The sequence below is a fragment of the Leopardus geoffroyi genome, chromosome B1 (genome assembly GCF_018350155.1).
Source record: "Leopardus geoffroyi isolate Oge1 chromosome B1, O.geoffroyi_Oge1_pat1.0, whole genome shotgun sequence".
In the NCBI taxonomy this organism is placed as follows: domain Eukaryota; kingdom Metazoa; phylum Chordata; class Mammalia; order Carnivora; family Felidae; genus Leopardus; species Leopardus geoffroyi.
Genome location: NC_059327.1, coordinates 10,754,678 through 11,043,035, shown reverse-complemented (window position 1 = coordinate 11,043,035; position 288,358 = coordinate 10,754,678). Strand labels below are relative to the sequence as shown.

At 36.3% G+C, this 288,358-nt stretch overlaps 1 long non-coding RNA gene across 2 annotated transcripts; it reads left to right on the top strand.

Annotated features, from left to right (window-relative positions):
- The first annotated feature begins 162,758 nt into the window (after positions 1-162,758).
- Positions 162,759-278,304, top strand: LOC123584705. Of its 2 annotated transcripts, XR_006705655.1 has the most exons (5): positions 162,759-162,827; positions 167,861-167,982; positions 251,485-251,520; positions 264,154-264,347; positions 277,554-278,304. It is a non-coding gene; the product is annotated as an uncharacterized LOC123584705 (long non-coding RNA). The 2 variants fall into 2 exon arrangements; XR_006705661.1 differs by lacking the exon at positions 264,154-264,347.
- Positions 278,305-288,358: the final 10,054 nt, after the last annotated feature.

The following is a 288,358-nucleotide window of genomic DNA, read 5'->3' as shown; positions in this document are numbered from 1 at the left end:
AATGCTGATTTGATCCTATGTAATAAACTTCAAGATGATTAAACTGTTTCCAAGTAATATAACTATATCCCAGAACAAAGCTTAAAACTAGTAATAGAAATAAAAGGTATTTAGCACTCCTCCAGATAGAAGTGACAACGTCTGACACCGAACTAAAGGTTTCCAAATGTGTAAAAGACATAAGAATATAGGCTCCTGATGAAAAAAAATGAATAAATCAAAATCAAATAAACGGGCACAGATGTTAAGGATTAGCAGAAAAGTAGATGAAACAGCTATTATAACTTTATTCCATATATTTAAAGGGTACAGGCATGGAAGATGTTATTTTTAAAAAAGACCTAACTGAAATTCTAGACCTAGAAACTATACTATCTGAGATGCAAAATACCCTACATTGAATTAGATTAGATATTGCAAAAGAAAAGACTCATGAACTAAAAGACCTATCAATGGAAACGATCCAAAAGGAAATAGAGAGTAAGGAGAATCACAAAATAAATGAAAGGATCACCAGAGGACAATTTTAGATGGTCCAGTATAAATGCAATATGCACATAACAGGCTTCTCCATAGGGAAGGAGGGAGAAGGTATGGCAGAAAAAATACTGGAAGAAATAATGGCCAAAATTTTTCCAAATTTGAAGGAAACTATAAATGCATAGGTTTAATATGCACAAAAAATTAAGGAAACTGGATTCACATAGTTCAAAGTTTGTGATAAATAGAAAAATCATCTTTAAAACAGGCAGGAGAAAAAATGTCTCAGGCACAGAAGTGCACAGATAAAGATGACTGTACATTTCTTGAAGAAAACCAACTAAAGAAGATGACAATGCAACAGTATCTTTACAACAGGAAAATTTAAAAAGATGTTTCTATACCTAGGGCAAATTCTATGCCATGCTAAAATGCCATTCCAGGCATTTGACCCATTAAACAAACTAACAAACAAAAAAAAAAAGCTCTACCACAAAATTTGCAAGAAAGATACGTTTAAGAAAGTTCTTCAGACAGGTTGGAAATAAGGAGCCATATAGAAGTACAAAAAGCAGTAGAAATAACTGCATGGGTAAATGTTTAATATAATTCGTATTTTTTAAAAGTATTTCAAAGACATCTCACTTTTAAAAGAACAATAATAATGCATTGTGGGGTTTATAACATGTAAGTGGGATATATTATAACAATAGCATAAAAGTCAAGAAAGAAAATAGAATACTGTTTTCAGTTTTATATGCTATGCATACATTGGTGTCCTTCCACCCAAAATTACACTGTGAAGAGCTGAAACTTTGTAACATAAATCCCAAAGCAACAACTAAAACAACCAAGCACACTGAAATTATATATGTATAAAATCCATGAAAAAAAAGCCAACAAAGGAGAGGAAATGGAACAATATGAAATACTCCAAAAGCAGGTTGAAAAAGGTGTAGGGGGAGCAAAGCACCAATGGAACATAGAGAAAAAAACATGACAGACTTAGGTATGATCCCGTTACATGTAAATGGTCCAAACACTACAATCCAAAGGCACAGGTTATCAGACTGTATCTAACCAAATATTGTGGGGCGCCTGGGTAGCTCAGTCGGTTCGGCATGTGACTCTTGGTTTTGGCTCTGGCCATGATCTCACGGTTTGTGAGTTCAAGCCTCGCGTTGGCCTCTGTGCTGACGGTGCAGAACCCGCTTGAGATTCTCTGTCTCCCTCTCTCTCTGCCCCTCCCTCACTCACTCTCTCTGTCTCTCTATCAAAATAAATAAATAAACAAAAAAAACCCCAAATATTTTTTTTGGAAGACTCAATAGTTTAACATGTAAATTATCACCAAATTGATTTACAGATTCGACACAATTCCAATCAATATACTGGCAGGGATATTTTTACACATTGGTAAGCTAGTCAAGGATTCAAATAGAAATACCAAGGACTAAAAGAATAAAAAAAGAAAGCTTTGGAAAACTGAAAGTAAGAAAAGGGGAAAGCAATTACAAGGTGTTGTAAACTGAATTCTCAATTTTGTCCCCTCAAAATTCATGCAGAAGCTCTCCCCTCCAGTGTGGCCGTTTTAGGAGATCCGCCCTTCGAGAAAATAATGAAGGTGAAATGAGGTCATACAGGGGGGCTGTGATCTAATAGGACCGATGGTCTTACAAGAAGAAGGAGAGACACCAGCGACAAGTGCCCCAGGAGGAAAGGCAACGTGAAGAGGTAACAAGGGGGCAAACATATGCAAGCCAAGGAAAGAGGCCTCACAAGAATCCCCACTGTGGATACCTTGATCTTCAACATCCAGCCTCCAGAGCTGTGAGAAGATAAATTTCTGTAGTTAAACCACCCAATCTGTGCTATTTTGTTACGATGGCCCAGACAGGCTATTATGGGGTAACCCTACATGTTTTCAAGATTCATTATAAAGCTACAGTAATCAAGGTAGTGTGGCATAGTATCAAGATAAGCACCCTGGAAAATGGAACCCGATAGAGAGTATAAAAACAGACCTGAACATATGCAGGCACCTGATTCTTGACCAAAGTGCGAAGTCAAATAAGTTGAGAAAGGACAGCTTTTCAGCACGTGGCACTGCAGTAATTAGATGACCACGTGCAAACACAGGGACTTTCGTCCATACCTCACACTGTATGCAAAATCAACTCAGAATGGGTCACAGACACACATGTAAAAGTTAAAACTAAGAGCCACCTACACTATATGTATGTGCAAGCTGCTGAAACTAAACAGAGCAAATGTCCGTAAACTGGTGACAGCATGAACTACGGCATATCTATCTGTGCAGTGTCATACAGCTCAGCAATTTAAAGGCACAGACTATTACTACATGGAAAAGCATGGATTAATGTCAAAATCATGTTGATAAGTGAAAGGAGCAAGACCACAAAGAGGTCATATTGTGGAATTCCATGTTACGAGAGTCTAAAAAACGTAAACTATTCTATAGTCACAGAAAGCAGACAAGTGGTTGCCTGGACAGGACAGAGCGGGGAGGGCTCTGAGGTGGGGCTTATAAAGGGGCATCAGAAAACCTCTAGAGGTGATGGATACATTCACCATTTGCTTGCAGTAACGACTGGTTTCACGAGTGTTTATGTACCAAATTTCATTGACTGTACCAAGTTGTGCACTTTAAATTTGTGCATTTTACTGTATGCCAATTTACCACACTACAAAATGGGACATACTGCATATGGTTGTATATTCTCTGTGTGTAATAGTCATTACTAACAGAGTAAAACTAATTCTTATAATAAGCACAATATCCTGTATTGATTCCAACATCTAGGAAAAACTCATCAAATGATACAGCCTTAAAAAGGCCAGGGTATCAGGGTGCCTGGGTAGCTCAATCACTTAAGCAACCAACTCTTGATAGTGACTCAGGTCACGATCTCTTGGTTTGTGAGATCAAACCCCACGTCAGTATCCATGCTGACAACACTGAGCCTGCTTGGGATTCTCTCTCTCCCTCTCTCTCTCTGCCTCTCCTCTTCTCTCTCTGTCTTTCGAAATAAATAAATAAACCTTAAAAAGAAGAAGAAGAAGACGACGACGACAACGACCAGTGCATCCTCTTAGAGAATGCCCAGTGTGACTTCAACAAATCTTTATGCTAAATATCATATCTAACAGCCACCAAGTAGTCCTGGGACCTAATTGTCTACCTGTTGTTAGGCTTAACATCAGGTATTATATTCACATTACAAAAAAATTATATCAGCATTATACATGAGCTACAGCATAAATGAAAAAGCAAGAGACATGGTCCATCAATGAATTCCTAAATAGAAGCTTCTTGAAGTCTTTCTAACATACGGTAGGCATTTGATAAATATTTTAGAATGGATAAAGTAAGATTTCTAGCATTGAAGCTTCTCCTTTAAGACAAGAAGGAAGAACACAAGGGTAACTCTCAGTAGGCGAGAGAAACAATGCTATATGCGTAGCTAAAATTCTACTTAAAGTTTCCCATTACAACCAGATACCAGAGACATGTTAAACCAGAAAAAAAGAAATCAGAGACTAGGATGTCTCATTTGAGCAAAGCATCCAAAAATGAATGTGGTTTGCAAATTGCAGCCAAATCTACATAATTACTTGCTCTTAAGGATTCAGCTTTATTTGAATACATTTTTTGCAAATTTTCTTATAACTGCTATGGACAACATAGAGGCTGTCATTTCTTGCATATCAACATCAGTAGAGTAGATCTGTAGAATCCCTGCTTGGCTTTCTGTTACATGGCTTTCATTTCATTGTAACACTTCAACTAAAAAAAAAAAAAAAAAGATGGTGTTCAAAGTAGAACTGCATATTTCCCTTTTATTTTCATTGTATTATTATAATACAATACTCTTATCCCTAGTATCACTGTGATTCAAATTGTACTCCAATATGATCATTCATTCATTTAAAATATTTATTGAACACCTCCCAAGTGACAGGTGCTATCCTAGATAATGAAGACAAAAATAAAAACAGAAGACATTGCTGCTTCCACATGGATAATTTAGTTTACAATCTGGCAGGAAAAACTTGAAACTATAGGGTGGTGGTACAAACTGTCAGCCAGGGAGGATAAAGAAAGACTTAGGAAAGGCCTTTCTCAGGTAGTGTTATTTCCAACTAAGGTCTGAACACGAGTACAACTTTACCAATAAAGGAAAGAGATCAAGTTACAAGACAAGCATGGGATAGAATGAGTCACATCTGTGGAAATGGCATCATTAGGATATGGCTCATGGAAACAGAACTTCTTCTTAATTTCAATACATACTTTTAGGTCTCAGCAATTGTTTAGAATCTGTGTCCTACTCAGAGATACAGATTTTAATATTTTCATCAAACTGACTATAGACTTTACTTCACTACATTCTAGGGAGATCCTTGCCTTTGATTTAATATTAAATGGGGTACATGGTTACACTTCTCCAAATTCAAAGCATGTAACTGATAGCACGTTGGCCCCTTACCTGAAATGAGTTCACTAGAACACTGTGTTTGCAAGATCGTTACTTCCTGGCCATAAAATGCTTTGTATCATGAACACAATGTATGTTATTACTTTGCCATAATTAAAAAGTTTCTAAAAGTACTAGTGTGGTAGATGGCTATATCCTTAGAAATACACAAAAGTATAGAATAAAAATGGCATAAAATTCTGGGGAGCTTATTTTATTGTATAGCAAGCAATTTAAAGTATTTTATATTAAAAAAATGCAGCTGCATTGCAGAGTAGAATGTAAAATCTGTATGATCTTTTGATATAAAACATGAGCACTGAGAGAGAGTTTATATGTACAGTGGGTAATTTAAAATTATACTTCCTTGCTTTTTTTTTATTCTCTTGTCCTATAAGGGCTGTAAGTGGTATATTCGTGATAAAATTTGAGAATGGAAATTGATCATTTTGACTTATCTATTATTCATTCGGTAGGTAGCTGGTTCTGATTATTCAGGACATCTTGTTCTATATGAGAAAATGCTCAGATTTACATAGGGTTTCCATGACGCAGACCTGAATCTTCTTCAAGGTAATTATCAAACTCAAACCACTGATTTGTTTAAAAAACATATTGCATGTGGTAAATTATTTGGGCAATGTTTGCAGAGCTGAATTATAAATATCAAACAATTATTTTGGAGGGACTGCCTCAAGAACTGTTGTAAAGGTTTGTAGCCTGCTTAGGTTGAAAATGAATGAGAATGTTACTGAAATGTTACATTTCATGAATGAAATGTTACATTCTGAAATGTTCCCAGAATGAAAATGTTACTGAAGACATTGATTTAGTTTATATTCTTTCTTTTTTAAATTTTTTTAATGCTTATTTATTTTTGAAAGACAGAGAGAGACAGAGTATGACCGGGGGAGGGGCAGAGAGAGAGAGAAAGACACAGAATCTGAAGATGCTCCGGGCTCTGAGCTGTCAGCACTGAGCCTGACACAGGGCTTGAACTCACAAGCCATTGGATCATGACCTGAGCCGAAGGCAGATGCTTAACCGACTGAGCCACCCAGGCGCCCCAGTTTATATTCTTTCATTGTCAAGTGTATCACTATAAAGTTGACAAAAGAAAAGAAGATACATTTTAGTGTTGTTTTTCTATTAATAATAAATAAAAACTATTAGAAAACTTATAAACATAACTAACTCTCCATCTTCCAGAATAGTCCATCCTAATCTATTTCTCATCAACTATAAATTGATTTTGCTCCAGAATTTTATAGTGCATCTTAAGATAAAATCATATTTGTTAAATATGGGACAGTGCTATTTCCTCAGATTGATTTTAAGATATTAAGAAGTTGTTTACTGGGGCGCCTGGGTGGCGCAGTCGGTTAAGCGTCCGACTTCAGCCAGGTCACGATCTCGCGGTCCGTGAGTTCGAGCCCCGCGTCGGGCTCTGGGCAGATGGCTCGGAGCCTGGAGCCTGTTTCCGATTCTGTGTCTCCCTCTCTCTCTGCCCCTCCCCCGTTCATGCTCTGTCTCTCTCTGTCCCAAAAATAAATAAACGTTGAAAAAAAAAAAAAAAAAAAAAAAAAAAGAAGTTGTTTACTCAAAATGGTGAACAAAACATCATTCTGAAGGGGTTGTGTTCTTAGTGGCCCTGCTACAATGGATTCTTGCTGTGTTCCATTAGCTTTTACTATTGGAAGCATTCTAGAAACTCCTTTGGGTTCCATAAGGGTCTTCTCTGGCCTCATTGTGTAACAGTGGCCATCTTTCCCCTTGGTAAATCAGGATCCATCACCTCACCCAGTCCAGTAACACCTTCCTAAGCCTGTATTTCAACAGTATTAACAACACATAGTGTTGACAATGGTAGCAACAACACACACAAATGATAAACCTAGAATATAAAAGTACCATGGCTACCTATAGGGCAAAAGCCTCTTCCCTTGGGAATGAGGAGAGCATAAAATTACTGACAGTGAAGCGAAAGCTTTTGAATGCATTATGAGGAGAAATAGTCAAAGGAATTATCCCCACTTTTAGCAATTGGCACATATGTTTTTGATTTTGGAGAAACTGCATCTTATTTTGGACTTTGGCTCAGAACATATACCACATTCAGCAGAACTGCTCACTCCAGAGGATGTTGTCTTCTGGAGGGGCCACAATATTGTCTTCCATAACTTACTCCCGAATTCCAGAATGCTGGCAGATTTGAGAGAAGTCGTGTGAGGTGAATCCAGCAAATTCTGTGAGGATAATTAATTTTTATTTCTGTAAAATGTATTCGCTGGTCAAAAATGTTATTTTATAGGATACCAGGATTGTGAGTAAAATATTATATCAGTACACATATGATAGCGCTGAAATGGAAATTTCCATCAGCAAAGGCAAATGTATATAAAGATGAATGTCTGTCTCAATGAGGACAACCATCCGTCTCTCCAATTATGCAAAGGAAACAAAGTGATTTTCTAAACCCCTCACCTCCACCAGGCAAGGGTTTTTACAAGAAACTCAACACTGAAATATCCTGTTGGCAGCTTAGGTGTTCAGCAGGAGTGGTAGCTAGGGTATATTTGATCACGGGTAGTATTCTTTTACCCCTTCTACAATTTTTATTTTGCACATGACTCTGGGATGGCTGAGGCAAGTGGCTCACACACTTCCAAAGAATGAGCCATCTTTTGTTCCTTTTCTTTCTTCCTCCTCTTCAGTGGACTCTTTGGTAAACATTTAATTGTATGCAGATACCTTACACAATGCTGCTATTCTTAGGACCCCATCTTCTTTCCTACACATCCTAGTCCCCAGTATTCAGATCATGTTCTTTTCAAGTCTTTGTTATCTGGTAAAGGCGAGCCACTGCTCATAAATTAGCATAGATCCATATCTTGGGCGATTGCTCTAATGGGGCAAAATAGATCAGTAGATGCAGTGCTCAAAATTTTTATCACTAGTTGGCTTTCCCTCAATAAATTCCAAAAAACAGAGATTAAAAAGAAGAAAATTTACAAATACACTAGAGATTTTAATACATATTTCTAAGTAACAGAAGAAGCAGATCAAAAAAAAATAGTTCAGTAATATATAGAGGATTTGAGTAACACAATTAACCATCTAACCCAATTGATATTCAAAGGACATTACTTGGAAAAGCTGCAGAATATGCATTCTTCACAAGTGCCCATGGAATATTCATTAAAGAAGATACTATCTTGCTATGAAACAAATTCTCTGAAAGTTCACTTGATTAAATCATACAAGATACACAATTAAAAACTCATAGAATTAAACTATACGTCAATAACAGAGAGATAACTAGAAACCCACCATATTTAGAAATTAAACAACACATTTCATCGTAAACATGGTTAAAAGAAGGAAATACAATGTGAACTTTTAGAAAACATTTTGAACTAAATGATAATGAAAATACAGCATATCAAAATTGTGAAGTAGAGCTAAAGCAGTGGTAAAAAATGTACAGCTTGGTATACACGTAATAGAAAAGAAAAGAAAAGCGGTTATATAAGCCACCCGTTAGAGACATTAGAAAAAATAACAGAAAATGAAAATCAAAGTAAAAAAAAAGAAGAATGATGAAAACAATTCAATGATATAAAATGCAACATAGGAATCCAGAGACATGATGAGTAAATGTAAGATGACTTCCTATTTGGGATCATGGAATAGAAAAAAGGACATGAGATGAACACTAAGGAAATTTGAATGAATTATGGATTTGGTTAATAAAGTGTCAATATTGGCCCTTCGATTGCAACATTTGTGCCATACTACTGAAATAGGTCAATGATAGGAAAAACTGATTAAGGGGGTATATGGCAACTCTCTGAATTTATTTTCTACAAATTTAATTTTTCTGCAAATCTAACACTGTTCTAAATCTTTAAAAACTCTTAAACTTCTACAGTAAAAAACAAAAGCAAATGTACAATAGAGAAACATCAAAACATTAAAAATGTCAAACATTAGTTGTTTTCAAAGATTATATCAATACTAATTAAGGAAGTGTAAATTACAATCACAATGGATAGCATTTCATTTCCACCAGAAAATTTATAATTAGGAGACTGAAACCACAATGAATAAATGAAGATTGGAGAAACTTGATATCTTTACAATACCAATGGGAGTTGAAATGTGTCTAATGATTTTTGAAAACCTTTTGCCAATATCCATTAAAAATAAATATACAGTGTACTCCTGCTACCACATAGAAGATAGAAAGCTGCAAACAATGATGTTCACACTCAAACAATGAAAAACAAAGAGTTTAGTGGTCTACAAGGCGATAACCTTTCTTGAGCATATTAGAGAGCTTAGGTTGCAAGGCAAATAGGTAATCTGAAATCCAAAGAGAGGCTTTAAAGTAATCATAGTATGTTACAAGATTTAGTAGATGTCCACACCTTGCATAAAGAGATGAAGATTATAAGAAGAAACATGGAAAATATAAGCAGGTGCCAAATGGAAAAAGCTAGCAATGCAAATCACAGTATCAGAAATTAAGAATCCCTTCCAAAAAAATAGAAAATAGAAAATAGTAGTTGAAGATAGGTCAGTAGCAGGCATTCAAACTAATGGAGAGAGAAAAGAAAAACAATAGGGAAAAAAATGAACAGAACAACCAAGAGCTGTGGATCAATATCAAATGGTCTAAGATACATGTAATTCTCAGAAGTAGTAGAACAAGAGAGTGGGACAGAAGAATTATTATAAGAGAAAATGACAGAAAATGTTCCAAAAGTAACAAAAGATACAAATCACAGATTCAAAAGACTCAAAGAATCCCAAGGAAAGTAAGGACCAGTATGCGTAACGTGTGCATACATACACTCTTGGAAACATCAAAAACTACATGGAAATTTTGAACATACTCAGAGAAAACAACAGCATATTATACAGAAGAACAAAGAAAATTAAGCAGTCTCAATATTTCCATTATTGGCTATGTACTTAACAGAAATTCACTATGGAGAGAAACAGTTCGGAGACAAAAGATTACAAACTGCATAGTTCTATTTACAAAAAAGTTCAAGAATGAGCAGAACAATCTATGGTGATAGAAGCAGAAAATTTGATTTATTTAAGGGTATTGACTTATAGTCAGCACAGGTGAGCCCTCAGGAGCACTGTAAGAATTCTATAACTTGATTTTGCATTTGAATTTCCCTGCTTTTTTTAAAAATGGCTATCTATTTCTTTATGATTTGTAGACATTCTTTATATTTTTTGTATGGTAGTCTTTATGATACATATATATTGAAACTATCTTCTACTGTGCAACTAAGCTTTTAATTCTCTTAAAAAATTTTTTCAATGAGCAGAGATCCTTAATCTTAGAGAGGTTTTCTCTGTTTATCATATTAAATTTCATTGAGCTGACACTTAAGATTTGTATATAAGTAGCTTATAACAGAGTAAAAAGTGAATTAATGTACAGGAATAAAAGGAAGAAAATTTGAGATCTTAATAGAAAGAAAATGAAAAGCTTAGAAAAATTAATAGACACATTAAAATTCTAATTAAGTTCTCAACAGAGTCTGCTATAATTTGACAAAATAAACTTTTGAGTTTTGGGGGGAAGAATACCTAATATTAACAGTATAATTGATGCCAACGGAAGACTGATGAGCAGCGATCTACCTTACAACACATTAAAAATAATATAATCAAGGCAGTATCAGCAAAGACTTAAGAAAAAGTAAGTAGAAGAATAGAGTCCAGAAATAGTTCCAGAATATATAAGTTTTTGATGTATGAAAAGGAGGATATTTAAATTCAACAGGCAAATAACTGTCTAATTTAAACCTATGGCTGGCCGAAAGGAGTGTTTAAAAAAATTTATATAGAACTCTACCTCAAATTAAGATTAAAATGTGAAATTGGGGCGCCTGGGTGGCGCAGTCGGTTAAGCGTCCGACTTCAGCCAGGTCACGATCTCGCGGTCCGTGAGTTCGAGCCCCGCGTCAGGCTCTGGGCTGATGGCTCAGAGCCTGGAGCCTGTTTCCGATTCTGTGTCTCCCTCTCTCTCTGCCCCTCCCCCGTTCATGCTCTGTCTCTCTCTGTCCCAAAAAATAAATAAACGTTGAAAAAAAAAAAAAAAAAAAAAAAAAAGATTAAAATGTGAAAATAAAATTTAAAAATTGCAAGATCTCAGGAGACCAAATAAATAACCTAGAAATTAGGGAATTTTTTAAAACATGACAGAAAATTATCGGCTACAAAAATATTAAATATTTTATATATCATACATAAAATGGAAAATTGTAGGGCAAGATACACGATGACCACAAGACAACATATAGATTGGGAAGCATTTTGAAATGCATATAACTTACATATCTTATAATATTTATGTTATCTCTGATATTCATTAGGGCTACCCTATTTCACGATCCCCCTGTACATAAAAGGCACTGTGGCTTATACAAACCCTTGGAGACTATAACTTGAATGGACACATGGCTAGGCTTCCAGCACTTGCTCATTATGGCGGTCATCAAAAAGAGTTCCTACCTGCTCTCACATAACAAAAACCTAATAGAAAAACTTGCACAGTGTCTTCAGCAGACAACTTACGGAAGAGACAACAAAGCAGCCACTAAAAATATAAATCTATGGTGAGCCTCACTAGTACTAATTGCAAATTTCACTGCAAATTTTAATTATAAGTTAAAAGAATAATGGACAAGTCTACAAAAATTACAAAAAATAAAATATTATTATTAGTGTTGGCTCTAACACAAGGATACACATACAAGGATGTATCACTGGTATATATGTAAATTTATATAGTCTTTTTGGAACATACAGCAATGATCATTTGTATTAGAAACAAATATTTCTATGACCAGTACTAAGACTCTAGGAAGTCTGCAGATTTATGTACAGTTATTCATTTGTATGGTAAAAATTTGAAGGGAGGGATCCTTGAAATGGATGCCATGATAAACCTCATTATAAAGAGGGAATATCTGCAATTGAACGAAAGCAGTAGGGGGGGAGCTGAGAAAATGATAGGACATCCACACCATGGAAATAGGAGGAGGTTGTAGGGAGTTAGATGCATTCCAGTTGCCTTCAGGAGATTTCACAATATAATTTTAAGTGAGAAAATCAAGGTGCGGTAACATGTATATTATGTGAGCTCAATTTCATAAATAGATAAGGAAAATCCTGTTATACAATTTTCACTTGACTCGTGAATGAACAATGAGAGCATGTGGATTAAGTGGAAAGTGCAAGCAGAAATCAGAAAACAAAGAGGATAACTGAAATAAAAACAATACCCCAACCACAACAAAAATCAGTTATTCATCTAAGATAAATAATCACTGGGGCGCCTGGGTGGCTCAGTCAGTTAAGCATCCGACTCTTGGTTTGGGTTCTGGTCATGATCTCAGTTTGTGATTTCAAGCCCCACATCTGGCTTCATGCTGACGATGCAGAGCCTGCTTGGGATTCTCTCTCTCCCTCTCTCTCTGCCCCTCCCCTGCTCGCTCTCTCTGTCTCTCTCTAAATAAATAAAGAAACTTTAAAAAAATTAAAATAAATAATCATATTTATGTAAAAATAGTATAAACATATGTAGATACAGATAATGATATAGATATAGATGATATAGATACATAGATATAGATACAGATATATAGATATAGGTATAGATATGCATACACATACACATATACATATACATACACATATACATATACATGTACATATACATACACATACACATACACGTATACATATACATATACATATGATTCTTGTGAAAACGTTATTGCTGATCATCTCTGGTAATTGAAAATTTCAAGTGATTTTGACTTTCCTCTTACATTTTCTATACTTCTTGAAGTATTTACAATAAGCATGAATTATTCATATAATCAGAAAGAAACAAGGAAACATTTTTTATTTAATAAGGAAAATGCGTAGACCATGTGTGATATACGTAAATTTATGACTCAGAATAAGTTAATCATGGTAATATCCCACCCCTATGATTTGTCACAGAGAGCGTCATGCATAGGTAATTTTCTATCTATAACTAGTTGGCTGTGTTTCTACTTAAAAGGGTTGTTATCATGTCATTCCCTCTGACATATCCTGGAGTCACTACCCCCTTGATTAGCGGGTTCCATGCCACATGTAATAAATAATGCCACTCTGAAAGCCTCCTGTCCTGCATTCGCTACTCTCTTTCCTCGGTTCCATTGAATGCATTTGCTCTTCCCAGTGAACTCTGGTCCTGTGTTTTCCCTTTATGTAGTGAACAAGTTATTATTCAGTAAGTAGTTCTGTACAATACCACTTTTGGTAATTCTGAAAATGTTCTGTATCTGTGCTGCAATACGGTAGCAACTAGCCACAAGTAGCTACTGAGCACTTTAAATCTGGCAAGTGTAGTCAAGGAACTAGCTTCTAAAATTTTATCTAATTTGGACTCATTGAAATCTAAATAAACACGTGGCCAGTGGATACCATTGTGGAGAGTGTAGTGTTAGAGCCTTAGAGCAATTCTTTCAGGCCACTGAATGAGTGATAACACTTCTTCCTTTAGGGCACATCCCTCACTCTCTGCATTGGGTATGGCTGTGCTCCGTGGCCCGTCTTGTTCCAATCATTTAGATTACTCTCAAGCCTTTTTTCACTTATGATTATTTGTTTTTTAGGACATACATCTTTTCCTCCAATCAGGACTCTGCGACTTTATTTTTATCACGTAGGGAAATCTGTTTATAACCAAGACATCACTATGGATTGTATATGAATTTCCTTTCACAGGGATTCTGGACCCCAGCAACTCAAGGGCTATGAATGGGCCTCCTTTTTCATGTTAGTGAATATCTGTGACCAACTACAAGAACAAATTTCTAAACATTTTTTAAAAAGGGGCTTGTCCGGTAGAAGCATATTAGGAGGTAGCATGGCCTAATTCTCCCTGTGACCCCATTAGAGCTTCATCTCCGAGACATACAAAACTGTACAGAGACATCCCACAATTAGGGATGCCTCCACTCACCTACGGAGCAGGGGAATTTAAATGTTTTTTTCTCCTACAGGTGCCACAAAGAACACCAGGGACACCATTAACCCCGGGTAGACTGGGAATCCAGGAGTGGCCACCATAGCACTGGCCTAATGTTCATTTTCTCTGTCCCCATTCTGTCACTTCCCAGGAGGCAAGCCAGATCCATATGCAGGGTCAGGATTTGCCTACTCATTTGCCTTATCACAAATTCAGAGCATAGTTCAATTTCTTTTGTTTTGCATCTGGACACTTGGAAGCTACTTCTTTTAGACCCTCAAAACACAAGTTGCACATTCCTTTCTGAGCAGTGGAGGGCAGAGTGTGAAGATCCTGGAGTCAGCATGTCTGGGACTGAGCCTGGCGTCTCCAACTTATGTCATTTTGTGTGCTTGACTACGTTTTTAATCTCTGTCCATCTGCTCTCATCTTTGAATGAGGAATAATAATATATGGATTTCATAGTGTTGTTGAAAGGGTGAAATAAATTAATATATAAAGTCCTGATAACAATGTCTGGCAATATTACTGATCTTATTAGGTGCAACATTAATTCTCATTATCTCCTCTTCACTTCCTGAAGGTGAATACGTTTATAACATTCAAGAAGAAAGCCATATTGTCCAGAGATTTTCCTTCTCTGGGCAACCATACATCTTTCATCTGTGGCAAGAAAAATATGCCCACATACACCTACACACATGTCTTCTTAACGTTAATAACTGGAATAATTTTCATAAATAAAATGTAATTGTTCTATTATGTTTCCTATTTGAGATGGAGAATATTAAAGCTGAAGATAGGCTTTCATTCAGAATAATTTTTACTTTTTTAAAAAAAATATTTATTTTGAGAGAGACAGAGAGAGAAAGAGCAAAAACAAGGGAGGAGCCAAGGGAGAGGGAGAGGGAGAGAATCCCAAGCTGCCTCTGCACTATCAGCCCAGGGCCTGATGCAGGGCTTGACCTCAAGAAACGTGAGATCATGACCTGAAATGAAATCAAGAGTTGGATGCTTAACTGACTGAGCCACCCAGGCGCCCCAATTTTTACTCTTTGATGATACAATTAGCTCCATGCCCAATTTTCACAAGTGTTATATTAATAAATGAATGATCTTAAATTTGAAGCACAGCATATTCTGTTTTGTTTTGTAGAATCAATCTATACAGGGACAAGACAGGGTGTGGAAACAAAAACCCATGCCCATTTTAATGTCTGACATAAAATTATTTCAAAACTCATTTGCCACGAAAATTACCCTCTTTATTATTGTTGAGTTATACACATTGGGATATATAAAATATGGCTAGCAGATACATGAAAGAATGTTGCTAAGGAATAGTTTTTGGCTCTAAAAGTCTTTGAAAATCAGGTGACCAGTTCGTTTCCCAGTCTTGTTTGGTAAAAACTGCCTACAAAGCAGAGATATGGGAATTTTCTCTATCTTCTTGCCAAGGACAGACTCATAGAGATGGCGTGCTAGAAGCGAGAGTCAAGATCTGACTGGATTCAAAGTTTGGAAGGGAGATGGTTATTTAGTTGGCCTAAAAAGCTGTAGTGTCAATGCAGAAGCAATAAAGTAAAATAAAATAAAATAAAATAAAATAAAATAATATAAAATAAAATTAAATTAAATTAAATTAAATTAAATTAAATTAAAATAAAATAAAAATAAAATAAAATAAATGATGATTTACAGGTGAAAATGCATGAGAAAACCAAGAACAAGCCTCATTTTCCCTCCTAGTATGCTTATTTCCATTGGTTTTAAAAGTCTTTATCTGTAGATTTGTCTCTACTCCCTTACTCATCAATTTCCATCTGGGCCAAATCTTTGTTGAGGAGATATGCTTGAGGAGAGTCTCTGTTACTGATTTAAAACACTCAGCTCTAGATCTCTGCTTCTAAAGATTATGATAGTGGTACCTATCTAAGATGGAATTTAGGCATCTTTTAGCTATGGACTGGAATAGTTTATTATAAAGTTACCTCTCAAATATCTCTTGGGTGGACAGAGGTCGTAAATAGAGGTAATATTTCTTTTGAATGAATATTTTGGTGAATATACTTACAGGAAAACTCTTTAGGTGAGCAGTGCAGCAATTCAGCAGGGTAGGGGTTTAGCATATTTTTTATTCTTCAAATCAGTTGTTCACACATTCTTCCAACCAGTTTTAAGTGGGTGGTAATACTGAGGCTCATTGAGCACAGAAGCACCTTAACTAGGACCTTACACGACTTAAATCTACTAGGAATATCTGCAATGAAACAATGGTGTTGAATGTCATTCAACTTATTTTTCAGAACAACTGAAAAATAGAACCAAGGTATTTAGGAATAAAGAGTGTCCAGCATAGGGTGGCCAATCATTCTGGTTTGTCCAAAACTGAAGGTGTTTTCAAGACACAGGACTTTTATTTTTATTATTTTTTCAAGTTTTTTGTTTCTTTTTGTTTTTTTGTTTTTGTTTTTTTTGTTTGTTTTTTGGAGAGACAGAGAAAGAGAGAGAGAGAAAGACAGTGAGAGAGGGAGAGAGAGAATCCCAAGCAATCTCCAGCTGTCAGTACAGATCCCTACGCAGGGCTCAATCCCACAAGCTGTGAGATCATGACCTGAACCAAAATCAAGAGTCAGAGGCTTACCCAACTGAGCCACCCAGGCGCCCCTGGACTTTTATTTCTAAAACTGGGTGGGGGGGGTGCCTGGGTGGCTCAATCGGTTGAGCATCCGACTTCAGCTCAGGTCATGATCTCATGGTTCACGGGTTCGAGTCTTGCGTCGGTCTCTGTGCTGGTAGCTTGCTCAGAGCCTGAAGCCTACTTAAGATTCTGTGTCTCCTTCTTTCTCTGCCCCTCCCCCACTCACACTCTGTCTCTCTCTGTGTGTCAAAAATAAATAAATGTAAAAAAAAAAATTAAAACTGGAAATGTCTTGGGGAGCCTGGTGGCTCAGTCAGTTAAGCGTCTGACTCTTAATTTTGGCTTCAGTCATGATCTTACAGTTCATGAGTTTGAGCCTCACATCAGGCTCTGTGCTGTCAATGTGGAGCCTCCTTGAGATTCTCTCTCTCTTTCTCTCTCTACCCCTCTTATGTGCTTTCTCTGTATTTTTGTCTGTCTCTCAAAAATAAATAAACATTTAAAAAATTGGGAATATCTTGAGCAAACCAAGACAAGTTGGTCATCCTAGTCAAGCATTTAATAGTACATTATTATTGGTATGGCCACCAATAATAAAATGGCTTCATTGCACAAGAATGGCCCAAGATCCAAAACAGCGTCAAGAAATGTGATCCTGTAAAGACATTCAAAACATTGAATTAGGCTCTTTTCAGTTTTCTGGACAGCTCCCTTTAAAATATATATAATAAATATTTTTCTGGATTTGTATCAATTAGGTATTCCTGGTAAACTAATTGAGTTTTTGGAAAATCTGCTTCCTGAGAACTAAATATAAAAATAGCATAAATTCAATGTAAACCATTTTCTTCTAGTCTGTTAAGGCAAGACTTCCCCTGTGATAGCATAATACAAGATGCATCTGTTAGAATTATTTTTTGGCACCTTGGGAAAATGTTTGCCAAAGTGATGTCCCATCAGTACAAGACAACTTCAAAACTTCCAAGTGTTGGAAGTATAAAAGATCTGAGTACCTCACAAATCTTGGAGCAGCCAAAATTCTCCATAACAGATGAAGAGACATAAAATCAATACATAATCAAGAAGGTTCTAGGCTCTACATCTTTCAAGGGATTAAGATGCTTTTGGCATCCCACAATTAAAAGAGGGGAGGCAGTCTATGAAGAGGCAAGAAGTAGACTGAGACATAGTACCTATACTGGGGATGTCTACTCCCATAGCTGAGAATGCATTCCAACACTCCTATTCAGCTACACGCACTGCCCATCCTTGCACTATGTGAGGGCTGTTGAAAAACCAAGATTCAATGTATTTTTCCACCTTCTTAGGCAGAGTGCTGGACTTATCTCACAAATATCTAGCTAATACCTAGTGAATTTTAGCAATAGAGAGTCACTCTTCTTCAAGACCGAAAGAAATACCTAGAAAAGAAAATTGGCAGAAACTAAAAGTTCTGTGATCCTGTCAGAAATGGCGAGTTACTTAATTTGTGTTCTCTCCTTGAACTGTACATTAAGAACCTGGAAAATGCAAAGAGAGATGTTTAGGAACTTTCCTTTCGCCTTTTCTTCCTTCCTTCCTGAAATATTACTTTAACAAGTCATTTCCAGGTAGGAATACAAGATTCTATAAGAATGAAAAAGAGAGAATGATTGCATGGTATCAAAACCTAGTATATTTGCAGGTGGAGGGAAAAATGTTTTGATAGATTTTAGAAGATTTCTGCATTTCCTGTGAAAAAAGTAGCTGGAGATCACCTGCTGACAGTGATGGGAAGAGAAGGAGTGTTTGATTTTGGGTAAGTGGGCAACATATGCCATATTTGTTGCAGACAATATAGTATAATTTTATCAAACAAATATTGGATATTATCCCATATGGAGATTCTAGTTATTGTGAATGATCATGAATCCTTAGTGGTACCAACTTGCCCAATTAGATAAATTTATCTAGCTGTGTTCAGCTGTCCAGAAGAAAAATAAGTCACAGGAATAAGAAAAAAAAAAATTAAATAATGGACTTTATAACTGAATTCAGAAAGCAAAAAATACAAAGAAGAGAAAAAATAATAGAGGAAAATAAAAGGATCAGGATGTTTAAAATTCAGTGGGAGTAGCTGGCCAGATGAGCTAGAAGGACAGAAAAAATTATACTTAAATTAGTGATTTGGGATATGAAACATTGGTTCCATTTGTGTACTGGGAATAGGAACATTTACGTTCTGAAATTAAGGATATAGAGGAATTTGTTTATAATGTTCCAGAAGGCAGAAGAAAGGAGTTCAGGAGGAGATGGAATAAAAAGGTCAGGACCAAGGAAATGACACGCTCCTAAAGAATAGATTGCTAACATAGACTATGAGTTGGGTTGGTTTGGCAATGGGAAGGATGTTAATCACTGCTTTTAGATGTAAATAACAAAAGCTGCTTGAGTTAGGTTGGAAAGAAAAAGGTTTATTAAACAACCAGAGAACTACTACTGGGTTATGTATGACTAGGAAACAGAGCTTGGGACAAGACAGGAGAAACATACTACCAATGACACTGCTGGGATCACTGTCCATGATCCAAACACTTGATGCTAGGGACTGGAAGCTAAAAAATATCTGCCATGATTGCCTTGAATAACTGAGTGCCTCTGTGACACTGGTAACTCTATACATCAAGCCACTTATGTGCATCAGGTTGTTGACTTCCATACCTAAGACTAATGCAGACATACATGTTTGGGGAACATAGGGCACTACATGTTTCATGTTTCAGCTTTGCAGCCCCCATAGAAAGTCAGACAAGATTAGAATTGGTGTTAAAAGAGGGAATCTACCGCACCTGTCCCAAGGTGTACAAATTTGAGTATTAATTGATGGAATAAGAAATGAGGATCAGGAGGCATCTGGGTATCTCAGTGGGTTGAGCATCTGACTTCAGCTCAGGTCATGATCTCATGGTCCGTGGGCTCTGTGCTGACAGCTCGGAACCTGGAGCCTGCTTCGGATTCTGTGTCTCTCTCCTTCTATGCCCCTCCCCTGCTTGATTTCTGTCTTTCTTTCTCTCTTAAAAAATAAACAAACATTAAAAAAAATTAACAAAAAAGAAATGAGGATCATGATGAACTTAAACTGAGCCAAATGGAGAGGAGTCCTTGCTTCTTTTGCTTTGTGTATTGTTAGTCAGATAACAGTAGTCACATCACACAAGAGTGAGTAGAGCATATGTGCTTATTTTTTACTCTTTCAACTTTGCCCATTGTCAGTCTGAGAGACAGAAGGCTCTGCTTATACACCTGACACGTGGTCTGTTTTATTCCTCTTTTTCCAGGTTAGGCATGAAGAATTCTACTCCCCATTCTTATGCAAGAATGGATCATACATCTTAATGTAAAAAACAAAATGATACACATTTGTAAAAGAAACTATTGGAGTCTTTGTGACCTTAGGTTAGGCCCTTGTTTCTCAGCTATGACAAAATTGTATGGTACAAAAGGAAAAAAATAATAGATAAATAAATAAAAGTTTCAAAGGATACCACTGAGACTGTGAAAAGACAATTCATAAAATGAGATGAAATATTTGCATACCATATATCTGATAAGGAACTTATATCTAGAATATATAAAGAACTCTTATAATTCAACATATAAAAACATATAACACAATTTTACAATGTGCAGAAGATTGAAATAGACATTTCTCCAAAGAGGATATACAAAAGACCAATTAAGCACAATGAGAATTTGCTCAATATCATTAGTCCTTAGGAAATACAAGTCAAAGCCACAATGAAAATTCACTTCCCATCCATGAGAGTAGTTAAATTTTAAAAAGACAGGCAATAACAAGCATTAACGAGAATATAGAGATACTGGAGCCTTCATACATTGCCAGTGGGACTGTAAAATGTAGCTACTGTGGGAAACTGGCAATTCCTCAAAGTGTTAAAACCTACAGCTTCTATATGATCCAATAATCTCACTCCTAGATATTTACTAAAGGGAAACAAAAACATGTTCACTAAAGAATGTGTACAAACGTTCACAGTAGCATCATCATGTATAATAGCTAAGAGGTAGATGTCTATCAGTTGGTGAATGGAAAAATAAAACGTGGTATATGCATGCAACAGGCAATAAAAAAGTCATCAAATATTGATACAGGCTATAACATGAATGAATCCTGAAAACATATTCTAAATGAAAGAAGCCAGGGCTGCCTAGGTGGCTCAGTCAGTTAACCATCTGACGCTTGATTTCAGCTCAGGTCATGATCTCACCATTCCTGAGATGGAGCCCTACATGGGGTTGCATGCTGAGAGCATAGAACCTTCTCGGGATTCTCTCTCTCCCTCTCTCTCTGCCTCTACCCCGCTTGTGCACTCATGGATGAGCTTTCTCTTTCCCTCTCTCTCTCAAAAATAAACATTTAAAAAAATAAATGAAATAAACCAATCACAAAATACCATTCATATATGGTTATAGGAATTCCATTCATATACAGTGATTATGTGATTATATGATTTCATTCATGTACAGTGTCCACAATATGCAAATCCACAGTGACAGAGACTAGATTATAGTAGTTGGGGGCTAGGGAAGGGAGAGAATGGGGAATGACTACCAATAGGTAAAGAGTTTCTTTTTGAGATGATGAAATATTCTAAAATTAGACTGTGATGATCAGTGCACCATTCTGTGAACTTAATAAAAACTACTGAATTACATACTTTAAAATATATTTAAGATACAAATATAAAACATATCTCAATGACGCTGTTATTAAAAATATACGTACAATATTCACAAGTAACATATATTTGCAGCCCCAAAAGTGAACTAACAAAATACTAGCATCCTTGGTAATTTTAGACAACCTTTGTTTCCCTATTCTTTCTGCACCGATACCTTCTTTGCTTAATTGCCTATTCTGAACCCATGTAATACAGCTGCTCCTATCTTCTCTTTAGAATTGATCTTTGTGGGCGCCTGGGTGGCTCAGTCGGTTGAGCATCCGACTTCGGCTCAGGTCATGATCTCACAGTTTATGAGATCAAGCCCAACATCGGGCTCTGTGCTGACAGCTCAGAGCCTGGAGCCTGCTTCAGATTCTGTGTCTCCTTCTATCTCTGCCCCCCACCCCCACTTGTGCTGTGTCTCTCTCTGTCTCTCAAAAACAAATAAATGTAAAAAAAAATTAAAAAAAAAAAGAGAATTGATCTTTGTGCCAGATATCTTGTCTGGAACTCTTGTAACAGAGGCCTCTTGGTTATGATAGGAACTGTCACATCCTAATCACTGTTTCCAAAGAACACAATATTGAATGGGAAAAATCCATCCCAGTATTTTGGGAAAGGGATGTCCATGCATATTAATGCCATTTCCTTCAGTTTGCAAAGTTTCTCATACCAGCACTATGCCACACATTTTAAGAAATTAAGAGATATTCCATCAAGATCCATTTTCTTTATCTAGATGCAATTCATTGCTGACATACTGAATGGCACTTTGTAAGAAAACCTGTGTATGTGATGATCATAATCATATACACAATCACATTATCACATTCAGTATGGGAAGCAGATAACTAAGGAGTCCCTTTTGTACCCCACTTAGAGGATACCTCAACAATTTTTGGCTATTCTTGGCTCTATATTTGACATATTTGCATGATTTGCTCTCTGGTCATTCTGTTGTGAGGTGTAAGGACCTAACTGCCAGAGCAACATAAATATTGAGCTGTTCATGAAACTTTTCTAAGTTGGCATCTGAAGATAAATGGTTCCAATCTATTGAGTATGTTTAGTTGGTGGGAGACACAGCTAATGACACATTTGCCTGTTTGCTACTATGGAAGGCACCACTTCTCAAGACGAAGACATAAATAAATGGCAACATTAATGCTTTGCCAAAATTGGTGTCAACAGAGTGAGAATGTTTTGAGGTAGCATGGTTGGACCTGTACTTTGGTGTTCGAGAGACTACCTGCATAGGTAATCCTTCAGGACAACAATACAGCCACTGACTACATATGATGCACCCAGTGGTTACAGGGAAAACTGTCAAGTTCAGCCTTGAACTACTGCTGAGCCTAATTTCCTAATCAGGCTGGTAAGGATTTTAGTTGCAAGCCAAACCGAATGTATTTGGAGCTCATATACATTCTCTCCACAGTGATTTCTGCAGTGCTCTTTGCTGTCACGGCTCAGGATTTTTTCAACTATTTCCACCCTGGGAAGATATGTGATGATCATCAAAGTTTCTTTTGTTCCAGAGATGCAAGGCCATCGGGCAAATAAAAATATCCAAAAATTCCCATAGCTTACCAGATACCGCTACTCCATTTTTTCATGCACATTGTTTTATTAATGAGACTTCTTAAAAGGTAGCGTGTCCTAACATCTAATGCTGCTGCCATTAGAATGGCTCTAAAATCATCCTGCCCCTGAATAAATCCCGCATCTCCTGCATCTTAATAGTATGTCTGGGACAAGATGTTTCACCTACCTGTACCTTGTCATCTGAAAATGGGGAGGAGTGGCAGTGATGATTCTTAATAAGGTTATTATAGGGTTAAATGTGCTAATGATGTAAACAAACACCGCCTAGAATAAGGTAAGCAATTAACAAATATTATAATTATCTTACATATTATTGTCTTGGCTTTCAGATCTAGTTTCGCTAGTCATGATTTTGGATCTTCTTTTTAGACTAGAGTATAAATCTTTCCCATTAATTCTTCCCACACAGGACTGCCCATGATGGTTCTTACTCAGTTCTAGAGAAACTACCCTCAGCTCCCATCTGTGAATTATTTTGCAAATCCCAAGCAAAAAGTAAGGACAAGGGCATGATGTTATTAGGTAACGAAGCAGGAGGGACTGTTGGATTCAGATGCCATACGTGGGCCAAGCACGGTTGAAGAAAAGGAAAGACAGCATCCACTAGGGGGTGCATGTCTTGTATGAATGGGTGAATTTTCCAGCTCAGGGAAAATTCTTAGAAGCCCAAACTCCACAAGCACTAAAATAAGCCTATTCCGGAATGCAAGGTGGAATTCTGTATTTCGTGCTGTTCTCATGGGAATAGAACTAATGTTGCAGCATAATGTCAACTAATGAAGTTTTAGTAGAGGCATTAGTATAATGTGAAAACTGCACAAAACTTAGCAATTTTGTAATCATTCTCTCTTTCAGTTCTAACACCCCCCAACACACACACACCCTCCCCTGCACAGGAACACTCAGACGCACATACATTTACTCACCTGGCCCATGAAAGCCCACTTTACAAAAGATACTTCTTCACACGTACAATCCACAGTCTTTTTAACATGTGTTTATGTCCTTGTTGTATTTTATATGCTGAATATATGTCTAATCTGCTTCTTTGACTCAGAAACTGTGTGGTGCCTTTGTTCTAAACAGAACCAATCATGTCATGTTGAGTTTAATAAATATAACCTCAATACTTGACTCTATCACTGTCATTTACATTCTCTAAATCAACTTTAGCAAGTTCTCCTGATTATTTATGATACACTCCACTAATAAGATATATACACCTGTGTACTTTTGCCCAAATGGCGCGCGCACACACACACACACACACACAAAAGAAGCTTTAATAAAATGCATTAGGAAGGACTGATCACTTTGTCACCAATAACTATTTATTAAAGACAAGTATTTTATGAAATGTAGAAAATTAAACTAGCTCCTGCTTTAGGGGGTGGATTAAACAATTCTTTACAGGAATGTATGGATTTGAAATGCTTTTAAAATCTTATTTCATTAATATAATTACCATTCAAAATTAAGTTACATAGAGTATCTCAATTTGTTGCTCATGGGATATGATCTCTCTTAGTTTAAAATTACATTATACTTAGGAAAGCTTCAAACTATCAGGTTAACTTGTTTGGCAGAATGTTAGATTAATTCTCTAATTCACTGAAATATCTATTACCTTTTTCGAAAGAATTGACTGTAATGAATTAGAGAGCTAATCTCAACAATTTATCACTAAAATGAGGTCATCACACTTAGAAGAATTTTCAAGACTTTCAGTCCATGACTAACATTTTCCTTTTAATGAGAAAACATGTATTTTCTATAATATGCCTTATCATATCTTAATGGTTTTTAAAATATAATAAGGAACTGATATATTTTAAGATAGAAATCAGTTATAACAGTCTGTTATAAATTATTTGTGGCAAGTTATGAAAAGTCTTAACGAAGAGTTAATATGATAGTAAGATACCCTGATGATAGAGAACAATGATGTAACCATGCTCTAAAATTTCAAGTTTTTTTTTTTTTAGAACAGCTAAAACTAAAAATAATTACAAATCAGGTCTTGCTTTCATCTTGGGCATGCATCAAGCAAAATGACAATAGCAGTCAGTGTTGATATATTTCTAATGAATACTGGGAATATTTAACTAAAATTTATTGACTTGAAATTCTCAAATATCACTGAAGTTTGTACAGATATATTGATCCAGAATTGATTCTGTTAATCTAAGAGATATATATATAGGCAAAATTAGGAGACTAAATTAGAAAAGAGTATGTTACCAAAACACTCAAAGTGGAGGGAACACGGCAAAACAAAGAATTAAAAATAAGACCATCCTTGATTTCAGCAAAAACCAATACATGTCAAGCCCAGGGTCTTGGGAAACAGCATGGAATCATCAGAATGGTGACTGAGTGCTGTCAGTTTCCACCAGAGCTTATACGTGTGCATGAGCCTGGACTCACCCTAGAAAATGTTTATCCTAAATCCGGTAGAGTGTGGCCTTTCTCTGTTACTGCTAGTATCACTTTTTTTTTTTTTTTTTTTTTTTTTTTTTTACCTCTCCATTCTCCACAGCCATTTACTCCACTTCACCACCAGAAAGCCGTGGGGCTGGCACTATTAGCCCCCACCGAGCAGCAGCTCCGAAGCTGCTTCTCCAAGTACACTTTATTTAAAAAAAAAAAAAATTTTAAATGTTTATTTATTTTTGAGGACAGAGAGCAGGGGAGGGACAGAGAGAGAGGGAGACACACAACCCTGAAGCAGGCTCTAGGCTCCGAGCCTTCAGCACAGACACTGACTGGGGGGCTCGAACTCACAGACTGAGATCGTGACCTGAGCTGAAGTCCAACACTTAACCGACTGAGCCACCCAGGCACCCCCTCTGAGTGCATTTTAGATCCAATTTGCTACTACATGCAGTGTGTTCCGTCACACCAATCCAAATGCCAGCGAGAATTTCACCTATCCAAAAATCTTATCTACACCATTCATAGTCTGCATTTATGGTTTTGCTGTTTTTCAGAGAGCCCTCATTTATTTTTGTATTTCCTCATGTTTTGTGATGTCTGATTGTAAACTTATGTTTGAGTTTGAAGATACTCTTAAGCCTGAGCTGAAAATACATGAACTGAACACATGTATCCTTTTTTCTTTTCTTTTTCTCTTGTTAAAATTACTTTAAAATGCTTATTATGTGTGGTCTTTTTAAACTGTAAATAATTTGAATTCAGTTTGAAATCTCACAGAACATCAGAAATACGTTTATCTTCCACCACCAAAAGTAAATTTCAAAAACAAAATTATTTTTGTATTTGTACAAATATTTTGTTTCCTAGCTCAACAATTAAATAATCATGTGTTCCTCCAGTATTCTAGCTTTTTGTTTTTGTTTTTGTTTTTAAACAGATTTCTCATGGTCCTTCCAACCTTTTATGGACCCTGGGCTTTGTCCCCTGTTCCCCCACATCTCAGTTAAAATGAAATGTTATGTTATCAGGGATTCGCATATATCCTTTGGTGGCTTCAAAGCAAGCTCACTGAAGTTAGCTTTCACTGGGGCCCTGTGGGATGTCTTTCTTTCCTTGGCAGCTAGATGGGTTTACAATTAAAAATGTATATATATTTAATGTTCAGTAGCATAGAATAGGTAGACTATATATGATTAGAAATGTCATTACCAGTCTGAATCTCTACCTACAAATGCAAATATAAAGGAAAGATCCACATCTGTATTTTTTAAAAGAAACTTTATTATTATATGAAACTCCCTGTCTGGGATGATAAAAAATTCCATCTCAATCAAAAGTCTGAAGGAAGGGAGAGGGAGGTGTGTGTCCTTGGGTAGTGAAAATTTTCATTATGTAGTGCCCATGCATCAGAGAGGTCCCTTCACTTCTTATACATAATTCTGATCGTGTCTCCAGTGAGACATTTATTTTCCTATTTCACTCAGCATCTTCGGCTTGGGTGGCTCTGTGCTCTCAACACCACCACTGAGCCTACTGAACAGTGAATGTTTACTCACCTTAAATGTTCCACACTGATGTCAACTCACAGGTTCTGCCATTTTCTGGGAAAATACATGAATCTTTTTCAGTTCACTTGGAATCAAATAAAAGCTTCCTCTGGTCTCCAGGAAAATGTATAATCAGACTCCACTCTTTGTTTTAAAAGTGATCTATCACTTCCCCCCCTCAGCCCTCCCCCTGCTTATCTGACCTAGGCACACTAGCCTGTGTGATCCCAAACTCATTCTACTGTAAGATCTTGATACTTATTTAAAAGCTGCTTTATAAGATATTTTCTACTTTATAAAAATAGTTCTATAGTTTTATATTTTACATTTAGGTCTGTGATTCATTTTGAGTTAATTTTCATATAAAGTATAAGATTTGGGTTAAATTTTATTTTTTAAATTGTATATTTCCATGTGCTTCAACACCATTTTTTTTGGAATGGCCATTTTTCCTCCAACGAATTGCTTTTGTACCTTTGTTAAAATTCAGTTGAACATATTTGTGTGGGTCTATACCTGAGTTCTATTTTTGTCATTGATCTGTAAGTCTCTACCTACAGCAATACCACATAGATTTGACTACTGCCCATCAGATAGACTGATTCCTCCACTTTGTTCTTTTTTCAAAATAGTTTGGACTATTCTGTCTTGGGCCTTTCCATATAAACATTACGATAAACTTGTCTCTATTAACAACAAAAAAACTACCTAAGCTCAAAACCAAAACTAAAACCAAAAACCTTGCTGGAATTTTGAAAGGAATTGAACTAAATCTGAAGATCACTTAGGAGATATTTGACATCTTTCTTATGTGGACTCTTTTAATCATGAATATGGTATGTCTTTCCATTTATTCAGTATTTGACTTTTTAAAATTAGTCTTTTGTAATTGCAGGTACAGATTCTGTGCATGTTTTGTTAGATTTATTTAATACATGTGAATATACAGTTTTCTGTTGAATAATTGTAAATGGTTCTATGTTTTTATTTTAGTTTTCACACATTCTTTTCTAGAATTGTGATTGGTTATTGTGTGTTCATCTGGTACCTTTTTAAAAAAATTTTTTTTTCAATGTTTACTTATTTTTGGGACAGAGAGAAACAGAGCATGAACGGGCGAGGGGCAGAGAGAGAGGGAGACACAGAATCAGAAACAGGCTCCAGGCTCTGAGCCATCAGCCCAGAGCCCGACGCGGGGCTCGAACTCACGGACCGCGAGATCGTGACCTGGCTGAAGTCGGACGCTTAACCGACTGCGCCACCCAGGCGCCCCCATCTGGTACCTTTTAATGTTGGCCAACTCACTTTTGGGTTTTAGGAAACTTTGTAAAGGTAAGTCATCTGCAGTTGTATGGTTTTATTTCTTCTTTTCTATTCTGTAGTCTTCTTTTTTCCTCACTTTGTTTTGCTGTCTTGAGTGTCTAGTGACTATGTTGTATCACACCTATTTTTGACATGTTGTATTTCCATTTTCGTTCAGCTCTATGTATTTTCACAAATTTCCTTTGAGACTTCCTCTTGAACCCAAAGATTATTTAGAAATGTGTTATTTAATTCCCAAGTGTTTGAAAATCTTCCTCTTATGTTTATGTTATTGATTTCTAGTTTAATTCCATATGGTCAGAGAATATATCCTGCATGGTCTAAATTCTTTTAAAAAACTGTTGCTCTTATGGCCTAGAATGTAGTCTATCTTGAAAGTCTGTAAGCCTTTATAAAAATTTGTGAAATCTGCATTTTTTTAGTAGAGTGTCTGTGTATGCAGACTAGAGCATGTTGGTTGCTTCAGTTTACTCTTGCTGCTTTCTCTCTAATGGCTCTGACAGTGAGGTGACGTGATCCTCAACTATAATAGTGATATGTGTGCTTTCCCTTTCTCGCTCTTTTCTCAATTCATTTCTATCAGTTTTTGCTTCATGTACTTTGAGGCTCTGATATTTGGAGCACGCACATTTACGACAGTTCTCACTTTCTAGTGTATTGATCCTTGTATCAGTATGTAAGATACCTCTGGTACATTTCTCTGAAGTCTACCTGAACTGATATTAAGAAAGCCACTCCTGGTGTGATTTGTTTTGCTTTGCTTCATGGTGGCATAGCATCCTTTTACTTCCAAATTACTGATGCCATTGCATTTTATACTGACTTTCTTACAGATAGCATAGAGGTGGGCCATGCTTTTTAAACACATTGCCAACATCTTTCTTTTAATTAATGTATTTAGGTCAGCTACATTTTTTAAATGTTCGTTTATTTTTGAGAGAGAGTGGGGGGGGGGGCAGAGAATGAGGAGGACAGAGGTTTCAAAGCAGGCTCTGTGCTGGCAGCAGAGAGCCCAATGCAGGACTTGAGCCCATGAACTGTGAGATAATGACCTGAGCCAAAGTCAGACGCTTAACTGACTATGTCACCCAGGTGCCCCTAGATCATCCACATTAAAAAAAAATGTTTATAACATTTATTCATTTTTGAGAGACAGAGCGTGAGTTGGGAAGGGGCAGAGAGAGACAGAGAGACAGAAACTGAAGCAGGCTCCAGGCTCTGAGGTGTCAGCATAGAGCCTGACGTGGGACTCAAATTCACGGACCATGAGATCATGACCTGAGCTGAAGTTGGATGCTTAACCAACTGAGCTACCCAGGTGCCCTGAAGATCATCCATATTTAAGATAACTAGCAATATGTTAGGACTTAAGTCTCCCATTTTATTATTTACTTTCTGATTGCTTCTCTTCTCTCTCATTCCTCAGTTTCTGTTTTGCTTGTCTTCCTGTGGGTTACTTGAACATTGTTCGAGGTTTAATCTTGATTTGTTCACAGTATTTTTCAGTCTATCACTTTGAATAACTATCTTAGTGGTTTTCCTAGTTATTACAATACACAAATGCCACTTACCAAAGTACACAAATCGACATTTTACTACAGCTAATGACGTGTAGAAACCCTGCATGTTTTAGATCCTTTTCACTTCCCCCCTTTTAAACTGTACTTGTCTTGACTATTTCTTTTGCCTACATTGAGTTCTGCATCAAGTTATAATTTCTGCCTCAATTGAATGTGATTTAAAACTCGTGAGAGGGGCGCCTGGGTGGCGCAGTCAGTTAAGCGTCCGACTTCAGCCAGGTCACGATCTCGCGGTCCGTGAGTTCGAGCCCCGCGTCGGGCTCTGGGCTGATGGCTCAGAGCCTGGAGCCTGCTTCCGATTCTGTGTCTCCCTCTCTCTCTGCCCCTCCCCCGTTCATGCTCTGTCTCTCTCTGTCTCAAAAATAAATAAAAACTTTAAAAAAAAAAAACTCGTGAGAAAAAGGATAGTATATTATATGTTCACCTCTATTGTACTAATGGTGGTATTTGTTACTTTCTAAAATTCCAAGGCTTCCTCTGTTATAATTTTTTTCTGTTTGGAGAATTTTCTTTAGCCACTCTTGAAGGGTAGGCCTGTATTACTAATTCTCTTCACTTTCCTTCATTTGAGAATGACTTTATTTCCCCTTCATATTCCTGAAATAGGTTTTTACTGAATGTAGTCAACAATTTTTTCTTTCAGTGCTTGTTTGGTCCATGGTTTTAGATGTCAAATCGCTTGTGTTCAATTAGTATTCCCCTGTGAATAATGTGTTGTTATTCACTGGTTATTTTCAAAGGGTTTTATTTTGTTTTGTTTTCAGTTTTCAGAAATTTAATTATGTTGTGTTTTGGTTGGATTTCTTCGCGATTATCCTAGCGGGGGCATGCTCAGCCTCTTGACTCTGTAGATTTACCTTTTTTCATAAAATTTGGGAAGGTTTTATTTCTTCACATACTTTTTAGCCCCTCTGTCTTCTGACCTCTGAAACCCTGATGTCAGCTCCTTTGTTACTGTCTCACAAGATGACTTTTTCAGTCTATTTTCTTTCTTTTATTTTAGGTGAAGTAAATCCTGTTGATGTGTCCTCAGGTTCTCTGATTATATCTTCTATCATCTCCATTCTGGTAGCAAACCTGTCCAATGAGATTATTTCAGTTACTTTACTTTTCAGTTCTGTAATTTCTCCTTGGTTCTTTCTTTTTGTGATCTCTATTTCTTTCCCAGAATGGTCTATTTGTTCATTTGTCACAAGATAGCTTGTAATTACTTTTAAAATCATTTTATCATTGCTTCTCTGATGTCTTGTCAGAAATGCCAACATCCAATTCATCTCTGTGACCGTGTCTTTTGATTGTCTTTTCTCATTCACATTGTGATTTTCCTGCAACCTGTTATCACAAGTGGTTTTCAGTTGTATCCTGGACATTTCATATGATAGGACTCTGAATACAGTTTAAGCTTTTTTTTTTCTTTTTTTTAGTCAGTGGTTCCTCTATTGAGGTGTAATGTGGGAGCCAAATGGTTGTGTATGCTCAGGTTCCTTACAGGCCCAATGCCATCCCCACAAAAGTGGAGACCTAATACCTTCTTGTTGTGGAAAGAGGAGGCGGGCGCACAGCAACTTCCATGCCCCTTATGGTTAAGGGCTCGGCGAGCTTCTTGCTTCCTTCCTTAAGTCCACATCTCAGTCTTCCTGTTCTCCTTTGTTGTGTTTTATCCTCGGATTGTTAGTTGTAAGAGGTAAGACATGGGAGGAATGTGGCTACTACATCTTCAAGGGGTCAGCTTGGTTTCCATTAGCCAAATATCAGAATATAAACACACCTCCCAACACAAGTTTTTAAACCAAAATGTCTTTATAAAAATGGATAGATATTTATATCCTTAAAACACAATAGCATATTTTAAAAAATTAGGGAATGAATCTTGAATTACCTTCCAGGAACAATTAGTAGGATGTCAGAATTACACGTAGATATTGTGAAAAGCACACAGATGGTAAACAAGGGGACGTGAATCTCAGGTGGTGTTGGCACATAGGGAGGTATCACAGCGGATCAGTTACATTGATGCCATAATAAACATTGTTTTCTTGAATGTTATGGCAATAGAAAAGGACTCTTTCCTTTAAATTAAAAGACCTGTTATATTTTATGGTGTAATAGGAAAAAATTGAATTTTACAATTTGAAGTGCAAAGTTCCATTTGGCATGTTTTCCTCCAGCACAGAACAGCAGAGAATCTGCATTGGTACTTCTGAGTTGGCTAGCTTACCTGAATTTGCGACTTCTGCACCTGACTTTCCTGCACCACCAGTTTCTGTTACCAAAGGAAAATAATGACTTCAACCCTCCTCCGCTCCTAAATTCTCAGGCTTCTTCAAGTCTTACATCTCCAACGCAAATGGTGAGTTATAGTTTATTACAGGATATTGCCGTTTTATTGTAAATTTTTGTGTGCAGTTTTTCTAGCAAATTTATTTATTGTTATGTGTTATTGGCCTTTCCGTATCGTAAACAGAATGTTTATGGTGTGACATGCAAACTGTACATTTTATGGGATTCAAAACAAATTTAACAACCACATTAATTGGTTGATGATCAGGAAGGAAAGTTTTAAGCATTTTTACATCCAAACACACTATTTTGTTACTTATAAGTAAGCATTTTATTGCATTTAGTAATGCGTTAGGAAATTGGTTGGGGGTTTTGGCTGAGGTACAATGCATTATAATTTTTTTCCCATTTAAAATAACGGGGAATAGGTAATTATTCTCTTAAATATTTTTGTACAGAATATTAGGTTTTTAGAATTAGATCATTTACATTAAGTGGAAGACAGCTGTGTTTTGAAATAATGTTTTGCAATAAAGACCTTGATAAAATACTGCAAACAAGTTTTGAAGTGCATAGCTGAGCTTATAAGTAAATAGGTGTTCGAAACATGATGGGACCTCTAGTCCCTAGTTCTAAGGTAAAGCTGAAACTCTTATGGTTCTTGGACGGGACTATCTCTGTTGACTTTGCAGTACGCTTGATTTATAGTCTTAAGGTCAATGGCTGCAGCGAATAAGAAAAGAGTTTGGTTCCATGTAGCAGAGAAGTCAGCTACCTATCTCATATACGTTTCCCATTCACCTTAATTACTGAACCCCAGTTTTATTTGGGTGGCAATATGTACAGCTAAAGACGAGATTTCCATCCATCTTCCCATATACAAGTAATGATGCAAATGTAAATTCTGCCTGTGATGTACAAGTGTAATTACTGAGGGGGTGACCTGTTAAATCTCTTTAGTGGAGCCTGCTCATAGGTGTATATATTCTTGTTTTCACTTCTCTCTGTCAGCAACAGAGACCATAGGGATATAGCACTCATTTGTAATCAGGTATCCTTCGTTATAAATGTCTTATCTTACAGTTGGCAGAGTATAAATATAGAAGGAAATTGGGTTCATGACAATTATTGAATCATCATATTTATCTTGGACTAACTACTTCTAGTTATTTTTTAACCTTAGGGAAAATTAATCTTTTTTTTATTGTGGAAACGACTTCAATATTGAAGCTTTCTGTTACACATCATTAAATTTAGTCCTAATTATACAAATACAAGATTCCTGAATAAACTCAGAGCTCTCAAATTTAGGTAAAAGAAGGCCTACAATAAAATAATCCCCCTTTTGGCATAAGAAACTTACTAAATAAGCAATATTTCTTTTTCAAATTAGGGTCTAGCTGAGGACCCACAAAATCACATTTGAAAGCATTTGAAAACATAGACCTTCTTTTAATCACACTGTAATCTTGCTGGTCATCCCATGAAATCCTGGGCTAAGAAAATTCTTAAAGTGGTCCTTTATACAAACTCACCTACAGAAAGCAATGAAAATGGAAAATATGAGCAATTCAGAAGGAAATGATTTACTATGCATCTAACTGCAGATCCACAACAAATTTAAAAAACTGTGGGAAGTAATTTTGAAAAAATAGCAAAAAGAATATTCCAGAACTAATGATATAGATGAATCATCAGATTTATGAAGCACAATGAATCCCAGATGGCACAAATAACAGAAACTCATACCTAAATACATCAAAGTAAAACTACTGAACAATTAAGAAAGACCTTAGAAACAGAAAGGAAAAACAGATTACTTCACAGAGGAAAGACCATGATAGTTAAATTATAAACAACAGCTTTGGAATTAGGGAGATACTGAAAAAATATTTTCATGCTGACAAGGAGAAATATTTGTTAATCTAGAATTATATATGCAGCTAAACTATAAACTAAGAAAGGGAGCAGAAGGAAGACAATTCAGATGAAGAGAAACTTATTAAATGAACTTTTGATGAATTTCAAGAAAGAAAAACATTAATCTTAAACATACATGAAGAGAAACAAAGAAAAATGTGCAAATACATTTATAAACTTGGGTAATTCCAAGCAAGTATTGAATATATGAAACAATATTATTGATATCTAAATTTGGGGGTAAATCATACTGAAGAAGTTAAACATTGAACAATAATAGCATATAAGATTGGAATGGGTAGTTAACAAATTTACAGTGTTATAAGTTTCTTTTATTTTGAACAATGTGGGTGGATATATGAACAGTGTAATTCATTAAATGAAGTATGCACGAACATTTCATTTGTATGCACTAAGATAAACAGATGGTTTAATTCAAATAGATACTAGGATAAGTCAAATAAAATTAATTAAAATTTGGGGAAGGAGAAGAATGTCAACATGGAAAAAGTGGAACATAAATAATTAAGGTAATTCAGATAAATCAGTAATTACAATATCTATAAACAAAATGAAATTGCTTATTAAAATAGATTGTCAAATTGGTAATGCAAACCAAATCAAGCTATGTTTACAAGAGGCACATTTAAAATATAATTTCATAACATATATATTGTTGTAAGAAACTGAAAGCTTTTCTATCAAAATCAGATATAAGGCAAAGAAGTTTCCTCTCATCACTTCTTTTTAACATTGTACTGGAAGTTTTACCTAATGCAATAAGACAAGAAAAAAGAAACAAAAGGTCAAAATATTGGGAAAGAAGTAAAACGGCCTTTCCTCATAGATGATATAATAGCCCATGTAGAAAATCCAAAAGAATGGACAAAAAAATTCCTGAAGCTAATAAGTGATTATAGCAGGATATAAGGTTAATGTACAGAAGTAAGTCACTTTCCTGTATACTAGCAATTACTCTAGTGGGATTTGAAAATAAAAATATAATATCACTTATATTAGCATCCTAAAAAATGAAATACTTAGGTATAAATCTCATTAAATATATATAAGATCTATATGAGGTATATTGCAAAAGTCTGATGAACAAATCAAAGAATAACTAAATAAATGGAGAGATAGTCCATGCACATGGACAGGAAGACTCAATATAACCAAGATGTCAGTTCTTCCCAATTTTCATGTACAGATTCAATGAAATTCCAATTAAATCCTCAGCAAGGTATTTGGTGGATACTGACAAAACTGTTTCTAAAGTTTATATGGAAAGGCAAAAGACCCAGAATAAGCAGCAATGTTGAAGGAGAAACACAAAGTTAGAGGACTAATATTACGTGACTTCAAGACTTACTATAAGGCTATAGTAATCAAGGGAGCATGATGTTTGCAAAAAATAGATAAATAAATCAATAGAATGTAACAGAGACGACAGAAATACACCCACATAAATACAGTCGTCTGATCTTTTTCAAGAAAGAGAAGGCAATACAATGGAAGAAAGGTAGTCTTTTCAGCAACTAGGGCTAAAACAACCCGACATCCACATGCAAAAACGTGAATCTAAACACAAACCATACACCATTTACACAAACTAATTCAGAATGGGTCACAGACCTAAATGTAAAACATGAAACTATAAAACTCTCAGAAGATAACATAGGACAAAATATCAATGACTTTGAGTGTGGCAGTGACTTTTAAGATATACCAAAGCCACAATCCATAAAACAAACTACTGTTTGGGTAAACATAAATTTAAAATTTTTGCTGTGTGAAATACACTCCTGTGAGTAAGAGAAGACAAGTCACAGGCTGGGAGAAAATAATTACAAAAGACATATGTGATAAAGAACTGTTATCTAAAATATACTGAGGACTTAAACTTCAACAATAATAAAGGCATCAAAGACCTTAACACACCCCTCACAGAAGAAGATATACAGATGGCAAATAAGCAGGTAAAAAGATAACCCATGTCATATGTCATTATTATGGAAATGTGAATTAAAACCACCATGAGATAATACCACACACCTATCAGAGGGGCCAAGATCCAGAATACTAACAACAGTAATTTCTGTGAAGATAAGGAACAGTAAGAACTCACATTTACTATAGCTGAGAATACAAAATGGTGCAGAGACCCTGGAAAAGAGGAGAGTTTGGTAATTTTTTTTAAAAACAGAACATTCTCTTACCATACGATTCAGTACTTGCACTCCTTGATATTTACCCAAAGGAGCTGAAAACTCATGTCCACATGAAAACTTGTGCATATATATTAATGAAGCTTTTTTCATAATTACCGAATCTTGGAAGCAACCAAGATGTCCTTCAGTAGGTGAATGGATAAATAAATCATGGTATGTCCCGGCAATGGAATATTAGTTAGCACTAAAAAGAAATGAACTGTAATCTACACTGAGAAATGGAGGAACTTTAAATGTATGATACTAAGTGAAAGGAACCATTCTTAAAACGCTACATACTGAATGATTCTAACTATATGACATTTTGAAAAAGCAAAACTATGGAGACGGAGAACAGATCAGTGATTGCCAGGGGTAGGGAAAGGGAGGTCAGGGGATAGATGGACAGGTGAAGCACGGAGGATCTGTGGAGCAATGAAAATACTCTGTATGATACCATGATTGTTGATATATGTCATTAACCATTTGTCCAAACCCACACAGTGTATAACATCAGGAACAAATTGTGACATAAACCATAGACTTTGGGTGATTTGATGTGTCAGAGCAGGTTCATCATTTGTAACAAAGGTACCACTCTTGTGAGGGAGGTTGATAATGATGGAGGCTATGCAGGTATGGAGGCAAAAGTTGTCTCTCTACCTTTCCTGCAATTTTTCTGTGAAACTAAAACTGCCCTCCCAATGGTCTTAATTTAAGAAAAGAAAAAGGAGTAGACATTAAAGCAACTTCACTACAATACTGAAAGTTAAAAAAAAAATCAGAGAGAAATATTTGGCAAAGAAAGTTAGCATTTTAATAATACATAAAAGCACTTTTAAATAAGAAAACATTGTCATGGATAAAATAGATCAGTAAGAGTAAATAGATGCTAATAGTGAATAGTTCCATTTATGAGGAAAATTTGAAAATCCTAAAGCTATACACTTTTAGTACGCTAACTTCAACATACATAACTAGTAAATGTGGTAGTCTGAGTTCTCCAGAGAAACAGAATCAGCTTCATAATTAATTAGGAGGAATTAATTCCTGTCTTTAGGGAGGCTGAGAAAGCCCAAGATTCAGTTCTGTGAACTGGAAACCCAGGCAAACCAGTGGTGTATTTCAGTCAGTTTAATTCAGTTTCCCAAGGCCTGAGAACTAGGAGAGCTGATGTGTATATCCTTGTTTGAGGGCCAGAGAAGATGAAATGAAATGCCCCAACTCAAACAGGCAGAAAGCAAAAGAATCAAATTCCTTTCTCTCTGCCTTTTGTTCCAGTCAGGTCTTCAAGGGACTGGAAAATGTTCACTCACAGTGGGGAGGGCAATTACTTCACTGAGTATGCCAATTCAAATGCTAATCAAAAACACCTGGAAACATCTTCCCAGACACATCCAGAAATAATATTTAATCTTAGCACTCCAAACCCATCAAGTTGACAGATAAAATTAACAATCACAATGTTCATGGACATTTTCTGAAAGCAATCATAAAGCACTTATAAAAGTTTAACCACGTATTGGATAGTTAAGTCAAATCTCAACAAATTTCAAATAATTAGAATTATATATGTGATGTTTTCTGATAATGGTGGAAGCATGCTAGTACTAATCAATAACAAAGATATAAAGATAAAACCACATATGATTTGAAATTGATTAACATAACTAAAAAAATCAGGTTAATAAAAAAATCATAAGGAATTAGGAAACATTTGCAACTTAATTAAAATCAGGTACCATATATCAAAACACTTAGGAAATGTTTGCGTGCATTTATATTAAATCTAACAAAAATTGGGCAGTTTGTGATAGAGAAGATAATAAAATTTAAGTAAACGGCAAAATTAAATGGAGAGTGATGAAGGAGCGTGGGGCAGCTGAGGGCAAAGTACAGGCTAACAGCATCACCCAACCAGGTGGGATCTGTGTGATATTCCTTGGACATTCCTGGCTACCCAAGAACAAAGGAAAGGGGTTTACGTGCTTGCCATCGTGATGTGAGAAACTAAGGCAAATGAAATATTAAATTTCTTTACTGCCTACAGCCCATTGACAAGTCCTTGAAACTGGCAGAGTAACCTCCCTCCAGGAGCTCAGCTGCCTTGATGATGACACTTTGCTGAGAGCAAAGGGAATCTTGGCTTAACATTATCTTGATCCCCCAGGATCCTGTAAGTCTGCTTTAACATATAAAAATCCCTTTGGAAACTTCCTTTATCTCAACTGCCCCAAGATATATGCTGGCAATCATATTCCAAGCTCATGGCCCCCTGATACACATCTGAAGGGTCTCATGACTGAGGTTTTACTGAATGGTAATAAATGGTATTTTCCTAACAACACCTAACCTCTCAAGGTCCTGGGAACCTTGCTTCCAAAATACCTTGAAGATTTATTCTATCCCTAACCCCCCTCTCACCATGAAGGTATATAATCAGCTACCCGTCACAACCCCAGGGTACCTCTTCTTGTCCACGGGTCCTGTCCCCATGCTTGAATAAAATCACCTTTTTGCACCAAAGACATCTTCAAGAATTCTTTCTTGCCCATTGGTTCTGGACTACCCCACCATCACCCCAAAACTTCATTAGAGAGCAATCTATATTATGTTTACAGCAAGAAAGCAACAACTTAAGGTCACATTCATCCCCAGTAGCTTTAGTTTTAATCAAATCCTCAACAGGACTTTTTGAGAAACTTGGCTGGGTAATTTTAAATTAGTATGGAAAAATAAAAGTCTAGCCAAACCACTCCTGAAGAGCTATAAGATGGAAATTATGACCTTGCCAGATAAAAAGTGTTCTTAAATTTACAGACAAGCCAATGAAAAACTGACGGAGACATAAACAAAAGACCCACATACATAAGGAGAAGGGCTAAATGACAAGGTGACACTGTATACCGTGGGAAAAACTGGGCTATTTAAAGGGCGAAAGGATAACATAATTGATTTCCTATTTCACTTCAAATAAATAAAAAAAAAACTTAATGGATTGAGCATCTAAAAATCAAGAGAAATAATAATGGTCTTCATGGATCTGTTTTAGAAGAGAATTTATTTAGGGGCTCTTGGGTGGCTCAGTCGGTTGAGCGTCTGACTTCGGCTCAGGCCATGATCTTGCAGCTTGTGGGTTCTAGTCCCATGTCAGGCTCTGTGCTGACAGCTCAGAGCCTGGAGCCTGCTTTGGATTCTGTGTCTCCTTCTCTCTCTGCCCCTTCCCTGCTTGTCCTCTCTCTCTCTCTCAAAAATAAATATGCATTTAAAAAAAAATTTAAAGAAGAGAATGTATTTAAAAGACACAACCAACATATATAAAATATTGAATGTGTGACTACTCTGAAATTAAACCATTTTATTTATCACAGGGCATCCTAAGTAAAGTGAAGAGACACTAGAACTATAAGGAGATATTTAAGAACACACAGGCAAGAAAGTGCTAATGTCTAAAATGTATAACTCCTACTAGTCAATAAGAGAAAGACCACACACAAAAAAATCAGAAATACACTGGAAGAAGACATGAAATGACATTTACACAACAGGAAAGGGCCAATCAGTCTACAACAAGATGTTGTACTACAAGATGTTGTACTATATAGGTAATCAGGGAAATGAAATTACGACCATAATGAGACACAATTTTATACTCACCAGATTGGAAACATTAAGGAGTATCATAATTCCAAGTGATAGTGAGGGTGTCAATCAATTTGAACCAGTAGGCACTATTAATGGAAGTAAAATTTGATCCACCTCTTTAGAAAACTACTTGAAACTATCCTACAGAGTAGAATGTATGTAAAGCTCTGACTCAGCCATTCAACTTCTAGATATTAATTTTTTTAAAGCTCATTTAAAAAGAATGTTTGAATGTAAAAATTTCAAGTAGTGATTACTTCCAATGATGAGAAAAGGAAATGGTGAGAACACAAGGAAACACAATTAGCATCAGTTAATTTCTAATGTTTACTTTAAGAGATTAATTGTTAGACATTCTTATGTACATATCAAGTATATTATGTAATTTTAAAAATAGTTCTATGTGGTAAGAAAAAGTAACTTATCATTTAAAAATCAAATCATATTTTACTCCAATGTAAAAACTAAAAAAAAAAAAAAAAAAATCCTTAACCAGAAAAGAAAATGATGAATTTTCATAGTGAAGGAAATTCAGTAGAATATGTCTCAAATTATAGCTCATAGTATCCAGCATGTAATATACCAGAGATGCTCCAATATTAATCACTAATGATTGCCTGAATTTTTCAAGATAATTTTAGGTGCAGTCAATTATTTTATTAAAGGTTAAGTTTTGCTTAGTCATCACATTGTTCAGTGGATTGGAAGAAAATGAGAACCTCATAAGTCTTTGTTTAAGAAATAAGAATAGATAGTTCTTGCCAGTTTTCATACAAATGAACAGAGCCTATACCATTTTTTAAATGTTTGCTTTTCTAAAATAGCTTTTAAATGTTGAATCTTCTCAATAATTAAATGCACAAAACTTATTAAGTGCCTACATTTATTCTAAGGACTTAGCACTTATTGTCAAAAGGTAAACAATGAGATGAAGTTGACTCTGGATAATTTTTTTTTAAATGTAACCCATATAAACCCAGAACTTAGTAGCATGTGGGTACTTACGAGGTCATGAAATATTAATACTCGTATTTCTATATGATAATGCCCATTTGAAGAAGCCAAATCTTCAGTCTCTTTAGCTTTTTTGTTTGTTTGTTTGTTTTTTGCTAATTTCTAAGAAAAACATGTCCTAATAGGAGTCAATTCTCATTTCTTCTACTCTGGTTCCCAAACTGATAATGTCCCCTCACCTGTGCCTTAGTGTAAGCATCATCCAAGGGGATGACTCCCCATCTACAATAAAGTCCAAAATGACAAATGGGTCTATCACTTTACAGTGAGAGAGGACCATGCAGCGTCCCATGAAGCACCCAGGAGAATGATGTCTCCTCTACAATGAACACAAATTGGAACATAACAGTAGCCCTAGGAGAGATGATGGTGAATTAGACTATAAGGGAGCTGAGCAGGTAAAATTAAATGAGTAGATACTTTATGGATACTTGAGTTTTACAAACTCCTTTGTAAACAACAAACAAAGATACAAACAAACAAAAAACAGACACCCAAAGACACAATCATTGATATGGTTTAGAAACAGGGGTCAGATCACCAGGTCTCCAGTCTTCTAAAAAAAAGGAACTTATTTTTTATGTAGTAACTGAGAACTTTTTGTTAAGTTATGATAAATCTGGGCTAAGCCCAGTATAATACATTTATATGGCCAGATCATGGATCTGTAATGACTGCTACAAGTAAGCTTGCTATGCGTTCGTTCTTCTTCAGAACCAGACGCCTACTGCTCAACATTTAAGGAAGCGCTCACTCTCCGGACTCCGCAGGTGTTTGGTGAAGTCCTTAGACCTGAATGTGAGTGTCTCCCTAGACTTTGAGCCCAGGGTGCCTTGCTGCTGCTAGGTGTATGTAAGTGCCATAGCGGATGTACACATTCAACAAGTGGTTGGGTGTTAACTAGGCTGAGGCAGTGAACATTCAGGTCAAGTACTACGTGCAGTGATTGTTTTAGGTTACCATCGCATCAACACTCTATGGCAAAGGAGCGAAATAGAGTCAGTTTTCCAAAGAGCTTCATTCATACAGACAGTAAGCCTAAAAAAACAGTGGCCCCAAACTTCATCCTCAATCAATACTCTTTATTTAGAAATATATATCATCTTTTTTGTTTGTTTGTTTCTGTCTTGTTAAATTTCAAATCAGTAAAATTCTAGAGAAAGTAAGTCCAGGTTTTACCTGTGGGAGAATAAGGCCTGTGAGAGGTGCTGCACACTGACATGCCTTCAGGGGCCAGGCAATCTGCAAACAGGACCAGCAGCCTTGATAAGAACTGTAGTAAACAACAAACCATGCTAGTCTGATGACATTCAACTCCAAATCTGTAAACAGTGTGCCTGGAAACCCTTGGTACTAGTATCCTAGAACTTGGTCTTTTATAACTACCCTTTGAAAACCTCTGTCTATTAGAGGCAGGATTAAAAGTTTATATTTTCTCCTTAGTTTATCCTCTCCTTCCCTCACCGCAAACAACAATAAAACAGCAGTAACAGCAAAAAAATAATAATAAAAACTCAGTCTTGCACCCGAGAAACTGAAATGATCCTAATTTGTGGCCAATCTTTCTGGAAAGAAGAAAGACTTGAAGGTGTTACTGACAACTCAGTGTGGTTTTCTCAGCAATTGTCATCCAATCACCCAGCAAGGTCTTGAAGGAATGAAAAAAATCTGCTGCAGTTATAGTGGATGTGAGGACATGGGGAGTCCAGAGACAGATCTTAATGGGCCACAACCAGAGTGTCATTAAGCACTGGGGCAGCAAGAAGATAAGGCCAATAGCTGGGTGAAAGGAGCTGCCTGGAAAAAAAACAAAAAGGGAAATCAAGAAAGATCAATTTAAATGACTTTCTCAAAAAAGTCTTTATTTAATGCATTCATTTGCCTAGGACTGGTGCACTGCAAACAGCCTCACAATCTTTAATTTCTTCCCTTGTTCTGCAATAACTGTTTTTTTATTTTTCATCAGTATAATTTGTTTGGAACAGTACTAGCATATTGCAACACCTAACATAATTTTTGTAACTAATTTCATTACTTACTTGAGTCCATTTGGCCTTGATATAATTATAACATTGTCAATAGGAAGGCCATGGGTATTGTGGAATGTTTAATTTTTAAATGAATTGATGATTTAAATATAGAAATAACCATACTCAATCATATGTACAAAACTAAACCTTCTAATGCTTTGTGTCAAGTTCTGTCACAAAGAATAATAAGGTAGTGAAAGCAAAGAAAATGTGCATTCCTATAGTGGGCTCTTTTACTTAGGAAGAAAGTGTTTCAAGGGAGCATGCATAGAAATGGCTTATATAATCATTGGGCCATTCAGAAGGGTTCCTGAGAAATCACACAACATTATCCCTCCCTCCTGCACTATCCTTTGTGCAACTTTTGGTAGCATGAAACTTTTGTTCCTGAATCTGCAAAGAATAAGTTTCATAAGCTCCCTTCAGTAGCTTTCGGGCATAAACGCTCAGACTGTGATCACGCACCGCGGAACCCAATTGAAAACTCATTTTTTTTTTTCAATGTTTATTTATTTTTGGGACAGAGAGAGACAGAGCATGAACGGGGGAGGGGCAGAGAGAGAGGGAGACACAGAATCGGAAACAGGCTCCAGGCTCTGAGCCATCAGCCCAGAGCCCGACGCCGGGCTCGAACTCACGGACCGCGAGATCGTGACCTGGCTGAAGTCGGACGCTCAACCGACTGCGCCACCCAGGCGCCCCAAAACTCATTTTTTTAAGGGAAAAAAATACTGTACATAACTATGGGTGCCAGTATCTCACTTAAAAAATGTTCATTCATAAAATAAGGTACATTCACCTTTGAAATTGAGTCTCGACATCAAAACTTCTTTTACAGTTATGGACACAATGGTTTCCGTATGAGAACGGGAACTGAATATCCCGTCACTTACTTTTCTGAGCCTCAACAGTCCCATTAAAAACCTCATTCCCTGCTGGTTTCCTGAAAGCCAGAATTTGAACTGGTTTTTATATCATTTACAAAGAAGTGAGAAATCATTTTTATCTTGCAACAAGATGTTACCATTTTAGGGGAGAAATTTTAGAATGTTCCACCTCCCCAAACCATGTAAGGTTAGGTCATTTGAACTACTCTTCAATGCAAGGGTCAAGTGTCATTTTTTTCTCTCAAAAGATCTCCTGATTCCAGTTGTTTTACAATTCTAGTAATTCATTCATCTTTCCTTTAAATAAAATTATTTCCAAATCTATGATTTACATGGAATCCTGATTAAATGAGTGCGCTTTAGTAATGCTCTTGAGGTACTCAAAGGTTTTTCTAAAGGAACAATGAAAGCGAGAAACAGTCTTGGATTTTTAGTTCAGTTTCTTGCTGTTGAAAAATTAAAATAACACTAATATATTAATTATTTTAACTTATTAATTCAGCTAAAATACTGCCAAGTTTTTCCCCATTTTTGTTACTTATTTTTCTCTCATATGGATGTTTTAAATTTTCATCTGGTTAATTCCAATTATCCTTTCCCTTGTGATTTATAGCTCTGAAGTGTAGAAGATCATCTTTTAACAGATGTTGGATAAATATTAATTGGTTTTATCTTCTATTTTTTGTTTTATATCGATATTTTAATGTGAAATTTATTTTGAAATACAGCATAATGTTAAGGTGTTAAGATACCTCTTTGTAAATTACTAGTCAATAATTTCATATTATTTACTGAATAATTCTTCCCTTTTCTTTAACTTCTTACACTTCCCCTATCAATATTAAATGTATGTGACAAGTTTACCTATATCTTTTCCTGTGTCTCCTGTGACTAGATGCCTTTATGCTCCCTGTGACAAATGTACTATTTCCCTGTTCTTACTGGTGCTGCTGAAAAACCCCATCCTTTGTTGTAGCCATTCACACACCTTTAACAACAACAAAAGAATGGTTTCAAGAATAAACTATTTTTAATTGAAAAAAAAAAAAAAACCAACCATGTGCTAAGTGATCTATTAATCCTTGTGATTATAACAGAGAACAATAAAGCAAAACTATCCTCCTGTGTCACTCACCCTCCGAGGGAGAAGCATTGAACTAGTACCAAGTTGATGAGTATGAAAAAGGAGAAAAAAAATCAGGTGATTTGTAAGAGTATTAAAGAGTTACCTTTCTAAGCTGAAATAAACAAAACACATCAGAGGAAGGATATGTCAATGGATCCTTGAAGTATGGGAGGTGTCAGCAAATTGAATAAAGGAAAGTGGTGAAAATGAAACTATAAGAAATGCATGAAATAATAGAAAATACATTAAAAAAATTCATACTAACTCTCACTGGAAAACACCAAAGAGTGCTATCAAAACACCATAATATTTGAGGCATTCCTCACAGATAGAAAAGAAATGGGATCAGAACAACAGAGAACAAGCAGACAAGAAACCAATCACAGGTCTCAGAATACAAAGAACACTGGATGGAGGCAGGTGTGGCTGCCCCAGCAGCGGACTGAACGGAGGATAATTGTTGGAATTACAGACTGACTTGCACATTCAGAATGGACTGCGCAGCTCAGCCCCCCTCCGTATTCTGGACACTCGGGGTCAAAAGCGTTTGTTCTCAGGCAGAAGCAGTATCTGGGGACAAAATCTGCAGCATCCATAGTATCTGTGAACAAGTGAACAGTAATCTTTACCAGTAAATAAAATGTCAATAGGAAATTGAGGACACTGGGCACCCTGAGACAAAATAACTCACAACAATGAAGAAAAAGAGGAACATCATTAAAGACAAAGTTATGAGAGAATAAAAGAAAGAGAAAACATGTAAAAAATATAATTAAATAGCCACCCTCAGAAGAAGGTGAGAGGAAATTGCATACATAATGGTGGGGTGAAAGAGGCAGAGGCTACAGAAAATAAATTGTTTTTCCCTGATAGAAAAAAAAAAAGTTGTTAGGTTTAATGCAGAGAAAGAGAAAAATTAGGGAACAGAAAAATGAAGTCTAATATTTCTCCCAGAATTAAATGCAAAGGGAGAATGGACAGTATAAGTTTCCAAAACAAAGAGAATATACACATAAACTTGAAACCCTTTTATTTATTTAGTTAAAGTTTAATTTATTTAGAGAGAGAGATCACGAGCAACGGGGGGGGGGGGGCAGAGAGAGGGAGAGAGAGGGTCCCAAGTAAGCTCTGCTCTGTCACCGCAGAGCCTAACGCAGGGCCCAAACTGAAAAACTGTAAGATCATCACCTGAGCTGAAACCAAAAGTTGGACGCGTAGCCGACTGAGCCACCCAGGTGCCCCTGAAAATCTTTTAAATAGGTATTGCAGAAATAATAGAGACATGAAGAGAAGTAAATGACCAAAAGATAGAATTAATTACCAGAGGGGCACCTGGGTGGCTCAGTCAGTTAAGCGACCGACTTCGGCTCAGGTCATGATCTCACGGTCCCTGGGTTCAAGCCCCGCCTTGAGGCTGGAGCCTGCCTCGGATTCTGTGTCTTCCTTTCTCTCTGCCCTGCCCCTGCTCGTGCTCTGTCTCTCTCTCAAAAATAAATAAACGTTAAAAAAACACTTTTTAAAGAAAAAAGAAATAATTATTGGAGCTCAAAAAGAAAAAAAAAAAGACATGGCTATTACAAATTCCTTATTTTGAAAAAAGATGAGTGAAAACACTTCCATATCTGCTTGCAGGAAATTAAATAGCTATGTCCTGGGTTAGGAGATCACAAGGAACACATTACAAAGCAGAAAACTGCTTTCTGGCCTTGCTGAGAACAGCAGACCACACTTCGCTTATCTAGTTCGTGCCTATCTAGGGGGCACTCACTTCGCTTATCTAGTTAATGTATATCTAGGAGTTAGATCCTGCCTATTCTCATCAATTCCTTAGACCATGTTATTGCATGGAATATTTTACCCTGTCTTGTTTTTCAGCATGTTTTCTGTAGGTTCTTACTGGCATGTAACCCACTGACGTATTGTGCAATGTTACCCTAAATGCAATTCAATACATAGGGAGCTTGAGACCCGCTCAGGGAGACTTCCCCTAGCCTCCCTCTCACCTCTCTTGACTTGCATGGAGTCCTGAGTAATCCTTTCTGCGGACATCAGCTTTGCTGGACAAGGCCTGAAGCCAAACCCACATCTGGTATTATCTCACTGAAATTTTAAGAGGCCAAGGAAAAATAGAAAAACCTGATACAACAGAACAAAAATAATTATTACCTGGTAAGTTTTACCTTTCATATCTGCATGATCATTCATTAATGGTTTTGTTTGGACTATAATGGTAAGCAACATAATGGCCTCCCAAAGATGCCACTTTCTAATCTCCAGAAACTGAGTATATGTTAATGTGAAAACTAAAAGATACTTTGTAGATAGCATTAAATTAAGGACATTGACTTGAGATTATTCTGGACTATTCAGGTGAGCCCTATGTAGTCATAAGGGAGGAAGATGGAGGAGGCAGAGGATATCTAAGAAGAGAAGCAGAGGTTAGGTTATGTGATTGAGGGCTATAAATATGGAAAATACCTATGAATCAGAGTATGGGCCAACATTTAGAACCTGGAAAAGCAAGGAATCAGTTCTTTCCTAGAGCCTCTGTTGCAAGCTAAGTGTTTGCACCCCCCAAAATTCATATCCGCAAAGTGATGGCATTAAAAGGTAGAGCCTTTGGGAAGTAATTAGGTCACGAGGGTGCAACCTTCATGAATGGAATTCATGCCCTTATAAAAGAGATCTCAGAGAGCTCCTTGCTGCCTTCACCGTGTTCAAGACACAGCGAGAAGACGGCCACCTGTGAATCAGGAAGTGGGATATCACCAGACACTGATTCCTTCATCTTGGACCTTACAGTCATTGGGATGACATTGTCACTTCACTGGGCCTATAAGGCAGAGTATTCAGCCAAGAGAATCCTTCTAGAGACTGAAAGTTGACTGTTGTTTGTCCTGTTAAGTTTTGGAACACGGGCCTTTTACCCTCTTCTTTTTTACGATTTCTCCCTTCTGTAATGAAGGTGTATTTTCTATCCTTTGCCTGCCTACCCTAGGTCTGTCCATTCTTTGCCTGCCCCACCATTCTTTGGAAACGCATAACTTGTTTGTTTTCACAGGTTCACAGTTGGAGAGGAATTTGACTCAGGATGAATTGTGCCTTGGGTCTCACCCATATCTGATTTAGATGATATTAGGTAAGACTTCGGACTTTCTTGAAGTCTATCCCAATCCCCCTGATTAGTCCTCTGGTGGCTGTTTCAGGAATTGTGTACAGGCCTTACAGTTACAGTCAGTGAAAGAGGCAGGGTAGAGTGTGGTAACATCATCTTATCCAGAACCAGAAGCAGAACTGTCATTTTTAATGCTTGCTTATAACTTGATTTAAATTCAAATTTTCAGGGACTAAAATAGGCAAGTCATGGTCTTAATAACCTTATATTTGTGGGATAAGACTGTTCCAGAGCTCTGAACCAAAGATGTATCTTGGACTAACTCTGTCTCTAGCGTTAAGCCAAAAGCATAGTTTCACTAATACTACTGGTCAACTGGAACAGGATCAAGGCCCAATTTAATCCTTAAGCATGATGAGTTGGGAATGATACCAGAAACCCAAAGCTACAGCAGGAAAGTCACTGTTGCAAATGATCTCTCTTTTCTGTATGGGGCATACTGGCAGAGAACACAATCTAGGGAGCATTAAATGAAAAATAGATTTCAGGAATGAAATTTATTTTGCCCTAACTTCCAAATACATGATTTCTTAAGATATTAGATGCCTTTACAGATGACAATATGAGACTGAAGAAAAATCATGCTATTTCACAGGATCCTCTATGCTCAGAATGAATGTCTTGGACATATGGCCATAACTAATGGATTTACAACATACAGACATTGGAAATGCTGAGCTAGATGTTAGTCTACAAGATTCACGTGAATTCTGTGGAAAATATATCCCAGGATCCAGAGAGAAGGACTGATTTGTGGTTCAAATGTACTACAAGAACGGATGACCCGGAAACCGAGAGGTATCTAGGAGTAAGAGAAATAAGGTATACGTGTGAATCGATAAAATGACTAGAATCCTAGTTTCTTCATTTTTTAATTAATTACTTAATTAATTTACTTTTATTTTGGAGAGAGAGAGTGCGCGCAACCAGGGGAGAGCAGTGAGAGAGAAAGAATCTTAACCAGGCTCCCTACTCAGCATGGAACCTTACACAGGGCTCAATTCCATGACCCCAGGATCATGACCTGAGCCAAAATGAAAAGTTGGAGGCTGAACCAACTGAGCCATCCAGGCACCCTTGGAAACCTAATTTCTAACCAATAACTGAGAATCACAAAAACTGTCAAAGGAGCTTGTAAAGGAAAATTTAAAATTTTAATCTTTATATTTGCCCCTTTTCAATGAAAATGTATTTATGCTTCATTATAAAGTTATAAAGAGAAAACACTTTAAAATAAATAATTGAAAATAAACTTTATTTTATTTGGCTTTGTTTATAGGTCTTCTTTTCTGCCTTACTGAATGCACACACTATCACATACACAAAAAATTAGGATTTTTTTCCCTAGTATTTGCTTCCTTTTTACCCTTAAAATGGAATTGCTTGATATATACTATTTCACAACATATTTTTATCAAATAACTCTATCTCAGTGATATTTCTCCAGACTGGCAGGCATAGATATAACTCATTCAGAGGGCAGTCCTAAAATTTCTTAAATCAGACCATAATTAATGAATGTTATACTTGTTTATTATACGATGATACATTTTTATGTGTCTTTGATTTGCTACACAGCATATAATAAAGAAAAAATATAAAAAGATCTTTGGTGCTCAAAATACTTTAAAAATATTGAGATATTTGAATGAAATGCATTTAGATATCTATAGTTGTCACATCATTACTTGCATTATTTTTATTATTCAGTTTCTTATTTTTCTTACATTTTCTAGAATAAAGAAAATGATCTTTACTTCAATTGATATCAGCTTTATTACTACTCTCTGTTAGTATAAGTATATTCTAGAAATATAATATTGGCAATTGATTTTTGGAAACAGAAAAGTCTAGCTTTTGAAATGTGTTTTACAACAATTTATCAAGAATATTATCTTTATGTAATATTTAGAGTATTACCTACCTTAAAGGTATAAAATTAAGTAATAGCCAACTAACTCACACAAATGTCAAGATCAAGGTTATTCTATTGAGTTTTCTGTCTTAAGTTCTTTATTAAAAAATTAATATTGGTGCCTTGGCAATCGGAATTATTTGCCAATACTTTAGTGAGAAACATAAATGCACATGATTTTGAAGACACTAGGATCCAAGGTGGTAATCAGGTGAAGGTGTCTACATTTGGAGTTATTTTTATTTGGGGCTGAGTTGTTGTTACCCGCTTTGCGATAAGGTAGGCCTTATTCCAAGGAATACCGACCCACTGATCACTAGACTTGTTTTTTATCCCCTCTTGAAATAATATATTCAGCAATCCTGGGAATTTCTGCTGTAATGAGAAGTTATGTTTTATACTATGTACATCTACACCTTTATAACCTAACACTATGTCATAGTAAAAATTTCAAAAATATTGTTGAGTCTTATTCATCTTCTTATTTCTGAAATTAACTCACAGGCTTATTGTCAAAATGAAATGATATTAGGAAATATTAAAATAAAGTTATATAGCTTAATAAGATGGCCAATTCTAAGATTGCTAATACTTTTTTTAAAACTGAAAAATGGAATACTATAGTATACATTTTTATTGAAATAGAAATTTTCAAAATACAGAGAAATGGCAAATTGTGTGAATGGTCAAACATATAACTAATATATGTGAAGAAAAAATTGAGTTATTTAAAGCCTACAGAAAAAAATGCATTAATAAAGATTTCACAGATTATGAGTTTTAGAGAAACTTAAGAAGTTAAAATGTAAAGCTTCTTTTTTGCACTCAGTAAATGCAACAAAATGTTCAAAGAGATTTATAGTAAATATGTGAAAAATATTATATGGAAAAATAAACCAGCTAATACAATCAAATATATTAAATTGTGCAATGTCCTTCAAATTGTCTTTGGAAAGAAATCTTTTTGTTCTGTTTTTGTTTGTTTCTTTGTTTGTTTTACAGAATTTGATATATCTTTAAAGTTAGTTTGTCATTCTGTACTTTATAAGTTATGGCCTCTTTCTTATTAAGTGAACATAAAAGAAAATTATCTTAAAATACTTCTACAAAGAAGTACAGATTACTTCTATGAAAACTACAGATTAACATGCAGCAATGTATATTGCAAATGTTGTAGTTGTATTCAATTTAAGGCTCATTAATTGACATAAATAGATTAGAAATGATCATAAGATATTATTTCCATGAAAATCTATTCTTAGTAATAAACAATGAAAAATAGAAACTGACTCTAATGTGGCATAACATTTAAGGCTCTTTTTGTGGAAACCATTCCAATGAGGGTGGCCCTTAAAAAGAACTTTTTAAGACACTGAGTAACATGAATAACACAATTCACTTAATGACTACACTAACTGTGGTTGTTTTGTTGGAAAGAGAATAAATTATATCTTCATAATTATGAATCTTATTTTCCCTTTCACTATGGTAATACGACTAAATCTCTATCAAATTTTACTTACTCATACATTTAGGTAATCACAACATACTCAAGCATTGTATCTGTGTGTCAGGTATGCCCAAGATCATTCCCAGTTCTGTTGATGAGCTAGGCGGACCCACAGAACTTAGCATATATAGAGTGCTACCCCAGGTTATGCTTTACTGCAGCAAAAGGAATCAAAGTCAACAGAAGGAAAGGGTGTGTGGGGCAAAGTCCAGAAGAAACAAAGTGCAACCTTCCAAGTCCTCTCTTTGTGGAATTACACAGACACACGTAATTCCTTCTGCAATGAATTTTATAACACGTGTGTAGTGCTGTCTCCCAGGGAAGCCCATGGCAGATTTAGTGCCCAGGGATTTTTTTTTTTTTAATTCAGGGTGAGTGATGTGGGCATTCTCTTGCTAGCACATATCAAAATTCCAGACCCCCAGAGAGAAAAGAGATATTCATCAGTGACCATTTTACATGCACAAACTGTTTAAAGATATTGTGACACTCTTATTCAGTCAGGGTGGTGGAAATTCTATTGGAACTGTGTTTCCTCAAGCCAGTCAAGAGCTACCCAGGCAAGAAAGCCTTTGTAAGGATAAGAGGCTCAGGGCTGCTATGTTAACTCCTTTTGTGTGGTATGACACAGAAATAAAATTTGCTGAGAATGACTTAGGGGATGTAATAACTCAAAATGCTGTAATGTAATTTAAATCTTTTGCTACCACTTTCATAATTATAGGACAATATTACCAAATACTTGTTAAAATGAAGATGAACTTTATAATTGGGAGTTAACAGAGTTACCTGAACTAATACCATGAATATAGGAACATAAAAACATTTATCTTATTTTTAAAGTTTCTTTGTTTTTGTTTTTGTTTTTTTTAATTTTTTTTTTCAACGTTTATTTATTTTTGGGACAGAGAGAGACAGAGCATGAACGGGGGAGGGGCAGAGAGAGAGGGAGACACAGAATCGGAAACAGGCTCCAGGCTCTGAGCCATCAGCCCAGAGCCTGACGCGGGGCTCGAACTCATGGACCGCGAGATCGTGACCTGGCTGAAGTCGGACGTTTAACCGACTGCGCCACCCAGGCGCCCCTTTAAAGTTTCTTTTTAAAAGAGAGTGAGAGCATGCAAAAGCAGGAGAGGGGCAGAGGGAGAAAGGAAGAATCTTAAGCAGGCTCTATGCTCAGCACAAAGCCCTACACAGGGCTCGACCCCACGAACCACAAGACCATGACCGGTGCCAAAATCAAGAGTTGGGCTCTCAGTTGACTGAGCCACCCAGGCACACCTACCTAACTTATTTTAAAGACAATATACCAAAAGGTCAATAATTCTTCGCTCAGTCTGAGAAATGTCAATATAGAGATTAGACATTTCATAGTTTATTCATTGTATTTTTACATAAATTATTTGAAAAAATTAAAATGTGAGAAAAGGGATGTCTCACATGTGACAAAGTTTCGTGCATTTATTAAAAACCACCCCTAATTTAAAAAATTCACTGAACATCCAAGGGAGGATAACAAAGTCATTATCCATGTGAATAGAGTTCACATACTGTAACCATCAAGTCGTTCATAACCTAAATCAACTTTTTGTTGTCTTTTCTAATTCTGAATGAAGGTGGTTTATTCATCGTCCCTTTGTTGTTATTTGGTTAGGAGTTATACTTGGTTGATGGCATTATTCAGAAACTTTGGAGGTCTGGTGGAAAGATGCTTTCTGGCACAGAGTGATTGATTTTTGATACGCCCAGGGCCTCGAGCACTTGAAACTTAGACCCACAATTATCCCCTGCCAAGTCTTCAGGTTTATATGTTAGTCTCAGTAATCCAGAGAAGGGCCCAGTGTCCCAAAAGCAGTACTGATAATGTGTTCCTGTCCACAAAACCTGTCCTTCGTGTGTTTGCAGGGCTCACCACTCCGGTAGAAGCCTGTACTGTTCCTCTATCTCATTCTGTCTGTCTGTCTCTCTCCCTCTTTCTAGCACATGTGTTCTAGCTCTCTCTTTATTTGTAGTGATTTCTCTTGCATCCTGCAAGTCCAGAAATGAAGTATAATTTATCTTTTATGCCGGATTTTGTTTCAGGAAGGCTCCTCAGAGAATGTAATCCACAATACTGGTGGAAACAGAAGTCCCTACAGAGCACTTTGATGCTGTGTTATTCAGTAAATGATGGCTGATACTGTATCAGGGAATTATAATACAGAAAAAAATCACCATGGAAAAAATAATGTTCATTTTTCATCTTTTCATTCAATAAATCCTATAAATTCAGTACGCATTTATAGAGGGTTTATTGAGATCCAAGCACTGTAGTAAACAATGAGGCTTCAGAGAGAAATAAAGAAGTGGTCCCTACTCTTAAGGACCAATGTATAGTGAAGACACAAACCAATTTGTAATGAGTATGTTATAATACAATGTGATATATAGAAAATTAGGGAAAAGAGGGATACACGAATCAGACGCAGTATCATGAATTCACCATTCTACTCATATTATTTCTCCCTAAGCATAATGAAAACTATCCTTTACCACTCGATGCAGGTAGCCTAGGCCATATGACCTTTAACCAAGCTGGTTAAATGCAGACCAACTAGAAGTGGACCACTTCAAAGTTAAAACTGTGAAAATCCTGTGTGCAACCTCTAGTTTCTCCATTCCTTCGCAGTGACAAATATGGAAGTCTTTAATGAGGCCACAAGCTCAAGTTTGACTGGGTTACCTGGGTACCACGAGGTGGACCAGTGCCTTTGGCCATGACTAGGACTCCTGGTGAACTGTGTAAAAGTTGGAAAGCTACTTAGATCTTGGAGACATTTATTAAATATAGCACAGCTTAGACTATCCTAGTAATAAAATATGGAAATAGCAAAAAGAATAGAATTGACTTTGTTTGGTAGAGTAAGAAAGGATTTCGGGAAGAGTGATGTTTGCAGGTAGACAGAGAGAAGATCATGTGCAAAGTCATTAAGGTGTGAAACTCATTATAGTATGTGGGAAAGTAGAAACTATTTCAGAGATAATTATTTTAGGTCTCAGGAAAGGAATGAATGTTAATATGTCAGCAATAATGAACAGCATTCTATAATGACTTATTAGTCAAGAGTTTCGGGTTGCAAGTAATAGAAACTAATTCTTGCTTATTTAAGTAGAAAAAGGGAAATGAAAGAAAGACAAGAAAAAGAAAGAAAGAAAGAAAGAAAGAAAGAAAGAAAGAAAGAAAGAAAGAAAAGGAAGGACGGAGGGGGAGGGAGGGAGGAGAGAAAGAAAGAAAAGAAAAAGAAAGAAAGAAAGAAAGAAAGAAAGAAAGAAAGAAAGAAAGAGGGGCGCCTGGGTGGCGCAGTCGGTTAAGCGTCCGACTTCAGCCAGGTCACGATCTCGCGGTCCGTGAGTTCGAGCCCCGCGTCGGGCTCTGGGCGGATGGCTCAGAGCCTGGAGCCTGTTTCCGATTCTGTGTCTCCCTCTCTCTCTCTGCCCCTCCCCCGTTCATGCTCTGTCTCTCTCTCTCCCAAAAATAAATAAACGTTGAAAAAAAAGAAAGAAAGAAAGAAAGTAAGGAAGGAAGGAATTGGACAAGTTTTTAGTAGATTACGGAAACTAGGGAACCATCTCAAAAAACAGATATAACCAAAAGATTCTGGTGATCAGGAACCATTGCCAAGGTTACCCAACACAACATACATAGTCTAGTCTCAAACCCATATTAGGCAGTTCCTACTAGACTCCCATTTTTTTTTTCTTCACTGGATGCTGGGGTTCCTGCCACTGTAGAACTCTTCTCTGAGATTAATTACAACTGTCCTTGTATTTACTCGTTACTTGCCCAATATCCCAATCATTTTCCAGAGACATTTTATTAGATAATGTGAGCTAAAATAGTATGACCCATTAACTGGCAGGGTACAGGGAGTGTGGATATCCTCTTGTTTTTTGTAGGAGGTGGCAGGGTTTGGATATGGGACAGACAAAACAACAATCAAACAAACAAATAAAAAGATGCAAAACAAACCTATATGGCTCTAGTTTGTCTCACTTTTTTTTAATGTTTTCTTTTTGTTTTTGAGAGAGAGAGAGAGAGAGCGTAAGTAGGGGAGGGACAGATAGCAAGGGGTACAGAGGATCTGATGTGGGCTCTGTGCTGACAGCAGAGAGCCCCATGTGGGACTCGAACCCATGAACCATGAGATCATGATCTGAGCTGAATTCCGGCGCTCAACTGATTGAGCCACCCAGGTGCCCCTAGTTTATCTCATTTATCTCCTCCTTACTCTCTGCATGTCACTGTGCCTTTCTTTTATGTCTTCAAATAAACTTGACTCCAACCTACATCCACTTACGCTTGGTGTTCTCCTTCCATGGAGTTCTCCTCCCATCAATCTTCACATTCAGTGTTTCTACAATTCCAGTGCCACCTCCGAGAGAGACGTTTCTCAGACATCGATACCGTGCGGTCCACTCTCCCCGATCACTATATGGCATATGGCTCTTTTATCAGCCTTTGTTGATATTTGAAGTGATATTTGTCATTTTGTTTGGTTACATGTTTGTTTGCTGTCCTCCAGCAGACTGTGTTAGCAGGTGCATTTTCCAGAACACAAGTACTACAGCACATTGAGCATTAGGTTGCCCATATTATGTGTTCGATGGACCCCCGGTGAATGAAGGACTAGGAAGCTGCAATTCTTTTGACATTAAAAGGTTACTGATGAGGGGTATGTAGGTGGCTTAGATGGTTGAGTCTCCCACTCTTGATTCCAGCTAGGGTCATGATCCCAGGGTCAGAGGATCAATCCCTGCATCTGGCTCTACCCTGAACATGAAGCCTGCTTAAGATTCTCTCTCTCCCTCTGCTTCTCTCTCCCACTTGTGTTCTCTCTGTCTCTAAAATAAAAAAATAATAATAAAATAAAAATGAATTAAAGATGCATTTTAAAAATACAAATAAATTTTTAAAAGATTACTAATGATTATATGGAGATAATTTTCACCTCATGGTAAGGAGTAAGAAAAAATTATAGTACACTGAGGAATTTTTACAATAAGAATAAAAAAATGAAGATGAAAATTGCAATTTTAAGAGGAAGCAGTGGTTGTTGTTTTTTTCTTCCTAAGAAAAAGCACTGCAGATAATCAGTCAAGGGTACCTCACTCTAGGAAGGAGATTTAACTTATTTTCCCTTCTTCTACTACTGATTCCACAGCTCCTTCCTCACACGTGTCACATCCATTAGTTTAGTTCCTGTCAGTGTTAGGTTTTCTGAGTTTCACTAAAATCTCTCATCCTAAAATAGCACATGAAACTCCCATAAAAGTAAACAGAAAGCTAAATTAATAGGATAATTCTATTTTATATTTTTACTATAATTTCAGGATCAGGGAAACTTCATTACCAATTACATAATTTTACTATTTAATGATATTTAGCTTGTGTTAGGATTCTTTCTCCCTTTCACACTTTTCCATAACCAGTAATTTTCATCATGTTTTTGAAAGATTTTCTTCTAAGAGAATCGCTATTTCCCCCTCATTAGGAGGCATCTTACCATTGTAAGGTAAGTCTTAAAATTGAAATGGGAAGCATAATATCCTTCCTAGCGGTACAAAATCCAATGGTGTGTCTTCGATTAAGTTTACATTCAACTGGAATAAAAATTACAGAATAGCCCAAGAAGTTAAGTAATTTGCCCAAATAACACAGTTAATAAATGACTGGATTGGAATATAAACACAGGCAGGCTAACGATGAAGTGTTCACTTTTAACTGTTCTTTTAGTATTTAATAAAATATTTTAATATGTTATTTCCATTAATCTCAGTATATTATATAATTATTATGTGACTCTTACAAAACAATCTTGTTTTGTTTATGGGGGAACAATATACAAATACATACTTCAGCTGTCCATGTATCAAGAGTACTTACCCTACACGATGGAAAATATCATTTGAGTGATTTATGTTTTACCGACTCCCATTTTAACAGTTGGCAATTATATCATCCAATTTCTTCTGCTCTGATCTTTAAGATGCAGTGAAACATGAACATATCCATACATTTTGAAGCTAAAACTTCAATGTTTCCATGATATTCCTGACTTCACCTATAATTTTACTAAGACCTTTATTTGATATGGAGAAAGGTTAATGGAGAAGGAATTAAAATATTTAATTATGTGATATCAGAAATGGTATAATTATTCATCAGAGGGAGTTCAGAAAGCTCCCTTCAGTCCCCTATATACAAATAAGTGCAGTGTAAGTAATACAGCATAGGCACAGACACGACTATTCATTTCAGAAACACAACCAGAAACCCAGAGACATGTATGTCTTCAAACAATACACCTAGAAGGCAGAGCTACACTTGAGTAAGAAAACAGCTCTTGAAGCATATTAGAAACCCCGGCTTAAAAGGAAGTATACACATGAGCAAATCAAGTGGGGCTCTTCTGCAGGAGACTAGAGCACCAGAGCATAAACCACAACATCTGGAGTGCTTTCCTCACAAAAGCATGAGGGTTATGAGATGGAAAATGAGATAGAAAGAAAATAACTCCACCAAAAGTAGGGTTGAGTACAGACATGAAAATGAAAGTGAATCCAAAAAAAAAAAAAAAAAAGCTGATATAAAGTTCTTTCAGGGTCATAGAAAATGTATTCCTGTCATATCATCCCTATTTATTTCATTAAAAAAATGGTCCTTGTAGGTACGAATAATGTTTTCATTGCATCTGTGTCATAGGGGCCTCTAAAACAGAAGGGATTCATTTTCTATTGAAGATAGCTTTTATTTTAATTTGAATATTAGGATTCTCTTCCTTGTATTTCAGTTTGGAGACTTTGAAATTAAATAGGTATCAAGACTAGGGGTGAGCGGGTGGCTCAGTTGGTTAAGCATCCAGCTCTTGATTTCATCTCAGGTCATGATCTCACATTTCATGGAATCGAGCTCCATGTGGGGCTCTATGCTGACAGCACAGGGCCTGCTTGGGATTCTCTCTCCTGCTCTCTCTGCCCCTCCCATGTTTATTCTCTCTCTCTCTCTCTCTCTCTCTCGAAATAAATACATAAACATTTATAAATAAATACATAATACATAAACAAATAAATAAATAGTATCAAGTCTAATTGAAATAAATAAATGGCATTATATTATCAATAGTCAAAATTCTTCATAAAATCAAGAGAGATCTCTCTCTCAAAATAAATACATAAACATTTATAAATAAATACATAATACATAAACAAACAAATAAATAGTATCAAGTCTAATTAAAATAAATAAATGGCATTATATTATCAATAGTCAAAATTCTTCATAAAATCAAGACAGATTATTTTCCAGATTTTCAAGAGTTCTCAAGGTGGCATACTTAGATAGTTTGGAAAGAAACGTGCAAAGGTAAAACTTCCTTGAGATTAGCAAATCTGAAGTGAAACAGTGAAGTTATCCATCAATTTATTAATCCCAGAAATACCACTTCCTGGGGATAGAAAGAACAGGGTTATTCATTATTATCAAAAATCTCACAAACCAATAGATAAAGGAAGCCAAGGAAAACTAATTTATAATACATTATACTTGTTATGAGGAGTTATGTTAAATATTATATAAGAGTGCAATACTACATTATACTTGTTGTCATGGAGTTATGTTTAATATTATATGAGTACAGAAAATAATTGCATTTTTCTCATCTCCTATTTTTCACTAACGCTCCTTGCTTATTACCTTCATGAAATTGATCAAAATATTTTACTAAACGTTTCTTTGTTCACTTATGTCTCTTATTAGATATTAGTCTACAGTGCTAATTTATCGGCGAGGCATTATAATGTTCTATTAACATACCAAATGCATGACATACTTTTAATGCTATACTTATTTGGTCCAGAAAATGCACACAAGGTTTCTGAATCAGAGGCTGAGTTAGAAGAAGTAACTCCTAAGCACATGCATCTCCTTCAGGGCAATGCAAAAAGAGTCAAATGGCTATGCTGGTGGGGTTTGTACCATACCAGAGAAATCTCAAAATTGTGACTCTGGGGTCTTAGATGGTACCTCGCACTTACCTGCTACCCTCTCTTTCCCATGTTTCTAAAAAATCTCTCCAGAAAGAGAAAGCAAATGGAACTGGCTTACAATCCTTTGGAATATGGACAAATAACTTTGAAAAAATAAATCTAAAACTCTGGAATTCTGTTTATTCAATCACCCTTTAATTTCTAAAGCTTGTCATTTAATTCAGGAGTTTTATTAATTTTTGCTCAGGAAGCCCTGATCAAAACCAAACATAAAAATATTCATATTCCTTCCCCACACTAAGGAAAATGCTAATAGAGAATAAAAAGAACAGTGTCATACAGAATTATTAAAAGGCATATGTAACAAACAAAACCATATTTATCCCACTCCTTCTTGTCTAACTATTTCTTGAAATATTTTTGAATGTCATTTATTTGGATTCTTTTCCCAATAAATTGTTTCACATCTAAAGGATTCAAATAAAAATGACGAAGTAGTAACTAAATTTATTGACCACTTACTGTAATCTGTCGATTTTGTGTGTGTGTGACACATGGAATAAGTCTGTGTGCCTAGGACCAAAGATAGAAAGAGAGGACTAATAAAGCATGATATGGGAGCCAAGAATACTATTTCATGGGATTTCTTATGTTAATGTATATGGAGCTCCATAAATATCCATAGTGATATAGATATATATTAAGCTGTGGATATAAGGAAATACTCATATACCTTTAATATGTCTGAAAAATGAACAGGATAAGAAATATGGACGATGGAATTATAGTGTGGGGAGCCATTGTGTTTTGTAAGTCATTCAAATTTGTAGGACTATTTCTGGTTTCTGATTTGTGAAAGTTGGGGTTTGGACTACATGGTATTTATCGACTTGTGAAACTTGTGAAATTATATGGTTAGACTAGACAAAATTATGAGGTTGTACAACATGATATTTAAAATCATTTTCAACTCAACAGTCTATGTATTGTCTTGTTTTATACACACACACACACACACACTTTAAGAAACAAAGTCAGAAAAAAAGTAACTGAAATTATAAGAAGATTCAGTAAAGCCTCACAGGTAGAGAGTATTATTAGTCTTTTCTTATACACACATTACACATTACATAAAACAGGCTGTTATTTTGCATGGATCTTGTTTTTTTCAAATTATGAACAAGAACAAGGGTTTGATAATTAAATTTTCATCTGCTCTCTAACATCCTTTGAATTATTTGTCGAGAAAGAAAATCAATGTGGATTCCTCAGCCATGCTACACTTAATCACACAGATAGAGAATTCCATTTTACATCAACCTGAACATATTAAAATATTGGATATTATGATTTGAGGTTATAGACTTACATTTTATTTTTTTAATTAAAAAATATTTATTTTGGGGAGAGTGCGAGCAGGGAGGGGCAGAGAGAGGGGGACAGAGGATCGGAAGTGGGCTCTGTGCAGACAGGTTGAAAGCAGCAAGCCTGATGGGGGGCTCGAACTAATGAACTGTGATATCATGACCTGAAGCAAAGTCAAGATGCTCAACAGACTGAGCCACCCATATATTTCAAGAATCGTCTTACAAGGTTTTATAGCATTTAAAAAACATTAAATAATGATATCATAAGATTTTGAAAGTGAACATATGGCTGTTCTAATTGTAAAATAAGATTCTGCACGTGTTAGGGTAAACCATTAATTATCTCTGGTAAGTGGTGACAAAAGGCACCTAGGAGTCTTTAATGTAAGTTCAACCTCTCTAAATCTTAATTGTATTAAGGCTTTTCAGTCTTAGCACAAACAGAATATAAAACATGAATCAAACTCAGGTGTGTGTGTGTGTGTGTGTGTGTGTGTGTATCTACACATACATACACAGGAAAGCACTCACCTATACATCCCAACAGAAAACTTGGAGCTTTTTTAATTAATTATATCTGAAATAGTTTTCACTTTTATATAATGTATAGATTTCTATGATTCAGATAGTTACCAACAAAAAAATAACTAAAATACAATCTGAAATAAACAGAATTCAAAAATAGCTCCCACCATTTCTGCTCTCTGGGGTACAGAACCTGCCTCATCCCTGGAGACTGATAGGATGGACTTTCCTGCCATCGTTAGGTTATGCTATATGGCACTGTTGACTTTAAGCAAGGGAGATTTTCTAGGGCCTGACTGACCTAATCAGAGGAGCCCTTTAAAAGAAAATTTTCTCCAAGTGGTCACATAGGAAGAAGCTGGAGATTAGAAGCAGGAGGGAGGTTTTCCGTTTCCGGCTTTGAATACAGAGGCAGCCATGTTGCATAGATGGGAAAGCAGGAGTTTCTGAGAATTGTCTCACTTACCAGCTAACAAGCAACAGGGACATCAATCCCACAACCACCAGAAAACGAAATCTGTCAACAACCCGATTGATCCTGGAAGCCAATTCTTCCTCACAGCCTCCGGAAAGGAACACAATTATGTTATTTCTGATACCCTGGCCTGTGAGACCCTTAGCGGAGTTCATAGCAAACCTGTGTCTAGGTTCAGAGATTCAGATTGGTAAACTAATAAATGGGGTGTTGTTTTCAGCTTCCAGGTTTGTGGTAATTTGTCATGCAGCAGAAGAAAAATAATACAAAAACAAAACAAACAAAAACAAAGCTTGAAGTACAACTGAAAACTTTTATAAAATTGGTAAAATTTAAAAACTGTATAAAATTGCCGGTCAAGTTGGTCAGTCTTGATAATATTTTGCTTCATAAATCAAAATAGTGATTTGGTAGAAAGTCATGAACACCACCTAATTTTTTTCTGGGTTATTTTTGTACAATGCTATCATCTAATGATATATTCAGGAGATTATATGTATTTTCCAGATGTTTTTCAACATTTTCTAGTACTTTTTATATCTCTATATTTTAAGACATTTTTACTGTTCCAATTTTGTTTGGAAAATGTGGGGAATTTTAGGTTATGAATGAACAATAAAGGGAATGAGAAACTGAATCTTTAAGGATTGTCAACACTGGTTTTGATATCTGTTTCAGTGTTACTGACATTACACTAAAATAATATTTAACTGAAACTCATCCAATTATATTTCAATAAAAGAAGAGGACTGTTAACAGCTTTTAAATTTTAACATGGAATCAGAAAAATTATTAATCCTAGTTAATATAATCACTCCCTGAACATTTTCGGGCTTCATGCAGTGATCTAATTCAGTTAAGTCAATGGACTTCTGTCTTCTTTTTCCCGTAAATATATAAGTTGACTGAGAAACATATAAGTTGACTGCAAAACAAGAGAGCAAAACAGTTACACTCTTTCTTTCCTCCCGTGGGCGAACCAAGAACAAGTCTTTGTTTCAAATAAAATCATTAGATTTTACTACATAGTGAATAGATAAAATGTTAGCATATAAAACTGGATCTTAAAATAATGGGTAAAGAAATCAAGAAATATAAGCTAATTGAATTTTTTTCCTAATTTTGTCCTATTCTCCTATTTTGTTAGTTTATTATTATTTAGCAGTGGACAGTAGGGTCAATGTATGTAAGATCTTTATTGAGCCAAAGGTACTTTCAAAGTTTTTCCATTGCTCAGTCCCTATTAACAAGAAAGAATGAAAATGGTTCTTGAAGAAATTAAATACATAAACAGGGCTCAGCATACCTATTAAGCCGAAACGGTCTAAGTTTTTCTCAAAAGCAGTTTTAACCAAGAAGTTTTGTTTCCTTTAACACATAATATATTCAGAGAAAAATAACAAAAAGTGCAAAGTCAAAAGCATCATAATTTAAAATATAAAATAGATGTTATTTTTAAAATATTTTTCCAGCTTGTTCAAAGCTTATTAATTGAAAGAATTTTACCTGTAACATTTCAAATATTTACTAATGATTATCTAGACAATACATAACTTAAAGTACTACCACGTCATTGCTGCTGTAAGTTAAGAATTTTTTTTTTTTAATGCAGGAAAACATAAGTAAAAGAATGTGCCAAATTTTTATCTCCTTGGTTAGGAAATAATGATGGGTTAACAACAGTGTTTTACTAAAAGACATTTAAACGTTTTTTAGTTTAGAAATTTAAGTTCCATAAGCAGCTTAATTTACTTCTTTTAGGAGCAAAGTCTCATGCACTTTTATTTATGTCTATGCTATTTAATATGCTATACCTTACTTGAGCTAAGTTACTATTCTGAAGCAAATTTTAAAAAATAGCACTGAGATACTTTGAAAGTGCTCTCTGCCAAATATTATTTTGCCCTGGTCATATTTGGGCCATTATCATTAGTGTTTTCCTGTAGTTTTATTTTAACTTTTTTTTTTTTACCTTTGTTATGACCTTGGGCACGAATAAGCTCATTAAAAATTAAATTGCTTATTATAGCTTGGCATCACTTTCCACTTTGATCAGAAAGTACAATAGGTTCCTTGAGTGGATTTACCTATAAAATATTCTAGCAATGAGAACAAAAAAAGGCAAATTTAATAACCTTAATGCTGAAACAAAAGCTAAGGAAATGCCACCAAGAGGGCGATAAGAAACATTGTGTATGGCAAAAGTAAACTATAGATTTGTGGTATCAAAATTTGGTTGTCTATCTCATGAAGTAAGCCTTCCTTACATTAAAAGCTAGTTGTCAATTTCAGCTCTACGAAATTAGGTTCTGACACTCTGTATATTTATTTTGTGAATCATGGTCACGCCCATGTCTTTCTCCTAACTCTCCCCAAACGGGAGTACCAGGAGCAATTCTTGAATTATTCCTTTAAAAAGAAAATTATAAAAATAGTTTCTAAATTAGGGATCTTAAATACACTCAAAGCGTTATGCTTCTTTTTTTTTAAATATTCTGAGGCTGTTATTTCCCGGTTTTGAGTGTGCTATAACAACACAGGGTGGGGCAACTCCATTTCTGGAGCTGTAGTATAATTTGTAGTCTACCTTTTCAGCATATGGAAAGGGAACAAAGTAAGAGTAGAATGGATCATATCCAAGGATTACAGTAATTAAATATGAACTAAAAATTCTGAAATTTTTTATTTGCATTTAAATTTCCTCACATTTACAGTATATAAAGGTATTTGCATTTGAAATTTGAAGGCTCTCTGTGTAGGATCCCTTTGTATTGATGAAAGGCAAAAAGCTGGCAATGAAACACATTTTACATTTATATCTACTTGCTGTCCTTGGATGGAGTGAGATCAACATGAAGAAAAGGAAAGATTTCAAAGTTGTTTTGTTATTTATTTATTTACTCAATATTTTTTAAAAGTGATTTATCTTTTTAAATGTTAGAAGAAAATGTACTGTAGAAAGGAAAAATTTAATATCACCTAAGCAAAAATTCTAGTACTGTTCAACTCAAATTATCACAAAACCATCAGAAGCATCGAAAGGATCAGAATCGCTATCATTAAACTTTTAACATTAACCTGAAACCAATTAAACAATACAGAGGTCCGCAGTTAGGGTCTACTCTGGACTTAGGGGTTTTGGACTTAGGGGTGTATTTAATAAAATACAGATAAGCTATTGTAATGCAATGATACTTATATCAAATTTTGTAGGCAAAAGGCATTTCTATCATTAAAGAGTAAATTAATTTTGATTTGTAACTCACTTTGTACTCCAAGTATAAGATAAAGGAAACTTAACCCCAAAACTATATTTTTATTGTCTATATATTCTATTCTTTTAGGGCCATACTAATTTTGCTACAATGAGTGTGTACCTGCAGCTCTGAGAAACATTAACCCTGGCTATTTCTTTGCATTAAAATTTGAGGTGGATTTATTTATGTATTTAACAGATTATTTATTTATTTAATTTATTTGATAGGCAATTCTATTATCTGTTGCCCAAAATTTCAAAGAAAACATAATGCTACTTTTATCATACACAAGAAGCAATTTGAATAACTCACGAATTTTCATATGTTGTACAATAAAGGGCAGAGAATAAAGACAGACAATTAGAAATAACACTGGAGATGTAAATTTGACTCTTCCTACATATGGGTGTTCAGGATCATCAGTTTATCATGTTGACATGGAGTTGCCACATTTTAATATACGTATTTGTTCTTATACTATAGTTTATTTTGGCTATTAAGGGTTTTCCCTTTTATAATTAATACCACAATATGTATAATCTTACCTTGTAGCTTTTTACCTATACCTATATTTGTCCCACTAGATAAATGAGTACTCAATACTTTTCTCAATCAAGAAGTACACATAGTTTCTAGTTTCTTAACAAACTGGTCAATTGACTTAAAAAGCCATTTTATTAACTTACAGTGATGTGAAGCAAAAGAAAACTAGTAAGTATCGATTTCTCAGTTTTGTTGTTACTTTTGCTTATATGATTGTATGCTAAAGCAAATGGACCATGACCCATTTTTCTTTCCTTACCTGCAGGACATTCTGAGAAGGAAGGCAGGTGACCCAGGCTAATCTTCCTAGAAGCATGCTAATAATTGGACCTCTTGGCAAATAGACTAATTACACTGCCATGAGGTCAATCTTTATCTGTGGAATGGTTTCAGCAGACTGTCTGCAGTTTAGGATTGCTTTTTGGAAAACAAACCCAGAATCTTTATACTCACAAGGCATTCTCCTTGGAAATTGTCCTATAAGCTACATCTGTGTGATTCGTATCCAAAATTCTCTTTGTGGGTGAGACATCTGAGGAATCTTGCACTGTAGTGGGGGAACATTTTCTAAGTGCCTTCTGTAGCAATTCAGAAGGCAGATAAATGTACTAAATGAGTCCATGGCTTTAGTTGGGTCAGGAAATGGACCATTGGTTACCATTGGCTACATTTCACAGAGTACTATAAAACGAGTTTAGAGAAGCAAATCCTTTACAAATAGAATTAAAAGAAAAGTCAATGAGTGTACATTCTGAGACTTGTAGGGTAAATAAATGCAACTGATCTTCATTTAACTGTGAAAAACAAAACAAAAAAGGCTATCAGGTAGCAAGATAGAAAATCAACCTGTGGTAAGGACTGAATTAAGGTAACTTCCTTTGTTACAACTTCTAACCCAGAAAAGACTAACAATTGGTCAAAATTGGCTCAGAGGAAAAGGTCAAAGGAATCACTATCCTTTTAAGTTCAAAGTACCTGTAATTATGGCTAGAGAGAGATGCTGACCAAAAAATTCTGGGTATGGTTATAACACATGGAGCTGATTGGAGGAAAAGATAAGTTTTTGAGAGATATAAGCCACCAAACAATCCACCAGTGATTGACCTTAAACCCCAAATCCCCCAGATTACAGAAAATCTGCTTAAGCAGCCAAGGACAGACTTCTCTGTAATGCTTTTTGCAGATGCAACCAAGAAAGACATTTAAAAAGAACATTCAGAAGGCAGAGGCAGGGATCACTGAAATCAGTAAACCACAGTGCTTCCTCTCCCAGTGAGACTTCAGAATTTTTATGTAGTGGTGTCTGCTCTGCAACTTACATTCTTCCCTTTCCTGAGTGTGTGTGTGTGTGTGTGTGTGTGTGTGTGTGTGTGTGTGTGTGTGTGTTTGAGGTTATCCTGTATTTATGGGGCGTGTTCTTTTAATTCTTTGATTTCTACATCAAGAGAAGTTATATGCAAATCTGACACAGACCCAGGACACTGATTCTGATGATTCTAAATCTAGACTAGATTCTTGGATGTACATTGCAGGGGTGAAGAGGGTGAACACAGGTGCATGTAAAAGGAGGTAAGTAAATTTTTGTGACCAAGAGAACAGTGTGTAAATTGTTTGATTTTCAAATATTTACCTCCTCCTTTTGGTTATTCAGGATGAATAATGATCTCCCAAAGATGTTCATGTCCTAATCCCCAGGAACTATGAATGTGTTAATTTACATGGCAAAAATATTTTCGAAGCTATGATTAGTGTATGGATCTTGAGATGAGAGACAGTCTTGCCTTATCTAGGTGGGCACAATGTAACACAATGTAATCCACAAGCATCCTTATTAGAGAGGAGCAGGAGGGTCAGAGTGAAAGAAGAAGATGTGATGATAGGTGAGAGAGAGAGGTGAGGGAGGTGAGGGGAGGCGGGGAGAGGGAGAGAAAGAGAAAGAAAGAGAGAGAGAGAGAAGACATTTGATGATGCTATGCTGTGGACTTTAAAGATAGTGGAAGAGGCTGTTAACCAAGAAACGTAGGCAGCTTCTAGAATCTGGGTAAGGCAGGGAAATGGATTCCACCCTAGAATCTCCAGAGGAAATGCAGTTCTGTTGATATCTTGATTTTAAAACTTCCGACTTTTAGAACTGTAAATTAAATTTATAAGATAATAAATCTAAAAAATAATAACTTATGGTAATTTGTTACAGCAGCAGTAGGAAACTAATAAAATGACTTTCGATTCTCATCTCTGTGAGGAATTATACCTGCCTACCACATTGACAGTATTCTTGACAACGTGACTTGCTTTAATTAGTTATTCTGAGCAGAAGTGACATGCTACTTCCAAGGAGAAGTTTTAAGACCCATCACACGTTTCCCCCATGTTTCTTTGTTTTTCCTCTGCCACACGAACAACAATATCCCGGGATAAGGATAGCTTCATTCACCTGGGCTCTAGAATGAAGATATATGCAGTATGACCATAACCAATTCACAACAGACTAAAAACATGAATGTAATAGAACTTTTGCTGCCATAATTTACATGTTATGCAGCTATAGTTTAAGTTGGACAAAATGGAGATATTTCTCCAAAACGTCTAAGTCTTTCCATTCAGGATTTTTATGTATTACCTTTCACATTTTTAAAATTCTCCCAATACAATGGATTAAAAGCCTTATTATATATGGTATATACATTTCTTAAAGATTTACCTAGATTTGTTATTTTTTATATTTTAATGAGTAATTGTTATATTTAAGGAAAGAGGAACATGAATATATTCTCAAGCAATTTGAAGCCAATTTGTGTAAAAACAGATTATGAGCCCTGGAATTGCATTACATCTCTTTTGTGTTGGCTTTAATTATGCATTTGACATAAAGTTTCTGGGTTATATAAAAGGATAGTATCCCATTGACTTCTGAAAGTTAGTATACTAAAGAAAACTGTAGCCAGATGAAATTGTATTATAGATATATCATGTATATTATATATTACTTATAGCATGTATACTTCATATGTATACATTTTTTAGAAAGTTCAATCTCAAATATGTTAAAGATTCTTGTGGCAGACTGAATTCTTTTTCCAATTCTTTACTTCCCTATTTATACTTCTACACCGTTGCCAATAATTGTTCAGGACATCATAGCAGAATAGGTAGAAAAAAGCATTCTTACCCCATCAATGGCTTTTTAACCATGTGACTTGCTTTGATCAATAAATGTTAGTTGACATGATGTGAGGGGAGGCTTAAATTTGCTTGATCAGTTTGGCATTGACTTCTTGTACTTCTGAATTCCTTCACGAGAACACTCTAATGTATAGTTTCTGATATCAGAACAGAGACACATGTAAGCAGACCTGTACACAATCATAGCATGAAACCAAGCTCAGCTGATATGGGCTGAGTTCAACAGAGCCACACTTGATGTGTATCAATAAGAAAAATTAATGTTTGCTGTTTTAGCCATTGAGATTTTAGGATTATTGATTAAAGAAGATTATGAAAGCAATAGCTCATTCAATTGTTACATCCTGTTGTTTTATCCTGTTGGGCATATATCTCTTTAAGTCATTTAAATTACTATTTTATTAAATTCTATTTTTCTGGTATTAAAATTATCTAATTAAAAAATGCTAACCTTGCTTTATTTGGCTCACACTGGCCTTGAATTCTTTAAAAAAAAATTTTTTTTAATGTTTAATTATTTTTTTAAGACAGAGAAAGACAGAGTATGGGTAAGGGAGGGGCAGAGAGGAGACACAGAACTCAAAGCAGGCTCCAGGCTCTAAGCTGTCAGCACAGATCCCAACATGGAGCTCGAACTCACGGACCATGAGATTATAACCCAAACCGAAGTCAGACGCTCAACCGACTGAGCCACCCAGGCACTGAACACGTGCCTTAAATTCAATTTTTTTTTAAATAATTTTTCATGGTATCAATTTAAGTATTTTTTTATTTTTGGACAACTCCTTGATGAATTATGTTTATTGTTGTTCAAGTGACGGGAGTAATTTTGTGCAATATTTTGGTCGTTTTTCAATTATGACCTTTAAATTTACTGAAATTAATTACTTGTTCTGAGTTAGTTTACCCAAATCTTTTATGGGTCTTCAAAATATCAAGCTTTTGTGTTTTGGCTTCTTATTATCTATATTGTTTTTTTTTTTTTGGGGGGGGGTTCTTTTTAATGATTTGTTTACTTACGGAGATTTCTCTCTATTTTGGTTTAAATGTTACACCATGTGTTCTAACACCATTGCTGTCTAGGTACACTGATTATAGTTCTGACAAAACCTAAAGAAAAATAATTTGAATAATGTATTTAAAATCTTCATAAACAAGTACCTGTCCTGGCAAGAATATAAGATATACACAAAGGCCAAAATTAAATTGAAAACAGTGACCTTGGGATGAAAGAAAATCCCAAAGTATTCATTTTGAAGATACCAGTTAAATGATGTGTGAGTTTCCACTTTGAAAGCATATCCACATTCCAAAGACAGCCAGTATATAGCCTGCCCAAGGTGAAAAGTCTAATAGGAATGTTCCATATAAGGCTGACAGTAAACATGCAAATGAATAAGAACTAATCCCATCTGTGAAAATGAGTCTTGGCTTAATTTGGTGCTGAGAGATAAGAGGAAAAAGAAAAATCCCTTCAGAATTTGGTAATAAAAACTGGGATATCAAGAAAATGAAAACCCAAATTGGAACCACATGTGTGATTTCCAAGTATAAGCAAATCATTTAATTCAAAGTGTTCCAAGATTGATAGGGTCTTCCTCAATACATGCAAACAATCCCTGAATAGACACAACCGTAACTCATTCCTGAGGAACACAAACAGCCTCAAAAATTGTGAGTAGTATATAGCTTTTTTTTTTTTTTAATGGGCACCATACATGGAAGACAAGACTAATACAAACAGAATTAGGCCTTCAAAGACTGCATAATGAAATCATTAAACTGTAAGAAAATTATATTCAATAGGATTTCATAAATAAAAGGTTTGAAAGTGAGATAAATTGACAAAAGTCCAATAAAAAAATGACCAGATAGATTTGATACAGGACTAAATATTACCAGTAGAAATGTATGTATCCATATCTATCTATAGAATTGAGTAAAAGAATTTCGAACTGATTAGTCATCCCTAAAGAAAGAATAAGTGGCTGGAAGACAGATGCTAAGAAAATATTCAGAACACATCCCAAAGACAAGAAAAAGTAGAACAAATTTTAAAAGTTTAACAAATATGTAGGAGGGGCGCCTGCGAGGCTCAATTTGTTAAACATCTGACTTTTGATTTCAGCTCAGGTCATGATCTCACAGATCATGGGATCTAGCCCCATGGCAGCAGAGAGCCTGCTTGGGATTCTCTCTCTCTCTCTCTCTCTCTCTCTCTCTGTCTCTGCCTCTCTCCCCAACTCTCTCTCTCAAAATAAATAAATAAAAACTTAAAAAAATATGTTGGATATAATGAGCAAGTGTAATATACATCTACTTGAATGTTTAGAATGATAAAATATAAACAGAGAAGAGAAAGTATTTGATAATAAAGTGAGTAAAAAATTTTTGGACCTACTGAACAATGCCACATTCAGATTTAGAAAGCTGCAAGGAATCTCTACCATGGCAAATGAACAAAAAGCCACACACAGGATTGATCCTTCAAAACTACAAAACATAGGGGTAACTAGGTGGCTCAGTTAGTTAGGCATCTGACTTTGGCTCAGGTCATAAGCTCATGGTTCATGGGTTCGAGGCCCATGTAGGGCTCTGTGCTGAGAGCTCAGAGCCTGGAGCCTACTTTAGATTCTGTGCTCCCTTCTCTCTCTACCTCCCCCACTTATACTCTGTCTCTCTCTCTCAAAAATAAATAAACATTAAAAAATCCTGCAAAACATAAACAATAGAAAATCTTAAAGACAACCAAATAAAAATGCTGATCACCTAGGAACAAATTAATCTGAGAGTTGATTCATAACAGCACCATTTGGAAGCCATAAATCAACAGGATACCATGAAGAATGTGCTGAGGGAAAAAAAAATAGCTGTCAATCTAAAATTCTGCACCAAGCAAAACAACTTTTCAAGTTCAGAGGAAATAAATATCAATCAAGCATATAAATTGATTGCATTTATTGCCAACACAACTTCACTTAAAATACATATACTTTTTATAATGTCTATTTTATTCTGGGGGGGGGGGCACAAACAGAGAGGGAGACACAGACTCTGAAGCAGGCTCCAGGTTCTGAACTGTCAGCACAGAGTCTCACAGGGGCTGGAACCCATAAACCACAAGATCATGGCTTGAGCTGAAGTCGAATGCTCAAATGACTGAGCCACCCAGGCACCTCCATTTAAAATATATATAAAGAAGGTGTTACACAATTTTCTGTAATTTTCTGTAACACTCTGAATCTAAAGTATGGTTCTTGGTCACTCCCTTCCCAAGGGTCATTTCGCTTGTAATGGTACAGATGAACACTTCTAATAGTCTAATAAGTGCCTGACATTAAGCTTTTGATTGTGGAGGCATCCACTTCCAAGACATCCACCTTGAATAAACACAACACCAATCATACGACCGGATAGAGAGCCAGACTGCCTTATCCGTGAAATCCCCATTTTAGAAAACCCTGGATGACCCAGATAACTGATCATTTCACTGACTCTACTTTTTACCTTCCTATGCTTGAATTCCAATTTGCTATTTTCAATTCACCAAAAAAGCAAACCCATGCAAGCCTAGTCACCCCATACTTGACTCCAATAAATGCAGAATCCCAGGTTGGCACTCTATCTCTTTCTACCCATGGCCTTGCTGTATGGCCCCCAGCCTCCTAGTACTCTCTAGGATTTGTTAGTGCTAAACCTAATTTTTGCAAAGTTCCCTTATAGTTATTGCTGAGGTGCATCTTGCAATCATGATAAGAACTTCAAGGGCCAGTCCAGGCACAACAGTGGACCTAGTTGGGGAAAATCTGTTGAAATTTGCCATAAGTAATATCATCCTAGAATGGGCCTCAGGCATTCCAAGTTGATAGCCCCAATACTGACAGGTTGATATTGACACAAAATAATGTTTTATTGTGCACTTTTAAATGCTTTCAAAAGTTAAAAGTTGATATAAAGCTCTCCCTTCTGAAAACTTTATTTAATAAAATAAGTGACTCAATTTTAAAAAATGTGCTGTAGTCACAAAGAAAAGTGATCCAGATGGAAAGTATGCATGAAGAGTCTCACACACACACACACACACACCACCACCACCACCACCAACAACAACAAAAACAAAACCCTAAAAAACAAAAACCAGAAAGACAAAAAATAAATAAAAACAAATATTGGTTGAATAATGATGATGTTTAATTGGGAGGTTAAAAATCACAGATAGATATGGACAAAAATTGCATAGATAGAGAGAAATGCCTTCAATGTTAAATGGTTCTAAAGAATCTAGTTTTGTTCAGAAAATGTAAAAAGCTTTTGCATAGCAAAGGAAATGATCAACAAAATGAAAAGGCAACCTACAGAATGGGAGAAACATCTGCAAATCCTATTTCTCATAAGGGGCTAATATCCAAAATATATTTTAAAAAGTTCATACAACTCAATAGCAAAAAAAAAAAAATCTAATTTAAAAAATGGGCAGAAGATCTGAACAGACTTTTTTTTTTCTAGAGAAGACATACAGATTGCCAACAGGTATATGAAAAGATGCTCAATATCACTAATCATCTGGGAAATGCAAATCAAAATCACAATGAAATATCAATGCATACTTGTTAGAATGGCTATTATAAAAAGACAGGGAATAACAAGTGTTGGCAAGGATGTGGAAAAAAAAGGGAACCCTTATGGACTATTGCTTGGAATGTAAATTGGGGCAGCCACAATGAGAAACAGAACAGAAGTTCCTCAAAAAATTAAAAACAGAAATACCATATGACCTGGAAATTCCACTTTTGGGGATATATGTGAAGGAAACAGACACTATGTCAAAGGGATATATGCATCCCCATGTTCACGACAGCATTGTTTAGAATTATCAAGACATACAAACAACCCAAGGGCCCATCAATGGATGAATGGATAAAGATTTTATAGTATACAGTATCCAAAATGTAAAAAGAATTTATCAAACTCAACACCCCAAAAACAAATAATCCAGTTAAGAAATGGGCAGAAGAGGAGTGCCTGGGTGGCTCAGTCGGTTAGGCTTCTGACTTCAGTTCAGGTCATGATCTTGTGGTTTGTGAGTTCAGCCCCGAGTTGGACTCTGTGCTGACAGCTCAGAGCCTGGAGCCTGCTTCAGATTCTGTGTCTCCCTCTCTCTCTCTGCCCCTCCCCCACTCATGCTCCCTCTCTCCCTCTCTCTCTGCCCCTCCCCCACTCATGCTCTCTCTCTCTCTCTCTCTCTCTCCCCCTCAAAAATAAACATTAATTTTTTTAAAGAAATGGGCAGACGACTGAATAGACATTTTTCCAAAGAAGCATATAGATGGCCAACAGACACGTGAAACGATGCTCAACATCACTCATCATCAGGGTCATACAAATCAAAACTATGATGAGATACCACCTCACACTGTCAAAATGGCTAAAATTAACAACATAGGAAATTCTGCTCTTACACTGTTGGTGGGAATGCAAAGTGGTACAGCCACTCTGGAAAACAGGATGGAGGCTCTTCAAAAAGTTAAAAATAGAAATACCCTAGGATCCAGCAATTTCATTTCTAGGTATTTAACCAAAGATACAAAAATATTCATTCAAAGGGACATACATACCCCAATGCTTAGAGCTGTATTATTATACCAGCCAAATTATGAAAATAACACAAATGTCCACTGGCTTATGGTTGGATAAATAAGATGTGAGATATATATGTATATGTATATATATATGCGTGTGCGCGCACACACACACACACACACACACGCATGCACCTGCACGATGGAATATTACTCAACCATAAAAAAGAATGAAATCTTACCATTTGCAACAACGTGGATAGAGCTACTAAAGTATATTGTGCTAAGTGAAATAAGTCAATCATGGAAAGACAAAGATCATATGATTTCACTCATATGTGGAATTTAACAACAACAACAAAAAGACGAACTAGGGGAAGGAAAGAAAAAAGAGAGGGAGGAAAACCATAAGAGACTCCTAACAATAGAGAAAAATCTGAGGGTTGCTGGAGGGGAGGTGGGCAGGGGATATGCTAAATGGGTGATGGGTATTAAGGAGGGCATGTGTGATGGACACTGGGTGTTGTATGTAAGTGATGCATCACTGGGTTCTACTCCTGAAACCAATATACACTATATACTAAAAACTAATTAGAATTTAAATAAAAACTTGAAACATTAAAAAAATGTAGTATATATACAATGGAATATTATTCAGCCGTAAAAATGAGGAAATCCTGCTACTTGCAACAATATGGATGAACCTTGAGGGCATTATGCTAAATGAAATAAGTCAGACAGAGAAAGATAACTTTTATATGATCCTTCTTATATGTGGAATCTAATAAAACAAACAAGCACTCATAGAAAAAGGATCAGATTTGTGGTCAGCAGACATGAAGCTTAGGAGTGAGGGAATTGGAGAAAAGGGGTAAAAATTCTACATATTTCTACAAATTTCTACATAGAAGATAAATAAGTAACAGAGATGTAATGAACATCATGGTGAACATAGTTAACACTGCTGTATGGTATATAGGAAAGTCGTTAAAAGAGTAAATGCTAACAGTTCTCATCACAAGAAAAACATATTTTTCTTCATCTTGTGTATCTATATGAGATGATGGATGTTCACCAAACTTATTGTGGTCATTTCAAAATATACATTAGTCAAATCATTACGCTGTATACTTTATACAGTGTTGTATGCCAAGTATTACTCGATAATGCTGGGGGGGGGGAAGAATTTCAGCCAATATTTTAAAATCTTTACATAAGTGAAAGACTAATTCCAAGGGGCCTTAGGAAGAAGATTTACCAAATATAGAAAGAATAAATAATCCCACTCTTACATAGACTGTTACAGAGAATAGAAAAAGAAGGAACATATGTCATCTGGTTTCATGAGGTTAATAAAACCTTGATATGAAAAGCTGACAACAAAGGTAATAGGAGAAAAAAATTACCATTCTGGTCATTAACACACAGTACTGTATTAGCCAAATGAAAGTAGTAATGAAGAGAAACAAAAGTAAACTTGACACAATTGTGTTGATTTCCATTAACAGATAAAAAGAGAAAACAATATAGTATGTAATTACCTCAATAGACAAAAAAGAGTTTCAGTAAAAATTTATATCTATATGTGATTAAAATATGTTATTAGAATTTAAAATGGAATGTCCGGATGAAGGGTATCACAAAATAATACAGCAAATACAATATTTAATAGCAATGCATTAAAAGCATTTGCTTTTGGACTAAATACACCATCACCACTCTTATTCAACATTGTGGTAGATACCATCAATATTAGAGCAGGAAAAAAAACTGATTGAAAATGAAGAAATGAAACATCATTTTTTTTCAGATCATATGATTTCCCCATGCAGAAAACTCAAAAGAGAAACATGGAAATTTTAGAATTAATAAATAAATATGCCACCATTTTTGGATTATTAATATATAAGTCAACTGCAGTGTTTTGTACAAGAAACAGCAATTTTTAATGTAACCTAAAAATGACAATCACATAACTATTTTATAAATTACCTAGAATATGCCAACTCTTATAGAAGAGTATTTACTTAAAGATAATAAAACTTTAATAAAATACATTGAAGCAGATGTAAACAAAGGAAGAAATTTACTATGATTTTGTTTGTGAGGGTCAATGTTGTGAAGTTGTCAATTCTCTCCACATATAAATGCCGTCATAACCAAAATCTCGATGGTGTTTTTTTTTATTTTTTAAAACTGAACAAGATAATTATAAAATTTATATGAAAGGAAAAAAAATTAAGAAAGAGCCAAGCCTTTCCTGAAAAAATACAGAACAAGAGTGATGGACAGTAGTAAGAGTATGCAGTATTGTGGAAGGAGAAAACAGACAAAGGATGATTAGAACATATTTTAAAACTGTAGTTTCTCCTCCTTGGACGGTAAGGATTTCTTTAATCAAATGTAAATGGTACAAACCATAATGGAAAATATTGATTACTTTGTCTTCATCAAAATTTACAAACTTTTCATTAAAAACAAAACAAAATTAACAAATATTCTCATTATACACCACTGATTTTGGAGAGTAAACTTGTATAATAACGTTGAAAAACAATTTAGAAACTCTTAAAGAAGTTGAACCTTTATGCACTGACAAAATTCCAAAAACAGTAAAAATTAAAATCTAATCAATAAAATAGTATTTAGTAAGAGTTTTTTGTACAGAAAATAACAGTCTTCAAACGCAAAACTCATATGAAGCTCAGAGGCATGACATCACAGGAAAACCTAGTAAGTGAAAATGAGGAAGTTATTTAACTTTTGTCATGACTGATTATTACACTGGGGCTTTCCAAGGGTGCCTGCATGGCTCAGTTGGTTGAGCATCTGACTGTTGATTTCGTTGCAGGTCATGACCCCGGGATCGTGGGATCAAGCCCTGCATCAGACTCTGCACTGAGCGTCAGGTCTGCTTAAGATGCTCTCTCTCTCTTCCCTCTCTCCCTCTCTGCCCCTAGCCCCTGCTCTCTCTAAAAAAAAACAAAAACAAAAACAAAACAAAAATTAAAAAGAATAAAAAACAATCGGGCTTTCCAGGTGGCAAGGATAAGGGATTGGTTAAAAGTAATTATATCATTCTAAGAAAGAGGATTTAAGTTTATTTTATGATTGTCAAGGGCATTTATAAGAAATGACCTAAGTTTTCCCTGTGTTCATGAAGTAATAAGCTTCATTCAATTTTGCTTAGTTGGCTTAAATAGTTTTGTCTGCTAACGGAATTTTCAAGTTTGATCTCCCGTATGCATTTAACCGTGCACTATGGTAAAATCCCTACGAAAAATCTTTGGCACTAGAAGCCGTGTATCTGATTGATCAAGATAGGGAAGCTGTATTGATCAAAATAGGGAAGGAAAAAAAGCAAGCGGCTTCCTAAATTTCCATTAATAGTATAATAGAATGGATGGAAGAAGAAAATGAGGATTACATTATAGTATAATCACAATACAGAATCTATGTAGCAGTAAAAATGAATGACCTAAAGCTGTATGCATAAACATGATTGATTCTCAAAATGTACTATAACTTTAGAAAGCAAGCAAGTCATAAAATAAATACACTACAAAAAAGCCTCAAAATTATTGATGGAAGATAGATAGGATAGATAAATAGATCGATACATAAAGACATATGTGGTAGAATCATAAAAACAAGCAAAGATTAAGTATTCATTGTTATAATTATGTCTCAAAGTGAAGAAGAGGTATGAATCAAGTTTAAAGGACCGTCAAGGTCCAGCTAATGTTTTATCTCTTAACCTGGATGTGGACAACATTTTATTAGTATTCTTTAAGCTGTGTATTTGTGTGTGTGTGTGTGTGTGTGTGTGTGTGTGTGTGTGTGTGTTTGCAACATATATTCTTTTCAAACGTGATGAACTTCACAATATTAGCAATTTTTAAATTTAAAGGTAAATTTACACCCATTATATTCTTCCAATGTTTTTTGACTTGCTTTTCTACTTTTTTTTTCCTTATCAAGGTTAAAGCTTATCGTTATGTTCACTCTCCACTCTACACATCTTTTACATTTTTCTAGTGTTCCCAAACACTCATATCTGATGTTTCTATTTGTAAGTCATTGCCTATTTATAAAATAAAGGTTTTTTTCCCTTTCAGATATGTTTTATGTACAATAAGTTTTCTGAGAACGTAACTGCCTCAAGTCTCTTAACCTGGCACTTATGCATTTAAACGGTAGTGTAAAGTGCTTTACTTACAGCAATTTAGGGATATTGCCTCATTTTATTCTTCCACTCAGTGTTGTCGTGGAGAAACCTGATGTTGATCTCATATTCTTTCCTTTTATGTGATCTATTTTTGTTTTCTTTCTGGGAGATTGTCACTGATATTCCTAAACTCCCCCAGCATGTGTCTAGCACAAATTATTTCTTGTTTCTCCTGTTTGGGTTTTACGGGCCGGCAGTTTCAGTGCATATGTATTAGACACACATTAGAGTCCTGCACAGCATCCCCTCCGCTCCAGCAGCAGGGAAGGAACCTTCTCTTCATGCATTCACAACAACTCACCTCAGGAGCCTAGCACCTCTGCTTTTCAGCCATAGGGAAAGGGCTTATTCAGCTTGTAGACAAGCCACATGATTCAGGAGTTAACCCCCAAAAGGCCACTCTGGGAGTCAGTGGATATAAATCCCAAATTTGTGTCCTTAGGAAAGACAAATCTGAAATACATCCGTGGAGGTCTGAAGCTCCTCATCAAAAAGAGGCCTCATTTGCTCAATAGCAAACCAGATTCTCCTTACCCCAGCTCACTCTCTCCTTTACTTTTGCTTCTTAGGATCAAAGTGTCCGTCTGGGTTCCAGCACTGTTTTATGGGGAACACATACTATGACATTTATATTAAAGTATGTTTTTCTATACCTCTGGAATGCTGTGCTTGATATTTATTTCTATAAACACACACAATCCTTTCCAGTTCATTCCTTTATTCAAAGGTTCCTCTTAGAAATTAATCCTATGAATTTAGCTTTTGTATTGATTATTTTTTTTTAGTTTGTTTCTAACTAAGATTTCTTCAAAAAAAATTTCTGGGAGATTTTCTCACCTCAATTTTCCAACTCACTAATTTTCACTGGGCCTGGAGCTCATGAGAATTTTAATTAAGAAATGAGCTTTGAAGAGGTGATGTAAGGTCTGACATAATGTAATTTGTATTGTTAACAGTATATAAAAGATAATCATTTGTCAAAAATAAAAATGTTCTTTAATTTATTTTTTTGTTGAAAAGAAAATTATCATGTCTCAATTTCTTAGACCACTTAGAAATTCTAGACATCCATAACCACCAGAAATTTTTTGGCATCTTCAATTATTATAGAGATTTCAGAATTTTCTCACATATTCCATTATGTTCTTCAAACATACGTATATCCGTGTGTGTGTGTGTGTGTGTGTGTGTGTGTATGTGTGTGTGTGTGTGTGTGTGTGTGTGTGTGTGTATGTTTATGAGGGCATTTATATATCAATTTTATTAGTCCTAGTTAAACAAAATCAAATTTTTTGATCCTCATGACAGCTTTTTTTTTCCAGACTATTTAAAAATTATCCTAAAGCATTATGTTTGAATCATATTCTATTCATTGAAACCTCAACTGAGATGTCAAATAACATTATACTTGAATGCATGCAAATGTACATTGCAATTGACCCAGGACAGTAAAGCCACTTCATATAGTAAACTTTGTTATTTTTCTCCTTTCAAATTTTGCACCGCTAATTTTAAAGAGCTATTTTGAAGCATAATTGGACAACTCTCCTACAAAGCTTTGGCAAGGAGTAGAACAGAGAAGGAAAATTCATGAAACAGTAAAAGAGAGAAACACATACTTTTGCCCTATGGCTTTCAAATGAAGTTGCTTAGGAATACTTATCCATATTGTGAATCTGCTGCTGATTATAGCAGTAGCCTTGGACATAACCTCTGCACTTCTCTATTTGTCACCTGAAATATGGAGATAATAATACTTACCTGCTTCACAGGGGTGGTGGAAAAAGGCAGTGTATTCTTATTAATAAAATGAAGGAGAAAAATATGTATTAATAAAATCAAAACTATTTTGCTTATTATATTTTTCCTTTAGAAGTTCAAATAATTTAAAATACATCAAAATCAATGAAAGAACCTTGAAACAAAGTTCTTGGACAACAACTCACTTTGTTGTGTGCCTTGTGTATACACTTCAACCGTAAGCAATTTTTAAAAGATGATAAGTTTCTATGTTCAGGGCAGCATAAACCTTAATTTTTAAAAACATTTACAGTAAATTAGTCATATGTTAGTTCAAGTTTGTTGGCCTTTGTATATCATAAAGCAAATAAAACATATCATTTATAAGTCTGGGAATTTTTAATTTTATAGTGAATTATTATATAGTGTGGTATTTTTCAGATTTTTTCTATCCAAAACTATATTTTGTTTTGTCATCAAACTCACTTAACTTGAAGTATTTAAAAACTCAACTTGAAATATTTAAAAACTCAATTGTTTGTTGGGAACAAGTGGCAATATTTTGATTGGCTCTCTGAACTACAGAGGCGACAATGAAACATAAAATTGATTTTCAATCCATAGTGTCACATCAGCTTATCACCCAAAAGATAATTTCACCTTGCTTCAGTACTCATAACAGCCATCTTTGTAACCCATCTTTGCACGCTGCACACAATGGGAACTCGACACATATAACTTGAGTAAACAAATGTATGGAAGGTGACAAGAAATGTTAGGACTTGTATCCTTTTGTCAACTAAGAGCTCAAAAAAGAGTTCCTGTTTGATTGAGGTAACTAATAGCTAATTGAGGTAACTATTTCCATTTATATGATATCGATCTGACAATCATTGCCACAGAGCTACCTGACTGATTGCATTTTTCTCTATTACCTTCTTTTACTGCATTTCTGAATCATATGTCATGCTATATAATCTACTTCTATTCAATGTAGATTTTGATGAAACACTTCAGTATCACGGATTTGGATATCTCCAGTCTTCACTAAAATCTTTCAAGGACTATTTAAACTTGACACAAATCCCCGGTGAAATTCTCACATCTCGACTATGTATAATGGCAATAAAAATCAAGATTTAAAAGATACAGCATATATTTACAGCTGTGCTTACAACATTGTATAAAGAGCATCTTGACATTGAAGTTGCCAGCAGACTGTGCATGGGATGAACAGAGTACATCATGTGTAACTATTTCTACTCCAAATCACTCTGTGCTGTTTCCATCTACGAAATCTGTGGTCGTAAGGGCATCTTTATAATTCATATGCTCCAGAGCTTTAGTTTAGCATTCATTTTTTAAAATGGGATTCTACTTAGACTTGGGCCAGTTTTATACTTGGTCATATGAAGGCCAACTTTTATACCAAGGCAAAAGAAGGGATCAGATGGGATTTGAACTAAGAAATCCAGGATGCCCTAGTTTTCAACCTTTCCTTTCATCCATGCGGATCTCGCCATTCCATTAATTTAAATTCTCCATTCCGGTTTACGCAAAGGTGAAAGTGCAGGCTTAGCTGAAGGGGAACTGTACTTAGTTTGGTATAGATTCACTTACAGGGTATGTTAAGTATGGAAAAAAAAAGCAATGATAATGATCACTTTGTTATTGCAAATTTTCTATGCAACTCAGGGAAATGCTTCAGAGAGAAGGATTCTCAAGGCAATTCCTACTGAAAACCTGCAACAATAATCTTTCTCCTGGATTCTTAGGTTAAAAAATGAGCTTCAACTAAAAATATGCCCCACGCAGGCGTTTTTCCCCTCATTTGAAAAATCTACTTAATTACCTTTAGGATATTTCCTTTCAAATATGCCCCCTGAGGTACATCCACTTATTCTCCACTTGTCACAGAAAGGTCAGGTCTCCCTAGTGTTTGTGGATACTTGGTTCCACTTAAAGAGTTTAAAAGTCAAAGAATAGAAAAAAGATGGAAATATTACTTCTTTCTTGTAAGATGGCTTTTTCATTGTTATCCTTTATTTATCTACTTATTTACTTTGAAATTTTTTAACGTTTATTTATTATTGAGAGACAGAGCATGAGCATAGGAGGGGCAGACAGAGAATCCAAAGCAGGCTGTAGGCTCCAGGCTCCGAGCTGTCAGCACAGAGCCCGATGCGGGGCTTGAACTCACAAACCGCGAGATCATGACCTGGGCCGAAGTCAGATGCCTAACTCACTAAGCCACCCAGGGGCCCCTCATTTTTACCCTTTAAAAATAAATTCACCTCAACAAAAAGTTCAGATGATTTTTTTGCTTTCTAAATGCCCAAAATTAAAATAAATATTTCCAGGTTACATAAGTGGAATTATGTATTGCTATTAAACAATTAACAAAAGCACTGTATTGACTGCCAGAAACCACTTAGGATGAGTCACCCAAAAATCACCAAGGTGAAAAATAACAAAAATTACTCATTAAAATCCATTCTCACCCAATGCATATAGTACACTTCTGTGACAAATCCTGAGAGAAAGTCTGCATAAATTATCATAGCACCAGATTCTTTTTTTAAAAATGAAAATCTAAAAGCTACAAAAAACAGTGAATCACAAACAAAAGCTGTCACTGTCTGGAAAGCGTGCCTCAGTGCTTGCACCAGCTTGTTTCGCTGCTGGTTATGGGCATCAGAAATCCACTCTGGCCACATATGTAGACAATCAGCTTAGAAATATAGGAAGTGGTTCATGGAATAAGCAGCCTGGAAAAGCAGATTCTGCAATCTCACTGGCATCAGGGGCCTCAAGATACCAGAGGCTCAGCAGCTCAGCACTAGTATGGTTAGAATGTTTTTATTGTTGCACTAGTGGACATTGGCCATTGTCACTCTCATCCTCAATTCCAACAGAGCCGCCAAAAGAAACCCAATGTCATTGTCTCTTTGTATCCCACCTTCTGATTCCATCACCGTGAGTGACAGCATTTTATCGACTTTGTCCCTGCCATGTGCGAGTGGCCTGGTTGAGAGAAGATGCCTGGCTTTGAAGATTTCTGTAATCGTGTCACCAACCAAATCGTACACTGCTGCTTTATATAAACAAAAATAGTCCTCACAGGCTGCCAAATAACATCTCCAGAACAATATTTTACTTTATTTTGTTATTCACAAGTTTATTTATTTTGAGAGAGAGAGAGAGAGTGAGTGGGGGCGGGGGCAGAGAGAGAGAGAGAGAGAGAGAGAGAGAGAATTACAAGCAGGCTCCATGCTGTCAGTGCAGAGCCCAATGTGGGGCTCCAACTTATGAACCATGAGATCATGGCCTGAGCCAAAACTCAGAGTCGGATGCTCAACTAACTGAGCCACCCAGGCACACCTCCAGAACAACATATTTTTTTTAAATAGCAGGCAGACCAGTGGACTTAACACTACCAGTTTTTTGCTGAAGTTACGTGGCCAAAGAGAATGACTATTGGATCATTCCTTCACACCTTCATCACAGGTGTAAGTCATTAAATTTTGGTAAAGAAGAAAAGAAGAAAAAAAGGGGGGGGGGCAGGGAGAGAGTGGTTTGACATTCAAATCCCTTGTTAGTGGTTAGTCACAGCAGTTGCCTGCATAATCTTACTTGCAGAGGGAGTGTAGTTCTTGGACAGAACTTCCAGACTGTGTTCAGTGCTTAAGCACTTCTGTGACTGCATGAGGAAAATGGAAGGGGAGCCAGGTTGTACCTACCTTGTATGCTTTTCCCCCTTTTTAATGTTTATTTATTATTGAGAGAGAGAAAGAGAGAGAGAGAGAGAGAGAGAGAGAGAGAGAGAGAGACAGAGTACATGAGCCAGGGAGGACAGAGAAAGGGAAACAGCATCTGAACTGGGTTCTGCACTAACACCTGTCAGCACAGAGCCCAATGTGGGGCTTGAACTCATGAACGTGAGATAGTGACCTGAGCCAAAGTCAGTCGCTTAACAGACTGAGCCAACCAGAATCCATGATTTTATGTTTTTCTTATGTCAGCACATCTTCTAATCATCTATTGCCCCCTTTTTGGAGTTTCAAAGTCTTTATCACTTCTATATGTTTTAATTCTGAAGTTCCTTACTTAACTCTCCACTTTTTTCCTAGGCTTTATATTCTATATGTAAAGAAGATAAATGGATGGATAGATAGACAGACAGACAGACAGACAGGAGACTCAAAACCTATATCTTAAATTTTATGTCTCAAAACAATTTAATATTTATTGAAATGATACTAATTTTCCAGCCTTTTCTAACATATGCTAAAGAAACTTATCCTCATAAATTCTTTATAAATAAAAATATCATCTCCTATTTTCTGAGACTTCATGAAACTGCTTGCATGTTTTTCACTTTCCATGAAATCATAAAATAACAGAGTCACTTTTTAACTTCTTAAACTGCTTTTTAAAGTGTATCTATTGTAATTGTTACTTGTATCAAATAGACTCTTGAGAATGGCATTAGCTGTTCAAAGCACTAACCTCATCCTTCAACAGTCTCCGAATAACCTTTGACAGAAAATAATACACTCTACAATACTTGCTTTTGATTTTCTACCATATAGATTAAAATTTTTACAAAAACAATGTCTCATACCACTGCAGAAATAAGCACCTCCAGCTGAAATGCTAGAGAGTGTTTCCAACTTCAAATAAAAATCTACTGACTTGGCTAACCTTTCAAGGACAAAACTTTTCTCAATGACCTCTGCAAAAAAAAAAAAAAAAATCTTCAGGGAAAGTATAAGAGTCTAGAAGAAACTTCTCCTCAGACCTTGAAGAAATACCTCATCTAGATTTGAAAGCAGAATAGAGATTCTTTTACACTACAATGATAAATTCAGATGCCTTGAAGATTAGACCAAATTCTTCCCCAGTTCAATGTTCACTTTCGCATGACCAATGACATCTTTAGTCAACTGTCTGATAGCCGTACTGTTTTAACTGTTAATATCCATCAGTCATCTTTTAGGTATAAAAAATAATTTGATGACTGGGCTAGACTTTTAGGGAAATCATTTCATGCCTGGAATACTGTTTTAAGGCTGACGAAGTGAGAGTCTTCATTTATTTCACAAATATATGTTTCTATATATTGTCCCCTCTAAGGAAGTGGAGGGAAAGTCGACCACCTGTCTTCCATGGGCAGACTAGCAATATACAAACACACCTCTTCTCCTAAGTATGCACCACAACAAATATAAAGACGTATTCTGAAACTCATTTTTTGCCTTTGGATTCACATGCATCATTCTCTGTGCTACACTCCCTCTGCAAGTATGATGCCAGAGTGGTCTTTTAAAATATGTCATCATAGTATTCCTCTGAGCAATTAACATCATCTGACAGCTCCTCCTTTCACATAGAGTAACAGCCAAAGACCTCACAATGGCCTCTACATGAGATGCCCACATTCTTCTCTTGTTACTCCAAGATTTCATCTCTATTATTTCCCCCTCATTCATGTTACAATAGCCATATGAACTTTTCTGTTCTTCTCCAAACATCCAGGCATAACATTACCTTAGGGTCTTATTCCCTCTTCCTCCATATTCTTCATCACTTATTCCTCATGGTCACTGTCTCACCTTCTTCAAGTACAGGATCAAGTTTGATCTTAACTAGGTCCTACCCTGATCATCTCTTTGTAAGAACAATCAGCTCCATTCTCCAGAACATCATAGTTTCATTTCTCTGCTCTATTACCGTCCATGGACACTTATCATGTTTTAACATACTATAAAATTTAGCAAAAGTTAATTAAATAATTCAAAATTTAATTCAATTCGCTAAGGTTTTAAATCAAAGTAAAGCTACTCACAATTCTAGCATTCACTGTTGAGCTGGTTGCTGAGATGAACTGGTATCACATTTCACACATGTTACTGCAGCAATCCCAACCACAGGTAGATAACCCAGAAGAGATCCTGCACATATAAAGAGAAGACATGTACAAGAAAGATTACAGCAGTATGCGTCACAAGACAAAACACAAAAGAACCTAAAACAAGTGAGCACATGAATGAACTATGACATAATGCAAGACAATATGGCAAAGTGAATGGACTAACACGGCACACAAAAATAGGGATAGCTCTCAGTAATATAACAACTAAGGGAAAAAAATGTTTGTTTAATTTACAAAATTTCCTCAAATGCCAACCATAATTGAGTAGAATACTTTTTTTACTGAATTACTTATTACTGAATAAGTAATAATTACTGAATACCCTCAGGGTCACACACTGGAACAAACAGGGTTAACAAAAGGACTTCTGATAATCCCAAGACAAAATACTTTGTTAAGGAGGATATATTTCATTAATTCAGAGAAAAAGATGATCTTCCCAAGCTCTTTAGTGGTTCAATCCCTCTCTGCACCAAATCAGAGTCTCTCTTCAACAAAGGTAGAACCATAAGCCAAAAAAGATCATGGCATTTGGACATAGTAAGTTTTTGTTTTGAGGAGAAAGGGAAAAATATTTGAGGGACATTTTCATGGCCCTGAAGATCTACAAGTTGCACTGAACCATCATTGAATCCACAGTGATAGAAATATCCGTGTAAATTTAAAAATAAATTTGTATGTATGCATGTGTGTGTGTGTGTGTTTGTGTGTGTGCGCGCACGCGTGTGTGAGCGTGTGTGTGTTTAATAGTTTGATATGTGGGGGTTTTCTTTCTTAGGCAGCACTGCCTGAGCATAACTCCCCATACATCTGGGCAACATTTTCCCAGGGATTTTTTTTTGTAATATTTCCAATAAAAATAAGAATGTATGCCAAAGAACAAAGAAATCGTTAAATGGAGTCAGGATCTTTTTTTGGTCCTATTCCAATTTAACCTAAGCACATACTAAACAAGCTAATACAATTTTTGTTTTTTATTTGGTTGTGTGATTATTCCGGAGAGACTACAGAAGTGACTAAATGGTAGGAAGCAAGCTAATGTCACTGCCTTCTTCGAAAAGAACAATTTTTATAGTGAAATTTGATGGGATAGAGGAAGTCAGTGGTAATAAATTATTCAAGATAACAATAGTCTTAAGGCATCCATAAGTTATCTTTTTAAATAGTAGCCTATAGCTGAGTTCTATGTCAGAATATAGTTAACTTTGTGCTCGGGGTTGAGATTTTCATGTAGGTAAGGTTAAATAACAATTATGCCATCTTTCTTAACACTGTATATTTTTTTACTTTTAATTCATCATTAAACAGGCCAACCAAATTGAGACCATACATTCAATGAAGGAATTAAACTAATATATCTTTTAGCACTCTGTGTTGTTAGTCAATATAAAGCTACTTTACATGAAGTTATTGGTGGACTACAGTTTCAGGCAAATTACAAAGTATCTCTAACGAATCAGATTTCTGAGAGCAGTGTTTTCATTTGTCCTAAAATTCCACTTTAAAATTTCCAATTAACTCTTCTGTTTGACCCTTACCTCAAGAGGTGCAAGTAGAAAAGCCTATAAGGTCATGGCTAATTGGATGCATACTTTGTAAGCTAAAAGTTTGAAGAAGTACTTTCATAAGTAATTCGTACTAGGGTATGAATACTAAGGTATTTTAGTCTAATTCCTACATTTCACATTATAAATAGTTGACCTTCTTTATGGTTTTCTCTTTGAAAAAAAATGATTTCTAAGAATCATGTCATTTCAATGAAAGAAAATTATTAATGTTTGCCTCCAGTTTACAAAATGAAGAAGGTAGGAGAGGCTAGAAAATCATCTCTGTTGTTGATTTCTTTCAGGGTTTTTATTTTCTTCTGTTTTTAGAAAACTGTTAGAATGAATAAAAGTGTTGTAAATGCAATTATTAATTGGTATGGATTTGGGCTGCTTATAATAAATAATCTAGTTAAAGATTTTATAGAATAATTGCATAATAAATGTATGTTTTGATTACAGCTCCTACTTCAAATACATCAATTTTAGTTAATTATATATATATATATTATATATATATATATATAATATATACATAATTCAGAAATGTTACTATTGATTATTAAAAAAAAGGAAATGAATAACATGGTGCTTGAGACTGAGTATTAAGTTTACTGTGCCATAAAGCAAGAAAGAGTAGTGCTGGTTTGAAAATTGTAGGTTAAAAAGCACTAGAAGGAGTCCATGTAAGATTTGTCTCAAGGTATGAGGCTGGGTAGTGCTTGCATCACTTCTCAGTAAGTCGCCTGTGGCTATAGACTCTGAGCCTAGGGAGGAAAGATAATACACACAAAAGCAGTAATTACCAACTGTCACAGAGATTCTGCCTATAAAGACATGAGGCTAGAAAGGTGTAATGTGCCAGGCAAGTAGTTGTCCTTGAACATGACAACTCCATAATCCTTATCTAAGAAGGGGTGAGAACAGAAGAACAGAGAGAGTAAAATCACATAAAAGTGAACCGAAAGAGTAAATACGTCCTGCTTAAAATGAACATGCAAAAGCAAGTAGAAAAAAAATCCAATTGTATGAAAGATAAGCAATTACAACAGAGAACTAACATGTTTTTTCCCATGAATTGTAAAGACAATTCTAGTATTTTAAATTTATTGTGAAAGAAATAAATGAAGAAATCACAACCATAAAAAATAAGAAATGATGTTTCAAAAACACAATCAAATGAAGCAGGGTAACTGAAATATGAGAGTGAACAAATTAAATTTTTTCCACATGAAAAATGCAGCCTTTAAAATTTTAAAGTGCACAGACTCTAGGCAGTATAAAAATAGTAAATCGGAATATAAAATTGAGAAAAATCACACAGAATTAAGCATCAAAGATGAAAAAGATTAAAAATGTAAAAAACAGGAAAGAGGAAGATGGATAAATTCAGAAGCTAATATTTTTCTGAGAAGCTGAAAGGAGGACAGAGAATCAAGGGAACAGCAAAGAAGTGATATTCAGAGTTAAAATTCAATTATTTCAATAATTCAATTACTATTGAGTATTTTTCTCAGAAAAGCTTGATGTAGATACAGCACTTGGTATATTAGAAGTGAAAAAAATTACACATAGGCTGTCATGTGCTCAAAAACCAAGCAAAAGGAATCAAGAAATATTTTTAGAGGTGCCTGGGTGGCTCAGTAGGTTGAACAACTGAATCTTGATTTCAGCTGGGTCATGATCTCAAGGTTCTTGAGATCAATCCCCTGCTTGGGATTCCCTCTCTCCCTCTCTCTTGCTCTCCTAAGATAAATAAATACCTTTCAAAAATGGAATAAAGAAGTATTTTTAAATAAATACTAGAAAAAATAAATATATTAACTAGCATAATGATAATTAGGTTTACAACAATGTTTTACAGCAGCAATTCATGCTGGAAGTAAATGGAGTTGTATATGAAAGTAATGACAACAGTGGGTATCTACACAGAAGTAATTACCTTGCTAAACAGTCACTCAGGACATACACCCAGCTTCCACCTTTCGACAACACAGTCATTAGGATCAGATTTACATCTTCCACCCCTATTTTTATCAATTAAAAATCCAGATTTTATTATTTGTATTTAAAAAAAATAGTCCCCAAATGGAGTCTTTCTGTTAAGCCCAGGACATCAAACCAAGGTTTTATACGTAACCTAATTGCTGTTTCAATCTTTCCCAGGAATGTAAAGCATAACCAGTAAGTCTGGAGTTTTCTCATCAGCACCAATGAGAAAACCTGCCACTTAGGCCCTTTCTTTCCCCAAAAGAAGAGGAGGTAATCTCCCTGATAGATCCTTTTGTCCCCCAAAGGAAGATACCTCACCAGACACAATCATCCGTTTGTTTATGAATTCCTTACCCTGCCTTTAGAATGTTTTTCCTTTTTGTAGCCTTTTGGAGTTCCTTTCTGTTTTTGGATGGTATGCTGCCTGGTTTATGAGTCATTAATTAAACCAATTGGATCCTACAGGTTTACTCAGTTCAATTTTTGTTATTTAACAGAATTGTGGCTCTCAAGAAATTAGAATTCAGGCAATGAAATATAGAGATCCTTCAGAGATAGGGAATAAACAAATGGAGTGAGTCACCTAACTGCTTTAGTTTACTGCCTCGAGATATCTGAAGTCATGATATAGACCTTGACATCCGTGACACTGAACTGAGTATGTAGGCAACTCAAGTGTCTTCAGTGTGCAGGTCCAAGTATCTGAGAAGGAAAAGGACACAGAGAAAGAACTCCTGAAATCTACAAAGGATCCCCTTCAGGTGTACATCCGTATACTGATCAGCACAAGTGTGTGAGGAAACTAAGAGAGGTTGGTCAGTGAACCACCTAAATGGAGTAGGGGGAACAGTGTGTGACATTCAAACAAGGCTTGGACTGGTGCCTGTTCCCTCCCACTGGAATTCAAAATGCCCAAATTAATGGGACACTGAATAGAGTACATGGAAGATTTTGTATCGGTAGCAGGGGAAAACACCCTACACTAAAAGTGCTTTGATCTGACCTGAGAATGTTCATCAGCAAGCCCCAAAAGAATGAAATTGTTTCTAAGTCAATTAGCAAACAAAGCTCAAGAATCTTTATAAGAATACAGAAATATCCAGGACACATGACCTAAAATTAACAGCATGTGGCACCCAATTAAAAAATACAAATCGGGCAAAGAAATAGAAAATTATAACTTAACGTGGAGAGAAAAACCAATCAAGATTGATTTAGAAATGACACAAATAGAATAGACAAGGACTTTCAAAATAAAATTATTACTCTATTGCAAATTCCATCAAGAAGCTATAGCAAAGATTGAACACGTTACACAAAAATACGAAAGAAATAACAAAGGACCCAAATTGAATTTTGAATCATGAAAAAATACAATGTCAGAGATAAAAATACACTAAGGTGATAAATGCTAGATGAGATACTTCAGAAGCAAAGATCAGTAAACTTGCAGGTATAGCAAAGAAATCTAAGTAAAAGTGAACCAGAGGGGGGGAAAAAAGATTGAATGGGGGAATAATGAACAAAGCATCAGTGAAGTGTGGAATGACTTCAAGCAGCCAAGTCTGTGGGTAACTGGAATTCTCTAGAGTAGGTGTGTCTGTTGGGGGTAGAGGAGGGTATCAATAAATATTAAAGATATAATGGCCAAATTTTTCTAGTGCAAGGGAGAAGACAGTAGTACAACATCTTTAAAGTGTTAGGAAAAAGTGTAAAAGTCACCTTATAATCTTTTCCTAAGAAAAAATATCTTTTAGAAAACAAAGGTGAAATAAGGACTTTGTTCTGACGTACAGAAGCTAAAAGAATTCATCACAAGCTAACTGTCTTTGAAAGAAATATTAAAGGAAGTCCTTCAGAAAGAAGGAAAATACCACAAGAAAACCAGGATCTATACAAAGAAACAAAGATTATCAAAAATAGAAAAACCAGGGGCACCTGAGTGGCTCAGCCAGTTAAGTGTCTGACTTCAGCTCAGGTCTGATCCCATGGTTTGTGAGTTGGAGCCCCACGTTGGGCTCTCTGTTGTCGGTACAGAGCCCACTTTGGATCGTCTGTCCCTCTGTCTCTCTGCCCCTCCCACACTCATCCTCTCTCTCTCTCTCTCTCTCTCTCTCTCTCTTTCTCTCTCTTTCTCTCAAAATAAATAAACACCCCAGAAAATCCATGAGTAAATACAAAGATTATCATTATTATTTAAATAATTAAAGTTAAATTCACTGTTCGCGCGCACGCACACACACACACACACACACACACACACACACACACACACTCCAACGTACTGTAGGGTTTACAACATCGTTTAAGTAAAATGTATGGCAACAATAATGTAAAGGTTGGGAAGGGATAGAAAGAAGTACATTCTTATAATGATTTTGTGTTTTATGTTAAGCAGCATACTATCTTTTGAAAGTAAACTGTGAGGAGTTAAAATGTATACATAAATATTATAGCAACTACTAAAATAACACCCCAAAAAAGAGCTATAGGCAATAAATCAACAAAGAAAATAAAAAAGAATCATAAAAATTATTATTTCAAAAGAAAGCAGGATAAAGAGAAAATGAAACAAAGAATAGATAGGACAAAGAGATAATGAATGAGAATATAGTAGTTTTAAACACAAACATACAAAAATCACATTGCATGTAAATCGTGCACTAATTAAAATACAAAGATTATCATATTGAAATTAAAAATAAGCACCAAATACATGTTGCCTCCAAGAAACCTACTTACTATAAAACACAAAATTGGTCAAAGTATATGAAAGTATAAATAGATTTGCCATGCTAACACCAATGAAAATAAAATTTAGTTTGGCTCTATTAATAACAAAGTAGATTTCAGAACAAACAATGATAATAGAGATCAAGAGAAGGATAAAATTATGGTCAATTCATCAGGAAAACAAAACAATCCTAATCATTCATTTAGCAAGTAATAGAAATTTAAAATATATGAAACAACACTGACAAAGCCGAAAGGAAAAATAATCCACAACACTACTCTCAAAATAATTGATAGAACACATAGAAAATCAGTAAGGATATAAAATATATGACAAATATTATCAACCAAAACTTCCTAATTGACACTTTATAGAATGATCCATTGAACAATCACAGGATACACATTCTTCTCAAGTGCATTCAAAACACTTGTCAAGATAGATTCTATTTTGAGCCATAAAATCAATATTTTTAAAAGGATATAATTCTTACAAAGTAGGTTACCTAGCTACAGTTGAGTTAAATTATAAATCAATAACAAGAAGATATCTACAATATCAGCAACTAATTGGATACTCCAACTGGAGGTTGAGTGAAAGACAGCTTGAAGTTCTTTGCCATTAATTTAAAGAGAGGATCTTAAGCATGATTTTTTTATTTTTCTCCAGCCAAATAGAGCTAGAGAGAGAGACAAACAAAATTAGTGAGGGTAGACTAATTACAAACATGAGTCTTGGGAATTAAAGAATGTGAAAAAGAAAAGATAGTACATAAAGGAAGAGAGGTGGAGGGATCTCACTGGGGATAGTGAATCCTTGAATTTAAGGTTGAAATTAGAGGGAAGGTCATGGTCAGAATATAATCCTTGAAATTTACATTATGGAATGTTTGCAATTATTGCTTTTGCCAATTATTCAAATAAAAAATAGTTTCAGGAGCCCAAATGTCCATCAACGGATGAATGGATAAAGAAGGTGTGGTATACATATACAATGAAGTATTATTCAGCAATCAAAAAGAATGAAATCTTGTCATTTGCAACTATGTGGATGGAACTAGAGGGTATTATGCTAAGCGAAGTTAGAGAAAGAAAAATATCATATGACTTCACTCATATGAGGACTTTAACACAGAACAGATGAACAGAAGGAAAGGGAAACAAATATAATATAAAAACAGGGAGGGGGACAAAACATAAGAGACTCTTAAATATGGAGAACAAACAGAGGGTTACTGGAGGGGTTGTGGGAGGGGGGGATGGGCTAAAAGTGTAAGGGGCATTAAGGTATCTACTCCTGAAATCACTGTTGCTCTATATGCTAATTTTGAGGTAAATAAAAAAATAATACTTTCAGAATTATAAACCAGTGTATTCAGAAGGAAATTTAGAAGGAAAGGTGGAAGAGATATATTAAAAAATTCAGAACCACCATAAAAAGGTGAAAAACAAGCAGAACTTGAAAGAATGTGTTTATACCACATGTAACTGATTAAAGAATAACAGAAAGCAGAACATAAGAATTACAAAAATGTAATAAGAAAAGCAAACATAGCCATAAAATAAGGACAGATAATATGAACAGGTCACTTAAAGTAGTAAACCTGACCACAGTATATAAATGAAGCTTAACCCCATCACTGATCAGAAAAATGTATATTTAAGAAGATCAAACCCCTCTTGTATGAAATATTTTTTTTTAATGTGACCCATTCCAATACATGGACACACAAGAGTTCTCACACTGGTTAGAATAGGAGTTAGTCCAAATCACTTTGCAAAAGCAACTGGCAATATTCAGGGAAGCTGAAGATATGCATAGGCTTAAACCAGAAATTCCAATTCTGGATAAACACTCAGACCTGTACTTGAGAAGACATGTACAATGATAATACTCACTGTAATATTAGTTACAATGCGGTAGAAATCAGGCGACTATGGGTGGCTCTGTTAGTTAAGCATCCAACTTTTGGTTTCGGCTCAGGTTATGATCTCACGGTTTCGTGAGATCAATGGGCTCTGCACTGAAGGTGTGGCGCCTCCTTGGGATTCTCCTCTCTCTGCCCCTTCCCTGTTCATGTTGTCTCTGTCTCTCTCAAATAAATAAAACCTAAAAAAAAAAACCCAAAGTGGTAGAAACCATAATACCTATCAATAAAGGAATAATTACATACACTGAGGTATTGTTACACCATGGGAAAACTAGGATGAAGTAAACCATTCTGGTTGACTAAAACTATAAATACCAACACAAGTAACTCTCAAAAAATAGCAAGATGCAAAAAAATATAGGTACAAATACAATTCAAAATACCAACAGCATTTTTCACAGAGCTATAACAAACAATCCTAAATTTTGTGTGGAACCACAAAAGACCCTGAATAGCCAAAGCAATCTGGAAAAAGGAAAGCAAAGCTGGAAGCATCACAATTTCAGACTTCAAGTTATATTATAAAGTCTGAAGTCATCAAGGCAGTATGACACTGGCACAAAAATAGGCACATAAATTAATGGAACAGAATATAAAACCCAGAATTGAAGCCACAACTATATGGCCAATTAATCTCTGACCAAGCAGGAAAGAATATTCAATGAGAAAAAGTCTCTTCAACAAATGGTACTGGGAAAACTGGACAGCAACATGTAAAAGAATGAAATTGGACCATTTTCTCATACCATACACAAAAATAAATACAAAATGGATGAAAGAACTAAATGTAAGATCTAAAACCATAAAAATAATAGAGAACACAGACAGCAACCTCTTTGACATTGACGACAGCTACTTCTTTCTAGGTGTGTCTCCCGAAGCAAGGGAAACAAAAGCAAAAACAAACTATTGGGACTACATCAAAATTAAAATCTTCTGCACATAGAAGGAAACAATCAACAAAATTAAAAAGCAACCTACGGAATGGGAGGGGATATTTGAAATTGACATATCTGATAAAGGATTAGTATCCAAAATATATAAAGAACTAATAAATCTCAACACACACACAAAAAAATAATAATCCAGTTAAAAACTGCAGAAGTCATGAACAGTCACTTTTCCAAAGAAGATATCCAGATGGCCACCAGACACATGAAAAGATGCTCAACATTACTGATTATCAGGGAAAACAAATCAAAACTACAATGAGATATCGCCTCACACCTGTTAGAATAGCTGAAATAAAAAAAAATGCAAGAAACAAGTGTTGAGGATGTGGTGAAAAAGGAACTCTCTTACACAGTTGGTGGGAATTCAAACTGGTGTAGTCACTCTGGAAACAGACAGTATGGAGGTTCCTTAAAAAGTTCAAAATAGAACTACTCAATAATCCAGCAATTGCCCTACCAGGTATTTACCCAAATAATACAAAAATACTAATTCGAAGGGACACATGCACCCTGATGTTTATAGCAGCATTATCTACAACAGCCAAGCTATGGAACAGCCCAAATATTCATCAACTGATGAATGGATATACACAACGGAATATTACTCAGCCATAAAAAAGAATGAAAACTTGCCATTTGCAATGACAAGGATGGAACTAGATAGTGTGATGCTGGAAGAAATAATTCAGTCAGGAAAAAAGAAATACTGTATCATTTCACACATATGTGGAAATTAAGAAACCAAACAAACAAGCAAAGGGGGAAAAAAGTAGAGGGAGGCAAACCAAGAGACTTTTAACTCTAGAGAACAAACTGGTGGTTACCAGAGGGGAGGTGGTAGGAGGAAAGGTGAACTCGTTGTGGACTTGTGATGAGCACCAGGTGTTTTATGGAAGTGTTGCATCACTGCATTGCACACTGGAAACTAATATGTTAACCAACTAGAATTTATATAAAAACTTAAACAATAAAAAATATTTAAGTTCAGTACAATGTTATTTATATAAAATTCAAAATAATATAAACAGTGGTTGTGAACATGTACACATATGGGTATTAAAGACTATATACCAATAACACAAAATGGTGATTTCCTTTGGAAATGGATACGATGGGACTGCAGAGTACACGGGGAAAAGGGATTTTATCTGCATTGTTTTCTTTCAAAAAAATCTTAAAGAAATATTGAATATGATCAGATTCAGTATAACTTGATGGGGTATGGAGTGAAAGATGTTATCTTCATACTTGCTTTTTTTTCTTTAAATATGTCATCATGAAAGGAGAGAAAGTATGAAATATTGGCTTATCTTACCATTTGAATGTAAACACAGAAGAAATAATATTTAAGGAATATCATGGTACCTAAATGAAATTTATATTATTAACTCATTAAGGAAGTATTTTATTGGTTGAATGTAATTTATACTCTTATGAATGCAATGTGAAATTGGGCTTTTTAATATGTGTAAGCTTAATACAATTCATCACCTGGTCATAACTTCCTTTTCTCTATGTTTTTGGACATTCAGTTATACCGGAAAACTATTTATCCTCAATATTCATAAAATATTTTCTTAAATAGTTATAAAATATTCTTTTAAATATAATAAATATGCTATTTCATATAAAGAAAGTAGATTTTTTTCCCACAAATGTTCCTACCAGCTCTTTTTGAAATTTATTCATATAACTTAGGCCCTCTTATTTTAAAGTTCTCAAATTCATCAAAAACATTCATTGACCTTAAAGTTTGGGTTTATGAAATATACAATGGGGATGTTAAAAATAAGTAAATATTGGGGCGCCTGGGTGGCGCAGTCGGTTAAGCGTCCGACTTCAGCCAGGTCACGATCTCGCGGTCCGTGAGTTCGAGCCCCGCGTCAGGCTCTGGGCTGATGGCTCAGAGCCTGGAGCCTGTTTCCGATTCTGTGTCTCCCTCTCTCTCTGCCCCTCCCCCGTTCATGCTCTGTCTCTCTCTGTCCCAAAAATAAATAAAAACGTGGAAAAAAAATTAAAAAAAAAAAATAAGTAAATATTTAAAAGATTAAGTGATAAATGTGTTTTCAGAGATTTTGTCCATGTTATACTTATGCTAAATTATTTACAATTGACTTATAAAACATTTTAATAAACGAGAGGAAGAATTTATCAATGTTGTCTTGTGAAATGTGGATGTATTTCAAACAGATGAGAAAATCTTAATATTTAAAGGATAATTATGATCATAGGAAAAATGTAAAAATTTTTAACAGGCTAAAATGTTATTTTCCAATGTTTTACTTCTTGAGATGATCTTCAGTTTTGGTTAATGTTTTAGAGCTTCAAAAGAGAGTTTTAGAGGGACATCTGGGTGGCTCAGTCGGTTAAGCATCCAACTTCAGCTCAGGTCATGATTTCGCAGTCTGTGAGTTCGAGCCTCCAATTGGGCTCTGTGCTGGCAGTTCAGAGCCTGGAGACTGCTTCAAATTCTGTGTCTCCCTCTCTCTCTTTCTCTGTCCTTCCTCTGCTCATGCTCTGTCTCTCCCTCTCTCTCAAAAAAAAAAAAAATAAATAAACATTAAAAAAATAAGTAAAAGATAAAGAGCTTTTAAAAAAAGTTTTACAGAAATACTCCTCACTTCAGCAATATATATATGTATTTTTCCTAAAAGCTTCCCCCCTATAGTCACATACACAGAGCTGCCTCTCATTATGGAAATGTTAATAGCTGTTATCAATAGTGAAATATCTTTTACACATTATTCATTAGTAAAAATTCTAAACTCTAACTTTCTTTTGTTAAGTAACCAGAGTGACATTCATGGATGACTGGAAATATTTGAAGTGATATCTTCTATATTTGAAAATTAGCTTTTTGTGTTGATAACATAAGCTTAGTGATGCCAGACTGCTTTAATCATGAAGGCTTTTCAGCAATGAAACTATTCAATCTCGGTTCATGATTTCCCTCTGCCTCAATCCATAATCATGACAATAGTTTTGGAAGAAAAATTTTCAAATCAGAAAGAGAAGGTTAAGAACATTGAGTACATATATTTTAATGTTTAAAATAGTATTAGCACACTAAGAAATAAATTTAATATTTTGTTGATGTCTTCTGAAGGCTAATTTGCTTTAATGGATCGCTTTGTATTCAGTGAGGTTATTCTAATTAAACAAAAAATTGTTTGGAAGATCTTACAAAATTATAGTTAAGAGTAGTTGACATTGTGTTTTAATACTGTGGCTTGAACAAAAACAAAAACAAATGAGACCACCAAAAATGACCATCAGCAAAAGTGATTAAATTTCTATTGTTCCAATGGCACTGGAGAAGGTACCCAGGTTTGTCCTTGATCAAACAACCTGACATATTTCAGTTTGTTGCCTGAGAAGACAAAACCACTGCAAATAATGTTGGCTTTTCAAGAGTTAAGTAAAATTATCCTAATTCTGCAACCAGTGATGATATAATTAGACTTGAGTTTGTCAAATTATAGCTCCTTTTTGGGGGGCACTCAATGAAGTCCCTAAGGGCTAAATAGAGGGAAAAAAGACAAAGACACAGATGATTTTCCTCAACCTGTAAACTGCACTACTGCAGGTCATATTTGAGCCTAAGCAAATGCCTCGTATTTACATGCTTTGATTGACCCACACTATTTGGATATAGCTACCGAACCCACTAGAAATCTGACCTGTATTTCTGTCCAGGCTAAAAAATGTAATAATTTTGTTATCTTTTGAATGGCAATTAACTATTTTGTGTCTATTCCTTACTTCTAAATGAGGATTATTACTATTTTGCAGACCACTATAGAAAGGGGTTCAAAGTAAAGAATTTGGGTTGGTTCAAGGTAAGAGATTCTGTGTGATCTAGGGAGGTGACAAACAGGACTTTATACATCATGAATAGGACAGCGCATGAGGCAAGTCCTCAGAGAAGTGACGACTACACAGAAAACAAGGACAGATTTAAAGAATAAGGGAGAGGGTCTTTAGTCTGATAAGGGTTGTCTGCTCTTTAATGTGCTTTTAGAAAAGGTGTCATATTTCTGATAGATAATGGCATATCTCTTTTGCCACTTACTAGTTTTGCAATTTTTGGCTCACTCAAGCTGCGTGGCTTTGGCAAGTAATTCTTCTGAATCACTTTATCTTTAATATGGAGGGAATTACAGTGCTATTATAGATTTGTTATGATGATCAATAAAGCTAACATTTCAAGTGCTTTCAAACAACTCCCAGTCCGTAGTACTTAATAAATGCTATTTATTATTATAATTACCATTGTATTTGCTTCTATCCTATCTTTCATCTTTTATTGTTCACATATATATGTATGTATACATACAAATCTATATTTAAACAATATACAGTATTCATAGAAAGTATGTGCATTTTCAATAATAATAATAAATGGACATTTATGTACTTACCCCAAACATGCAATGTATATTATCTCTATCTTTGAAAAACCCACTATACCCACTATGATCTCTTTTCCAAACTTGTCTCAAAATAACCACAAGATTTACATTTCTATTATTCATCCCTATGTTTTTCTTTTTAGTTTTTCACTTGCATTTTATAACAAAGTAGTTTCATATACACAAGAAATGTATGTTTCTTTGCTTGGTGTAAAGCTATCTCTAAGAAGTGATACAGTTCAAGGACTGTATCTCCCAGCTCCCCTGTATGTAGATGGCGCAATATGACAAGTCCCTGCTTAAAAGGAATATGGTTGGATGTGATATGGGTCATTTCTGAACTATTTAAGAAATGCGTATGTATTTTCATGTTCCCTTTCCCCAACAACCAAATGGGTAAAAACAAATATGTGACGGTAGAGGATTATGAAGTCACAAAATAAAAGGAAAGCAAAGCAAAACTATCCATCCAAGAGGCACACACTCTCCAGACTGTTAATGTGAGAAAGAAATGAATTCTGAAATTTTCAGTTGGGTATTGAGGGCAACTAAAAGTAAGCTCACTAATATAGGTTTATAGTCATAAGCAATATGTTTATTTATTTTAATTTTGCTTATTTTCTTACTTTACAAAAATACTTGTAACATGTATCATTCTGAAGCTTGCTTTTATTATTCAAAGTTATATTTTGCTATTTGACACGCAGGCATCTATAGTTCTTTTAATTTTATTGCCATATGCTATCCTGTTGTTTAAATACACTACGTTAGAGTTATTCCCTTTATCTTTTGATTCATTGGGAAAATTGTTATCTTTATGATAGTTAATGGTATCTCTCCTTCATATTGTTCAATAAAGTTTTATAATTTTGTTCCTAAAGGCCTCTCACATCATTTGCTAGATTTACTCCTAGATACTTCATATTTTTTATTTCTGTTGTAAAAAATATTGATGTTGACAAGTATGGAAGCATACTTGGGAAGTGTTAGAAAATAAAGAAATAATTGTTGACATGTATTGATTTTTTGTTAATCACCATGTTACACTCTGTAATTAAACCAAATAATCTGCAAATTCCTTTCATGTGCTAAATATACAAGAATTTCATTTGCAAGTAATTATAATTTTGTATCCCCCATTTAAATCTTTTTTTTTTTATAGTAAACTGCCTAGGATTTCCTGAAAAAAGATGAACAAAAGTGTAAATGGTTCGCATCTGTATCTCAACCCTAATCTTCAGAAAATGGAGTAAAATCTAAGTAGTAAGTATAATAATTGTAGTAAATTTTGTGATACAGCCTTTACTTGGTAAATAAGTAACTTTTATTCCTCACTGGCTGAGAGATTTTACCCAGATTGGATATTAGATTTCATTACTCTTTTTTCAGTATCTATTATGATAATTATATTTTTCTTATTAATTTTTAAATATACCTGCTTACATCATTTTATTTTGAAATGTTAAACCAAACTTGCATTCTTTGCATGACTCTAAATAAATCATGAAATAATATCTGCTTTACCTGATGCTGTGTTCATTTGCTAATAGTTACCTTAGTATTTTCACTTCTAAATTCACAAATGAGATAGGCCTATCATTTTTATGTGTTTTAAAGTGCTTTTCTAGTTTGAATATCAAAACTGTACTAATCTGACAGCATTGGATGAAACAGATTCCTTCTTTCATCAGAATAGATTATACACAATCTGAATTATCTGCTACTGGCAACACTTGTCCTGAAAATTGTTTGGCCTGTTAACTTTCTTTGTGAAAAGATTTTGAGAAGTTAAATTTCCTCAATGATTATAAAATTATTCTGCTTTTCTACTTCATCTGAGTCAGTTTGAGTCAGTTACATATTTTCCAATATTAGTTTTTTAATTTCCTTTTTTTTATCACATATTCCTTTTAAGATTTGAATAATTATAAATCTACAATGAGGCTTCTTATTTAAAATATATATCTTCTAGCTTATCTACTTTTCCTTTATTAACATTGGGAGGATTTTTTAGTATTTTCTTAGTCTTTATGAAAAGAAGTCTTTATTTTTATTCTCCACTTGTTTTCTTTGGGTTTTTTGTTGTGGTTCATTTGTTTCAAGTTTTTATTTCAATTCTAGTTATTTAACATATACTGTAACGGTTTCAGGAGTAGAATTTAGTGATTCATCACTTACATATAACACCCAGTACTCATTCCAACAAGTGTCCTCCTTAATACACATTACCCATCTAGCCCATCCCCCTACCATTTCCCCTCCAGTTAGTTGTTTATAGTTAAGAATCACTTATGGTTTGCCTCCCTCTCTTTTTTTGTTCCCCTTCCTCTATGTTTATCTGTTTTGTTTCCTAAATTCCACATGTAAGTGAAATCATATGGTATTTGTCTTTCTCTGACCAGTCTGTTTAGCTTAGCATAATATACATGTATATGTATACATGTATATATATACATTTTTTATTGGAAAGAGAGAGAGTGTGTGAGCATGCAGGAGAGGCAGAGGGAGAGGGATAGAATCTTAAGGAGGCTCCCTTTTCAGTACAGAGCATGACACAAAGCTGGTTCCCATTACCCTGGCATCATGGCCTGAGATAAAAATCAACAGTGAGGTGCTCAATGAATTGAGCCACCCAGGCTTCTCTATACCACATTTTCTTTATCCATTCATCAGTCAATGGGCATTTGGGATCTTTACATAATTTGGCTATTGTTCATAACGTTGCTATAAACATCAGGGTGCACATGTCCCTTCGGATCAGTATTTTTGTATCCTTTGGTAAATACCTAGTAGTAGTATTGATGGGTAGTAGGTAGTTTTATTTTTAACTTTTTGAGGAATCTCTATACTGTTTTCCAGAGTGGCTGTGCCAGCTTGCATTCCCACCAACAGTGCAAGAGGGTTCCCCTTTCCTGACATTCTCGCCAACATCTATTGTTCCCTGTGTTGTTAATTTTAGCCATTCTGAAAGGTATGAGGTGATATATTTTTGTAGATGTGATTTGTATTTCCCTGATGAGTGACATTAAGCATATTTTCATGTGTCAGATGGTCGTCTGTGTGTCATTTTTGGAAAAATGTCTATTCATGACTTCTGCCATTTCTTAACTGAATTATTTGTTTTTTGGGTATCAAGTTCATTTTTAAAAATTTTAAAGCTTTAAAAAATGTTTATTTTAGAGAGAGAGAGAGCATGCTAGCAGGGGAGAGGGGCAGAGGAGGAGGGAGAGAGAGAGAGAGATAAAGGGGGAGAGAGAGAGAGAGAGAGAGAGAGAGAGAGAGAGAGAGAGAGAAAGGGAGAGAATCTTAAGCAGGCTCAATGCTGAACATGGAGCCTGATGCAGGGCTCAATTTCACAACCCTGGGATCAAGACCAGAGCTGAAATCAAGAGTCTGATGCTCAACCAACTGAACCACCCAGGTGTCTTGTTGATAACTACTTTATAGATTTTGGATACTAACCTTTTACCTGATGCGGCATTTACAAATATCTTATCCCATTTCATAGGTCACCTTTTAATGTTGTTGATTGTTTCCTTCCTGTGCAGAAGCTTCTTACCTTGACGAAGTCCCAATAGTTCATTTTTGCTTTTGATTCCCTTGCCTCCAGAGATATATCTAGTAAGAACTTGCTACAGCCACAGTCAAAAAGGTTGCTGCCTGTGTTCTCTTCTAGGATTTTGATGGTTTCCTGTTTCATATTTAGGTCTTTCATCCATTTTGAATTTATTTTTGTGTATGGTGTAAGAAAGTGGTCCAGTTTCATTCTTTTGCATCTTGCTGTCCAGTTTTCCCTACACCATTTCTTGAAGAGACTGTCTTTTTTTCACGGTATATTCTTTTCTGCTTTGTTGAAGATTCTTTGACCATATAGTTGTGAGTCTATTTCTTGATTTTCTATTCTATTCCATTGACCTATGTATCTGTTTTTGTGCCACTACCATACAGTCTTCATGACTACAGATTTAAAAAAAAAAATTTTAACGTTTATTTATTTTTGAGACAGGGAGAGACACAGCATGAACAGGGGAGGGTCAGAGGAAGGGAGACACAGAATCTGAAGCAGGCTCCAGGCTCTGAGCTGTCAGCACAGAGCCCAACGCGGGGCTAGAACTCACGGACCGTGAGATCATGACCTGAGCCGAAGTCGGTCGCTTAACCGACTGAGCCACCCCGGCGCCCCATGACTACAGATTTTTAATATAGCTTGGAGTCCAGAATCATGATGCCTCCAACTTTGCTTTTCTTTTTGAGGATTGCTTTGGCTATTCAAGGTCTTTTCTGGTTCCATAAAAATTTTAAGATTGTTTGTTCTAGCTCTGGGGAAAAAAAAATGCTGGTGGTATTTTGATAGGGTTGCATTAAATGTGTAGATTGCTTTGGGTAGTATAGACATTCAAGCAATACTTTTTCTTCCAATCCATGAGCATGGAATGTTTTTTCCACTTTTTGGTGTCATCTTCAATTCCTTTCATAAATATTCTATAGTTTTTAGAGTACAGATCTTTTACCTGTTTGGCTAAGTTTACTCCTAGGTATCTTATGGTTTTTGATGCTACTGTAAATGGGACTGATTCCTTCGTTTCTCTTTCTGCTGCTTCATTATTGGTGTACAAAATTGCAACAGATTTCTGTACACTGATTTTGTGTCCTGCAACTTTGCTGAATTTGTGTATCAGTTCTAGCAATTTTTTGCTGGAGTCTTTTGGATTTTCTACATAGAATATTATGTTGTTTGGGGATCATGAGAGTTGACTTCTTCCTTGAAGCTTTGGATGCCTTTTATTTTCTTTTTGTTTTCTGATTGCTGAGGCTAGGACTTCTAATTCTATGTTAAATAACCATGGTGAGAGTGGACATCCTCTCTTGTTCCTGACCTGAGAGGAAAAGCTCTCAGTTTTTCCCCATTGAGGATGATATTAGACGTGGGTCTTTACTATATGGCTGTTATGATGTTTAGGTATGTTCCCTCTATCCCTACTTTGCTGAAGTTTTTCTTTTTTATTAAGAATGGATATTATATTTTGTCAAATACTTTTTCTGCATCTACCGAGAGGATCACATGGTTCTTATCCTTTCTTTTATTAATGCAGTGTATCCTATTGGTTGATTTTCAAATATTGAACCACCCCTGGAGCTCAGAAATAAATTCCACCTGCTTGTGGTAAACAATTCTTTATTGCAATGTTGTATACGGTTTGCTAGTATCTTGTTGAGAACTTTTGCACCCATGTTCATCAGAGATATTGGCCTGTAATTGTCCTTTTTAGTGTGGTATTTGGTTTTGGAATCAAGGTAATGTTTGCCTTGTAGAATGAATTTGGAAGTTTTCTTTCTGTTTCTATGTTTTTGGAACAGTTTGAGAAGAATAGGTATTAACTCATACTAAAATGTCTGGTAGAATTCCCCAGGGTACCCATCTGTCCCTGGACTTTTGGACATTTGAAGAGTATTGATTACTGATTCAATTTCTTTACTAACTATGGGTCTGTTCAAATTTTCTATTTCATCCTGTTTCAGTTTTAGTAGTTTAAATGTTTTTAGTAATTTATCCATTTTTCCAGACTGCCTAATTTGTTGGCATGTAATTTTTCATATTTTCTTCTGGTTGTTTGTATTTCTGTGATGTTGTTGTGATCTCTCTCCCTTCATTACTGATTTTATTTGGTTCCTTTATCTCTTTCCTTCTCTCTGTCTCTCTCTTTCCCTCTCTCTCTCCCTCTCTCTCTCTGTCTCTGTCTCTGTCTCTTACTGATAAGTCTGGCTAGGGGCTTATTAATTTTAATTCTCTCAGAGAACCAGCACCTAATTTCACTGATCTGTTCTACTATTTTTTGTTTGTTCCTACATCATTTATTTCTGCTCTAATGTTTATTATTTCCCTTCTTCTGCTGGCTTTAAGGTTTATTTGCTGTTCCTTTTCTAGCTCAGTTAGGTGTAAAGTTATGTTGTATACTTGACACTTCACTTGCTTCTTTTATAAGGTCTGTATTGCTATATATTTTCCTCTTATGACTGCTTTTGCTGCATCTCAAAGGTTTTAGACTGTTGTGTTTTCATTTTCATTTGCTTCCATGTATTTTTTAATTTCTTTTTCAATTTTCTGGTTAACACATTCATTCCTTATAGGATGTTCTTTCACCTATATGTATTTGTGGTCTATCCAAATATTTTGTTGTGGGTGATTTCAAGTTTCATAGCATTATGATGGTCTGAAAATATGCGTGGTATGATCTCAATCATTTTGGACTTATTGAGGTAATGACCCAGTATGTAATCCATTCTGGAGAATGTCCCATGTGGACTAGAAAAGAATGTGTATTTTGCTGCTTTAGGATGAAATGTTCTGAATATATTTGTTGAGTCCATCCAGTCCAGTGTGTCATGCAAAGCTATTGTTTTCTTTTTGATTTTCTGCTTAGATGATCTGTCCATTTCTATAATTGGGGTATTAAAGTCCCTTACTATTATATATTGTTATCAGTGAGTTTATGTTTATGATTAATTGATTTACATATTTGGTTGCTTCCGAGTGGGGAGCATGAGTATTTGCAATTGTTAAATCTTCTTGTTGGAGGAACCCTTTATTTATGATACAGTGTCCCTCTTCAACTCTTGTTACAGCCTTCAGTTTAATATCTAGTTTGTCTGATATAAGTATGCCTACTCGGCTTTCTTTTGATGTCCATTAGCAGGATAATTGTTTCTCCATCACCTCACTTTCAATCTGCATATGTCTTCAGGACTAAAATGAGTCTCTTCTCATTTTAGACCTGAGGACACCTTTAGATTGAGAGTGAGGGGATGGAGAACTATTTATCATGCTACTGGAAGCCAAAAGAAAGCTGGAGTAGCCATACTTATATCAGACAAACTAGACTTTAAATTAAAGGCTGTAACAAGAGATGAAGAAGGACATTATATAATAGTTACAGGGTCTATCCATCAGGAAGAGCTAACAATTATAAATGTCTATGCGCCGAATACCGGAGCCCCCAAATATATAAAACAACTACTCATAAACATAAGCAACCTTATTGATAAGAATGTGGTAATTGCAGGGGACTTCAACACCCCACTTACAGAAATGGATAGATCATCTAGACACACGGTCAATAAAGAAACAAGGGCCCTGAATGAGACATTGGATCAGATGGACTTGACAGATATATTTAGAACTCTGCATCCCAAAGCAACAGAATATACTTTCTTCTCGAGTGCACATGGAACATTCTCCAAGATAGATCATATACTGGGTCACAAAACAGCCCTCCATAAGTTTACCAGAATTGAAATTATACCATGCATACTTTCAGACCACAATGCTATGAAGCTTGAAATCAACCACAGAAAAAAGTCTGGAAAACCTCCAAAAACATGGAGGTTAAAGAACACCCTACTAACGAATGAGTGGGTCAACCAGGCAATTAGAGAAGAAATAAAAAAATATATGGAAACAAACGAAAATGAAAATACAACAATCCAGACGCTTTGGGACGCAGCGAAGGCAGTCCTGAGAGGAAAATACATTGCAATCCAGGCCTATCTCAAGAAACAAGAAAAATCCCAAATACAAAATCTAACAGCACACCTAAAGGAAATGGAAGCAGAACAGCAAAGGCAGCCTAAACCCAGCAGAAGAAGAGAAATAATAAAGATCAGAGCAGAAATAAACAATATAGAGTCTAAAAAAACTGTAGAGCAGATCAAAGAAACCAAGAGTTGGTTTTTTGAAAAAATAAACAAAATTGACAAACCTCTAGCCAGGCTTCTCAAAAAGAAAAGGGAGATGACCCAAATAGATAAAATCATGAATGAAAATGGAATGATTACAACCAATCCCTCAGAGATACAAACAATTATCAGGGAATACTATGAAAAATTATATGCCAACAAATTGGACAACCTGGAAGAAATGGACAAATTCCTGAACACCCACACTCTTCCAAAACTCAACCAGGAGGAAATAGAAAGCTTGAACAGACCCATAACCAGCGAAGAAATTGAATCGGTTATTAAAAATCTCCCAACAAATAAGAGTCCAGGACCAGATGGCTTCCCAGGGGAGTTCTACCAGACGTTTAAAGCAGAGATAATACCTATCCTTCTCAAGCTATTCCAAGAAATAGAAAGGGAAGGAAAACTTCCAGACTCATTCTATGAAGCCAGTATTACTTTGATTCCTAAACCAGATAGAGACCCAGTAAAAAAAGAGAACTACCGGCCAATATCCCTGATGAATACGGATGCAAAAATTCTCAATAAGATACTAGCAAATCGAATTCAACGGCATATAAAAAGAATTATTCACCATGATCAAGTGGGATTCATTCCTGGGATGCAGGGCTGGTTCAACATTCGCAAATCAATCAACGTGATACATCACATTAACAAAAAAAAAGAGAAGAACCATATGATCCTGTCAATCGATGCAGAAAAGGCCTTTGACAAAATCCAGCACCCTTTCTTAATAAAAACCCTTGAGAAAGTCGGGATAGAAGGAACATACTTAAAGATCATAAAAGCCATTTATGAAAAGCCCACAGCTAACATCATCCTCAACGGGGAAAAACTGAGAGCTTTTTCCCTGAGATCAGGAACACGACAGGGATGCCCACTCTCACCACTGTTGTTTAATACAGTGCTGGAAGTTCTAGCATCAGCAATCAGACAACAAAAGGAAATCAAAGGCATCAAAATTGGCAAAGATGAAGTCAAGCTTTCGCTCTTTGCAGATGACATGATATTATACATGGAAAATCCGATAGACTCCACCAAAAGTCTGCTAGAATTGATACATGAATTCAGCAAAGTTGCAGGATACAAAATCAATGTACAGAAATCAGTTGCATTCTTATACACTAACAATGAAGCAACAGAAAGACAAATAAAGAAACTGATCCCATTCACAATTGCACCAAGAAGCATAAAATACCTAGGAATAAATCTAACCAAAGATGTAAAGGATCTGTATGCTGAAAACTATAGAAAGCTTACGAAGGAAATTGAAGAAGATTTAAAGAAATGGAAAGACATTCCCTGCTCATGGATTGGAAAAATAAATATTGTCAAAATGTCAATACTACCCAAAGCTATCTACACATTCAATGCAATCCCAATCAAAATTGCACCAGCATTCTTCTCGAAACTAGAACAAGCAATCCTAAAATTCATATGGAACCACAAAAGGCCCCGAATAGCCAAAGGAATTTTGAAGAAGAAGACCAAAGCAGGAGGCATCACAATCCCAGACTTTAGCCTCTACTACAAAGCTGTCATCATCAAGACAGCATGGTATTGGCACAAAAACAGACACATAGACCAATGGAATAGAATAGAAACCCCAGATCTAGACCCACAAACGTATGGTCAACTCATCTTTGACAAAGCAGGAAAGAACATCCAATGGAAAAAAGACAGCCTCTTTAACAAATGGTGCTGGGAGAACTGGACAGCAACATGCAGAAGGTTGAAACTAGACCACTTTCTCACACCACTCACAAAAATAAACTCAAAATGGATAAAGGACCTGAATGTGAGACAGGAAACCATCAAAACCTTAGAGGAGAAAGCAGGAAAAGACCTCTCTGACCTCAGCCGTAGCAATCTCTTACTCGACACATCCCCAAAGGCAAGGGAATTCAAAGCAAAAGTGAATTACTGGGACCTTATGAAGATAAAAAGCTTCTGCACAGCAAAGGAAACAACCAACAAAACTAAAAGGCAACCAACGGAATGGGAAAAGATATTTGCAAATGACATATCGGACAAAGGGCTAGTATCCAGAATCTATAAAGAGCTCACCAAACTCCACACCCGAAAAACAAATAACCCAGTGAAGAAATGGGCAGAAAACATGAATAGACACTTCTCTAAAGAAGACATCCGGATGGCCAACAGGCACATGAAAAGATGTTCAGCGTCGCTCCTTATCAGGGAAATACAAATCAAAACCACACTCAGGTATCACCTCACGCCAGTCAGAGTGGCCAAAATGAACAAATCAGGAGACTATAGATGCTGGCGAGGATGTGGAGAAACGGGAACCCTCTTGCACTGTTGGTGGGAATGCAAATTGGTGCAGCCGCTCTGGAAAACAGTGTGGAGGTTCCTCAGAAAATTAAAAATAGACCTACCCTATGACCCAGCAATAGCACTGCTGGGAATTTATCCAAGAGATACAGGAGTACTGATGCATAGGGGCACTTGTACCCCAATGTTCATAGCAGCACTCTCAACAATAGCCAAATTATGGAAAGAGCCTAAATGTCCATCAACTGATGAATGGATAAAGAAATTGTGGTTTATATACACAATGGAATACTACGTGGCAATGAGAAAAAATGAAATATGGCCTTTTGTAGCAACGTGGATGGAACTGGAGAGTGTGATGCTAAGTGAAATAAGCCATACAGAGAAAGACAGATACCATATGGTTTCACTCTTATGTGGATCCTGAGAAACGTAACAGGAACCCATGGGGGAGGGGGAGGAAAAAAGGAAAAAAAAAAAAAAAAAGAGGTTAGAGTGGGAGAGAGCCAAAGCATAAGAGACTGTTAAAAACTGAGAACAAACTGAGGGTTGATGGGGGGTGGGAGGGAGGAGAGGGTGGGTGATGGGTATTGAGGAGGGCACCTTTTGGGATGAGCACTGGGTGTTTTATGGAAACCAATTTGGACAATAAATTTCATATATTATAAAAAATAAATAAATAAATAAATAAATAAATAAATAAATAAATAAAAAATAATAATAAAATGAGTCTCTTGTAGGCAGCATATAGATGGGTCTTGTTTTTTGTCCATGCTGATACCCTATGTCTGTTGATTGGAGCACTTGGTCCATTTATATTCAGAGTAATTACTGATAGATATCAAATTAGTGCCATTGTATTATCTGTGGAATTGGTGTTTTGGGAGATTTTCTTTGTTCCTTTCTATTCTTTACTGCTTTTGGTCTTTCTTTCTCATTCAGAAAGTCCCCTTTTCATATTTCTTGCAGGGCATATTTAATGGTCATGAACACCTTTGGGTTTTGTTTGTCTGGGAAACTCTTTAACTCTCCTTCTATTCTGAATGACAGTCTTGCTGGATAAAGTATTCTTGGCTGCATATTTTCCCCATTCAGCACATTGACTATATCATGCAACTCTCTTCTTGCCTGACAAATTTCTGTGCATAGATCTGCTTCTAATCTTATTTGTCCTCCCTTTTAGGTTAGAGATTTTCCCTTGCTGTTTTCAGGGTTATTTCCTTATCTCTGTGTTTTCCAAACTGTACTGTAATATGTCTTGGTGTTGTCTTGCTTTTGTTGATTTTGATGGGAGTTCTCTATGGCTCCTGGATTTTAATGTCTGTTTCCTTTCCCATAGTAGGGAAGTTTTCACCTTTATTTTGCTCAAATAAACCTTCTGCCCCTTTTTCTGTTTCTTCTTCTGGGATTCCTATGCTATGAATGTTACTACACTTTATGGAGGTACTAAATTCCCTAAGTCTATATTTATAACCCAGTATTTTCTTTCCATCTTCTTTTCAGACTCGTTATTTTCCATAATTTTATATTCTATTTCACTTATTGGTTCCTCTGCTTCTTTCATCCTTGTGTTCATTACATATAGTCGGTTTCACATCTCAGTTATAGCATGTTCTAATTTTTTTTTTCCAGCATTCAGTAGGCATTGTTTATTGCCTGTTAATGTTCTTTGGCTTGCCATCCACTTCTTTTTTTTTTTTAATATATGAAATTTATTGTCAAATTGGTTTCCATACAACACCCAGTGCTCATCCCAAAAGGTGCCCTCCTCAATACCCATCACCCACCCTCTCCTCCCGCCCACACCCCATCAACCCTCAGTTTGTTCTCAGTTTTTAAGAGTCTCTTATAGCATGTTTTAATTTTGTTGTAACTTGTTTTTAGATCTTTTATCTCTGTAATAAGGGACACCATGGTGTCTTTTATGTTTCTTTAAGCCCAGCTAGTATTCTTATGATTGTAGTTTTAAATTCTACGTCAGGCATATTACTTATATCTGTTTCAATTAGATCCCTGGCCTTGACCTTTTCGTGTTCTTTCTTTGGGGAGAATTCCTCAGTCTTGCCATTTTACCCAGGTTTCTGGGTTCTCTATGTTAGGAAATCTTGTTGTGTTTCCTGCTCCTGAGAGTAATGGCTGTACTAAGAAGAGGTTATATACTGTCCAGGGTCTGATGCTTCAGGAAGTGTTTGTAGTGAATGCTGTGTGCACCTTGCTGTTGTGTTTTGGCTGTTCTTTCCCTCAGATCAGTCCTCTGAAGAGTTTCTCCTTGCCTACACTGGAGTGTGTTTGGATCTTGTCCACTGTGTGTTGAGTAGGTGTCTTTTGGTCTGATTGTTAAAAGAGCCTAGACCCTAATTTCCCTAGAGGTGAAGCTTTGCAGTACTCTGTGGTCAGTAGACTTGGAGGGTGTGAGGGGGTCCATGTAGATCTTCTGGGGGAGAGACCTGCTGCTGTTGTCTCAGCACACTTGCCCTAGTAAAAAAAAAAAAAAAAAAAAGCCCCTGCAGAGCACAGTAAGGGGGGCCAGGCTTATTATAAGCAGTTCAAGCTTCCACTGTGGGCACTGTGCTGCTCACTGAAGTCTGTTCATGCTGATGCGCAAGGGGAAAGAAATGGCATCAGCCAGCTCTCTTGTCCCAGGAGTAGGGAGTTTGCGCCCACCGCTCTTCAGAAAGGCCTCGCAGAAAAACAAACAATCCTCGTCCATGTGTCTCAGGCTTCCCTCAGAACTCTGCCTTCTCTGTGTCTGTGGCCGAGATATCTCTCACTGGGTGGTGCACTGTTCTTGTGTTTTATCTCAGACACACTGCTGGGTTTCAAAACTCCAAATTTTAGGGACCCGGCGCAGCATGGAACCGCACTGATCCTCTGGGGGCGTGTCTTCCCACACTGTGGCTGGTGCTGGTTTGTCCCAGAAGGGCAGCTGCATGAATGTACAGGGTCTTGGAGTTTTTGGTAAAGTGTAGCAAAAAGCCCACTTTCAGGTTGGCTGTGCTCTGCACGGCCTCTGCTTCTGTGCTAATGAACAGGGCGGCTCAGGGGTGTCCACCAGCTCTTTTGTCCCCAGACAGGCCATGCCACCTCTCCCAAATGCACTCCAAGAAGGGGAACTGTCTCTCCCCGTGGGATTCAGGGGATCCTCAAACCATGCTGTCTGCTCCCTGGCCTCTCCCCTCCTTCTCCATAGGAGCCACTAAGCCCGCCAGGCTTGACTCTGGCAATGGCATGGACTTCTACAACTTCACACTTTGAGCCATGTTCCTTGTAAAACTTATGATGATCAACCCCTCTTGTTTTCCTCCATAGTTCTAGGGAAGTCTTTTGCTTGTGCAGTACACTGCACGCTGCTCTCTCTATCTCCTTCTCTCCTCTCTCCCTGGTTAGGGGTCCCTCCACTCCACAGCGCCTATGATTCTTCTCTCCACCGAATCATGTCTCTGTACCTCTTACCTTCCAGGATGTGGCCTCTTTTCTCCCTCTAGTTATGCAGTTTGTTCTCTCGGTGCTCAGATTTATTTCCTAGTTGTTCAGAATGATTTGGTATTTGTCTAGCTGTGTTTGAGGGATGAAACAAGCATGAGTCCTCACACTACTCTACTATCTTAAGACCTCCATTTGTTTTCACTCAGCTTTATTCACCATTATTCTTTCTTTCTTTTAATTGCTTCAGTTTTTCCTATTCTTCTGTTTTCTATCTTTTTGTGAAAAGGAGATAGTTTATTATGAATTTCTTCTTCTTTTCTTGAATTTTCTAGAGGAAAATTTTTTCACAAGTTTTGGTAAGGCCCACTGAGCACCAGCCACTTATATTTATTTACCTACTTATTTTTATTGAGGCATAATGTCATAAGCAAAGCACACAATGTTAAGGTGCATAGCTTGCTGAATATTTTATTATTTTTTTTAATTTTTTTAAATGTTTATTTAGTTTTGAGAGACAGAGAAACAGAACCTGAGTGGGGGAGGAGCAGAGAGAGAGGGAGACACAGAATCTGAAGCAGGCTCCAGGCTCTGAGCTGTCAGCACAGAGCCCGACTCAGGCTCAAAACCACGAACTGCGAGATCATGACCTGAACGGAAGTCAGATGCTTACCTGACTGAGCCACCCAGGTGCCCCACTTGCTGAATATTTTAGAAACGTATGCCATCATGGAACATACCTCCAATATCCCAGCAGGTGTCCTTTGGCCCTCTCACATCCAATCCACAGCGCCTAAAGGAGCCATCATTTATTTTGGAACTTCATAATCCAAGGAATTGAATATGTGTTCTTGTGTCTGGCTTCTTTCACTAAATATTTTGTCAAATTGTTCTAGATCCTAACCATTGCTAGGTATTTTCCTTTAAAAAAGAATGAAATCTTGCCATGTGCAATGACATGATTGGACCTGGAAAGTAGTATGCTGAGTGAAATAAGTCTGTCAGAGAAAGACAAATACCCTATGATTTCACGCATATATGAAATTTAAGCAACAAAACAAACAAGCAGAGGGGGCAGAAGAGAGAGAAAATCAAATCAAAACACAGACTCTTTTTTAAAAAAATTTTTTGTTTATTTATTTTTGAGACAGAGAGACAGAGTGTGAGTAGGGGAGGGGCAGAGAGAGAGGGAGACACAGAATCCAAAGCAGGCTTCTGGCTCTGAGCTGTCAGCACAGAGCCCAAGGTGGGGCTCAAACTCATGAATCGCAAGATCATGACTGGAGTCAAAGTCGGACACTTAACCAACTGAGCCACCTAGGTGCCCCAAAACAGACTCTTAACTATAGAGAACAAACTGACAGTTATCAGAGGGAAGATGGCTATAGGGACGGGGAAAATAGGTCATGGTGACTCAGAAAGGCACTTACAAACACAGGGTGATATATGGAAGTGTTGAATCACTATATTGTATACCTGAAACTAATCTTACGCTATATGTTAACTAACTGGAATTTGAATAAAAACTTCAAAAAAACCCAATATGACATTCTGATAAAGATTTCTACAAGCTTTAATTGGTAGCACATTCCTTATTGTTAAATTCTTTTTCTGTCTTTCTCTTTTTTTTTTTTTTTAATACTCTTTATCTTTGAGAGACTGAGAGAGACAGAGCATGAGTCAGGGATGGGCAGAGAGAGAGGGAGACACAGAATCTGAAGTAGGCTCCAGGCTCTGAGCTGTCCTTACAGAGCCCGATGCAGGGCTTGAACTCATGAAACACAAGATCATGACCTAAGCCGAAGTTGGACATTTAAATTGACTGAGCCTCCCAGGCTCCCCTCCTTACTGTTAAATTCTAACTCATTTCATTTTGAATTATAATTTTCTTGTGATCTATGAACTAGAAGAGTATTTTACATTTCAAATGAATGTGATCTCTCTAGGTATGTGTTTGTGACAGGATCATTTTCTTTATCATACTGATATATTACATTCATATATCTTCCGGGATTTTTTGAATTTTTGTATTTTATGGTAGTGGTCCACACAATGCTAATACTTTTGCTTTCATTTCTATTTTGTTTGTTGTGAATAATTATGTATCAGTATTAATTTAATTAATACATATCTAGTGTAATGTTATTTAGAATTTATTTATGATTTTTGATGTTATGTCTCAGGCATGTCTCTTGAATGCAGCATTTTGACTTGTCTTGTTTGTGCTGTTTTTTCTTCTTTTATAGACTGTCTAATGTTGAGGCTCATTATTGTTTCTTAATCCATTCTCAACCGTATTTTGTAAGTAATTACCCCTTGTTAATTCTTGTTGGCTATTTGAATTGGGAAAAATCTGTTTTTGGTTGCAGATAATGTTTTCGTTCTGTGTTTTTTCTGTCCTTGTTCTGTTCTTGCTCTTGAAAGATAATTTCACTGCTTACAACACTGAAATGTGTTTTCTTTCAGCACATTAAAGATACAACAATTTCCTTTACTTCCCTTCCTGCCCTTGAAAATTCAGCTCTTAGGTTAATTGAAGTTCCTTTGTAGGCAACCTCCTTACACCTCTGTTTTTAAGTCTTTCTCTTCCTCTTTGGTTTACAACATTTCCACCATGCTTTGCCTAGGTGAGTAATTTCTTCCTCTTTCTCTCATTCTTTTTTAATATTAACTTGATCAAATGGCATTCCTGGATCTGTTCCTTCTCATATCTTATTTTAAATTCAAGTTACTTATATGTCAAACTAGCTCATTTTTATCATCCACCTTTTTCAAGCATCCTTCCATTTACTATTCATACCCTGGGACATTGAACTTCTCAGATTCTTCTAAAGAACACATCCCTTATCAGCTGAAAAACCAGGTTAGCAATTTGCAGAGGGAAGTGTGTATAATCTGGCAATTCATGGACATATTCCAAAAGGGGTGTGGACACAAGTAGTTCTGGAGAAATTATTTGTCAGATTCTCAACTTCCATGTGTAGTTTTTCTGAAGTTCCTTTGCTTAAGAACATACATACGAGCAAGGTATTAGAGGGTTCTCCTTTTCATTCTCAGTTCACATTTATCCTATACCCATTGTTTAGAATATAAACACATCTTGAATCTTATTATGATAACCTTCCTAGAGATGTAAATGTGAAATAAAGTGATAGAACTAGTAGGGTCACTGAAGTCTTTTTTTTTTTCTTTCTTTCGTTTTTGTTTGTTTGTTTGTTTGTTTGTTTTTTGGTTCAGGCACAATGAGTTACAGTCCCTCAACCATCTCACTATGAGTTGCATTTCCAAACACCATGTTTTAGTATTTTCTAATTACTCATAAAAATATATAAGAACTTATGCATGCATTTTGTTGTGGAGAAGCAAAATAGGGTAATCCATAAAATACTTCAAGCCTAAAGATACGTTATAGTAAAATACAATTTTATAAAAGATGTGTGATACCAAACTACTATTAATACAAGTCACTTATGGAACAGAAAAAAAAGGTTAATGTCCTGAATATAAAGATAGTCTCAAATACAGAGGAAAAGGATAAAACTTAAAAGAAAATAAAGAAGATACATAAACAGATCCATTAGAGATAAATGAATTAAAATTTAACTTTTACCTATAAAAATGTCAACCACATGCAAAATAAGAAAAAGTCAAATTAAAGCTCCACGAAGTATCAATTCTTACCTGTCGTATTGTCAACAGTCCAAAAGCCTGATGTAGAACTTTGCTTGTGAGGGCATGAGAAGGGAGGTATTCTTCTGCAGTATTACTGGGCACAGTGGTATAATTCCTGCATAAAATGGTAAATTCCTATTAAAATAGCATAACTTCTATGGAAGAAAATTTAGAAATAGTTAGCGAAACATCATATGCATTTCGTTTTTGGCTCACTAATACCACTTGTATTATTTGATTCTGAAGGTTAACCTGCAACAACATAAAGAGATATGCATTCTTTCTGTTACAGCACTAATTGTAATAGCCCCACATAGGGGAAAAAATCTTTGCTCATAATTAGGGGACTAGTTAAATAAACTATGATACGCTATAGTAAGCAAGGTAGAGTATTATGAAGTTCTAAACAGTAATACAAAATACCTCTTAATGGTATCAGAAGGAAAGTACCAGAGGGCTAGGAAAAAATGCAAAATGGAGTTTTAAAAGTGCATTAAGGGGCGCCTGGGTGGCTCAGTCGGTTAAGCGTCTGACTTCAGCTCAGGTGACAATCTCGCGGTCCGTGAGTTCGAGCGCCGCGTCAGGCTCTGGGCTGATGGCTCAGAGCCTGAGCCTGCTTCCGATTCTGTGTCTCCCTCTCTCTCTGCTCCTCCCCCGTTCATGCTCTGTCTCTCTCTGTCTCAAAAATAAATAAACGTTAAAAAAATTTTAAAAATAAAAGTGCATTAAGTATGCTCCAATTCTTACATATGGGTAAAGGAGAGAACCAGATGGAGGGCACAAAATTATAAAATAGATATTTCTGAATATATTTATCTTATACTTGTTTTGGGAACCATAATAATTTATTAAAAAATTAAACACAACATTAATGACTTTTTTTTTTAAACAAAAGCAATGCCTACAAATTAAAAGCAAAGTAAAACTAAAGAATCCAACTATATAGTAAATTCATGACTTAATCATACAGAAAGGAACAATTTCAGATGACTTAAATAACCCAGTAAAATAACTTGATATACATAAGAAGATAGACACTGAGAGAAAAAATGTTAAAAATGAAAAGTTTTAAAATCCAAAATTTAATAGTGTTTAGTTCTTATAACTTTGGTGATAGTGCTGGCATTTGGAAGACCACTAGTCAATGTTTACCAAGAAAACACCCAAATACAAAGTTACATTCAGTAAATTGCTGTCAAGGAAAGTACACACTGGAGGAACCATGGAATATCGGAGCAAGAGAGAGTTGGGAGATGTTTGTTATGTGATTTATTGTTATATAATATGTTAAAGTTTTTGGAGGAAGTCTGGGAAAACAATTAGCTCTTGACTGACTAGGACAATTCAGTGATTGGTTGTCTTAATACATTTTATTAAAAGACTGGAGGAATATCACCTGGCTAGGGTTATCATTGTTAATAAGCCAGCAGTAACTTATATGAGCTGGAGGAAAGAAATACTAGGTTATTAATGTGATTGTATATTGACATTGTTTAGATGTGATTACTATATATTTTTTATAATTTTCTTTTTTTTTTAATTTATTTTGAGAGAGACAGAGAGAATGCAGGCAGGGAAGTGGCAGAAAGAGAGGGAGAATCTCAAGCAGGCTTCATGCTGTCAGCACAGAGACTGATGTGGGGCTCGAAATCACAAATCTGTGAGATCATGACCTGAGCCAAAATCAACAGTTGGATATCACACTGGCTGAGCCACACAGGCACCTCTGTTTGGAGGTAATTACTGAGAGGTCTTGTTTCCATATTCTTGCATGATCAAGTAGGGAATCCTGTCTGATTATTGTTAATGCTCCCTGGAAATTATTCCTCTTCAGGATGAAAGATCATGGCCTAGCTGCCCTCTGTTGGCTCCCAGGCAAAATTTCCCCCTTTCAATCTTCCTACTTTAACCAAGGACAAATGAAGAAAAAGGGCAGAGGAGTTTAACCTGTAGGGTTCAGACCTACGATGTTCCTCATCTTTTGTGGTCTGGGGATTGTAAGGGAAAATTGTCTGCTGTTGGACTAGACTTACACATTTTTGTTTCTTTTGTTGCATGACTATCTATTGAAGAGTCTGATGTAATGTCAGCTCTAGAGTGCTAGAGACAATTTTTCATTTGCCTTTTATTTCTGCACTTATTAGAAGAGGCATGGATAGTTTTTGTATTTTTGTACTTAATTTTTAAGAATATTTGTATAAAGAGACAACCTATGGGAAGTAACAACATTTGTGAACCATATGTCTGATAAGAGGTTAATATCCAAAATATATAAAGAACTGAAACAAATCAATGTCAAGAAACTAAATGACCTGGTTAAAAAGTGGGAAGAGTATATCAATAGACATTTTTCCAAAGAGGGTATAAAAATGGCCAACAGCACACGGAGAATTTCTCAACAGCACTGATCATCAGGAAAATACAAATCAAACCCAGAGAGATATCACCTCTCACTTCTTAAGAGTGTTATTATCCAAAAGGCAAGAGATAACAAGTGGTCAGGATGTGGAGAAAAAGGAACCCTGTGCACTCTTTGTGGAAAGGTAAGTTGGTGCAGCCACCATGGAAAACAGTATGGAGGTTCCTCAAAAACCTGACAAGAGAAGTACCATATGATCCAGCACTCCTACTTCCGGGTATATAAACAAAGGAAATGAAATCAGGATATCAAAAAATTACCTGTATTCCCATGTTCATTGTAGCATTATTCATAATAGCCAAATATGGAAACAGTCTAAGTGTATGTCAACGGACAAATCAATAAAGAAGCTGTGATATATACATTGGAATATTGTTCAGCCATAAATAAAAAGGAAATCCTGCCTTTTGTGACAACATGGGAGGGCACTGAGGATATTATGCTAAGTGATATAAGCCAGATAGAGAAAGACAGGTACTGTTATCACCTCACTTATATGTGGAAACCTAAATATAAAGTCAAACTCATAAAAGCAGAGAGTAGAATAGTAATTACTAGGGGCTGAGGGTGTCAGGGAAATTGGGAGATGTTGGTCTAAGGCAGTTATGGAGGATGAATAAATCTAGAGGTCTAATGTACAGGTATGATGACTATACTTAATACTATATTGAACACTAGAAATATGCTAAGAGAGGTGATTGCAGGTACACTCATCACACACAACAACCAGTAACTATGTGAGGAGATGATATGTTAATTAGCTGAACTGTAGTCATCATTTCACTATGTATATGAACATGAGTCATCACGTTGTATACCTTAAATACATAAAATTTTTATTGAAAATATTTATAAATAAGTGAACAAAGAATATCTTTATAGCAAAATGCCTTGAAAGATAGAGATGGTGTCTACTCACATAGCAAAGTGCTATCCACTCTAATAAAGATACTGTTTACTTATGGGGCAGAGTTGTGAAGACTACTTGCAGTCGCTTAAAAGACCATTTGGTGGTATCTCAACAAAAAGATTTTCAGCTTGGATGCAAACCAATGGTATGTGTATCATTCATGCGGGCCAACTTCTGTAACTTGGGTACAAAGGGAATGACATGAATGTGGAATTTTTGTCATGGTCTATGCCCTGAATAATAAAGTCCTCATCTCTGATGGAGAGTCTCATGTCTTCTGCCAGCATCCACAAAAAATGGCAAAGAACTCTGGTTAGCTTACAGGTAGGGTAAAATCTTAGATTCTTCACAGTTCTTGTCAAGTAATATTTAAGACTTTAATAAAAAAGGGATAGGGGTGCATGGGTGGATCAGTCGGTTAAGCATCCAACTTTGGCTCAGGTCATGATCCCATGGTTCAAGAGTTCGAACCCTGCGTCAGGCTCTGTGTTGACAGCTCGGAACCTGGAGCCTGCTTCAGATTCTCTGTCTCCCTCTCTCTCTGTGCCTCTCTCACTCTGTCTCTCTCCCACTCAAAAAAAAAAAAACATAAAAAAATTTAAAAATGTATAAACCATTACATGTAATTACCTCAACCAAATTATTATTAATATTCATGATAGTCTATAAACCAAGGGCCTGAAACCCAAGTCAAAATGAACACACACCTGACAGTTCTTCTGAGTTGGTTCTAGAGACAAGACTTTTCTTTCCATGTAGTCATGGATCTTTCATTTGATTTACAGATGATAAGTTTATCATCTATCTATCTATCTATCTATCTATCTATCTATCTACCTATCTTTCTACCTACTAACCTTCCTACCTATGTATCTATCCGATTTTCTAACATATTTACAAAAACGCGTAGGCAAATGAATTTTAATTACTTGATAAAGAAATATTGTCTACCTAAGGAGAAGTACATTAGCAGGTTAGTGGTCACAGACAGTATTGGCCATGCACATATCATTTACCATAACAAGAGTGAGTTAAATATTGTTTACTTAAGCCATGTAGGTTTTCTGAGAGGACTTAGATAGGTTTTGACTAAAAATCCTGGAGTGAACACAGTGGAATGACAGAACAGACTACACAATTTGGGTCCCCACCTTAAGTAAGTCTGGTTCTGCTGTAATGATTTTAGCAGAAATATTTTATTTGACTTGTAATCAAAATTTATACAGTAGTGAAGGGTTAGATTAATAATGTGAGGGAAACACAAATTTTATAGGGAGCCTATGGGAGAAAATCCATCTTCTAAAAAGATTTCATCAGAATTAAAATTTTGTCGGAGATCATCAAATGGGGATGACAAATTCAGTAATTGCTCAAATTCAGTGTAGTATCTGTGGTTATAGAAAAATGCACATGAGTCTTGCCTTTCCTAAGATGGTTGAAGAAACCCTTAAGGGATTCAAAGCAAAGAGTAAAAATAGGTGCAAGCATTAAGAGAAACAACAAAGAAAAATAAAAAAAACCCAAACAACATTTAAGAGACTGCTGAGAAGTGCCACCACTTAATTAATACTAGGTAAGATTAGTAGTAAACCAAAGAGGGGGAAAAAAGGAGCAAATCTACCAGAAAAACAATCTAGTTCCATCAACTTGGGTAAGATGTGTGTATATCATGTCAACAGCTGCTTGATAAAAACATTCAGGGTTACGTTTCTTTCTCCCAACGTTCATAAAGTTCTGGAGGACTCTTAAGAATCCCTCATCTCAGTTTTTCATGAACAAATGAAAGGCCAATGATCTATAAAAGAGAGCAAATACCTTTTGATCTAGGAAGCAAGAATCCAAGGATTAGCATCTTATGGCTGTATCGTTGCCATAGTTAACAGTTCTTGTCAAGGTCTTTTCCACTGAGACACAAATACACTCTAGGACGTTTCTATCACAAGACAGTCTTCCAATTTCAGGCCAGGTAAGGGCTGCTAGGTAAACATTTTCAGTGTCTTGAAAATGCTCTTCTATACAGTGATCATAAAACTGTATGCACCATATGAGTTTTTTGCAGTAGTTAGCCATACTATTTTGCATTAGGGCAGTCTAATTTCAGTAGAAAAATTCTCAAATTCATGATGTAGCCTGTTACTAACTCACAAGGGAAGAGGTTATGGCAACAGGTTTAGGCCACAGGAGTTCCAGAGCCCCTGGGAACTTTGCCAAATTTTAGTTTTAAATCTATTCTTTTCTTGTATTGTTCCTGAAAACTATGAAAAATGAATTTTTTGGGTTAAAAGGCAAGGCTTTAAAAAGTTCTTCAATAACTGCCCCAGCAAAAGGTAGCTTTCCAGTAGTAAAACTCCTCAATCCATTCTTAGAATAAGCAAATCAAGACCATAGGATATTAGAACATATTGACTATCTGGTTGAATATTAAGTATGTTTTCTTTTTCTAAATGCAAGTTGGAGATAATATAGCCAACTGAGTTGATTTAACTTCTGGGAAAAGTTAAATATTTCAAGGACCTAAAATCTGATGCTTAACATGGTCTTTCTGTGGTCAGAAGTCAAGATAGAAATTGATGTTTCTTCTTGACAAACCTTTAATTGTAATCGATAACTTATTTACTATGTGATATGACTAGAAATTCAGTGTTTACTTTATTTACTTTTCAGACCCAGGTTTAGAGTTAGTTGTTTCTAATTTTTTTTTTAACGTTTATTTATTTTTGAGACAGAGAGAGACAGAGCGTGAATAGGGGAGGGGCAGAGAGAGAGGAAGACACAGAATCTGAAACAGTCTCCAGGCTCTGAGCTGTCAGCACAGAGCCCGATGTGGGGCTCGAACTCACGGACTGCGAGATCATGACCTGAGCCGAAGTCCGATGCTTAACCGACTGAGCCACCCAGGCGCCCCTAGAGTTAGTTGTTTCTCATAAGACTTTTGGTTTCTTTAATTGGAAACTGGTACATAGAGGCCACAATCTGATCACTAAATGAGTTTACGAATGCTGACTTGACCTTTGTTTCTATTCCTATTCAGCAGGTAGAACTATAAAGTACATACTTCAAAAAAAAATTAAAATACATTGGGGATTTTTGTTGATACTGTGAATTCAAATTGTATCCATCTTATACTTATATCTTTTTTTTTTCTCCAAGAAATCTAGTTATCATTTCAACCAACATATTAATCATTTCTATTATCAACATATTAATAATTTCTATTATTTCTATTAATCATTCTATTATCACAGTCTGACAACATAATACTAAGAAGAAAAAGCAAAGAAAGAAAGAACAGTGACAACAACAACAACAACCCTGCCAACAGTTGGCCACTTGGCCAGTGGTAACCAGTCTCTAGGCTATGATGTTTTCTCTTGATCATAAGTCATTTCTAAAAAATATCAGCAATAATCAGGCACATTTTGACTATGGTAGAACAAGAAAAAACAAGATGACTCTTTAAATCTAGTCTGGACACACAACCAAGGACGCTGACATTATTTAAATAAACATACTCATCTCTCAGGTAACATGTCTGACTACTCTCATTTCTGACAACCCCAGCCTTGCAATGTTACTGCTTCCTCTTGATAAGGATTACTAATATATCTAATCTCCTAAATGCTGCAATTCCCAGCAGATCCCATTTCAGCAATGACTTCCTTTACTTTGAATTCTACTAAGATTTATGATGAGTCATAATTATATAGTAATCACCTTATAATTCCCTCTGACTGGGACACTCCATTTCTTTGGTAAATTCTTGTTTTCTATGGCAAGTTAATAAAGTCACGCGATGACAAGTGTTTTCTTGGTGTTCTTTGACTGATGGACTTCAGCAAAACTAGAGTTTCCACTAGGATTTGTCTGAAACCCTTGCTGTTATGAACCAGATCTCGTTTCAGTAGAGACCCTCTGCATCTCTACTAGTTCAAAGGGAAGGCCATCTCTCTCAAACCTACAAGGGAATTTGCCTGGGTTCTGATGTTTACATTGAGACTATCAGAATTGGTCTTCCTTTGGCCTAGCAAAACATAAAATCAATATTCCTTAAGAACACAATCTGTATTTAAAGGAAATATTGACTAAAAATGGACCTAAAATCTGGGTCACATTTGAATCTGTGCGCCATTGTTAAAAATTTCACAAATCCTAGGACAACAAGAGAAGAGTTGACATTGATAGTTTCAGATTTATCCTTGGTACTTCATTTCTTCTTATCACTTCATTTCTCTCTTGCCTCTCTATCAATCTGTCCATTCTTTTGGTAGAGGTAGCAGATATGAAAATTTTGCTGAAAATAGCTAGTTGGCAAGGCCATGAAAATGATTTAGAAGTTAATGAAACTTTAAGGGGAAACAAGCAAAAAAAAAAAACCAAAAAAAAACCAAACCATCTTTCTGACATGGGTAGTTGTCATTAATGTAAATAAAAGGATTAGTGAAAATGTAGTAGTTCCATTCTTGCTAAAAGTGAAGAGAAAATGTTAAATGTATAATAGTTTATGTACATTTACTCCTCTTTAAATTTCTTCCTTCTAAAAGCTTGAACTAAAAGAAGAAAAATAATTTAATCATGATTTTTGTTTAAATTATGGCCATGGTTACTAGCTTTCAAAATAAGAAAACCAGGGCATGCAGATTTTGGCCTGATTGAGTCCTTGAAATGTGGTCATTAATTTAGAAGTTTATAAATTATTAATATTTCATGGAATATTTGAAATACTAGAATTAAACTTAGAAAATTATAGTAAGTTAACAATGTTGATTCAAAGACAATTCCATTTTTCTTCCCTGGTTTTGATATATAAAAATAATGTAATGGCAATATTATACTACAACAAGAATAGGGTTAAATTACATACAAACACCTTCTAAATTATATCAGTTTTATGAGTCAAATATGCTATAATTCTTTTCTTATGTCTAAGGTTTTAAAAAAGATAATATTTTGTGGTTAGCTATATGGAATTATAATAAAGGATATTTTGAAAGCGTTTAAGCTTGTGAAATGTCATAATAATACAATTTAAAAAGTGTTAGTGAAATTGTGTATACAGGCCTTCCTGTTGACTTTAAAAACTTAGAAAATGTTAAATTGAGTTAATTAAAATATAATCTTAGGATAGCTTTCCAATTTCTAAATAAGAATAAGAAACAAATCAGTGATCACTGAACCTAGTTATAATTTATTCTTATTTAGTAGTAAAGCTGTAAAACTTTGTTCAAATGCCTTTGAATATTATAATTATTCTTATTTTTGTCACCTTAAAATTTAAGTGATATGAAATTTTTGCTCATGAAAAAAAATTGTTCATGTTTCCTTTTGTCTAGTTTTCTCGTGTTTGGAGAAAACAGAGTGAATTGCTTTGGGTTAAAGATTTTAATTAATGTGAATACTTGAAACTAAGCAAGTGTTAAAACCACAGGATATATATGTTACAGAAAGTTATAAATGTGTAGACAGGCAAATTATCCCCTTATTGAGGTAATAGTCATAATTTATTAAAACAGTAAATGCATTATTAAATAATATTGCCTTATTTTACATAGTTGTTACATATGTTGATAGATAGTTGTTAGTTATTTAAAATGTTAAAAGCTTTAAATGGATCTATTTATAGATTTATAAATTTTACATATCTACATTATATGTGTGTACATGTAAATTTATAGGTCTATGTGATTAATATTAAAAAAGGTGGCTAATAAATCCTTTTCTGCAAATTGTTACTTAAATAATAGCCAAAAAACAAAAAGAGAATGAGAATTTAGTTCCTTTTTTCAAAAATAACTAGCCACTTTGTGGCTACATAGCAGAGTTTACTTTTTATTATCCAAATATTGCTAACTTTCTATACTTCTGGCATGTTCTTGAATCCCTATTTTTAAAGGCAAAGTTTATACGTGGCAATGAGAAAAAATGAAATATGGCCTTTTGTAGCAACGTGGATGGAACTGGAGAGTGTGATGCTAAGTGAAATAAGCCATACAGAGAAAGACAGATACCATATGGTTTCACTCTTATGTGGATCCTGAGAAACTTAACAGGAACCCATGGGGGAGGGGGAGGAAAAAAGAAAAGAAAAAAAAAGAAAAAAAAAAAAGAGGTTAGAGTGGGAGAGAGCCAAAGCATAAGAGACTGTTAAAAACTGAGAACAAACTGAGGGTTGATGGGGGGTGGGAGGGAGGAGAGGGTGGGTGATGGGTATTGAGGAGGGCACATTTTGGGATGAGCACTGGGTGTTGTATGGAAACCAATTTGACAATAAATTTCATATAATAAAAAAAAATAAAGGCAAAGTTTACAAATAATTGTTTGTTATCACTGTGCATTATGAAAATATTAACTTTATTTCTTTTACATATTTATGACTTAAGTGTATATCTTGTCTCCTTTAAAAACTCGTTTGCCTTTCCTAAATTCAGACTCCGGATTCAGAAGAATCAACTGTTTTGCCATCTTCTACAACTAAATCATCTTTTAGTTTCCTATGATGACTAGGAAGAATTATAAAGGTTTACTGATCCATGTAATAAAGGAGAGGGTGTCGGGGTGCCTGGGTGGCCTAGTTGGTTAAGCATCCGACTCTTAGTTTTGGCTCAGGTCATGATCTCAAGGTTCGTGAGTTCAAGCCCCAAATAGGGCTCTGTGCTGACACTGTGGAGCCTGCTTGGGATCTTCTCTCTCTCCCTCTCTCTCTGCTCCCACCCCACCCCACCCCCTGCTTGTACTATCTCTGTCTCTCTCAAAATAAATAAATAAACTTTATTATTTTTTTATAAATAAATAAACTTAAAAAAAATAAAGAGAGCGTGTTAAAAACAGTTACATTTGTCTGGCATGAAATTGTATCTAATGCAAAACTAACATGAAAGGCCTTTTGTTCATCAGACTTATAACAAAACAGCAGACAAATCAAAAGAGAAATGCGGTCTTCCTCATGTTAACTATGATTAAGTACAATGTATTAACAGAAATACAGTAATTATGAACTTCCTGGATTAAAAGCAGAAAGACTATAAAATCACTTTCTTTAAAAATATTTTATTTTTAGATTTCTTTCTAGGTTAAATATTTCAGCCAATCAGGAGCAATCATAATATACCATATGGAAGAAATTAAAGGCTCTGGAGATTTGTTAATGCTGTCATTGTTTACTTGCCTTCACACCTTAGTAACACCCTGACTCCAGCTAGTTTTCTCTTACCTGAATTAGAAACAAATCTGTGACTGTTCAACCTCATTTAGGAAATGAGCTTTGCCATTGGGAGACTCCGTGGACAGCTTGACTAACCAGTTAAACGTAAGGCAGAAAACGGGCTGTCGTGCCAAAATTTGCAAAGCTATTTGCCAGATGAATTATCAGTTGGAGGAGTCACAAAAAATAGAGACTGTTGATTTAAAGGTTCTCTTTTTTATGGTCAGTATTAGGTAGATCTGAGGGAGGGATACCCAGCAATTGCATTAGATGGTTCTGATTCACAGCACCATTAATTGTTGTGAATTGAGTAAGATCAGAACACCCCGGAATTAGTGTGTATGCAGTGGTAGTTTAAGCAGGAGGGGGAAACAACAAATCTCTCAAGTGAGAGTTCATCAAGTACAAGTTTATGTAGTTGAATGCAAGTTTTGTTAGGTGACACTGGCTCCTACAGAAAGCCCGCAGGTAGCACGTGATTTCTAGGGTCAGGAATTTATGCAAGTAGCTTTTGGCAAGGAGAATAAATGTGTAATTTTTAAATTAAATTCTGTATAATCTAGCCAAATGGACTTTTAGCAGAATTCTCCGTTACGTTTAAGGAAGTCCTCTTAAGTGAGAATAAGGTGTATATATATTTTTTACCTCTTATTTTTAAGAACAGTCTACAAATAGTCACATGCGTTTTATAAGGATCTTATGAATCCCCCATTTTTGTTTGGTTTTTTTTTGAGGGATCAACTATATACCTTAACACTCTCAAATGATCTCTATATATTCTTCCTTCTTGAGTTATGGTATGACTAGTGTTTCAAGTTATCAGTCTATGTTCCATATCACTCTCAGATTTTCCTTCTTTTTGCTTATCAACTTACATTCAAGGATTTTTTTTTCTGGTTCAATATTTTAGCACATTAATTCTAATCCATGGGGTTCCGGTATACACCAAGTAGCCTAATAGTTACATTATATATTCTTACTCCTAACTTTTTCTTTTAAAATGTAATAAAGGTATTTTTCATTCTAAGATTTTCAGCTCATTCCTTTTCAGAGTGCCTTTTTAAAAAAATTAAATTTTGAGATGGCTTTATTTCATTCAAAGCCTCTTGCCATTGTTTCTTGCCAGCTCCCCAACTTTATTTCCATCTCTCTCCTTCTCTTTCAGTAGGATCCAGTCCTACTTGGTCCCTTCTTTTTTTTTTTTTTCCAACGTTTATTTATTTTTTTTTGGGACAGAGAGAGACAGAGCATGAACGGGGGAGGGGCAGAGAGAGAGGGAGACACAGAATCGGAAACAGGCTCCAGGCTCTGAGCCATCAGCCCAGAGCCTGACGCGGGGCTCGAACTCACGGACCGCGAGATCGTGACCTGGCTGAAGTCGGACGCTTAACCGACTGCGCCACCCAGGCGCCCCATGGTCCCTTCTTTTCTTAACACACCAAACTTGCTGAGTGAAATAAGTCGGGCAGAGAAAGACAAATATTGTATGACCTCACTTATGCGTGAGCCTGAAAATAAACAAAAACAAAAACTCAAAGGGATCAAATTCATGGTTATAAGTGGTGAGAGTGGAGTGAGGTGGGGAAAGGAAATTGGATGAAGGGTGTCAACGGCACAAACTTTCATTTCTAAGATAAAGTACTGGACTGTAACATACAACATGGTGACCACAGTTCTCACAACTGCATGCAAGAGAGTACATCCTCATAGTTCTCATCACAAGGGAAAAATAAAAGTCTTTCTCTCTCTCTCTTTTTTTTTTAATCTATATGAGATGATGAATGTTAACTAAACTTATTGTGGTAATCAGTTCATAATATATGTAAATTGAATTATTATGCTATACACCTTAAACTTATACAGTGCTGTATGTCAATTATACCTCAATAAAATATTTTTCAACAACATCTGTTCTGGCAATAACATGCATAAGACTGAAATATACTTGTTAATAAAATGAAGAATAAGGAATAGAATGAAGAGAATGAAGAATAACATTGATACAGATTAAGGGAACTCACTAGCAAAGTCTACATGGAACATTTTTTTTTTTGGAATGGGTAGTGAATTATTCACGGTGTTAGTTTATTGTATGTTTTCCTGAACTAATTTTACACAGAAGATTTATAGCTCTCTTCAATCTATGGATTACTTTATTGCATTCAAATATATCATTATTATTCTTTCCATTTTACAAAAAAATGGAGGCATTGTCAGGGTGAGTAAGCTCATATCGAGTAAGATACTGGGAAGAGTATTGAGAAAGATGATTAAATAAGGTCTGAAATTCATGTATGATACTCTTTCATTTTCTGATATTGTCAAGAAAGTTACCTTTCAAAATGAGTAGGTGTGTTCCCATCAATAGACATCTTTAATTAAAATGTAGCCTCTTAAATAGGAAGAAAAGAAAAGAAAAAAGAGACTCATGCAGGAGATGTTTAAGTCAAAGATATAATTCAAGATGGATGTGAAATGTGCATTCTAATCAAAGTGTAATAATAAGTCTGAAATAAGATTAAATTGCAATCAAAAGCAATTAAGTGTGGATGTTTAAACATATTGACTTATCTTGACTTTGTTATATCTGTATCATTTTCAAGAGTATTATTTGCATCTAATTGTGGGAATCAAATTGTTACCCAAAATTCAAATAATTACAATTTCAAAAATCCTTTTATATTGACATGCCTTCTACATTGCAATGACTATCTAAGCAACTGTCTTGTTACTTGGTGGATAAATGCATTCCCAAATATGAATTTGGGAGAAATGTAAAAATAATACAGAAACTATGATTAGTTTCTGATATTATTTGCTAAGGCTAGTGATAATTCAGGGCTTATTTTTCTAAGAATAATTATCTTTAAGGTTTATATGTTTTTATTTAACAGTCCTGAATAAATGTTTTTCAAGGATGATTATTTTCCTTTACCCCCTCATTTTCTCTGTAATGGTGATATTACAATAATGTTACAACAACTTACCTAATTCCCCAATTTTGAGGCTTATATTTTTTAGTGTAACGTTACTTACACTTTCTTAGCTTGAAAAGACATTAGAGATTAGTTAAGTTCAACAATTAACACCCAAATCCTAATATTAACTTTGGTTCTATTGCCAGAATAATTAATGCTTGCCTTGACTTGTCAGGGTCTACTATCCTTCAAAGTCAAACACTATAAAGATAGCAATAGTCTGTCACTCATTAACACCTCTGAAAACTATAGTGCACTATGTGTGCTTGTATTCACTTCATGGTACTAACCTGACTGAATTCCTAAGTTTGCTCATTATTATTATGATTAGTAATTTAGCATTTTATTTTACAATCAGTGAGATGGCAATCAGTGGAATCAGGGTCTGGTGAACAAATTAAACCCTGGTGTTTCTCCTGCATGGTCTTAGATGTCATAGGATTTCTAATGTGGAAATGTCGTCTCCTCCGCATGTTCAGTACAGCTACCCCATCAATGGTACACAGTGGTTGTAAAGAGTATAATACTTAAATACTCAAAATCTATAAAAGGTAAGAGAGTTGTGCTCATTCTACCTTTTGAGTAACTAAATTCATCCACCAGTAATAAGTATTTTGCATCTCAAGAATGCATTTTAGGGGCGCCTGGGTGGCGCAGTCGGTTAAGCGTCCGACTTCAGCCAGGTCACGATCTCGCGGTCCGTGAGTTCGAGCCCCGCGTCGGGCCCTGGGCTGATGGCTCAGAGCCTGGAGCCTGTTTCCGATTCTGTGTCTCCCTCTCTCTCTGCCCCTCCCCCGTTCATGCTCTGTCTCTCTCTGTCCCAAAAATAAATAAATGTTGAAAAAAAAAATTTAAAAAAAAAAAAAGAATGCATTTTAGGAGCACTTTGGTGGCTCAGTTGCTTGAGTGACCGACTCTCGGTTTCAGCTCAGGTCATGATCCCAAAATTGTGGGATCCAGCCTCGTGTCCAGCTGTGCACTGGAATTGGAGCCTGCTAGAAATTGTCTCTCTCTCTCCCTCTGCCCCTTTCCTGCTCATGCTCTCTCTCTAAAATTAAAAAAAAAAAAATGTGCATTTTACAGCAATGAGAAGAAAAATAACCTTATTTATAATCAATAAGTAACAAGCTATAAATGAGTATGTATATATTCATATATGGCTTACACATGCTAATGTGCATACATGTGTATGTGTATAACCGGTACCTGTCTACACATATATACAAATATAAAGACGCATATACATGCATATACATACACAAATAGACTCATAGATTGAGATGTGTGTATATACATCTATATACATGTATGAAATGAATATTTTAAAATAAATGACTGAAATACTGAATATCCATATGGAAAAAATGCATCTTGATCCCTATCTTGTAACATAAACAAAGGTATATAGACAGATTATCTATCTAAAAATTATTTATAAATGTGAATGCTAATAAACCTCTAGAAGAAAATAGAGAAGAATATTTCTATGATTGTTAGGTAGGGAAAGAATACTTGAGGGGAACCCAAAAGCACTATTATTTCAAAAAGATAAATTGTACTTTATAAAAATGAAAAATCCTTGTACCTCCAAAGATACCCTCAAGAGAGCAAGTAAGCAAACCACCTTTTGGGGAAAAAAATTGTATCATCCACAAGGCATGTTTGAATCAACAAGTAAATAAGAGAAAATCCAAGACATAAATTTCTCAGGCTTAAACAGGTACTGCATGAAAGATGATATACAAACTGTAAGTAAACAGGATAATCTCCTTTACCACATTCATCACCAGATAAATGCAAATTGACACAATGTGCTACCACTATACCCCCACAGAAGAACTGGAATGAAGAGATGATAGCATATGGTACTAAAAACAAAGAACTAAAGCACTCCCATACACTGCTGGTAAGATCACAATTTCATAGAAGTATCTGAGAAAATTGTTCGGCAGCAGGTACTAATGCTGAAAATACATTTATCGTGGCCCGACAATTCCCCTTTGGGAATATACTCAATAGCAATATGTACATAAGTTTACTGAAGGCCTATACAAGGAGGTTCACAGAAGCACAATTTATACATACACTAAGATCAACTCAAATAGCCATCTACAAAGGAATGTAAAAACAAACGTTGCTATAGTCATCCAGTGAAATACTATAGAGCGATGCAAATGAATGAATGACCTACTGTTAAACAGAACAAAATGGAAAATTTCCAAACAGATGTTGAGTGGAAGAAACGTGACACAAAAAAAGGAGATGTTTTATGATTTGTTACATAAAGTTCAAAACAGGAAGGGGAAAAACTAATCAATGATAACAGAAATCAGCACAGTGGTTACTTTGGGGGCATTTGGCTTTTTTTTTTAATGTTTATCTATTTTTGAGACAGAGACAGACAGAGCATGAACGGGGGAGGGTCAGAGAGAGGGAGACACAGAATCTGAAACACGCTCCAGGCTCTGAGCTGTCAGCACAGAGCCCGACGCGGGGCTCGAACTCACGGACTGCGAAATCATGACCTGAGCCAAAGTCAGCCACTTAACCAACTGAGCCACCCAGGCGCCCCAAGGGGGCACTTGGCTTTGAGACAGGCATGAGAAGAGATCTCTGTGGTGGTGGCAAAGTTTTACTTCTGAAACTGGATTATGGCACATATTTGTGATTGTACCGTGAAAATTAGTCAAGGTGCAAACTCCACAGTTTTCCTAAAAAATCGTTTAACTCTAATAAAAATTTTTCAAAAATCTGTTGTATATTTTCTTAAGGAATCAGTTGCTCATAGCACATTTATAGTAAGTTTGGTCCTCAGAAAGAAATCTCCTCTCTTTCAAATGAATGATCTAATTATAAAGAAAGTTTGAATTTAATTTCACTGTAAAACATCAATAACACAATGTCCATGATTTTCATTTACCTAGTTAACTAAGGGTTGGCCATCAAAATGTTCATTATTCTAGGTTTCTGATACCTTTCTCTGGCCTAGATGATTCTAGAAACCTTTTTCTAAACAAACACTGACTTTTCAGTCAATTCGTTTCATGTTTTATTTTATTTTGGAATCATGTATTTTGTTGCATTTATTATATCATTATACTAATAGTAGGTATTTATTGCAGGCAATTCTGGAAATAAAGAACGGCATAAACATAAACGTCATATATTAATCTATTATATCTATCTCACAATTTAACATTTATATATAATACAAAAATACATTTATGTGCAAACATAAAGAGAGTAATAAAAATGAAAGTATACTCAAGGTATCATGTCACCTGTTTTATTTATTTAAATATTTTTAACGTTTATTCATTTTTGAGAGACAGAGAGAGACAAAAGTTCATTTTGAGAACGGGGGAGGGTCAGAGAGAGGGAGACACGGAATCCGAAGCAGGCTCCAGGCTCTGAGCTGTCAGCACAGAGCCCAACGCGGGGGCATGAACTCACGGACTGTAAGATCACGAACTGAGCTGAAGTCGGATGCTCAACTGACTGAGCCACCCGGGTGCCCCTATTTAAATTACATTGAGAATATTTCTCCCTATCATTATTTCCTAAGCCTGATGTTTGCCAGCTGTTTACAATAATCTCAACTGAATAGAGTAGGGATGATTTATATAACTATCATTGTTGCATATTTACACCATTTCTGAGGTAAAATCTCCCGATTTTCTTTCCTCCTCAGATTCCTTTGCAGGTAACTTTTCATCTCCTCATCTTCTTAAGGTGTGAAAGCCAAGGCTCAGACTTTGGATTTCTCATGATTTCAAATATAGTCATATTCTATACTGCTTTTCTGTTTTCTTATTTCTACCTCACCACTGGTTGAGCAGGAGTGATTCAAATTAAGGGCTCTTCTTGAAATATCAATTATAGGAAAAGTCTATAAATAGTTGTGCTACAATATTATGATCTCTTTCTGTTTCTCCTCTTCTCCCACAGATAAACAGTTAGGTTTTGTTTTGTTTTTTTTTTTCCTGGCACATTCTGTGCCCTTTATCTTTGTAATTTTTAAATTATTACCTCATTGCTTCAATTGCTGTGTTTTTTATGTTTAATATTTAATAGTGAAGTCAGCCAATACAATTTTAATGTTTTTAAATACCACATTTTCCAAAAAAAACCACATTTTCACCTGGAGATTTATTTCAACAAGTTCTAAAAGATTAGAATTTTTATAAAGTTATAAATTCATTTACAGAGAAATGCCTTTGAATCTGTCAGGGTTATAAGAGGAAGAAGATGGAATACTTAAAGCAGGATGTTGTGAAGAATTTTTACATATTAAGGATAACATATGGAAGGGTGCATGCTTGGAAATGGTAGTACGTAGTTTTCCACTCTCAGGCCACAGAAGAGAAGTGAGCAGATCTCCGAAACGGGAGCCTGGTAGGTTGATGCGATACCTTAACACACAGCGGCACCCAGTTAGGGTTCCAGCCAGCTTAAGGTGAGTATGCTGACAAGGGGCAAGTCAATAACCACGAAGATTCTCCTTCCCCTGCCAGTCTCCTGCCAGCTCTCCTCACTGGCTAAACCCAACCAGAAATCACTGGACAAGAAAGCCCCCTGAATGTATTCCATATACTGGTTACCCTCATAATGGACAAGAGGCAAAAGGAAGGGGACGCCTGGGTGGCTCAGTCGGTTAAGTGTCTGACTTCGGCTCAGGTCATGATCTCATAGTTCATGAGTTGGAGCCCCGCATCTCTGTGCTGACAGCTCAGAATCTGGAGCCTGATTCATATTCTCTGTCTCTCTCTCTCTCTTTCTCTCTCTCTCAAAAATAAATAAACATTAAAAAAATTTTAAAAAGAGCCAAGAGGAAGGTGGATCTGACAGGGCAGACACAAAACAGACGTGGCTTCTTTTTTTGAAATACAATTAATACAATGAATATCCTTTGTTTAATCACATAGACAAATATATAATCTGGTCTCTTTATATATCTGGTCTCTAATACAAAAGTTTAGAAAAGTTTAATAGTCATCATGTCTTTCTTCAACAATTTTCTTGCAAATTTACCTCAATGTAATTATATTTGTGATATGTTTATGAATATTAATACACTCTATCTGGCAATTAATGAAAAAAGATATACTAAATTTGTTTGTGGACATCCTACTGAAATCTCATGCAAATTTCAAGGTTTTTGTTTATTTGTTTTGTTTTCAGGTGATTTTTCTTTGTTATTTAATGCGGTGGGTGACCATTCTTCTTAATTGGACACTTGAGCCCTTCTAGGGTTATTTACCTTTTTAAATAACTGCCCAGGGGCTCCTGGGTGGCTCAGTAGGTTCACAATTGGACTCTTAATATCGGCTCAGGTCATGATCCCAAGTTCCTGGGATCGAGCCCCATGTTGCCTGCTTAAGATTCTCTCTCTCTCTGCCCCTGTCCCATGCTCATGCATTGTCTCTTTAAAAGAATAAAAAACAATTCCATAAAAAAGTGGACAAGGTTGTTTTTTAGAAGGACTAAAACTGGTATCTCCTACTCCCCCAACTTGTTCTTATTTATTTTTCTTTTTAATAAATTTCTATGCAACTGCTTTTCTCATTCTTTTGCTCTAATTAGGTGATTATTTTTTCTCGAACACAGAATTTTACATAAAGATTTTTTTAAAGGTGTTTTTAAATTTTTTTTTAATGTTTATTTATTTTTGAGACAGAGAGAGACAGATCATGAATGAGGGAGGGTCAGAGAGAGAGGGAGACACAGAATCTGAAGCAGGCTCCAGGCTCTGAGCTGTCAGCACAGAGCCCGACGTGGGGCTCGAACTCATAGACCGTGAGATCATGACCTGAGCCGAAGTCGGCCGCTTAACCGACTGAGCCACCCAGGCGCCCCAGAGATTTTTAATTATTGGTAACAAAGTATTGGTATCATCATTTTAAAAATAAGATGAATATCTTCTGTACCTATGATAACACTAAGATTATGTTCCCAAATGTTTTTGTTTTCTTATTTTTTCATTCTATACTGTTCTGACATTTGAGTGTATACTTTTAGTCATTTTAGAAACAGATTTGTAATTAATATATAGTGCTTCTAATTTTATTCTTAATAATGTATTAATTTCAGCTAAAATTCTCACTAAATACTTTATAACATTGTTTTAGGTGTTTTGCTGTTCCAGTTTTAAAAGTCTTAGTTGGATTTTTCTTTTATGACCATTCATTTTCCCTCATAATCTAATAACTCAAGACTCATATGCATTACTATTAATGGTTATGCTCACACTACATACATTTTAAGTTAGTATTCTTTTTCCTCTGATTTCTAAATTTTGATACATGGTAATGCTGATTGTGGTGATAGAAGTCCTGTTTTCTCCCTGTTAAAATTAATTTATAAATTTTGTTTTATTTATATCACATGGTCAGTGAACAACTCTACACGATTTTTCCTAAATAAATTATATGAAAGCATAATTCATAGTCTAAGATATTTCATTTTTCCATCTAGTGATTGAAAATAAATATGCATTCTCAGAATTGAATTATGATTTTTAGCTATAGTGTTATTTATTAAAAAAATTTTTTTAAACGTTTATTTATTTTTGAGACAGAGAGAGACAGAGAATGAACAGGGGAGGGGCAAAGAGAGAGGGAGACACAGAATCTGAAACAGGCTCCAGGCTCTGAGCGGTCAGCACAGAGCCCGACGCGGGGCTCGAACTCACGGACCGTGAGATCATGACCTGAGCCGAAGTCAGACGCCCAACTGACTGAGCCACCCCGGCGCCCTGCTATACTGTTATTTAGATCCCCTACATATTGTACTTTAATTACCTAACTCATAACTGATTTAAAGAAAATATTAGCACTGTGTGATAAAGTTTCACTTTCATATTTTTTGTAAATTTGTCTTTTATTTCTTAGAGGTTTTTGTTCACTATGATCATACAATACATAAAAAATTGGTGCTGTATATTTTATTTTGGTGAATGTTACATATCTTCAATAAAGAACGAAACTCATTTTGTGGCTTTCTGTGTTCCTTATTTATATGTTGCCAAACCTTCTTTCTTTTTATTTGCGTTTTCTTGGCGTCCTTCAAATATCCTTTAATTTAACTTATGAGTCACATATTTTGAAGTTTGTTTCCTATCATCAATAAATAGTTGTACCTTTTTCATCTCCTAATTAAAAAAAAAAAAACTAAAGTGAGATTTTTGCTTATCAGGCTAAGAAATTAAATATCTAGGTCAAGACTGGAGATTGAAGTATGGTTACCGAAACTTCCCCCTAAATTCTCTGAAACACTAGGTTAAACTAATAAAAAATAATATAAGAAAATTAATATATCCATAATGATGACAGAGCATGCTAAATTATGTCACTGATGGAACTGAAAATGATAGAAAATTTTAGCTGAGATGTGACTGAAAAACAAAGTAGAGAGGGTGAACCTATCACCAAACATTATAAAATTAGAGCCACCTTTGGACATCATTCTTCGCACTCAAGAGACAGAAAAACTCCCCATGCCATCACAGACTAAAATGAGCAGAAGTAATTGTGGGAACCTAACTGCTTCTTACGTTATTAATTATATAGTACATGCGTGTAGAAGAGTTTCTCCTTCCCTGAATTTTGAGAACCTGCCTTTAGAAAGATTTGCTACTAAAATGAAGCCCTCAACTCTAATTCAGTATAATTTCATCGAAAGCCAAAAAGAATAATGACTGCTAATGATTTTGCATTGCTTCTGTAGTTTCAGGCACTATGCTTAAAAGCTTTACATAATGAGGAATCCCAGAGGTTAGAAAAGAGAAAGTAGACAGATGTGAACACACACACTTGTGTCAGTTGAACAGCATATTCAGAATTAATGCTTAGGTTACATATTGGCAAAATACATTTACAACTTATACAACAGGATATGGATTTATAACCATAATTTAAAATGAATTCCTATACACTGATAAAGAAAAGCCATCATCCCCAAATAAAATATAAGTAGGAACAAAGTAGGAATACAAATGGCTAATAGACTCATGAAAGTTGATTAATCTCACCACAATCAGAACACTAGAGAACAAAACCACATGCCATTTTCACCGAATAAGACTGGCCACATTTTTAAAGCTTGATAATGCTTAGGAATAGAGATAACCTAGTAGGTAAGTTTTTTACACTGGTGGTAAGAAGACGGATTCCTGTTCTAGTCGTTACATTGGGTAAAATGGATACATTTATATATACAAACTATGTTTATGCCATAGGAAACAAAGCAGTAGGCACAAATTTCCATTTAGGTTAGGCTTTTCTTATTTTACCCATCCAAAACCCAAATACTACACTGATAGCTTCAATGATTTTTAAAAAGACTTAAAACTCATTCAAGTTTTTTTGTTTTTGTTTTTTTGTTTTTTTTTTTTTAAATCACCATGGACCAGAAAAAGAACAGAATGACCTAGCAGTCAGTCCCAAGACTGATTCCACAGTCTGCTGAGACCTGGCCCCATGGGATGGCAGAGGTGGCTGGGAGGCAATTCTAGATCAAAAATGGGAAAACAAATCCAAAACCACCCTACGTGGGTTCAACTGGGTGGCAGAGATAGAGGTGACATTCAAATTCTTTCTTTTCCTTTTTTTTCCTTCAAAAGAAAATCGTGATGGGGGTGCCTGGATGCTTCAGTGGGCTGGGCAACAACTCTTGACTTCGCTCAGGTCATGATCTCAAGGTTCCTGAGTTCAGGTCTTGAGGTGAGAGCCTGTGTGGAGCCTGATCAGGAATCTCTGTCTCCCCCTCTCTCTGCTCCTCCCTTCCTCTGTGCTTCTCCCTCCGTCGCTCTGTCTATCTCTCTTTCTCTCTCTCAAAAATAAATAAATAAACATTTTAAAAAAAAGAAGGGGCACCTGGGTGGCTCAGTCGGTTAAGCTTCTGACTTCAGTCCAGGTCATGATCTCACAGTTCGTGGGTTCAAGTCCCATGTCGGGCTCTGTGTTGACAGCTCAGAACCTGGAGCCTCGTTCAGATTCTGTGTCTCCCTCTCTCTCTGCCCCTCCCCTGCTCGCACTCTTTGTCTCTCTGTCTCTCAAAAATAAACATCAAAAAAAAAAAAAAAAAGAAAGAAAAAAAAGAAAGAAAGAAAGAAAGAAAGAAAGAAAGAAAGAAAGAAAAAGAAAATCATGATGTTCTCACAAAAAGTAGTTTTTAATTGTGACTCAAAAACGTATTTGACTTGTCATGTTATGTAACCTGTCTGTAACTTTGACTCCCAGCTCCAACCTTTTTTAAACTTGGCTTTATACAACACTAACCACACCAAATTTTTCTATAGAAAAACTCAGATGTCAGGGAAGATGTCTATTCCAGAACCATCCATCACAGAGTGGGCACAGCATATAGATTGATTGTAATCATCAACCTGAACGGAAACAGACAAGAAGCCTAGTGATTCTGAGGTTTTGTATTTTGTTTTTAAATTGGTTCATAGACATATGATATAATCACAGATTCCTAAACAAAATATTTGGATAGATAATATATAGATATAGATATATAAATATACATAATCCTTTAACATTTAATATGCTTCCATTAACATAATTCCAATTCCAGTAATATGGCAAACTATAAATCTGAAAATATTTAGTACCACAAAAATCCAAATTCCTGAAATTCTGAGCTCATAAGAAAGTAAGAGAACTCCCTCCTTTGGGGGGGGGGGCAGGGGAAGGTACTCTCAAGGAAGCCAGAAATCAAGTTCAATAATTCAGTACATTTAATCTCTCAAAACCAGTTGAATTACATTTGGATTGTTAAATAAAGAACACTCCGTTAAAGGTTGTTAGACAAATATGATGGAATAATTAAAACTGAATTTTTATTTAAGAAGCTTAGTAGTTGTACTGTAAAAAATATTCTAGGTAGTTACCGTTTTTCACAATTTTATATATCAGAAAATCAGCAATTTTTGCTGTTTTTGAAAGGAGACTCAAACAAATTATTGTACCACCATACCAGGTATCTTATCATGTGCGTATTTATAACAACAGTAACTACCATATAAGCAGAAGTGATAGGAGTAACAGTATAGATACGTTATACTATGCTGCAGTTATAAGTAATTCCAAAATTGAAGTGTCATAAGGGATTCCATAAAAGATCTAGCTGTCAGGGCGCCTGGGTGGCTCAGTCAGCTAAGCATCGGACTTTTGGCTCAGGTTATGATGTCATGATTTAAGAGTTCTTGCTGTGTTGGGCCCTGTGCTGACAGCTCAGAGGCTGGAGCCTGCTCCACATTCTGGGTCTCCCTCTCTCTCTCTCTGCCCCTACCCTGGTTTCTCTCTCTCTCTCTCTCTCAAAAATAAATAAAAACATTAAAAAAAAAGATCTATATGTCTATCTCTGGTTAGCATAGGACTTCTGCTCATTTAGGGATGTCCCAGGAAGTGGAGTGGAGTTAGAATACCAAAATCAAAGCAGTGTCCATCTGTTTTCAATCTCAACTTCCTCCTATGTACAACAGTGGGAACACCTCATTTACCTTCTTCCTGAAATTGTCAAAATCTTAGTGCAGTAATATATGAGAAACCATTTTATAAACTGTAAACCACTATTTTAATGGTAAAGTATAATTGAAAAATAGACAATTTCAAGTTTATGCTCTATTCCTAGGACACTGAAGACACATTTCTTTATAGATCAAAACTCAAAAATGGAAGCTTGAAAACATGTTTCTTCTCAAAGGAATAGAACACTGACTCCTGAAGGAAGATACATACCTTGGCTTTCCAAGTAACATTTTTTTACCATTTTATTAGTTTTCTGTGAATTTTTGTACAGTTCCCGTAAATAGTTTTGCGTAACGTTATTACAGTGTTATTTTCAGAGCACACCGTGAGAGCATGTGAACCAGCAGAAAAAAAAAAAAACACAACAATCGTAGGGTAAGTATGTAATACATGTTCTGGAAAAATTTGTTTTCTAAGAGGATGAACTCGACATGTTCACATTTTGCCTAAATGTTTCCATATTCTTTAGCTGGTCTTAACATGTCCCATAAAGTTGATTTCTAGTGAAGAGGGACATTCAAATCCAGTAATGAATTGGGAAGTGATGGGCGTTTCTATTTAATAATGCTCATAATGAGCTCTGTCACTGAGTTTGAAATGTCCAACTAAATGTGACCCACACCATTTTTCTTAGAAAAAGAAGCCAGCTGGACATGATACGGACTATCATTTAAAGTGACTCTCCTGTCTCACCCTCTAGTACTTTCCTGCTTCACCTAAATTAAGAACCTTGTTGCCTCCCACCTTACATTTACATACCAAATTTTTTCTAAAGGGTCTCCTCGGTTGTAGACGAAGCCTTTTAAAAACACCGTAATGCTGCTGTGGGATGGATTTCACAGGCTCAACTAAATGCCTTTAGGAGTACAAGGGGCTGAGGTCAAGGTCACACCATTCTTATACAGGCAGGAGGTACACTTCCATTTTTATTATGGATAATATACGTCTTTAGCAAAGGTTTCGGCTAGATGAAAAACATCTCTCTCTAAATAAATGTGTCATATACAGGCATTCATTATCTTAGGTCAAATGAGCATTAATATTTTATTAGTGTATTTTAGTAAGTGAATGATGACTAACACCATCATTCATTGAACTAGCTTAGATAAGAACAAAATAAATCCCCCCAAATAAATTAAAGATAGCCCCCTTAAAATTAAAGAAGAAACAAAACAGAAAACAGATACAAGATACATTTAGAAAATTAATACAAGATCTATTTTTAAGTAAAGATTAAAAGAATACTAAGCCAACTTTAACTTTTTAAATATTTTAAATAAAGAATAATAATAATAACTAGCACAGACAGAATAATGAAAGAGGAAAGAACTTCAATTCTAGATGCAATTTTTAAAAAGCAGTATTCCTGAGCTCCTGGGTGGCTCAACTGGTTAAATTTTTGACTTTGGCTCAGGTCATGATATCACAGTTCATGAGTCTGAGCCTCCATCAGGCTCTCTGCTCTCAATGCAGAGCCCGCTTCAGACGCTCTGTCTCCCTCTCTCTCTGTCCCTCGCCTACTCATTCTCTCTTCCTCTCTCTCTGTCAAAAATAAGTAAACATTAAAAGAAATAAAAAAATTAAGTTTAATTAAAAAATAAAAAGGTGTAATCATATATTACATACAATTATGTAACAACATATTAAATTTTAGATTAAAAGTATTTTCTTTGAAATATGTTATCAAGTGGTACTAAAATATATACAGAAAAATTGAAAGATCAATAACTAGAAAATATATTCTGAGTGATTAAACACCTATATATACCTAAAAGCAAACTTAGAGATTTTTATCTACCTACATAAAATACCTTTCATTGGGGCGCCTGGGTGGCGCAGTCGGTTAAGCGTCCGACTTCAGCCAGGTCACGATCTCGCGGTCCGTGAGTTCGAGCCCCGCGTCGGGCTCTGGGCTGATGGCTCAGAGCCTGGAGCCTGTTTCCGATTCTGTGTCTCCCTCTCTCTCTGCCCCTCCCCCGTTCATGCTCTGTCTCTCTCTGTCCCCAAAATAAATAAACGTTGAAAAAAAAATTAAAAAAAAAAATACCTTTCATAAAAAAGATAAATCTTATGACAGTGAAGCTGTTCCAAACATAGAGTGAGATGGATGTAAAAACTAAGGAAATTATAGTTATAAAACTACTCCAGACTAGTATTACCTATCAGTCTTAATAGTGAAATTTCAAATGAAAATGGAGAAAACCCAATAGGAAAGTATTAAAATGATCAAAAATATTTTTTTCTAAGCATTCAACGGTAGTTTAGTTTTACAGAAAACACTACTCAATCCATAATTATAGAAATTTATACAAGTCTACAAACCTGAGTGAGAAACAAGAGGAAAATGAGATCCATGAGTATTAGATACTGAGATTATCATTTCAGATAATAAATTAAATATGCATAAAATGATTGAGAAATACAAAGGGAAGTAAAACATTAAGGAAGAATATTTGTGAAAAAATCAAAATTAGATTTCTACAATTAAAATTATTCCAAAAGAAATAAAAATACAATAATTGAATTTTAAAATCCCATTCTTTTTTTTAAAATGGTAGGGTAGAAATGGCCAAAAAGAAACCGGTGATATTTAATATACACCTAAATATATTTACTCAAATAAATAGACAAATATATAGAAAATATGTCAGACTTGCTTTTCTGCTTAGATATTTACAGAGTGGGAAAATGCATCCAACCACATAAAAGTCAGACAAACTGAAAATTCATAACCGGTCATGAATCCACGGAGAACTGAGATTATGAGACAACCAAATCACCACATTCGCCTAAGGAGAGAGAGGTATGCTGTGGACAGATGGGACAGAAGCACTTGGCTTTTCTTGAGCAGACACAGACACAGTGAGGTACTAGTCTGAAGAACCAAGCTAGAATATGTGGCCCATTGCTGGAGGCTGAGTGCATGAGAAGAAAGGCAGAGAACAGAAAGATTCTGAGGACCACAGATGCTAGGAGGGTGGTTTGTAACCCTTTGAAGAGTTGTTCTTCACAAATCCTACCTTGCGCACATACAGAGGCCTGGTAAGAGTACTTGCTAGGATTTGCTTGTAGCCCACGTCTTGGGCAGGATAGGAACAGTCACTGTGGAGCATCACAAAACTATCCAATCTACCTCTTCTGTCTTCATGTATTAGTTCACTCATGCTGCAACAACAAAATACCACAGACTGGATGGCATAAACAATATAAATTCACTTTCTCACAGCTCTTGAGGCTGGAAGTCCAAGACTATGGTGTGGATACAGCAGGTTTCATTCTGAAGCCTTCCTCCTTGACTTGCAGATGGCCAACTTCTCACTGTGTCTCCACATGACCGCTCCTCTGAGCATGCACAGAGAGCTCACTGGTATTTCTTCCTCTTATAAAGACACCAGTCCTGGTAGGTTTAAGGCCCCACCTTTACAACCTCTTATAAACTTAACTATTTCTAAAGGTCCTAACTCCAAGTATAGTAACTTTGGGGGTTAGGGCTTCAAACTAGCGAGAAGGGGAGAGACAAGACACGACTTAGTCTCTAACACTCTCCTATGAAACAAGTCTCAATGGATGGGGGAAGGGGCAAGAAGCCCTGTCACTTTTAGGGCACCTTGAAAACTGATTGTGGCTGAGAGAAGTGAATAAAATAAGCCTGTCCATCATTAGTGGTAGGGCAGAGGTTCCTGCTGGGACCAAAAAATTACCATCTGCAGGAAGGGCAGGAACACTTGAGAAAGCTGTGTCCTAAGGACCCATGGCCAAGCAACCTGACTCAAACACGCTTAACCAGTGGCTTAATCAGAAGAATAGATTACACCTTCCAACCTTCACTACCAAGCTAATCGATTTTCAGTAAAGGGCACAGTGGGATACCACTGTGATATCTGTAAGGGGCTCTCACTGAGGTTATGTACGAAAGGAAGACCTAAATGTGAGTTCGCAGGAAATACTGAGAAAAACATCTAGTAAACCAACCTTCACACTAAATAAATGGTATCACTAAAGTAATTTGAAGACTGTAGTTCACTGGGGGTAATCCTAGTGACAACAAATTTGGAGCCAAGCTCAGCTGTTGACTGCATTAACACAAACTGCCATATTGCGCGCCTTGCAGAAAGAAAGGCATGCCAATTTCCAAGAATAAAAATTGTGTATTTTAGTCTGTACTGTCTTACAGTACAGAACAAGCTTTCCGAAAACATTACGAAGCATGAGAAAAGACAATCAAATACAACACACCTCCAAAAGAGAAAACAATCAACAGAATCAAGCTGAGATATGACACACATGTTGGCATTATAGGATAGGAAATTTAAAATCCTCTGGTTAATATGCAAAGACCCTAATGGAAAAATCATGCAAAATCATTCGAGTAATTTCAACAGAGATGCATACTATAAGAATGAAATAGAATGCTAGAAATGATAACAGTGATAGAGATAAAAAATTCAAAGTAAAATAAAGACAGACTCTTTGAGAGACACGTATAAAGGAGGAAAGAATCAGTGAACTTGAGAATTTCTACCAACTCAGGTTGGTAGAAATTATTCTGACACCTAAAAGAAAAAAAAGTAAAACAGATGAATAAAACAGAGCAACCAAGTACGTGGGACAAATAATCTAATAAATGATCTAATCTACACATTATAGGAATTCATGAAAGAGAACACAGAATGGTATAAAACAAAGCAAAACAATAAGTCTGATGGAATGGTTAGAAAATAGCTAACAAGATTGAAGATTTCAATCCAAACATTTCAATAATAACATTAAACGTGAATGGTGTAAATGCAAATTCAAACCTGTAACTGTCCAATGGGATAAAAAAGCAAGACCCAAGTATATGTTGTTTATAAGAAACTCTGTTTAAATATGAAGCCAAACATGAGTGAAAAGTGAAAAGGTGGAAAAGCATACAGGATGCAAACACTAACCTGAAGAAATTTTCGTTACTTAATATCAGATAAACTACATTTCAAAATAAGGGATATTATCACTGATAAAGAAGGGCATTGCATAATGAGAAGCAGATCAATTCTCCAATAAAACATTAACATCCTAAATTTGTATGCATCTGACATCTAAGTTTCAAAATATATGAGACAAAGACTAACAGTACTGAAAGGATAAACAGACAACTCCATAATTATGACAGAATTCAGACTCCTCTCTCAATCACTGATAGAAGGAGTAGGCAGAAAATTTGTCTGGATATTGGAAGACCTGAACAACACTGTCAACAAATTGTCCTAATTGATATTTATAGAAGTCAATAAGAGTAGAATATGCATATTTTTCAAGCACATGGAACATCCAACAAGTGTGACTGTATTCTAGTCCATAAAACAAACTTTGTGGAGTATGTATATAATATATACACATACTATATATATAACATATATAACTGTGTTAGTGGATCATAAAGGAAATTAACTAGTAATCAATAGTGGAAAGATATTTGGGAACTTGAAAATAATTGGAATGAATAAAACATTCTAAATAACCCATGTGTTAAAGATAAAAGAAAATTAAAATGTTTTTTACTAAGTTAAATTTAAAACATAATATATCAAATTTGTGAGAGAACGTTAAAGCAGTGCTGGAGAGAAGTTTTTAGCTTAATGCTAAAATTTAAAAAATGAAAAAAAAGTCTTTTTTAAATTAATACTCCAAGTTTACACCTTAAGAAACTAGAAAAAGAACAAATTAAAAGCAAAGGAAACAGAAAGAAAATAAAAACACCAATGAATGAAATGAAAAATAGGAAACAACAGAAAAAAGTTGAAACTTAATGTTGACTCTTTGAGAATATCAGTAAGTTTAATCAACCTCTACTCAGAGTTCCAAGGAAAATGATTGAAAAAACAAGTTAACAACATCATGAATGAAAGAGAAGACAACAGTAGAAATTCAGCAGATACTAATTGAATAATAAAGAAATCTACAATTTTAAGTCCATACATTCACAATTTTAGTTGAAAAGGACCAATATGTTGAAAGACACAAACCATCAAAACCTACACAAGAAAAAAAGATTTATGTGAAAAGTTCTATATCTACTGAAGAAATAGAACTCTTACTCAAATACCTTCCAAAAAAGAAAACTTTAGATGTATTCCTTGGTGAATTCTACCAAGCATTTAAGAAGAAATAATATCAATTCTAGAAAACACTTTCTAGTATCTAGAAGAGGAGAAAACACGTCCAACTCAGTTTATGAGGCCAACGCTACATTAACAAACCAGACATCTAAAAAAACTAAAATTGTAGACTAATATCCCTCATGAATGTAGATAAAAATCCATCAGCAAAATGCTAGCAAATTGAATCTAGCAATACATACAAAGAATAATGCATCACAATCTAATGGGCTTTTCCTAGGAAAGCAAGGTTGGTTCAACATGGAATACCAAAGGATGTAATTTACCATAATAACAGATGAAAGAAAGGAAGAAAGGAAGAAAGAGAGAAAGAAAGAAAGAAAAAGAGTAACACATGATCTTGTCAATAATGCAGAAAAATCATTTGACAAAACTCAGCATTCATTCAGGCAACCACTGAAAGAAATAAATCTCCTTCATTTGAACAAAAATGACATCTACAAAAAGCATACTTTAATATTCACTCCAGTGTGCAGATTCTCATAGCCCTGCTCAAATACTTTCTCCTTCATTTATCTTTGAAGTTGACTTCTTAGGAGCTACTCCTGGACAAAGGTCAATTAGTTGTCAGCCACTGATAGGTCAGAGATTGTGTTTAAACTCCCTGAACTAGAAAGATTTTCACTAATTACTGTTGCATCTAAATGTGCCCTAGAGATTACATTCCCTGTTCAAGCTCTTAGCCTCCATTAATTGCTCTACTGTTTCAAAAGTCTCTGGTACATATATTGATCACTGGTTTGACCCAATATAGTCAGTTGTCTTGACAGGAGAAGATGGTCTTAAGATCCCGGGCTATTACCCTGTGCTATAGAGAGGAAGCCAGTGTTTGGGGGAGGGGGGTGGAGTGGGGGGGATAGAAAACTTGCTCTTCACTAGCTGCTCTACCCAGATTCTTCCTACAGAAGAGGAAATGTGTTTGGTGGTAGTTCTAGAGGGTAACTCAGGTTGCCACCAACTCCATGGAGTAATAATTAAGGTTTAAGGAACAAAGTAGTAGTGTGATGTCAGAGAAAGCATCAGAGTGAGAAACACTAAGAGTTTGCCCTCTGTAAAAACAGTGACAAGTGTAGCAAAAAACTACCTTTTTTTTTTTTTTTTTTTTTTTTTTTTTTTTTTTTGTAATCCTAGAATGCAACCAAAAGCTTGTAGCCATCTGGTAAAACATTCACTTAAAAAACAAACATATGGACAGCTCCACCTACCCCCCAGAAAATGAACCCAAATGATTCTCTGTGAGAGTAAAATTGTGGTGCCTTAATTTACCTTATCCCTATCCTTTGTTCCTCAGGTCAGCAGAAGACTTAAAAATAATTGCATTTCTATATATACATATATGTGTGTATATATATAACACATGCTGCAGGATGTAGGAAAATAAGAACCTTCACACTTTGCAGGTGAAAATGTAAAGTAATACAATCTGGGCAAAACAATTTGGCTATTCTTCAAAATGGTAAACATAGAGGTTTTATATGGCCCCATAACTGTACTCCTATATATATACCCCAAATAAATGAAAACACAATATGCATACCAAAACTTGTGCACAAATGTATATAGCAGCATTATTCATAATAACCAAAAAGTGAAAATAACCCAAATGTTCATCACTTGATGAAGAAATAAACAAAGGTGGTATATTCATACAATGGAACACTATTCAGCACCCCCACCAAAAAAAGTGAGGTTTTGATATATGCTACAACGTGGATGGATATTTAAAACACTATGCTAACTGAAAGAAGCCAGAAACAAAAGGCCATATATGGCATAATTCCATCTATCTTAAATGTCCAGAATAAGGAAAACTAGGGCAGAAAGTAGATTCATGCTTGCCAGGGGTTGAAGGAGGAATTGGGATTGACTGCTAACAAGAATTCCTTTTAGGGGTTGATTAAATGTTCTAGAATTAGATAGTCATGATGGTTGCAAAATAATGTGAATATACTAAAAAAAACACTGAATCATGCACAAAAATGATTAAGATGAATTTTATGGGGGCACCCAGGTGACTCAGTCAGTTAAGCGATCGACTCTTGATTTGGGCTCAGGTCATGATCTCATGGTTTGTGAGATTGAGTCTTGCATTGGGCTCCATGCTATCAGTGTGGGATTGTCTCTTTCCATCTCTGTCTGCCTTTCCCTCTAAGTCAAAACAAATAAAAAACTTTGTAAAAATTTAAAAAATGAATTTTTATATGTGAATTTTATATCAATAAATAAAAAAACAAAGAAACAATATAGTGTATTTGTCTCAGATATTAGAACTCATAAAGGATCTGTAGTTTTGAACGTACTGTTTCATGCTTCTGTGTCTTTCCAGAGTCTACTCTTTCTTCTTATAATTTATTTCCTTAAATTTTGTTTAATTACTGAGTTATCAATTAATTTTCAAGATTCAGTTTCAAAAACCACGTTATTTGGGACACGGTTATTATTGATCATTTTCTTCTAAGCTATGACTCAACCTTGTACAAATTTTGTTAATATAATTGCCCATATTATTTGTAATTTGTTTTTACATGTCTGCATTTCCTTAACTATTTAAGGACACATAAACCATTCAGTGAGCTTTATGTCTTCAGTGATTTTGTAGTGCACGGAATATTCTTATATATTAACCAGTCAATAAATAGTTTTGTAAGTAGAGTTATAAAAATAATTTATTTCAGAAATTACTGAAAAGTATATATACGTATACATATACACATATATACATATACGTATATAAACTTTTAATGTAGAACTTATACTTTAAATTCCAGAGATTTTTTTCACTGAAAAACCTTCATTTATGCCTATTATAGCTGTATTATGTTTCTCCTTTTTATATCTATAAAATATAAGATTTGTGCTTAAAAATGTCTGGTTCAGGAAGGCATAGTTTGACCTCAGCTGTGAATACAAATCACTCTTTTTTAAGTCTAACCCTCCTCAAACATCAATGTTCACAAAATGAGAAAATAAAAATGTAAGAAAACTAAACTCAAACATAGAAGCTGAGGAATCTTTCTCTTCATCAGACAGTAAGAATTGGCAGAGAGAAAAACACTGGAATAGCAAATGACAGAGCGCCCAGCAAATATGTAAATATTAGTGTTTGTGGGGGAGAAACAATTCTAAGTGCTTGCTAAAGTAGCCTATGTATTTTCTATGTAGAGGGACCTTAAAATACATCGATTTTTTTTGTTAAAAGGTTCTTAATGAGTCATTGATTGAGATTGTTGCAGAGTGGATTTGTTTATATGTTCAGACAGTGGAGGTTTAAGGAAAAATTCAAAGGCACTATTTTTCACTGCTGATTTCATCACTTAAAAGATTTTTAAGTTCTTAATTAAACAAAAGTTTATTTTCTGGCATTTAATATCGTGAGAATTGTCAATTCCTATTTTTCTATCTCACTTCCCTGGCTCTTATGAAAGTGATTTGCATGATGTTTCTCAAAATTTAAGAACTAAAATTAAAACTATTTTTCTAATCTAAACGTCTACTCTTAAACATTCACCCTTTCAAATATGCAAAAGACATTTCTTACCTTCAACAATGACATCGTGTAATCACTTGTACTTCATATTATTTCACTTACAGAAGAAGCTTAATTAGTAAATTCTGTTTTTAAGCAGTGATGTTACAAAACTACACATACAAGTTTGTTGTTTGGAACTCAGAATGTATTCTTTCATTTGATGAAAATAAGTTGTGTAGAGTCGTAATTAGATCCTTTGGTTAATTTCTCCAAAGTTTATTTAAGTTGCATGAAATTAGACCCTTAACATGGCTATTTTTTTTTCAATACGGGTAGCAAAATAAATACATATAGTGAAATTTAATAAAAGTGAAAATTTCTTATCTTGGCGTTGTACATTACTGGGGGAAAAGAACAGTGTATTTATGGGGTATATGAGAGAATGCTAAGAAATCTTACAGTTTATAATAAAACTGAAAGTAGTAACAATGGTGATGACATCAGTCATCAAGATACATTTTGTCTTGGTTATTATTTTGTTTATAATTTCCCATGCAGACTAACATGCTACAAAAGTAAAGACATTCTTCTTCTATCTGGACAAGTTTTATTTATTTATTTATTTTTATTTTTTTAATTTTTTTTTCAACGTTTATTTATTTTTGGGACAGAGAGAGATAGAGTATGAACAGGGGAGGGTCAGAGAGAGGGAGACACAGAATCCGAAACAGGCTCCAGGCTCTGAGCCATCAGCCCAGAGCCTGACGCGGGGCTCGAACTCACGGACCGCGAGATCGTGACCTGGCTGAAGTCGGACGCCTAACCGACTGCGCCACCCAGGCGCCCCAATCTGGACAAGTTTTAAATGTCAGGAAAAAGAAGAACTGATTACATATTAAAAATTATATTTTATACAAATAAAGTATTTGATTAAGAAATCTGGGATCTTATTCATTTCTTTGTGTTGCAAGCAACCATTAAAATCGGATCCTTCTCCATTCCCTATGCCTCCTAGTCAATTTTTAAATTCGTATTGATACATTGGATTATCGGTTGCTGCCAGTGAATGGAGTGGGCCAGGTGGATGTATCTGCCATTGTTCTTTGTTGCCAGCAACACAGAAAAGTAATCTCGGAAGTAATTACAGATAGGCCACATAACCTCTGGGAAGGCCCACAGCAGGCCCTGAAGACTGTATCACCAGGAGTCATACCCCCAGAAGACACCACACAGCTCCAAGCCCCATATCACTGTCAGAGAGCAAAATTCACCAAATTCACCACGGTCTGCGTCTGCACTGCTGCTGGTCTGGGCAAGGGCTCTGCCTCGGAGACCGCTACCACTATCGCCTCTGAAAACGAAACGTCAGGAGGGATGGAGGGAGGAAGGAGGGATGGAGGGAGGAAGGAGCGAGGGAGGGAGGAAGGAGGGAGGGAGGGAGGAGGAGGGAGGGAGGAAGGAGGAATGGGCAGATGGAGGAAGGAGGGATGGAGGGAGGAAGGAGAGATTGAAGGAGGAAGGAGGGATGGATGGAGGGAGGAAGGAGGGATGGAGGGAGGAAGGAGGGAGGGAGGGAGGAAGGAGGGAGGGAGGGAGGAAGGAGGGAGGGAGGAAGGAGGAATGGGCAGATGGAGGAAGCAGGGATGGAGGGAGGAAGGAGAGATTGAAGGAGGAAGGAGGGATGGATGGAGGGAGGAAGGAGGGATGGAGGGAGGAAGGAGAGATTGAAGGAGGAAGGAGGGATGGATGGAGGGAGGAAGGAGGGATGAAGGGAGGAAGGAAGGATGAAGGGAGGAAAGAGGGGTGGAGGGAGGAAGGAGGGATGGAGGGAGGGATGGAGGGAGAATGGATGGGGGCAGAATGGATGGAGGGAGAATGAATGGATGGAGGAAGGATGGAGGGAGGGAGGAAGGAGGGAGGGAGGGAGGGAGGAAGGAGGAATGGGCAGATGGAGGAAGGAGAGATGGAGGGAGGAAGGAGAGATTGAAGGAGGAAGGAGGGATGGATGGAGGGAGGAAGGAGGGATGGAGGGAGGGATGGAGGAAGGGAGGGGAGGGAGGGAGGAAGGGGGAATGGATGAAGGGAGAATGGATAGAGGGAGAATGGATGGATAGAGGAAGGAGGGATGGATGGAGGAAAGATGGAGGGAGGGAAGGAGGAAGGAGGGATGGATGGAGGGAGGAAGGAGGGATGGAGGAGGGATGGGTGGAGGGAGGAAGGAGGGATGGACAGAGGAAGGGGAAATGGAGGGAGGAAGGGGAAATGGAGGGAGGAATGAGGCAGGAAGGGGGGAAGGAGCTGCGCAGGAAGAGGGGTGGAGGGGTGCCTTTTATTTAGAGTTGGGAGAGAGCCCATCCTTGGATTCCCTCTTTACTCCAGAAGGAAGGAATGAAATTGTGTAAGAGCTTAACAGATGACTTTTCCACCCTAGATATTTGTAATGCTTCGTTTAGCAACTGGTGCAAGATTTAGTGTTTACCTATTTTACTTCATTCTTTAGCTGGAGGTTGGAGCAGGATGGTCTGCATTGTCAGGCAGCACTGGCATTGGGGACAGAAGAATAGACCCATTAATCATCAAGTTTATGCCTTAACCTTCTGAATATGTTTTTTTATAGATTCCCTCAGTACATTTAAGAGTTTTTAAAACGTACACCTAAGGCATTTTAAAAGTTTCTCTTTAAACTTTAAGAGTTTGCAACTCTTCAAATGAGAAGATTGAATTCATAGTTAAGTGGACCATTTAGATTTTTTTAAATGTGAGACAATTTTTTTTTTCTACAGTGGGAAAAAAAGGAAAGCTATTGGTTCAGATTTAAAAAAAAATTATTTTGAGAGAGAGAGCACAAGTGGTGGTGGGGTACAGAAGGAGAGAGAGAATCCCGAGCAGTCAACATAGAGCCGGATGCAGGGTTCGATCCCACGAACTGGGATATCATGACCTGAGCCGAAATCTAGAGTGAGACGCTTAACAGACTGAGCCAGCCAGGTGACCACATTAGTTCAAATTTAACCTTCCGGGGTCTAATGAACTAAAATATGTACCTCAAAAATATATGTCAAGTTGTAGCCCCCTACTTGTGTACGTAAACTTATTTGGAAATAGACTCTTTCTAGGTATAACTAAGTTAAGGGTCTTGTGATAAGATCATCCTGCATATAGGGGGAGTCTTAAATCCAAGGGCCCCTGTCCTTAAAAAAGAAAGGAGAGGGAGACTTGATAGGCACAAGGAAGAAAGCCCCGTGCACACGGAGCCCCAGATGGAGGCATGCTACCAGAAGGAGGAACAGCCAGCGTCTCCCTTAGAAACTGCAAGAGTACAACCATGCCCACACATGGATTTCAAGCTTCTGGCCTCCAGAATTATGACAGAATAAAGTTCTGTAGTTTCATGTCACCAAGTTTATGTTTGTTTTGGCAGGACTAGGGAACTAACCCAATGGGATAAAATGGGATAGCATTTGCCCAGGCGGTTTTTCCCACTGGCCTTGTAGTGAGTGGGTGCAAGAAGAAAACCTTTCTTAGTGGCTGCTCACAGAAATACGTGACTAATCATTTAGGTTGCTCAGGATATACCTGCAATTTGAGTGGTTTTAGCAAGTTTATCATTTTACATTTATATAAAATTCTGTTTTATATAAATCTTTAATAAAAGTCTTATGTAGCTTCATGGTAATAAATACCCTATTTTTAAAATAAAGAAATTGATGACTTTGAAACCTAGATGTTTTCTGATATTTTATATTTTAAGGATTCTTGGATCATTCCGAAAGAAATAAGGAAAATAAGAATGGGAAAATGGGAAAGCTTAAACAAGGAAACACTCACATTACATTTATTTCTATGAAAAATCACGTAGTAAATGTTTATAAACTTATGAAGTTTTGCATTTAACTTGCAAAGTAAATACTGAATATAAAGAATTAGTATGATGGGGCCCCTAGGTGGCTCAACCAGTTAAGCGTCCGACTTCTTGGTTTTGGCTCAGGTCATGATCTCACGGTTCTTGAGACAGCCCCACATTGATTCTCTTGAGATTCTCTCTCTCTCCCTCACTCTCTGCCCCTCCCCTGCTCATTCTCATTCCCTCTCCCCCCACCCTTTCTTTCAAAATAAATAACCTTTTTTTTAAAAAGAACTAGTTTTGGGTGCCTGGGTGGCTCAGTCGGTTAAGAGACCAACTTCAGCTCAGGTCATGATCTCACGGTTCGTGGGTTCGAGCCCCCTGTTGGGCTCTGCACTGACAGCTCAGAGCCTGGGGCCTGCTTCGGATTCTATGTCTCCCTCTCTCTCTGCCCCTCCCCTGCTCATGTTCTGTCTCTCTTTCCTTCAAAAAGAAATAAACATTAAAAATAATAATAGTAATAAAATAAAAAAGAATGAGTTTGAGTTAATTTGACTTTTAGATACAGTAACATTAAAGTTACGTTCCTTTGGTTGGTTGGGTAGTATTTCGCACGTTATACTGGCAGAGAGACCAAAGATTAAAATGCATTTAGGACATACATTATTCTTTCAGCTGTATAAAATGCTGCCCTGAGTAGACATATAAGAAACTGGAGGGATTAGAACAAACCAAAGATATATTGTAAGGAATGTACCAGAAGGACATGAAAATTCCACAATGGAGTAAGAAAGCAAAATTGCGCAAGACTGATACATTCCTAGCTTGGCTGATTGGAAGAATGACAAGGTGACTGGCAGAAATGGTAATATAAAGAAACTGAGAAAGACTATTTGAACTCTTAGAAATGACTCTCTTTGACAGAACCAATAAGGAATAGCAAAGCATTAAACAAGTTTAAATGTCTTTTCCCCTGGCCAGTATGATACGATGCCTAAAATGAGTCAATAATGCCAGTTCTCATCAAATTGGTGATACATGTGTCTGGATGAGACGATTTGTGATATACCCACAGGCAGTGTCCCTGAAGTGCCTCCGTCCCGCTCCTCTCTCATAGTCCTCTTTTGTCTCAGGAGGTGAGGAGATACCTGCAGAGCAAGGGGAGATGCTCCTTATTTCAGGCTTTGATTTCAAATGCTTATAAGAGGGGAAGACTGGAAGGTTTGAAAGTACACACGATGTGACAGAACTATTTTCTCCTTGCCTCCCACAGTATAGTTTTCACTGCCAAGATAAAATTCTTTAAGTTGTGTATTGAGAAGAGAAGGGTCTGGAGAGAAAGCAAGATGTTCAGCATGGCGGGGTGGGGCGGGGCTGCAGAATTTTTATGGCGGGGGAAGGGATCTTGTTTTCGGAATATTGTGAGAATATGACAGCTGAGAATATGCATTCTCCAGTTCTTGTTGGGGTCCTGGGAGGTAAGGCAAGGATAGTGTGCCTGTTCGAGCTGCCAGGGGACAGAGAGGTGATTAAGGCACCTACCAATCGGTGAGAGAACACCCAAAAGTTTCTTTACCCGGGAGGAGGTGGGGGCACCTGGGTGGCTCAGTTGGTTAAGGTTAAGCATCTGACTTTGGCTTGGGTCATGATCCCACAGGTTGGTTCCTGAGGTCTAGCACGAGGTGGGGCTCTCCACTGTCAGCCGGGAGCCCACTTTGGACCCTCCGTCCTCATGACTCTTTGGCCCTCCTCCTCCTTCTCCCTCTCCTTCCTTCTCTTGAGAGCTCTCTCTCAAAAATAAATAAACATTAAAAAAAGTGTTTCTTTACCCTGGGGAAGCAGAAGTTAGCTGAAGGAGTTAAAGATGTTTAACTAAAGGAGATCTCAGAAGTGATGAATTCTCCCTAATTAAAGATTCAATATTCATTTTATTTTCTTTAAGCAAATTTCCTTAATCATAAATTAGAGTAGGGCGTACTAAACTCCTCTGAGCTCTCATGGTTTCGGTTCTTTATTTATTTTTTTTCTTTTACAATTCATTTATCTATTTAGAGAGACAGAGAGAGTTGGAGAGGGCCAGAGAGAGGAGAGAGAGAATCCAAAGCAGGCTGTCAAAACAGCCTGACACGGGGCTCAAACTTGTGAACCTGAGATCCTGACCTGAGCTGAAATCAAGAGTCAGATGCTTAACTGACTCAGCCACCCAGGCACTGCCACCCATTATGGTGTCTTGTATATTATATTATACATATTATATATTGTTTACCTTATTACAATGTAAAGCTCTTAGAAGAATTTTAGTTCCTCAGTAAAATAATCCTAATATATGCAATTGGTCAAACAATCAATACAGATTAAGGTTTTCTATATTGTCTAAAGTAGCAAACATTAAGTTCTGAGGTAAACCAGTGATGACTTTTTTTCTATGGCCCTCAGTCTACCTTCCCACAGCCCTTCGGAATTTCCTCATATTTTCAACTACATTTTCCATTCAGTTTTCATCGGCAGGTCTTCATTAACACAAGTAAGTTCTATTATAAAATATTCGGAATCTTTTTCTTGTTTCTTGTTTTTTTTTCCTGCCTCAGTATTCACTCACCCTTAAACATATACATTTTCCAATATTATACTAAACTTAAACTCCTCCATGTCAACTACATAATCACCATCTAGAGCACAGCCTCATGAATTTGCACCAACAAACCTGCTTCATTTCATTGCTCTATGGTCACCTTCACAATCTACAGATGAGCAACAAGGTTCCTGTTAGAAATTATACGACCGCGCATTCCTTCTCCCCATGTAAGACGGCCAACAGACACATGGAAAGATGTGCAACATCGCTCCTCATCATCGAAATACAAGTCAAAACCACACTGAGATACCGCCTCATGCCAGTCAGAGTGGCCAAAATGAACAAATCAGGAGACTATAGATGCTGGAGAGGATGTGGAGAAACGGCAACCCCCTTGCACTGTTGGTGGGAATGCAAACTGATGCAGCCACTCTGGAAAACAGTGTGGAGGTTCCTCAAAAAAATTAAAAATAGATCTACCCTATGAGCCAGCAATAGCACTGCTAGGAATTTACCCAAGGGATACAGGAGTGCTGATGCATAGGAGCACTTGTACCCCAATGTTTACAGCAGCCCTTTCAACAATAGCCAAACTATGGAAAGAGCCTAAATGTCCATCAGCTGATGAATGGATAAAGAAACTGTGGTTGATATGCACAATGGAAAACTACGTGGCATTGAGAAAGAATGAAATCTGGCCTTTTGTAGCAACGTGGATGGAACTGGAGGGTGTTATGCTAAGTGAAATAAGTCAACAGAGAAAGATACCATATGTTTTCACCCTTATGTGGATCCTGACAAACTTAACAGAAGGGGAAAAGGAGGGGAAGGAAAAAACAAAAGTTGTAGAAGGAGGGCGCCAAACCATAAGAGACTGTTAAATACAGAGAACAAACTCTGTATTTGGTCAATGGAGGGATGTGTGAGAGGGGAAAATGGGTGATGGACATTGAGGTGGGCACTTGTTGGGATTAGCACTGGGTGTTGTATGTAAGCAGCGAACCACGGGAATCTACCCCAAAAACCAAGAACACACTGTACACACTGCATGTGAGCCAATTTGCCATAAATTATACTAAAGAAATAAAGAATACTGCTCTCTTCAATTCATGGGCATTCTTTAAGACGTAGTGCACTTTATGTTTCACTTCCAAGTGACTTCCTAAATGCTCTCCAACAGGGTTTCTTAACCTTGGAAGAACTGCCATTTGGGGCTGGTAATTCTGTGTTGGGACAAGGGGTTGCTCTATGCATTGCAGGATGTCTCACATCATCCTTGGCCTCTACTCACTAAATACCAGCGGCTCCTCCACCCCTAACAATGACCAACGTTGTTTCCAGACTTTGCTACATATTCTCTGGGGGATAAAATCGTCCCTAGTAGGAATCACTGTTTGAAATCACAATAGTCTTTTTAAATTAAAAAACAAAAAAAACAAAAAAACAAAAAAAAAAAAACCTTTGTATAGCTCTGAACGTTTCACAACTACTTTTTATTATATACACAAGTTTTAATGATACAAGATATTATTTAGTGTATATAACAATCTCATTTATCCTCTAACACAGTATCATGTATTATGAGGTCCTTACAGATGAGAAACTCAAGGACATGAAATTCAGCAAATGGATATTCTAGAGCTCTCTCTTCCATTCAATGGTATATGGTGTCTATATAAATCACTTCTGACTTAAACACAACCTACTTTGTGAGATATCTTTTCGGTAAAGCGTCGGATTATAATTTTGTTCTTGGTGGTTATTGCTTCTGTCTTTAAATAGATTGTCAGCAATCTGAACTAACTATTCATTACATAAAACCATGGGATATCTCAGCAGAAATGTTATCTACTCCATTTAATTAATATTAAAGAAGGAAATAGTTTTCTATCAATACCTAGCACAGACCCTCACAGACTCTAACTGCCCACTCAACATTAATGAAATATTTAAGCAGGAGTAATGAGCATCCTTAGGCACACATGTAAATTAAACATCTTTCTTTGTTGGCAGCTGCTTTTCAGTTACTCTCTCATGGAAAACATTCTCTCCTGCCTCACCGTCCTAAGTGCCTTCTTGATCATTCCGTGAATTAAAGAATGCATCCAGAACTCTCCATTAAAACCTTCCATCACTTCTGCTTACACTGAGTTTCTATCTTTTACCAACATCTATTTTCATCTAAAATTCAGCAAAACCTCAATTTTCTCAAAATTGCTAATCTTGGAGACTTGATGGGAGTAAACGATCAGATACTAGGATGACGTTACTGCTGACTTAATTATTTAATGGTTTTGGGGCATTTGGGATGTGAACGGGAACCTATTTTGAACCAAAGTAAGAAATTTGGTTCCTCAATTCCTTCAAGGTAGGGAATTTCTCAAGGAAAAAAATATTTTATAAGAAAAAATCAGATTAATTACAAAGGAAAAATGTTACTGAACTGGATGATTTTGAGACAGAATCACTGAAAAGAGGAGGTAAAACAGGATGAGGTAACTGATTGTAAGAGAGAAATTAGTAACAGAGACGATATTGAATTTTAAGAGGAAGTGACCACGAAAATGATGGAGCTAGATAAAATATCTTTGTAAAAATGAATTTACTCTGAAACAACTGCATTCAAATTACTTTTTAAACTACATCAAGATGACTTTATATTTGATAGATAAATGCATTGAGTAATAGAGAGACATTGAGAGCAGGGTTTTCAAACACATGATCCTGTCAAAACCTCTACTGTGTCACATAAATATAGTAAAATGTGTGAGCAGAGGGAAATAAAAATGGAAAAAAAATAATAATTTCCCATTGCTTAAAGGGTTTCGTTTCTGCAAGAAAGAATAAAGAATTAAGTGAGCTAATGTATGCTTATGGGAATTCATTAGGAACAATTGAAAATTAAAAGTTAAAAAGTCTATTTCTATCAAAAATGTTTCTGAATCTATTCAATTTCTGACAGAAGAGGACTTTAATTATTATGTTGTGTCACTCACAGGGACGAGAGTATTTTCCAAGATGATTGATTGCAGCTGGATTTGAGAGCAATTCTCATTTTCCCCATTTCAGACTCCATGCTAAATCTAGGAAACAGACACAATAGTTTGTAACAGAATATTCATCAACATAGACTGACTTACAGAGTTTGATGAGGGATCAGGGGATTTATTCAACTTTCATCTTACTGAAGGAAATGTTCTTGAATATGTCATTTGTAGAAAATTAACCTATGGTGATTGCTCTAAAATATTTTGAAGATTCTGTGGCCATTTTTTTTTTATTTCCAAAGATAGAAAGTAAGAATTGTGAGAATGAATAAAGGAGATGATGCAGTTGTAGGGATTCGAAGTTAACTAAGGGTAGAGAAAACAGCCATGAAAAGTTCTCCAGTAAGGCAGACTTGTGAAAAGTCATGACAGGAATGAGAGAATTTAAGTTCCCACAGAGTCGTTTCTTGATATTCTACATTTAAAAAAATCCAACTATTTTCTTTTTCCTGGTAGCAAATTAGTATGATTTTAAAATGTATCACCGTGGGCACTTGCGTAATATTTCTTACTCTGTCTGAAGTATTGAGTACTAAATATACCAGAGCACTGCCATATTCCTTATGGGAAAGTTCAAATACTGGGAAAAAACGGACTCACATGTTTTAAATCCCAATGTCTAGAATATGGTTAAGCACTCATGTTTGAGAGATAATGATGAAAAATGCATGCCCCAAGTTTTCTTATCACTGAGGTCATTTCCCAAAAGCACTATTGCTTAACTGATTTACAATTTGACTAAACACTAAAGAGTAAGTCACACCAAATAATCCTTAACTGATGAGTTGAGCAAGATGGGTTGATCGGCCTTTTATAACTCTGATTTCTATAATTCCATAAATTCAATATAGTGTATCACAACTCTTAAAGGGAATGCAGTGATGAATCAATACAAATGAACTATAATGAAAATGGGGCATTTCTTTTATCATGTATTTAAGGGAAGACTTTCTGAGGTGATTGTGGTAAGGATATGTAAGGTTATTCGATGTAGCTAATGCCCCCCTCCTTATGGCAAAGGCTTTCCAGCACCACTATATTTCCCTACCCCATTTTTAATTGGTTTTCTGGATGGTTCCCAGAAATTCTGAGTACTTTAAAGAGTTTTTTCAAGAGCATTACAAAGGGGCTGTATCTATAGCTCCTGAAGTTAACAGCGTGTAATGCCGAGGTCAAAATTGTATGCAATTTAAAGCATACACTCCTCATTTGCAAACCAGGGCTCATGATGAGAACAGGAAGTCAATTTTGTTCTTTCTGCATATGTCAAGAATGAATATTGCCTTGATCTAAATATTTGGAGATTCAAATAGATGACTTTAATTTATAATGCATATCTTATAAGCCTGCTCTAGTTTGCTTAGATGGTTACTTGTAAATTAAAACAAACAAGAAGTAGCAAAAAATAAACAAATGGCTTGATAGAATCTATAGCAAAACTTTGGTGAATGTTTTCTCCTAAAACTTATGTGCTAAGACTGAGTTATAACAACAACCAAAGTAGTTTAATAATGTTTCTGTATATTTGCTAAAAAATGTTTCACAAGTTTAATCAAGCCAAGGTTATGAAAAAGTTTTTTTCTGAGTTTATAGAATATCCTTTTGCTCGTTGTAAGTCTTGAGAAGAAGAATTAGGAGTGTGGCTGGAAATTTCGATATGTTTAATAAATATATTACAAATTCATGAAGAAATTATACAATAAGACCGACTGATATACAAATATGAGTAAAAGTATAAAGGTTTTTATATATGCATATATCGTGAACTTCTCTAATATTATGAATGCATCACTATATACAAATGTATTTACTGTGCATTATATGTATAGTCAAGAATATATTCTATAAGAATTCTTTACTGCTGTAACATCATAATGAATGGCCATTACATAATACACTTACTATCTGGTATAGCAAACTGATTTGGAGCTAGGCTCCGGGCAAATGGATGGCTTACAATTCATCGCAACCACCTACTAGCTGAGTTTCCTTGGTTAAGTTGTTCAGATTAAGTTTCTCTTTCCTTATTGATCAAAAAAGAATGATAGTTTCTACCTTCCTCAATTTTGGCACAGATTCACTTACACGTAGAGCATACAAAACAAAACAAAAAACAAAAAAAGCCAACAACAACCTTATCTCGGTGTAGACCAAGTCCAGAAATGTTGAAATCCTTATTATCATTATACTAGTTAATTTACCTCTTAACGTCGTGGGGCTCTTTCCTTTCCTCGGCAGGTGAAAGGAGGGTGCGAACGTGAAGGAAGGAAGGCGCCCACTGCAGCTGCGCGGCAGGGAGGCACGTGGGGGCGGGGCTGTCCGGAAGGTGCGCGTCAGAGGTCGGGGCCTCGGAGGGGCTTTGACGACGTCCCACGTGTCCTTCACCCGGTGCTGGCAGTAATAATCCCCGCCCCCCGCCTCCCGGACGACGGAAGCGTAGTCGGACGGGCGTGGCGCCGCCCAGCGTGTTCTGGAAGAAGCCCCCGCAGCTCAGTGGCGCCCAGGAGCCTGCGGGGTGAGAGGTGGTCTCAGCCAGAGGGAGCAGGGTGGGTGAGACGGAAGTCCGGAAAGGACGTGCAAGATGTTGCTGTCGTTATTACTGTTGTACTGTTAAGTTTTTTTCTCAACCTTGTGTTTTAAGCAGTAGACGCTCTTGTTTCCTTAATTACTTTTTGGATATTACAAATTTTAAATTAAGAAAAGCCTCTTTTTTTCTTGCAGTGTGGTATTATATAAGGTTATATCAATCTACTTTCTCACTATCGAATTAAAATATAGTGTTAAACCCAGAAGTATTTAAATGAAGTGAATAGTATTAATCCTAGATAAATGCTTCAAATGCTTTGAAAACATTGTTTAATAATGTTTTTTTTATTTTAAGAAGACCAATATATCTTGCAATTATTTTGTAGGAGTATCCCATAGAGAAAGTACTGTTGAGCCTTCCTAAGAGGAATACATATTAATAGATTATTTTAGGGTAAGATATACAATTTTTTGCCTTGTCCAAATCATAAATCTGTGTTCTTAACGTGTTCTTTCTAAAGTTTTGAATTTTCTTTTTGCTACATTGATAATTAGAGATATTCTGGCCAATATTTTGCATAAAGAGCACATAAGCCTCTACTCTGATAGTTGTTTACGTTTTCAAACCCCAGAGGGAATAACTGGGGCGCCTGGGTTGCGCAGTCGGTTAAGCATCCGACTTCAGCCAGGTCACGATCTCACGGTCCGTGAGTTCGAGCCCCGCGTCAGGCTCTGGGCTGATGGCTCAGAGCCTGGAGCCTGTTTCCGATTCTGTGTCTCCCCCTCTCTCTGCCCCTCCCCTGTTCATGCTCTGTCTCTCTCTGTCCCAAAAATAAATAAACGTTGAAAAAAAAAATTAAAAAAAAAAAAAAACCCAGAGGGAAAACCCTAAAATCAGGGTGTTTTTGACTTTTGTTGATTTCCTTAATGGGTACCACGACCCTGTTGCAAACTAAGTTTAATGAATTTGATTCCAAAGCACGCTACAGGTGTTCATGAATGACCTACATTTCATGTTTACTCTAAAAGTCAGGTTTGGTTTACATGGTCCTTTGATAAATTTTGTGATGATTTTTATTTGGTAAAAAAGAATATAATCTCTTAAACTTCTTACAGATGTTTGTTTTTGATGATTTGCTAACATAGTTTCATGAGTTAGTCACATACTTGAATCTGAAAGTGGAGCAGAGAGGCACTTGGGTGGCTTGGTTGGTTGAGCATCTGACTTTTGATTTCAGGTCAGGCCATGATCCTGTGGGATTCAGCTTCCCGCCTCTGGCTCTGCCCGGCTGGCAGGCATGGAGCTGGCTTAAGACTCCTTTTCTCTCTGCCCCTCCCCTATTTGTTTTCTCTCTCTCTCTCTCTCTCTCAAACATAAACAAACAAAAGTGGAGGAAGTAATATAAGTGTATTAGAATGGTGACCTATTAAACATAATTCTTTAAATAGTTATTTAACATTTACTTGGAAGGAGACCAAGCAGTGCAAAAAGGAGGGCCAGAGTAAGACACTGGGGTCAGTACTCTCTCAATATGTTGCCCTTAGAAACTCCTCCTTTGCCCTAAACTTGCATATGCCACTCAACCACAATAAAAGCTTGCCCTTTCCTGGACACGTTATTTTGAAGGCTTTTCAGCATGCCTTAGATGGCTAAGCGAAGCATTTGTCCTTTTTGTCTTCATTGAGCGGCAGAATTTAAGCAACAGGGCAATTTTAAAAAGCTTGTAACACTGCCTGGCACACAGGAAGTGGACCTGAGATGTGTGCTGATAAATTCAGTTGTCTACATTTTCAGTGATACTTGGAATCCTAGAGAAATGGTACTATTTGTAGATCGGCGTTCCAGGAGCCTGCCCAGGTGATCTCTTGTCTAGTCCTGCTCTGCTTGGATGTTATCACAAAGAAGCAAAAGATAATATGTGTTCTAGATGCAAGGGGCATTAGTGTATATTGATAAATTGGAAGTCATGATGAAAATCTTTTAAGTAATGTTACCTAATTTTAGAAGAGGTAAGCATTTTTTTGTCCTTATTTTAAACTGATAAATGTTGAACAAATTGTCCAAATTTCTACATAGCTGTTGGTTAGTATAGAAATTGGATTAGAATCCAGATATGTCTGAAACCACAGCCCACACTCTTAAATCAGTAGAATATAGTGATCCCAACTGGCTGTAAGAAATAGCAGATATTGTCACCTAAATCTTGCCAGGAAAGAAAGTCCTCAGATAAATTATTCTGGACAATTGCCATTTCTCAAAATAGAGAACTGGTTTAGAGCTCAAAACCATATACAGCAACCTATCATATTCAGTTAACTAAATATGCACTCCCCCCCCCACTCAACTTATGCTTAGAAGTTTGCCAACATTACCTTGTTTAATGTTGGATGTTGTATGAGTGTGTTCTTTCTTACGTGGCTATAGTGAATATTTGCTGAAACCTCATTTGAAATTATTTAGACATAAAGCATTTCCACTCTAATCTATTGCCTAGACTTACCCATTCAAATATGAGAGAATATAGGTCCTAAATTATTTACTGAGGAAAATCTTGAATCTAACTGTAAGTGTTCTTACATGATTATGATTTGCTATTTATTGGAATATTTATTAAGTGCCTACGTGTCTGGGACCGTGCTAGATCCTGAGTATATGTTGGCAAAAGAAATAATGTTACTCTCTGCAGAAAGCTTATAAAGGGGAGGAGGAGGAAATAATACATAAGTAATGCTTAAATATAAAGTATGATTTTGATAAGCAATATAAAGAAAATAATGACATATCCATAGCTTAGAATAACCAAGAAGTGCAACCAACTTATAAAGGAGCTCAGGTAACAGAGCCCTGAGAAAGATACATTTAGGCCATGGAAAGATGAGAGAAAGCCACCTATATCAACAACTTCCTATAGGAAGAGTATTCCAGGTAGAAGTAACTGGCTTTGGAAAACTTGGAGTTGGGAAAGCTTTTCTAGCAAGTGAAAGAAGCTCGTTGTGACTGGGGTAGAGTGGACAAAGGAAAAAGAGACCTACAGCAAGGTTAGCTAGTGTCCAGAACTGTAGGGGCTTATGCTTACATAAAGGATATACTTACTCTCCTGATAGCTTTAGAACATCCACTGAGAGCCAGATGTTCTTAGAAGTGAGGTCAAATAGGCATGAGCCAACTCATGTGAGCTTGAGCTAATGGAAAGATAAATACCAATTAAGTAATCATATAGTCAGTATAGAATGGTAATGTTGGAATTTGTCTAAAAGATTGATGATTGATGCTGTAGAGTTAATGGAAAGATCTGACCTGGTGAGAGAGACCAAGAAGCCTTCTTAGTTAGAAGAATTGGAGCTTGAGTTGAGAGCTTGGTGATGAGCAGCCAGAAGAAAAGAGGGATGGTGTGAATCACAGGTGTACATACACATGGCATGGGGAATAATCTGTGGGGGGAAACTAGTCCCTTTAATGTATGTGGACAGTCAGGACAGGAGGGGCAAGAAGAGAGGTAAGGGATACATTATAGAACTCTTGCTATAGTCCAGGTAAAACAAAAAAAAAAAACAAAAACAAAACAAAACAAACAAAAAAAAACAGCAGCGACTATAACCAGGATGCTGGCAATGAAGTATAGAGAACTGGGCAATTTTGACATGTGTTGAGGATGTAAAAAGTCTGACTGATTCATGTAGGATGTAAACAAGAGACAGAAAGCATGGATACTCTTGGGTTCCTGATTAAACGACACAGTGAAGGATGCTACCATTTACTGGACTTGAGTAGGATTTGAAGAGATAGCTGAGAAGAACAGTCAAGAGTTAGTTTGTGGACAGGTTAACTTCGATGTTGACTTTTCAAGATGAGACTTCAAAGAAGGAATGCCAAGCATACTGTTGGTTATGTAAATAAAAAGTGCACTGACACCTTATCTTGTAGTCATTAGCATTTAGATGTTAGGAATGTGGAGGTCCTGTGGTCTTGGATTGAGACACACGTGCTTGATGGACTTTGAAACTTGCATAAAATACTGCCATCGGAATTATCAGGACTCTACAGTAGTCTGTACTGGCAGCATCAAATATCCATATTGCCAGTATTTAAGGTGTGTAATCCTCAACAATGTGTTATTCAACAATTTCCAGAATACTGGTTGTGAAAAATGTTTGTGAAAATAAAAAACTGAAAAATCTTCCAACTTTTGAAAGCTGCAAAACGAATCTGTTTCTTGCATCTAACCAAGATTTCATAGCTGCCAAGCGAATTTATATATGTGTCATGCTTGTAGAAACCTTTATTTTGGTGTGAAGGTGTTTTTATTGCAAGAGATACCTTTCTAATTTATCAGATGCATATATTATGTTAATGATGTGAGACAACCAGGAAGCACAGCTGGATTTTGCAGACTTGATGTGTTTGGTTTCGTTGTGTTTTGTTTTACAACATTGGCCAATGTAGTAAGTGGTATTGAAACAAACTTGCGGCCCCGAGATGGAGCTGTTCCTGCCTGGGATGCCCTGTCAGAAAACTGAAACTCAGATAACCTCCATGTCCCTGCACTGCTCCAGCTGACCGGAAACACAGGATAAATGGTCAGCCTTTCCCCAAACACCAAGCCAGCTCTGGGCCTCCTGACTCCAAACAAAGTGACTGTGGGACCCCAGCTTATCACTTATTTTCTCTTTGTCTCTTCCTTGTTCTTTATTCTTTGTCCTATAAAAACTTGCCTTCCATCCCATTAAAAATTTTTTTTTAATGTTTATTTAATTTTGAGAGAGAGACAGAGTGAGAGTGAGGTAGGGGCAGAGAGAGAGGGAGACACAGAATCTGAAGCAGGCTCCGGGCTCCCAGCTGTCAGCACAGAGCCTGACGATGGGGGTCTCGAACCCATGAACCGCGCGATCATGACCTGAGCCAAAGTTGGCCATTTAACCGACTGAGCCACCCAGGCACCCCTACCCCATTTTGCAGTTCTCTGACAAAGAAGAACAAAAATCTATAAGCTTCATGAAGTGTTAAAGTTTGATTGTATCATTTAAATTGTCTTCTTTAATCATTTTTTAACAGTTTTGGGCAACAAGAGATGAGATTTGAAGCTGAATGTTAAGGGCCTATAGGGCAAGATGCTCAGACAAGGCACCTGCTGAACGCTTCGAGTTCACTGCTCTTCTTGTCCCCAAGAGCTGTGGGTAAGTCACTTTTGGATTTGAGTTTTTGTCATGTCTGCAGCTCTTCAATCCAAACCAATTTTATGTAAATAGATAGGTATGGTCCCCGGAAAGGTTTTGGGACCCTGGAAAGGTTCTGGAGTTTATTAAATTCCTGGAAACTTTTCAGGAACTGGGAGTCTGCAGTGGGTGGCGTTTATTAGGGCACTGGGAAACAGGGATTCCAATGTCTAGAACCATTGGTGGTTGTAAGGAGAGTCACAGTACCTCAAGGTAAATCCACAGCATAAATCACTTGAGGGACTTGGAGAAATAAATTAACACAGGAAATTGAGATTGTCTTGACCATCAAAATCAAAATCTAAGTGGGCACAAGACAGACTATGAAAAGCCATCAAGGTGTCGGCCACTATAAAGAAATCTTGTGAAGGGAATAACAAATCTTTTGCTAATGGGAATTTTAGAAGCCAAAGCCATCATATTGGTGGGTGGAGCTCATAAAAGCTGTTAGAGCTATCACCACCTAGGTCTGAGACTCCTGTGCTAGCATCAGTTGGTCACGGGATGTGTTAGATTGACACCAGGTCACCTGGCAACCTCAGGCAAGTTGTTGTGAGACAGGGTGCACTGTCAAACCCCATAAAATCCTTAGCCCAGTAGCGCATGCTTCTTAGGTATTAATTCAACTCTGAGAAATCCAAGTCTTAGCTAGTGAAATGAGATCCTCAAGTTCCAAAGAACTGAGCGTGCCATGCCACTTTCCAGCATAATGGCTTATTTGAGATCTAAAAACCATGGTTCTGGAAACTGCCAATATTTACAAAAACAGCAAAATATTACCAAGATGACCTAGAATTACAATGGCCATTATGCAAAACATTCCAACTAGACAAGGTCTTTATTTGAAAAATACCCTTGAAAGCAAGGGATCCCAAATCAACAAAAAGAATAGGTTATTTTAACTGGCATGTGGAAACTTTCCAAGGGCTTCAAAATTCCAAAATAATTTCATTGAAGGATTTGTTTGAAAAGGCTAAGGAAAACTGAAAGACACAAGAGGTACCTAAGACAAAAGACCGTAAGACTGATGGGACTCCCTATTGCCCCCCTCTCCGCCTTTACCTGAGTACTCAGAGTCTACTAATCCTCTGTCTCCATTGCCTTTCCACTCTAAGTAGACTACAGTACAGTAAACAAAAGCCCACAGTTAGTCATCTTATAGATGCCACTATCATACCCTTGAAGGGCCCCTCCGAGACTTGATGAGATGGTTGATGGGAATCCTAGAGACTCTCTGATAAATGGTGACCAGTCATTTAAAAAGCCAAGGGGAAACTAAAAATAAAATTAATGGAGACCTAGCAAATTCTGGTAGATACCCAAGCTATATTCTGTCTTAAACTCCATTTGCTCAAAGCAGATGGGATTCTGGGAGAACTGGTAAAAACCAGTGGAGAATGAGAATTCTTGCCAGAGGGAGCTCTCCAGTGCCTGGTCGAGAGAGGATAATAAAATTTCACATTGTCCCTTCATTTCGAAGTTTAGACCCATTATTTGTTGATCCCATCACCTCCTTGCCTGTCTCGAGAACTTGGCTTGGCAACTGTCAGGTTGGGGGCCTCCAAAATATAGGGAGGAAGAAAAAAAGACAGAAAATGCTCAATTGTCAGCATTGGCAGGTCAATGTGACCAGACAGAAGTAGTGATTCTGCTCCATTTGTATGCAGCTCAGGTCCTACCTACAGATGCCTGCTCTCAGGGGAATTATTTTGTCTTTGTCTCTTTTAACATTGGGAGTCGCTCTGGATCTTGGTATGGTAGGGTCTTTTGCACCTTCTTTGGGGATGCCTCTTAGTCCAGAGTTGTTCAGTGCTGCCATGAATATTTACTATTTTCCATGGCTGAAACCTGACACGATATTTCGAAGGATTTGTTTGTTTGTTTGTTTGTTTGTTTGTTTTTTAGTAGCTCTATAGTTAGAAGTTGACCAAATTGGAAAGTAAGGTTCAGAGCCTGTTCAGATGTTCAGAACTTTTTTTTTTTAAGCCTTCTTTCCTGAACTAAATAAAACTGTATACCCAGAGGGAAGGAAAAATATTCCAAAGACAAACTGCTGTAAATCTAGAAAATAGGGATCTTTTGATTTCTTAGTTGAACATCTTCTCCCTGATACAAAGAAGCAAATTGAAGATAATATAGTTACATTGCTGAGTAAACACCTTGATATCTTTCAGGTTGCAACCCAATTCTTTGAGGAATGAAAAGCAACTGTCCTAAAATTAAGAACAACCCTTTAGAAGGAAAAAAAGAAAAACCTGGGGGACAGGCTATTTGGAAACTAGGCAAAATTGTTTGTATCTGATGAATTGTTTTCTTTAATCATTCTTTACCGGTGCTGAATGTAAATCCGGACAGAAAGTAGTTAACAGACATCTCAAATGACAAAACTGGGAGTGAAATGAATTAAATGTTTTAATGACCAATTGAAGTTAGAAATCCACATACTTGCCCAAAGTGGGCTAGAGTGGCCCTTGAATATCCTGCTCAACTTCCATCACTCACTGTCTCTTCCTATTTCCGGGTACCATCTTTGCCTTCTGGAACCCATTTTCCACACAAGTCTCTTAAAACTGAAATCTTGGAAGAGCCTTGTCTGCACTCTGAAGGAGTATGGACCGCTTAATTTTCCCTCCCCTTTTTGATCTATTACTTGGCTAGACCCCTGGTTGGCAGCAATAAATAGTTACCTAGTTAGACCTTGGAGTTAGCCTCACTTTTTTCTGTTTGTTCCATAATAACTTGTGGATTTACAAATTAATCCTATAGCATAGTTAGCGCAGCTATTTAAATAAAAGCTTGGGGGCGCCTGGGTGGCGCAGTCGGTTAAGCGTCCGACTTCAGCCAGATCACGATCTCGCGGCCCGTGAGTTCGAGCCCCGCGTCAGGCTCTGGGCTGATGGCTCAGAGCCTGGAGCCTGCTTCCAATTCTGTGTCTCCCTCTCTCTCTGCCCCTCCCCCGTTCATGCTCTGTCTCTCTCTGTCCCAAAAATAAATAAAAACGTTGAAAAAAAAAAATTTAAATAAAAGCTTGGACAGATATACGGACTGAATGATCCCTGGTATATGTATTCCTCCGTATACCCTCAGGATCATTCTTGAGTTGAGCTAATTCATCTGATAGGGTACAGTCTCAGCCACACTAATAAGCCTTCAACTCTCATTACCAATTAACTTTGCTTTGCTGTGATTGGTCATCAATGAAGAACATACTACGTCTATGGAATTTCTTACTCTAAAATACTTTCATTCTTAGTAGAGAGTGAGGGTTTTGTCACTTTCCAGTTCCACTCTCAAGTACAAATTTTGGAGGCTTCGGTTTCTTCCCATCACTGACTTGCGGGTGTTAAAAAGACACCACCACCACCACCACCCCCAACAAAGTACAAGAAAACACCACACTGTATTCCCAGTTCAACCCCCTTTCTTCAACTCCGAGAATGCATCCCCAAAGAATGCAAAGGTGAGCTGTGAGGGCTCTTAGTAGAGGCTCATCACCCATTAATAACAAATATAGCTGAAATAGCTCTTTTGCATAGTGAAATTCTTATAAAAAAGTTCTCCTTATCTACAGAGGATGCCAGAAAGTGCAGAAACCAACCATGTATATACACTTTTTGCTGTATGTACACACCTATGACAAAGCTTAATTTGTAAATTAGGCACAGTAGAAGACTAACAATAAGAATTAATAATATGGTGAAATAATTTTAACAATATACAATAATAAAAGTCCGAATGTGGTCTCTCTCTCAAAATATCTCGCTGTACTCAGCCTTCTTGTGATGCTGTGAAATGATAAAATGCCATTGTGTTTAGATGAAATGAGGTGGATGATGTAGGCATTGTGACGTAGTGTTAGGACACTGTCAACCTTTTGATCATTTCTCAGAAGGAAGATCATCTATCTACTCCTGGTCTGAAGCTGACAGTGGGTAACTGAAATTGTGGAAATTGAACCTGCAGATGGGGGTGTTGTATGGAGACTACTATAGTCTATGGTATTGACTTTTCCTCAGGCATTAATATTATGCTGCCCCCACTGGTACTTGATAGCCTCCAGTGAGGTCTCCTTTGCATCCCAAGCGGCTCTACAGGCTTCTCTTTCCCTCCCTCCCAAGCCCACTACTCTTCCACCTCCTGCAATTTCAAGGGTGATCTCCACCTACTCCCTTCCCTCTGTAGCCTCAGTGGTTATGGGACAAAGGATCACTTCCTCCTATTGTTTTTTGCCTCTGTAGTTGGGCAGTATTTTATTATAATCTACTGTGTAGGGCTTTTGTTTTGGTTTTACAAAGTCAGCTTGGAAGGCCTATAAACAAAAAGGAACACCAGTTTTTCTTGTCTCTGCTTCCTCCAAAACTAACCTACTTCTCCTCAGTGCAATGAGATGTATCCAATTGGGTAGGAAAAATCTAGGTACTAATGAGTCATAGAGATGGATAAAATAGGTGGAGAGGATTAAGAGTATGCCTGTCTTGATGAGAACTGAGTAAATATATGGAACTGCTGAATCACTATATCGTACCCCTGAAACGAAATCTAACGCTGTTCTGATAACTACACTGGAATTAAAAAAACAAAACAAAACAAAACAAAAACAGCAAAAATGGCCATTTAGTGTTGCTGTATTGCTCCACAAATGTTATTGACTACCAATTAAACTAGGTTTCATTATGCAGATTCACGGGTCAAGTACTTATTGGACCTAAGACCCAGTATTAGACACGTCATGCTACTTTTGAGATTTATTCCACTGAATCAACACCATTTGGCTACCAAAAACCTCAGGGCAAAATGTATGACCTATCAGTAATAGTAAAGGTAGAGATGACATTCAGAATAGGAATGTTTAATGTAGACTATGAAATGAGAACCCTGAAGGGGTGCCTGGATCTCTTAATCCAGGGCTCTCTTTAGAATGTGGAATTACTTTATATTACTTGGTTCTAGCTGTTAGTCTCCATACTCAGAGAAAGTAAAAAAAAAAATCTCCATCTATATTTGAATATAGTATCTAAATATGTGTTATGTTGATAACTGGTGAATGATGATTTATTCTGCAGATATACCAAGAATTAACAACTCTTCTGCTTTTGGACCATCATCTTATTTTCTACATTTCATTGTATCCTATGTACATGACCCTTTGCTTCATAAATTCCTTGTTCAAAAGGTTATCAACAGTTTGTAGTTCTTGAATTATATTATTTAAATAATTTCTAAAATGCTTGACATCCATTTGTGGTTTTACTGATCAGCAAGAAGTTGGCTTTTATTTTTTTTGATATGACACTATACAAGGTTATCATTATTTTTAATTCTTATGTGGTAGGTGTAAAAGATACATTCTTTTAAAGAATTGCATTTTCTTTTTAATTAGGCAAGTCAAACATTCTGCATATCTAACCACATCCTACATTTAACCTTTAAAAAAATCAAGACCAAATAAAATATATACCTTTAAATCTATATAGATTTGGCTCTGGACAAAGGCAAAAGAACAGTTTTACATGTTTAATTTTAGATACAAAGATTTTATGTCTTCCCCTAATGTAAAAAGCAGCTAAATATATTATTGTCAAGGTTTTCATGTAGAAATTTTTAAATGAATCCTAAATTTCTTAGGATATTTTAAGACTGTTTACCATGGAATAAGAATGGCTCTTTTTCTTATTTTTTTCTAAAGAGGTTTGGTCCTATTGAGATCTGTTGAAAAATTTAGAAAAGTCACTGATTCCATTGAATAAATAAAAGTTAGTGACAGTGATTAGCAGGAGATTAGGTTAGAATTTAGTGAATAGATCCCCGTATTTCTATGGTATTTCATTTAAAAAAGGAAAGAGAACAAACCCTTGAGAAACAGAGATATATTTGATGATGTTGCATTGGGAATCTTTTACTGAGAATAGAACCAATGGCAAAGATGATGCCTTCAGAAAACAAGGGGGAAGAGACACTTTTGTTCTATCTTTGGGTAGGCCAGTTAGCCATCTTGAATGCCTTACCTTATTTGTCCTGTGGCCTCAGTCATTGTGTGGGTTCAAGTCTTAGTTTTGTCTCTTTCTTACAATGGCCTTATTTCATTTGGATCATATCCCAGGTGATGTATGCAGGAATCATTGGTTAATGATCATGACAAAGAACGTCCTTAGGATTGTCTGAGTAGAGTCATCCAAAGACTTCTGTGTGTACATAAAAGCTTGATGGTATATGAGAGGCAAAAAGCTCAGACATCGAGTAGCTCAAGGTTAAGAAATCCTGCTAGAGGGAAAGAAGATTTGACACAGTGACAATCCATATGTCTCTATTTATTAAGTGTGATCTGTGTAATTTGTCCAGCTTCATCAGAAAAAGTGAAGCGACCAAATTAAAAATTGAAAGTGCAAATCCTCATAAATATAGAAACCGGCAGTTTACACAGGTTTCTGAAATAATTGTTGTAATCATGGCTTCCATTTCCATTTGTAACATAATTTTGAACATTAAAATTACTTTTGAAAATAAATTCCATATTTAGTGACAGTTTATTAATTCTTAATTACATAGACATCTTGTAATGTTCTGAAACAATTTTCAGGGTAATCTATATTATAATACAATGACATATTCTACCATAAATTCATATTCATTTGTATTCATATAAAGGTCTTAAAGTAAGAAAATTTTAAAACCGAATCTTAAAATGGAATGAGCGATATTTTTATGTAAAGGTAGAATTAATTTGGAATTTAAATGAGGGCTTAGTACACTCAAAAGGATTTTTGGTTGCTATCATCTAATTAGAGGTTTTAATCTTTGATTCTCTCATTGAACTTCTAGAAAATAAAATTACTTTTGAATATGTTTTCCAGTATCAAAGACTTCAAGAAAATAGCAGCCTGATAAAGATCTACCAGTGGATCAAAAGAACCTGATCATGACTAAAATATCTTTTTAAGTTACCTGTGGGAGAGATTAAACCACAGTTATTATTATAGTATAGAACCATTCGAAGATAATGAAAATGAAAAAAAAAACTTAAAAAAAGATGGTTATACTAATTTACTAAGAAGAACTGGAATGATTTCATATGGCTGAAATAATTAAATGTTCTTATTAAATAACATTTTATAAACCATAGAAGTAAATGATCAACAGAAGAGTATGAGAATATAATTGCACTAAACATAAGAATAAAGCTGAAGTAATAAATTAAAATGTTAGAGTAATTTCCTTATGTGTGCAGTATTAATAGTTAACACTTACTATCTGTGAAATCTTGATTATTCCATAATTTATTCTATTTTGACTGGGATATGTTGTGGAATCTCAAGGGAACAAAAACCAGTAATTTGTGTCTGAGATAGTTTCAGAGTTCTGAAGAGAAAGCTCTTCTATTTGGCTTCAAAGTTGAACCTAAGAATCTAACAGAGGCCTAGAGAGAAGCAAAGGAGTCAAAGCCCTGAGGAGTCAGGAAGCAATGTAAAACACAAGTAGACTGGTTTGGGTGAACTGATTCTGCACCTGTAATTTACCCAAAAAATGTAACGATAATATGAAATAATTTGTCCCTAGTACTGGTTGTCTTTTTTTTTTTATTTTTTTTTGCTTATTACTTATTTTTACATTATTTATATTAAGTTTATTAAATGTCTTATTTTAATCCCAATATAATTAATATCCAGATTTATATTAATTTCAGGTGTACAATATAGCGATTCAACAATTCTATAAACATTGCTGAGTGCTTATCACGATAAGGGTACTCTTAATCCTTTTCACTTATTTCACACATTGGCCCACCCACCTCCCTTCTGGTGAACATCAGTTCTCTACAGTTAAGGGTCCTTTTTTTTTTTGTCTCTTTTTTCTTTGCTTTGTTTGTTAAATTCCACATTGAGTGAAATCATACAGTGTTTGTCTTTCTCTGTGTTATTTCACTTAGAATTATACCCTCTAGATCCATCCATGTTGTAGTAAATGGCAAGATTTCATTTTTTATGGCTGAATAATATTCCTGTGGTGTGTGTGTGTGTGTGTGTGTGTGTGTGTGTGTGTGTGTGTGTGTGTTTGTGTGTGTGTAACTTCTTCCTTATCCGTTCATCTATCGATGACTCTTAGGTTGCTTCCATATTTGGCTAGTGTGCATAATGCTGCAGTAATCATAGGGGTGCGTATATCTGCTCACATTAGAGTCTTTGTATTCTTTGGGTAAAAACCCAGTAGTAGAATTACTGGATCTTATTGTATTTCTAGTTTTAATTTTTTGAGGAACCCCATAGTGTTTTCCAGAGTGGCTGCACCAATTGACATTCACACCAACAGTGTGGAAGGGTTCCATTTTCTTCACATCCTCACTAACACTTGTTTCTTGTGTTTTTAATTTTAGCCATTTTTGGAAAGGTGTGAGGTGATTATCTCCTTGTGGTTTTGGTTTGCATTTCCCTGAAGATGAGTGATGTTGAGCATCTTTTCATGTGTCTGTTACTCATCTGTTTTCTTCTTTGGAGAAACGTCTATTCATGTCTTCTGACCAGTTTTAATGGATTATTAGCAGTGTTGAATTTTATGTATTCGGATACTAACCATTTATCCATTCTGTAATATGCAAATATCTTTTCCCATGTGCTAGGTTGTCTTTTAATTTTGTTGATTGTTTCCATCACTGTGAAGCTTTTAATTTTGATGTAGTCCCAATAGTATATTTTTTATTTTGTTTCCCTTGCCTCAGGACACCTACCTAGAAAAATGTTGCTATGGCTGATGTTAGAGAGATTATTGCCTGTGCTCCCTCATGATTTCATGTCTCACCTTTAGGACCTTATAATTCATATCTCACATTTAGGACTTTAATCCATTTTGAGTTTATTTTTCTGTATGGTGTGAAAATTTTATCCAGTTTCATTTTTTTCATTCTAGCTCTCTAGTTTTCCCAATACCATTTTTTGGAGAGACTGTCTTTTCACCAATGGATATTCTTTCCTGATTTGTCAAAGATTAATTGACCATAAAGTTGTGGGTTCATTGATCTATATGTCTATTCTTGTGCTGTACTGTTTGCAGCACTACACTTTGTAACATAACTTGAAGTCCAGAATTATTACGCCTCCAGCTTTGCTTTGCTTTGCTTTGCTTTGCTTTGCTTTTTCAAGATTGCTTGGGGTATTCAGGGTCTTTTGTGGTTCCATACAAAATTTAAGATTATTTGTTCTAGTTCTGTGAAAAACACTCTTGTTATTTTGATAGGGAGTGCATTATATCTGTAGAGGGCTTTGGGTAGGATGGGCATTTTAACAATATTTGTTCTTCTAGCCCATAAGCATGAAATATCTTTCCATTTGTTTATATATCCCTTTGATGTCTTTCATCATTGTTTTATAATTTGAGAATGAGGTCTTTCACCTTCTTGGTTAGGTTTATTCCTAGGTACTTGATTATTTTTGGTTCAGTTGTAAATGGGATTGTTTTTTTTTTAATTTTTCTTTCTGCTACTTATTAGTGTATAGAAGTGCAATGGATTTCTGTCTATTGATTTTGTATCCTGTGGCCTTACTGAATTCATTTATCAGTTCTAGAAGTTTCTGGTGATGTCGTGGGTTTTCTATATATAGTATCATTTGCCAATAGTGAGAATTTTACTTGTTCCTTAAAACTTTGGATGCCTTTTATTTCTTTTTACTTGTCTGATCACTGTGGCTAGGACTTTCAGTAGTATGTTGAATAAAAGCCATCAGAGTGGACATCCTTGTCTTGCACCTGACCATGGAGGGAAAACTCTCAGTTTGTTATTAGCTTGAGTATGTTACTAGCTTTGGGTTCTACATATATGGCCATTATTATGTTGAGGTTTGTTCCCTCTGAACTTACTTTCCTGAGGGTTTTATGAATGGATATTATACTTTTCACATACTATTTCTGCACCCATTTAGATGGTCATATGGTTTTCATTCATTCTCATATTGATGTGATATATTAAATTAATTGTTTTGTGAATATTATCCACCATTGCATCCCAGGAATGAATACCACTTAATGGTGATGAATGATTTTTTTTTCATTCATTGTTGTATGCAGTTTGCTAATATTTTGTTGAGGATTTTTGCATAAGTGTTCATCAGAGATATTGGCCTATAGTTCTCTTTTTTTGTGGTGTCTTTATCTGGTTTTGGTATCAGGGTAATGCTGTCCTCATAGAATACATTTGGAAGGTTTTCTCCCACCTCTCTTTTTTGGAGTAGTTTGAGAAGAATAGGTATTAACTTTTTTTAAAATGTTAGATAGAATTCACCTGTGATGTGGTCACAGCTAGATTGACCTATCATCTGGACCTGACTTTTGTTTGTTGGAAAGTTCTTATTACTAATTCAATTGCCTTACTGTCTATTCAAATTTTCTATTTCTTTCTGATTCAGTTTTGGGAGGTTATATGTTTTTAGGAATTTATCCACTTCTAAGTTTCCCAATTCTTTGGCATATAATTTTTCATAATTTCTCTAATCTTTTGTATTTCTGTGCTTTCAGTTTTTATTTCTCCTATTTAATTTGTGATTTTGTTTCTTTGAGTTGTCTCTCTCTTTATTTGATTTTGGGTAAGGTTTATCAATTTTTTTTTTCAAAGAACCAGCTCCTGGTTTCAGTGTTCTCTTCTATTTTTTTTTTTAAGTTCTATTTCATTCATTTCTGCTCTAACCTTTATTATTTCCTTCCTTCGTGTTTGGGATTTTATTTATTCTTTTTCTAGCTCCTGTGGGTACAAGGTTAGGTTGTTGATTTGAGATTTCTCTTGCTTTTTGAGGTAAACCTGTATTGGTATGTACTTCGCTCTGACAACAGTTTTTACTGTATCCCAAAGATTTGGGACCATTGTATTTTCATTTTCATTTGTCTCCACGTGTGTGGTTTTTTTTCTTTTTAATTTTCCAGTTGACCCTTTCATTGTTTCATAGCAGGTAATTTAACCTCTATGTATTTGTGTTCTTTCAGTTTTTTTTTTCTTGTGGTTGATTTCCAGTTTCACATAACATGGTCATTAGAAAAGATGAATGGTATGACTTTAGGTTTTTTGTTTGTTTGTTTGTTTAATTTGTTCAGATTTGCTTTGTGTCCTAAAATATGATCTATTCTGAAGAATGTTCCATGTGTACTTGAAAAAAATTTTTTTTTGCGGTTGTAGGATGGAATATTCTGGATGTATCTGTTAGAACCATCTGGGTCAATGTGCCATTCAAAGCCAGTGTTTTCATGTTGATTTCTGTTTGGATGATCTATCCATTGATGAAGTGGGCTTTTATAGTCTCCTACCATTATTGTATTACTATCAATTACTTCTTTTATGTTTGTTATTAACCACTTTATGTATTTGGGTGCTTTCATGTTGGGTGCATAAATATTTATAATTGTTATATTCTTGGATTTTTCTCTTTATGATTACAGAGTGTTCTTATTTAACTCTTTTTAAAATGTGTTTTAAAGTTTATTGTCTGATATAAGTATTGCTACCCTGGCCTTCTTTTCACTTCCATTTGCATGACAAATAATTTTCCATCCCTTCACTTTGATTCTGCCTGTGTCCTTAGGTCTGAGATGAGTTTCTTGCAGGCAGCAGATAGATGAGTCTTGTTATTTCATCCATTCTGTGACATCACACTATGTCTTTTGATTGGAGCATTTAGTCCATTTACATTCAAAGTAATTATTGATAGCTAGGTACTTATTGCCATTTTGTTGCTAGTTGTTTTGTAGTTCTTCTCTGTTCCTTTCTTCTCTTGATCTTTTCGTTCATAGTGTGCTGACTTTCTTTAGTGATAAACATGGTTTCCTCTCTATTTTTTATATATCTATTACCTGCTTTTGATTTGTCGTTACCATTAAGTTTATATAACATATTATGCATATAGCAGTCTAGTCTATAGTAACTTGATGGTCTGGTGTGTTTGGTGATCTTCCCCTCTCTCTGGGTCAAGACTCACTTTGGAGTGGTGCTGGTCCCTGTTGGGGCTGTTTGCACACTGCCACATTTCTGATGCTGCTTTGGAGGAACTCCTGCCCAGGGTGGTTTGCAAAGGAATTGAGATGTATGGTGTTAGCAAGACTTACACTGTCTTCTCTGAGAGGGGACCCGGAGCCACTTTGGAAAACTTACGCCTCAGGGCTTGAGTGGGGAGTCCACAGACGAATGTGGGGGCAGGACACATGGTGCCAGCAAGGTCCTACTTGTCCACTGAGGGAGGGGAGCTGCTACCACCTGGGAAAACTCCTACTAAGGCAGGCATAGTTGGAGGGGGTGAATCTGCAAACGTGCTCAGGGGCGGCTGGCAATGTTAGTAAGCTAGGTGGACAGTGTTCGAATTGAGCTGGTTCCTATCGGTGTTCCTGTGTCTAGTCTGGGTGGGTGAGAGCAGGAAGTGGTGCCCACCAGCTCTTTTATTGTTGGAGATGTCTCCCAAAGATCCTTGCCATCCAGCACATGCTCTGAGATTAGTAAACAAACCTCCCTCCTATAACTCAGTTTTGTTTTTTTTCATTTTTTTTTTGTTGTTGTTGTTATTTTTCCCCCAAACTGCTGCTTCTGTGCTGTATCTCAGTGGGACTGTTTGTTGTGCTGTCTCTTTAAGGGTGGGGACTCCATTTCCTTTTGCTCTCTGGCTCTCCCAGAGCCCAGCCACCTGATTTTTAAAACTCCAGGCATTATGCCCTGCTGATTTTAAGAACTAGCAGAATTAGGCCCTTCTGGTTTTCAAAGCCAAATATTATTGGGGATTCCCTTTCTCATTTCAGGTCCCCAGTGCTTGGAGTGGAGTCTAGTCCTCTCCCCTCACATTGCCCCCAGTGTCCCTCCCTCCCAGGGACAGTTCTGTGGGTCACTTTGGCTCCCAACTGGGTCTCTGCTCTTCCTACTTCTTTGATATGCCTTCTTCTCTTCATTTAGCTATGGAAAGTGTTATAAGTGTCAACACTTACAAGTGTTAAAATACTTTTAAGTCTTTTCCTTGGTTATGTACAATGATGGGGGTGTTAGCTAGTTGCTAGGTGAGACTTAAGGGTCTACTCTTCCACCATCTTTCCCAAGAGTTCTGTGACCTATTTCTACTAGTTGTCTTTTAAATACTACATTTCTTGTTGCTGTCAGCACAGCAAGAGAGGTGAGTTCCTAGTACACATTGCATGACATGGATGACAGGTGTTAGACTGCGAGGTTGGTGTTGAAAGAGAAAAATTCCTTGATCTATTTGATCCTCATGTTCATGGAGTCCACATTTGGGAATTTTCTTTTTCTCTAAAATTTATTTGTATCCTCAAAAGTATTTTTGGCACTTTCATGGCATTTTGAGTAACCACAGAGCAACAAAATATTTGTCATCGAGTGTGTACCTTTCCAGCTGAGACTGAACCAGGTAAAGCTGTGTATTCCTGTCTCAACTTTCACACTGTAAACAAGTGTCCTTTTCATGGTCTATTTAGTGCTCTATTTTTCATATTTATTTCCTTTTTGTTGATGATTTCACTGTGAAATGCCCAAAGCATAGTGCTGAAGTGCTGTCCAGTGTTGCTAAGTGCAAGATGGCCGTGACATGCCTTATGGAGATAATAAAGATCTTAGATAAGCTTCATTTAGGCATGAGCTATAGTGCTGTTGGCCATGACTTTCATGTTAGAGAATCAACAATAACATTAAAATGAGTGTCTTTAAACAGAAACCTACATAAAACAATGCTATATATTGATTAGCTGAGAAAACTATAATAACCAGAGACTTTCAGGAAACTTACCCCATAATTCCCCTAAAACTAGTGGTCCGGTATTTTCTAGTTCAGTGTTTATAGCAACTTTATAGAGTATAATTTCGGTAGATAACAAGAATCAACTGTACCCGGGTGCACTAGTTGGCTAGAGCTACAATAATAAAATGCTACAGGCTGGGTGGCTTAAACAACAGAAATTTATTTTCTCACAATTCAGAAAGTCAAAGTTCAAATTCAAGATGTCAGCACGTTTGGTTTCTTCTTCTTTTTTTTTTTTTTCTATTTTTTAATTTTATTTTTGTTAATTTGCATCCAAATTAGTTAGAAAATAGTGCAACAATGATTTCAGGAGTAGATTCCTTAATGCCCCTTACCCATTTAGCCCTTCCCCCCTCCCACAACCCCTCCAGTAACCCTCTGTTTGTTCTCCATATTTAAGAATCTCTTATGTTTTGTCCCCCTCCCTGTTTTTATATTATTTTTTCTTCCCTTCCCTTAGGTTCATCTATTCTGTGCTCTAAAGTCCTCATATGAGTGAAGTCATAAGATACTTCACTTAGCATAATACCCTCTAGCTCCATCCATGTAGTTGCAAATGTCAAGATTGCATTCTTTTTGATTGCCGAGTAATACTCCATTGTTTGTGTGTGTGTGTATGTATATATATACCACATCTTCTTTATCCATTCATCTATCGATGGACATTTGGGCTCTTTCCATACTTTGGCTATTGTCGATAGCACTGCTATAAACATTGGGGTGCATGTGCCCCTTTGAAACAGTGTACCTGTATCCCTTGGATAAATACCTAGTAGTGCAATTGTTGGGTCATAGGGTAGTTCTATTTTTTAATTTTTTGGGAAACCTCCATACTGTTTTCTAGAGTGGCTGCACCAGTTTGCATTCCCACCAGCACTGTAAAAGAGATTTCCTCTTTCTCTACATCCTGGCCAATATCTGTTGTTTCCTGAGTTGTTCATGTTAGCCATTCTGACAGGTGTGAGCTGGCATCTCATTGTGGTTTTGATTTGTATTTCCCTGATGATGAGTCATGTTGAGCATGTTTTCATGTGTCTGTTAGCCATCTGGATGTCGTCTTTGGAGAAGTGTCTATTCATGTCTTTTGCCCATTTCTTCAATGGATTTTTGTTTTTTGGGTGTTGAGTTTGATAAGTTCTGTATAGATTTTGGATACTAACCCTTTATCTGATAATGTCATTTGGAAATATCTTCTTTCATTCTGTCGGTTGCCTTTTAGTTTTGCTGATTGTTTCCTTCACTGTGCAGAAGCTTTTTATTTTGATGGGGTCCCAATAGTTCATTTTTCCTTTTGTTTCCCTTGCCTTTGGAAATGTGTTGAGTAAGAAGTTGCTGCGGCCAAGATCAGGGAGGTTTTTGCCTGATTTCTCCTCAAGGATTTTGATGTCTTCCTGTCTTACATTTATGTCTTTCATCCGTTTTGAGTTTATGTTTGTGTATGGTGTAAGAAAGTGGTCCAGGTTCATTCTTCTGCATGCTGCTTTCCAGTTTTCCCAGCACCACTTGCTGAAGAGACCATCTTTATTGCATTGACTATTCTTTGCTGCTTTGCTGAAGATTAGTTGGCCATACATTTGTGGGTCCATTTCTGGGTTCTCTATTCTGTTGCATTGATCTGAGTGTCTATTTTTGTGCCAATACCATACCATCTTGATGACTGCAGCTTTGTAATACAGCTTGAAGTCCAGGATTGTGATGCCTCCAGCTTTGGTTTTCTTTTTCAAGATTGCTTTGGCTATTCTGGGTCTTTTCTGGTTCCATACAAATTTTAGGATTATTTGTTCTAGCTCTGTGAAGAATGCTGGTGTTATTTTGACCTGTCTGCTTGGTTTGCAGTTGGCCACTGGCTTCCTGTTGTGTTTTCGCATGGTCTTTCCTCTGTGTGCATGCACTTCTGGTGTCCCTTTGTGTATCCAAATTTCCTCTTCTTATGACACCAGTCATACTAGAATAGGGTCCACTATAATGGTCTAATATTAACCTAATTACTTCTTTAAAGGCCCTTTTTCCAAATATTGTCACATTCTGAGGCACTGGGTTCAACATATGAATATTGGAGGGCACACAATTTAGTCTATAACACTGAGTATCCAGCAACAAATAATTATTCCCAGCAGTTTTGTTGTCATACTTTTCTTCTCCTTTTCTTTTTCTGTTTTAGAAAGTTCTTGTATTTTATTATCAGTTGATTATTACTTCAAATTAATTATTATTATTTTTAGAAATACTAATTCCTGACTGCATATATATGAGTTTATGAATTTCCACATCCCGAGAATAGAACCCCAGATAATAATTCCCATATTTATTTGTTTTTATGGAAAACATGAAATTTGACTATTTAAGCTATATTTTATTTCTAATTAAGTCTTTTGCATAATTTATTCTTGGGTAACTTTGATATATTCAAGACCTGGGTATGAGTAATAAAGACAATGTTAAAAAATAATAATATTCTTTGATCCTTAAATTCTTGCATCAGATTTCTGGGCTCTCACCTGACCTCATTTTAATAAAATCTCTCACAGATTTCAAAGCAGCTTATACGTTCTGTTGCTGGCATTTTGGTTTTCCATGTATATTACAAGTTCCTACCCACCCTCCTGAGTTTAACTTCAGTTCAAAGTGGCACTCAGTTGTTGAATTTGATATCATTTCCTTTTAACTGTTACTGCCAACTGCTATTATGATTTTAAAATTAATATTTGGAATCTTGAACAGAGTGAATTCTCTTCTATTTCCCCCCCAGAATCCCTAGGGTTACAATTATATTTGACTTACAGACTTTTTTTATAGTGCTTTATCTCAAGAAGTTCAAGTTCATATTTCTCAAATTTTTAGAAGTGCACAAGTTGTATCATAGAATATTGAGCTCTACAGTTTGTTTCTCTAAAAAGCTTATTCCCTGGATGATGCTCAGACCTTTAGAATTTTTCCTGCTAAGAACCAAGTTCATATTCCCTTAGCATATGCCCAAAGGATTTCCTTGTTTAATCTTTGCATCAAATTTCAATATACGTCAACTCAGTTCTTTATTTTATCTCCTTGGGAAATTCTTAGGATTTAACAAACAAATAGGACAAGCAACTGTTATATATTAGAAATTCATTTCAAAGGAGCTCCTGGCCCATTCTGATGTGAAGACGCTCAGTGTCCTCATGTAGGAACATTAAAACCCCCCACCAGGACATTTACTGTTATTTGTACTCACGGTGAAAAGAAACTGTGCCATCTATTCTTTTTCTTTTATTAAAGAAATCATTTCAATGTCTTTGGATAATTAAGACATTCTCTGGTAAACATTTAATATGAATTTAAAGCTTAATGCTTTATAATTATCTTTTAAAATTAATGCTTTGTGGATCATCTTATAGTGACTTAGCTCTAGATTGTATTTGTTTCCTCATGTAAGATAATTTCACTTATTCTATTATCCTTGGTTAAGTTAGGTGTTACCCGATTTTCTGTTAAAGTTTATAATCAAGGAAATAAACTGTGTACTTAATATAATAAAGTGTTTTGGAAATGTGAAATGATCCCCAATTCCCTTCTAAACCTTTTTAAAATATATTAAACGCCAACAAATAAAAAATCCACAACTCTTTGTAAATTTTAAATCACAAACACTAGTCTTTATAACATTGTTCCAAACCCACAATTTTATATAAAAGATCATAAAAATGTTGATTGCATAGTCAGTAGAGTAAATATTAAATGATGTTTGAAAAGGCCTCTGTAGTCGTTCTTTGGCTTTATGACCAGAGTCTTCCATCTTCTCCATTTTTTTTTTTTTAGTGTTTATTTATTTTGAAAGAGAGAGTGTGCACATGTGCATGTGAGCAGGGGAGAAGGAGAAAGAATCCCAAGCAGGCTCCACACTGTCAGCACAGAGCCTGACGCGGGGCTGCATCTCACAAACCATGAGATCATGACCTGAGCTGAAATCAAGAGTCAGATGCTTAACCACCTGAGCCATCAAACCACCACTTTTCATTTTGTTTTTTAACATGTATAACTACTTAACCCTTTGAGGTTGAAAAAAATATTTTTAAACTACTTAGTAATATTATAACTACATATACTAATGTGTAGTATGCAGACGTTTACATGTATTGTAACAGTTAATTCACTCTCCAAATCCAGTAAAATCCATTTCATCATTAAGTGGCTGAGAAAATTTAATCTTCACTGCAAGCCACATATTTGATTGTGTGACATTGGGATTTCTCGTGGGGTTTGGTAACATAAGAAGGACCTCTGTGAAAAATGGTGATCTTTCTAGATTTTTCAGAGTGACAGGAGACACAGATATCACCAGTCTTATTTATTGCTTGGATTTTATTCCCACTTGACCCAGGATGACCAATTGAGCAGGATATGGGTCTATTTTTCTTCTGATTCATAACCTCCCAAGCAGCATTTTAGTGCTTGCATACCCAACATTTTCTCACTAATATGACCCATTGTTTCCAGAGTTGCTACTCTCATCAAATCAGCACCTAGAAAAGCACACTATTATCTGCTTTCAATTCTAGCAACTACAGACATTCTATCAGTAGTTAGGAACATGGTCTCTTCAGGGATCTGGGCAAAAGCATTAATGCTGCTTCCTATGGTCCTTGCAAACACCTTGGTTCTCAGTGTTAAATATAGACGGTATCGGCAGTGGTTAAAGGATTTTTTTCCTTTTGATGTTTTTGTTACCAGTTCAGTTATCTTTTTTTTACGTTTTCATCAATTTTGCTTGTCTTTCTCTTTTTAAGACTCAGTTCTATTATTTTGATGTAAAAGTCAGTATTTCCTTTTATGTATTTCTTTTTAACCTCATCAACTATAACCAAATATGGTAACCTAACTTCAAATCTTGTACAAAAATTTATATTATGTGAATTAACTAATGAATTGGAATAGATTTCCCCTGTTCTGATAGTGATATATAAAAACACTATGATAGTCAAGGTGATTCTGTAAATTTTATAACTGTTTACCCAATTCTTGTTAAATCTTGTTACAGCTAGAATGTTCACTAGTTAACAGCAAACATAGGAAAAAATGAATCAAAATAAAGAATTCACAATTATGTTAGATGTGGCATTTGTCTTACTAAATGGTAATATCATTCTTATAAAGATATGAGTTAATGTATAAAAGATTATAAATAAACTGTCCTAAATAATCAGTGGTTAAGTGATAACCTGCTTTAAATTTATACAACTTATGTTGCAGGAATTTTATGTAATTTCCTTTACATTGTTGTAAAAATAGTTTGCCTGACATCATACTTTGCATATTTAGTATTTAATTCTGTCAAAGAATTTATTTTTAAATGACATAATAAAGTGGAGCAAATATTTTAGGATGAATATAAAAAGTGGCATTAGTTCCTCTCTACCCCCTGCCAGTGATTCAGATACCCATGAATCTAATTATTTCAGCTGCCCTGAGGAAAAGGAAGCCTTTGAATAACTTAGACTGATTTCTTTGCTTCAGAAAACACTCCTTTTATTCTTCTAAATACTTAAATCATTCTATCCCTTTAACCTTTAAAACCTTATAAAGCAGAATTATCTCAAGTTCTAAGATTCTTTGATTTTAAACGTTCACAGGAAAGATGTGCCAATGCCCCGTACTACAGAAAATTTTGGCATTGCTTTAGAAGGCTAAATATCTTTTTCTCTGAGAACTTAGAGGTACAATGTTTTAACGTTTATGGTCTTTGCAAAATAAGTGCGAAGCGAAGTGACTGCTAATGATTCCATGACATCCTGGGTAAAGGGAATCAGAGCACACTTCTCATTTTCGTTATAGTTGACCTTTGTTTGCTTAAATGCCATTCAAGCATTTTTGCCATTTAAACAAATGTTTTTTGCTCAAGATCCAAAGATCAACTTGGTCAACATTTTATTAATTTTACTGCAGATAAAATAAATCTAGTGTTTATGGAGAATTGGTACAGTTTCCTTCCTTTAAATGAGGATAAGAATAGTAGTTAACTCATGGTGTTGTGACACATGGATTACTAAAATGAAAACCACTTAGGACAGTACAGGCTCACAGTAAGTACCGTGCAGGGTTAACTACTACCATTGTTGTCATTAGTAGGTCTCTCTTCCATTATGTAACTAGTCACACAGAATGAGAATGGAGTAAAGAATGCTCATCTGATGCTTGTTATGGTGCCTGTCCCTGCCTCCTCCCCACCCACCCCTGCCTCCTTCTCTTATCTGTCCCATTTGTCATTGTCTAATGGGGTTAAAAAGTAGGAAAAAATGTTTTAGATGAACTGTGAGATTCCCATTTATTTGTGTTTATTCTGTTTATCTTTTCTCTCTGAACTACCATTTGCATTTCAGTTATTTCTGGAAGGCATCTAATATGTCTCTATTTTAAGAGGATCCAATCCATCACAGTTTCTGAGATGGACTCTCTCATGTCTGTCCTTCACCAATACATTTGGAGACTAATTTTGATGAGATCACTACTTCTTCTCTTTTGATAATCACAAATTTTAGAAAAATCTGAAGATGCATGGGAGTAAATATATACTGAATTGTCAAACATACCAATGTGTCTATCAAATTTTTAGTGGCATTTATTTTAAGACTTAGCAATGAGATTTTCTTTCTTATTCTTGGTAAGCTTCCTCTTTTGATACCCTCAGTTGATGTTCTAAATTATGCTAGGTACTCTTAATCATTCACTTGGTTGTTTATTTACTCATTCATTTATTCATGTATTCATTCATTAAATATTAGTTAAGCCCAGGCACTGAGGAGAGGCTGATACACAGGATAATGTGTGTTATTTGATCTCATGGTTTACCTTATGTGGAAAAATAAACAAGGACAGAAATAAGCATAAAATTAGGAAATGAGTATTATTAAAAATATAACATCTTATGAGATAATACAATGGAAAATCTAATTTGAAAGGGAGGCCAGAAAATACTTCTTAGAGGTGATACTTAAACTGGAACCATAGGGACACCTGGGTGGCTCAGCTGGTTAAGCATCTGACTTCACTCAGGTCATAATCTCCCACTCCCTGAGTTTGAGGCCTGCATCAGGGTCTGTGCTGACCAGTCAGAGCCTGGAGCCTGCTTCAGATTCTGTGTCTTCCTCTCTCTCTGCCCCTCCCCTATTCATGTGTGCACACTCTCTCTCTCTCAAAAATAAACATTAAAAAATTTAACACACAAAAGCTAGTGTGTGATATAAATGAGCAAGAAAGGGGGGATGTTGGTTGATGAACGTGGAGAAGTAGGCTGTGATCAACCCCAACGCTGATCACATGTGACCTTGTTCCTTCTTTCATGGGCCAAAAGAATCTGTGAGACATGGGATCCCTCAACTTCCTATTACACCTATACATCCACACACATCATTGTTTTACTTCTGACCTCAAAGGATAAAGGCACCTCTCTCCTCTGATTAGAATGAAGTCATTCCCTGTCTGTAGTTCTTTCAACAGTTTTGATTTCTTCAAGGTTGCCTATTTAACATGCTTATTTCTCTAAACCTTCCTGTCTTTAAATAAATGAGCAAAAAAAGTTTGTGGAAGACCACTGATAATGTTCTCTTACATATTAGTAAAATAAAGCTTATTTACATTCTCATATTTCAATCTCCCTATTATGAGATGTATCTAGTTGTACCCTGCTACATGTTTTATGATGTAACCTCTAGTTCAGTGTTCTGTGTGATACACATTGTTATAACAACATTATATATGTATGAGGTTATATATAATGTTAAGTGACCTATACTTAAAGAAGGTTGTTGCAGAAAATGTATGGGTATAAAAAACTGAGAAATATGGCCTTGGTTTTTGCCCCCATCTACCTACCAGACTAATATTCCCCTCCTTTCTGTGTTAAACTGCTTACAACTTCATCTGTAGTGAAGATCACTATATACTTACCAACTATTTACTTCTGAATGCACCATAATTAGGCTTTTTCCTACCTGTAGAATTTGCATTAACTCTTAACTTTAAAACTGTATGTTTTATTTTTTATTTATTTATTTATTTATTTATTTTATTTAATGTTTATTATTTTTGAGAGAGAGAGATAGAGAGCAGGCAGGGAGGGGCAGAGGGAGAGGAAGACAGAGAACCCAAAGCAGGCTCCAGGATCTGAGCTGTCAGCACAGAGCCTGATGCAGGGCTCAAAATGACAAATTGCGAGATCGTGACCTGAGCCCACGTTGGACACTCAACGGACTGAGCCACCCAGGTAGCCCTGTTTATTTATATTTGATAGAGACAGAACATGAGTTGGGGGGTGGGTAGGCAGAGAGGGAGGGAGACACAGAATCCAAAGTAGGTTCCAGGCTCTGAGCTGTCAGCACAGAGCCTTATGTGGGGCTTGAGCCCACGGACTGTGAGATCGTGACCTGAGCCAAAGTCGGATGCTTAACTGACTGAACCACCTGAACTTTTGTTTTCAAAATGTCGCTCTGTTTTCATTGGCTCCTATTCTTTCAGGTGATATATTTAAGTATTCCCACTGCTGACCCGTGGAGATGTTGAAGCTATTAATCTACCATATTATAATAATCTATAACTTTGGTTTCTCTTCATAATTTTTTTGCCTCAGGATCTCCTGTTCTTGGCACGGCATGTCAAAACATACACATACATGCTCAACACATCAAAAAAAACCACATCAATTATATTTCCAGCATGCCTCTGGTGGCCAGTGTCCACCAATCTTTTCCATTCTTCTTTATATACACAGGAATTGTGTATTTAAAGTGCTTCCCAGCAACTCACCCCTCTACTTTTATATGAGATCATAAGATTGAATTCTGGTCAACTGAATATAGATAGAAGTGATGATACCTTTTCCATGGGTGACTTGTACAATGTCTCAAGCTTTATCCTCAGTACAGGGTAGAAGAGAAATTCTGTTGAGTTAATATAGTTCCCAAATGGAAACTTGCTAGGATATTTAGTTATAATGTATACATACAAGACCCCTAAGATCTCAATCTGAACAAGCTGAGTAAGAAATAAAACTTTACTGAGACACTGACATTTGGGTGTTCTTTATTATAGCAGCTAATGTTTATCCTGATATAGAAGTTGGTCCTTTAAGAATGTACTTAACTTACTTGAGAATAGTAAAGATAACAAACCTAAATTATATGATGTTGGCTTAGCTGTTTGGTGATTGGCAAGAAGGTACTCATACCAAAGACTGAAAAGGTTGTAATGGGCGTCTCTAGGGCAGAGGTAGGAAAACAGACCTTAAAAGTTTGTTTTTTGGTTGGTTGTTATTGGCTGTATTTTCTAGAAAGAGATGAGCTCCAGGAAGAATTGGCCAGTATGAAGCAGAATGAAAGGATCCAGAAGTTCAGAGACTTTCAAGGTTGGAAAAGGTGACAGGTGATAAATCCTAAAAGCTGTGATAAATCCTAGGAGTTGTGATTTAAAAGGGATTTTCATGACTAAGGTCCAGGAAAACATTTCAGTAAAAAAGAAAGAAATGAAGGAAGAAAGGAAAGAAAGAGAGAAAGGAAGGAAAAGAAAGAAAAAAAGAAATAACGAACAACTCAGGCCAAAGGTCAGGTTCAGAATAAGGTCTTTCTCCCTATTCCATATAGTCTCAGAATGGTCTCCATTAACTTGAGAGAGAACTATAGAGTGAGGAAACACAGTAAACCAGGTTTAAGAACAATGTAGGCACATAAAACTGACTGAAATGGAATAAATCAGATGCCTACTCCCTTTCTGAAGAAATCGTATTGACAAATGAACCATAGTCCCGAACTAAAAAAAAATTTTGACTATTCAAGCTTAAAAATAATCCTGATTACCTACCCTTCTGCTTGGATTCTGAAAGCTATAAAGCCCCTACAGAGGACATACTCTCCAATATTCATGTCAGGTGTGGCCATGAAAGATAATAAAAATGAAATAAAATTACAGAAGGTAGAGAAAAAGGCTACTAAGAAAATGACCAAAGGAGTTTGCTCCTAATGTGGGCATTCAGGACGAATTCAGAGACTCCTCTTGGATATACTAGAGGAAGGAATTTTCATAGGAGACCCATGTAGAAGATTTGCCTAGGACATTCAGACCTTGGTTGTATTAGCCACCGATGTTTGTGGTGTGTGTGTGTGTGTGTGTGTGTGTGTGTGTGTGTGTGTGTGTGTGTATGTGCATATGCCCATGGTTTATAGCATAAATGATGATTATCCAGATCCTTTCTTGTGGACCCTCTTACGTCACTTGTTCCCCATCTTCTAGGAGTATTTGCTGCTGACACCTATAATATATCTCCTTCTATGAATTAACTCCTACCCAGTAAAGCTGCCTTACCTGAAGGCTAAGCACCCCCCCACCACACACACACACAGGATAGCCTTATTAAATGACTGGTCAATCAAGTGTACCAATGTCAGTTCCATTGTCTCCATTTGGACAACTCCAAATAGTTCTCCAGCTCAAGAGCACCCATGACATTGGCTATGACTTCTGTCAATCAAGTGTACCAATGTCAGTTCCATTGTCTCCATTTGGACAACTCCAAATAGTTCTCCTGCTCAAGAGCACCCATGACATTGGCTATGGCTTCTGGAGCAAGTGCATCAAACCTCCTCCCTCTGCACCATGCTGCTTTCTTTACTCCCTTACAGTGGTGTTCCTAAGGGCACCTCCCCAAAACTGCCTGAATACAAATCTTTTATATCAGAGTCTCCTTCCGGTCTCCTGACCTGAGATAATACCTCATAATTCTTACTCTAACTAACTTTTAGATTCTTGCTTGTTGAATAGATACCTCAGATTTACTGACTGCTTGCCAAGATGGCAGACACCCCTGAATCCAAGTTACCATCCTCTTGTTGAGTACTGCATGGACTTTTTACTGGCATTCTTTTTCTTTCTTTTCCCCCCACTCTTACCCCTTTTCAAATATTTCTTCACTCAAAACAAAAGTGATAATTTGATGTAAGTTATATCATGTGATTTCTTCCATGTAAAACCCATAACAATTTTATATTTCACTTGAAATAAAAAAAAAAACCCTCTTTTTCATGGAGTTAGAAATTTGGTGTGGGATGCCTGGGTGGCTCAGTTAGCTAAGCATCTGACCTCAGCTCAAGTCATGATCTCACAGTTTGTGGGATTCGAACCCCATGTCGGGCTCTGTGCTGACAGCTCAGATCCTGGAGCCTACTTCAGATTTTGTGTCTCCCTCTCTCTCTGCCCTTCCCCTGCTCGTGCTATCTCTCTCTCCCTCTCTCAAAAACAAAGACATTTTAAAAAGAAAAAAGAAAAGAAAATAAATTTGGTGTGATATGGTCCAAGCCCGTCTCTTCAACCTTACCTTGTCTGCTCTCAGTCTCCTTCATATGCTCTAATAACCTTGGAATTTAGGTTCTCAAACATAGCTTGCCTTTCTTATCATAAGGAATTTTCATCTACCACTTGCTCAGCTAAAGGATCTCTTCCTTCCCACCGTATTTCACATATTATTTCCATTGATTTAGATCTCATTAGAGAGACCTTCTACGAGAACCCAACCTAAATGGTATGCAGTTCTTGGATTTTCTTAGTTCCTTGCTTATTTAATCTGTTGATTTGTATTTTACTTTATTGTTTTATTTATTCATGTTCCCTTTAATTCTTTTGTGAATGTATGTATCTGTTTTCCCTCTTTAATACACATTTTTTATGAGGCCAGGCTGCTATTGCATGAAAAATATTCCAGTGAAATTGTTTTGACAAAACTCATGGTTCACCCCCAGTTAACAAATCTAATGTTCACATTATAATATTCTTCATGTATAAATTTCCTGGACATTTCTTTTATGAACCTGCTTTTTTTTTACTTATTTGACATCACTATATTATGAGTGTATATTTTTGATGTCTCCCTTTCATTTTACTTTGTGTACTCCTTATTCATTGCCCAAGATACTATTTTAACACCTCTGGTCTTTTACTCATCTTCCAATCACAAAAATTCGTTTATTACTAATATGTTTAATCCTACCTACCCCTGTGTTTCTAGACATCACCTGTGTGGTAGAGACTAATGGTTTATCACTTAGAAGGAAGTTGAAATTTTAGAGTCTGGAAAGCTTAAATGCTCAATATCCCAGTTTCTCGTTGCTGGAGAAGGGAATTTGGCATGATTTTGGTCAATGAGGTATAGATAGAAATCCCTGGGGAAGGAATCACTGTCTCTGTGTCTGTCTGTCTCTCTCCCTCTCCCACCTATGCACAAACACTAAGGAAAAGGTGCTTAGCCTTGTGTCCTTCATCCTACTCCCTTTTTTCCTGGAACAAATACACTTCCTGAATTTACAGCAACTGTATTATGATAGGAGTGGAAATAATCTCTTCTTCATACCAGTGCAACATGTAGGTTGAACGAGCCTGAGTCCTCAGTATCAGTGCTGAATACCATGTCCATTTTGGATTGCCATTCTCATGACTTTGCATAACCTGATGACCTCTACTTCTTTTCATCACCCGAGCGATGGCTTTTTGTTATTCATAGCTGCATGGGATCCTAACAGTCTCTCTTTTGAGGTACACACAAGTATATTCATCATGTATGGGGCATTTCACATGTACCTGAGGCCCAAGGTATTTAATACTGACCCTTCTATCCCCTAATAGTCTATTTCCCTTCTTGACCTGAGTATCTTCATTGATGGTACTGGTTCCTTGAGTATACTTATAAATGTAGCACCTTTCTAGACTCTGAAAGTTCCTTTATGCCCTATATTTAATAGATAATTAGTCCTCTTGAATATATCTGTAATTAAGCCTCTCTGCCCACACTGGCATTGGCCTTGTTCAATATCTCAGCATCTCTCACATTAACAATGAATGTGCCTCTTATTTACTTCATACCTTCATATATGCTTCATTCTAATCCATGATCCACACAGAAAAAGTGGATTTTTATAAAACACAAATTTTGCTTATATTTTACACAACACTCTGTCTGTCATTATAGCTTCAACCTTATCAGAATAACTTCACTTGACATTTAATGGCTTTAATGATCTATGTTTAACTGTTCCTACATTCATCATCTCTCACTCTATTCCTTCCATATAGTCATACATATTAGTCAACTCTTTTTTTTTCCTGAAATCTAACATACCTACATTTTTTTATGTGCTTTTCCTCCCTGCATTTGGTTCTCCTGACTTTGCTTTCATATTAGGCCATTATTCATTATAAGCTTTTCCAAGAACCAGTGTAATTTGTAATTTCTCTGTAACACTTATTGAGCCCCATATCTCGCCTTGCAGACGTAACTGTCTCCTCCTCTGCATTATCAATTTGCCTCCACTTGTCAATATTCATTTACTTGCCTCTGCGATGTTCTATATGTCAGTGTTCAACCAGAGGAACAGAACCACTGGGAGATATGTATCCAGGGACTTATCCAAGAGAATTGGCTTATATGATTATTGGAACTTGCTAGACAAACTGAAATCCCTAAACACAAGTCTGTATTCCTAGGTATAACTCAGTATAAGGAAGAAAAAAATACAGGCCATCAATCCAGACTCCATCCCAAGATGTAGGAATCAGAAAGATCTTTTCATTTTGGACAGAGTTAGGTGACCAGTAATAAAACGCATCATGGTCCAGTCACCCTCCCTGATTGGATGTGCATATCCAAGGAGATCATGCTTTTGAAATGAAAGAGATATAGCATATGGAATCCATTGGGCCACCCACTCTCATAATTTAACACAGAAAGAGATATTGTGTCTTGCTTCCCTCAGCAGTCATTCTTACTAATGTTGTTAAACAGTCCACTGTAGTAGAGATAGTCTACTGAAAAATCATTCCAGAGTATAAGCACAGGGTGTTAGGTGAATGTGCATCCTGGAGATTTAAAATTGTCAGATATATAAACAGTATTGTAAGTGACACTTTAGTTGAGGTGGGAAGGAAGGAGAGATAATTGAGAATGATTGTTTTATGCAAATGTTTCAGAGGTCCTCAGTCATGGAATTGAAAACAGATATAAAAATGACTAAGATATGGAAAAGGTTGAGTGTGAATATATACTAAGAACAGAAGAGTGATGGAAGGAGGCTTTAAGTAGATGAACAAAGACAAATTGTGCCAAATCCTGTTCAAAACATTGGATGTAATTTCTAAAGCCACTGGAAAACTTCTATATGACTTTTGGCAAAAGTATAAAATAATCAGATTGTGTTTTAAGTAGAACATTCTTGTTACATTGTAGAAAATTGTATAAAGAAGGATACTGGAAACTACTGAAATATTCAGAGACAGTTCTTAAATGATGGCTAAGACTAGGCAGAAAGAAGGTGTGAGTAATATTTAAGAGGTATTATCAGTGAGGCTGTGGGAATGGGAATAAAAAAAACCCCATGTTTTGAGCTGGACCATTATTTAGGACAATGGTACAGTTTAATGATAATCTATTTAAGGAGTAGAAAAGATACTAGTTTTGAAAATGCTGCTCTATTTGAAGTATTGCATCCTTGGGGCACCTGGGTGGCTCAGTCGGTTAAGCGTCCAACTTCAGCTCAGGTCATGATCTCACTGTTGCGGAGATTGAGCCTTGCATTGGGCTCTGTGCCGATAGCTCAGAGCCTAGAGCCTGTTTCAGATTCTGTGCCTACCTCTCTCTTTCTGCCCCTCCCCTGCTTTCACTCTTTCTCTGTCTCTCTCTCTAAAATTAAAAAAAAAAAATTGAAGTGTTTGTATGCAATTGCAGGTGTCATTAATAGCTGGATATACTAGTCTCCAGTTTAGCAGAGAGATAGAACCTTGAAATAATGATTTGAATTGTGTCCAGATCATTGCAAAGTCCATAGGAGAAAAGTGGATTGATATCCTGGTTGAAAAAATGGGGGGAAAAGGGAAGAGAGGACAAAATGAGATGGAAATAAGACCTAAGATGAAGACATGGGAACTCATCATTAAAGATGGGAAAACTACAAAAGAAAAAGAAAACTACGAAAAATGAGCATGAAAATTTGGGGAAAACATGGACCATGGGATATCATGGAAGAAAATAGTATCTTCAAATCGAAAAAGTGGAGTGAACAAACAATTGGTCAAGTGCTGGAGTGTATAAAGAGTGAAGTATCTGGATTTAGTGATAGGGAAGGCAGTGTCTTTAGCGAGAATAGAATTAGTAAGAAGTGGAGATAAAGGTCAAGTGGGAGTGACACGTAAGAGTTACAGATAAGTAAGCCAAAACATTCACTGTGGAAAATATGTTCAGTAAATGCCAGTTTGAGAAGGACATCAGGTGGAGTTGTGCATGTTTGCATCTATCTGTGTGTGAGATGGAAGGAAAAACTTTTTCAGGAATGTTGGCTCTCGTTCAGTTAATTATTATTAATTTTGTATTTTGTCACTCGTTATCACATCCCATGGGAACAGAAACACTTGATCCTATCCCTCCTAACAGGATAAACCAGAAAAATCGTGCTCCCTACGTTGCTCTGAGTATGGTAGCAAGAGATCCAGTGGACCCTTGTGAGCTGAAATTTGGTGGTGCTGTCAGGCCTGGGACTTCAGTAAGGATACGACTAATTTCTTAATATAAGCACATAAGGAACTTTTTAATCAAGTATTTGCATTGGGGGTAGTCGTATAATTATGGACCTCTTACAACTAAAAACATGGGGATTCAGAACATGAGGGTTTCATTAATAATACAATCAAATTGCACCAGTAATAAAGTCTAGATTCTCGGACACATAGTGGATGCTCAGTAAAGGATTGATGAAAGATGTATTAATTGATAGGTTACAGGGAAAATACTCTATATTTTTTCCATATTTTACCTAGAGAGTAGAACAATTAAACCGAGGGGAAATAGCGATCAGAATTAATTTAAAAAAAATTCTGGAGAAGTCAAAAATTTCAGATCCCTAAGCATCCAACTTCAGCTCAGGTCATGATCTCACGGTTTGTGGGTTCGAGCCCCGCATCAGGCTCTGGGCTGACAGCTCAGAATCTGGATCCTGCTTCTGATTCTGTGCATCTCTCTCTCTCTCTCTCTCTCTCTCTCTCTCTCTCTCTGCCCCTCCCCCACCCATGCTCGCTCTCGCGCTCTCTCTCTCTCTCTCAAAAATAAATAAACACTAAAAACAATTTTAAAAAAAATAAAATAATAAAAAAAGGAAATTTCAGATCCAGACAACCACAGTTTTGTTTGGAGTCATATGACAACACTGGCTCTTCATTGTCAGAAAGGCTGATTCAGAGACACCCAGAATTGTTCTGTTTCCTTATCAAATTGGAAACGAAGCTGATATCAGAATTTGTTAGCCAGGGAATGTCATCTTCCAGTCCAATTATTTTTTGTTTTGGACATTGCTGGCTTTTGTGTTCTATATACTTGATTTATCCATTCAGGTAAATAAGAGTTAATATTAAGAGTGTCAGTTTGGCCCCAAATGATAATTAGTATAATCTGTTGTGTATGAAAGCTGCGTTGGCAGGACTTGGGAGTTTAATAATGCCCATGGTATGAAATCAACAATTTGTCATTGTGGCTGAAAAATGCACAGATGGACACTCAGTCCTCATTTTGGAATTTGTTTGTTTTTCCAGAAGATCCACTGAGGTTATGCTTCTTTTATTTGCATTGTCATATTAAAAATAAAAGCCAGTGGCGGAAATGTTGCATGTCAACATGGTATGCCGTTTTCTTATTTATCGATATTAAACTCTGAGCTAGTGTGCTATTTTTATATTTCCTTTCATTAACCTTACATTTGTGGATGAGTACAGAAACATGAGGGAAGGCTAAAATTGTAAGAAATAATAAGATCATTTAAAAATATGTATTACTTATATACATATATAGTTTTATTCTGATATTATTTGAAGCATAATAGTGCATTTTGTACAGTTTATCATATGTATTATAGGTATGTTTATATAACTGACACATTTTATAGCAGTGTAAATATGCAACTTTATAGATATGGTATATACAAAAATTGTCTTTACAAATATGGTAGGGGAGATGTTTATGTTGCAAGGCTCCATATTACCATTTTAAAAGAAAGGAACTATGTAATAAATTGTTTCTTTAATATATGCCATCTTTAATATGTAGCCAACCAAGGGATTATTGGGTTTGTGAATGAAATTGAAATGTTTATAAATTGAAATGTTTTATAAAGCTTGTCTGGGGGGCAAGCTAAAAGGAGACGCTTGGAAAGGAAGGCTGTATTTCCAGGAAATGTATGTGACTATATAATAGTAGGCCGTAGCTCATATAATTCATGAATTTGGTGCTAACAGTCTCTGAATATGATCTATTTCCTTTAGCACATGTCATAGAACATATATGCAATATATATTTTTACACTCACAGCTAAGAATAACGTAAATTAAGTGCTCTGTCTCTGCCTTTGTATGCATTTATACTCAGGTGAGCATTTGTATATGAGCTTGTCTAAGTAAGTTTTGTGAAATAGACATAGCTTCACTGCATAAGACCTCTTAGATTTTCCTTCTTTTTTTTAAATTTTTTTATGACGTTTATTTATTTTTGAGAGAGACAGAGCATGAATGGGGGAGGAGCAGAGAGAGAAGGAGACACAAAATCCCAAGCAGGCTCCAGGCTCCGAGCTGTCAGCACAGAGCTAGACTTGGAGCTCGAACTCACAAGCTGTGAGATCATGACCAGAGCCGAAGTCGGACACCCAACCGACTGAGCCACCCTGGTGCTCCAGATTTTCCTTCTTTCTTTTTAAATTTTTTTTTTCAACGTTTATTTATTTTTGGGACAGAGAGAGACAGAGCATGAATGGGGGAGGGGCAGAGAGAGAGGGAGACACAGAATCAGAAACAGGCTCCAGGCTCTGAGCCATCAGCCCAGAGCCCGACGCGGGGCTCGAACTCACGGACCACGAGATCGTAACCTGGCTGAAGTCGGACGCTTAACCGACTGCGCCACCCAGGCGCCCCTGGATTTTCCTTCTTTCTAATAGACCTCATAATTTTATAATGTGTCCTGGAATTAAAGAAATCAAAAAATATATGTCATTTAGGACACCTCTCCTTCTCTAGACGTGAAGAAGAATTGTTTATTTTTTAGAGAGAAAGAGAGAATCTTAAGCAGGCTCCATGCTCAATGCAGAGCCCAATGTGGGGCTCGATCCCACAACCCTGAGATTATGACCTGAGCTGAAATCAAGAGTCAGACACTCAATCAACTGAGCTATCCAGGCACCCCAGAAGAAAGAATTCTTAAAACAACTATGAAAAGGTGGTCCATACTTATAAGAGTTTTTTGGGCTAGAGACATAAATAAGACAGATTGACTTCAGGGTAAGCTAGTTTTCTTACAAAGCTCTAAGTCAGAGATGGAAGGAAGAAGCAGGAGAGGGAGAGAGAGAGAGAGAGGAGGGCTTGAAGTAGGAGGAGGGAGAGAAAGTGGGAAGAACTAATGAGAGAAGAGAAGTAAGTGGAATGATAGAAAGAGGGAGGAAGAAAGGGAAGAGGGAAAGCAGGGAGTGAGAGAGAAGGAAGATTGACAGAATTAGACATATATTCTCCATCCATTTCCAATCCTCCCCTTCATGGTACTGCCTGGAGCTAACGTGTCAGAAATGCTGCTCAAGCTACTGAGGGTGTTACCTTACACATTATCATGAATACCTTTTGGGTTCTGGAGTGCTGTAGCCATATTTTTTGTGTAGTATGAACCGTCTCCCTGAAAACTGTGGTCTGTCTCCAAATGACACCTCAGAAAATGTTGAGATAACAAACCATATGTTGAGAACTAGTGAAAATCTTCTGTTATGTTGGGGGACCCAGGAAATTCAAAAGATAGGTATGAGACTCTGCATCTAAAATAAATGGGGAGCGTAAGGACACTTTCCTGTACAAATATCTGACAGCTGGAAACACTATCGAACTTTTTCATGTATTTTATATGACACATTTATACCAAACGGAGAGGTAAAAGCCTGAAGTAAACGTCCTAGTTACAACTATCTTCCAGAACAATCTCTAAGAATTCCACAAGGTGCAGTTCTACTTTTCTGAATACAGTGAGCCCAGGAAAAAAAGTTGGTTTTATCCTAAAATTATTAGATATCACCATGCTTTATTCCAGGTAAATAAGCATGAGTCAAAACAAAGATTAGGTCTTTTTGGTTCTTGAGCCCATGTCCATTTGTTCTCTAGGAAAATGTGGTGCCTAAGAAAATAGAACTAGGAAGTCTTTTAAAATAAGCCTCTGCCTTTTAGTTCTAAGAATCAAATACGCATTGTGAATCAGTAAGTTCTGGTAAGCTGTATCTTTAAATCACATACTGAAGCCAAGAGAAAGAGGGGTGTACCCTCCAAAAAAAAGGTTCACCTTTTTTTTTCCTGCATGTTTTCACCTCTCCTGTCAGATCTGCAGAGAAGCAATTCCAAGTTGCTGCGGGTGTCTGTTGTAGAGGAGACCTCTGGAGAAGGCAGTGAGTGAGATGCTGTGACTCTCTCAACTCCAGACTTGGACTTGAGGCTATAAATTGTACCCATCATCTCCATGTTGCACTACCCATTCTAAATCCACCCTACCTTCAGCTCTCAGCTAATCCTGGTTGCTTAACTCTAATGTGACCAAAACTCATTCCACAAGGGTCTGAGCTCTGGGCTCTCATGCCCTCCTAATGCCAGGTTGTTCCACACATCCAGTCAGTTATATTTGGACAAAAGAGTAAGAAGGGGCACTCGAGTGAACAACATGGGTTCCAAACATATGTCTGTCCCCTCTTAATTGGTAAAAGCCTTCCTACTTCCTCCTGATAAGAATCATTTATCCTGTCAACGTGATGCTTCTTCTTCTCACCTGCTAATTTGTAGGCAGAAAGGCTTCAAAATGCTCAGTGAGATGCACATGCTATGAAGTAGGTTCTTTAGGCATGTTTGGAGATTTTCCCATTGTCTTTCAGTGATGGGTTTCCAATTTGATTCCATTGTGTTTGTAGAACACACTATATGATTTAAATTATTTTAAGCCTTAACAAGTTGAGGCTTGTTTTATGGCGCAGGGATATGGTTAGTTCTCAGGGATGCTGGAAGTACTGACTCTCCCTGGAACCACTTCTGCCATTCCTACAACAGGGATGGGTGGGGATGCTCGCAGGTTAGGGGTGAACATCTAGACTCCACATGTGGTTTTTCTGGACACAGTTGGAAGGGGGTGAGGGCGAATATTATAATTAGTAAGTGGGAGTAAAGTCCTAGCTCCCTGCTGGACCTTCTCTTATACCACTCTGGAGGATGTTTGTTGTCTTGTTACAGTCCTAGGAACACCAAAGGCCATGCTCCCCACTCAGCCTCTGCTGGCATGGGTAGACATTAGCCTACGGTTTTGAATGTGATATTTGGCTAGAGTAGAGCAGCTATTATCTAGAAGTTTTCTGTATGTGTAGCTAGTCCCTTTCCCTGTTCTTTGATTAGAGAATGGACTTTTCTTGTGGATATTTTTGTCTGCTTTCATTGGAATTACTGGGTTGCTAACTTCTACAGCTCTAAGTCAGGGATATTATAGAGCAAAAAGAAAATCCAGAGAACTCAAGTTAGGTTCTGAAGTTCCTAGTGGATCTGCCTTCCCCCACCCCCCCAAACCGCTCAGAGTCTTCTTATGTTTAATATGTGATGTCTAGGGCTTTTAGTTTTCTTTAGCAGGATACTGACAAAGAGTACATCTCTACCAATTTCTCAGATTCAAAAGTCCTTCCTATGAAATTTTAAATCGTTTTGACTGTAGGTAAAAGGAAAAAGGCAAAATTAATTTCAATAGCAGATCTTATTCAATGTGATATACCCAAAATATTTTAATTTTAACATGGAATATTACAAAGATAATTGAGATAATTACTTTTTATTACTAAATATTCAAAATTTGGGATTTATTTTATACTTACAATGGATCTCAATTCCTGGTAGTCACACTTCGAGACCTCAGTAACCAAATAAGATCAGCAGCGACCATATTGGCCAATAGAGTTCTATACAAACACGTTTGGAAATGTATGTGAAATACTTATTTTGTTAAGAAACATATAGTTCAGTTTGGCCTGCAGTGAACTGCAAAGTTCAGTGGTCCTTTCTTATCTGTTTCAGGTTTGATTAGGAGAAATGGTCAGAAAGTTGGGGTGATAGGACTCCCCAGTAATAGAGTTCATGCGGTGGCCCTTATGTGCCAGCAGTCATGGGGACTAAGCCTGCAGAAAGTTGTAGAGAGATTTAATTGAACATAACACCTACAGGGGCAAGGGCAGCAGCAGCAGCATCATGATTCCCTGGTAGGACCAGCTTCCTGAGTGTTTTGCCTATGCAGGCACATGGGGCCCACCCTCAAAAGGGCCCCCACACCTGGAGGTGACTTGAACACCATAGGCTTGGCAACACACATGTGCTCCAAGGACGGCAGAGAAACCTGGGGAAGATTCAGGATATGACACCAGTAAAGTTGTCTTAATTTCATGGTCAGGATTATGCCAGCACATACCCTCCAGAGTAAAAGTCAAATTGCTGCCTCCTACATCTACCCTTAAAGAAGGAAGAACAGTATTTGGCTGATTTTTGTGTTTGTTTTTTTTTTTTTTTTTTTTTTTGCTTTTCTTTTTGCTTTTTGTTTTGTGTGCATGTGTGTGTGTTTGATTCTGAAGGCACTAAAGGAGAAAGAGAGAGACATTTATAGAACCATTCTTAATCTAATTTTCTGTGATTACATCAAAATATACCATAGAGCTTTTAATAAAAAACAAAATTAGCAAGAAATCAATATGCACATGCCCATACATCAGGTACCTTGTGCAAAATAAACAAAAGGGGAGCATACTTAAGCAGTAAGGATGTACTAGTATCAAATTATTTAATTAAGAATGCATCTTGTTTGCAGGGACAGAAACATAAATTATCAAGTTCTCTTTTTTCTAGTATCCAATACTGTCTGCTACTACAGTGTATCCATTTTTTTCTTCATTCTCCATTTCCAACTGTGCTGATATGTCTGTTTCATTGATTTACTGCCCATCACATCTGAATCTTATCTGACTCATTGGCAAACTATCATTCACAATAGACTTTCATTAATTAAATGGTGTGTAAACTGCACTGTAGAACCATTCTGCCCTGACACCTGCAAATTAATAGGATTGTTTTCTGTGTCTTGAACCTTCTTTGTTTTCATTGCCCTTGGCAACATCAGGTTTCCAAAGAAGGGCCGGTTTCCCACTGCATTGGGATATTAATAGCACCAGGAACAGCAGAAAACAGAGGTAGTCATAATGGAACTTGTTTATTTTACCCCCGTAAGTAGCTTGAACTTCAGCCTATATTCTCTGAGGATATTACCTTTGTCATTAAATTTAAAACTTTTGCAAAGATATCTTTCATAATTGATCATTCCTGCTCAAGTTTAATTTGTTCTTTGTCTGAGATGACTTCGTCTTTAGTTTTTTTTCCTGCCTTTGATCAACTTCTGTTGCACTTTTTATATTGTATATTTACTCAATATTATTACCCTAGCTACAAAATCTACCTGCTCTAAGTTATATTATGGTTTAGATAAGTAAGCAAACATTTGTCGACTTCTTTCCCCACTCAATGGATTTTTATTGAGGATCCCTATGACACAGGAGCTGTGTAAGGCTGAACATCCGAACTCAGTTAAAATCAGACACCTGGCTACACCTCATGTGTCTCACAGACTAGTGGAGAAGAGAGCCTCCTATCCAGAATATCACAAGGAGTTATTTTTATCAACTGTGGTAATGCTTTCCTGAGAGGGTGCAACAGTGAATATTTCTTGAGGACCAAATATTTGAGCTGATAACTAATATCTGTGGGCAATGAAGGTGATGTTGACTGATGAGCATTGTAGGTAATGGCCGCCGTAAAAACACCCCAAAACTGTGGGCTTTGGGAACTAAAATAAAAACCTATAGAGCAAAATGAAGAAAACATGGAGGAACATATTGGTAAATAAGAGAGGGACTTAGGGCTTAGATCACACAAAGTCTTTTTTTTTTTTCCACCAAAGTCTTTTGTTGGTGGTGTTCACATGAAAGAGTTTGGGGTTCATCATAAAAGAAATGGAAAGCTTAAAGTTTTAAGCAACAAAATGGTTTAATATTTTGATTTTAAAAAGAATATTCTTACTACAAAATACTTTCTCAACTACCAATATCTCATGGATTTGGACACAAGATGCAAACATGGGCCAAGTGTGAATACTAACATCATTTAGAAATATCAAATATGGGGGTTCCTGGGTGGGTCAGTTGGTTGAGCGTCCAACTCGTGATTTTGGCTCAGGTCATGATCCCAGGGTTGTGGGGTTCAGCCCTGCATTGAGCTCCACTCTGAGCATGGGGGCTACTTAAGATGCTTTTTCTCTCTCCCTCTGCCTCTCCCCCATGTGCTTTCCCTTTGTCTGTCTCCCTCCAAAAGAAAATTTTAAAAATTAGAAATACCAAATATGAATAAAATAAATAAATGAGTAACGTCTAGAAAACCAGTTGGTAATGTGGCTGTGAAAAGGCTCCATAGCAGAGGTCATGGAGAAGGATGGCTTGTACTTAATGCAGTGGCTGAAGAGATGAGAAAAGTGAACAAGTAAACACTGTTTAGGAAGTAAATGTAACACATTTCAGTAGATTAGATACTGGGGATAAAAATAGGAGTCTTGTTGAGTTTAAGGTGATAAAGTCATAGCTATGGGGGGAGTACCTAGATTAGAATGAAAAAAAAAAAAAAAAAAAACAACTCCATGGAAGGATTTGACAAGGAACCTAATATTTAATGCCCTAAAAAGACTCAGGGAGGAATAAGTCTGATGGATAGTAGAAGTAATAGGGACACTTGAGCCTTGAAAGCTTAGAGAAGGATATTTCCAGGAAAAAAAGTTTAATCATAAAAAAATACATTAGGATCAATTGTAGAAATTTGAATATGGACTAAGAATAACACCATTTTAAGGGGTTAATTACTATTTATGAAGAATGTTGAAATATTGTCTTGGTTGTATATGGATTTGTGTGTGACTGTGTCTGGAGAATCTTGCTGAAATATTTAGGTTTAGAATATCTTGGAATTTTAGAACTTTAGATTATTTCAGGACATTATTAACTGGGCTCATTTAAAGGAATGCTCACTTGCACTAGATGCTGCCGTGAGTCTGAGTTAGGTGGGTGTTGGTTGAAAAGTGTCTTCTACGTTTAATAGCAGACAATAAAGATCTTTGGTGGTATGGTAAGAGAGAAGAGGCAGGTAATGGAGTAAGGTGACAAAAGAGAATAAAAGTAACTGAAATCAGCAAGTAGTCAAACTCCCAATAAAACCTTTAGATAACCACAAGAGAGCAAAAAATGTTTTGTTCATTTTTTTCATATTTTGTTAAAAGAATCAAGCATCTTTCAAAGCTGATGGAAAAGATTCAACTGGAAAGAGAATGTTAATAATGCAGCCAGTTTGTTGCCTAAGGCGTTGGGGTGTAAACATGACATAAGTTTATTTTGCCCAGATACGACCTTTGGAATCTAGATTTCCCACTGGGTTGGAGGTGGCTTAATGACAGCTTCCTCAGATTCCATAAAATTCCTGCCACTTTCAATTATTAGTAAGTCTCAGTTTTACTCATTTGCAAAAATTCATTCACAGACTCAACAGATTTTGGCCCTTGCCTAATTCCCAGCGACTTCATCTGTGGGCTGAATATTTCATGGAGGCGATATGGGAGCAGGATCACTCAGTGGGGTGCCTCTTTCCCCTTCTCCTTGTAGTTTTGCTGTTGTTAGGAGCAGAAAGGTAGGGGAGGAGGAGGAGGAGACAAATGTCCCCTTATGCTGGTAGAGAGGCATTCTTTACTTCAGACCGTCCATCCACCCTTCCATTTGATGTGCGTGGACTGTGCTAATGTGGTGGCCTCCATTAGGTTGTGTCCATGGTCATCTTGGAGGGGTACTCAGCTTAACTCTTCCCCCTTACTTTTGAGGGTCCCTTTTAGAGAAGCTGCTCAGACCCCCTTTACTTGCCTGTTCACAAAGTTGTGCCTCCATCAGTATAGTTACAGAACATTTCCATTCTATCTTAAAGAAACCCTCTTTTCCTTAGTAATCACTGCCAGTCTCCCCACACCCCCTAGAACTAGGTAACCACAAACCTACTTTTTGTCTCTATAGATTTGCCTATTCAGGACATTTAATTATTTTTTTTAATTTTTAATGTTTATTCATTTTTGAGAGAGAGAGCAAGCATGGGAGGGGCAGAGAGAGAAGGAGACACAGAACCTGAAGCAGGCTCCAGGCTCCACACTGTCAGCACAGAGCCCGTTGTGGGGCTTGAACCCATGAACCGTGAGATCATGACTTGAGCCCAAGTGGGACACTCAACTGATTGAGTCACCCAGATGCCCCCAGGACATTTCATTTAAGTGAGATCATGCCAGGAGGTCCTTTGCAACTGGCTTCTTTCACGTGTCGTGTTTTAAAGGTTCATCCATGTTGTAGAATGTGTCAGTAGTTCACTCCTTTTTAATGGCTGAATAATATCCCATTGTATGGATATTCCACGTTTATTTATCCATATCCACTTTATCCATATTTCAGCTGATAGACATTTGTTTTTTTTTCCCCCAATTTTGGCTATTGAGTAATATGCTATGAATATTGGTGTACATTTTTTGTGTGCACGTGTCCTAATTTCTTTTGTGTCTATACCTAAGAGTGGCATTTCTAGATCATATGGTAACTCCATGTTTAGCTGTTTGAGAAACTGCCAGAATGTTTTCCAAAACAGCTGCACTATTTTACATTCCTGTCAGCAGTGCATGAGGGTTCCAATTTATCTATGTTCTTGCTGACACGTTGTTACCTGTCTTTTTGATGATAACATCCCTAGAGTCATAAAGTTATATTTCATTATGGTTTTGATTTGCATTTCCTGGGTTTCTGAGTGTGTGTATAATTTTATATTAATGCATAAATGTGTTCATATTATATATGCCTTGCTTTTAATGCCACCTTTATTTGACTTTTGCTTTTCCACACATCTCCACATTTCCTTGTCTTTGCCCCAAAACCCACACCTGCACATCCTGCCTAGTATTCATTCATATGTTTAGATACAAACACATATGCTTCATCATATCTCACACATTTATCTGTGCTTTCTTCGCTAAATGATTCCTAATATGAATATCTCCAAGTCATTTGAGGTAGAATAAACTCATGATTTTTAGTCTCCTTGTGATACTCCATAATTTGAATTTCCCATAATTTTCCCAGTCATTGCCTTATCCGTGGATATTAGAAAGATTTGTAGTTATTTTTCCTTTGAACAATGGTATAATAATCATCCTTGTACATATGCCTCATATACCAAGGTCTTTATTTCTCTGGAGTGAATTCTAGGGTCATGTAGCTGAATCCCAGGGTCTGTGTGTTTGTAATTATACTAGATAATGTCTGTTCTCTTTCCAAGCTTATAGCACTGCATATTCCCATAGTAAGATATGAAAGCATCATTTCCTCATATTCCAGCAGCAAAATGAGGCACAGGAACTTTTCCCTTCCTATTCTCTATTCATACATTTCCTTGCCACTTAGTTATTAATTTTTCCATATACATTTTAATTTATCCAATTAAAAAAACAATTGGGATCCTAATTGAACTTGGAGTACATCCTTATATTAATTTTGGGAGACCTGACAATTTTATTATTTTCTTTCCATCAAAGAGCACATAATACTTTTCCGTTTGTTCAGATATTTTTGACCTTCAATATGTTTTATACTGTTATTCACACAGTTTCTGGGCTTTCTTAAATGTGTGCTCAAGTATTTTATATTTAAGTATTTTATTGAGATATTTTTTCACACTTCTAATCAGTAAGTAATTAAATTATATGTAATTTATAAGAGCAAATAGACATCCTAGAAACAGTCTGTGCTTTAAGATAAGATACTTCATGACTGGCATTGCAAGGCTGAGAACAGGCTAAGGTAAGTGTTAGTAGAATGACTTAGACCAATATTTTTCTTCTTCATCCCCATGCCTGTAGACTAAGTTGATTTTTTTTACATCAATTATTTGTACCTCTGATAAAATGCCCCTATATTTGGGTGGTTGTCTACTGTGGCATTATCAAGCATTAAATGCTAACAAGCTGAGAAAAATTTAAGTTAGCAAAGAAAACATAGATAGACCTGAAGTAGAAAATGAGTATTTTTAAATTGCATAAAAGTCTCCACAAATCCTAACTCCATATTAAATTTTGGTGAAGAGAAATGGGCTGGCTTATATTATTGTGTGGGAAAGAGCTACTCACTTGCTCATTCATCCATCAGTCATTTACCTATTTACCAAGAAATTACTTAGCACCTACTGTGTGTAAGAAGGAAGCCTTAGCTTTCTTCAGCCATTTACCTATTTTCCAAGAAATTACTTAGCACCTACTATGTGTAAGAAGGAAGCCTTAGCTTTTTTGAAGCACTCATTCTAATCTAGGGTTGTGAGGGGGGAAAAAAACATAAACCAGGTGAAACAAAGCTTGATAATGATAAATACTGATGAGAAAAACAAAATAAGGTAGAGGGATGGAGTGTGGAGGAAAGTGGGGAAGGGAGATTCAGTCTCTGGTGGGGAGTCTAGAAAAGGTCTCATGGAAGAAGTCTTGTGAGTGAAGACCCAGTTGAGGTGAGGGTGAACCAAACAGATTTCATGGAGTTGGGGGCGGTTTTCCAGCAGAGGAAACCACCCAGGGAAACAGGATATTTTGTGTGAATAGGCGTTCAAGCTATTTAGTACTTCCATTTGGTTTTCCGTAAGGCATGTTCATCTTTTAAAGGCATGCCTACAGTGATGGCTTCTACATGCTTTGATTCTAGCTTCCCTTGAAAGCCTTCAGTTTTTCCTCAGAGATTACATTAGGAAATTTGCTGTCGATACTTGTTTATTCTAATTGTATTGGAATTGGGTGCCTGGTGAATACTGTGTCTTAATCTTTTTGGAGCTGGACTACATGTATTTAAAAGTTGCCACAGTTTATGTCTCTAGAGGTAGAGAGAAATTCAATGTACCTTTGGCAGATTTCCTTTTGTTTGGGGAAAATCTCTAATTAGGTTCCCTTAGTTACACAAATATAAAGTGAGTAGCTTCATTGTTCTTAGAGGAAATTGTAATGTCATCATTGACCAGAATTGAATATCTCAAATAAGGTTTATTAACAGAACTACATCTCCAAAATGTTGGGAATTTATTTTCCTTTCTTAAATGGGGATGTAGGGCATGATGTGCTAAAATACTGTGTCTGTTATTGGGAAAAGTACATGCTTTTTGTTGAAGCTTTTGGTCCATAACTTTGAGAGGCCAGACCAAAGCAGTCAGATGTATTGGTCCGAGTGTCCTGATGGTCTCTGCTCATAGTGAGGGATAAAATGAGTCAAGGAATTGGCTGAACTTGGAGCAGGGCTGCCTCTAGAAGAGTGACCGTTTCTTGATTCGTTGTGAATGTCCTACTGGTTTCAGTAAAGAGATCTCGTAGAAGGATGAATGTAGCTGTAGCATGGATATATTGGATATGTACACTTTTGACAGCTGCTGAATGAAAGAACGCCAGTTGAGTCATAAGATTATTTAGATCACTCCTTGCCATGAGCCTCACCTTACCTCAGCTCCGTTAAGGGCCCAACAACCATTCTCCTGCGGTCACACATTGGGTGCTTGCACCTCAGCAGTGTGTAGAGGTCCAATCAGAGCATGGCTGACATTCTGCAGCACAGCGAGGGGCTGTCTCTGAGAATAACGTGTACCCCTGGTCAAGACTAAAGGAGGTGAGGCACAGTGGGAAGAATATTCACAAAGAGCCCTGAGAAAAGAGTGAGGTAACAACACTAAGATCTTAAATAAATGTTTGTGTTTATAAATGTGACCTAGTTCACTGTTGATATATAAATGTATTCCCTTTTGTTGACTTTGTAGGTGACCTGAAACTTACCAATGGATTAATACTGATCAAATTTACAGTATTTTAAAATTCAAAATACATGTTTTTTTTTTTATGATATAACATTATATATAAAACTATCCCTTTTTAAAAAAATAAAAATCAAATGCCATAGAATTAAACTAAAGAAGTGAAGGACTGGGGCGCCTGGGTGGCTCGGTTGGGTGTCCGACTTCAGCTCAGGTCATGATCTCACAGTTGATGAGTTCGAGCCCTGCATTGGGCTCTGTGCTGACGGCTCGGAGCCTGGAGCCTGCTTCGGATTGTGTGTCTCCCTCTCTCTCTGCTCTCCCCTGCTCACACTCTGACTCTCTCTCAGAAATAAACAAACATTAAAAAAAAAAAAAAAAAAAAAAAGAAAAGAAGTGAGGGATCAAAAGCCCAACTGGGAGTCGTTTTACAGATAACCTCAGTGGTTCTGGAACAGAGATTGGCAAACTATGACCCATGAACCAAACCTGCCAATCCACTTGTTTTTGAAAATAAAGTTTTATTTTCTTTCATTCATTTCCGTGTTGTTTATAACTGTTTCACACGTATATAGGCAATATATTCACAATATATAGGCAAAATTGCATAATTGCTGAAGAGATCTGTATACAATATCTGGCTACATAGAGGAAGAATTTGCTGACTGCTATTCTAGGATATCTCCTATTTGCTTCCCAGGGTAAAAATTCTGCCTTCTTATTTATTAAAACAAAAAGGGGTGTTGATGGCAGCAACTGCTTATTGACATATAGAAATTGTAGGTTATGGAAACTATTTTCATTTTTTCCCTATTTGTTCACCCTGTGAATTGTATTTTCTATGTCATAACATGTTGTTTTTCATACTCTCTGATCTTATGGTTTTATCTAGGATTTTTCATTTATGTACCTCAAATCTTCTTTTCTAAGTCTCTTTTCAGATAGTAAAGTTTCCTGGCAACCCATTTTTCCCGGATAGAGGGAGAAATTCTTGTATATTACCTATCACTCTGCTATCATAAATTGTGAATCCAAAATACACATGCTGTTCCCCGGTGCTGTCTTCCTAGCCAATGATCTTCATAATGCCTTTTTCTCTGTAATTTGAATACAATTCAAGGAAGAGTTAAAATCTACCCCTTCTCTTCTACCCAGACTTCAAAGCCACTAGACATTCCAGTATTTATCTGATGTTAAGATTCATCCCCAAGTGAAACAACATTGAAATCTTTCCAATTCTTCCAAGAACAAATAGTTTTCTGTGGAGATTTGTTCTGAAATAAGCCATCTTGTATTATCTGAACGTTGATATTTACATTGAGAATTATAGAAATGTGAGACTAAAAACTAGAAATGCAATTTCATTTTCCCCAGTTTTGATTCTTTAATGGAAATTATTTTCTGTTGTTGAAGACTGTCTCTACAATTAATATGGCAACAGAGAGCCAGTGCTCTTTTTTGCTTCTGTCGTAAATTCTCCTTTCATATTTCCCTCTCCTCTTTCCATTTATGTTCCCTTGCACTTGGGAAAATATGTTTTACAAAGGGCTTCTTTGCATATCTGTCTTCTTTGAATATCTTAGAATGTAAGCTCCTTGGAGGGAGGACCTGTATCTTTTACATGTTAAAGACCTGACACAAAATGAGCCCTAAATAAATGTTAAAACATCATTAGACCAAACACTTCAATCATTCCCTGTTTAGAACAAGAGGACAGGAAAGTAGTGACAGCTGGGGTCTACTTGAGAAGTCGATACCTTCGGGTGCCTTTGTCAGGCTACAGCCTGAGGCCCCTTCTGTTGGAGAGATAATAGAAAATATTAAACGTACTGACAGGTGTCTTAAGCAAGAAAGGAAGAGAAATGAAGGAAAGTGCCTCTGGGGCAGAACATTTGAAAATAGTTTGTTAGGAAGAGAAGAGAAATCATATATTGGAAAATCATTTTTTCCCAATTGTGAAAGTAAACAAAATAGTTATGATTAAATGTGAAGAGAAATTGCACATTACTTTGAACAAAGAATGGCGCTACTGGCAAAATGATGCTTTACAGAATGCAAACTGCTGCCTTTGACGTGAAATAATCAAGACTGCTGGTTATTGGGACAAAAGAAGTCCTTAAATATTAAAAGCATGAGTTCTGTGAGATGTCTGCGATGTATAAGAATTGCATGTATACGTGAAGTAGAGATGTGACCAATACGATGAAATTCATAGTTACAAAAATAAAATTAAGAGAGAAAAAATATCAGGGTCCCTGACTGTAATTGGTTTGTTAATTAAAGGGCTAATCTAGAAGAGTTTGAGGGGTGGAAAGAATCAGAAATGGGACACAGTTGGTGTTTGTATGCAGGAGGAGGGAACTTAACATTGGTGCTGGTCTATGTGTGCTTCTTTGTTTACCTTCTCTCTTGCTTATTTTTCCACTATTTTGCAAACTAAATATACTATGTTTTCTTATAAAAAGCCAGTATATAATCAAGATAGGAGACTGAAATCCAGTCCAACTAAAGATTGGACTAATCTTTAGTCCAATAGATTTTAAACTGAGCTCTATACATTAACTGACAAATGGATCTGAACATGTCTAAAACACGGTCAAGTTTCATCCTACATCCTGAGATGGCTCTGTCCATCCCCAAAATAATGGATCTTCATTGCTTTGTTTTTGCAAAAGCAAACAACTTTCTTCATTGTCAATTAAGAGTAAGGCTCAGAACCACTAGCTGCCCACGATTGAGTATCTATCAATCAATCACTCCTTCTCTCTTTCAAAATCATAATATTGGCTAGTAACATTCAAAACTTAATTTTAAGAAAATATTAGAAGGATGCTTTGTTATTTGGAATTTGGCATTTCTTACTACTTACAGTAAGAGATTTCTAATCGATTAAGGCCCTGCTAACAGGTGAAAAGGGATATGTCTTGGTAATGTGTTGAGTGAGAATTTTTAAATTTACATGCGTTCTTCTAGCTGCAGGAAAATCATGTCTCATCGCAATCTGTAAATTTTCATATTCTGGATCAGTTTTGGAACAAAGTAAGTGCTAGGTAATTGTGAAAACGCAGTTTTTAAGGTATGTATTCCCTGTGGAATCACAACCAATCTGGCATCAACAGGAAAAGGTAATGAGAAGTGTAATTACCTAACATAAATGAACTCAGTAGTGGCTGTTTTCCATTTGAAAATACCACCTGTTTCTATTAGCATTTCCAGACTTCCCAGTTGTGATGTACTGTCCAGAACTGAGTATTTAGAGAACATCTATGTATAAACTTAGGAAATATGCTAGTTTTCAGCAAGTCAAAATACAATAAGGAAAATATTAATTAAAGCTGATGCTGAAAGTTAATCTTACCTGGTAAGTGGAGAAGGTATCATTTTATTGTGTCAGGGTATTTTGTTAACTAGAAAGCCAAATTTATAATATAACTTAAAAGTGGAGATAAAACCTGGTACTGTGAAGCCATGTGGTTAATAAGTACAATTGAGAGTTTGACAAATTTCCCTTGTCAAATGAAGCTAGAATGCATATTCTTCAAGTTCCATACATTTTGTGGCATTTTAATTTTCCTCTTTGCACTTGCTAAAAGCAAAACTCTTTCATCATACCTTGTAATATATAAATGGCAGTTTCTGTGAATATTGACTAGATTTTATATTGACAGATGAGTTGAAGTGCCCTTGAAATTTAAAAAAAAAAAGACTTCATTGTTACTTACTTTTTAAAACAAATACACTTTACTGTTACCTTTTTTCTATTAATAAATTGAGCAACACTGTCATTCTGTTCCTTCAGTAGGGTAGTAAAATAATTGTATTACAATTTGGGATCTTTAATACATTTTTATAGAAAACAGTTATGAATAAAAAGTCAAATATTTCACTGAACAGAGAATTTGGTGTGAATAAAATAATTAACATTCATGGAACTCGGTATATACATTTGTAATGCAGGGCATTTTCTTGTGGCTATGATTTGATAGCATTCTAACATTAAAATTCAACAAAGTAAATTGAGCACAATAGCAATAGTAAAATTTCACAGTTCAGTTAGGTATCTGTTTATACATTTAGCTCGTCTGCCTTTTTGAAGAAACACTTTAGCAAAGACCGTATCACATAGGGTTTTATATTTTAAATGGATCTGATTACAAATGAAAAAAATGAGTTAACTTTAGTAGATAGCTTTAGAATAATAAACATTCTGTCTCTGAAAGTTGATGTGAAAGTGTTATAAACTTTGTTCTGATGACACATTATTTTATGGTCCCAGGGAAGGCCATGGTTTATAGAAGTGTTGTTCCCTATTACCTCCTGGTCCCATTTCTCAGACTCATTAAGTAGGCACTTACTAAATACCTGAGAAAATCATTAATTATGTTGTCTCACTTCCACCTGTGCCTTGATTATAATTCTTTCTGTCTTAGTTTGGTAGTCAAAAACCACTTGTGAAATCAATCTTTCACTTCCACATTTAATCCAATTTAATGTTCTCCCTTTGTAAAATTAAACCACACGATATCTCCAACAATAATAAAAGCAATTTCCCCAGCTCTGCTTCACTGTGCCCTCCAGCTATCACCCATTCACTCCCATTTTTAGCCAGTCTTTTGGATAGAATTGTCTATACTCACTTTGTATGAGTGTGGACCTCTCCCTCACTCTTTACTTATTAACCCATATCAGTATTGTAGACTCTAGAGACTTTCTCCAAAAATAATTGTTGCTGATGCTTCCTGTGACTTTAAAGCCATTACATTCAGTGAACATTTGTCAGTCCTCGTACTTTAACACTAACATCCTTCAAATAGGTTGGCCGTTTGATCTTTTTTGAATCACTCTCCATCCACCTGCTCCTTGTTTTCTCCCTACATTTTGCTCCTAGATCCTGTCTTTCTCCCTGCATAGTATCATGTCCCACCTGACCATTAAATTTTGGAAGTACTGAGATTGTGACTTAAAGTTATCTCCATAAGGATCCCTATATGTACTTTCCTACTTATTTCCATTATTACATGATGACTCTTAATTGTATATGTGAACTTCTGAATTTTCCTGTGAGTTTCAGATCTACATAAGATTTGATCTGACATATATGTATGATAAAAGTTAAGCTAAATATATGCAAAACTATGCCCAAATCTTTTCCTATAAACCGTGACTACACCCAAGATTCCTAAGCAAGAATACTACGACTATGAGTTAAATTGCCCAGGTCAGACACATAAGCTTTTCTGCATGGCACAGCTGTCTCCCTGACTTACGGCTTTAAAGTTCTCAAGGCCTCTCTAAAAACATGTGCTACCACCTTAAATATTATCATCTCTCACAAGGACAATAGAAATACCATACTATCATATCTTTTCTGCCATCACTTTTCACCTTTCAATTCCTTGTCCACATGAGTGACACTTTCAAAACAGGTATCTGATCATAAAATTCTTCAGTTGCCTCCCATTGTTCGTATAATAAAACCTACAATTCTTATGAATGCAATCCTGAAATGTGCTACTTCTAATTCTCCTGCGTCTATCCCACTTTCCTGTTGAGTCTCTGCTTTTGAGCCACACAAGCCTTCTCTGTGTTTCTTGGGAGTTCTGTGGTTTTTTCATACTATAGTCAGGACCACAGAACATAGGTGTGGGCCCTGTCGAAAAAACATATTTTCAAGGACCTGGTAAACATAAACTGCCTTAAATCTGCACAGGGCTCCTTTAAGACCATCAGCCCCTAGTAATGCCCATTGACCCATTATTTCAGTATAAATGGAACTGACTGAAGGATAATTCTTCCTGGTCCTTCGGACTAGAAATGTCTCCCTTCAGTCTGTTAGCTATTTACTCATCCTGCAAATTTAACCCTGAGGATCATTTTTATAAGGAAGTCCTCCCTGAAACCCCACTCCTTTTTCTTAGTCTATCAAGATCAATTTCCTTTACAACGCGCTTGCAATCAATAGATCATCTCAGTTTGAAATCACAGGCGCTATTATAATTTTATTAATATCAATCTTTTCTAAGCCACAGACATAATGAGTTCAGAGATCATATGTTTTTATTATTTTATCTCCATGATTTAACCCCAATCCCAACATATAGTAGGTGCTTAATGAAAATTTCTTTAGTGAATTAGTGAATCAATCAATATAATAATCTATTAGTAGGTTTTGGTGTTTAAAGCAGGTAATCATTTCTTCCCCTGCCCCCAATTCTGAACCAGTAGAAAAAATAGACACAGGGAGTGAAGTAAGGATCACACAATTTGTGGAAAACTGGATTGTGAAATGAGACTTTGTCCAAGGGCCAAACTTGTACCTCTTTAACCTCTTCAGTTGAAGTTCCCACAAATCATGGACAGAGCAACTGTCAAATGCTGACTTCTGTCAAGCAGAACCTTCTTCTCTTGGCTAACTTCATAAAGGGGATCAAATCAAGAGAAAAACAACATGCACTGTGAGGAAGTCCACTGCAAAAGAAAGAACCAAAGATAAGGCTGCGCCTGCCCAAACATACTATCCCCAGTCTCATCGGTGATAAAATCCCTCAGCCTTGCATCGGAAATGAGAATGACATCATGGAGAATAGGTGTAGCATGCAGGACCTGGCTCAAGCATTGCACAGGGTTCAGTGAACTGCCTTGCTAGCTTTGCCTGCCTCTGCCCTTGATGGCGCTGCAGACCTCCCCACGACCCCATGTCTCCTTCCAGAAAACTGCCTGGATAGACTCTGTACGACTTTAGTCAGGAAGTATGTTTGCCCCTATCTGGCACCGTCCCTGTCCAAAATCGCAGCTCATTTGCACTGTCCCTTACTGGCCATATGGGAACATCTGGATCACATTCTGGCCATCTGACAACTCATGTCAGCTCAAGAGAGTAAACACTCAGCTCCTCCCGCTAACCATTCTATACAACTGAAGTTTTATTTAGGTGGCCAGTGTGTTAGTGACGCCCAGCACTTAGACCTCCTCTTGGTAAAAGGAGGAAAGGAAGTTGTCCTCCAGAATTCATCAGACAATTTCATTTATCTAGAAATAGCTGACATTGTGCATTTTGTAGAAAAGGCGCTCAAAAATAAGTTGTGTCATAAATTTTAAAACAACCAAGATTGGGGTTAGAAATAGTGAACTCTGCATTAGAGGTGATATTCCCTCTATAAACCAAGATGTTCTCACATGTGGTCAGGACAGAAACTGCCTTGGCTACAACGGGTTCATTTTCTTTATTTACAGAAACAGCCAGTCGGGGACATAAGCTATGCTATTTATGATTTAAATAAGTTCAACTTTTTCCCCCCACTAATCTGTACATGTTCCTTATCATTGTCTTGAATGATACTAGGTTTAAATTGAAGGTCTTATAAGGAAGTATTACTAAATCAAAGACCAAAAGTGTTTCACTTTGGCCAAATTATGATTAAAATTAAGAAACATTTTTTAACATTTTGTTGAAATAAACACTGTATCTCTCTCTCCCTCTACACACGCACACGTACATGCACACACACGCACACACACGCACATTCATTCAGCATCATACACAATCACTGTGTTTCTCACTGACCTTTTAGGTTAAAGAAAATGATATTCAAAAAAATCAACAGGAAAGGAAAGTGACAAGGTCGCTAATGTTGATTGCCTCAAATCCAAGAGGGACTTTAAAGTTAACCGAGGAGTCAGTATGTCTGTGTTCTTAGGTTTACCTAACGTTCTAGTTAGCTAGGTAGTTGACTATAAGGACACTTATGGTAATTCAGAATGGTTTGATTTATAGGCTAAAAATTTAACCAGGGGAAATAGTGCAACCTGGTATTCATTTACCCCCCCCCCACCCCAGTTGGTATATAAATCTGTAATTTCATTGTTGTAAACCACAAATATACAGACATACATACAGTACTGGGTATAGCAAGAAGTAGTAATGTTTCTCAAACCAAGATTACTTTATGTCTACAGGAAATGAAAGAAATTATTCACCCTAAATTTACTGTAAAATAATCTAGATTAAATTTGTATTTTTGAAAATGAATGTTTTTCTATGCAATAAACCAAAAGGGCTTTTCTATTTTTCTTTGAAAAAAAAGATATATATATTTCAAATTATGTCTTGATAAGAGAATAGCTACTTTGAAACCTGAAATTGTAGGCTTATTCCTCATACTTTGTAAAGTTTTTTTAAGTTCACATAATGAAGGAATAATTTTGGAATTTCTGCAGTCCTCTGGTAATGCTTTGTCAAGTTTAGGGAATGTAGTGTCCCTGAAATAAAGGCACGTTAGCCTGGTCTGTTTCTTGTTACTTCTCAGATCCGTTTTCAACGGCTTGGATATAACTTGGGAATAATAGTTTATGAAAGTTGCTAAAAGACCTTGAAACCAACCAGGCTTTCCAATTCACCCCTAGGAGGTGACAAAGTTGCAACTAAAGTGCATCTCCAACTATGTGTTTGGGTCCTAGTGATTCACAGTCCCACACTAGTCTGAATAGTAGCTCAATATACAGATCCTAAAAGGGAATTCACTGACCAAGATAACAAAGCCTGACACTAGTCAAAGGCATAAGGATAGATGTTGTTCAGGAGTAACTATTACAAAAGGGAAGAGGCTCCAGCAAGAACTGAATTCACCTTTACCAAACAGTGGGCAGGAGACTGTTTCAAGCCTGGGCTGTGTTAAAGGAAAGGCACTGAGTAGTGTTAAAGAGGTTTGGTTCATGGGACCAGGCCATATAGGTTTCTTAAATGGCTCACACTCAGAGAGCAAACAGACCTGTCCCAGCTTTATGACTGGAGACACTGGTGCAGGTTGTAGCAAGCGCCATCTGAATTGGCCCTTCTCCTCCAGGAGGGAGCAGGAGTGAGAATGATTCCTTGGAATGTTTGCAACTTGGGTTCTTGAAAAGACAGTTCTGATGGTAGAGGGTTTACATAGCAAAGGGGCAGAGAAAGGATTTATAATGCAGGCTTTCTGCTCATTGGGTTTGTTCCTTGGGTTTCGGCTGGAACAGATAGTACATTCTGGCCACTTTGACCTTTCTTAAGCAAGAACTTGAGGGCACTAGAGTCGTCATCCTGGGGATGTGGCCTTGAGTGGTTAGAATCTCTGTTAGTGTTCGTTCATGTCTGGTAGTGTGTTGTGTAGGTATGGGATAGGCATGGCGGTTTGAAGAAAATCATTTGTGGTTTGAGTCCGTAGTTTTCCCTTGCCAAGATTGAGGCCTGTGTGAGTAGAGAGTTCAGAAGAGCCTAAACAGAGTTTGGTCAAGGGAAGCATCTTTGTCAGAATTCACAGTCGTTACCTGGTCATTCAGTTCTTGTCCCAGATGTGCCAAAGAATTTGAGACCAGAAACCAGGATGAGGAGATAGAGTTTATTGAGTAGGTAAGTATAATATATTTTCAAGAGTGAAAGTGGGTCACTGCTGAAGCATGAGTGGCAATGGCCTGAGAAGTTCTAGCTGCATCCTTTTAAACCTGTTTTCTGTTTGGGTAAATTTGACTTTGATTGACATTTTTGATGGACAGCGTGGTTATATAACATTTTGGTTTCTGTGTGTGTACCTACCCATGATGCCTTCTGTTATAATTGTATTTATGTATTGTATATTTATGAGTGTCTAATGAGCTTTTGTTGTGATCTTAAAGGCAAGGCAAATTGCACCATTTCTGCACATGTTCAGCTCTCAGAAGTCCCCTGTGGCTTTTGAGCCAGCTCTGTGACTAGACCTTTCCTGTTCTGTTAGCCCTTAGAGGTGGCTCTGAAGTTGTGGCTGTTAACCTTCAGCAGTGGCTCTGAGGGGTGGCCAGCACTGCTTTATCCCTCTTCCCTCATGCTTCCCTAACTGCCTAACAGCTACACATAAATAAGACAAAGGATTTCCTGTGATACGTGATGTTCAAATATTTGTGTGATGTGTAGTCAGTCGGAGTGGAATGAATAGTAATAGTAATTTGGAAATTTCTAATGCTAGCTTTCTAAGTTATTGTGTGTATCAGTCAAGGTTAAGTCAAGTTCAAAATAATATGATTATATGTCTCACAGATAGATATTCTTATGTAATTATAGGAGCCAGTTATGCAATCTATGTAAGACTTATTTTTGTGTCTGATGCTGGGACTTAAAAGACAGGTAGTTGGGAAGAGAAGTTGGATGCAACAAGCTGGAAACCACACACACACACTGCAGCCAATGAGAATGGACTGAAGCCCATATCACGTTTTCACTCTGACCTTGGTGGAATGTGTCCTGAGAGGGCAGGGGACCCTTGTCAAGAAGCAAACATCATAGCTGCCCTTGAAAAGGAATGTTCGGAGGAAGGTGGAACAATTAAGGTCCAGCTGCCGTCTAGGAGGTAAGTCAACAGATCAGACAGAAGAGTGTGAGCAACAAAATGGCAGATGCTTACTTCCATCCTCCAAATCTTCACAAGAATCTCTCCTGTGGACCACTCGAACCAGAATCTGATAAAAAAGTATATTCGGGAAAATATAGTTCAGCCTAGCCATGTTGATACATTACAAAGTCATCACAATCTACCTCTCATCAACTTGGCAAACATACACATCTCTTGAAAACATACTTAATCTTTTGTGTGTGTGATTTTTTTACATTTAACTTAATTAATTTGTTTATTTATTTATTTACATCCAAGTAAGTTAGCATATGGTGCAACAATGATGTCAGGAGTAGATTCCTTAATGCCCCTTACCCATTTAGCCCACCCCCTCCTACAAACCCTCCAGCAACCTTCTGTTTGTTCTCCCTATTAAAGAGTCTCATGTTGTGTCCCCCTCCCTGTTTTTATATTATTTTTGCTTCCCTTCCCATATGTTCTTCTGTTATGTATCTTAAAGTCCTCATATGAGTGAAGCTATAGGATGTTTGTCTTTCTCTAATTTTGCTTAGCATAATACCCTCTAGTTCCACCAACGTAGTTGCAAATGGCAAGATTTCATTCTTTTTGATTGCCGAATAATACTCTATTATATACATACCACATTTTCTTTACCCTTCATCCATCAGTGGACATTTGGGCTCTTTCCATACTTTGGCTATTGTCGATAGCACTGCTATAAACATTGGGGTACATGTGCCCCTTTGAAACAGTGTACCTGTATCCCTTGGATAAATACCTAGTAGTGCAATTGCTGGGTCATAGGGTAGTTCTATTTTTAATTTTTTGGGAGAACCTCCAAACTGTTTTCCAGAGTGGCTGCACCAGTTTGCATTCCCACCAGCACTGCAAAAGAGATTTCCTCTTTGTCTGCATCCTGGCCAACATCTGCCGTTTCCTGATTTGTTCATGTTAGCCATTCTGACAGGTGTGAGCTGGCATCTCATTGTGGTTTTGATTTGTATTTCCCTGATGATGAGTCATGTTGAGCATGTTTTCATGTGTCTGTTAGCCATCTGGATGTCTTCTTTGGAGAAGTGTCTATTCATGTCTTTTTCCCATTTCTTCACTGGATTATTTGTTTTTTGGGTGTTGAGTTCGATAAGTTCTCTATAGATTTTTGGATACTAACCCTTTATCTGGTATGTCATTTGTAAATATCTTCTCCCATTCTGTTGGTTGCCCTTTAGTTTTGCTTATTGTTTCCTTCTCTGTGCAGAAAATTTTTATTTTGATGAGGTCCCAATAGTTCATTTTTGCTTTTGTTTCCCTTGCCACTGGAGACGTGTTGAGTAAGAAGTTGCTGCAGCCAAGATCAAAGAGGTTTTTACCTGCTTTCTCCTAGAGGATTTTGAGGACTTCTTGTTTTACATTTAGGTCTTTCATCCATTTTGAGTTTCTTTTCGTGTATGGTGTAAGAAAGTGGTCCAGGTTCATTTTTCTGCATGTCTCTGTCCAGTTTTCCCAGCTCCTCTTGCTGAAGAGACTGTTTTTATTCCACTGGATATTCTTTCTTGCTTTGTCAAAGATTAGTTGGCCATATGTTTTGGTTTATAATCAAGGTAATGCTGGCTTCATAAAAAGAGTTTGGAAGTTTTTCTTTCATTTCTATTTTTTGGAATAGCTTTAAGAGAATTGGTGTTAACTCTTCCTTAAATGTTTGGTAGAATTCTCCTGGAAAGCCATCTGGCCTTGGATTCTTGTTTTTTGGGAGATTTTTGATTCCTAATTCGATTTCTTTGAAGGTTATGGGTCTGTTCAAATTTTTTATTTCTTCCTGTTTCAGTTTTGGTAGTGTATATGTTTCTAGGAATTTGTCCATTTCTTCCAGATTGCCCATTTTATTGGCATATAATTGCTCATAATATTCTCTTATTATTGTTTGTATTTCTGCTGTGTTGGTTGTGATCTCTCCTTTCATTCTTGATTTTATTTATTTGGATCCTTTCCTTTTTCTTTTATATCAAACTGGCTAGAGGTTTATCAATTTTGTTAATTCTTTCAAGGAACCAGCTTCTGGTTTCATTGATCTGTTCTACTGTTTTTTGGTTTCGATAGCGTTGATTTCTTCTCTGCTCTTTATTATTTCCTGTCTTCTGATGGTTTGGGGTTTTATTTGTGGTTCTTTTTCCAGCTCTTTAAGGTGTAATGTTAAGTTGTGTATCTAAGACCTTTCTTCCTTCTTTAGGAAGGCTTGGATTGCTATTTACTTTCCTCTTATGACCGCCTTTGCTGTGTCCCAGAGGTTTTGGGCTGTGGTGTTATCATTTTTGTTAGCTTCCATGTACTTTTTAATTTCCTCTTTAACTTCTTGGTTAGCCCATTCATTCTTTAGTAGGATGTTCTTTAGTCCCTAAGTATTTGTTACCTTCCCAAATTTTTTCTTGAGGTTGATTTTGAGTTTTATAGTGTTATAGTCTGAAAATATGCACAGTATGATCTCGATCTTTTTGTACTTGTTGAGGGCTGATTTGTGTTCCAGTGTGTGATCTATTCTTGAGAACATTCTATGTGCACTGGAGAAGAATGTGTATTCAGCTGCTTTAGGATGAAATGTTCGAGTATATCTGTTAAGTCAATCTGGTCCAGTGTGTCATTCAAAGCCATTCTTTCCTTGTTGGTTTTCTGTTTAGATGATCTGTCCATTGTTGTAAGTGGGGTGTTGAAGTCCCCTGCTATTATGGTATTATTATCAATGAGTTTCTTTATGTTTGTGATTAACCCATTTATATATTTGGGTGCCTCCACGTTTGAAGCATAAATGTTTACAATTGTTAAGTCTTCTTGGTGGCTAGACCCATTAATTATGATATAATGCCCTTCTTGATCTCTTGTTACAGTCTTTGTTTTAAAGTCTGTATTGTCTGATAACATATAGCTACTCTGGCTTTGTTTTGTCAACCGAAAACATACTTCATCTTTAAAGACAATAGCAAAGTCACATTCTGCCTAACATGAAACAATTATCCTATATACAAATAAAAAATGTTAATGGCACAAAGATGATAGATGACACTAAGTCTCTCTCTCTCTCTCTCTCTTTTTCTGTGTGATGTTCATTCTTCTAGGTAAACATATTACCTTTTGATATCCATTAACTGAACTAGGCTATAATACTAATTACTATTAACATCTCATTTTAGATGATCAGGAGATGAGAGAATGGAAAAAAATTTAAAGAATTGGTTATAATAAACACAAACATAATTTATCAAAATAAGGAAGAAATATTCATAACTATTTCCTAACTTGTTTCTGCAAGTACTCTTGTGATTTGTATTTGTATTATATTGTGATTTGTATTTGTATTTGTATTCTTGTGAAGGTATTTGTAATTATCTTCTTCAACTACTCGTCCCATATTCTCTTTGCCCTCAACATATACTCAGCTGGATCCTTGCCTGGTAGTATTATCCAGACCTTAATTTCTGGGGGCTCTTTGCCACTAGCAGTGTAGCTTGCACTGGATCTTGTAGTCTTCCAATTACTTTCATCACAGGGCATGGGAGTACTGAGAAACCTAATAGATCTCTTTCATTATAGACATACCCATTCTTGACACATATTCTGTAGTAGAAAACTAAAATTCCTTGATTGACAGGATCATTTACCCCAGCCAGTACAGTAATCCCCACCTTTTTTCTCCTGTGGATTCACTGGCATAAGGAACTCAAAGAGCCAGGTAACAGTCTCAAGTCTAGCAAACATGGCTACTTCAATATCCGTATATTTATTAAAACTAAGGAACTAGTATTATTTGCTAGAAAAGATGTTGCATACAGAAAATTTGTTTAGTTCTGATATTTTTAACATTATCACCATCTGAGCCAAAAGGCTTTGGCATGCATGTTCTCTGTGGCAATTATAAGAGTATTTTTAGTAGCTATTTGTTCCGCAAGGAACCCACTGAGATTTAGGTTTGCTCTTTCCAGGACTTTATAAAAATTAATTATAAAAAGATAAAATATTCCAGAATTTAATTTTGTTTTATATGCTCAGAGCATTAGCTATTGAATCATCAAAACTCACCTCTCCACTTCTCATCCCATGTACCAATGTACCAAACATTATTTGGAAATATTAACTATATCCTCTGGTTAGTAAAAGGAAAGTACAAATTAATTCCAGTAAAGCTGAAATGATATCAAATCAAAATTGGTTAGAAGAAAATATGTCTCTGGAGGTGACTATTTAAAAGGAGAAAAGGTAGTGGTGTAATTCTCCATTTAATTGTGTGCTTTGTTTCTTAGGGTAATTCTTGAATTTGTCTAAAACATACATTTCTGGCTTTGTATTTATAGTTATCCTGTGCAACACAGTTTGAAAAAGAGGGCTGATTATATCTCTGATTCTAGTAGTGATCTGTATAGCCTTTAATTAGCATTTGATTTTATTTTCCATGTTCTGTATTTCATTGGATTTGGTAATAGCTCTCTCTCCTTATGTCTCCTTATTTCTTCCCTCACTTTTTGTCATACTTCTGTTTGAAGCCCCTTTAGGGTTCCCCATTACTTATAGAGTGGTTCTCAATCTTTAGTGATAATAAAATCCATTGTTGGGACAATCTGCACTTTTAAAGTATGCCCCACAATGATTCTGATGTCACTTTTAAGAAACATTCATGAAATCAGTGAATCTGCTCATGAGGCATGTATACCTTTTATTAAGTTGTCACCTGTATGCCTCCTCTTCTGTCGTGACCGCCCCCCCCCCATTGCAATCACATCAAACTATTTCTCCCTTCTTAAGGAGATTTGTTCTCTCATACATCCTTATTTTTGCACGTGATGTTCCCTTTCAGATTTAGTTAATAAATTAATTTGATTGTGGGTCATTTCTCAAGCCTATCAGAGTAACTCAGAATAAAATTTATGATACTTGAATACTTGAGGCAATAAGCTTCATGTCCATAAAAATAAGTCATTTTATCAACTTGTAACTAGAATAATTAAGAAATTTACTAAAAGGTCATCTTTTATATGCTTTCCCTCTCTCTCCTTAGAACTCAATACTTTTTGATTGGTTGATTTATTTGTATAATAAACTCTATGACCTTATAACTTGCAATACAATCTTCTTTTTTACCCACATCACTGCACCCAAATACAAAGGTATTCAGGATTATTACCTTGACATTAAAAACACCAAAAGCTTTCTACAAATACATTTTCCAGCTAGTTAATCAGTTTACCATTTTTGTTTTGATATGTTTATCTTTTTAAAATTTGGAACTGTTTTAATTCGCAAATTTTTAGGTAGATAAACACTAAGTCTCCTGGAGTCATTTTCTAAGCTCTCTAACATGTTTATAATAGAACCTCCTATTTCCCTTTTATTATCAGCAGAGGTGGGTAGTGTTGAAGAAGAATTGTAAAGTTAGACCTGATTTTGAGGTTTTTGATTAAAATGTAATACATCTTTTTTTTTTTTTTCTCAAGGAAGTGGCATATCAATTATACTTCAACATATGGTAGATATTTAGGTCTATGCTCTACTGAGTGCAATATGGTGGTGTATCTCCTTCATGAATTTTTCAGGAAGTGTTTTACAAATTATGAATTAGACCTGTGGATACGTGCATACCAGCCTTGTGATCCCTTTTCTCTGTGATTCAAAGGGATCAAAACATATAAGATGGCATAGAGTGAAACTGGTAGAAAGAGGGTAACAGAAGTAACAGGAAAGGACATTTGGAAAGGTTCCAGGACTCAATTCCAAAGTCTAGATCACCACAAAAGAGGGTTGACTGTCCCTGGTCCCCTAGCCACATGGGAGTGTTTTAGGGGAAAAGCTGTATGAGGATAAAGTGAAAATGGTATATCTCAAAACTGCAGTCATTGAGACCTAGACAGTTCTTTGTGGGAACCCTTGGTGGAGAATCTCCCTGGGGGGATAGTGTCCTCCCTGGAGTCTGCAGCCGGAGTTAAGACCATGTGGCACAGGCAGAACTATCTCTAATGAACACCTAGGGCTTTAGAATATCTATTGGTGGAAAAACCATCACTTCTCCAATAGTAGTAAAGATTCTCCTCCAGAAGGGGTATAAGGTTATAATCCCTATAAACAGAACCTGATGCAGATTTTTATGAGAGTGACTTGGAGAGAGTGGTTTGGAGAGAAAGGGATGAGAGACGCAAAACAGGGAAGAAGAAAATCATCACACAGTTGTTGTCTCCAGCCTCCTCTCCTGAGGAGCTCTGCATCAGAAACATTGCTTCCACCAAGAACAAGGAGCTCTCTCTGTCTCTCTCTCTCTTTTTGTACATGTTAATTCATTCATTTTTGAGAGAGTGTTAGCGGGGGAGGGGCAGAGAGAGAGAGAGAAAGAGACACAGAATCCCAAGCAGGCTTCAGGCTCCCAGCTGTCAGCACAGAGCCTGATGTGAGGCTTGAACTCACAAACCATGAGATCATGACCGATCATGAAGTCGGATGCTTAAGCGACGGAGCCACCCAGGTGCCCCAAATGCTCTCTTTTTTTATCCTCATGTCAGTAATTCTTTGGCTCTTGACTTTCAAAGAGTGTATCCTGGATGGGTGGTAATTGCCTTTAGGCTCAGGGTAATTCTCTACAGCAGCTTGGAGATGAGCGTGGGCCTGGCAAGGGTAACCTGTACAGAGTGCCAAAGCACCCACTACCAGGTAGTATGTGTTCTTGCTTGCGGACAGGAAGGTAGCGTGTGAATACTAAGAACAACTTATTCCTAAATAGGTAGGAACAAACTTGGAGACTCGATACTATACGCAGAAAATAAAGATTAGTCTGCCTGAAGTCAGGCCAGTTGAGAGCCACCTTTTAATTCAGTATTTTTTGTAATGAGCAGTTTATGAGGTTCTGACTCTCCAGCAAATTTTAAACTCCATGAGGGGGGAGTCTGTGTTAGCTTTTTTTTTTATTACTATACTTCCAACTCTATAGAGCAAAGCATAAATTAGATGCACAATAAATATCTGTCAAATGAATCAAATAATAAGCATAGATTATAAAAGATTTCATTAGAGCTTTACAAAAGAAGCAGAACTAACACACACACACACACACACACACACAATGGATGCACATATGCGCAGAGAGAGAGATTTATTTTACGGAATTGGCTTCTGTGATTATGAGAACGAGCAAATACAAAATCTGCAGTGTAAGCTGGTAGTCTGGTGGCAGAATTCCTTCTTGCTCAGGGAACCTCAAGGGTTTTCTCTGAAGGCTTTCAACTGCTTAGATGAGGCTCACCCACATTATGGAGAATAATCTGCTCCAAGTCTTTCAGATGATTCTTTGAGAATAGTTACTCAAAGACCACCAATTTAAACGTTGATCACCTCTAAGAAATACTTTGACAGCAACATCTAGACTGGTGGCTGACCAAACAACTGGGTACCATAGCCTTGCCAAGTTGACACATTAATCACAGGGACTGTCATCACAGCTATCTTTGCAGTACTTATTATATTTCTCCAAGCAGAAAAGTTTTCATCAAAGTCTCATAAATATATAAAAATCCCATAATAATAATTATATAACTACAGTGTCCTTTTTCTGAATCTTAGAGTACTGGAATTTTCAATAATCCAGAAACCACAAACGATTATCAACTGAATAGTAGAACAATGGCTTGCTTTCTTTTTCTGTGCAGGTAAAAATGTTTCCATACACCAGTTAGCTCAGAGTAAATCTTTAAATGCAGCATGAAAGACTGTGAAATTTTCTATTTCGCACATAGAATATTTCATAGAATCTCCAGAGTGTTACCCATGATAATATATTTGGTGGATGTACATTAAAACGGTGCCTTTGAAGATCATTTAAAAAACAATAGCTGGTATTTAAGACCAATACTGTAGTTGTCAACTGCAGGATCCTTTAGTTTTCCTTTCAGAAGCAGTCGGCTCACATCCTGTAATATCTAAGAGAAGGAGCACCCCCCACCTATTTCGGTGAAGTGACAACTGACAATCTACCTTGCCTTTTCTTTTCAAAGATGGTGACGGTGGGAGAGCTTGTGCCTTTGAGCGTAGCTGAGATGTCCAATGTAGAGTCCTTCACCTGTTCCATATTCTTTTGCTGAGATTTGTGACATGGTGCCATGCCTTTTTACAACTTTCTGGCAGATCTGTTGTCATTTCCTGTCGAATTCTTCTCCTTAAATATATGTCCATTGTCATATGTATGTCTGCAGGCACTTGCCTCTCTCCTTGTCTCTTCCCTCTGTCAATCTTGGAGAACTTCTTCTTTACTTTTTCTTTGTTGGATGCTAACTTCTGCTCTTACTTCTGGCTGTACTTCCCTTATGACACCTTCCTTGTTTTACTTAAACTAGTTTGGTGTCCCTCCAGAATGCACCCAAATTACCTTGAACCAGTCAGGTCACTTGTCACACAGTTTTTGCTTTCAGAATTAGAAATTTTCTTCAGGAAGTACACAATTATTCAGCAGTATGGCTACGCACTGACCATTGGATTCAACTTAAATATTGATAAGTACTTCCTGTGACTCCCAAACTGTGATAAGATTGAGAAATATCCCTTGTTGTATTAATATTTACATAGGAAAATAAAGATGAACGTTGATCATGTTAAATGGTCTATGAGGAAAAAAAACTTCATGCTTTGATTTTCTCTAGTATAGGGCTGTTAGAAGGATGGTAACTGTGGCAAGGAATTAGTATTTTTTGAATATATTTGTGACTTCCTTTCTGAGCCATTTCTGCTACATTCTTCATAAACACAATCTTAGAGCAACTTCCTGACAGAGATGAATGATTCTGTGTGTTACAGAGTAATCCTAAACTATGGAACACCAAGTAAATGTAAAGCAAAATAAAATATAAACGATTGATTGATTGATTGACTGACTGACAGTGGGGAAAAGGCAGAGAGAGAGAGAGAGAGAGAGAGAGAGAGAGAGAGAGAGAGAGAATCCCAGCTAGGCCCTGTGCTCTCAGCCTAAAGCCCGAGGTGGAGTTCAGACCCACGAACCATGAGATCATGACCTGAACCAAAGTCATATGCTCAACCAACCTAGCCACCCAGGCACCCCTAAGCTTCTTTTTAAAAAATTAATTCCAGTATAGTTAACATACAGTGTTATTTTAGTTACAGGTATACAGTATGGTGATTCATTAATTCTGTACTTTGTTCAGTGCTCAGCATGGTAAGTGTAGTCTTAATCTTGTTGACCTATCTCACTCATATCGCAACCAACCTTCTTTCTGGTAACCATGAGTTTGTTCTCTTTAGTTAAGAGTCTGAATTTTGTCTCTTTTTTTTTCTTTTTTTCCTGAATTTCACCTGTGATTTAAACCAGATGGCATTTCTCTTTCTAACTTACTTTAATTAGCTTTATACCCTCTAGATCCATTCATGCTGTTGCAATGGCAAGATTTCATTCTTTTCTCTGGCTCAGTAATAATCCATTGTAAATATGTGCCACATCTTCTTTATCCATTCATCTATTGATGGACACTTAGGCTACTTTCATAATATGGCTACTGTGAATAAGGGTGCAATAGACATAGGGATGCATGTATGTTCTCAAATAGGGTTTCTGTGTCGATAAATACCAAGTAAGGAATTAATGGATCATAAGGTAATTCTATTTTAAATTTTTTCTATACTGTTTTTACAGTGGCTGTAGCGCTTGGCATTCCCACCACCAATATATAAGGGCTCTTTTTTCTCCGCATCCTCACTAACACTTGAAACTTGTCTTTTTTAATTTATCAGTTCTGACAGGTATTGATTTTCATTTCCCTGATGATCAGTGATATTGAGTATCTTCTCACATGTCTGTTGGCCATCATGTGCCTTCCTTGGAAAAATGTCTGTTCATGTCTTCTGTCCATTTCTTAATTGGATTATTTGAGTTTTTTTGGTATTGAGTTTTAGAAGATCTTTATATATTTTGGATATTAACCTTTTATCAGATGAGTCATCTGTAAATATTTTCTCTCATTCAGTAGACCGTCTTCTAGTTTTGTTGGTTTTCTTTGCTGTGCAGAGCTTTTCATTTTGATTTAGTCCCAACATTTTATTTTTATTTTTGTTTTCCTTACCTGAGGAGACCTGTCAAGAAAAATGTTGCTATGGCCAATGTCAAAGAAATTACTGCCTGTGCTCTCTTCTGAGATTTTTATGGTTTCAGGTCTCACATTTATGTCTTTAATCCATTTTGAGTTTATTTTTGTGTATGGTGTGAGAAAGTGGTCCAGTTCATTCTTGTGTGTGTAGCTGTCCAGTTTTCCCAACACCACATGTTGAAGAAGCTGTCCTTTTCCCATTGCTTATTCTTGCCTCCTTTGTCAAAGATTTATTGGCCATATATAGTCATGTTTTTTTTTTTTCTGTGATCTCTTTTTGGCTTCAGTGACCTATGTGTCTATTTTTGTGCTAGTACCATACTGTTTTTATCACTACAGCTCTGTATTATATCATGAAATCAGGGATTGTAGTGTCCCCAGGTTTAGTCTTTTTCAGGATTACTTTGGCTATCTGGGGTCTTTTGTGGTTCCATAGAAAATTTAAGACTATTCTAGTTCTGTGAAAAATGCTGTTGTATTTTGATAGGGATTGAATTATATCTGTAGATGCCTTTGGGTAGTAAGGATATTTTAACTATATTTGTTTTCACAGTCCATGAGCATGGGATATCTTTCCATTTGGTTATGTTATCTTCAGTTTCTTTCATCATTGCTTTATAGTTTTCGGAGTACAGTCTTTCACTTTCTTGGTTATGTTCATTCCTGGGTATTTTATTCTTTTTTTGGTACAACTGTAAATAGGACTATTCTCTTAATTTTTCTTTTGGCTACTTCATTATTATTGTATAGAAATGCAACAGATTTGTGTATACTGATTTTGTATCCTGAGACCTTATGGAATTCATTTATAAGTTCTAGTATTTTTTTTTTGGTGGAGTCTTTCAGGTTTTCTATATATAGTAGCATGTCATCTGCAAGTTGTGAAAGTTTTACTTCTTAGCAATTTGGATGCTTTTTGTTTCTTTTTCTTTGATTGCTAAGGCTAAGACATCTAGTACTATGTTGCATAAAAGTGGTGACAGTGGACATCCTTGTCTTGTTCCTGATCTTAGGGATAAAGCTCTCGGTTTTTACCATTGAATATAATGTTATCTGAGAGTTTTTCATATATGATCTCTATCATGTTGAAGTATGTTTCCTGTAAACCTACTTTGTTGAGAGTTTCTTTTAATCATGAATGTATTTTGTACTTTGTCAATTTTTTTCTGTGTCTACTGAAAATATTATATGGTTTTTAAGTTTTGTATTTAGGCAATGTTATGTTAATTGATTTTAAATATTGACCATATTTGTATGCCAGGAATAAATCCCACTTGATCCTGGTGGATGATTTTTTTTAAATGTACTACTGGATTCGTTTTGCTAGTATTTTGTTGAGGATACTTTCATCTATATTCATCTGAGATATTGGCCCATAGCTCTCTTTTTTTTGTAGTGTCTTTATCTGGTTTTGATATCATAGTAATGTATGCCTTGTAGAACAAATTTGGAAGTTTTCTTCCTTTCATTTTTTGGAATAGTTTGAGAAGAATAGGTGTTAATTTTTCTTTAAATGTTTGGTAGAAGTTACCTGTGAATCTGTCTAGCCCTGGACTTTGATTTGTTGGAAGTTTTTCATTACTGATTTAATTTCACTGCTAGTATTGATATGTTCATATTTTCTGTTTCTTCCTAGTTCAGTTTTGCGAGGTTGTATGTTTTGAGGAGTTATCCATTTCTTCTAGGCTGTTCAATTTGTGGGTCTACAATTTTTCATAATATTATCATAATCTTTTGTATGTCTGTCTTGTTGGTTATTATTTCTCCTCTTTTATTTGTGATTTTTTTTATTTGATTTCTCTCTCTCTTTATAATTATGGGTAAAGATTTATCAATTTTGTTGATATTTTTAAAGAAACAGTGCCTGGTTTCTCTGAACTGTTCTATAGTGGGTTTTTTTAAGCTTTTATTTAAATTCTAGTTAGTTAGGGGTGCCTGGGTGGCTCAGTCGGTTGAGCGTCCAACTTCAGCTTAGGTCATGAACTTGTGGTTTGTGAGTCCGAGCCCTGTATCAGGCTCTGTGCTGACAGCTCAGAGCCTGGAGCCTGTTTTGGATTCTGTGTCTCCCTCTCTCTCTGCTCCTCCCTCACTCATGCTCTGTCTCTCTCTGTCTCTCAAAAATAAATGCTAAAAAAAATAAATAAATTCTAGTTAGTTAACATACAGTGGGATACAAGTTTCAGGTGTACAATATACTGATTCAACAGTTCCATACAATACCAGGTACTCATCACAAAAAGTGCACTCCTTAATCCCCCATCCCGTTCCCCTCTGGTAAACATTAGTTGGTTCCCAAGAGTCTGTTTCTTTGCTTCTGTCTCTCTTTTTTTCCCCCTATGTTTGTTTGTGTTGTTTTTTAAATTCCACATATGAGATAAATCATATGGTATTTGTCTGTCTCTAACTGACTTATTTCTCTTAGCATTATACTCTCTGGCTCCTTCCATGTTGTTGCAAATAGCAAGATTTCATTCTTTTTAGTGGCAAGATTTTATTCTTTAAAATGGCTGGGTAATATTTCATTGGGTGTGTGTGAACATGCGTGTGTGTGTGTGTGTGTGTGTGTGTGTGTGTGTAGATTTATGTATTCACCAGTGAATGCACACTTGGGCTGTTTCCATAATTTGGTTTTTGTAGGTAATGCTATCAGCATCAGGATGCATGGATCCCTTTGAATTAGTATTTTTGTGTTCTTTGGTTAAATACCCAAATGCTGAGTAAATGCAAATGCCGGATCATAGGGTAGTTCTATTTTTAACTTTTTGAGAACCTTTATACTGTTTTCTGAAGTGGCTACACCAATTTGCATTTCCACCAACGGTGCAAGAGGGTTCCCCTTTCTCCGCATCCTCACCAACTCTTCTTTCTTGTGTTGTTGATTTTAGTCATTCTAACAGGTGTGAGGTGATATCTCATTGTAATTTTGATTTGCATTTCCCTGATAATCAGTGATGTTGTGCATCATTTCATGTGTCTGTTAGCCATCGGCATGTCTTCTCTGGAAAAAATGTCTATTCAGACCTTCTGCCTTGTCTTTAATTGAATTAGTTGTTTTATGGATGTTGAGAATTATTAGTTCTTTATATAATTTGGATACTATTCCTTTGTCAGATACGTAATTCACAAATATCTTCTCCCATTCCATAGGTTGCCTTTTAGTTTTAGTTTTGCTATACAGAAGGTTTTTATTTTGATAAAGTCCTAATAGTTTATTTTTGCTTTTGTTTTCCTTGCCTTAGGAGACATACCTACAAAGAAATTGCCATTGCCAGTGTCAAAGTGGTCACTGCCTGTGTTTTTCTCTATGACTTTTATGGTTTCATGTCTTACATTTAAGTATTGAATCCATTTTGAAGTTTTGTGTATATGTGCATGATGTAAGAAAGTGGTCCAGTTTCATTCTTTTTGCATGTTGCTGTCCAGTTTTTTTTTTTATTTTATTTTATTTTATTTTTTTAATATATGAAATTTATTGTCAAATTGGTTTCCATACAACACCCAGTGCTCATCCCAAAAGGTGCCCTCCTCAATACCCATTACCCACCCTCTCCTCCCTCCCACCCCCCATCAACCCTCAGTTTGTTCTCAGTTTTTAACAGTCTCTTATGCTTTGGCTCTCTCCCACTCTAACCTCTTTTTTTTTTTTTTTTTCTTTTTTCCTCTCCCTCCCCCATGGGTTCCTGTTAAGTTTCTCAGGCTCCCCATAAGAGTGAAACCATTTGGTATCTGTCTTTCTCTGTATGGCTTATTTCACTTAGCATCACACTCTCCAGTTCCATCCACGTTGCTACAAAAGGCCATATTTCATTTTTTCTCATTGCCACGTAGTATTCCATTGTGTATATAAACCACAATTTCTTTATCCATTCATCAGTTGATGGACATTTAGGCTCTTTCCATAATTTGGCTATTGTTGAGAGTGCTGCTATGAACATTGGGGTACAAGTGCCCCTATGCATCAGTACTCCTGTATCCCTTGGATGAATTCCTAGCAGTGCTATTGCTGGGTCATAGGGTAGGTCTATTTTTAATTTTCTGAGGAACCTCCACACTGCTTTCCAGAGCGGCTGCACCAATTTGCATTCCCACCAACAGTGCAAGAGGGTTCCCGTTTCTCCACATCCTCTCCAGCATCTAGAGTCTCCTGATTTGTTCATTTTGGCCACTCTGACTGGCGTGAGGTGATACCTGAGTGTGGTTTTGATTTGTATTTCCCTGATAAGGAGCGACGCTGAACATCTTTTCATGTGCCTGTTGGCCATCCAGATGTCTTCTTTAGAGAAGTGTCTATTGTTTTCTGCCCATTTCTTCACTGGGTTATTTGTTTTTCGGGTGTGGAGTTTGGTGAGCTCTTTATAGATTTTGGATACTAACCCTTTGTCTGATATGTCATTTGCAAATATCTTTTCCCATTCCCTTGGTTGCCTTTTAGTTTTGTTGGTTGTTTCCTTTGCTGTGCAGAAGCTTTTTATCTTCATAAGGTCCCAGTAATTCACTTTTGCTTTGAATTCCCTTGCCTTTGGGGATGTGTCGAGTAAGAGATTGCTACGGCTGAGGTCAGAGAGGTCTTTTCCTGCTTTCTCCTCTAAGGTTTTGATGGTTTCCTGTCTCACATTCAGGTCCTTTATCCATTTTGAGTTTATTTTTGTGAATGGTGTGAGAAAGTGGTCTAGTTTCAACCTTCTGCATGTTGCTGTCCAGTTCTCCCAGCACCGTTTGTTAAAGAGGCTGTCTTTTTTCCATTGGATGTTCTTTCCTGCTTTGTCGAAGATGAGTTGGCCATACGTTTGTGGGTCTAGTTCTGGGGTTTCTATTCTATTCCATTGGTCTATGTGTCTGTTTTTGTGCCAATACCATACTGTCTTGATGATGACAGCTTTGTAGTAGAGGCTAAAGTCTGGGATTGTGATGCCTCCTGCTTTGGTCTTCTTCTTCAAAATTCCTTTGGCTATTCGGGGCCTTTTGTGGTTCCATATGAATTTTAGGATTGCTTGTTCTAGTTTCGAGAAGAATGCTGGTGCAATTTTGATTGGGATTGCATTGAATGTGTAGATAGCTTTGGGTAGTATTGACATTTTGACAATATTTATTCTTCCAATCCATGAGCAGGGAATGTCTTTCCATTTCTTTAAATCTTCTTCAATTTCCTTCATAAGCTTTCTATAGTTTTCAGCATACAGATCCTTTACATCTTTGGTTAGATTTATTCCTAGGTATTTTATGCTTCTTGGTGCAATTGTGAATGGGATCAGTTTCTTTATTTGTCTTTCTGTTGCTTCATTGTTAGTGTATAAGAATGCAACTGATTTCTGTACATTGATTTTGTATCCTGCAACTTTGCTGAATTCATGTATCAGTTCTAGCAGACTTTTGGTGGAGTCTATCGGATTTTCCATGTATAATATCATGTCATCTGCAAAAAGCGAAAGCTTGACTTCATCTTTGCCAATTTTGATGCCTTTGATTTCCTTTTGTTGTCTGATTGCTGATGCTAGAACTTCCAGCACTATGTTAAACAACAGCAGTGAGAGTGGGCATCCCTGTCGTGTTCCTGATCTCAGGGAAAAAGCTCTCAGTTTTTCCCCATTGAGGATGATGTTAGCGGTGGGCTTTTCATAAATGGCTTTTATGATCTTTAAGTATGTTCCTTCTATCCCGACTCTCTCAAGGGTTTTTATTAAGAAAGGGTGCTGGATTTTGTCAAAGGCCTTTTCTGCATCGATTGACAGGATCATATGGTTCTTCTCTTTTTTTTTTGTTAATGTGATGTATCACGTTGATTGATTTGCGAATGTTGAACCAGCCCTGCATCCCAGGAATGAATCCCACTTGATCATGGTGGATAATTCTTTTATATGCCGTTGAATTCGATTTGCTAGTATCTTATTGAGAATTTTTGCATCCATATTCATCAGGGATATTGGTCGGTAGTTCTCTTTTTTTACTGGGTCTTTGTCTGGTTTAGGAATCAAAGTAATACTGGTTTCATAGAATGAGTCTGGAAGTTTTCCTTCCTTTTCTATTTCTTGGAATAGCTTGAGAAGGATAGGTATTATCTCTGCTTTAAACGTCTGGTAGAACTCCCCTGGGAAGCCATCTGGTCCTGGACTCTTATTTGTTGGGAGATTTTTGATAACCGATTCAATTTCTTCGCTGGTTATGGGTCTGTTCAAGCTTTCTATTTCCTCCTGATTGAGTTTTGGAAGAGTGTGGGTGTTCAGGAATTTGTCCATTTCTTCCAGGTTGTCCAATTTGTTGGCATATAATTTTTCATAGTATTCCCTGATAATTGTTTGTATCTCTGAGGGATTGGTTGTAATAATTCCATTTTCATTCATGATTTTATCTATTTGGGTCATCTCCCTTTTCTTTTTTTTTTTTTTTTTTTTTAATTTTTTTTTTCAACGTTTATTTATTTTTGGGGGGACAGAGAGAGACAGAGCATGAACGGGGGAGGGGCAGAGAGAGAGGGAGACACAGAATCGGAAACAGGCTCCAGGCTCTGAGCCATCAGCCCAGAGCCCGACGCGGGGCTCGAACTCACGGACCGCGAGATCGTGACCTGGCTGAAGTCGGACGCTTAACCGACTGCGCCACCCAGGCGCCCCTCCCTTTTCTTTTTGAGAAGCCTGGCTAGAGGTTTGTCAATTTTGTTTATTTTTTCAAAAAACCAACTCTTGGTTTCGTTGATCTGCTCTACAGTTTTTTTAGACTCTATACTGTTTTTTCTGCTCTGATCTTTATTATTTCTCTTCTTCTGCTGGGTTTAGGCTGCCTTTGCTGTTCTGCTTCTATTTCCTTTAGGTGTGCTGTTAGATTTTGTATTTGGGATTTTTCTTGTTTCTTGAGATAGGCCTGGATTGCAATGTATTTTCCTCTCAGGACTGCCTTCGCTGCGTCCCAAAGCATTTGGATTGTTGTATTTTCATTTTCGTTTGTTTCCATATATTTTTTAATTTCTTCTCTAATTGCCTGGTTGACCCACTCATTCGTTAGTAGGGTGTTCTTTAACCTCCATGCTTTTGGAGGTTTTCCAGACTTTTTTCTGTGGTTGATTTCAAGCTTCATAGCATTGTGGTCTGAAAGTATGCATGGTATAATTTCAATTCTTGTAAACTTATGAAGGGCTGTTTTGTGACCCAGTATATGATCTATCTTGGAGAATGTTCCATGTGCACTCGAGAAGAAAGTATATTCTGTTGCTTTGGGATGCAGAGTTCTAAATATATCTGTCAAGTCCATCTGATCCAATGTCTCATTCAGGGCCCTTGTTTCTTTATTGATCGTGTGTCTAGATGATCTATCCATTTCTGTAAGTGGGGTGTTAAAGTCCCCTGCAATTACCACATTCTTATCAATAAGGTTGCTTATGTTTATGAGTAGTTGTTTTATATATTTGGGGGCTCCGGTATTTGGCGCATAGACATTTATAATTGTTAGCTCTTCCTGATGGATAGACCCTGTAACTATTATATAATGTCCTTCTTCATCTCTTGTTACAGCCTTTAATTTAAAGTCTAGTTTGTCTGATATAAGTATGGCTACTCCAGCTTTCTTTTGGCTTCCAGTAGCATGATAAATAGCTCTCCATCCCCTCACTCTCAATCTAAAGGTGTCCTCAGGTCTAAAATGAGTCTCTTGTAGACAGCAAATAGATGGGTCTTGTTTTTTGATCCATTCTGATACCCTATGTCTTTTGGTTGGCGCATTTAATCCATTTACATTCAGTGTTATTATAGAAAGATACGGGTTTAGAGTCATTGTGATGTCTGTATGTTTTATGCTTGTAGTGATGTCTCTGGTACTTTGTCTCACAGGGTCCCCCTTAGGATCTCTTGTAGGGCTGGTTTAGTGGTGACAAATTCCTTCAGTTTTTGTTTGTTTGGGAAGACCTTTATCTCTCCTTCTATTCTAAATGACAGACTTGCTGGATAAAGGATTCTCGGATTTTTTCTGTCTAGCACACTGAAAATCTCGTGCCAATTCTTTCTGGCCTGCCAAGTTTCAAAAGAGAGATCAGTCACGAGTCTTATAGGTCTCCCTTTATATGTGAGGGCACGTTTACCCCTTGCTGCTTTCAGAATTTTCTCTTTATCCTTGTATTTTGCCAGTTTCACTATGATATGTCATGCAGAAGATCGATTCAAGTTCCGTCTGAAGGGAGTTCTCTGTGCCTCTTGGATTTCAATGCCTTTTTCCTTCCCCAGTTCAGGGAAGTAGTCAGCTATTATTTCTTCAAGTACCCCTTCAGCACCTTTCCCTCTCTCTTCCTCCTCTGGGATACCAATTATGCGTATATTATTTCTTTTTAGTGTATCACTTAGTTCTCTAATTTTCCCCTCATACTCCTGGATTTTTTTATCTCTCTTTTTCTCAGCTTCCTCTTTTTCCATAACTTTATCTTCTAGTTCACCTATTCTCTCCTCTGCCTCTTCAATCCGAGCCGTGGTGGTTTCCATTTTGTTTTGCATTTCGTTTAAAGCGTTTTTCAGCTCCTCGTGACTGTTCCTTAGTCCCTTGATCTCTGTAGCAAGAGATTCTCTGCTGTCCTGTATACTGTTTTCAAGCCCGGCGATTAATTTTATGACTATTATTCTAAATTCACTTTCTGTTATATTATTTAAATCCTTTTTGATCAGCTCATTAGCTGTTGTTATTTCCTGGAGATTCTTCTGAGGGGAATTCTTCCGCTTGGTCATTTTGGATAGTCCCTGGCGTGGTGAGGACCTGCAGGGCACTTCCCCTGTGCTGTGGTGTATAACTGGAGTTGGTGGGAGGAGTTGCAGTCAGACCTGATGTCTGCCCCCGGCCCACCGCTGGGGCCACAGTCAGACTGGTGTGTGCCTTCTCTTCCCCTCTCCTAGGGGCGGGATTCACCGTGGGGTGGCGTGGCCCGTCTGGGCTACTTGCACACTGCCAGGCTTGTGATGCTGGGGATCTGGCGTAGTAGCTGGGGTGGGTAGGCAAGGTGCACGGGGGCAGGAGGGGCAGGCTTAGCTCGCTTCTCCTTAGGTGATCCACTTCAGGAGGGGCCCTGTGGCAGCGGGAGGGAGTCAGATCCGCTGCCGGCGGTTTGGCTCCGCAGAAGCACAGAGTTTGCGCGGAGCGAGGAAGTTCCCTGGTAGGAACTGGTTCTCTTTGGGATTTTGGCTGGGGGATGGGCGGGGGAGATGGCGCTGGCGAGCGCCTTTGTTCCCCACCAAGCTGAGCTCTGTCGTCCGGGGGCTCAGCAGCTCTCCCTCCCTTTGTCCTCCAGCCTTCCTGCTTTCGGAGCAGAGCTGTTAACTTATGACCTCCCAGACGCTAAGTCGCGCTTGCTGTTGGAACACAGTCCGTTCTGCCCCTCCGCTTTTGCAAGCCAGCCTCCGGGGCTCTGCTTGGCCGGTGAGCCGCCCCTCCGCCCCGGCTCCCTCCCGCCAGTCCGTGGAGCGCGCACCTCCTCGCTGCCCTTCCTACCCTCTTCCGTGGGCCTCTCGTCTGGCTTTGCTCCGGCGACTCCGTTCTGCTAATCCTCTGGCGGTTTTCTGGGTTATTTAGGCAGGTGTAGGTGGAATCTAAGTGATCAGCAGGACGCGCGGTGAGCCCAGCGTCCTCCTACGCCGCCATCTTCCCTCGAATCTGTCCAGTTTTGATAAACCCAATCACTGTCTCAATACCATTTGTTGAAGCAACTATTTTTCCCGTTGGATATTCTTTCCTGCTTGGTGGAAGATTAATTGACCATACTGTTGTGGATTTATATCTGGGTTTTCTCTTCTGTTCTGTTGATCTATGTGTTAGTTTTTGTGGCAGTACCATACTGTTTTGATCACTACAGCTGTAATATAATTTTAAGTCCAGAATTGTGATGTCTCCAGGTTTGCTTTGCCTTTTCGAATTTGTTTTGGCTATTTGGGCTCTTCTTTGGTTCCATACAAATTTTAGGATTGTTCTACCTCTGAAAAATGCTATTGGTATTTCAATGGAGATTATATTAAATGTGTACATTATTTTGGGTAGTGTAGACATTTTAACAAAGTATTTTCTTCCAATCCATGAGCATGGAATGTCTTTCCATTTCTTTGTGTCATCTTCAGTTTCTTTCATCAGTGTTTTATAACTTTCAGAGTACAAGTCTTTTACTTCTGTGTTTAGGTTTATTCCTAGGTATCTTATTGTTTTGGGCACAACTATAAATGGGGTTAATTCCTTAATTTCTCTTTCTGTTGCTTCATTATTGGTGAATAGATATATGAATGATTTCTGCACAATGATTTTGTATTCTGTGACTTTGATGATTTGTATATCAGTGCTAACAATTTTTGTTGGGTCTTTTGGGTTTTCTATAAAAAGTATCATGTCATCTGCAAATAGTGAGGGTTTTACTTCTTCCTTGCTGATTTGCATGCCTTTTATTTCTTTTTGTTGTCTGATTGCTGTGACTAGAACTTCCAGTACTATGTTATATAACAGTGGTGAGAGTGGACTTCCCTGTCTTGTGCCTGACTTTAGAAGAAAATCTTTTTTTCCCCATGAGGATGATATTAGCTGTGGGATTTTTCATATATGACCTTTATTATGTTGAAGTATATTCCCCCTCAACCTACTTTGTTGAAGATTTTTATCATGGATATTGTCTTTCTTGAATGCTTTTTCTGCATATTTTGAAATGATCATGTTTCTTAGTGTTTTCTTTATTAACGTGGTGTATCACATTGATTGACTTGCAAATATTGAACACCTCTTGCAACCCAGGAATAAATCCTACTTGATTGTGGTGAATGATTTTTTTAATGTATTGTTGGATTTGGTGTACTAGCATTTTATTGAGAATTTTTGCATCCATATTTATCAGGGATATTGGGCTGTAGTTGTCTTTTTTAGTGGAGTCTTTCTGATTTGGGTCTCAAGATAATGCTAGCCTCACAGAATGAATTTGGAAGTTTTCCTTCCTTTTCTATTTTTTTTTTTTTTTTGAATAGTTTGAGAAGAGTAGGTATTAACTCTTGAAATGTTTGGCAGAATTCACCTATGAAGCCATCTGGCTCTGGATTTTTGGTCATTGGGAGGTTTTTGATTACTGGTTCAATTTTTGCTTCTTACCTTTCTGTTTAAGTTTTCTATTTCTTCCTGTTTCAGTTAGTATTTATATGTTTCTAGGATTTTATCCATTTCTTCTAGGTCTTCCAACATGTTGGAATATATTTTGTCATAATACTCTTTCATATTCATAAGATTGTATTTTTGTGGTGTTGGTTCTTATTTCTCCTCTTTCATTTGTGTTTTTATTTATTTGTGTCTTTTCTCTTTTTGATAAGTCATGCTAGGGGTTTATCAATTTTTTTGATTTTTTTTTTCAGAGAACCAGTTCATGGTTTCTTGGATCTGTTCTATTATGTTTTTTAAGTTTCTGTATCATTTATTTCTGCTCTAATATTTATTATTGTCTTCCTTCTACTGGCGTTGGGCTTTGTTGTTGCTTTTTCAGCTCCTTTGGGTGTAAGGTTAGATTATTTGAGATTTTTCTTGCTTTTTGAAGTAGCCCTGTATTGCTATATACTTGGTTCTTAGTCCTGCTTTTCCTTCATCCCAGAGGTTTTGGACTGTGTGTTTTAATTTCCACTTGTCTCTCTGTATTTTTTAATTTTCTTTTTGATTTCTTGGTTGACCTATTCATTGTTCAGTAGCATGTTGTTTAACCTCCATGTATTTGGGTTCTTTCCAGATTTTTTTCTTAAAGTTGATTTCTAGTTGCATAGCATTGTGGTCAGAAAATATGCATGTTATACGACTTCAATCTTTTTGAATTTGTTGAGACTTGTTTTTGGCCCTACCATGTGATCTAATATGGAGAATGTTCCATGTGCACTTGAAAAGAGTGTGTATTCTGCTGGTTTAGGTAGGAATGCTCTGAATATATTTGTTAGATCAATCTGTTCCAGTGTGTCATTCAAAGCCAATGTTTCCTTGTTGATTTTGTTGGGATGAACTATCCAGTGATTTTAGTGGGCTATTGTAGTCCACTACTATTATTGTATTAGTATTGATTACTTCCTTTATATTTGTTATTAGCTGCTTTATGTATTTGGGTGCTTTTGTGTTGGGTGCATAAATATTTACAATTGGTATATTATCTTGTTGGATTGTTCCCCTTATGATTACATACTGTTCTTCTTTGTGTCCCGTTACAGTCTTTTTTTAAAGTCAGTTTTGTGAATATAAGTATTGCTACCCTGGCTTTCTTTTACTTTCTATTTCTATTTTACTATCCCTTAACTTTCAATCTACCTTTGTCTTTAACTCTGAAATGAGTCTCTTGGAGGCAGCATATAGATGGGTCTTGCTTATTTATCCATTCTGTCACCCTGTGTCTTTTGATGGAACATTTAGTCCATTTACATTCAAAGTAATTATTGACAGGTATTACTGCCATTTTGTTAACTGTTTAATGGTTGTTTTTGTAGTTCTTCCCTGTTCGTTTCTTGCCTTGCTTTTTCTTTGATGGTTTGCTGACTTCCTTTAGTGATAAAGATTCCTTTCTCTTTGTTTTTGCTGGCTTTTGATTTGTGGTTACCATTAGGTTTATATATAACATCTTATGCATATAGCATAATGAGCATGATAGCTCTCAAAACTATCCCAGAAATTTTACTTCTAAATGTATGTATGAAACCCCAAGTATTTGGAAATTAAATAACATTCTAAGTAATCTATTGTCAAAGTAGAAATCACACACACAAAGCATCCGACTCTTGATTTTGGCTCAGGTCATGATCTGTGGTTCGTGAGCTCGAGCCCTGCATAGGGCTGTGCTCTGACAACATAGAGTCTGCTTGGGATTCTCCCTCTCCCCCTCCCCTGCTTGACTCTAATTATTTCTCTATCAAAATAAAAAATGAAAATAAAAAAAGGGCTCCCGCTTTCAAGAGGCTTAAATTCTAGTCCCACAGCAGTGCCAGCAATGTGTTGGGGCAGACATCTAGTCAGACTGCAGGACCCGCCCAACAATGCAAGCTTCTCAGAAGGCACCTCAGGTAAAGTACCCTGCAGTCAGTGCTACTTCATCTCTGGCAAACACCTGGTCTGACAACTCAAGCCCAGTGTGGTCCCAGAGTGGCCCACAACAAGGGGATCAAACTCTGCCCACAAAAAGCAGAGAGCCATTTAAGACTAATGGTCTAAAAGCAGAAGTGGCTCAGCCACAAGTTTAGGGTGCACACAACACACAGAGGAGACATTCCTGAGGTGCCAGGTTTGTGTGATTAGGGTACACTTCACTGCAGGCCAGCACAGGACTTCCTCTTCATAAGGCCACTGCCTCCAAGAAAAGGACACTTAGCTAACTTTCCTAACACATAAAAATAGACACAGGGTTAGTCAAAATGAGGGGAGAGAACAGTATGTCCCAAATGAAAGAACAGGACAAAATCACAGCAAGAGAGCTAAACAAAATGGAGATAAGGAATATGCCTGATAGAGAATTTAAAGAAATGGTCATAAAGATATTCACTGGACTTGAGAAAAGAGTGGAATACCTCAATGCGACCCTCAAAAAAGAGAAAACAAAACAAAATAACCAATCCGAGATGAAGTACTCCATAATGGCAATTAAAAATGTAGGGAATACATAGTAGAATAAAGGGAGAAGAACACATCAGTCACTCGGAGGACAGAGTAATGTAAAGAAATCAAACTGAAAAGGAAGAGAAAAAATAAAAACTCAAAAAATAAAAATTGAGAACTCGGGGACACCATCTAGTGTAATAACATTTGCATTGTAGGGATACCAGAAGGAGAAAAGAGAGAAAATGGGGCAGAAAATTTGTATGAAGAAATAATAACCAAAAACTTCCAGAATCTGGGGAAATAAACAGAATTCCAGATCTAGGAGGCCGAGAGATGCCCTGACAAAATCAACCAAAGGAGGTCCATACCAGGACACATAGTGATAAGGAGAATTTCAAACACATCACGAAGAAAGAGTTACATTCAAGGAAAACCCCATAGAGCTATCAACTGGTTCAGTCAAAAGTTTGAAGGCCAGAAGAGATCTGTATGATAAACTCATACCGCTTAAAGAAAAACAAAAACAAAAAACAAACAAACAAAAACCTGGGAACCCAGAATACTTTATCCAGCAAGGCTATCATTCAAAATAGGAGAGAGAAAGAGTTTTCCAGACAAACAAAATTAAAGAAATTCATCAGCGCTAAACCAGCCCTCGAAGACAGTGCAGAGCCCAATGCAAGGTTGAATCTCATGGACTGTGAGATCATGGCCTGAGTTGAAATAAAGAGTTGGATGCTTAACTGACTGAGCCACCCAGACACCCATGGAGGTGTTTCTTTTTTGACAATGTGTAACCAATGTATAATACAATACTTAATACACAGTAGGTATTTAATAAACATTTGTCAAATGAATTAATGAGCATTGTATCAATATAAGAACTTTTGTCCATCAAAAAAATTTAGTAAAACTTCTCTCGATTTGTCAATTGTGTCTCTGTTGTAATATTGCCCAAGTATTTATCTACTCATATACTTACATAATATGCATGTACACATAGATAAGTCACACATATATTTTAAGTATTAGAGAACTTTAATTTTCTTTGATGAAATACATAATGAGATTATTTTAATAATATGTAATATTGCTTGAATATCAGTATTATTGATTTATTGGGTTTGTGTGTATTTTTGTTTTTTACCATTATAGTCTTCCAGTATTTGAATCAATATAGCCTATAAAAGTGAAGGATGAAAGTAACCAAAGGGTCAGCAAACCACCGTTTGAGAACTTTAAAGTTCATCTTTTAAAAACCACATTTCAAAGAATCTATGTGAAAGCAATACGCATAGTTTTTCTATTCTTTCAGTCTTATAATTAAACATTCTTCAATGGTCCTTTTGATGAGTTATAGAATAGGTTATTCCTGCCTTCAATAAACTCAGCAGTTTTTGAAAACAAAATTTTATCTGATGTTTTATCTTATATAAATTGTAAATTTATAAATATAAAAAATATAAATTGTACAATAAAATGTATTGTAGCTTTATGACTTTATTTTCACCTCTTCCTCTTCCATAATCCTCATATAAAATCTGTGTAATATAGTAGTTATGAAATGTGATATTGCTACAATTGTCATTTTTGGTGGCAACTTGTCCTAATTAGTTGGACATCATGATTGATGTTTGCAAATATTCCAGTGAATAAGAGAAAACCAGTGTAGTGTAGTGTAGTGTAGAAGCTGTGTCTCATCTTTATTTGTATCCCTTGTAGTGATTACTACATTCTTACACTGAATGGAAATTTAATGAAAACATAATGGATGGTTATAACTGTTCCCTATTATTGAAATACTCTTGACTTGTCACTTGCCAAAACATTCTCTTTCTTCAAGATATTTTTCATAGGTTTATTAATTTTAATTTACCATGGTTTTTAAAAATACATATTTCAGATGAAATATATGATACTAAATTTTACTAACTTTATTCATCGTATATATTGGTTCTTCTTCTGTTTCATCTGTGAATACTAATAGGAGTAGCTCTGAAAGTGAATTTCCAAGTTGTGTAATTATGCTGGAAATAATATCAGGATTATGTGATCTGTAAAATACCAAAATATTTCAAGCATATTCAATGCTTCAATAGTGAAGCAAAATTCATGAGAAGTCTTTACTGTGTAAGAATCTACTCCTATATGAACAAAAATGTGCTTACAAGTATATTTATAAAATTTGTTCTTTGACAATAAATCTTATTCAATCAATAAATTTTGATATTAAAAAAAAAACGCATCTCTTAATTTCCCAAAATCTCTATCAAACTGCTTCTGTCCTAGAGATGTTTCCCTGCATACTTACTTTTCTTTTATACAAATTGAGAAAGGAAATGGATGTAGAGAACCAATCAGTAAATTGTGAAACCTAATTGAATCTCTTTTTAAAGTTTTGGTAAGATTTGGACAGTTTATGTTTGTGTTTCTTGCATTTTTGTTTTCTACACTGACATAATTGAGAGTTGAATGTCCTTGCTTAATGTATAGCTAGAAAGCATGTTTTGTAATTTTCCACAAATAAATGTTAGCTGTAGGCATTTTGTGCATGCCCTAAATCAGGCTGAGGAAATTCTCTTCTATACCTAATTTGCTAATAAATTCTACCATGAATAGATTTTGAATTTAGCAAATGCTTTTTTGTACCTGTTGAAATGATTATGTCTTTGTTTTGTTTTTTATGTTTTTGTTTTTGTTTTCATACTGGTAATATGGCAAATTAAAAGATTGGATTTTTTAAGTATTTTTTAAAAATATTTATTTTTGAGACAGAGATGAGAAGGCAAGCAGGGAAGAGGCAGACAGAAGTAAGACAGAGCAGGTTCTGTGCCATCAGCCCAGAGCCCAACATGAGGCTCGAACTCACAAACTGTGAGATCATGACCTGAGCTGAAATCAAGAGTCAGACGTTTTAATCGACTCAGCCACCCAGGTGCCCCCTAGATGTGATTTTTTAATGTTTTAGCAACCTTGCATTCCTACAGTAAACCTACACTGGTTATAGATGCTTATCCTTTTTTTATATTTTTGAATTATATTTGGTCATCTTCTGTTAGGGAGTTTTGTTTCTGTGTCCATGAGATATACTACTCTGTATAATATCCACTTTGTTAATATCCACTTCTATTTTTGCAGTCAGTATGATATTGGCCTCAGAATATGAATTGAAAAAAAATTCAATCTCCTTTGTTTCTTCAAAGAGTTTGAGTAGAATTGATACTTGTCCTTCTTTAAAAGTTTGATAAAATTTACCAGTGAAATCATCTGGAGCTAGAGAATTATTTGTGAAATGTTTTTAATTACAAATTACTTTTTAATGTTCTGTGTTGTCAAGTTTATTCAAATAGTTTTTTTTCAAAACTTAATTTTTATTATTTTAATGTCTGTAACATTGTGATGTCTCTAGTTTGTTCTGAAGTGAGCGATTCTGTCTCTCCTCTTTACCTGATCATCCTTGCTAGTTATTTATCAATCTATTCATCTTTTCCAAACAACTTTAAGTTTTATGTATTTTCTTTAATATTTCTCTATTTTTATTTCATTGTTTTCTGTTCTTAAATTATTTCCTTCCTTATTCTTATTTTGAGTTTAATTTGCTCTTGTATCTCTGCATTGGGAAAAATAGATATTTATATTTATGTATTTTTATTTCCTTTTAAATATAATCTTTCACAGTTACAAATTTTCCTGTAAGTACTATATGTATTCTGAAAGCTTTTATGTTGTCTACTTATCATCATTCAGTTAAACATACTAGATTTTTGTGTTTGTGATCTCTACTTTTATAGTAGATTACTTAGAATGTGTGATTTAATTTCCAAATACTTGGAGTTTCCCACATACTGTTAGAAGTAAAACTTCTGGGATAATTTTGAGAGCATTTTTACCCATATTATAATCTTATGGTAAAAGGGATTCAGTGCTCCATGGTGTGTTATTGATTACATTTTGTTGTTGCAAGCCCACTCTCCCTTAGGCCAAATTGTAAATGAAATTAACACAGTAGTTACAACAACCGAACTTTTGGAGTGATCTCTTTTTCTTCTTCTGTTCACTTCTAAATTTCTCTTGTTGTCTCTCTTAGCTTAATTTCTCCAAACACAATCTTAGGAATGCATCCGGAAATAAGCCTACTAGTTGACTAGGTATTTACATTGACCTGCTCCTGCCTGCTAAAAGGAAGTAACTTTCCCCTGTTCCAGTTTGAAAAGTACCCAAATTCTGATTGATGTGGCTTGGGTCATTCTAACTGCCTTTGTATGGGGTATGTGTATACAAAACTGTAGCTTTAATTTGAGTAACAGAGCTACTGGGACAAATTTGGCTGGTGATACTCTGCTTGTTGTAGACCTTTCCTGGGAAGTAGGGGTCATTTTGTACTGGACAACTACCACATTATCCATCCATCGCTGTAGATAGAATGTTAGTGTGTTTTAAAAATTTAAGTTCAATTACAGAGACTCAAAAACTATCCATGAATCAAAGTTCATGTCATAATTATTTTAATTAAGCAAAAGAAAGATGCACATATTTTATTCACTGACATTTTAGACAACATTTTACAGCTTTGTCCTCTAGCAAATCTCCTTACTTTGTGACAACCTGACCTAGATTTTTGCCTTTCTCTGAGTTCAACTCAATATTTCCACCCATTATTCTCCATCAGTAATGTGTCATTAATCTCCATCATGACGAGTTTGAGTAAGTATTTCTTTATCCCAGAATTGTATGTATAGTGTTTCTGAGTCTATTTTCTTGGCAAGATTTTGCATTCTGCATTTGTTCATTTCTTTGAATTCCTAGTAACCTCCTTTACATACCCTTTACTGTGGATCATTTAAAAAATAGTCATAAACACCATTCACATTCCTGATTTGTTTCCTTACGGGAGTTAGAGTGTTGATGAGCTTACTTTTATTCCTCTTTCAGTAATTTATCTCTGTCTTCATATTTGCTTCACAAATTATATCGATTTCAATTCCTGTGCCATTTGTTTTCATTACCTATGCTGATTCTAAAAGTTCTCCATCAACAAGACGACATCTGGTGTATAAAACGCTCTTTATTCTTACTGTTTTAAAATTATACTGTTTTCATTGGTCAGTTATCTATTTTAGTTGGTAAGACACCATATTATATGTAGTTAGTATATACATTTTTATTTAGTGAATGTGGATACTAATCAGATTTCTCTTTTACATTAGGTTATGATAGAGTTCTCTTCCTGTTCTTACACATTTTAGCACTTTTGAAACTGCCTATCATTTCTTCCCCTATGGCTGACACGCAAAAGATGTCTCACACTATGTCATTGGATATAGTTTTTACCAAGTTTGTAGGTTTATATTATAACCAAGCTTTAAATCTGTTGTTTTCTTTGAGTTTAATTACATGCTAAAAGGAATCACTAACCAGAAGAGAACCGTGTATATTGAAACACCAGTGACAAGAGAATAATAATATACTACCAAAACCAAAACGTAAAGAATATTATATTAGCAGAGTACCTCAAAAGCACATGGCTGGAAGACTTGATCAAAATAATAAATATATCCTGCAAGGAACCTCATTTCAGCTTTAAAATCAAAATGCTTCTCTCAGGTCTTCCTGTTTGATAAATTGGTTTTGTTGTGGAATTTTTGCTCTAAGTAGAATTTCTTGAGTTAAAGAAAGTCTGTCCTTTTGCTCTTTTATCTGGTGCTGTCATTTTGCTCTTTTAGAAAGTATCGTTTTTAGACTTATGGTCCACACACATATCAACAGCCTTTTTTTCTCTGGATTGTGGGTCATATCCATGCTAACTGCAGATTGATGAGCATTTCTTTAAGCTAAGTATTTAATTTGGACTTGAGGTTCTGACTCTAAAACATCTTCCATGGTCAGTCACCTGAATATGCTTACGATTTGGTTTCCTTCTGGGACTCTAATGACTCTTCCTTACATATAGATCATCTTTACACTTGATGAAACATTAACTGACATTTGGGAGGACAGTTTTCTTTCTATGATTGCTTCATGTGAGCGTTATGTTTTGCAATCTAAAGAGTTAGATATGTGTATATTTGTAGAGTATATGACTTTAGTGAAAATATTCAGAAATGTATATTTTGTTCTTACCTACTTAACCACTGTGCTTGCTATCTTTCTGTATTGTTATGGGCAAATATGTGGATACAACTGGGATAATTATAATTTCTAAATCTGAAATTAATGAGTTTATTAGAAGTTTCTATTAACATGAATTTTGAATTACAGTAGAGCTTGCTTAAATGTAATTACGATCTTTTAATGACTTCCAATTGATTTTTGTTATGGCTACTACAAGCAGAGAGCACCTAATTAATTTTCCTAAATAAGTAAAATCGAGCATTACCAGTGTCAGAATACCACAGTGTTCTGAGGCAGTGAATTGAGAAATATTTGTAGGAGCAAAAGCAAAGAATCCGTATATTTCAGAAATACAGGAGACTTTAGAGCTCATCCAACAGAATCCTTTTATTTCACGAATAGATTGAAATGTTGCGAGTTTACATGATTTGTCTGTAGACATAATCATGAAACGATGAGCAATAAAATCTAGCCCTTCAAATCCTTTCCACTGCAGTCTGCTCTTCATGACCATATATCTGGAAGTACTGTTTGACTCAAGGAGCTTGTCTAAAAAGTTAGTAACTGACTTACCACTTTCTCTTGTTTTTCCATACCATGCATCGTGGTGAACAGATGAGTGGACTATTGTGTCATCACTAACAAATCCAGGTGAGACTAGAGTTGTGTTTCAGGCTTTTGTACCTCATGGTTTATTAACAATGCATTGCACACTAAGTACAGAATTGATTCTAGGTGTGATATTTTCCAAGTAATTTAAATCTCCTCCATACCTTAGCTTGAAAAGTAGTTAGTGGTGTGAGGTAATCTAAAATGTTTTTTAAATACCATATCAGCATTTAACTGAATAACTTTTTATTTGTGTGATCTGGGAATCCACAGGTCACAATATCTTGTCTTGAATGATATTTCAAAATAATATCACAAATATTGACTGCCATATACATTCTTCACAAGGATGAACCTTCTAGTGGTGCTAGAAATGCTAATTATCTGGCTCCAACATACATCTACTAATAAGCAATCTGTGTTTTAACAAGGCCTCTTGGTGATTCCTGTGCACCCTAAAGTTTGAGAACCTCTGTTTGAAATTATGAAAATACAGTAAATGACTTCTAATGGAAAATTGTTCACAGGTAATGAAAATTTTCATTCTGCTAATAAATGAAACAGATGAGAAATATTCTCGAGTAGATATTTGGAATTTGAGTTTCAACATGTTTTAAGCTGTATGATCTGCACCACACTGTATCTCAGATTAGGAAAAAAAAAATCACAAGATGGCATATGCAGAATTGGTAATGCAGTTTTGAGTATCCAAACGGTTATATTATTAGATACGATTGTTTTAAATATCTCTAGCCCAGGAAAACTGATGTACCTCTCGAATCCAGTACCAATGGAAACCCCGAGGTGTCTACCTTACCCCAAACCAAATCCTCACTAAACAGAACAGATCTATTACCGTATCCAGTACCCACTATCATGTAGCATATTTAAGATAAGCAATAAAATTACGTAAATGTTTCAATAAACCCATTCCTTGCTTGGTTTTCATATGATAAACTGGACATATTCTATTACCCTTGAAGAGTCACAGTGTATATTTCACATGTAAAGTCTCTAAAATGGCATAGTACAGAAGCCTGATTAATTTTGTTTAAGCCCAAATGTATCAAATTACTTTATTATGGATAGCTTTCCTCAAGTCATACATTTAAACATTTCATGAAACTAGTATTTTTTAAAAGTGTTGATCTAAACATTAAAAGCTGTGTAATCATAAAGTTACAGTGTCGTCTTTGTAGGACCTAGTGGTATATGTAAAAGATGTTTAACCAAGAACAAAAATTTTCCACTGAGGGGTGCCTGGGTGGCTCTGTCGGTTAAGCATCCCACTTTGTCTCAGGTCATGATCTCACGGTCCGTGAGTTTGAGCCCCACATCAGGCTCTGTGCTCACAGCTCAGAGCCTGGAGCCTGCTTCGGATTCTGTGTCTCCTCCGTCTTTGCCTCTGTCTCTCTCAAAAATAAATAAAGAATAAAAAAAAAAATCTTTCAAAAAATTCTCCACTGAAAATATTCCTTTGGTAAAAGAATAAGTATAGTTTCATTTCACAAGAAGTAGTATTGCATAGTGTCTAATGGCCTGGATTACTCTCTCAGTTCCCGCCCTCATCACCTAGGTAACCTTGTGCATAATAATCACTATCTCTGTGCTTCAGCCACTTAAACTATGAAATGGGAATAATATCAATACCTTACTCATAAGGTTGTTGTGAATCTTCAAAGTTTCTAGCACTGAGTAACACAACTCCTAACACACACTAGGAATAAATACATATGTACTATTATCATGATTGGCTTAACTGAATATATTTACAGATCTTCAGGCCCTCATATTGTAGGAAAATTTCTTTTGGTAAACTGGTAGCTATATATTTAAAATTTTAATATTTAGCACTTCGTTGAGGAGAGAAAAATATGATAAAATCTTTTATTTTGGTTTACATATATGGAAATAAAGATGTATTCTATCCTTATTGAAGTTCTAATAAAGCAATGCATTTTATTACTTGCTAATGCAGACTATTATAATACTAACATTAAGAAAAAAATTAAATAAAAAATCCCCAGATGATAAATTACTGAGAATACAGTAACCTGATGCTAGGCACTGAATTTAGTAAAAGAATAAATTACCATATACTCACTGTGGTATTAAGAACTAAAATGAATAAACTCTATGTGTCTACTATATTACTAATTAAAAGACCTCTCTTATAGGGAGATGCAGAACTCCAAAATGCAACTTGAATATCACTACATCCTGTATAACAAATAAAAACACAATTTTGGCATTTCAGGAGCTTCCTGCCACTCAATTAGATTTAGAAGAGTCTCTGCTATAGATAGAAAGATCGATTTTTCTGTTTCCTGGACATTAAAATACATTGAAAGAAAGATAGTTTCTTTAAGTTAAATAAAATATGTACAGCCATATTCTACTTGGATAATATTTGATTTCATGAAGCTATTTTTAAATGTAAGATATATAATGTATATCATGCATATGAATGTATGGAGTAACATGCACCAGGTATCATTCATACCCATTTCTGTGAATGATGGAATTTTAGATGTCGTATTTTTGGTTTTTGCTTATGTTTTTTTATTATACTGAAAATGTGTTCTTTTGTAAAACAACATAAAACACTCTTTACAACTTAAAAAACTACCTAGGCACAAAGTCAATTATCATCTCATCTCTCAAGACTTTCCTATCTTCCTGAAACAACACAGTTGATTTGAACTTTGAAACCATGGAGCACTTTATGTTATTTTCTTAGGACCAATCAAATGTTTGGAATACAATACATTACAGTTACTCACATGATTCATAAGCTTCTTGAGAAAAAAAGTTGTACTTTCCCAGCCTTGAATGACAGTTGATACCCTGTTTCAAATATAATTGGTATTCAATAAATATTTGATGAATTATTTGAAAAAGCTTATTGACTCAATAACCTAGTTATAAGCCTAGATAGTACTTTTGTAGTTATCACAAAACAAACTGCCGACATTTTGTAGGGACTTTTTGTTGGCTTAAATTAAAGGCTTCAAGTCAGTGATTTAAGTAAAAGATTCAACAAGGTTAATTGCTTTAGTAATGTTTGGGGTATGTGAAGAACTAACTATAAAGGGCTGGAAATTGTCCCAGAAATGTGCGCTCTCTCTGGCAATGGCCCTGCTGAGCAGACACATGACGTGTCCAATATGGCTTTAGCCAAATAATAGCAAGCTCAGCCCTTCTAGAAGGCTTCAGATATCTTACGGTAAAATCCAATATAGTAATTTTAAATTATATAGTAGAATGCAAGTGGAATGTGTTTAACTATGGCTCTGTATTAACGCTATAAGTCACTTGACCTCCCCCTTCTTTTTGCAGACAGTATGGGAGTCTGATTAACTGATTTTGGTTCCTTCCAGCTTTAAGTGTCTATGCTTTTTCTTTTCATGATTTGAATGTCTACTACAACTGATAAATGAATTCAGTAAGGTTGCAGGATACGAAATCAATATAGAGAAATCCGTTGCATTTCTATACACTAATAATGAAGTAGCAGAATGAGAAGGAAAATAATCCCATTACAGTTGTGCCAAAAATAATAAAATACCTAGGAATAAACTTATCCTAAGACCTGTAGTCGAAAAACTATAAAACAGTGATGATAGAAATTGAAGATGACACAAACAAATGGAAAGATATTCCATGCTCATGGCCTGAGAGAACAAATATTGTTAAAATGTCCCTACTGCCCAAAGCAATCTACAGATTTAATGCAATCCTTATCAAAATACCAACAGAATTTTTCACAGAATCAGAACAAGTAATCTCAAAATTTGTGTGGAACCACAAAAGACCCCGAATATACAAAACAGTCTTAAAAATATGACTGAACCTGGAGGTATCATAATGTCAGGTATCAAGGTAATACAAAGCTTTAGTTATCAAAACAGTATGGTACTGGCTCAGAAGGAAACACATAGATCAATAGAGCAGAAAAGAGAGCCCAGAAAAAACCCCACAATTACATGGTCAATCTCTGATGAGGGAGGCAAAAATAAGCAATGGGAAAAAGACATTCTTTTCAACAAATAATATTGGGAAAACTAGACAGCTATATGCAAAAGAATGAAAGTGTACAAAATTCTCATACCATACACAAGAATAAACTCAAAAATGGACTAAAGACCTAAATGTGAGACATGAAACCGTAAAAATCCAAGAAGAGAGCAGAGGCAGTCCTGTCTCTGATATCGGCAGTCACTTTTTAAATATGTGTCCTAAGGCAAGGGAAACAAAAGCAAAAATAAACTATTGGGGCTACATCAAAATAGAAAGTTTCTGCACAGCAAAGGAAATAGTCTACAAAACTAAAACACAGCCTACAGAATGGGAGAAGATATTTGCAAATGACATATCTGATAAACGGTTAGTATGCAAAATACTTACAGAGGTTATACAACTCAACACCAAAACACCCAAATATCCAGTTTAAGAAACGGCCAGAGGACATGAACAGACATTTCTTCAAAGAGACGTACACATGGTCAACTGACACATGAAAAGGTGCTCAACATCATTCGTCATCAGGGAAATGCCAATCTAATCCACAACAGATATCATCTCACACATGTCAGAATGGCTAAAATGAAAAACACAAGAGACAAGTGTTGACAAGGATGTGGAAAAAAAGGAACTATTGTGCACTGTTGGTGGTAGTGAAAACAGGTGTGGCCACTGTAGAAAACAGTATGGGGGTTTCTCAAAAAATTAAACATAGAGTTCTATACACTCTGGGAATTATACTACTGGATATTTGCCCAGAGAATATGAAAACACTAATTTGAAAAGACACGCACTCCTGTGTTTACTGCAGCATCGTTTACAACAGCCAAACTGTGGAAGCAACCCAAGTGTCCTTTCATAGATTAATGGATAAACAATGTGTGGTGTACGGGGGGCCTGAGTGGCTCAGTTGGTTCAGTGTCTTACTACAGCTCAGGTCATGATCTCATGGTTTGTGAGTTCGAGCCCTGCATCAGGCTCTGTGCTGACAGCTGAGAGCCTGGAGCCTCCTTCAGATTCTGTGTCTCCCTTTCTCTCTTCCCCGCCCCTGCTCACAGTCTGTCTCTGCCAAAAATAAACATTTAAAAAATTAAAAAAGAAAACAAGAATATGTGGTGTATGTATACAATTAAATATTAGCCATAAAAAAGAATGAAATCTTACCAGCAATAACATGGATGGATCTAGAGGGTATAATCCTAAGCGAAAAAAGAAAAAATCACCATATGATTTCACTAATATGTAATACTGAAGAAACAAATGAACAGAGAAAAAGAGATAAACCAAGAAACATGCTCTTAACTACAGAGAACCAACTAATGATCACCAGAGAGGAGTGGATCGGGGAAGGAATGGAATAGTTGAAGGGGATAAGAGTTTATTTAAGGTGATGAACGCTGAGTAATGTATAGAATTGTTGAGTCACTACCTTGTACACCTGAAAGTAACATAACACTGTATGTTAACTATACTAGAAACAAAATAAAAAGAATGGTTAGTATTTCTGTATTTTGCAAAGCATTAGTCACCATTCCACATATTTGACTGGTAGGGTTTGGGTGTATACTGAGTTTTCCTTCTGAAGCTAGTGTCAAGGCTGTGAATTACGGGTCAGATTAATTTATGCATGTGTAGCCTTCCCTGAGTTTTTGCTTGGGATAATATGACATTAAAGCCAAGAATTATCCTATTCATTGGAAAGATACTTGTAAGCTGGAATGCCACTACAAAAAAATTTCAGAAGTTTGAGGACATTAAGAAGTTATGGGAAGTAATCATTTTTCTTTTTGTTTTTCTGTTTCTTTCATGTTAAGTATATATCCTGAGTAGAGGATTTCCTTAATCATGATCTCTAGATGTTGAATAAGAACATTGAATTCTATGCAACAAAACTCTTGCTTCAATGCAAGAATATTTTGTGGTAACTAATCAGAATATTAGTAATGACTGAGTACTGGCTTGGGGTGCCTGGGTGGTTCAGTCAGTTAAGCGTCTGAATTTGGCTCAGGTCATGATCTTGCAGTTTGTGAGTTCAAGCCCAGCGTTGGGCTCTGTGCTGACAGCTCAGAGCCTGGAGCCTGCTTCAGATTCTGTGTCTGTCTGTTTCTGTCTCTGTCTCTCTGTCTGTCAAGAATAAATAAACCTTAAAAAAGTAAAATGAAACAATAGTGAAGTATTGGCTTAGATACTTAATAAGAGCATGTGGCCCTGGGATGCACAGTAAAGAACTGACTGTTAAATGACTTTCATCCAGAGATGACATTCTGATTTTCTCTTACGTTGAGAACTATTCCCTTCACATTTACCTGTGTCTAAATGAGAAAACTAATAGGCACGTATTTTAGTGTAACATGTAAGCAAGCAATTACGATGCCCTTATGTATACCTGGAGCTATGTTGTGTGTATGTGTCATGTATAAAAAACCAAGAATATTGACATTGTATAATGAAGAGTGAAGTTGAAGCCATACTTGCTATGTTTTAAATTAGGAGTAAGCAAGGAAAGGAATGAAGAAAACAAAAGCTTCAATAAGAGTCCCTAAGTTATTCATACAAATCCTGTTATTTCTATTGATTTAGTAACTAGTAAACCTCATTTTCCACTCTGTGAAGTGATAATGCTCCTGGCCATGAGCTCCTTTATTTCAAGACTCTAATTTGAAATACTTCAATCACCTCTGAAAGTTGCAGAATAATCCACATGGTGATCTCCCAGAAGGAATATCATATTGCAAATGTGCTATACTTTGCAAGTACAAACAGAATGTTAAAAGATCAGGTTACCTTTCTTCTTGGAAATCTACACTACACCTAAGATGTGAAATACAGCTTTTATTTTGCTGGAGGCCCTCAGAGGTACAGCTGCTGGTTGGCAACACCATTAAGTAGGTTCAAGTTGGGAATGGAAGGTTAACAACAGTCTGTGTAATAGAAATGTAGACAAAAGATAATCCAAGTTTCCAGCTTTCAAGGGATTCACTGGCAGTAGCTGACTGTGAGCTCTCAGTATTAAATCTAATAAAGTCCTCAGGCAGAGCAATGGCGGGGTTGTTACCTTTGAGAAATGGCACTGTGGTTTTCCGCATTTGGATCAGAAATAGGCACGCTGGCAGCTTTTCTATTTTAGGGGAACCTGAGCTGAAATCAAGATTTGTAATAGTTCTATGTCTCTAGTTTTTATAAATGAATTAACATTTCCAGTATGAAAAACCTGAATGGAAACACTGCTAGGATACTGCTTCCTTCCAGTCATTTTCCAAGTAATAAAGCGATACAGACACTGACTTATAATTCTGCAACTGTGTTTTATAAAACTAAACTTTTTCCTAACTTAATTTTCTCTCAAAGCTAACAGTGTCATCACGGGAAGAGTTTCTAATGTAAGGGTTACTAATCACCTTCGACTTAATTTGAACAGAAAGCAGAATTCCAGCTAGAGAAGAATACTATAATTTGCAAAGGTTTGAAAAGTTGCAGTTACAATTCCCTTTTTCAAGATGCCCTTCACGTATTTCCTCTGAGTCATTTCTCCTTTACTCCAGAATAACAGAGTTCACTGAAGACTCAATACAGTCACTTTATCTAGGAAGAGCTAAATAGAAATGATATATTCCTTGACAAGGGCTTAACATGCTCACTACACTTCAGCATCGGAAATCTTTACTTTTCATAAAGAATTTGCCCGACGTGACCTTTTATCTAATTATTTTTTAAAGAAAAATCTGACACCAATGAGAAAGACACCACTGTATCAGTCTGATCTTCTTTGAATTAAAATATACCTGTATGTCTAATATAGATATGTAAATATATAAACTGAAAATGCAGAAAACCACAAGTAGTAAAAACACAACTTACACCAAACCATAACACCACTGAACCACTAAACAAAATGGAAACTGCCAGTGGAACCACCATCCATGGGCAAATCAGGTGGATGCTACCTTTATTTCAATTCCAAAACTTCTTGTACTTAAAAATCCTTATGAGATACATTAGATGGCTTAGTGCACCTTTAACAACTGCTAGATTCGGAGTGGGGATTTCATTCAGTCCAAGGCTGGAGAAAAGTGAATTTAATGTAGTCTTTCTAAAATGAGAGAGGGTGAAAATTGGATTTTCCATTAAATAGGACATAGTCAATAGGAAAAATAAAGGAAAAAGTAAACTGCACAAGAAAATGGAAGTGCTAAACAGGATACACTGAGTAATGTCTGGGTCAGCCCTTTCTTCACCTTTGTTTTCTCTTAGATTACATTTTATGATCTGAATACACATACCACCTGCTTTAACACCAATGCACATACACAGTCCTCTCCAGCCACTTTTCTTCCCCTTGACAATAAATCCATCAAGTGTGAATGTTCTAGGACATCTTCAACTTTGCTTAGATATTGTATTAGAGGAAAAAAAAACACAGTAGGATATATATACATATGTGAAGATATTTGTCACAGGAATTGGCTCACAGGGCTACAGAGGCTGAGAAGTCCACAGTCTGTTGTCAGCAAGCTGAGGAACCAGAAAACTCGTGGTATATTTCAGTCTGGGTCCAACGGCCTGTCATCCAGGATCACTGATGCCTGAGGCCAGGAGAAGATAGATGCTCTAGTTCAAGAAGAGAGAGGGAATCGGTCCTTCTTTCATCTTTTGTTCTATTAGGGCCATCAGCAGACTGAGTGAAGAGAGTTTCCCTCACCACTATGAGTGGCCATCTCCCAGTCTACTGAAGCAAATACTAACCCCTTTCAGAAATTCCCTCACAGACAGATCCAGACATAATGTCTGACTAGCCATCTGGACATCTCTTAACCCAGTTGACACGTAAAATTAACCATTTCAGATACAAATTGGGTATTTTGCAACAGGAAAGATATTTGGATTCTCTAATAAGGGATATGCATTGTAGAGAGAAGGTGTTTACGTTACATTAACACAATAAATCATTTAAAAGGAGACATGTACTTATTTGTGATGCATACTTCTAATTTCTCACACAAAATACACTGGGGCAGAGCACCTTAGGGATGGTAGGGCACAATGAAGCCAGCCTAATGTAAGATCATTCAGATTATTGCACAGCCTACATCCTTCCACCAAACATTGAGTGAAGCAGGTCTGTGTTCTTCCTTCATGTGGATGGTGGTATTAGACCATAAATGCTGTAACTGTGAATCGGAAAATTGCTGGTTCATAGCTCTGGTTTCACAGCTGGCAAGTAGATTGCACAGACATTCCCCAGAGATAGCATATGGTCTTTGAAGACCTAGATACTGTTGAAATTAATTGAATTTATATGACATCTGGATCAAAAGAAAAGTCATGATGGCACTAAATGGCCCTATTACAGTGGCTGCATATGAAGTTAGCATGAAAAGATAAACACCAAGTACACTTCAAATACTTAATCCGTAGCACTGCCCACATTAGCTCTTTATGCCATGTTTTCAGTGCCTTTTTCAACTTCTCATAATCTGACACATTTTCTTTTGGACACTGTTGTAACAAAGTCAAGTCATCATCTTATGGAAGTCCGGAGAAATGTTTATGGCTCTACACCATAGTGTAATTTAGACTTCTCAGCCAAAATTCCTATCAGAATTAATTTGTAATCACCTCTTCCCTGAAATAGAAAATGCCCCAACAGAAAATAAATGAAGAACCAAAGAAACAAACCCCAGTGAAACAAAAGAACTACAGATGCAATTACATTTTTAAGGTGAAAAAGAGAAGTGATTAGGTGCTTCTATTTTTTACCATTTCCTTTATGCAAATTTAAACTGTTTTAAATAAAATATCCCCCCGCCCTATAAAGAGCTGATCTTTAGTAAGTAAAGAAGTTCCATTTCAGCTTCTATTTAAGGATGGAGGTAAGGGAAATAGGAATATGTGGATATAAGTGTTTACAGGAATCTTAGAAGATTTTGATAAATTATATCTTGTTGAAATTGTAAAGCCAACAGACTGAATTTTGCTTATTGAATTCTTGAAAACTATCACCTATTGCAATACTAATAGTTGATCTTGGTTTAAACTAACAATTTATAAAAAAGGATCTTAGCAAATAATTTATTTGGAAAAAATTAATCACTCGTTTGTCTATGTGGATTAGTTTGATACTAATGTGGAAAATGCTAGACTAAGAAACAAGGCTTTTCTGTCCTAATACCTGACAAAAGGGTTAGTAGTGGGAAAAACTGAAAAATTAATGTCTACCAAGTTGCATTTAATGGCAAAAAGTAAATTTTTAATCCTTTTAAATGCTCTGTGCTAAACAATGGGGTTTTCAAATTTCAGAATTTAAGATGTACGAACTCGTAAGGGTTTAAAAATGAAGCAGTGTTTAGAAAACACTGGATATAAATTTCTTTTCCAAATTTAAACAGATTTAAAGTCTCAGCAGGTTTAATAAACTAATTTCTGATATCCCATTTTTACATTTAATACATAATAACATTAATAAAAATTGATCGCTCTCCTTGAACCCACTTGAAGGAAAAACAAAAACGCTAAAATCCAGAAAGCTCTGTCACGTTTTATGCTTTTTTGCATGGAATTTAAGGATGAACAGTTCAGAGGCTACTTAACAGAGCTCACTTGTAAGGTTTTTCTGAGGCACAGAGAGTCGTGATGAAACAATATGATAAGTGTTTACATCATCATATATCAGAGTGTCCCTCAAGCTGGGGTGGGGGGGTAAGGAATGACTAATTTCCATATACCACAGGGAGGGAGGCATTACGAAGCTCCATTAATCACCACAATGCTGTCTTCTGACTGTGGCAGTGACACCAAGGAGGAATGACGGCTCCAATAGAAGACATTTTAGAATCAATATTCAAATTTTCATTAATATTTTTCTTTGACTAGAATACACGTATAAGCCAGAATCAAAACATTAACTTAGATAAATTCAAGAATGGGAGTCACAATGAAATGGTTTATCCCAAAACATTTTCTGAAGTAATAGTAAAACTTCTAAATAAGACCCTCCTTCACAAACTAAACCAAAGAAATGACTGAAGTAATCAGAGAGCAAGAGGACAGCAAATGTACTTCCAACAACACCCTTGCTTCTTCCGGTTACTTCCATAGTTGCCTGGCAGTGGAGTCCTTTCCTGCTTCTTTGGTTCCTGGGCATGCTCAGGGTTCTGAAATGATTTTTTACTAAAGGTAAGCCAGTTAGTCAAACAAAAGCTACTGGCTTTGCAGTAATGAGTAAATATGGGACAATGTGGATACTCTAGAATGATAAAATTCCCATTTACCAGATGTTCTGTCTTCTAGAATTCTGCAGGATCAGCACATTCAAGAACAGTCGAACCTTGTCCCACCTTCTTATGAAAAGTCTTAATTCACTGGTTTGAAGCACGGCTCTCTGTTCTCTTCCTCAATGGATTCACAACCCCAATGCACACCCGGAGATGTGAATCACCTCAGGCATCAGGGCAGGCTTTGTTGGAAGATTTCTGCCATGTCTAATGATACTCTAGTTATTATAGTTTTTCTTTCTGTCCCAAATTACCAGTAGTGTCTTCATTTTCCTTTCTTGGCTTTTTTTTTTTTTTTTTTTGCCTCTATTTTCTACCATGTTTATTAGCTTTTGTGTGAAAATTCTGTCCCTTTTTTATAGACTTCATAAACTGTTAAGAGACTTCTTTTTTTTTCCTCCAAGTTATAACAGCAAAATACAGTACACTAGGTGTACTCTTTGAAATTTGGATTATATTCCTTCTTTTTCTATCTTTTCGTCCCGTCCTCCCTCCCTCTTTTCCTCCTTTTCCCTTCACTTCCCTTTTTCCCTCCCTCCCTCTTTCCTCCCCCTCTTTCTGGCTCTCTCTTTTGCTTTTTGCTGTATATCCTTGGGCTGATCTATTGACAGCAGAGCAATTGAAAGTGTTTAAGGTGTGTGTGTGTGTGTGTGTGTGTGTGTGTGTGTGTGTGTGAATATATAACCATGTTTTTTGAGATGTGGACAACCGATCTCCTTAAGGTTTTACTGGTAGCAAATCTATGGTGTTTATTATATTAAAACGTGGTAAGTACTGAAAATATAAATAGGTTCATAAAAGCTTATATAAATTCATGGATAAAGGATTTATTATATTGCCACTATATATGACAACCGTTTGTTTTCATATTTACATTCAATTTCTTTGCCAGACAAAGACTCTCCTAGGTATTTAATAGGTTTGACATAGGATTTAGTCTTGTATTCTTCACACCTGCCCTAGTCATCACCAGCATTATGCCTTCCAGAATTTTTTTAAGTTATTGGCCCTCATGTAAATAACTCAAGAATACAAGCAAATATGCAATTCACAGGTTCTATTAAATATAACAAAGGGTAGTTAACTTTTGATTCTTTGGAAATAATTTATTCTATTCACATACTTTTTTTTTTTTTTGCTTTTAGTGTGATAGACACGTACTTATGTTAAGACACGTTTAATCTATTTGATCTATGAATATATTGGGAATGGTATTAACCTATAATGATAGTTTTAATTGTTAATGCTCATTTTTAAAAATTTTTTAATATGCAAACTTGATTCCCAGAAACAAGGACTTAATTACAAACTAAACTTCCTTGGAAAAAATCGTAGCTCTGAAATGGTTTTTAAATCAACATATATTGCACTTAAATTGCAGATAAGCTCTGAGGTGAGAACCACCCCTAGATGATCAGGCAGCCTGACAAGAAGCCAAGAATCAGCTCTTGATGGGGGCTCCGTGAATGCATGCACCACTCTTATTAACCAAGGCATTTTCACTCACTGTAATTTGCATGGTGTATTTTCTGGTACCCTGCCTGAAAATATTTCCTTTTGGACTTAGCTACAAAGGTATCTTTGATGTCTTTTGTCTGTCTGTTGTTGTTGAACCCTAAAACAACATCCCAAAAGAGTGACAGTTATATGTTATTGTCTTCTCTCTACATAAGAATAAGGAAATGTTGTATGAAAGATAGGCATGTGCATTTGATAGACTTTTTAAAGGAGGAAAACATTTCTAAGAGAAGCTTCAAATATTCAAAAAATGCAAAATGAAGATGCCTTTATTGTTGTAAAATCCATCATGTAAAATTAAACCTAATATTTGTGGGAGAGGAATTAATGTCTATGTTATAATTTTAACTCAAGAGCACAGTTTGAAGGATCAGTCAATAAAGTATACTTCATAGATAAAAGATACTTAAAATATTTTCCCCTGATCATTACTACCTTAAAACTATTTTCAAATCTAGGGGCCCCTGGGTGGCTCAGTCAGTTAAGCAACAAACTCTTGTTTTTTGCTCAGGTCATGGTTGTGAGCCCCACGTCAGGCTCTGCACTGCCAGTGTCCAGCCTGGTTGTTATTCTCTGTCTCCTTCTCTGTGCCCCTCTCCCATTCAAGCTCTCTTTCTCTCTCCCTCAAAATAAATAAAAACTTTTTAAAAAATTAAAAAAAAAAAACGAAACCTACATTCAAGTTTTAGGATTGCTAGAATGGAGCCTAGATTTCTACAATGAAATGTTTAAGAGTATTACGTTAATATTCTATGAAGAAATTTCACAAATGTTTAATAATTACCCTTTCAATCCTTAGTGGAATAAAGTGCCTAAAACCACTCAAGCTGTAATTTCTGGGTCTGCATCAATTCTCCACCAGAAGTGCTCTGATATTTATATGACGCTTTTCTTCTACCCTTAACATCTTGACGGTTTACTATATTTGAGACTTACACTGTAGCCTGCCTGCTTTATGGAGCAAACATCAATTCCAGTTTGAAATACACGCTAGTAGCATTTCCTGAGTCTGCTTGGCTTACGAGGTTAGTCATTCTTCAGTCCTGATTTTCTGCAAGAGCCAAACAGGTGCTTTTTAATGTACTTCAAGCTTGCCAGGCTGAGAACAACAGGCTTGTTAAATGTTTTTCAGAGACTTAATCTGAGGGTCATTAAAGGTAGGAATAGACTTCTAACTGTGACTTGCAATCTTGTGTCCTGGAGGCATGCGTGGATGTGATGAACTGACGTGGATGTTTCCAGGAGCGCCTGTTATGTGCCAAACTGTGAGCTTAGTGTTTTCAGGTATATACGCTCTCAGTCAGTCGCAAAAACACAGTGAAGTGAAGTTGTTAGGTAGGAATTGAGGCTCAGAGAAGTTAAGTAACTTGCATAAAGTCGTGCGCTGGTTAAGAAATAATCAAGGTAGATACTGGATTTGAATCCAGATGTTCAGATTGTCTATTGTGCACCGCGTTGGAAGCCTACGGGACGTTAAGAGGCCCATCTGCAACTACAATTCTGCCTTTGGTGAAAGATTTCCTGTACTTTTACAAAAGAGTCGACTTAAGTCCTGTTCTGGGAACATTGTTCCCACTTCAGGACTTGTTTGCCCTGTGCAAAGTTATTTAATCTGAGAATCTTACGTTTCTCTCTCTAAAAATAGTGAAAATGATACTTCAGACTGTCGCCCAAGGGTGTCATGAAAATTAATGTAATAATCACGGTCATCAGTCACTTTAAGCTACTAAAGAAAATTTCTGACTGGTAGATAAATCCACAAATTCTATTTTTATCCTCCTCCAGAGCCCCCACCATGGGCCCACTCCCCCACTTACTCCCATTTTCCAAGAACACAATGAAGAAAGGACAGAAGACACTGCAGTTACAAGCACCATGGCCCCAAGGAAAACACTAATAATGACATGAATCTTACTTTCAATCCTGATGAACAGTCTTCTTTGCCCAAAGCCTGGTTCCTTTTTTAATACATAGTGAATATGAGACTGACTCTTAAATAATTTCTTTGATAAAACCATAATTGTAAGCCTGCCTAGATATAAATTTCTATATCAGCATATACATTATATGGCCTTCATTAATATTTTGTTAATGAAAGTTGAATGGTACCAAAACTACCATCCTTTCTCCAGTAGATGTTATGCAAGACTGCCTTCAAGTTAAAGGAATCATAAAGGAATTTATGATGATAAAGTTTATCTAAGACTAGAAGAAAGATTTAATAATAAAGGAAATAGCACAAAGCAAAAATTCTTGAAGAAGACTGTAGTAAAATAATCATGTTTAGCATGCTAAAACATGCCATTAAACACATCTGTCTCCTCATTCCCGCATTAATCAAGAACTAAATCTGTGTGACCTTTAATTTCCCTAGTTGTTAAAATGGACTAAATAATAGCTTATGTGGGTTAGGGAAGGGGAATGAGAAGTAAATAGGATAAAACTTGTAATATTCAAAGGTAAGTTACTGATCAATTCAAGTTTACCAGTTAAATTTTAATATTTAACTTTTTGTTTGGTCACTAGTGATCAGTAGTAATTTCTGTTAGTAAAGTAGGCATTCATATTATAATGAAGGTTTTATAGAAAGTCGAGGCACCAAATTATTTTATGTCATTTTTTTCTCAGTTTCTTCAAATTCAAGGAATTACATTGACACAGTTCCAAATATTGAGTTGACATAATAGTTAAATTTTCAGCTATTTGGTGAATATATCATCTTATCGGGTTTATCTGTTTCCATAAAATATGCTGTATTGGGTTGAATAGTGCATTCTCAAATTATGAAAAGTGGATTCCTACATAGAAATGCAGGAAACTGGACATAGAGACACAGAAGGAAAACAAAACATGATGATATAAACAGAGATTGGGATGATGCATCTACAAGGCAAGGAACACCAAGAATTTCTGACAGCTTCCAGAAGCTAGGAAAAGAAGCATTGAGCAGATTCTACCTCACAGTCTTCAGATGGAACCAACCCTGCTAATACCTTGATTTTGGATTTTGAGCCGCTCAACTGTAACAGAATACGTTTCTGTTGTTTTAAACCCCCTGGTTTGTTGGACTTTGTTATAAAGGCCCATGGAAACATAAAGGTATTGGTACTAGCCAGTTGGGTATAACTGCAACAAATACACGGGGCGCCTGGGTGGCGCAGTCGGTTAAGCGTCCGACTTCAGCCAGGTCATGATCTCGCGGTCCGGGAGTTCGAGCCCCGCGTCAGGCTCTGGGCTGATGGCTCAGAGCCTGGAGCCTGTTTCCGATTCTGTGTCTCCCTCTCTCTCTGCCCCTCCCCCGTTCATGCTCTGTCTCTCTCTGTCCCAAAAATAAATAAACGTTGAAAAAAAAAATTAAAAAAAAAAAAAAAAACAAATACAGAAAATGTGAAAGTGGCTTTGGAATTGGTGTTAGGTAGAGGCTGGAAGACTTTTGATGCTTAGGATAGAGATACCGAGATAGCCTTAAAGAGATTGTTTTTAGAAATAATGTTGGGACACGTGAGTGGCTCAATTGGTTAAGTGTTGGACTTTGGCTCAGGTCATGATCTCACAGTTCATGAGTACGAGCCCAGTGCTGGTCTCTGTGCTGACAGTTCACAGCCTGGAGCCTGCTTTGAATTCTGTGTCTCCCTCTCTCTCTCTGCTTCTCCCCCACTCATGCGTGCTCTCTCTCTCTCTCTCTCTCTGAAAAATGAGTAATTGTTAAAAATTTAAAAAAAATTGATGTTAATGGCAATTCTGGTGAGGTCTCAAAAAGAAGTTAGAAGAGATGTAGAGAAAATGTCTGTTATCTGAGGAGAATGTGTATTATCACTACCCGAAAGCTGCCAGAAATATGTTCAAGTGCTTCTGGTAAGGTCTCAGACACAAATGAGAAACATGTTATTGGACACTGGAATAAGATGATCCTTTGCTTTAAAGTAGCAGAGGATGTGACTGAATTAACTTCTGTTGGGTGGAAAGTAGATCATGTAAGTAACAAACTTGGATAAGCTGAGGAACTATCCAAGCAGTGTGGAGAAGATGAAGCCTGATTTCTCTTTGCTGCTTAGGGTGAAATGTGAGAGGAAAGAGAGAAACTGAAAAGCACGAACTTATCAGCACTTGACGACTTGAAAATTTCCCAGTATATCAGGACAGTAGGCCTGGGAAACAAACCCAAGGGTGTATCTGGGCAATCTTCACTAAAGAGATGAGGAATGTGACTTATGGATCCAATAAACCTCTCTGCAGAAGCCAGGAATAGAGATGGGATTATCCAGGAGGGATCTGTGGAGAATCCTCATATTTGATGGTATGGATCCCCTTGACAGCCCAGAAAAACAATAATAAGGCTTCTGAGAATTTTATAGCTACACTACTGACCTAGACTAAAAAGGAGGGAGATGGGACAAAACAAAGAATGATGCTGAGACCAGAGACAAGGATGCTGAGGCCAGAAAAGACAAGTCTGGTGCCTTGGATGGCCATGACTGTGGGCTGTCCCAGGGCTGAGAGGGCAGAGCATCAAGCCATGTCAGATGACTCTCAGGCCTAGAGACCTATTGGAATTTGCTCTTATGAGATACACGCTTGCTTTAGACCAGTAACCCATATATATATATATATATACATACATACATATATATATATTTATTATTTGTAGTTTCTCCCTTTTGGGATGGGAATCTATATTCCATCTCTGTCCCATAACTGTATCTTGGAAGCAGATAACCGGTTTTCTAGTTTTGCTCATCAGTGAACAAAAAGGAATTTTGTCCTCAGATGAGCAATATGCAGAGGCTCACTTATATCTGATTTTATAAGATTTGGAATATTTTTGAGTTGATATTAAATGAGATTTTAAATTCAGAGTTAATGCTTGAATGGGTTAAGACTTTTAGGGATGTTGAGATTGAGTAAATGTATTTTGCACATGAGAAGGACTTGGATTGGTGGGGGGACAGAAGGTGGAGAGGACTAGGTTGAACAGTGCCCTCTCCCCAAATTCACATCTACCCATAACCTCAGTATGTAACCTTATCTGGAAATAGGGTTTTACAGGTGTAGTCAAGTCAAACTGCATTGGCTTGGGCTCTGAACCAGTATGAAGGATGCTCTTTTAAGAAATGGGAAATTTGAATATGAACACATGGAGGCAGAGATTGGATGGATACATCTATAAGGCAAGGGACACCAAAAACTTCTGTCAACCACCAGAAACTAGGACAGAGGCATGGAACAGATCTTCCCTCGGAGTCTTCAAATGACACCAACACCAACCTTGATTTTGGAATTGTCAAAGAATAAATTTGTGGTGTTTTCAAAGCTCCAGCTTGTGCTGCCTTGTTATAGCAGCCCTAGGAAACTAATACATACTCTTGCCATTATTGTAAATGGTAATAGTAAAACTAATAATAGATTTTCCACCCTAGTAACTCCCTTTATAAATTTACATTGCAACTAAAACATATGACCATATATTCAAAACTGTGTGGTTAACCTTATAAAGAGTATAACTGATTTAAATGGAGACCAAATAGGAAAAGGATACGAATACATATTATTCATATACATTATGTGCTATATTCAGAGAAAAAGCAGTAACACTGCTTATAGGAATTTTTCCCTCTAATAATAAATTAAGATAAAAATATATTCAGTCATTCAACTAAGTCGGTTTCCAATTGTTCTAAACAGGTAACACAAAATTGTATTTAGCAAACCTACTTTCAACCAGAAATATTGTTTGATACACTAACATGAACTTTGTAAATTTTTTGTTTTTGTTTGGTTGGAATTTGAGTGAAAAAGATTATAAAAGCAGACGATGGGGGGGGGAAATGCCTACATCAAAGTAGACTTCAGGTTGTACTGTGAATATGGTCACCCACATGTGCAAATGATAAGACACTAAATTTAAAGCTAGATTTTTTTAAAGGAATACAAGTAAGAAAATATTGTTTTATACTATTTTGTTGTTGGCTCAGCCATGTCATTTATGATATTTTGTTATTTTTGGTATGTTGACAATAGATCTCCATAGAATAGTTCGAATCCTATTCAGTTTTGCTATAACTGACAGAGATAAGAGAGCAAACACAAGGGGCTCCTGGGTTGCTCAGTCAGTTAAGTGTCTGACTTCCGCTCAGGTCATGATCTCACGGTGCATGGGTTCAAGCTGTGCATCAGGCTTTGTGCAGAAGGCTCAGAGCCTGGACCCTGCTTTGGATTCTGTCTCCCCCTCTCTCTCTCTGCCCCGCCCCTCCCCTGCTCATGCTGTCTCTCAAAAATAAACATTAAAAAAATTTAAAAAATAAAGATAGCAAACATAAATACTGAGACTTTTAACCTGCCATTCAGGGAGTGTTACTATTTTACTATACTTCATACTACTTAAATGATATAAAACAGATATTTAGGATGGGTTTTATGTGTTTAAAGTATCTTCTTATCTCTCTTAATGAAGAACATGAAAGTATTAAATACGTTGGAAATACTAGTGAAAAGATGAGTTCTCTTCTTTCATACTTTGTTGATATTTTGTTGCTGGGGGTTAGAAGTTCTCTGTGTAGCATTATATATAAAAAGTAAACGTGGATTGGGTTTTTTTTGTTGTTATTTACTAATATCACAAATCTGAGGATAAAATATAGTATGATAAAATGCAGAAATGCTTTCTAAACATTATTAATAAAAATAAAAATTCAAGACACTTTGAAAGATAAGGAAGTGAAATAGTGAATTTATTCTGATTGCCTGTGTGCTTTTTGGACTATGAGAAGAACATGTATTATCATAGGACATTTTTAAGATTTTTGAAATCTAGAAAGAAAAGAGACTATGAATAAATTAGGTGTTAGCTGAAGGTCACTTTAACTGCACTAATTTAGAAATATACAGAAAAAAAGAATTTCCAATTTCTTACTGAGACACAATATATGCACAGGAGATATGATTAGATATGGCTTGAGATCCTGTTTGGACACCTTCTTAATTATCTTTAATAAAAATGAAATTTTAGAAATGAGATTAATTCAACAAATCAATTGATAATGACTACTTAATTAATGTCAGTTATCATTTACAAAGCAGTTTGAGGCTAGAACATGCCATGCTTGGTAAGTAGTTGTATTAAAATTATAATGATGAGGAATGTGGATAAAAAAGTCTGGCATGGGTAACATTTTAAAGACCCATTTATATTATGAATGTTATGAAAAATGACACAGTATTTAGGAAAAGATGTGCAGCTCTGTGTCTTAGATTTCTTTTTAAATCTTTTTTCTTATACAATTAAAGGTGTCTTTTGAATTCACTATTAGGCTTCATTTCTAAGGTCAATCAGGAAGTATGGGAGCCCCTAACCTATAACAGCTACTAATCTTAGCATTAGGAATTTCATGGTGAACCAATAAGCAGAATCCCTGCTTTCAAGGAACTTCCATTCTGATGGAAGAAGCAAATCTAAAGACATAAACATAAACACAGAAAGAAGAATTTAGGAGACCAATATTTGGTATGAAGAAAATTAGGATAAAGTGAGGGAGCGATTTAGCTAGGCTATGTAGGAAGCTCTTTTGAGTTTTGATATTACGCTTGAATAATGAGAAGACACCAACCAATGAGCCAAGATAACAACAGATACGAGCATAGCCCAAGTCAGGAATAATGTTTGCTAGTTCAAGAAACATGAACCAAAAGCAGCCAAGTGCACTGAGACTGTAGTGGAATACAAAATGGAAATCTGATAAGGAGTGACTGATGGAACTTTTATTCTGGCAGTTGAGTAGAGAATACATTCTATAGGTACAGGTTTAGGAGAAAAGGAACAGATTAAGGATTTGTTTATTTTTCAGTAGCTTTGTTGAGGTATATTTTATATATAATCAAGTTTATTCATCTCAAGTGTACAAATCATAGACTTTTAGTAACTACCCAACAGTTTAACCATCATCATGAATTGGTTGTAGAATACCCTCCCCCTCACTTCACACCAAAGATCCATTATGTCCACCTACAGTTAATCTCCATTCCCATCCCAAACCTCAGGCAACTACTACTCTGCTTTTGGTCTCTCTAAATTTGTTTTTTTGTGGACACCTCATATACATGGGTTCATACTGTATGTGGCCTGATTACTGATAGCAGTTAATGCCAGAATAATAGAAAGGATGAGATGTGGCCTACCTTGGGATTGATTTTGGAGGTAGAGCTGGAAGGACAGTCTCTTAAATTGGATGGAGAATCTAAAGGGAATACAAGAATTAAACATAAAAAGATTCTCAGACTTTTGTTTGTTTTCGATTGTGTGATTATGTGTATGGTGATCCTCATGATGATGATGACAAATCTCCAAGGAAAATATTTCAGAATTTTACTAGATACGAGAATCAAGATCCCAAGTAGGCAGTTGGGAATAGTGCATCTGGGAGAAGTCAGCAGAGGACAGATGGTTAGACAGTCGTATGGATGAGGGTGAGAACAAAACCCGAAGGGAGAGAGGAAGCAGGCAGGAGAGAGCGTCTGAGCACCCTAACGGTCCGTCCTACACAAGTTGCAGTACTCAAAAATGTGGGCCCCTTGTTAAAAAAAATTGCTGAGAACTTGAATTATTTCTGGTTTCCAGTCCAGCATTTACAAAGCGTGGAAGACTTCACTCCATCATAATGACAAGTAAAAAACCTGAACAAACTAAAAAATCAACCTCTTCATAGATCTTTCAGAAAAGTCAGATTCCCAGGGCAAACTCTTGCCTGCAAAATCAGAGGGAGTGAGAGACAAGCAGATACAGAGAATCACAACTATGGTACCAGAAAGCCACGTGCAGAAACCTGCACAGGAATCAGTATTGGGGCTGGAAAACCGCAACTGTAATTGGCAAATTGCTGGAGTCTCCGTGTAGACAAGTGTGAGAGAGGAAAAACTCCAGGGGGACCCAGTTTTACCTCTTGGAGCTGCACCAGGCCTCACAGTGAATCCTGTAGAAAAATCCCCTCAGGGTTCTTGTGAGCAGAGGGGAAAATGAGTCGTTCCGAAATACACCAAAGTTTACTGTTCTTCACAAAACTTGCTCTGAGGAGACACTTTCACTGGAGTCTGACACTTGCAAGCAAGGAGCTCCCCGACTTCAGCCCCCTCTAGCCGTTTTCGGTGGGGGGGGGGGCGGTGGGGGGGAGGGGAAACACTGCTTCAGTGAACTTCAGCCATTGCGTCTCACCTATTCGAGCAAAGAAGAGCAGCACTGGTGAAGTTCACAATTCAGGTACACAGCCCCACCAAAAGCCTGACACCTAATCATGGGATTACAGAACACATCCCGTTCCCCCACACTTTACTGCATTAGTAAACAAAGATTTATAGCAGTTTCTTTCACACAGTAGATCATATACACCTTTCAGCAAAAATCCCAGGGCACACTCAGAGGAAAAATGCAGAGTCTGAAGAAAATGAACAACCATCAGAACCAGAGACAGATATGGCAAGGAATTGGGAATTAAACAGATACGAGATTTTCTTAAAACTATGATTAATATGCTAGGACTTTAAAGGACAACATAGACAACACACAAGAACATAAGGATAATGTGAACAGAAATTCTGGGAATGAATAAAAAAGAAATGCTAGACATTAAACACAGTGTAGTAAAAAAAAAATGTCTTTTCTGGACACAGGAAGAGATTGGGCATGACTGAGCTCAAGGATTAGACAATAGAAACTTCAAAAACTGCAAAGAGAAAAGTATTTGGAAAAAAAAAAGAATATCCAAGAACTGTGGGGCAACTACATAAGGCATGAAATGCATAAATTGGAATGCCAGAGAAAGAGAAAAGAACAGGAGAAATAATTGAAGCAATAAGTGAAAATGTCCTCAGATTAATGTCAGACACCTGACTGCAGATCTAGGAAGATCTGCAGAGATCTTAAGGACAACACCAAGAAGGGTAAATGTAAAAAGAAAAAAAGCTATACTGAGGCAAATCATACTTGAACTTCAGAAAATCAAAGATAATGAAAAAATCTTGAACAAAGTTAGAAGGGGAAAAAAACTTAAGGAACAAAGAGAATTATGTACAATTTCTCCTAGAAACCATGCAAGCAAGAAGAGAGTGGAGTCAAATATTAAAAGTCTTATTGAAAAAAAAAACAAACTACTAAAACCTGGAAGCAACCAAGGTATCTTTCAGTAGGAAGATGGATAAATAAACCTTGTATGTTCAGACAATGGAGTATGATCCACTGATAAGAAGAAATGAGCTATCAAGCCATGAAAAAGCATGGAGGAAATATATAATACATATTATCAAGTGAAAGAAGCCAATCTGAGAAGGCTATATACTGTATGATTCCAACTACATGATACTCTGGAAAAACAAAACTGCGAAGACAGTGAAAAGATCAGTGACCATCAAGGGGTTGGGGGAAGGGAGGGATGGATAGGCAGCACAAAAATTTTTTAGGGCTGTTTATCCTGCACGATAGGAGAATGGTGGGTACATGTCATTATATAATTTGTCAAAATCCATAGAATATACAAAAGCAAAAGAAAACCCTTACATAAAGTATGGACTGTGAGTGATAATGATGTGTCAGCGTAGTTTAATCAATTGTAATAGATTCATCCTCTAGTGCGGGATAGTGATAAGTGGAGGAAACTGTGTGTGGGCAGGGATGAGGGTGTTTGGGAAATCTCTGCACCTTCCACCTAATTTTCCTGGGAACCAAAACCTGCTGTATAAAACAAAATTCATTAATCAAAATTACTAATAACTTCAGGACGACAACAGCAAAGAATATAAACAATCATGGGATTCTTTCTAGTAGGATACTCTGTGCACCTACACACATTTTGCACACCCACAAAGTCAGTATCATGGTTTGGTAAAAGAATAAGAGACATCAAAAGAGATTGTGTCTTACAGAAGTTTAAATCAATAAAGATGTCATGGACTGAATTATGTCTCCCCAAAATTTACATGTTGGGGCTCTATCCCCCAGTGTGGCTGTATTTGGAGACAGGACCTTTCAGGAGATAGGTCAGGTTAAGTGACAATAATTGTGAGGCCCAAATTTGGTTTGTCTGGTATCTGTATAAGAAAAGACAGACACCAAAGATCTCCTTTCCCCATTTGCCTAGAAGAAAGGACACGTACGTGCACAATGAGAAGGCAAACATCTAGAAGTCGGAAAGAGAATCTCACCAGAAACTAACTCTGTTGGCACATTGGTCTTGGACTTCTAACCTCCAGAACTGTGATTAAAAATATTTCTGTTATTTAATCTACCCAATCTGTGATATTGTATTATGGGAGCCCTAGAAGACTAATACAAAATATTTCAAAGAGGGAGCCATCACTATATCCAGTGCTTTCAAGCTTATGCCCTACACGCATAACCTTCTTACAACTACAGAAAGGTGGAAGAGATCGTATTTATTCTCTGATAGTAAATTTTCCATACCTAATTGTTCTTAAAATATCATGTCTGTGCAATATATGTGAAGGATAATTTTATGTGTCAGTGTGACTGGATCACAGGGTGCTGAGAAATTGGCTTAACATTTTTGGGTATTATTATTGGTGTTTCTGGTTGAGTGTAGCATTTGAATTGGTAGACTGAGTAAAGCAGATTGCTCTCTCCAGTGTGAGTGGACAGGATCCAAACCACTGAAGGCCTGATAGAATGAAAAGTTGGAGGAAAGCAGAATTTGTGTTTCAGCTAACAGTGAATCTGGATCACCATTCTCGTGTGCCCCTGGGGCTGACTGACACCTGTGGGTCCCCTGGTTCTCAGGCCTTTGGACACAGAGTGTATGGACGATAGACTACGGGCTTTGCTAGTCTTCAGCTTACAGATGGAATATCATGAGACTTCTCATCCTCCATAATTGTGTGAGCAAGTTCCTCATAATCAACCAATCTCTCTCTCTCTCTCTCTCTCTCTCTCTCTCTCTCTCTCTCTCTCTCTCCAGTTGGTTCTACTTCATGAGAACACTGATGAGTACAATGTATCTCATTCATTACTCAATTTCTTGGTTAAAAAGTAATCCATGACTGTTACAAAAACTATTACAAAAAATTTGAAGAGTATATAGACAAAATAAAACATAAAATAAATATCACCTATAATTTCAACCTATCCGAAATATCATTTTTATACCATTCCATATAGCATCATGCTGTACACAGATGTAGTCTTTCCTCTTAATATCCGTATCATTGCATCTCTATACGGTTAGATACTATGTAGCCATTACCGTGTCAGGTGAATGAACCACCATATTTTCACGTTTTACCACTTTAAAAATATCTACAGTATGATGGGTATTTCATAAACTATTTTATATTCATACCTCATTTTACTCTTGAAGCAATCCATTGATGTGTTTGTTCATAGTCCCATTGTATAGTTGAGGCCCTGAGGATTAAAGAATTCAAGCAATATGCCCAAAGTTAAAGATTTAGAAGCTGGGGTTCTAAGTTTTTTACCCATGCCACTCCAATTCCAAAGTTCTGAGTTACCTTAATCTTAATTATTTCAGGTGTGTATCTCATGTATTTTTCAAGTGCTGTTGTATGTATCTGGAGAACATGTTCTGTACCCTCTGCTTCCTTTGTGTGCCCTTCAATATTTAATAGACTACTAGGCACATGTTTGTTTCTAATTAAATTCTTAATTAATTTAATTGAATTTACCATATGGTCTTTGCTACTTCATCATTAATTTATTTCTGTTATTGATTTGGACTCAGTAAAAATATACATGATCTCCATTGATAAAAACATTAAGAGTTATGATTTATGTGGCTTAATCAAGATATTGTTTTACTAAAATACTTTGGGTCAATCAAGAGAAAGTTTCTATAATTAGTTTCTTTTTCCAAATGCTATGTGTCTAAAATGTCAAGAAAGGTAAAACACTGATGCATGTTTTAACTGTACTATTTATCAAATGATGACAAAAATGTGAAGCACAGCTCCAGTAATTCATAGGAACCAAGTGTGTATTTTCTTTCCAGGGAACTTAGTGGTTAATAAATTGAAGAGAACAATGCAGAATAATTGCTATGTCCTGACCTCCCACCCCAACCCTCTCAGTTTTTTCTCTCTGTGAGCTTTCAGGCCACAGCCTCTTTTAATATATGTTCCTGCAATGACACTTAAAAACTTCTTTTGCTATAATATTGTCACCAGCTACACCCCAAGACACGACCTTTACAGCTCACCTGCTTGTACCCACCGATCTTTGTCCCGTAATTTTCTGTAATCTCTTCTTTCCAGTTTATCTTGTCACTGTGGCGAAAGACCATACAGACAAAGCATCCCCTGTGGAAATCAAAACTACCCCGGAAGCGATAACCACCACCTGGAGGAGGAACTCCAGCGACCCAGACCACCCAGGCCAGTTTGAACTTAATGCCAACTCAGGCCTGCACAAATAGACCATGAAGTGACTCCTGGAGTTCCCAACAGTTACCTTTATCTCACTATAATACTAAGATCTCTGCCCAAGGCACAAGCCTCATTTACATGATATCCAATGCATTGATTGGCATGTTTCCTTAAGTCACAGGAGCAATGCCACGCCTGTCTCTACAAATGATGAACAAGGCCTCCCTTTGTAAGTATTTATCCCTAACTCTAAATAAAAGGAACCCATTTACCTTTGTTTGGTAAATCACAGTTGTGGCGGTTATTTTCCATGATCTCCTTGTTCGCTGCAAATAGTTTGCTTTGTGCAAGAACTCTACCTGCTATGGTTTCTATCTGTGATTCACCAAGGAGCAAACTCAAGTTAGTTCTGTTACAGTATTTCTTCACTCTACACTTTTTCTGACTTTTTTTATTTTTGATGTGTCACAAACTAATCAGTGTGCCAGTAGGTATCAAGACAAAATGATTGACCAGAAAAAATGATTTAAAAGCAAAATAATCAGTGAAAGACAATAGAGTGATGCATCTTTAAAAACAGGGAGTGTAGAATTTGTGTATCTATATATATATCTATATATAGATATACACACACACGAATTATGAACATGAATTTTTGATAGTTGGTATAAGTATTGGCTGAACAAATCTTGAATCAAATGTGTAATAGTCAAATATTGTTTGATATGAGATATGTATTAATTTGAAATGTTTATTAATATTAATATATTTGCATAGGGATATTTAATTAAAATATTTTAAGCACCATGACCAAGTGATATGCAAGTAGCATAATTCTAACCCAAGTGCAAGTGAGCATTGTTAGTTCTGTGTTTTCATGATAACTAACTACTCATTTAAGTGTGATATCTAGTAGATACTTCGAGTTTCCAAAAGTCATCGAAAGCAATGAGACTAAATTATTCTATAAACTGTGATTCGGTGTTTACTTACATACATAATCCTTCTCCCTTCGTGTCTGGCTCAGTTGGTCTGCACTGGGAGGTGATAGGTAAAGCGATACACAACTGTGACAATTACCTGAAATCTACAACAGCAGAGTAAAACTCATTCAAAGAATATAAATATACAGCAAAGAAAGGAAGTAAAATTTAGATAGCAAATATAGCTTTAGAAATATCAGATGGGACAAATGAAAAACTATACAATGCTAGTTTTGTTAATATAATTGAGAATAGGGAAGCTGAAGGGACTCCATAGAAATCTGCTTTTTGCTCCTTTTCCTGCTTCTATTCTTTTTTTTTTTAATTTTTTTTTCAATGTTTATTTATTTTTGGGACAGAGAGAGACAGAGCATGAACGGGGGAGGGGCAGAGAGAGAGGGAGACACAGAATCGGAAACAGGCTCCAGGCTCTGAGCCATCAGCCCAGAGCCTGACGCAGGGCTCGAACTCACGGACCGCGAGATAGCGACCTGGCTGAAGTCGGACGCTTAACCGACTGCGCCACCCAGGCGCCCCTTCCTGCTTCTACTCTTGATAAGACCTGCACCCCTACCTTACACGGGCTTCATACTGTATGTTCTCCTTGAAAGGACAAGTAGTTAATGATTCTTTAGAGCTTCCAGCATAATAGATAACATCCAAGGACGGATCAGGCAAGAATGACTGGATGAAGCCATCGTGTGCATATTCCAGACCACCAGTGCTAGAAGTCTTGATACCAAGACCCCCTGGTTCTAAGGAATAAGGGATTTATGGAGGACACCTGGACTATTGTCCTTGTTCTTACCAGTACCTGGATGCCTAGAAGGACACATACACCAGAGCACAATCCTCAATAAAACCCCCAAACCCAAAGCAAAGATGAGACTCTCCTTTCCTTTCTGAATCTCCCAGACTCTCCACCTGCATCTGAACTCCCTCTGTATATCTTCAGTAAACTCTGATTCACTTCCTGCTGGCTTACGTTTGATTTCTATCCTGTACATAGCCAAGGATCCTCTTGGTGGGTCCTGTGGGACCCCCTCTGGATCCTTGGAGCCGGCCTGCCTACATCGTAATAATACTTAAAATATATTTGTAAAACAGTGTGGTATAAAGATATTGGTATGATTCAAAATTGAGACCTAATGCATTGGCAATTTTTGAACAAAGGTAAGTAAAGTAATTTGAAAAACCATTGTGCATTGATTATCTTATTGTGTTAATAATCAAATATTGCTTAATTTGAAATATTTACAGATTCTCATACTCTCTCATTTAGGTTTCCTTATAAACAAAGGACAATGATCAAGAATTATTCTTTTTGTTCAGATGCCCAAATATATTCTGTAGAATTTTAAAAATTCAACATTCATCTTATTCTTCCTGGCCAACAGAAAAGCAATAATCTCAATAGGAGAGTGAAGGGGATTATGATAATGTTGGTAACAAGGATCAATTTAAAATCAACTAATACAGCATGTTCTACCATAGCATATATAATAGCTGAAACCCATTTTAGAGTGAAATAAAAATAATAACATTAATAGAGATAATAGGCGTGATATTTACAAGGAAAAATTATATAGAACCACCAAAAATACTGGTTTGAAATTCTACACCAAGCCTAAGCAGTTACAGACCAACAAAATGTTTCTGTTAGTATCCAGCAATCATTTCCCCCTCATTCTAATTTTTCTTCATTAGGATAGCACTGACATTATGATACAGGCTTTATGCTTTTTGTTTTTGATTTTTCATTTGTTGTGTTGTTTTCCCATTCTGCTACTAAGTAGTTGACATTTTATTGTCTATGGGGGAGGAGTGGACATTTAGATGTGAATCTAAGAATATAGGCGTATATGACCAATAGATCCTCACTCACAGATTCTATATTTGTCAACTTGCCTATGCATTAAAGTTTTTTGTACCCCCCCAAATCAATACTTGCAGCTCATTCACAGTCATGCTTGGATTTGTATGGAGTGGCTAAAAATTGAAGTCATTCTATGTGTATGTTTGCAGGGAAGTTGAAAGAGTTCAGTGCTCTGCCTTCTTATTTCAGCTCGCATACTACAAATGCACCTTTTTCATAGTCTATTTAGTGTGACATATTTCACATTTTTTAGCTTTTAGTGATTTTACTATTTAAAATGACCCCAGATATAGTGCTCAAGTGCTGTCTAGTGTTCCTACGTGCAAGAAGGCTGTGATGTGCCTCATGGAGAAAGGAAATGAGTACATGTGTTAGATAAGCTCCCTTCAGATATGAGTTACAATGCTATTGGCCATGAGTTCACTGTACATGAATCAGTGATATATATTAAGTAAGGTGCAGTTGGAAGGAAACTTCTATAAGACAAAGCTATGTACTGATCAAGGCTAAGCTGATGAAAATGTTGTAACCAGAGTTCGCAGGAACCAGCTCTGTAGTTCCCCTAGGAACACTTGTTCAGTATTAGCTAATGCAATCTTTGTAGAGACTATACAGAGCACAACTATATGAATAAGAAGAATTGACTGTATAATCAGTTTTTTCTATATGTGATTTGGACCTATAATTTACTGTAAGTTATTAAGGAAAAGTATACATACTTTGCTGCACTATAAGTCTGTCAAAAGCTAGGTTTTGATTATTTTGGAGAGAAGACATTCATTTCTCACACAACCTTAAGGTGCTATGGAAATCAAAATATGATTAACAGTTATGCAAACTTGCTATTAGTTCATAGCCTCTTCAAAAGATGAAGCAATCCCACTAATGTCACATATTTGTAAGGACTTGTTAACTTTTTGAAAGGTGTGTAAACCATGGCAATATTCAGACAATATGAATTGTAAATTTGATTTCATACTTTTTGAATATGCATATTCTTAGTTTTGACGGCAGGACCCAAGATGCTACGTAAAAATTTCAAAAAATTATCATTTCAACTTAACATTCAGTAGCAAAATATAATGTTTAATGTGTCTTTGGGAAATTTTACCCTCTGGGAAATTTATACCCTCCTTGCACTCTGGATTCTTTTATCAAACTTTTCGAGCACATGGTTCTTTGGATGCTTGATAGGCATCTAACGGGCATCTCAAATATGTTTTTCCTAAGACCTTACTGTTTCTTCTGTTTTTTCCTTCAGACTTAAAAGCAGTTTCATTTTTGAAATGTTCATATCAACCACCTTAGTCTTCCTTAACTCTTTTCTTCACTTTATATGTTCATGCCATTAGGAAATCCTGTTGGGGGAATTAAATCCTTCAAATATATGCCAAGAACTCAGCCACCTTGTTACTATCCCTGCTGCTACCACCTTGATCATTTCTTGCTGTTTTCCCAATTCCTCTCTTGGCCTCTTCAGTCCATTATCAAATGAGTGACTAAAGTGAAAGTTTTTAAACGGAATCTTACCATATTTTTCATCAGTGAAAATTATCTAATGGCTTCTTATCTTGCTTGGAATCAAAATCAGTGTCTTTCTGTGGGCTACAAGACCCTTCATAATTTGACTCCATCAACCATCACTTTTTGGCTATATTAAATCAAGTTCCCATTTTTGAACTGAAAAACAATAAAATAAACTGTCAGGCAGATAATCCAATTATAAATGTGATGACAGAAAGAATATAGTTAGCACTTGATATGAATGGATACAAGAAAAAAAATTGGCACAGTATTGATTAATATATTGAAGGAAACTATTTTTGTAGAAAGTATTATAGAAATTTTTACCAGCAAACTTAAACATAAAACTTACACGTTTCTTTTTTACATTTTGAACAGCACTTATTTTTCTCGAGAAGTAAATAGATTCATAAACTCTGTTTCTGTTCAACTACTTAAATTATTACCCAACTTTAGTGAACAGAAGTAGAATATTGGAAAGGCTGCTTAAAAAAAAAACTATTTGCAGTGATTCCAGATAATATATAATTTTTAATTTGCTCACTTCATTTTCTTTTTTAACCCATTAATAATATATTTAATGTTGAGGTGCTAGTCATATCAATGTGAAACCCATCTCAGTATAGTCCTATATAAGAAAATAAAATCCTGAAGACCGTGAACAAAATGGTATATGTATATGTTATAGACATATGTGTATTCATCATACTGCTTCATGTAAACCTACTACTGACTAGTAAGAAGGGATTATCTCATATGGTTATTAGGAAGAGCAAAATATAAATATTAGCATATTTGATTATTCACATTGACTGTCTTCCTGGTCTTGAACAGTGTCTACCGTTGAACATATACTTTCCACAAATTATAATGGAGTGAAGAATTAATCAAAGGGTATCATGCCTCTACCATTTTAATTTAAAATGGAACATTTAGGAAAAGGCAGAGCAAAAACATTAATGATTACGAAGAAGAGAGCATAATAGTGAAACAGTCTTTCATAGAGAATTGCTTTAAGAGCAAAGACGGAAAGAAAAAAGTGAGAGAGAAAAAGAAGGCTCAAAGATAGAAAGAAGAGAGATACCTAAGCCCCTGGGATTTCTCTTGGGAGAGGCTATTATTTGTATTGATTTTAGTTTGCAAGTTTTCTTCTTCTCTTTCTCTGCTGGCCCACCATGTAATCCATAAATAATAAATAGACGAATAGTGAGTCATTCTTTCGATCACAAGCATAGCAACCATCACAACACATTAATCCACCAGCTGAGCACCACATCATGCCCGTCATAAAATGCACTTCATCGTGGCATCAAGACCCGAGAACTTAAACTTGCTATTGGCCTCTGGACTCTAACAAATGGAGTAGCACAAAATGAAAGGATCCTTACATGGCAAGTATGTCAGCTCTTACTGTTACTTGTGCTTTCATTCACATGCTTGCTTCTTTTCCCATAAACCTTGACTTGAGTATTGAGTTTCTAAGGCAAGAATGGTTGTTGTTACATTTAACAAAGTGTTATACATGACCTGTTTCTGGGCGCTTGTGATGGGACTCATACAGTTTTCTCTAAGTAATATAACTCTGTTATTTGTCACATAAATCTGTGAGAAATGGAAAGCTTCAGACTGTGAGCATGTAACTGAATGGCTACTTTATAAGCTCAAAGAAGAGACGCATAGAAGTGACAAATGTTAATTAAAGGACTTTTTAGAAAGTAACATCAATAAAGATAATTGGGAATTAATATTTCGGTGAGTAATATGACTGGATAGGAATATCATATCCTACCTGTATGAAGATCTTTCTTATTCTATTGAAGAACCATCTTATTTTTATGATTTTTTTAAGTCTTTCTAGTAGTATAACAAACATCCAGAAAACTGTACCAATCATTAGTGTGTACCTTAATGAATTTTAAAATGTCAGCACACTTGTCATCCCAGCACTAATAAGAGCCAGAAGATTAACAGGCATCTCCAAACCCACGTCTTGTCTGTCCAGATACTTTCTTCCACAGAGGCTGACTTTTGTTCACGGAGGCTGATTTCTAAGTATTTGCTCTTTGTCTGACTTCTTGTGTACATAATAGTTTGACATTTCTCATTTCTGTACAGTAGGAAACTGCTTAAGTATACTACCATTTCTTTTTCCATTCCATGGCTGATGGGCAGCAGTTATTTTGAATCCCAGGCTATTACGTATAGTGCTGTTATGAACACTTTTGTACATATTTTTGGTAAACATACATGTCGGGTGATACACTATGCACATATTCATTTTAGTAGATATTGGCAAACATTTTGGACAAGTTTTTATACCAGTTTGCACTCTCACTATCAATTTGTGAGCATTCCAGTTGCTCTACACTCTTGCTGGAGCTTAGTATTATGTATATTTTTTATTTTTATTTTGTTCATCTTAGCTTTTCTGGTAGTTGTAGTGTTATCACATATCACATTTTGGATTTAACTGGCATTTCCTAATGACTAATGAAGTTGCATATATTTTCATAAAATTATTGGCCATCTGGGTAGCTGTCTTATGAAATATAAAATCTTTTGCTTATTTTTCTATTGTGTTCTCAGCCTTTTGTCATCATTTGTAGGAGTTGTTTTTATATATTAAATGAAAGTCACTTTATATTTTTGATTATTTGTGACTTTTGATGAATATAAATTCTTATTTGAACCTAGTACAATTTTTCATTTTTTAATGTTATGATTAATGGGTTTGATAATGTTTCTGTGTAAGAGCTCTTTGCCTTTTCCAAAGCCATAAATATGTCCCTAGTATTTTTTTCCAAAGACTGTATGACGTAACTTTCACATTTAGATCTATAATCCATGTGGGATATAGATTTGGAGAGGTGGTACAATTTAATTACGATAACTAGCACAAAAATCTTTATTTTATACTTCAGTATCATAAAGTGTCATAAATTTGATTGTAGAATGTCATTTGGTCAATGTGTCAGTGTGGATCCAATCAGGAGAGAGCAACCATGCAGGATTTGAACAGAGAATATCAATATAAAGAAAAATGAAGTATAACAAGAGTTTAAAATAATGAGAGATGGGCTAATAAGTAAAGACAACTCTAAAGAGTATAAAAATCTCAGATATAAAGAGTAGTCACCAATCCTAGTATTGATATGAACACCCAAGGAAAAGCTCCATATAAATCCCCATCCTGCTGAGATACAGACCCTGTTGAAGAGTGTACCACCATGACTCACATGTTGCCAGAAAGTTGCCTATGGTGGATGATGGTGGAAATTGCTGGAAGCAAAGCCCTTTCTTCCCACAGTGTCTCTCTAACATTCTCTACTGTGAAAGCTTCAGGACCACCTGAAAAAATAACCACATTTTAAAGGCCCATATCCATTTACACAGAGTAGAACAATGGGGTTACTTTGGAGCTGATAGACAAGGAATTAATAATATCAAGGGCAAATTCAGGTTTAAATTATAAAGACTAGGCAATTGGATACCCAGGACGTCTTGATTTAACTCTAGTATCAATGAAATATGGCCATTCCTGTGACATGGTTTGGAAGGTAGATCGATTCCCACAACCGGTGTGCCTGTGGCAGATGAAGACCACACCATACTAATCTGAGAATGAACTGCTCAGCATGTTCTGAATAGGAAGTCCTCGGAATCAGCCTCTGTTCAAGTCAGGCACCATGGACCGTGTGGACTCTTTACAAGACAGAATCTGGGCACAAGTTATTAAAATGTATCATGACATTAAAAATACTGTTTCCAAGTTATCTCTCATAAAATTTACCCACATTAATAAATTCACTCATTTATGGTAGTAATATCACTTACGAGTTAAAATAGACTGGCAAGTATCACTCCCTGAAGTATCTTAATTCTATCTACATATAAGCATGTTGGTTATATGTTTTTTTGAGTGTGTACTTCCAATTAAAAATTTTGTTTGCTTTCATAACACTGCATTCTTCTAGTTTTCTTTTTTTTGTGTTTACTATTTTTTTAGAGAGAGACTGGAAGAGGGACAGAGATAGATGTAGAGAGAGAAAATCCAATGCAGGCTCTGTGCTATGAGCATAGAGTATGATGTGGGGCTGGATCCCACGAACCACAACCTGAGTTGAAATCAAGAGTTGGATGCTTAACCAACTGAGCCACCCAAGTGCCCCTTTTCTCCTAGTTTTCTTTCTGTTGTAATTTCTTTCCTAATTCTTTTCCAAATGTCAGCATTTCTCACTATATCACCTTTTTCACTCACTTTTTACTCTTTTTCTTTAAAATTTCATCTATTTCTGTGACTTCAACCCTCATCTCTCTGTGAAATATATAGGTATGTATCTCCAACCCTTAACTCATTGTCAAGATTCTAGAGTTATAAATTTCTAAATACTTTTAAAACTATTATACCTTATTGCATTGCCAGCAACTCAGATTCAAAATAACCACAATTTTTCCCACTAAATGTGTTTCCATCCAGAATTCAAAATCCTTATTAATGTCAGGATTAGTCATCTAGTTGTCATTGCTCGATATCTTATCTCCACCTTCCATACTTCCCAGTCCATTATATTCATTACATTTTTAAGTTTTCTGGATTCACTGTGTTTCTTTTTGGTCCTGTATTCTCATTCCCAGTATACATGCACTAAAATTTTAAGAGTACAAAGAAAAGTGACATATGGTATTTAGAATAAATTGTCTTTTGAGGGTATAGGCTAAGGAAGCCGAGATTCTACAATCTATTATTAATAAATCCAAAATATATAAATATCCTAGGTCTTGGAGTACATTAACAGGCCATGAGGTCAGCATTTAGGTTTTGATTTCAAAAGATATTATCCTAAGTGTAAAAAACAGGTTGAGCTTAAAAACAAAAGAGAAGGAGAGACTAAAGACCTCTTTCGGATTCTCACTTGAATGAAGCAAAGCAGATAGAGGACAAAGAAAAGTAAAGTTGGAAGACACTGGAAGAATACCTTAAGATCAGAAAGGGAGACTTAATCTTGATGGAGAGCCTACACAGGAACTCTCATGATGAAGAGAAAGGTAGTTCTAAAACAAAGGGTAGTAAGACATTTCTGAGATGTTAAGGTCAAAGGTAAAGATTAAATGTTGGATTATAAACATAAGAATAAGTTAGTGTACATCTTAGATAAATATTGAACCTGAAATGGTGTTTTAAAAATAGGATATGAAAATGATTTAGAGTCCAGATTTTCCTCTTGTCTAATTCCTTATAGCAAAATTCTTGGTACTGTTGGAAGGTGCACAGAAACACACTGAAAAAAACATTCACCTACAAGAAATTTGATTCCCAGGAGGATGAATGAGCTCTTGAGGTCAAGCGTAGCTCTAGAATTTTATGAATGTGTAGGATTTTTTTTATTTACTGCTCTGTGAATTGCCTCCTAAACTAAGGTAAGAATTATTTATCTTTCTTTTTCAGAAGTGAGAATTGAAAGAAGGTTAAGTGACTTTACCAAAATGTGAGAGCTGTTCAAAAGTAGAATTCTAAGAGGAGTTCTAGAAACCCTAGTAAATTGCTAAAGTTGTTTAAAATTACATGTGGTAATTTAGAAAATTCCAAATGAGTGGGCCTACTCATCTACTCATACCTTATTTGATCACATATTAAAATTATTTCCTACATTTTTATTTTCTAAGTGAACAAAATATCTTCAACAGTTTAAAAATAGTGCTTAATAGTATATATTTTAAAACATTTAAGAAAATAATTTTTATTAGTCTGTTTGACCTCAAATTATTAGTCAATACATATTTACTGAGTTCACATTATTTGTACAATACTGTGTGTGATCCTGTGAGGCTATACACATACATTATAGTATAATGTGTAAAAGCATGGGTTTGAGTCTAATTGCCTGGGTTGGAACTATTTCTGTAAACTTGGGAACATTGTTTAACTTCTTTCATCTATGAAAAGTGGCTGATGATAGCGCTTCACTAGGTTATGAGTAATAAGTGAATATGTACTGTGAAATAATTAGAACAATACTTCACACATAGCTATTTCTCAATATTTGTTCCCATGAATATATTATAACAAATAAATATGGTGCAAGGGATTCAAGCCACTGTGCCATGATCTTGTACTATCACGCTTTATCAAGAAAATTATTTGTGGTATAGGGAAGTGTGGGGAATAAGCTTAGGAATTCCTTGGGGCTGCACCATGGGTTAACAAGGCATAAAGAATTAGAAAGGCATAGGATGTACACACCCAAATTTGGGTAAATAAGATTAGGCAAACCTGGCAAAGGCCCCAGTATAGGACAAAGGTATAAGAGGAG